The sequence below is a fragment of the Chiloscyllium punctatum genome, chromosome 27 (genome assembly GCF_047496795.1).
Source record: "Chiloscyllium punctatum isolate Juve2018m chromosome 27, sChiPun1.3, whole genome shotgun sequence".
Lineage (NCBI taxonomy): Eukaryota > Metazoa > Chordata > Chondrichthyes > Orectolobiformes > Hemiscylliidae > Chiloscyllium > Chiloscyllium punctatum.
The window spans coordinates 17,800,197-18,088,554 of record NC_092765.1 but is presented as its reverse complement, the minus strand read 5'-3'; the positions used below and the strand labels follow the sequence as shown (position 1 = coordinate 18,088,554).

Genomic DNA, 288,358 nt, shown 5'->3' with positions numbered 1-288,358 from the left:
CAGCCTCAGTCCCCTCTACATTTCATTATTTTTGGGCCAATCTCTTAATCACATTCTTTGTACTCTGTGAGTTCCATAAAGGCAAAATAAATCTTTATTAATGAGTACACTTGTGATATTGGACCGGCACAGAGGCTACGTGTTCAAATCTTAATTTACCAGAAAAAGTGATAAGGCATGTCGCTTTCGCTCCCCACCCCCTCAATAACATTGGTTGATTTCTGCTGTTTGAAGTGGCCTAACAGCCATCACAGTTGTAAAAACAAGTGTTAGAAATTGCGAGACAGTGGACTGAATAAGATAGAGGGCGTGGTCAACCCCTCTGGTTCATTTGTTTTGAATTTAAATTAAATTGAATTAACAATTATCTGGGAAACAACCTGCAAAATGGTCCAAAATTGTTCAGCTTCCATTACTTTCTCCAGACTGTTAACTTCAGAGGACATTTAGACATTTGGAATAAGAGGCAGTATTTCATACACTGATGTATGGCTGCTATATACAAATTAAAATGCTGGTGCATTGCCAGGATTATTATGGAGAGATGGTGTGGAAAATAAGCCATGGAGGTAGATTGGAAGTATCTTTCACCCAACCATCTGGACAGGTCAGTCACTGGGAGGGGGGGGGTTACCATTTTTAAAGGGGACAATGTTAAAACACCCAAATGCTTCTGAAAATGTAAAAACATTAATTAAATCAAATCAATTGGAAACTGTAGCCAGTTATTTTGTTCTTTTTAACGCTTTCAGAGTGCATGCAGCAAGTCATGACGATCCAACTGAAAGCTTTCTGCATCAAATGTTTTCCCCACCACAGACCCTGACCTAGGAACTGATTTGTCTCCAAAGACATACCACACCCAAAGGAGAAAGGACAGGCAAAATTACTCCATATGAAACTTTGAAGTAAAATCAGAGAATTGGTTTATTGGGAGCTGGATGTCAAGTCCACATTGAAATCTGATCCTGAACAAACAACTGAAATGAGACTGGAGTATCTCAGCGACCACCTGACAGCTGTCATTAAGATTGTGAAATGATTTGATAGATTCGATGGACGGGGAATGATTATCCTTCTGGGGAGTCAAAATCTAAAAGTATTTTAAAATAAGATAGTCACTACGACATCTAATTGGAATTCAGGAAGATCTTATTTACCTAGACTCTGGTGAGAATTTGGAAGTCACTACCACAAGGACTGGTCAAGTGAATAGTATCGAGGCATGTAAGAGGAAGCAAGATGCAATAAACTGATGAGATAGAAAATAGCAGAAGAGCGCATTGCTCCAGTGAGATGAGATGGGATGGGAGGACAGAATAAAGAAAGTTGGGTGAGTGACCTGTTTGTGTTTTAAATGCTACGGAATTTCATGAAAGGTTTCTTAAATTACGAGAAAGTAGGCTGGAAAATCAAAGTCTCCAGAATAATCTAATACTCCTCCTACATTTTATGGTCTTAAGTCTCTGCAAGGAATGTATTTGGCTAAAATGTTGTACAGGCCTGATAAGCTTGCTCCTGCTTAACCATCATGATTTAGAGACGCTGGTGCTGATGAAGGAACAGCGCTCCGAAAGCTCGTGCTTCCAATGAAACCTGTTGGACTATAACCTGGTGTTGTATGATTTTTAACTTCCTGCATACCCAGCTGGGATCACATTCCCTTTTCAGCCATTCTATTTACAGAGATGTCTGGAGGTGAAGGGAAGAATCTTGAATCCATTGGAGGTCTATCCCAAAGGTACCATTCTTCATCAGGTTCTAGGAATGACGGGAATGTTCCCTCCCAGATGGGGAACATTTCAGCGGTCAAGGACATTCAGCCTCCAGTCTTCAGGCAAGTGTCCTCCAAGGTGGCCTTCAAGATACACAGCAATGCAGAATCACCAAGCAGAAACTGATAGCCAAGTTCCACACCCATGAAGACAGCCTTAACTGTGATCTTGGGTTCATGTCTCACTACATGTAAACCCACCACACCATTCAGTATTTGTAAAATCTTCCTTTTTGCCCTGTTTTGACACCATCACCTTGATAAGTTGAAATGATCTTTCTACCTTAATTAGTTTATACAGTTTTGGATTACTTGTTACTTTGGTTAGACCCTCGACATGCGACTCATTTACCTATCATGTTATTCTAGTCATTTGATTTGTCTTCAGCACCACCTTATTTTTAATCTTTTGTAATTATCTCTCTGCCTTCATTAATTGGACTATAGGTCATCCCTTCACTTGCAATTCAGCTGTTGACACTTTATTCGCACTGTCTGACATTTTTGATTACCTGCAGAGACTTATTATTCAGCATGTTGGCTCTCCATTCATACCATTTGCATGATCTTTTGATCTCGCTGCCTATTGATCTCTCTGCCTACAAATTCTGTGCCTGTGCTCTTTTCTCCACTTCTCCTGATGAAGGAGCAGTGCTCCAAAAGCTTGTGATTTCAAATAGACCTGTTTGACAATAACTCGGTGTCATGTGACTTCTGATCTTGTCCACCCCAGTCCAACACCAGCACCTCCACATCATAATTGGATTCTAGTCTTAAATTCCATGAGCAGGGATTCTAAGAAGATAGTTCAGCAGATTGACCAGAAGGTATGAATGAGAAGTTGGATTGCAGTGAATTAGTGGTTTGACTGTAAGGAATTAGTAGCATGATTGTACTTTTATGGGATGTGGATATCTCTAATGAGGTCAGCACTTATTGCATATCTCTAATTGCCCAGAGGATGTTAAATACCAACCAAATTATTGCGGGTCTGGAGAGACATGTAGGCCAGATCAGATAAGGATGACAGATTTCCTTTCCCTAAAGGACATGGGTGAAGCCAGATGGGTTTATTTTGACAATCAATGACAATGTCATGGTTTGCATTGGACCCTTAATTCCAGATTCTTTACTGAATTCAAATGTCACTATCTGCCACTGGCAGGATTTGGATCCACGTCCCCAGAACGTTAGCTGAGATTGTGGGTTGATAGTCTAGTGATAGTACCATTAGGCTATCACCGCCCCAGAATTAGAATTGCACTGTAACACTTTTCTGTAACTCCCCACAGAATTGTGAGTAGGATTGCCATGAATTACAAAGTGAGCTCCCATTCCAAACAAAATGACACCAAGAACTGCATCACATTCTCTATTGTACAGACTTGTCCAATTGACATCTCCATATTTTATACAGTTCCAGGAGACCTGGTTCAAGTGCTAACTGCTCCAGAGATTTGCCTTAACATGTCTGAACAGATTGATTTCAAAATATCTATCTTTGATGGTTCCGTGGCAGTGTAGAATTATTTTCAGGATTTATTCAACCCAAAGTTTTTCAAGGTCGCAAAATTCCAATGTTTGGGATATCCATCATTAAAACAAAGATCAATTGAGTCATAGTTATAGAGACATACATAACGGAAACAGACCCTTCGGTCCAACTCGACCATGCTGACCAGGTATCCCAACCCAATCTAGTCCCACCTGCCAGCACCCGGCCCATATCCCTCCAAACCCTTCCTATTCATATACCCACCCAGATGCCTTTTAAATGTTGCAATTGTACTGGCCTCCACCACTTCCTCTGACAGCCCATTCCACACACGCACTACTCTCAGCGTGAAAAAGTTGCCGCTTAGGTCTCTTTTATATATTTCCCCTCTCACCCTAAACCTATGCCCGCTGGTTCTGGACTCCCCCCCCCCCCCCCCCCCCCCCCCCAGGAAAAAGACCTTGCCTATTTACCCTATCCATGCCCCTCATGATTTTATAAGCCTCTATAAGGTCATGCTTCAGCTGCCGACGCTCCAGGGAAAACAGTCCCAGCCTATTCAACCTCTCCCTAAAGCTCAAATCCTCCAACCCTCGCAACATCCTTTTCTGAACTCTTTCAAGTTTCACAACATCCTTCCAACAGGAAAGAGACTTGAATTGAACGCAATATTCCAACAGTGGCCGAACCAATGTCCTGGACAGCCACAACATGACTTCCCAACTCCTATAGTCAATACTCTGACCAATAAAGGAAAGCATACCAAACACCTTCTTCACCATCCTATCTATCTGTGACTCCACTTTCAAGGAGCTATGAACCTGCACTCCAAGGTCTCTTTGTTCAGCTACACTCCCGAGGACCTTACCATTAAAGGTATAAGTCCTGCTAAGATTTGCTTCCCCAAAATGCAGCAACTCACATTTATCTAATTTAAACTCCACCTGCCACTCCTCAGCCCATTAACCCATCTGATCAAGATCCCGTTGTAATCTGAGGTAACCTTCTTCGCTGTCCACTACACCTCCAATTTTGGTGTCATCTGCAAACTTACTAACTGTACCTCTTATGCTCACATCCAAATCATTTATATAAATGACAAAAAGTAGTGGACCCACCACCGATCCTTAAGGCACACCACTGATCACAGGCCTCCAGTCTGAAAAACAACCCTCCTCCACCACCACCCTCTGTCTTTTACCTTTGAGCCAGTTCTGTATCCAAATGGCTAGTTCTCCCTGTATTCTATGAGTCCTAACCTTGCTAACCAGTCTCCCATGGGGAACCTTGTCGAATGCCTTCCTGAAGTCTTGTTTGATGTCATAAAAAATGAACACTTACATTACAGAGTAGCAGCCAACACAATGTTCTACGATACTTGCTGTTCCATAAAATATAAGCACAAAACTTTGAGATTTCCACAGTCTACCAGATCTCAGCAAGGTCATTATTGGGCACCTACTACTTAACAGAATGCAGAAATGAAATGAAAACTGCTGTAATATACTTTAAAGCAGTGAACTTTAGAATGGCTTGATGAGATCTGGGAGTTGAATTATCTCTGAACATAGTTAACACCCAGGATTGATGGGGACAGCAGGCTCATGGAAACACCGCCACCTCTGAAGCTCTCCTCCAAAACATGCACCAAACTGCTCTGGACAAATAGTCATCATTTCTTTATTATCTCTGGGTCAACATCCAGGGACTCTGTGCCTGAAAGCACTGTGAGAGTACCCTTACCAAGTGGATTTGAGAAGCTTGTGAAGGTCCACCATCACTTTCTCAGGGGAAATCGCACAGGGCAAAATATGAGATGATTTTCTGCTAGGAATACAGACTAGGAACTGAGATGAAAAAAGCAGTAAAACAACTCAATAAAACTTGCAAGTGAATCTCTATGTTGAAGTATATAAGACAGGTCTCATCCACCTGCCTTACTGAGGTTTCCTTCTGGGTTGTTACCATCCCAAAGAATTTTCCTGCTTTTCATTCCAGACTGTGATAAGTCTAGAAAAGATAATTTATAGGATACATTCAACCAAACTGTACTAGATTTGACCTTGTGTCACCGAGATTAATGGACAATTCTAACATCAACCCAACTTTGGATTTTGTCTAAAGTAGTTTATAATATTCAGATTTAGTGGAGCTATTTCTACAAGTGTGCTTAAAATAGATAGCTAGTCTGAAATGGCATACATTTGAATGACATTGTGAAATATTTCATATTAAAGCTGTCCAGGTTTACAAAAAGATATTTTGACTGTTCTGTGTTTGCACAGTCTATGGGAATGGTCCATGAATGAGTCCCTAATAAATAAACAGCCTGTCCAGTAAGGACATCTAATTATACTTTGTTAGTTAGCAGAGTGTTACAGGCCTGTGGATCATCTTGAGTAACAGGATCCCTATATTGCGACATAAGACTTTTTTTATGTGCCTAAATTATAGTTTTGTTCAATCAAGGAGGAAGTATAGTATCATTGGGGTATGTCTGATCTTGTGGAACAGCCTGAGTCTCTAGTGGAGATGTCAAACTGTTCAGAATCTACATAGAATGCAAAGAACAGAAACAAGTCAATCAACACAATTAGTTTGTGCTGGTGTTTACACTTCACATGAAGTTCACTTTCTCTTATTTTATTTGCCTCATTTCAGCCTTTCAGCTCGATAAACCAAGACCAAGAGATACTTATCACATGACTTCTAGCCTCCAATAGCCCTGACCAGTTTAGGATCTAGACAGTTGAAGATATGACCACTAATGGTGGGACAATAACAATGACAATCAAAGTTAAAAATCACACAACACTGGGTTACAGTCCAACAGGTTTATTTGTAAGCACTATCTTTCGGAGTGCTGCTCCTTCATCAGTTGGACAACCACCCGATGAAACAGCTCCGAAAGCTAGTGCTTCCAAATAAACCTGTTGGACTATAACCCGGTATTGTGTGAGTTTGAACTTCGTACACCCCAGTTCAACACCAGCATCTCCAAATAATGACAATCAAGGATGTGTAAGAAATCAGTTTATCAGTGAATGTGCTTGAGGGTGTCTTAGAAGAAGAAGAAGAATACAGCGCAGTACAGGCCCTTCGGCCCTCGATGTTGCGCCGATCAAAGCCGACCTAACCTACACTAACCCACTATCCTCCATATACCTATCCATTGCCCGCTTAAATACCCATAAAGAGGGAGAGTCCACCACTGCTACTGGCAGGGCATTCCATGAACTTACGACTCGCTGAGTGAAGAACCTACCCCTAACATCAGTCCTATATCTACCCCCCCTTAATTTAAAGCTATGCCCCCTTGTAATAGCTGACCCCATACGTGGAAAAAGGTTCTCACTGTCAACCCTATCTAACCCCCTAATCATCTTATACATCTTGTCTATAAAATGAGTTACATTTTATCAAACTAACTGCAGCCTAAGAGAAAGGTGCGTACTTAAACATGCAGTCACCAAGTCAACACTGAGCCTGCACTAAGCTCTTTTTCTACATGCTCTAAGAGCATTACTGAAATTATAGAAGGTGTTTTTCTGATCAGTAATAACATTAACTGTTCCAATCTATTAGGGAGCAAAACAAGATAATACAGCTGGAAATTACTGTGGCAAGGACACTGAGTCATGACCTTAATCCAGCTGGTTGGAAGGAGTACAGAGTGACATGGACAATTTGTACTTGTGCAAAATGCCAGGTAATATTTCTCCAATTCATAGCCTCATGCATTCTCCATGTCCAGAGACCTTTCTGGAAAAGGGATAGCAGTCTTGTAGCTGAAGGTGCCAAGGTGTGAAAATTAAAGTTAGAAAAGCACAAGAGACCAGACGTGAAGGCAGGAGAGTTGTTATTTTATTTATTCATTTGTGGGATATGAGCATCACTGGCTGGCTGACATTTATTGCCCATTCCTAGTTGCCCTTGAGAAAGTGTAGTGAGCTGCCTTCTTGAACCACTCCAGTCCATTTGCTATAGGTTGACACACAATGCTACTTAGGGAGGAAATTCCAGTTGCAGTATTGGAGAAAGTAACATGGATAGAGAGGGGTGAGGCATTGAGAGATTTGAACTCAATGATGAACAAAAATTTTAAATACCTACAACAAAGTAAATCAGCAAGTACAGAACCATGGTTGGATGGAACTTGGAGATGGAAGTTAGGAGTCAGAACAACAGAATTTCCAATGAGCTCTCGGCTATAAAAGATGCAAGGTTGACAGCTGACCAGGATAGCATTGATATCCAGTAAACCGCCATTGGTGAGACACTGAATACATAATGAAACTATTTCTCGGCAGTGTCTGCATTGAATTGTATCTTTATTTCCTTGAGATGCTAGGTCAATCCTGGAGGACTGGTATCCCAAACCTTGATTCAGCATCTGGAGAGATTTCTTAATTAGTCCTGCACACAGAGGGCAAAGAAGGACAGGCTGTGGTCTGGGCATGGGGAATGTGCATGGAATAAGTGGGCATGACAGTGTCTATCATGGCACCAGAAACCAACAGTCCAGACTGCTTCCAGTCCTCCCTTCACAAGTAGCATATTCACTGAACTTACAAGTTACACTGAGCTGGGATTGCAATCTCAGCCAAAAAGTCAGTGCAGTAATCAGGGAGTGCAGAGCTGTCAGAAATGTGAGTTGACACTCAGATGTTAAATTGAGGCTCCACCTAGTGGCTGAGCTGCTCCACACCCAGGGAACGATTTGGATTAAAATGATACGTGGTCCCAAGTAAAATTCAACATCGATCAAGGAGGAATGGGTTAACTAAATATTCATCACCTAATGCCAACAAAACAGCAGCACTCTCTATCAAGGCAGTACAAGAAGTACACATGCACATCTAAATTAGCTTTCTGTATATTACCCTTGAAGATACGAAGTGGTCTGAGAATGTAGTTTAATGGGAATCTTCACCCTCCAGTACATTGCAGTCATGGTTCAGTGGGTAACACTCACGGCAGCTGTTGGAACGTGGAAGCTGAACATGAAACTGTTGTCTCCATAAAGCATTGAGGAGCTCAAACAGGGTTGCAAAGGATAGCTCAGTGGTTAACACTGCTGCCTCACACACTTGGGGCCTGAGTTCAATTCTAGCCTCAGATGACTGTCTGTGTGGAGTCTGCAAATTCTCCCCGTATCTGTGTGGATTTTCTCCGGTTTCCTCCCACAGTCCAAAGATGGGCAGGTTAGGTGAATTGGCCATGTTAAATTGCCCATAGTTTTCAGGGATGTGTAGCTTAGATGCATTAGTCAGGGGGAATGTAAACTAATAGGGTAGGGGAATGGGTCTGGATGGGATACTCTTCAGAGGGTTGGTATGGACTTGTTGGGCCAAATGGCCTGTTTCCACACTGTAGGAATTCTATTCAATTCTTTAAACTGGTGGGAAACAGTCAAGGGGAAAATCAAGAGGTTCTTCGCTCTCAAAGTGTTCAGAAGGCAAATGAGAAACATGGGGAAAACTGCCCAAACTACAAAAAAGCTGCAGAACCTGCCTCTGCTGCAGGCAATGGAGTCGATGTCATGAAGAATCTCCAGGAGTTGAAGAGCCAGCAAGACTCACTGTTTGCCTCAGAGGCCACCAAGGTAATCTTCCAGTCCAGAGTCCACACCCTGGAGCAGGGTCAGATGGGCTCATACTCCTTTTTCCAGAAGGTGTACAAGGAGAGCCCTGTGCTCAGCAGCCTGAAGGAAGAAGATGGCTCAGTGACATCTTCTCATTCTAAGTTTGTGAGAAGATTTGTAGCTCGGGTGCTCATTGTTGTGGTTCTATTTGTGTTGCAGGCGTTTCATCCACTGTCTAGGTGACATCCTAAGTGCTTGGGAGCCTCCTGTGAAGCGCTTCTGTGATCGTTCCTCCGGCATTTATAGTGGTTTATATAAATGCCGGAGGAAACATCACAGAAGCGCTTCACAGGAGGCTCCCAAGCTCTGAGGATGTCACCTAGACAGGGGACGAAATGTCTGCAACACAAATTCCCAGCTCGGTGAACAGAACTACAACATTATCTCATTCTGACACCAGCAAATTCTTTTATGCCAGTTTGTGGCCAAGAAACATTTTTAGCCACTTATCCATTATTTCAGGGGATGCTGTGAGGGGTGGAAAGTGGTTCAGTTGCAATCAACAGAGGTCCTAGACAACAGCGCACAGGAGAGGCACCAGCCATTATCTTTTGGCTGAGCTGACAAAGGCTATGTGCTGACCACTTGCTGATGGACCTGTCGTCAGATCAGCTCATACAACAGAGATCAGGGATTCTTTACAATACAACATCAAGTTCACATTGTGTGATGGTTGTTCTTGGACTGTGTAGTGTTCAATATTCAACTTCCTTATTCAATTCTGTAAGACAGGTCTATGCTTGATTGTTCAAGCCTGGATGTCCACTCAGCGAAAAGTTAACAGTCACTGCAGAAGGAAAAGAAACAGCCAGGAACACAGTGTAAGCATTTTACACAATTAATTAATATTCTAAACATTTTTTTAAAATCAGTTCAAACCCAATCAGAGCAGTTTGAGGATTTTACTTCTGTTTTTAATAATTCTGACTATAAAAGTATGGTGCCAACAAACGTGACCATGAAAATGTCGTATTGTCATTTAAACTCAAGTGATTCACTAATAAACTTTAGGAGAAAAACTCCACTATCCTTATCTGGTTTGCACTTGTATGTAATTGCAGTCTCCACATGACTGTGGATGACTCTGAACTGCCCTCTGAGTGGCCACTGTATCAGGAGATGAGCAATAAATGCTGACCTACCATTGACCCCAACATCCTGAGAGTGAATAATAAAAGTACAATGACATTGGACGGTGAATTTACCTACTCCTTCTACGCAGTTAGAATTTTGCACATGTCATTATAGGGTTAAACTTGTGCACCCCAGCTAACAATTAACAGCTTCCTGTTTTTCTTCAAATGCAGCATCTATTTTCAGTCAGAAAATAACATCTTTATTTACTGTCAGTTTGAAGAGTACATTAATGTGTGGAACATTTTGAAGGTTAGCAGATCAGGTCCAATCAACAAAAGCTTCCAGTTGTACTGGCAGGCCCATAATTACTCGTTTGGACAGTCTGAGTGACAGGACCTACATTTTCCAAGAAAACTGTCCCTCCTCTTCACCAACCTGAGCTATCACTTATTTAAAAAAAGTCAATGGAGCCTTATTTATTGATGTTTACAACACAGGTATGTGGCTGTACAGTGAACCACAGCACATAAAAAACTGCTGAGTGCCTCTATAGGAAATGCTCACCTTCAAGAAAATGTCCTTGCATTGTTTTCATCATGTTTACTTCTTAAAAACAAGATTTGCTTTACAGAGAGGTTACCACCTTCGTATGTTGTATTGAAGGGTGGTTGGTGCAATGGGGGAATTGAATCAGAACAATACCTGCTCTGCTCCACTTATGGATCAGATTCAAATCGTGGCTTTGACATTATCAATACAAACCTGACAAATTTGAATCAATGTCCTGCAGTCAGTTTCAGTATTCACAACCTTCTGTCTTGTATAACCTCCATTATTCTCTCTCAACCTTCCTCTCTTCTGCTTTCTTTCTCTTCCTATATTTCTCTCATTAATTCAATTCATCTGAATGTGGTTGAGAGAAGATGTCATTTACCACTGGAGTTATTATCACCACACTATTATAAAAATTGAACAGACCCTGAAAACATGAGTCTCGGTAAACTAAAGTTCACAAGTATCAAATAATCGACCTTAAAGTCACTTGTACAATTCCTGAAAGTTTGGAAGGAAAACACAAAGTCCAGAAATCATGTTCCTGGTGTAAATAGGGAGGGAGATTTGCAGATTACCCTGGAACCCAGCTTTCATTGCCAATGTACAGCAGCGACAGGGTGTATTGTGTGGCATTTGATTGCAACTGAACACTTTCCACCCCTCACAGCATCCCCTGAAATAATGGAGAGATGGCTAAAAATGTTTCTTGGCCCCAAACTGGCAGCCACTTGGTAGTCAGCAGATGCAAAACTGCATCTATAGATCCAGGCCTCATCTTCCTGAGGATGTCACCAGCATCAACTAGACGGGCTGAATGGTTGGCTTTTGTGCGCCAACGACTCTATACTGTATGACAAAGTAGGAAGTCAGTTCCCCGTCCATTCTCGGCAAGTCTGAGTCCAAAACTTATGAGCTGAAAGTCCAATCCAGAAAGTTGGGTGTAGGATGGTCACTGCTGGAGGCCATTTACACTAGACACTGTTGTATTGTATTGGAATGATGTTATCATGAATGGAATTACATCACTGTTTGAGACATAACTGTGAGAGGGCTAAGATGCAAAATGTAATTACAATCTGCTTGTTGTATCCCAGTTATTTTGAGACTGTTGCAAATGTGGGAAAGGCCTAAGCATACACACACCTGCTTGTGTGTGGTTGGAGTTCAAGGCTCAAAATGCCAGACTTCAACCATTTGTAACAACTGAAAATTTGGCAAACTTTTATAATTTATAGTTTATAAAATTGGACTATCTATCGTAAAATTGGACACCTAGCCAGCCTACCTGAGTAACTAATCCCAACAGACCTTTCAGCGCAGTATGGATAGACAGCTGTACTGTCAGAGATGGTGTCTTTTACAGAAAATATTCAACCTACTGCCCTCCCATATGGAGATAGAAGATCCCAATTGCAGGATGTTGCTCCTTGTATCCTGACCAATATTTATCCCTCAGTCAGCATCAGCGAAACAGTTAATGTGATTGTTTTCTCATTACTGTTTCTGAGATCTTGCCTAGTGCAAATTGGCTGCTTTGTCTCCCAACATTACTATGGTAACTATGCTTCAACACTATTGAAAACATTTGTAAAACATTTTGCAACATCTTGAAGTAATGTAAAACACTATTTAAGTACAAATTTGTCTTTGGATCAAATGACAAAGCTCTGGAATTATCTCACTAAACTCTTCTGTTTCTCCAACTCCCTCACCACCTTGCAGACCCTACATAAATCTTTCATTTTCATCATGCCTAAACATATTTTCTTCACATCTTGTTGATTTGTTTTTTATTTTGTTTCTGTGAAACCCTTTCTTGCTATCAGTGCTATATAATTGCAAGTTGCTGTTTTGTCTAATTTCTATGATGTCCTTAGATTTCTATAATGTCCTCTGACTCTGTGAGCGCTTGCCATATTCCTGTGTTGAGAAAGGTGGTGGCCTTCATTGCTAAACTTAAGGTAATAATATTCACTGGCCATTCAGCAAGACATGAAGGATGGTAAAGTAGGGCAACATGGTGGTTCCGTGGTTAACACTGTTGCCTCTCAACCCAGGTTCGATTCCAGCCTTAGGTGGATGTTTGCACACTTTGCCTATGTCGTGTGTGGGTTCCTGCTGAGTGCTCTGGTTTCCTCCCAGAGTCCAAAGGTGTGCAGGTTAGGTGGATTGGCCATGCTAAATTACCATGTAGTGGCCAGGGATATGCAGGTTAGGGTGGATTGGCCATGCTAAATTACCGCATAGTGCCCAGGGCTGTGCAGGTTAGGTGGATTGGCCATGCTAAATTACCACGTAGTGCCCAGGGCTGTGCAGGTTAGGTGGATTGGCTATGCTAAATTACCATGTAATGCCCAGGGATGTGCAGGTTAGGTGGATTGGCCATGCTGAATTATCGTGTAGTGCCACGGGATGTTCAGGTTAGGTGAATTGGCCATGCTAAGTTTCCATGTAGTGCCCAGGGATATGCAGGTTAGGTGGATTAGCTGTGGTAAATACAAGATTACGGTGGAGGTCTGGATGGGATGCTGTTCAGAGGGTTGGTGCAGACTCAATAGGCTGAACAGCCTCTTTCCACACTGTAAGGTTTCTATAATTCTATGACTCTCCTTCTCAACCTCTCCTGTTGCCTGAGGTGACCCTCAGGTTAAACCACCAGTCATCTCTCTCGAATGAGAAAGCAGGCCTATGGTACAGTAGGACTATGGCAACATTTTAAATACAAGCTCCATGGTGAGCCTTAGCCTTTCTCACACTATGGCCTCCAAACAGCTGACTCTGTCCCTGTAGATTCATTGTTGGGCCACTGTATGCTGTGATCTACATACCTCCTCAGGCTCCCTACATGGCCAATTCACCTTCTCCCACTTCACTGCCATTTACCACTCTTCATCAGTTCCCAGGCAGTGACTCCTGCACCCTTATTACACTTTTCACTGATATGCAGTATTGCCATTCCACCAGGGTTGAGCTGAAGTCTCCAGATATGATTCATTTTCTGATTTACCATGGGGCGACGGAGCATTGTGAGGATGAATGCGCCAGACAGCAAAAATGGGAGATGCTTGGAGGCAGGAGGTCATGTGATAATACCTCCAGGAATTTGACCATCCAAAGTTGGCAACCCTCCTGCTGTGTGACATTTCAAGGGCAGGTCAGAGGCTAGGAACTTTGCAGCAAGTAACTCACCTCCTGGCTCCCCAGAGCCCATCCACCATCTACAAAGCACAAGTCAGGAGTGTGATGGAATACTTACCTGGAGGAGTATAGATCCTACAACAAGCAAGAAGCTTTACACCATCCAGGACAAAGTAGCCCTCTTGAATGGAACCCCATCACAACCTTAAAAAAAAATCACTCAGTTGGCCACTGATAGACAGTAGTAGCAATATTATCTAGAGTGAGTTGCTGGAAAAGCACAACAGCTCAGGTAGCATCCGAGAAGCAGGAGAATCAATATTTCGGGCCGGAGCCCTTCATCAGGAATGAGGCTGGGAACCTCGGGGGTGGAAAGATAAATGAGAGGGGGTTCTGGCTGGGGAGAAGGCAACTAAGAGTGCAATGGGTGGATGGAGGTGGGGTAAAGGTGATAGGTCGGAGAGGAGGGTGGAGCAGATAGGTGGGAAGGAAGATTGGCAGGTGGGGCAGGTCATGAGGATGGTGCTGAGCTGGAAGGTTGGAACTGGAGTGAGGTGAGGGGAGGGGAAATGAGGAAACTGGTGAAGTCCACATTGATGCTCTGGGGTTGAATGGTCCCGAGGTGGAAGATAAGGCATTTTTCCTCCAGGTGTCAGGTGGTGAGGGAGTGGCAATGGAGGAGACCCAGGACCTGCATGTCCTTGCAGAGTGGGAGGCGAGTTGAAATGTTTGGCCACGGGGTGATGGGTTGCAGATGATTGGTGCAGGTGTCCCGGAGATGTTTTCTAAAGCGCTCTGCAAGAAGGTATCCAGTCTCCCCAATGTAGAGGAGACCGCATTGGGAGCAACGGATACAGTACATGACATGTGTGGAAGTGCACGTGAAACTGATGAATGTGGAAAGCTCCTTTGGGGTCTTCGATGGAGGTGAGGGGGGAGGTGTGGGCACAGGTTTTGCAATTCTTGTGGTGGTAGGGGAAAGTGTCAGGCGGGGAGGGAGGATTGTTAGGGGGCGTGGACCTGACCAGGTAGTCGTGGAGGGAATGGTCTTTGCGGATGATATACATTGCAGTAGCAATACATACTATCCAGAAGATGTGCTTCAGCCAGACTCCTTCAACAGAGTTTTCCAAACTCATGACATCTACCATCTAGAAGGACAAGAGCAGCAAACACATGGAAACACCTGTATCTGCAAGACCCCCCTCCAAATCACACATCATCCTGACTTGGAAACATATCACCATTCCCTTAATGTCGCTCTGTCAAAATCCTGCAAGTCCCTCACTAATATCACTGTAGGTGGATATATGCTGCAAGAAGACAGCACAGGATGGACAATAAATGCTGGCCAGTACTACCCACATCCTGTAAAAGAATGAAATAAACCTCCTTAACTAAACAGCCTGGGGTAGATTCTCATAGTTAACCGTAATGGATTGCATTGTCTATTCCACCCTGATTAGACAGATTGTCCAGCAGACAGCCCATCCACTGATGCTCATTTTCCAGCATTGGAGCTGTCTCTGACTTAGTGAATTACTTTCCACTTGATTGCCCAGAAAAGCTTGATGAATAAATTCATTATCATTGATATCAACAACAATAACTTGCATTTATACAGCACCACCAGCATTGCAAAACAGCCCAAGGTCCTTCACAACGAAACCAACTCAGAAATGTATGGATGTATTAATACACAGAGTATTAAAGGTTTAATCAAAGATGGCAAGCTTTGAGTTCTTAAATGAGGAGAAAGGTGGATATGTTTAAGAACGACCTTTCAAAATTTAGGACTCAGGTAGCTAATGGAATGATTCCATTGGTGGGTTAATTAAAATAACAAAGTGTAAGAGGCCAGTATTGGGATACACAAGATTCTGGAGAACTGTAGGGCCGGACGTTCACAGACATTAGCAGAGGAGAAAATATAGAAGGATTTGGAAACAAGGGCCAGAACGTGACAATTGAGGCATCATCAGACTGAAGGCAATGTACTTTGCAGAGGTGAAATATGAACAGAATTTGGTGTCCGTGCGGTATTATATGTTTGGGAGCCAGTTACCAAAGATATGCAGTTGACTGTTCAGAAGTAATTTTACAATAGTTTTTTAAGTTTATTTAAAAGCACCAGTTTACTGTACCAACCAACATCCTGGGGTTGCCATTGACCAGGAACTGCAAAGAATTTGTTATATAGATACCATGGCTGCAAGATTAGGTCAGATGCTCGGAATTCTGCAACAATTAACTCACTTGCTGCCTCCTCAAATCCTATCTACCACCTACAAGGCTCAAGTTAGGTGTGGGATGGAGTACTCTCACATGTCTGGATGATTGCAGATCCAACATCACTCAAGAAGCTTGACACAATCTAGGACAAATCAGCCTGCTGGATTGGCACCACACTCACTCCCTCCACCACCAATGCTCAGTAACAGCAGTGAGTACCTTCAACGAAATGCACAGCAAGAATTCACCAAGGTTTCTTCGACACTACCTTTCAAACCCATGACCACTTGCATCCAGAAAGACAAGGGCCACAGATGAAGGGGAAGAGCACACCTGCAAGTTTTCCTCCAAGTTGAACACCATCCTGACTTGAAATTTTATCGCTGTTCCTTCATTGTCATTGGGTCAAATTCTTAGAACTTGCTCCTCTAACAGCTTTGTCAGTGTTTTTACACCAAATGGATGAGAGCATTTCAAGATGGCAGGTCATCACTACCTTCCCAAAGGAAATTAGGGACAGCCGATAAATGGTGGCCTGGCTAGTGACATCCACAGCTCATTAATTAATTTAAAACATCAGGTTCATTGGTTAATTAGACAGAGAAATAATTAAATGAGTGACAGTTAATGGCGGTTCATTGATACAAAAGGATGAACAGTGATTGGTGCAGGGCATGTGGATGATACCAGGTTGTGATCACAGCATTACGCCGTCTGTCCAAAGTGTTATGGAACGCTTCCCTGGGTCTTCAACCAACTTTGATGAGCCATCTTCCATCTGAAGATGGTGACAGCCTGATGGGAACTGCCACCTCATATGAACAGCCTCCAGTCTCCAAACACAAGCTAATACACTTCATTTCCAGGGTGGATTGTCCTACGTCAATCATTTGATCCAATGAATACAGGATGGGCAGAAAGTTTCTCAGAATAGTCACCTCTGTTCCTGTGCATCTTCAAGCTCAGCATCAACTTTTTAGTTTACTCACCACCATCTTCAAGAGTAACTAGGAATGGGCAATAAATATTGGCCAGTCAGCACCGTCTATATCCCATGAGTGAACTTTAAAAAATGCTAAGGTTCATTCCAAGCACCCAAGGCATTATCCTTCCAAATTAGGAATGCCAATGTGGATGACTGAACCATGCTATCCTGAAGTTGCTCTGAACTGGTTATGTGTATTTCCATTAAGAAAACAAAAGTTGCTCCGCTGAGGTGGCCTTAGGCTATGCCTTGCATTTTATGAAATATTTCTGCACGTATTACTCTAAAAGATGTAATGTATTAAAAGCTCCAGTTCTGAGGGTGTAGGCCAGAGTGAGCTCATGTTTACAGAGGGTGCAAGATTGATAACAGTATTGGAATAGTTGAGTCAAGAGATAAACAAAGAGTTATAGATGAGAGTATCAGGAGCTGAGGCTGAGGCAGAGAATGGTCAATATTATGGAGAAAGAAATAGACAGTCTTGTTGAAAGAAAAGGTCAGGTCAGGAGTTTAGCACAGGGTCAAATATAACAGAAATGTTGCAAATAGTTTGGTTCAACAAAATGTCTCTTTCCTTGTTCATTTGAGGCCCTGTTTTTGATGACAGAAATCTGAAAAACATCATGAAATACAGCTGAATAGTCTATTCACACTGCCCCCAAAGTATACACCAATTCAAATTAACATCTGCTCTTTTTTTTCAAGTACAAGGCAATTTTGTTTTGGTGAAAGGATACTTAATCTAATTAAACTGAACAAATGAACCAATTTGATCTATTTTTATCAATGACATAATCTGATATTTGTGTGGATTAAACAAGCAATTTAACCTGACAGGAACATGCATGACTTTAACCAAACAGCAAAGCTCCTACCTCTACTCTGTAATTACTGGTTCCATCAGACTGGGGTGAGTACCAACATGTTACATGGGAGGCCCTCTCTGCTGTTGGATGATCTAAGCTCTAATTCAAAAATTAGAGATTTATTTATGGCATGCTATCCACGGTCTACAGTTAGCACATCCAGAGAATGGAATCATTATAAAACACTCACCTCAGTTCCTCCTTGTCTTTGGCTAGATTGAAATCTTCACTTTGAAAATTACAAACCCAAGAACTGGAACTTGTCTTCATTGATGTCTTTGATTATGGTGTTCAAGATGATCGTTGGATTTGAGAGGGTTGCTGTAAAGAGAGACTGTTTTATCACATGGGGCGATGGAGAACAAGGAGGCATATTCAGGAAGCACTTTTCCACAAAAACAGGTGTTGGAAATCCAGAACTGTCTCCTCCCAAAAACTGTTGAGGTTGGAGCTCAATTAAAAATCTCAAAATTGAAATTGCCAGATGTTTGTTAAAAATATGATAAGTTATGGAGCCAAGGCTGGTTCCATTTCATGTGTGCTTTACCTGAAAGTGGACCTTTGGCTCATGGTCAGCTGATGCTTCACCCTGAGCTGCTTTCTGCCAGTTTTCTTTACAATGGCAGTTTGGCATTGCCTTCCACTCCCTGGGGCAGAGTAAGGAAGTACATTCAAGGTCTATCTCACCCAGAATGACAATCAAACCCTCCTTGTTGGCATCGTTCCAAACAGTGGACTGGTTAGCTAGAACTGAGCATCCTCTGCCAAGGCATGTGCATGGGGGTGGGATTCCTCAAAAGGCATCCATCCCATCAGCTGAAGGTTCAGTGGGATCACAGATGATCCTGCCTTCTCCTAGCCATTTCCTGCTCTATGGAGCCTTAATTTGCTGAAGGTGGGACTTGTATTACTCTCTCAGGAGGGTGTCCCACCTCAGAGAGCAGCCTGATGATCTGATTGTTCTGTAGTCCAGAAGCATCAGGCTCGAGCAGTAGCCACTGCAGGGACAAGGGGCAGCCCCTGAAGAAGAGGAGCTGATGGAGGCTGGATTTCAGGTAGCATCACGATATTGATTGATGTCGGCTGGCAGGTTTCAGAGAGGGGTACAAGGGGTCAGGTTTGAATGGGCATGGAGGAGTGAGGACAGGGGAGAGTTAAAAGAAGGGCTTGCCTTTTTGGTGGGGTGGGGCGGCCTCAGATGCACACAGGAATCTCAGGAATAGCTCTCCATGCTCTCCAAGCTTATTTGGCATGGAATTATGCCTGCCCTGGGTAAAATAGCGATGAAGGCAGGATGAAACTTTGAATACTTAACGGCCTCAGTAGGCTAAGGGCGATGGACTTAAATGTGAGACAGGTCAAGGCAGATGAGTTGGAAGTAATTATCTTCACTTCCTTCATTAATAGCATTCCCTCCGTCCTAAGGTCAGAAGTAGGGATGTTTACTAGTAATTGCTTAATGTTCATACCATTCAAGGCTCCTCAGATACTGAATGTCCAAATGCAGTGAGATCCAGATAATATCCAAGTTTGGGGTGACTTGTGGCAAGTAACATTTGCATCACGGAAGTGGAGGCAAAGACAATCTCCAACAAGAGAGAATTTAACCATTGCTACTTAATATCCAATGGCTTATCATGGCTGAAATCTCCCACTATCAATATTTTGAGGATTACCATTGACTGTAAACTGATTTTGACTAGCCATACAAAGGCTAAGAATGCTGCACTCACCTCCCATCTCCCCAAAGCCTGTCTACCTTCTACAAAGCACAAATCAGGAATGCGATGGAATACTCTCCACTTACCCAGATTAGTGCAGCTCCAACAGCACTCCAAAACCTCGAAACCATCCAGTACAAAGCAGCACCTTCAACTGTACACAAACATCATTTCCTTCAACACCGACACTCAGTAACAACAGTGAGTACTGCTTACAAGATCCACTGTAGATATTCATCAGGGCTCCTTATTCAGCACTTTCTAAATCCTTAACCACTACCATCCAGAAGGGCAAGGGAGGTACAGGGAACAGCACCACCACAAATTCCTTTTAAGCCATTTACTTTCCTGACTTAGAAATATATCACCATTCCTTCAGTGTTGCTTGATCAAAGTCCTAGTACTCACTCCCTAACAACATTGTAGAGGTACCAACATTAAATGGTGTTTGGTGGTTTAAGCAAGTTGCTTACCAACACCGTCTCTGGGCAACTAGGGATGGGCAATACTTGCTGTGATGTCCACATCCCATGAATGCATAAAAAGAAGTTCTCTATCAGAAGGGTAGCTCAATTTGTGAACACGTTTTTAATGTGTCTTGCATATTGACTACTTATGTGGAGAAAAGGAAAGATTTACAGTTATAAAGCACCCAGCTTGACTGCAAGATGTTCCAACATGCAACATAATTAAGTATGTTTTGAAGTGTAGATATTGTTGTAATGCAGGAATTGTGAAGGCCAGTTTGCACACAAGAAATCCTACCAACTTCATCCTGATAAATGGCCAGATGATGTAAATCCAGTAGTGTCGGTCAAAGGATAAATATTGTTCTCAGACACCAGGAAAACTCACCTGTCCTTATTTGAAATAATATTATAGAAAATTGTCCACCAGCTGTGACCTTAGTTTAATGTTTCATGGAAAATACGACATCCCTAACATTGCAGCACTCCTTCAGTACTCAGTTTCAAACTGCATACACACTCAATGGACTTCAGCATTCAATGTTCCTGTTCAGTTCAAATGGTGCTAATACTGAGCCACGACTAATGAAAGATGGTGTAATGTCATGTTGATAACTTTTAAAAAGGGCATCACTCTTAACAGGACAGTTCTGAAGAGGATGTTTCTGAGTCAGTCCTAATTGTAATCCTAATGCTAACTTGGCATTAAGTTACCTGAAAGTCATTTTGAAAATTTGAACCAGATTGCATCATTGAGGCTGTGGATCTATATTGTATGTAGCATTCTGACAATGCCAACGTTGAGGGGGGGGTGAATGTTGCTACTGCAGAACAGCAACTTGCCAAGCCTTCTTAAACAGCACCTTGCAAATCTTTGACTTCCACCATCTACTGTAAGGGCAGAAAGTACGTGGGAGGACCATCAACCACAAGTTCTCCTAGGCACCCACCCACGCTGCTCCCTCCTAGTTACACACCATTCTGATTTGAGAACTGTCTCACCAATCTTTCAATGTCATCAAGTTAAAATTCTGGAACTTCCTGCACATACCACTGTGGGCATGCTTAGAGCACACCCAAAGTTCCAAAGAAGAATTATGTTGGGCTCAAAACATCTCCTTCTGCAAAAGCCACCAGACCTGCTGAGTATCTTCACCACTTTCTGTTTTAGTAATGGACAAGAAGTACCGGTGCTGCCCAAGTTCCGTGAATGATAAAATAGTATCTCCTTTGGAAATCCCTGGTGATAAAGCAGGGGAACCAAAAACAAGGTGCTTTTGACAATAGTTTATCTCTCTCTCTCTTCCTCTCTCTCTCTGTCTTTTTGTATACTGTAGTTCTTAGTTGGATAATCTTTCTAAGACACAAAGATGCCCATCTACAAACAGGTTTCTGGTATTGAAGTGCTGTCCCTACTACCTGTTGCAGGAGTTCACCTCTTCTATCCTGACAGGAGTTTACATCCCACCCCATGCAGAAGTGAAGAGTGCACTTAATGAAATATACACCATTACAAATGGCCTTGAAATGGAATATCCTGAGGCCTCATCCATATCAGCCAGTGACTTCAGCCAGGCCAACCTGAAGAGTATGCTACCAAACTACCACCAATACATCTCCTGTTCCACCAGAGGTCCAAACACCCTGAACCATTGCTACACAACCTACCATTCCATCCCCCACTCGCATTTTGGAAAATCAGACCATGAGGCTATACTCCTTCTCCAATCTTACAAATAGAAGCTGAAGCATGAGAATCTGGACTAGGAAATTGTACAATACTGAGGTAACAGATGAGCTCTATGTGACTGCTTGGAGTTAGTGGACTGGTCCATATTCAAGAACTCAGCAGCCAACCTAAAGGAGTATGTCACTACCATCACAGACTTCATCAATAAGTGTGTAGAGGACTGCATGCCAAAGGAGCCAATCCAACTGTTCCCCAACTGGAAACCATGGATGAATGATGAGATCCACTCCCTACTAAGGTCCAAGTCTGAAGTGTTCAAGTCAGGTGACCCTGATCTACACAGGAAATCTAGGTACAACCTTTGCAAAGCCATTAGGGGATGCCAAGAGACAATACCAGACTAAATTAGAGCCCCAGACAAACCAGACGAACACATGTCAATTGTGGCCAAGCTTATATGGTATAACAGGTTACAAGTTGAAGTCAAGCAGAATCACTGACAACAATGCATCCCTCCCCAGTAAGCTCAGTGCATTTTATGTTTACTTTGAACAGAAGGCTAGAGAAATGATGTCACCTGTCCCAAAAGTTTCAGGTGCACCTGTACCCATGGTCACTGCTGCAGACATCAGATCAGCCTTCTTGAGAGGGAATCCATGGACAGCGACTGGCCCGAATGGAGTCCCTGACTGTGCACTCAGAACCTGCACGGACCAGCTGGTGGGAGTGTTCGCAAACTTTTTTTGCCTCTCCTACTCCAATGTAAGATTCCCACCTGCTTCAAGAAGACCACTACCAACTCAGTGCCAAAGGAAAATCAGGCAATGTGCCTTAATGACTACCGCCCTGTGGCTCTGACATGCATCATCATGAAGTGTTACAGGACGTTAGTAATGGTACACATCAACTCCTGCCTTCCAGATTGCCTTGAACTACTAAAATTCACCTGACATTGCAATTGGTCCACAGCAGACACTACCTTCCTAGCCCAACACTCATCCCTGGAACATCTGGATAACAAGGACCTCTATGTCAGACTCTTGTTTACCGACTTCAGCTCCAGCTTCAACACCGCAATTCTAACCAAACTAATCTCCAAATTCCGAAACCTGGACTCTGCTCCCCCATCTGCAATTGCATCCTCGACTTCCTGGCCCGCAGACCACAATCAGCAAGAATAGGCAACAACACCACCTCCATAATAATTCTCAACACGGTGCCCTGTAAGGCTACATACTCAGTCCTTTACTATACTCCTTTTACACTCATGACTGCGTGGCTGAATTCTGCTCTAATTCCATCCACAAGTTCGTCCATGACACAATCATAGTGGGTCAGATCTTAAACAATGATGAGACAGAGTACAGGAAAGAGATTGACAGTGGCATGGTTTTAAGACAACAATCTCTCCCTCAATGTCAGCTAAAGGAAGGAGCTGGCCATTGACTTTAAGAAGTGAAGTGGAGAACATGCCCCAGTCTATATCAATGGTGCTGAGGTGGAGCCAGTCAAAACCTTCAAGTTCCTGGGAGTAGACACCACTAATCATCAGTCCTGGTCCATTCATGTCAACGCTCCGCTTAAGAAATCACACCAACCTCTATTTTCTTAGAAGGTTAAGAAAATTCAGCAAATCCACAATGATTCTTATCAATTTTTATAGATTCACCATAGAAAGCATCCTCTCTGGATGCATCACAGCTTGGTATGGCAACTGCTCTGCCCAAGACTTAAAGAAATTATAGAGAGATGTGAATACAGCCCAATCCATCATGCAAACTAGCCGTCCTTTCATTGACTCCATCTAAACTTCCCACTGCCTCAAGAAAACAGCCAACATAATCAAAGACCCCTCCATCCTGGTTATATTCTCTTCAATTGGAAAGAAGAAACAAAGGTTTGAAAACATGTACCAACAGATTCAAGAACAGCTTCTTCTCTGCTGTTATCAGATTTATGAATGCATCTCTCATATATTAAAGTTGATCTTTCCCTGTACCTTCACTGTAGCTATATCATTAAATTTTGCATTGTGTTCTATTAATCTGATATACTTATGCCAAGTTCGATTTGTCTGCTTAGCATGCAAAACAATATTTTTTACTGTATATCAGTACATGTGGCAATAATGAATCAAATCAAATCAAATTAAATGTTATTCTTCTGGAACTACATGAGGAAAATGTTAGGCTTTGCAATGCTGTTATTCCAAAACAGGCATGTGCATCTGAGTGAGACATAGAATTCATAGAAATAATGGCAAAAAATTTACGCTTCCATTCAACCAGTCTTTGCTGATATTATCCTCTGTGAACAGTCTCCTCATCTACTCTGTTCCCAGATCACTTTCTACCAACCTTCTAACATAAGAACATAAGAAGTGGGAGCAGGAGTAAGGCCATTCGGCACCTTGAGCCTGTTCCATCAGTTAATAAGATCATGGCTGATCTGATTGCTGTCTTAACTCCATTTCCCTGTTCATCCCCCATAATGTTTTGCAGTCTTGTTAATCAAAAATCTATCTAACTCAGCCTTAAATATATGAAGGACAAAGTTTTCACTGGGCAGGAGAATTCCAAATGCAAGTGGCCCTCTGAGAATAAAAGCTGACTTTGATGGGAGTCCCCTTATTCTGAAACTGTAGGCCATACAGCCTGTTCTACCATTCAATCTGAACCTGACTGACGTTCCATTTCAATTTCACCTTTCTGGCCTCTCTCATTTCCCTTGAGTCTCAAAGTGTCCATAAAGCAGGTAAATTTCAGTCTGCCTAGTCCTTGTTTTCAATTTCCTGTGTGAATTTACACCGTCCTCCTGCAGTCATTCATCTCCATGTTCTAGACATTCAATATTCATTTCCTCTTCATCCCTCAACCTGAGAAGGAAAGATTGCATTTACATAGTGTCCTGAGGTACTGAAAGATATCCAATGGACTACTTCTGATAGGTATCCACAGTGATAGAAAACATGGTATCCAATTTACGCACAGCAAGATCCCATAAATAGCGATGTGGTAATGACTCAATTCATCTGACATTTATCTGTTTCGATCACTAGTTGTTCATTATTTAGCTTCACAGCCTTTAATTTAAAATAGATTCTTCTGTTCTCTGATCTAAATCCCCTACATTTTATTTTTATATTCGTTCAAGGCCTTAAGCAAGTCATCAATTCAATTATTTCACAAGGAATGGAAGTGAGACTAATGGGTCCGTAATTGTCTATATCTGTTTTGTTGCCTTTCATTGTATATGGTCACACATTATTCTTTACCTGATATCTCTAATATTCAACACTTCCTCATTCTCATAAAATCATCAAACAATATAGTGCAGAAAGATCCCAATTAGTCCATTTTGCCAGCTTTTGCAAACATATCCAATTAGTCCCAATAACAATTTCAAATCATCTCTTTCGCCTCTGTCAGACACCCTCACCAGGTAACAATATATGAAGGCAACATGGTTTTGTATAGACATTACAATTGCTGGTGTTGCACATTATAGGTTTGTCCTAGCCTTAGGTTCTCCTTCAGGGAACAACACCACAAGAGAGAATCAAGAAGAGAGAGGGAGATTGGCAAATGAAGATGGGAGGAAGAGGGAGCCTAGGATTGAGGGTCTAGTAAAAAGGCTGAAGAGTCAGAAGTGGGAAATGCAGAAGACTGAGGAATGAGGGTGTGGGGGACTGCACACTGAGAGTTGGTGGATTGGCAAGACTGGGAGTAAGGGTTGGGATGAGGGAGACTTAGCTTCAAACAAACTTTTGGGTTTCAGAACTTCTCACCCAACAGCTGTTGGCATAAATCCAAAAACAAAATTGCTCAACTATCAGAGAACCCCAACCTTTATACAGTAAATGCAATAATATTGACAAACATAACTAAAACTTCCAGCCAGCGCTGACAACTTAATTATGCATTCAAGATCTGGAGTGGGTCTTGAACCCACACCCTTCCTGACTCAGAGGCCAGAGTATTACTATTAAGCTACATTGACACTTATTAACAGGTTGCTCTCTGTACATTTTATGACAGAACTGTAGTGATAATGAAACATTCCATTGTAATTAGCCTACTACTGTAGCAAGATACTACATGCATATCCACCCCCACAGATTATCCTGTTGTACAGACCACAGAGAATCAACTCATTAGGTAGATCATGTAGAAACAAAGCAAACAGCAAAGCACTGAGAAAACAAAAATTAACAGCAGTTAATCTTCAAGCATTACAAAATAAATTTCCATTTACCTCACAATGCCACTGAAAACAACTAAAGTAAATCATGTCACAATGTTGCTGATGTATCATTATTCTTTTCTGCTATACATTTGCAAAGACTTTGGAGCTCTAATCCCTGCTGAGCAGCTCTCAAAAACAGAGTAGCATACAGTAAAAGTTCCTATTCCCATGTTCAAATCCCTCCATAGCTCCCTCCCACCCCCCCCCCCCACCCCAATTATCTCTGTAATCTTCTCCACCATCTGAGATCTCTGCTTTCCTCCATTCTGGCCTTTTGTGCATTCTTGATTTCTGTTGTTGCACCATTACTGGTCATGAATACCCAGGCTGTAAGGCTCTGAAATCCTCAAATTCCTCTTCTCATGCAACTTATCAATCTGATTTCTTTGGCCAAGCTTTTAATCACTTATCCAAACTGGTCCTCATTCAACTTGGTGTCAAATTTTATCTATTATCCAGTAAAACACCTTATGTCATCATAGTAAGTTAAAGGTGCAAGTAATTGTCATTGATCTGTCTTCAGTTACATTCAGACTCCTATATCTGTTACGTAACTCACAAAATGACTAAAGAATAGAAGGATGCCATTCAGCCCATCGTATTGATGCTGATTCTCTGTATAAACTACTCAGCTGATCTTGATCTTTTCTCTGTATTTCGGCAAATCCTTTCTCTTCAGGTAATTATCCAAGTCCTTTTTGAAAGCCGTAGATGAAAATGGCCCCATGTCACTCTCAGGCATTGTATTCCAGATATGAAACAGTTGTTGTGTGAAACTAGGAGCTAGTCTCCAGAATTGCGTTTGGTTTTTGGCCAGTAACAAATTTAGATGTGGTAGCTGTGCGCATGTTCGCCGAGCTGGGCAGTTGATTTGCAGACATTTCGTCCCCTTTTTAGGTGACATCTGTGGAGCCTCCTGTGAAGCACTGCTGTACTGTGTCTACAGGAATTTATTTGGTTTCCTTCGTACAGCCTGCTGTTGCTGGTTCCAGTTGCTTGTTGCAGTGGTCGGTATACCGGTTCTAGATCAATGTGTTTATTGATAGTGTCCATGGATGAGTGCCATGTCTGTAGAAATTCTCTGGCTACCCTCTGTTTAGCTTGTCCTATTACAGTTGCATTGCCCCAGGTGAGTTTGTGGTCCTTGTTATCTGTGTGTATGGCTACCAGATACAGCGTTTTCAACTCAACAGAACAAAAGACCCTATACCAATCATGTACAAGACAAGCATAGTTTACAAGATTCCATGCAAAGCCTGCATGAAACATGGGACAAATATGTAGACAACTAGCAATCTGCATCCACAACCATCAACTAGCCACTAAATACCAGCTGCCCCGGTAACAACTGTAACCAGCGCCCGAGTTACAAATCTTTACACGATCATTGAAATGTAGATGTCTCTGTAAATGCTGTGCACAGCAAACAAAGTCATCTGATTTTAATTTTTCTGAACCTCAGATAGTTGAAAAAAATTTTTTTCAGTTCTGTCATTTGAATTTGGTGGAATAATTAACAAAGAACATGAGAGCTTGAATTGATCAGATAATGTGACAGTAGTAACAATGCAGGAAGAGGAACAATGCAGTCAAAAGAGCAAAATTGAACTCAGAGGATGTCATTACTAAAAATATGTCAGCCCATACCTAAGGTATACAGATACGTTATAGGACAGGAAAGGCAGTTTGGCTATGATGCCTAAGCTAATGTCATTCTCCAATCGAATCTGCCCATTCTAGACTAATCCACTTCTGATTATCAAAATAAAAAGTCAGAGTGATTCAAAGACATGCTCTGAGATTGATCGTGAATGTCAGAGGGAAAATGGGAGACTTGGACCTTCTGTTTGAGAGGTGGTGGGAATAAGGAAAGTAAAAGTGAAACATGATGCAAGGTGGGAACGATTATTCCAAAGCCCTACCTCAACTGGAACATTAACAGGCCAAGGACAGCAGGAAGGCAAACTGTATATTGGCCTTATAGCAAGAGGATTTGAGTACAGGAACATGGCTATCTTGCTGCAATTATACAGGGCATTGGTGAGGCCACAGCTAAAATATTGTGTGCAGTTTTGGTCCCTTTATCTGTGGAAGGATGTTCTCACTATAGAGGGAGTACAGTAAAGGCTTACCAAATTGATTCGTGGAACTGACTTACATGATAGATTAGGTTGGTTAGAATTATACTCACTGGAGTTTATAGAATTGGGCCAGTGGGGGTGGGGGGGAGCGTTGATCTCATAGAAACCTGTAAAATTCTAACAGGATTAGACAGTTTAGATGCAGGAAGGGTGTTCCTGGTGGTGGGGGAGCTCCACAGCCACAGTGTTGTAGTTTGAGGATAAGGGGCAAACCTTTTAGGATTGAGACGACGTGAAATCTCTTCACCCAGTGAGTGATGAGCTTGTGGAATTCATTACCACAGAAGATAGTTGAGGCCAAGACATTATGTGTTTTCAAGAAGGAGGTACATTTTGTGTCTAAAGGGGTCAAGGGTTATGCAGAGAGAGTGGGATGAGGTTATTAAGCTCGATGATCAACGATGATCATAATGAATGGAGGAAGACATTTAAAGGGTTGAATGGCCTCATCTTGCTGCTATCTTTGACGTTTCTATCTAAGAGCATGCAGCATCCAGCTTCGGTCAGCATGTCTTAAAAGAGATATGAAGGCATTAGAGAGTGTGCAGAAAAGATTCACAAAACGGTTCCAGAGATGAGGAATTCCAGTTACATAGAAAGTTTAGGATTGTTTTCCTTGGCGATGGGAAGGTTAGGAAGAAATTTCATGACCAGCCTGGACAGAGTAGTTAAGGAAAAACTGTTCCCATTGGTCCAAGGATAAAGAAGCAGAGGGCATAAACTTAATGTGATTGGCAAAGAAAACAAGAAAGGCATGCAACTAAACTTTTTGTACAGTGAGTGGTTAGGGTCTGGAATGAGCTGCCTCAGAGTGTAGTGTAGGCAGATTCAATAAAGATATTAAACAATTCATAAATCCAACAAATGATAATATGCAGAAAGCTCCCAATTGGTCCAAGAGGGAGCTGGATGATTATCTGGAAAAGAATGTGCCCAGCTACCGGGAAAAGACAAGAGAGTGACACACACAAAACATGACAGACTAATGACCTCCTGAATGTGCTGCAACCATTTAGTGATTGTGTGAAAAGGTAAATTTAGGCTGGAAGCATAACAATTGATTAACAGATGGAATAAACTCCTGGACAAAGTAGGCAGAAAATTCAAAGTAGGAGTGGGGGTTTCCACTCCTCAGTTACTACCAGAAGGGCTCACATGCTTTTCTTTTCGGACTATAAACTGAAATGGAGATTGGAAACTATTATATTGTTGAAAAGCCAGGAGAGTGTTTACAATGGAAAAATCAAGTTGCTCACATTTGTAGGTGTGCAAAGAAATGTTACCTTTGGAAGAGATGAGTGTCATACTTCTAGACAAAGTGGCTTTGAATTAAGGGAAGGACATCCCAGCAACAGGCCTCGGATTGGTTGAGCTGCAGCTAGTGACAATTGTGTAGGTGCAGGGCAGCTGGAGACTTTGAGGGTTGGTACATTGAAAATATCCCCCTCTCCCCTTCTCCAAATGTGAGTGAATAGAGAGAAAAGCCCAAGAAAGCTTGAAAAGAATTCCGACACAAAAAGATCTCTGTTCAGCAGATCAACTATCAAAGTAAAGAACAATAGACAACAGTGTGGCATCAGTGCTAAAAGTGAAAAGGAACTCTGAAAGGCAATTTAGACAACCCCAAGGTTTTCATCTTCAGAATTTTATTGTCGGTCTATATATTTTTTCCACCAAAAAAATCTGCCTTTTCTTTATCTTAAACATGAATGTGTGTGTGTGTGTGTGTTTATTTGGGGTATTTGTTTTAAATTACATAGTTGTAAATTTGGAATCCTTGCTTTGCTTTGCCACTTTTTAAAGTTGCATGTTACAATAAATAGCAATATTTTTTGATAACAATGGAACCTGGTGTGAATTGCTTTTGTTCCAAATGGCAATCAGTCAGCAATCAAATGGCAGTCAAAATTGGTGATTTTGGTGCTCTGATCACAATTGTACACATCTTGTAACAGCTTATGGAACAGTGGGCATGATTATCGGTGCATTTTTCCCAGTTATGACACAATATAGTGATAGTAATTAACAGCTTCAATTATACTGAAAGAAAGGACTTGCATTCACTAACCACAACAATGCTTTAAGAAACTGGAGTACTTTTGAAATATACTCACTGTTGTAATGTAAACACAGCGGCCAAATTGCATACTGCATGATTCCCGATAGAGAAAATACAATAATGAACACTTCCAGGGGTTTTGATGATGACTGAGGGATAAACTTTAGTACCAATACAGGGAAATCTCCTTTTGCCCTTCTTTGTATAAAACCATGAGATCTTTCACATCAACTTCAGAGGAAGATGGGGCCATGATTGAATATTTCACATAAAATATACTTACTGAGTGCTGCACTGGGGCTGTCTTCTTTTCTCCAAAAAATGTACTTTATCTGTAAGTATTTAACAATGTATGAAAAATACTATTTTCTTTAAATTTTACATAAGTTGCTTTAAAAACTTGTTGTCATCCAGCACAGTCCACTCAACAGAACTCTTGGTTTTGAACCACTGTAGTCCATTAACTCTATTAGGAAGCAAGATCAAAGATTTTATCTAAGATTCACATCATGGTTATTCAAAGTCAATGTTACCAAACTAGAAATTGGCATAAAGTGGTCCTTGAAGAATATGTTGTGAACTTTATGTTAGATTGTCTACAAAATATTCATTTAGATCTCGGATGTTTTGCTTTGCTTTGTTTCACAATTATCAAACTGTGCTTTTAACAGTGGAACCCAATGCAGAGTAAAAAATCACTCACTGTTACTCCCAATAATGTGAATTCCAACTTTCAGTTAACTTGTGCAACTGAATTCGCTACTGAAAGAGAAAAGAGACCCACAGGTTATGCGAGATAAACATTTATTTTGAATTCCTGTTTTTTCAAAGTGATGCACTAACCCATTTAAATTAAATGGAGGAATTTCAAATGAACATGTTAACTATTTCCATCCAGCACTGTAAAGCCTCAATCTAGGATCCTGGTTTTATTACATTAGACAGACTGTAAGATCAAGTTAAGACAGTCTCTTCAATCATCAAAGAGCTCCATTCAAACACAATTCAAGTAAATGTGACTGGGTGCGCTGCAGTCTATTACTGGGTATTTCAGTTGGTCTGAGTAGTTTCTGATAGGCCTTACTATTAATGTGGAACTTAAACACACATCAAGCAGATGCCTAAATGTTCGCTGTTTATGCAAACACAAATGGTTACAAATCCTGAGCAGGAGAGATAGGCAATGCTGAGGCAGCAGGAGACCTCAAGCATCAGCAAGTAACTTAAAAGATGAAAAAATTAGTGAGCAAAGGGGAAACTCTTTCTAAAGTATCATTGAGACAAACGGGACAACCTTCTCTGCTCAAGGACCTCTCTTTAATATACGACCTCTGGTTCCAATAACAGGGTACAATAGGGAGGTCACACAGATCAAGTTGGTATTCTCCCCATGCGGCAAGGGATTGTCCTACAGTTGGGAAAATGCAGTCAGTCCCATAAAGTGGTTCTTAATGTGTCTTGTTATGCGTGCAACTTGGCTGCTCACCCCTTCAGGCTGCTAGCCTCTCTCATTCTGCTGCTGAGAAATAGCCCCGGCTCTAAGAAGCAATCCCAACACATTGCACACTATTTTACCAAGTTCCGCCCTCCCCTCTTAGCCAGTAGTAACCCAGAAGATGATAAAATCATGTCCCATAGCTCTACTGTTTTACTGCCGATCACCCAGTTTAGACCAAGCAGCACAATTAACATGGAATTTCAAACGAGTCTGGGACGAGAGAAAACAATCTCCCTTTAGGGACAGGCTGTCCAGTGGGTTTTACCACAGAACATGGAATCTCAGGGCTGACCGCACCTTCATTCTTAACAAATGGTAACCTCCCTTTCTCTAATTTGACACAAGATGTCACTGGTCTCACTCCTGGCAACTTGTGACTGAAGATATAAAGGACCTAAGGGGCAACTTTTTCACACAGAGGGTGCATGTATGGAATGAGCTGCCAGAGGAAGTGGTGGAGGCTGGTACAACTACAGCATTTAAAAGGTATCTGGATGGGTATATGAATAGTTTAAATATGTGCATAATGTATATTTCTGCCAAATACTGGCAAATGGGATTTGATTAATTTAGCATATCTGGTCAGCATGGATGAGTTGGACAGGGTAGGTCTGCTTCCATCCTGTACGGCTTTATGACTCTATGACTGTAAGCTGTCAGTAGCAGTCGTCATTTGTGGTTTTCAGATCACGATCCCTATCATTAGGGATATGAACCCCCTGAGCAGAGAGAAAGCTTTGAACAGGAGTTGTGAGATGAGATGAGATGAGATGAGGAAAGTGAATGGCAAAGGACCAATTATAAGAGCTGAAAATTTTAACATATCTGGAATTTGACAATTGAATCTTCCCCGCCACTGGAAAATGTAGACTGGGGCGAGAAATTCAGGGAAAATTAGGGGTGATTTTCAAGTGTAAAGTCCTAAACATCAAGAGGAAATTCTCATCAAGACCAGACGCCTATTAACTCGGATTATCCCTCATTATCACTATCATTCCAACCTAATCTTACCTCATGAATATGCATGTTTTCAATCTCCCACACACTGGGAGTTAAATGCTGAGAATTCCCAACATGGAAGTCTGTACGGATACTGTACGGATACTCCAGCTCACAATTGCAACAAAAATAGAAGTTGCTGGAAAAGCTCAGCTGGTCTGGCAGTATCTGTGAAGAGAAATCCGGTGACTATTCCCCAGTTCACAATTGGCTTGTCTAGGCATCCATCTTGAACACCCTGCACCAAGACTTTGGGAACGCTCCATGGGCAGTGACTGTTTGCACTCCATGTTCAAGGATGCTGAGTTCTGACACATACCAGCCTCTCCATGGCATCGTTGTGCTACACCTCCAATGCACCTCAGTACATTTCTGTACTTCAACGTTGCATTTTGGGATGGACAGGAATTTCATATTGAGATACTCCTGCAAAGACACATTGCCTCAGGGACAGGCACCCAGCTCACTGATTGGGACAGGCTGCGTCTCAAGACAGCTTGCACACAATCTCTTAGCATATGCTCACTTTGCAACTACCTCCATGCTCACAGTCTTGCCTTGTCTTTTTGCATCTGGGTCCCTCAGTCTGACCTTAAAGGCTCACAGTTCTACTGTCTTATCTTGTTGTTCAGCGCTAACACAAAGGCAGGCAGATTGTCATGGTTGCCAGTGATCATCAGTCAAAGGGTGGACATGTTATGGTGTGGCACCATACCTCAGCAGTGTTGTACCTGCTCCATGTGCCAGCTGCATACATTGCATCTGCTTCAAGCAAATGGCCATGCCACAAACTCTAAGGGAAGCAATCTTACCTCAAGCCCAGGGAAACAAATTAAGGCAGGGTGTCCCGGAACAACACATCAAGAGTAATCTCAAGAATCAATTCAGAGGGTTGGGCACAGTCAGGATTCTGTCCTTGTAGCAGATGAGGAGTCAATAGACAATAGGTGCAGGAGTAGGCCATTTTGCTCTTCGAGCCAGCACCACCATTCATTATGATCATGGCTGATCATCCTCAATCAGTATCCTGTTCCTGCCTTATCCCCATAACCCTTGATTCTACTCTCCTTAAGAGCTCTATCCAACTCTTTCTTGAAAGTATCCAGTGACTTGGCCTCCACAGCCTTCTGGGGCAGAGCATTCCACACACGCACCACTCTCTGGGTAAAGAAGTTTCTACTCAACTCTGTTCTAAGTGGCCTACCCCTTATTTTTAAACTGTGTCCTCTGGTTCGGGACTCACCCATCAGCAGAAACATGCTTCCTGCCTCCAGATTGTCCAATCCTTTAATAATCCTATACGTCTCAATCAGATCCCCTCTCAGCCTTCTAAACTCAAGGGTATACAAGCCCAGTCGCTCCAATCTGTCAACGTAAGATAGTCCCGCCATTCCGGGAATTGACCTCATGAACCTACGCTGCACTCCCTCAATAGCCAGAATGTCTTTCCTCAAATTTGGAGACCAAAACTGCACACAATATTCCAGGTGCGGTCTCACCAGGGCCCTGTACAACTGCAGAAGGACCTCTTTGCTCCTATACTCAATTCCTCTTGTTATGAAGGCCAGCATGCCATTAGCTTTCTTCACTGCCTGCTGTACCTTTTGTCAAATGTCAGGCACCCACCATCCACCTCATTGCATTCAGCCTTTTCATGGCCCATTTACTCCTAGAATGAGACAAAGGAAGGTATTGAATGAGGTGGAAGTGGGTTGCATAGCTATCAGTGCTGGTGCAGGTGGAGGAAAGGTGTGAGCTGTCTAAAGTGAGTGAGCAGTCAGTGCAGAAGGCATACAGTGTTGGTAGGGCTGAGCACATGGTTTACAGGGTGAGAGTGAGTGAGCGAAGGTATTGCATGCAGTAGTGAGAGTGGTAGAGCACCAGTTTTGATGGGAGATGAATGCAATAGCAGAGATAGAATACATGTGAGGTAGCAGACAGAAAATGGAGACACTTAGTCTGAGGGAGCAGTGGAAGTTATTATCTTTCCTGCAGCACTACTGAGCATTTTTCCAGCCACTGACATGGGTGGCAACCTGAGGGCAGGCTAGGGGGCTCTGGTCTCTTGGCCACCTGGGAGCAAAGGATGTCCCTTCTCTGTACCACCTTGTTCACTAAGACCTCCAGGTCTTTGCCAACATCCCCTCAGTTCTGAAGAAGGGTCACTGGACCCAAAAGATTAACTCTCTTAGATTAACTCTATTCCAGACCTGCTAAGTCTTTCCAGGAATTTCTTTTTTTTTGTCACCAACATCTCCTCCTCGGCATTATCTGGGGTAAATGGCTCGATGGATGCCGAGTAGCTCCAGATGCTAGCAATTGAACAGGTGCACAATGGCCTTTTATATATGGCCAGTTTCCTGCAATATCCCAGCAATATCAAGTACATTCACTTACAGCAATTAGGAGAATTGCACTAGCATTGGACAGCCATGAGCCATGTGGCCATGGTATCTAGTTAGTGAGGCAAGCTGGGGTGATGGTGCAAGAAAACTCGCTGTGACTCACACAGAAGCCCTCAACAAATTTTACCCAAATTGACATTTCACCAATTTCTGGTAGAATTCAGCCCACTGTCTCCACAGGAAGTTTAAGGGAGATATTTCTACAGTTAACAGAGGATTATTTCATGACTCATGTTTGTGAAAGAACCAACAAGGTAGAAAACATCCTGAGATTTGATTATGAGTAATTTAGATGATCAAATTTCCAGCACAAAGGCAGGTGGGATATTAAACACCAGTGATCATCATGCAATTGCATCGGCTGTAACAAGGATTTGGAGAGGTTACAAAAGTGCAAACAAAATTGACAAACTTTAAGAAGGTTAACTTTAAGAATCTAAGAATTCTTGTCAGAGTGGTCCTGGCAAACTAAAATTCAGTGAATTTGATGCCAGCTGTGTGTAAATTTATGAAAATCCTTGTAAAACTTAAGATCACGGAATATCTGGATAGAAATAAATGATGAAAAGACCACTATTATAGCTTCAAGAAGCAAAGGTCTTTCCAATGAAAGGTGTACTTTTGAACGTGTGACTAGGGAGCTTTATCGGAGGTTTATGAGGTTTACAGTGCACTTAGAATTCAGTCAGGTTTTTAGTACAATTCTTTTGGAAAAGCTAGGACTGAAAATATAGAGGGCATGTCACAATTGACGATGGATGTCGATAGCAATTGACAATTGGTTGACTGACAGAAGCCAGAGGGTTTGGTATTGGTCCTGTCATCAGTCTTGAGAGAATGTTATCAGTGTAGTCCCATGGGAGTCTGTTTTGACATTAACTTGAAACCATCTAAATGATGCTTGGCAGCAATGAGTAAAGCAAGTAACATGTCGGCATGTATTAAAAGCTAAAAATTTAGCTGAAATAGTGAGATAATCAATGTCAATTTATAAATCATTAGTGGGACTGTTCTTAGAATAATATGTACTCCTGTGGTCTCCACAGTACAGAAGGATATTTAAGAAGTATTTAGCTGAACACTTGAAATGCCATAGTATAAAAGGCTAAGACTCAATTTCTAGAAAATGGGATTAGAGGGGACAGATGCTCGATGGCTGGTACAGACTCAAGGGTCTCTGTCTCTGCTGTAATACTCTGTCTTAATGATGTTGTCTTATTGAAAAGGTAATACATAGCAAATTAGAAAATACCTTGTTTTATATCTTGCAATTCCCATGTTCCTACGGCCAACATCAGACAGATCCACAAAACCAGCCAGTATCACGTGACTCCTACCTTTGATCGTAATTAAGAGTCAACAATCTTACACACTACCATAAGCTTGTTCATTATCACACAATACAGACATATCCTAAATGACCTAATTTTCCCACTACAACCACTAAATAGAGAGATTGGTTTCAGAAGTTTCAGTCAAGTTGTATACTAATATGGTAAATCATTTTCAATTCAACCCATATTAAAAAGTCTATGTGGAGCTTTTCCTGTGCAAACTTGAAGAGATTCTGACGGCATTTAAAAAGCTGTCTGTCACTTTCTCTGAAATTCTAAGTGTGTTTGAGTTCTACATCTGTGCCCTCCAGCGGAGGTTGACCTTATCATTCGGCAGGGATTGACATGGGACCATCCTCCCAGCAGCTGTCACATCAAAGAGAGACCTTTCGATCTCAGCAAGTAGGTACCAATGAAATGATGATGCACAGTATTGAGTACCCATTACTGAGTGAGAGGGGGGGATGTGAACAAACTAGACCTCCCACCATTTGTGGTCAGTTCTACAACACCTTGCCTTGTTCTGCCCAAGGCCTGGTATGTATTTGCTGTTCGTTCCTTGTTGTGTCTTTTCTGCCCCTATGAATTCCACGGGCAATGAGAGGCTGGGATGAAATGAATTAATTTGGTAGCATTTACCTGAAGCTATGTAGCCGAATGGGGCTTTGATAGTTTGCTGTGGGAAGGTGCTAAAAGGGGGCCTGAGGCTTCCCGAGAGGTGGTAAGCTCTGAATATCAGTTATGTTACTGAGCTAATAATCCCAAAGGAATTAATTCAAAGCTCACCACTGCAGTTTCACAATTTGAATTTGGTCTTAAAACCCTCAAGAAATAAAAAGTTGGTATTGATTAGATTAGGTACCCTACAGTATGGAAACAGGCCCTTCGGCCCATCAAGTCCACACCGACCCTCCGAAGAGCAACCCACCCAGACGCATTCACTCACCTTATATTTACCCCTGACTAATGCACCTAACACCATGGGAAATTAGCACGGCCAATTCACCTGACCTGCACATCTTTGGACTGTGGGAGGAAACCTACATGGACAGACTGTGGGAGGAAACCTACACGGGGAGAATGGGCAAACTCCACACTGACTGTCCCCCAAGGCAGGGATCACACCCGGGTCCCTGGCGCTGTGAGGCAGCAGTGCTAGCCACTGAGCCACCGTGCTGCCCAAATTATTAAAAGTGAACTTGAAAGAACAATGTCGATCCGGATAGCACATTACTCTAAGACTGTTTTCCAAAAGAGAAGGAATTCTTCTTCCTTGCTCAGTTTAGGCCTTTATGTGTCTTCAGTCACCTGGCAATTTTGTTGAAACTTAAGGGGTTTCATAAGCCATATAGCTCTGCAACAGTTCAAGGAGCAAATCCACCCAGTATCTTGTCAGGTCAATTAAGAATAAATGTCAGGCTTGCCAGCAATGCCAACATTCACACAAAGGATAGTTTTGTGCAGAGTGCCTGCAATTTTGCAAAATGGAGAGCTGACAACTTACTACAGGACTCACTCAGATGACTGACTTTGCTGTTAAAAGAAAGGGTGATATCTAATCAATTAATAGCATCAGTTGCAGCAAGGAGACAGGTGGGGGTTGAAATGTCAAACAGAAGCTCTGTCTTTTGTTTTATTTCTACAGGGTGGTATAGATCCTGTGGTATTATCCAGAGGGAAGCAGGGAGTTCTGCCAGTTCACAACTGAGCATTCAGCTCTCAAACAACTATTCATTCATTCATCCCAGTACTGTTATACAGCAGATTGTCAGTAAAGTCACAGGTACATTAACCAAGATATACTTATTATCATTACAATTGAAAGTAAAACATTGCATGTGAAACATCTTGAAAATATTTAATGTTATATAAATGCAAGTCTTTATTTATGTTTTCCCCTCTTTCTTTATCTCCGAGGAATTGGAATATGGGATTATCTCTTTGAATCCTGGAAATCAATAGGTAAAACATCAAGGAATATGGAATCAAGGTGAGCTTTGCCCCTTCCCTGTCACTCCCAAACAAGTTCAAGGAACTCACTGACCTCTTTTTCACTAAGATTGGTACCATCCATTCTACTGCCTCTGCCATTTCCTTCCCTTCACCAGTCCCTGAGTCAAAGTTTCATTAAAGCTCCTCTGCTGTCAGTCCTAAATGTCCAGCTCCTAATTTTTCCACCCTATTCCCTCCAAATTGGTGACCCTGCCAACATCTTTTCCTGTACCCGATCCCTTCTATTGTTACCAGTTCCCTGTCCCCACATTTATGCCCTGCTCGCTTCTGAAGCTACCATTGATTAGCCAGTTTCCTTGTTGCATCCAAAATCCTTGCGCACATTGTTATCTGCCAAATCCATACACATCAATCCCAGACCTCCAGGTGTGAATGCCTTCAATTTGTTTTCTGCCACTTTCACAGAATTGAAATGGTGCTTTTCAAAATTACAAATGACATGTGACTGTAACCATGGCAACCTATCCTTCCCTATCCTTTCTCATGCCACACGTAGCCTTTGACACAGATGACCAGGCCATTGTCCTCCAACACCTCTCTGCTGTTATCCAGGTGGGAGGCACCTGGTTCCATGGTTATTTGTCCAGTCAAAGCCAGGGAGTCACTTGCAGTGAGTTCTCTGCCTGTACCCTGCACCATTACCTCTGATGTTCACCAAGAATCTATCCTCAGAACCCTCCTATCTCTCATCATAGAATCATCACAGAGTCCCTACAGTGAGGAAGCAGGCGATTCAACCCATGGAGTCTACACTGCCCTGCAAAGAACATCTCACCTAGACCCACCCTCTACTATCCCTGTGAGCCCACATTTCCTATGGCTAATCCACTTAGCCTGCACATCCTGAGACACTGTGCAATTTAGCGTTGCCAATCCACCTAACCTGTGCATCTTTGGACTGTGGGAGGAAACCGATGCACCTGAAGGAAACACAAGCAGACATGGGGTGAATGTGCAAATTCCACAAAGACAGACACCCAAGGCTGGAATCAAACGTGGGTTCCTGGCTCTGTGAGGCAGCAGTGCTAACCTTTGAGCCACTGTGCTGCCTCATCTATGTCCTGCTCTCAACTTTTAGAAATGATAACAGCTCTACCTCACAACTGCCTCTATCAGCTCCACCGTTTCTTCTGATTCGTCACACTGCCTGATTTTGCATATGGAGAGGGATTGCTCTAAATTAATCCCAAGTCTGTGACTTCCTTGATCTCTCTGCTGTTCAGACATTGTTGACAGAGTAACAGAAATCTAATTTATACAGGCAAGCAGGAATTCCTCGGTACTGATTTATAGTTATGCAACTGTGATGCTCGTGCAGTTGACTGATCTACCACCAGTCATTTTTGTGTATACCATGTGAAGAATGGCCACTCTAAGCCAATCCAGACCTCAGGAAACGTTAGAAATTCAGCCAAGAACTAAGAAAGTGCACATTGTACCAGTTCCTGATCTTAAAGGATGAGTTTACTAATTCCATAAGATTGACTATCACAGAAATTGCAATGACAAATCAGGTTATTCAGCCAATCCAGCCTATGCTGGTATTTATCATCTGAACAAATTGTATTTCAATCACAAGTAGGCACCATGATCCCGTTTTCCTTCCACAATTGATAGAGTTTTAATGTGGTTGAGCTAGACTGGAAGTCATTCTAGAGAGGATCTGTCAGCTTTTGAGATGGACTGTACCCTATGTGAACCAAGCCGTAGAGATTGTCCCCTAATCCCTGGAGAAAATTCAGGGACCACCAACCACTTGATCTCGAAGAGACCAGAAAGTGAGGCGCTTCTTGGAATTGGGGGTCAACCTCAACAAATCGCTGTTCATTTTTCCTGTCATTTCTGAGGCAGTCCTGGAGGTCGCGTGTAGCTTACTGCCACTCTGTAAGTGATTACGTGACTAAACAATCTGTTGCTGGATCCACACCTCCTGCCACAGGTGGAGCAGGTGGGGTATGAAGAGGTGGATGTCTGGGCTGCTCAGGTTTCCATGTACTCCTCCTGCCGTTTGTAGTCATCCCCCATCTGAGCCCGTCAAAGACACTCAGAATAGTTCGCACTTTGACAGAATGCCCCTTCTCCAGTTTCGGTAGTCTGGGGGAAAGAGGTTCTCTGAGACCGCAAGGGTGTTGGGCTTTTTTGTAGGTAGGCTTTGCTGTTTAATGACAGGCTAACTCTTCTGAAGCTACTATTTGTAATCCAAATATCAATTATTTTGTCTTTGTTGCGTGACAATTCACGAAATGTTCCGGAATGTCTAATTGAGCTGCCCCTATCTCTGAGGAGATTGAATAGCAAGAAGATCTGGCTGTGAAAACAAAGCCAAGTGCAGACTCAATCAGTGATGATTTGTATAATTACAGCTCACCATCTCTTTCAACGTCTCACTGCAAATGCAGGAAATGTTTATCATCTGATCCTTTTAGCTGCAGAAAGCAGCTCGTTGCCAAATCTGCCTGGAGGGCAGGTGTGAATAGTGGGGAAGGGTGAGTATTCTGGGGTTTGCACATCAGGGAGCATTCATATGGAACCTTTCATACGAAGTGGTGACCATCCAGGGATTCTGAAAGGTGTGTATCCAATAGCTTTTCCTTCAATGTATTTTTTTCTCCATTTGTAAGTTAATAAGCTCAAATAGTCTCCCAAGTACTTTGCAGATGGACTGGCTGAGTGGATAATATACGGGCTCTGAGTTGAAAGATCATGGCTCAAGGCCTACTCGAGTGACTTGATGATATAGTCCAGGCTGTTATTTGCAGTGAAGTATAGGGGTAGCCTGCACTGTTCAAGGCACCTGTGTTTCAGATGAAATGTTAAACTAAGGACCCACCACTCCTCTCATGTGGGTGCTGTAAGAATTTTAATGGTACTATGTGAGGATCAGCAACTGAGTTCTCCCCATTGCCCTTAACTAATATTTTCCCCTGTTCAACGTTACTATATATGGACTGTACTCCTGATCAAGGGCTTTTGCCAGAAAAGTCGATTTTACTGCTTCTCAGATGCTGGCTGAACTGCAGTGCTTTTCCAGCACCACTCTAATCTAGACTCTGATTTCCAGCATCTGCAGTCATTGTTTTTACCTAGTTGATTTTAACCCTACTGCGAATCCTCTTGCCTTGAAGAAGTTTTCCTCCTCTCTCTATAAGAATCTCAGGGAGTCCCTCTCCCACTGCACCACTTCACCCTCCCCCCAACCTATCAGCTTCATCCCCTCCCCCACTCACCCATTGTACTCTATGCTACTTTCTCCCCACCCCCACCCTCCTCTCACTTATCTCTCCACCCTTCAGGCACTCTGCCTGTATTCCTGATGAAGGCCTTTTGCCTGAAATGTCGATTTTACTGCTCCTCGGTTGCTGCCTGAACTGCTGTGATTTTCCAGCAGCACTCTGATCTCGACTCTGTCTGGTCATTACCTCATTGTTGTTTATGTAGGTGTTTTTTATTTATGCTTTCTAGGATGTGGGCATTGCTGGCTGGGCCAACATTTATTGACCCTAATTGCCATTGAGAATGTAATGATGAGCTGCTTTTTATAACACTGCAGTCCATTAGGTGTGGGTATAGCCACATACCGTTAGAGAGGGAGTTTCACCTTTTTTCAGGATGTGGACATCACAGGCTAGGCCAGCCTTTATTACCAATATTAATTTTGCCCAGGGGGCAGTAAAAAATAAACTACATCATGGTGGGTCTGGAATCACATCTGGGCCAGGCGAGGTAAGAATGCCAGATTTCCTTCCCAAAAAGACATTAATGAACTGGATTGACTTTTGCAATATGGTTATGTAGTTGCCATTAGGCAAGCTCATCTCTATTCCAGATTTTTTATTGACCTCAAATTTCACCATCTGCCATGGATGTTCAAACCCATAACCCTAGGACAGGGGCCTGGATTACTAGTACAATAACATTACTATTACACCAGTGCCTGCCCATTACAACCCAGTGACATTGAAAGAGCAGCAATATATTTCCATGTCAGGATGGCAACTGGCTTGGAAGGAACCTGAAGATGGTGGTGTTCCCATGTCCTAATCCTTCTGGATGGTGGTATTGCAGGATTCCTAGCTTCTGACCTGCTCTTGTTGCGACAGTATTTATATGATCAATGGTAACACGCAGTGATAGTGAGGGATTCTGTGATGGTGATGACATTGAATCTCAACAGGTGACGGTTAGATTCTCTCTTGGTGGAGATGGTCGTTGCCTGGAATTTGTATGTCATAAATGTTACTTGATACTTTACAGCCTGAACCTAGATATTGTGCTGGTCTTTGCTTTACTTGAAGAAAGTGAGGACTGCAGATGCTGGGGATCAGAGCTTAAAAATGTGTTGCTGGAAAAGCGCAGCAGGTCAGGCAGCATCCAAGGAGAAGGAGAATCGATGTTTCGGGCATAAGCCCTTCTTCAGGGCTTTTATTTTTAAATAAAAGCAAATTCACTTGAACATGGATAATTTCAGTATGTGAAATGGGGAAATGGCACTGACCATTGTTTAATCATCAACAAATGTATCCACTTCTGACCTGCTAAGCAGGTACTGCTTATATAGCATTGTTGAATATACCTTCCGTCACTTTACTGATGATTAAGAGTAGACTGATGAGGCAGTAATTAGTTGGGTTTATCCTTTTTTTTCCACACAGGACATACCTCATCGAGTTTCCACATTGTTGGGTAGATGCCTGTGTTGTTGGAATGAATTGACCACTCTGTTTCCTACATTACAATAATGATTGCATTCAACAACTTAATTCTGATGTCATGAGCAGGCCTCCTGTAGAAGAGAAGTTCTCTCAGGATGATCAGAAACTGAGCAGGCACAGTTCTGAGGAGGGGTCATTGAACCCAAAATGTTAACTGATTGCTCTCCAAAGAGTCTGCCAGACCTGCTAAGGTTTTGCAGCAATTTCTCTTTTTGTTTTTGATTTCCAGCTTCTGCAGGTCTTTCAGTTTTTTTTTGTTTTCTCATTCACACACCACAATTTAGTTCACTTTAGTTACTTATCTATGTGAACAAAAGTGACAAAGTAAAATTCTTCAGAAAGCACAGAAACTGGGATCACTTTTCCCATTAATCTACTGCCTTTCCATGCTTTAAGCTGTCTTTTTTATTTGATTCTCAGGATGTGGGCATCAATGGCAAGGTTGGCATTTTTAGTCCATCCTCTAGTTTCCCTTGAGAAGGCGATTACAGCTCACTCCTTTAACTGCTACCATCTGTGTGGTGATTCCATGAGGCAGGTTGATACAACCAACTGTCACTCCAGAGGGCAACCAAGTGTCACTACATCGGTATGATACCTGCAGACCAGACAGGGTAAGGGCAACAAGTTTGCCCTTCCCCAAAGGACATCAATGAACCAGATTAGTTTTTAATGACAATCTGACAGTTTCATCATTTACTTATTTCCAGATTACTCTTTAAATAAAAGCAAATTCTCAATCTGTTATGGCAGGATTTGCGTTGACTGAGATCTCCATAAATTCCAGTTTGGATGTAAGAGGCTGTAGTGGCACTGCCAACTGTGGTGGCATTGCTGGTACTGACTACTTTGAGGAATTGAGTTCAGGCCTGATCGTGGGTAAATAGGCTCACAAAGAGTTCTGGTGAAGGTAAGTTGAAGAAACCAGCAAAGATTTTCCAATGTTCACTTCCCAATGAGGTGTGGGGACTGATCAACTCAACAGTGGTGAGCATCCAGCAGCAACATTCCTCGATACCTGTGCAACAGGGGAACCTACAGGTAGAGGTGGAGAGAAATGCTGCCTTCTAAAGGGGCTTCCACTGCTATCTGTCCCTCCTCTCACAGGGGTGACCTGGCTGCTTTCTTGTTTGGTTTTAAACTGTGACTGAAATGACACCTTCTTGTCAAAACACTCTCATCTTTTTTACCTCCCACCGTTGACCGTTTACTTCCTGAAGATAGGAAGCCTCCCATTGGCTCTCTAGCTTCGAGAGTGCACTGGTTGCCCGTATTTGGACAGGAACTTGTCTCTGGTCCAATTAAGGGCTCCACCTCATAAAAATTTTAACTTCAATCAGTTTCCCACCGGAAGCAGGTTTCTACCTGGAAACAAATAAGGTTCCTGTTCCCATTTTCCCAGTGAACATTCAAACCACATTCCCTTGATCAATAATCCAGTGACACTTTAACATTGCATCCACTCAGAATTTCATCTGATGAAACCATACCGTGCATACCGACAATTTATTACAAACATTTTCTCTTTCAGAAAAACCTTTGTGATACCTAATTATGTTTTTATAAACTACTCTGATGGCTCCACTGTTGAAGAGGTTCAAATAATCTGTGCATGTGAAACAAGTCTAATCTTTTTATTAATTACAAGGATCTTAATGGTAATCTGTCACAGTCTATGCACACAATATGACATCACAGCATGCTTTCCACCAAAAACAAACAAACAATCTTTAACCACTATTGTCCTTAATGCAAAACACAAGACAGACAGACAGACCTTGGGGTGGCATGGTCGCTCAGTGGTTAGCACTGCTGCCTCACAGCACCAAGGACCTGGACTTGATTCCCACCCCGAGTGCCTGTCTTTGTGGGGTTTGCACATTCTCCCTATGTCTGCTTGGGTTTCCTCCCACAATCCAAAGATGTGCAGGTAAGGTGAATTGGCCATGCTAAATCGCCCAGTTTTAAGTGCATTAGTTAGGGTAGGGTAATGGGTCTGGGTGGGATACTCTTCGGAGGGTTGGTGTGGATTTGTTGGGCTAAATGGCATGTTTCCATACTGTGCAGAATCTAATCTAATCTACAGACAAGTACACACCACACATGCTCCATGTGCACAATTCAAATATTTAACACAGCGCACGCATGTGCGAATATTTACACCTCTGAATCACCGATAGTATTTATGACCTCATTACAGCCTTGGTCCATAGATGGACAGAGGAACTGAACTCCAGAGACGAGGTGAGAGTGATTACCTTTAACATCAAGGAACATTTTACTGAATCTGGTATCCAGGTTTCTTGTGTTTCTAATGAAAAGCGATAATTTGCTGATTATTTAGCAAATACAACTTCAAGATAAGAACAATCATGTGAACAGTTTATGATTTGATTTGATTTGATTTAATGTGAATGTCAGAGTCATAGAATCATACAGAATGTAAACAAATCCCTTGGTCCAACCAGTCCATGGCAACTGTATTCTCTGGTCCCACCTGCCTGCACTTGGCCCATATCCCTCCAAACCTTTCCTCTTCATGTACTTAATCAAATGCTGTTCACATGTTGCAACTGTACTTGCATCCACCATTTTCTCTGGCAGTTCATTCCACACACAAACCACACTCTGTGTAAAAAAGTTCATGTCCTTTTTAAATCTTTCTCCTCTCACCTTAAAAATATGCTCCTAGTTTTGATCTCCCACACTCTAGGGAAAAGACGCTTGACATTCCTCTGACCTAAGTCCTCATGATTTTATAAACGTCAAAAATGTCATCCCTCAACCTCTTATGTTCCAGTGAAAAAGTCCCAGCCTTTCCAGTCTATCTTTATATCCAAACACTCCATTCCTGGCAACACTTTTCTGAACACTCTCCCATTTAATAATATCCTTCCCATAACAGGGCAACCTGAAGTGCACATAGCACCCCAAAACAGGCCTTACCCACATCCTGTACAACCTCAACATTCCAACCCCTGAACTCAAAGGTTTGGACAATGAAGGCAAGCATTCTAAATGCCTTCTTAACTACCCTGTCTACCTGTGACGCAAAATCTGAGTAGTATATGTTGTGTTGCATCGTACATATATTTGTGCATGTGCAGATGAGTATAGTGCATGTATATATGTAAAGGTATATGTATATTGTTGTGTGTGTATGTGCTCCAGTATGCTTCTTTATGTACATCTCCCTATATGTGCCAAGAATGTACTGATCCGGGGAGGAAGTAAGAAGAGAAATCCAGTTTTGATCCTGGGATTCCCCTGACAGATGTCCTATGTCCAGGCTCCATTAACTGAAAAGCCCCTATAGTCCCATGGGGAATATTCATTGCAGATATACAACAGCCTGTTAAAATTAACCCTCTGGGTGTGTTGCCATTTACAGCATCCATCCTTGACCGATAGCATGGTCACAAGTAAACTCTGAATAACATGATCATTCTGATCTTATAATTGCACTAAATAAATAAAATAATATCTATAATTACAGCCTGTCATGAACTCTGAGTCATTTTAGGCAAGAGGAGTGAGTGAGTCAGCTCTGCCTGATTGTTTTTCGTGACGGTCAACATGTGTCTGTGTGTCTGCTTTTCTCTGTCTATGTGCATCTGTCTGTATCTCTTTCTCTATACATTTTGCTTTCTCTACATGTGTCAGTGCTTTTGGAGTGCATCCCTCTGTATATCTGCCAGGCTATCAGAGTGTGTGTGGATGTGTGTATGTTTCTCTGTCCAATTCATTTGAGGGCTGTCTGAGTGTGTACTGAGCTGTGGATTGTTGTGCTGTTAGTGCCCTGTATCATCACTGTTTCCATCAACAAATTGGCTCAGAGTTGTAGACAATCTTCAGTCCATTTAAAATCAGCTGATATATGGAAACACTGCATTCCAAACCTAACCCTTTAACAAACTGGTATCGATCAGGTACCCTCATCACAGACTGCAACGTTCCAGGCAAATGTCTGTCATAACTCTCATCCTCTTGGGGAATAAATGTGACATCCCAATGAACAATTAGGAAAAGGCTGGATGTGGGGTATTGAGGGGGCAGGAGGTAGCTGTTTATTTGGTGAACTGACTTAATAGCTGATGTAGTATTTGTTGCTTTTTATTCCATGTGTCATTGCTGATTTGTTTGATTTTCTCATTCACCGTTTTAAAATGTGGAAAGCATTTCAAATTGTCTGCACGATGATAATGAAACAAAAGGCAATAAGGTGGAGTCATAGTGACCTTAACAGAGGCAACAGATTACTGGTGTAGAGTTTCTGTTATGAGGAAGTTATTCACCAGTATTACTGTCAATAAATTACATCACATGGAAAACAAACACTGGGAAATTCCAATTGGAGAGAAAGGTCAGTGATAGGAGAGACTCATAGAGGAGGGATATCAGTGAAAGGATCAGTGAAAGAAGAATCAGAGGGGAGAGTGTTAGGGTGGGGGGGGGTTGGATGGTCAGTAAAGGGTTATAATAGTGTGGAGGATCACAATGAGGTGTCAGTGTGGAAGGGGTCTGTTGGAATGTCAGTGTGGGGAACCAGTGAGAAGGGTCGGTGGGCACAGCAGTAAGGGGGTGTCAATGACTGGGGTGAAATCGCTGATTAGGGAGTCACTTGGATGTTTCTCCAATTCCTTTTTGATTGTTCCAACTGAAACTGCACCCACCACCTTTCAGGCTGAGCATTCCAAATTCCAATCAACCCCTGTGTAAGAACAACACCCCTCCCCTGGACTCTGGTTCTTTTGCCAATTCCTTTAAGTCTGTACCCTGTGATTACTGACCTCTCTGCCTCTGACAAGATCTCTGCTATTTCACGTGATCAAAACCCTTCATGACTGGAACATCGCCATCAAATGTCCCCTTCGCCTCCGTGTTCTAAGGGAAACTCTTGCTTTATTATTATGCGAAATCTAAAACGGGCATAAACATCCGCATTGACTTGTTGCCGTGAATGGGCTGTTTCTGAGCTGTGGATGTTTCTGGTCTGATCTGGCTGTTTGTGAATGGGCTGCACCATGACACCAGCTGAACTGTGGCAGCACTGCCACCAACTGGAGGAAGGATGCATCCAGTGCAACTCCCCAGTGGCACACCTAGTCTCCGGGAGAGAGGGGACAGCGATAATGTGAAATGAACGCTCCTTTTTCCCCTTACAGACAAAATAACTGCAGGTGCCGGAATCCAAAGTAGACAGGCAGGAGACTGGAACAACACAGCAAGCCAGGCAGCATCAGCAGGCGAAGAAGTCGACTCTTCGTGTGTAACCCTTCCTGAGGACTGGGGGTGGGTGTGGGGGGTGAGCCCCAGATAAAGGGTGAAGTGGGGATAGGTGAAGACAGGAAGACGGTACAACCTGATTGGTCAATGGGAGGAATGGATCCAGGTGGTGGCAGGGAGGATATTTGAAACTAGATAACTCAAAGTCGAGTGGTCCAGGTGGAGGGTGCCCAGGTGGATGATAAGGTGGTGTTCGTCCAATAGGCGCTATGGTTTTTTTGGCAATGGAGGAGGCCAAGGATGGTCATGTTGGAAAGGGAATGGGAAGGGGACTTGAAATGGGTGGTGACTGGGCGGTCCGGTCAGCCCCTGTGGACCCAGCTGAGATGCTCAGCAAACCATTCCCCAAGTTTACGTTGGGTCTCCCCGTTGTAAAGAAGAGTACATCGGGGGCACCTGATGCAGTGAACTAGGTTGCAAGAGAGGCAGGGGAACCTCTGTCTCACCCAGAAGGACTGGTTGGGGCCCTGGATGGAGGTGAGGGGTGTGGTGTACTGGCAGATTTTGCATCTTTTCTGGTTGCAGGGGAAGGTACCTGGGGGTTTGGCGTGGGGGGGGGATGAACCAAGGACTGTCAGAGAGAATGGTCCTTGCAGAAGGCTGAGGGGGTGGGGAGGGGATGGTGGGGTCTATTTAGATTTGGTGAAAGTATCTGAGGATAATGCGTTGGATGTGGAGACTACACACAGACACACACGCGTGAACCAGTGCTGTGAGAATGAACATTGATCATAACATTGTCGCCTTCAGCTTGGCCAATTTAAATCATTTTATTGGACCAGCGTGATCATTAAGCTTGTGGTTCTTTTCTCCAGAAAGAAGAAAGACTGAGGGGTGATCGTTAATATTAACATTTTAAAAGTATATGAATAGGAAGGGTTTAAAGGGATATGGGGCCAAGTGCTAGCAAATGGGTCAAGATTAATTTAGGATATCTGGTTGGCATGGACAAGTTGGTCCAAAGGGTCTGTTTCTGTGCTGTACATCTCTATGACTCTAATATGAAAGAGTTTGATGGGGTAGATATAGAATCCGCTTGTCATAGAATCCAAGCCAAAAGCCATAAAATTAAGACACTAAATTCAAAAAAGAGCAGCTTCTTTACTGGTTACTACTGGGAGTGAATGGAGGCAAGTAGCGTAGAACTTCAATTAAGTGAGGCTGAAGAGGGAGAACGGAATAGAAAGATATGTTGATAGGGTTAGATGAAGTAGTAGGCGGCTCGTGTGGAATATAAGCAGCAGTAAAGACTGATTACCTTCAATTGCTTGTTCCTCTGCTTCAAAAAATGCAGGGAATGACAAATAGCCCAACAGCGCCACATATTGGCCTAATTGTATTACTACACGATGTTGCAAAGTGTCAGACTTCCTGCACTCATACAGAGCTCTGTTCCTGGAGAGAATTAAATCTGGGAGTAAGGTGATGAAGTTACAAACAAGCTCCACCAGTCCAAACCTCAGTCTACTTTGAGCTTCCATATTGTTGCCAAGGAGCCAGTAACCAGCAGCTTTACAAGGTTCTGCCTCAAGCAGGCCTTGTTTGTGAGCTGGAGTGTCTACCTTGGAATTGGGTTGTCCTAGATATCGTTCCAAGGAACTGACACTGGGGGAAGATGATTCAAAATGTGGCCCAATCAGTACAATACTTTAGCCGGTTTAAGCACTTATGATCTTTTACAGCAACTACCTTAATTTTTCCAGCTGCTACTGGTGAGAATTCCAATGGGAATGCCCTGCTCTGAGATACTGGAGAAGACTTGTTGGCAGTTAGTAGCAGGCCAATGCTGCCAGATGTTACTTGTGACTGTCCTCCAAGATTCTCAGATCCACATATATGGACAGGTGTAAATAGTGATTATTAATGCTTTTGGAGATCTCTATTGTATCAACGACTCCATGTCACCTCATCTACAACCCTCCAACCATTTGCAATTCCCAAGTTGAAGCTTTTTTTCACTAATCTAATTTTAATTGCTTCACAATTCATGGCCACGCTTTCAGCTACCTAAACCCAAAGCTCCAGAGTATCCCCTGAGCTTTTCGACTTCTCCTCCTCCTTTGACTGTCCTTGGAAGTGACTCATTGATCGAGCTCTTGCCCTAATACTTGGCTCAATGAAATCTTATATTGCCCCTGTGGAGTATCTTACATCATTGACATAGCTCTATAAGGTCTCATACCCTAGTCTTGAACTGAAGGCAGTGAGGGTGAATGCAACAAAAGGAGGTGAGATTTTCAACAGATCACGAGACAGCTCATCCTCAATAGCTATGATGAAGGAGCCCCAACTGAATCCCAGGAAAATGATTGTAATCATTTTCAAATTTCCTGCAGCTTTTATGGATAGTCAAGACCCTTGGTCATCACAAAAGCTAAAGATTTAATAAAAGTATGCAAAATCACCAATTTGCCTGCCTGATGGACTCAGATTAATAGAAAATATTGACCAGATTCCCATACTATACAATTAATTACAAATAAATACATATTAACCACAACAAAACTCAGAATTATCAGTATATAACTCTACCTGTTGAAATTCTCTAATGCTCTTTTAAAACACCAAACGTGCATACAAATTGACACACACAAACAAAAATAAAATTGGTGTTATGGGTGGAGGATAAAATACCATGGAAACGCACTGGCGTATAGAATTGGATGAAATGTTCCTGTTGCTTTCCTAGACCTTCTGTTCTTCCATCTCCTTTCTGGATTTTTATTTTGAAAGGGAAATCATGTTTGACAAATCTACTGGAATTTTCAAGGATGTAACTAATAGAGTTAATAAGAGGAAGTCAGTGGATGTGGTTTACTTATATTAGAGTCATGGAGTCATAGACATGTACAGCACAGAAACAGACCCCTTGGTCCAACTTGTCCATGCCGAACAGATATCCCAACCTAAACTAGTCCCATTTGCCAGCACCTGGCCCAAATCCCTCCAAACCCTTCCTATTCATATACCCATCCAGATGCCTTTTAAATATTGCAATTGTACCAGCCTCCACTTCCTCTGGCAGCTCATTCCATACACATACCACCCTCTGCGTGAAAATGTTGCACTTTACGTCTCTTTTAAATCTTTCCCCTCTCAGCCTAAACCTATTTAGAGAAGGTTTTTGATAAGGTCTCCACCTAAGAGATTAATATGTAAAATTAAAATGCATGGGATTGGGGGTAGTGTACTGACATGGACAGAGAATTGATTAGCAGACAGGAGTAGGAATAAATTGGGCTTTTTCTGAGTCACAGCCAATGACTAGTTGGATACCACAGTGATCAGTGCTTGGACCCTAGCTTTTCACAATATATTGTAATGGTTTAGATTATGGAACTAAATTTAATACTTCCAAGTTTGCAGACAATACAAAGCTAGGAAGGTAAACCGTGAGGAGAATGCAGACATCCTTCAGCGTGATTTGGAAAAATTGAATGATTGGGTAAATACAAGGCAGATAAAATAGAAAGTGGATAAATGTACGGTTATCTACTTTGATTGCAAGAACAGGAAGGTAGATTATGATCTGAAAGACATTGCATTGGGAAAGGGAGAGGTGGCCTTGTACACCAGTACAGCAGATGCAGCAGGTCTGTGAGAAAGGCATATTGGCCTTCATAGCAAGGACTTCTTGCTGCAGTTGTACAAGGCCTTTGTGAGACCACACCTGGAGTATTGTGTGTAGTTTTGGTCTCCTGATCTGAGGAAGGATGGTCTTGCTTCACAAGGAAAGCAGCAAAGGTTTACCACACTGATTCCTGGAATGGCAGGAGAGAGACTGAATCATTTAGGACCATACTCACTGGAAGAATGAGGAGCAATCTCAAAGAAACCTATAAAAGTTTGATTGGACCAGTCAGGGTAAATCCAGGAAGGTTGTTCCAATGTTCCCCATGACAGGAGAGTCCAGCACCAGGGGTCAAAGTTTAAGCATATGAGGTTGGCCATTTCGGACTCTGAGATGAGAATTTCTTTCACCCAGAGAGTGGTGAGTCTGTGGAAACTTCTGCTACAGAAAATAGTTGAGGCTAAAACATTAAATGTTTTCAAAAAAGGAGTTAGATATAATTCTTAGGGCTTCAGAGATCAAAGGGTATGGGGAGAAAGCAGGAACAGGGGACTGAGTTGGATGATCAGCCACGATCATATTGAATAGTGGAGCAGGCTTGAATTGCCAAATGGCTTACTCCTGCTCCTAATTTCTACCTTTGTGTCTTTCTTTCCCCATGCCTCAAAAAGCAGTAGTGTAAACACAACTCACAGTGAGTTCCAGTAAGTTAGTTTCAAGAATGTAGCAATTCCTTCTTCCATTTTTAAAAGGTCATTTTACCATTTTAAATCACAATAAAAAATAAAGAGATAGTAAAAAATACAGAAACCAGCCATCTTCCAAGAAAATTATCCCAAAATATTACTTATTCCTTTAAATCCTTATATTACTTTTGTTATTCCTTCAAATAACAAAATTTGCTCACAGATGGCAAAAGTTTCAAAGTTTCCATGCTGTACATCTCTATGACTCTATGACTCTATGTGAAGATGCCACATTGGACTGGGGTAGATAAAGTTAGAAGTCACACGACACCAGGTTTTAGTCCAACAGGTTTATTTGAAATCACAAGCTTTCGGAGCGCTGATCCTTCATCAGGTGCTCCTTGGTCACTTCACCTGATGAAGGAGCAGCACTCCAAAAGCTTGTGATTTCAAATAAACCTGTTGGACTATAACCTGGTGTCATGTGACTTCTGATAAGTTTCAAAGTCCCATATTTCTGTGATCTTGTTCCACATGCCTGTAATTGTGAATAAAAATAGGAATTCTGAAACTAGAGAGGGTTAAGGATTTCATGTACGGCTCCACCGAATCATGAATTAAACTATTGATCCCCATAAAACATGGCATAAGATACCTGCATTGCAGCAGATTTGAATGAAGCTTAGTGTTCCTGTCCTGCTCCATGCACCCAGTGCAGTACTGACAGAATGCTATCAAATGCAATAAGTTTTGGTTGAGACATTAAACCTGAGCCCTACCTGCCTTGTTAGGTGAATACAAAAGATCCTATGGGACAATTCCAGAGAAAAACAGAGGAGTATAATAGGTGACTGGCCAATATTTATTCCTGAACCAGAACCAGAACCAGAAAGATAGAACATCTAGTCATTTTTACAGACCTGTTTGTCTATGCTCCGTCACATTCTGGTTCCTACTGCATAGACCTCCAAGGTCCATGAATGGCAGTGACTTCTGAAACCAGAGGTCAATGCTCGGAATGGAATTGTGCTCAGACTCTTCCAGAACAGCTTAGAGGAAAGGTTGCAGTTTGTGGGATCTTGCTATGCACATGTTGGCAGTTTTTATTCCTCCTTTACAAAATTGACCACACTTCAAAAGTATTTAACTGGAATATCATGGGAATCTAAAAGGCACTGTGTAAACACAAGTCATAGAGATATACAGCATGGAAACAGAGCCTTTAGTCCAACTTGTCCATGCCGACCCAATATCCTAACCTAATCTAGTCCCATTTGACAGCACTTGGCCCATATCCCTCCAAACCCTTCCTATTCATATACCTATCCTGATGCCTCTTAAATGTTGCAATTGTACCAGCCTCCACCACATCATCTGGCAGCTCATTCCATACACGTACCACCCTCTGTGTGAAAAAGTTGCCCCTTAGGTCTCTTTTATGTCTTTCCCCTTTCACCCTAAACCTATGCCCTCTAGTTCTGGACTCCCCAACCTCAGGGAAAAGACTTTGTCTATTTATCCTATCCATGTCCCTCATAATTTTATAAACCTCCATAAGGTCACCCCTCAGCCTCTGACGCTCCAGGGAAAACAACCCCACCCTGTTTAGCCTCTCCCTAAAGCTCAAATCTTCCAACCCTAGCAACATCCTTGTAAATATTTTCTGAATCCTTTCAAGTTTCCATGTTTTATAACTATAAATTGAGGGGTGATAGATTTAAGACAGATGTCAGAGGCAGGTTCTTTACTCAGAGAGTGGTAAGGGTGTGGAATGCCTTAACTCAGCCACATTAGGGAGATTTAAACAATCCTTGGATAAGCACATGGATGATCATGGGATAGTGTAGGGGGATGGGCTTAGAATAGTTCACAGGTCTGCGCAACATTGAGGGCCAAAGGGTCTGTTCTGCACTGTATTATTCAATGTTCTATTTTTTTTGTTGGATTTCATTCACAGTTGGTTATATTGTCAGAGGTTGCTATGACTGGCAACAAAGGTGAAAGTGGGCAAAGGCCCAGGGAGAAAATTAGACTGAGCATGTGCACAGCTCATTGGCATTGGCACATTTTACCAGGGGAATGAAACCTCTACAGTCTGACAATGGCCAACATATTCGGGTGAACAATTGTGATGCAGTTTCTGACCACTAGATGTCAGCAAATCACAATGTAAGTCATGGGAATTGCCGGTCAGCCAGTATTGCAAATCATTGCAATTTACTAACATCTGCCCCGTGGCCTACCCAGAGGTCACTGATCTTCATCACATGGTTCTTCAGTTAGTCTCTGATACTGTACTGCTGTGGACAGGAGTGTAAAACGGTCATATAAATGGCTCATAATCCAGACAACAATTCAATGCAGTTTGGGGAGCATGTGTGGTGCTAGTGAAGCTACCACCTTTCACATTAGGTATTAAACTAAGATCCCACCTGCTCTGCTCCTGCGATTCAGTTTATATACGTTGTCCTGTGTTGCTTTTACCCAGGCAGGCATAGCGCAGATTGGGTACACAATGAAATTCCTTTTACACTATCTTTCACACACTCCCAGAGATAGGGAGGAAAGTGTTCTCGCTCTTTCTCAGCAAGTACTTCCAGGGCAGGTACTGCATGGGGTTAAATCACAGCCCAAGTCCCTACACACTGCCTCAAGAGTGGCATTCAGCAATGCTCTTGTTGCTATCACTCACCAGGCTGTGGCCTTAGTTTTATTACCATGAACAGCTTTCCTAGTTAGAGAGCGGTTAGAAGTCTTTATCATCTCAGCAAGAACCTGCATTTATTTGGTGTCTTTTTTCACAGAAAATCAACACAAGGCTTTTCACGAAGATGCAGTTAGTAAAAATGAACACCAAGCTGAGGGAAGATCTAGCATTTGAATTAAAGTCACAAGGTTTATTTGCTCTCTTTGGTTAAAGGCAAAGGGTCTCTCGGGGCTTGATCCCTTTGGAACAACTTCCCTTGCTATGCTATACCCAGTTCATTCATTCCACCCTCCCCCACCCCGCACAAGAGTAAATGGAAGTCAGGATTAATCTGAATGCAAAAGGCGACCATCTCCATACCCTGGTTTAACTAAAGGCGCATTGTGGCTGTGGAGGCAATGAGCTGAGAGCAGTGCAGGGGCACTATAGGGGAGCAGAGGGTAATGCAGTGAATTGGGGGCTGGGAGGTAGGGCGGAGGGTGATGGAGGGGATGGAGTGGCCTGAGGGAAGTGGAGGGTCAAGGAAACAGAGGGCAGTGTCTGGGCTTTGATCTGTATGACCTGGCTGCTAGAGTTGGGGGTCTCTGATATGGATCTGGGAGTGCGTAGCTGAAAGTGTGTTGCTGGAAAAGCGCAGCAGGTCAGGCAGCATCCAAGGAACAGGAGAATCGATGTTTCGGGCATAAGCCCTTCTTCAGGAATGAGGAAAGTGTGTCCAGCAGGCTAAGATAAAAGGTAGGGAGGAGGGACTTGGGGGAGGAGCGTTGGAAATGCGATAGGTGGAAGGAGGTCAAAGTTAGGGTGATAGGCCGGAGTGGGGTGGGGGCGGAGAGGTCAGGAAGAAGATTGCAGGTTAGGAAGGCGGTGCCGAGTTCGAGGGATTTGACTGAGACAAGGTGGGGGGAGGGGAAATGAGGAAACTGGAGAAATCTGAGTTCATCCTTTGTGGTTGGAGGGTTCCTAGGCGGAAGATGAGGTGCTCTTCCTCCAACCGTCGTGTTGCTATGGTCTGGCGATGGAAGAGTCCGAGGATCTGCATGTCCTTGGTGGAGTGGGAGGGGGAGTTCAAGTGTTGAGCCACGGGGCGGTTGGGTTGGTTGGTGCGGGTGTCCCAGAGGTGTTCTCTGAAACATTCCGCAAGTAGGCAGCCTGTCTCCCCAATATAGGAGGCCACATCGGGTGCAGCGGATGCAATAAATGATCTGTGTGGAGTTGCAGGTAAATTTGTGGCGGATATGGAAGTATCCCTTAGGGCCTTGGAGGGAAGTAAGGGGGGAGGTGTGGGCGCAAGTTTTGCATTTCTTGTGGTTGCAGGGGAAGGTGCCAGGAGTGGAGGTTGGGTTGGTGGGGGGTGTGACGAGGGAGTCACGGAGGGAGTGGTCTTTTCAGAATGCTGATAGGGGAGGGGAGGGAAATATATCCCTGGTGGTGGGGTCCGTTTGGAGGTGGCGGAAATGACGGCAGATGATACGCTGTATATGGAGGTTGGTGGGGTGGTAGGTCAGGACCAGTGGGGTTCTGTCTTGGTGGTGGTTGGAGGGGCGGTGCTCAAGGGTGGAGGAGCAGGAAGTGGAGGAGATGCGGTGGAGGGCATCGTCGATCACTTCTGGGGGGAAATTGCGGTCTTTGAAGAAGGAGGCCATCTGGGTTGTACAGTTTTGGAACTGGTCCTCCTGGGAGCAGATGCTGCGGAGACGAAGGAATTGGGAATATGGGATGGCGTTTTTACAGGGGGCAGGGTGGGAGGAGGTGTAGTCTAGGTAGCTGTGGGAGTCGGTCGGTTTATAGTAAATGTCCGTGTTGATTCGGTCACCCGAGATAGAAATGGAACGGTCTAGGAAGGGGAGGGAGGAGTCTGAGACGGTCCAGGTAAATTTGAGGTCGGGGTGGAAGGTGTTGGTAAAGTGGATGAACTGTTCAACCTCCTCGTGGGAGCACGAGGCAGCACCGATACAGTCATGGATGTAGTGGAGGAAAAGGTGGGGGTGGTGCCAGTGTAGCTGCGGAAGATGGACTGTTCCACATATCCTACGAAGAGGCAGGCATAGCTGGGGCCCATGCGGGTGCCCATGTCTCCTCCTTTGGTTTGGAGGAAGTGGGAGGATTGGAAAGAGAAGTTGTTCAAGGTGAGGACCAGTTCAGTCAGTCGAAGGAGGGTGTCAGTGGAAGGGTACAGGTTGGTACAGCAGGAAAGGAAGAAGTGGAGGGCTTTGAGTCCTTCGTGATGGGGGATGGAGGTGTACAGGGACTGGATGTCCATGGTGAAGATAAGGCATTGCGGACCGGGGAAGCGAAAATCATGGAGGAGATGGAGGGCTTGGGTGGTGTCCCGAACGTAGGTGGGGAATTCTTGGACTAAGGGGGACAGGACAGTGTTGAGGTATGCAGAGATGAGTTCGGTGGGGCAGGATCAGGCTGAGGCCAGGGCAGTCGGGTCTGTGGATTTTGGGCAGGAGGTAGAAACAGGCAGTGCGGGGTTGTCGGACTATGAGGTTGGAGGCGGTGGATGGGAGATCCCCTGAGGTGATGAGGTTCTGGATGGTCTGGGAGATGATGGTTTGGTGGTGGGAGGTGGGGTCATGGTCAAGGGGGCAGTAGGAGGAGGTGTCCACAAGCTGGCATTTAGCCTCAGCGGTGTAAAGGTCAGTGCGCCAAACTACTACCGCGCCTCCCTTGTCTGCCGGTTTGATAGTGAGGTTGGGGTTGGAATGGAGGGAGTGGAGGGCTGCATGTTCCGAGGGTGAGAGGTTGGAGTGGGTGAGAGGAGTGGAGAAGTTGAGGTGGTTAATGTCGCGGCGGCAGTTGGCTATGAAGAGATAGAGGGCGGGTAAGAGGCCAGCACAGGGTGTCCAGGTGGATGGGGTTATTGGAGGAGCAGATGCGGCGGAGACGAAGGAATTGGGAATATGGGATGGCGTTTTTACAGGGGGCAGGGTGGGAGGAGGTCCTCCCAGGAGGACCAGTTCCAAAACCGTACAACCCAGATGGCCTCCTTCTTCAAAGACCGCAATTTCCCCCCAGACGTGGTCGATGATGCCCTCCACCGCATCTCCTCCACTTCCTGCTCCTCCGCCCTTGAGCCCCGTCCCTCCAACCACCACCAGGACAGAACCCCACTGGTCCTCACCTACCACCCCACCAATCTCCATATACAGCGTATCATCCTTTGTCATTTCCACCACCTCCAAACAGACCCCACCACCAGGGATATATTTCCCTCCCCTCCCCTATCAGCGTTCCAAAAAGACCACTCCCTCCGTGACTCCCTCGTCAGGTCCACAACCCCCACCAACCCAACCTCCACTCCCGGCACCTTCCCCTGCAACCGCAAGAAATGCAAAACTTGCGCCCACACCTCCCCCCTTACTTCCCTCCAAGGCCCCAAGGGATCCTTCCATATCTGCCACAAATTCACCTGCACCTCCACACACATCATTTATTGCATCCGCTGCACCTGATGTGGCCTCCTCTATATTGGGGAGACAGGCCGCCTACTTGCGGAATGTTTCAGAGAACACCTCTGGGACACCCGCACCAACCAACCCAACCACCCCGTGGCTCAACACTTGAACTCCCCCTCCCACTCCACCAAGGACATGCAGGTCCTTGGACTCCTCCATCGCCAGACCATAGCAACACGACAGCTGGAGGAAGAGCGCGTCATCTTCTGCCTAGGAACCCTCCAACCACAAGGGATGAACTCAGATTTCTCCAGTTTCCTCATCCCCCCCCAACCTAGTCTCAGTCAAATCCGGAACTCGGCACCGCCTTCCTAACCTGCAATCTTCTTCCTGACCTCTCCGCCCCCACCTTGCCCTCCTTCCACCTATTGTATTCCCAACGACCCTCCTCCCTACCTCTTATCTTAGCCTGCTGGACACACTTTCCTCATTCCTGAAGAAGGGTTTATGCCCGAAACGTCGATTCTCCTGCTCCTTGGATGCTGCCTGACCTGCTGCGCTTTTCCAGCAACACATTGTCAGCTCTGATCTCCAGCATCTGCAGTCCTCACTTTCTCCTCTGGGAGTGTGTACACCGGTGCCTGGGGGGGTGGGTGGGGGTGGTGTTGGGGTATGGGAGAGCAGGCGGAGTTCACTCCCGGAAGAGGCGGCGTAAGAAACCGAGCAGGGTCGGCATAGAGTTCGGCTGATTCCACAGAGAGGAGTGGGCGGGATGGATCTCAGATACCCCGAGCCTGAGAGGGACCAGACCAGGGTGAGGTGAACTATCCGGGGGGAAGCTGGGGATCGGGCACGGTCAGGGGCAAACTGGCCAAAATAATTAAACACGTTCAGTAATGAAACTGAAAGAGGGGGAAGTTTCACTTTCCATTCGCTGCACGCTCTCCGAGGACACGTATAATGTTTTAAAACTAAAATTTGAAACAAAAATCACAATAAAAGCTGATGAGTCAGTGTATCGTGTAAACCCCGAGGTTAACTCTGGTAAATCTCCACGATTCTCCGTTCCTGATCTCAAGACTCTTTAACATTCAACACAAGGTTTGGATTTTATTTTCAAGCACCGTGAGCTTGCCAGTTTTTGGCAATCGTTATTCAAACCAGCACCGACAGCAAGTCCTTACCCCGAGGGGATTATGGATCAACCTGAGCTTTTGGCCGAAATCCTTCCAACTGAGTCACGTGGACTGTGGAAAATGTTTCATCACCTTATAGTGGCTGGTCAGAGAATGAGACCACAGTCTCCAGGGCTAAATGACCTCTATCTCTTCATTCAAATATTCCATGCAAAGCATCAATAATATTTGCTTCAATCGTTCAAATAACACGTGACACATTTTTACATCTCTCAGAGCAAAGTAATTCTTCCCAAATTCTTTATTTCATCTCTTTGTATCTATTTTATGTTAAAACATTATTAATATCTTGGGGCTTACCATCGACCAGAAACTCACTGGCCACATAAACACAGTAACCACAAAAGCAGGTCAGAAATACTGCAGCAAGTTACTCAGCTCCTGACTCCTCAAAGCCTGCCCATCATCGACATGGCACAAGTCAGGAGTGTGATAGAATACTCCCCATTTAACAGGATGGGTTCAGCTCCAACAACACCATCCAGGACAAAGCAGCCCATTTGATTGGCACAACATCCACAAACCTCCACTCCCTCCACCAGTGACACACAGTAGCAGCAGTGTGTACTATCTACAAGACACACTGCAGAAATTCATTAAAGATCCTTTAGGGTGCCACGGTGGCTCAGTGGTTAGCACTGCTGCCTCACAGTACCAGGGTCCCAGGTTCAATCCCATCCTTGGGCGTCTGTCTGTATGGAGTTTGCACAATGTCTGCATGGGTTTCCTCTGGGTGCTCTGGTTTCCTCCCACAGTCCAAAGATGTGCACGTCAGGTGAATTGGTCATGCTAAATTGCCCATAGTGTTAGGTGCATTAGTCAGAAGGAAGTTGGGCTGAAGGGCCTGTTTCCACACTGTAGGGGATCTAATCTCTAATCCTCAGGCAGCACCTTCTAAACCTATGATCAACTCCATCTAGAAGGATAAAGGCAGATGGGGACACCATACCTGCAATTTCTCCTCCAAGCCACTCACCATCCTGACTTTGAAATATGTCACAAGGGTCAAAATCCTAGACTTTTCTTCCTAACAGCATTGTGGATATACTTACAGCACATGGACTGTAATGGTTCAAGAAGGCAGCTCACCTCAAGGGCATTTAGGGATTGGCAATTAATGCTGGTCAGACAGTGATGCCTATGATATATAAGTGAATTTGAAAATCCCAGGTCCTCATTAGCCCATACAATTTCTTTAAATCCACCCCATTAATAAACTCTCAATTTATCATTTTTAAAGACCATTATTTGATCTCATCTTCACTCTTCTCTGTTGACTTCTTTTCCCAGTTACTGTTGTAAATGTTTCATGTAAATAACCAAGGTTTATATTCCTGATTATTCCAGGTGGATGATTATCATGGGATTAAGGTACCAGATCCTTATGCCTGGCTTGAAGATCCTAACAGTGAACAGACCAAGGTGAGAGATTACCTAGTAACTTCAGGTAAACCTGTCCACGCACTCTCTTGGTTAGCGTATTTCTGTCAATTCCATTGGGTGGGTACCATTCTGCCCTGGTCAATGTTGTATGATGCTTTCAGCAGATGTAATCTTAAGCATAATTGTATAGAGTAAATATATAGATCTATATATGTCATGCATATCATATACGTAGTGCATGAAGTAGATGAGCATGTACAGTATATATGATATAAACATGTGTGATGCCTAACTGCATTATGTTCCACTGGGTCAGCTACAGAAACTGGATAAAGGCCTCTGCACCGGGATAGCAGAATACCTCAGCCTGGCCTCAAGTGCCTTGCTCACATCAGTTGGAGGTGAAGGTCAGTTATTCTTTGTAATCTAGACTTCCATGTTTTTCAGGCATTTGTTGAAGCACAGAACAAGCTAACAATGCCTTTCCTGGAAAAGTGCACAGTCAAGAACAAGCTCAAGGAGCGGATGACTGAACTATTTGACTACCCCAAATATGGCTGCCCTTGCAGGAAAGGGAAGCGGTGAGTGCTGTATTGGTGAGGCTGGGGTTGGCCAGGGTTGGGGAGCTGGTGTTGGGGATAAGCTTTGAGGGGCTTCAATTGGCAACATTTTGCTTTGTTGGCCATGCAGAGAATTGTAAGTATTGCTGGAGCTCCATCACCAAGGGATTTGTTACTTTAGTGGTTATGTTACAGGGCAGGAATTCAGAAAAAGTGGGATCAAGTTACACCATGGGCAGTTTTTGAATTTGAATTCCATCATTAAAAATCTCAGTGACCCATGAAACTGTCAGATCAATGCAGATAGACCAAGTGGTTCATTAATGCCTTTCAGGGAATGGAACCTGGCATCCTTCATCAAAAAGTGCCTATTTCCAATTCCATCCCATATCAAGTGGCTTTCCCTAATCTGCCCACTGTTTAGGCCTTGTGAAACACAGTTATATAAAACTGCTCCCAATAACAGCAGTGCTTCGAGGAGAAGGTTCAGCACCATCATTTCAGGGAAACTAAGGATGGGCAATAAATTCTGACCTTGCCAAGATAACCCAAGTACTTCAGTTGACATTTGGCAGTAGGTTAATGGTAGCAAGTTGTTCTAGTTTCTGTGAACCCTGAGGAAACATATTTGACTACCTATTGTACTCTTCCCTCAATACTGCACCATCGTGTCAGCCTAGATTCTCAGCTCGCTTACATTAAAACAGAAAGATTTACATCACAGAAACAAATCATTCAGCTGACTCTCTACATGTTGACTCAAAATCTGACTTCCAGAGCAGTTTGTGTTCTGTGGAATGGGACTTGAACCCACAGAGTGTGGACACTGAGGGAACAGTCAGTCCATTGAGCCTGGGTGGACAGGACTGAGCTCATCTGTGATGCTAAATGCAGCCAAATAGCTTGTTAACACCTACTATTTAAGTTTACACCTAATGAATAAACTTAGATGTGGAGAAAGATGGTAGCCTTAGCAAAGAAAGGAAATGAACAGGTAAGACTGTTCTGAAGATGTAATCAGGCCTTGCTGAGTGTCAAATTCCTCTTTTGCAGGTATTTTTACTTCTACAACTCTGGGCTACAGAACCAGTATGTGTTGTATGTCCAGGATTCCCTGGATGGAGAGGCTCGAGTGTTTCTGGATCCTAACAGATTGTCCGAGGATGGGACTGTGGCCTTAACGAGTAGGTGGAGTCTTATTCCTCCAGCTTAATTTTACTTTTCTTCAAAATAAGGGAGGGACTCAGATGATAAACCTGAACTTCTCTTTTTCTATTCATTACTTAATGCAGGTAGTTTAGGGGTGTTGGGGATACTGGGAGGAGGATGTGATTTTAATCATGATTTTAAAAGCATTGATAAGAATCAGTCCCTAAATATGGTTCTGTTCTCCTGCACCTCATGAAAGGTACATTTGCCTTGGATTAGGTGCAATGCAAACTCACCAGAATCATTCTGGGTGAAGAGTACATAAAGTTGTTTCGTTATATTCCTTTGTGTTTAGAAGGCCTGACTTATCAAGGTATTCAAGATTGCAAAAGAGATCTGATGGATTACATATAGACAAGCTCTGGTGGGGGGAGTACAGAAACAGAGGGCACAGTCTTAAAAGTAGAATCCCCACAGTGCAGAATCATCCCATTTGGCCCATCAAGTCTGCATCCACCCTCCAAACAGCATCCCACCCAGACCTACCTCTCCAACCCTGCATGTCCCATGGCTACTCCATGTAAGAGCACATCTTTTGATTATTGAAGGAAACCCACACTGACATGGGGAGAATGTGCAAACTCACACATGCACTGGGTGGAATCGAACCCAAGTTCCTAGCATAATGAGGCAGTAGTGCTAACCACTGAGCCACTGTGCCATCCAAGAACCAGATTGCTCGGGTTTGAAATTGGGAATCACCTTTTCATGCAAAGGGAGGTGAAAATTCAGAATTTGTTTGCTGAAAAAGTTGTGCACATTGAGCACCAGTTGGAGAATTCAAAACTGACCAATAAATGTTTGTTAGCTAAACAAGGGATATGATTTGAGGTGTAGATTATTTTTAATGATGGAGAACAGATTTAGGGAAGAGCTCAATGTTCTCCTGTTGGCATTGCTGTATGTGGTTAATGTTGGTTGGAGATTTGAAGGGATAGAGTGCCAAGGAATTTATGAAGTTAAAAATCACATAACACCAGGTTATAGTCCAACGGGTTTAATTGGAAGCCGTAGCTTTTGGAGTGCAGCTCCTTCATCAGGATGTTGTGAAGGAGCAGCACTCTGATAGTTAGTGCTTCCAATTAGACCTTTTGGACTATAACCTGGTGTTGTGTGATTTTTAATTTTGTAGACCCTAATCCGACACCGGCATCTCCAAATCAAGGAATTTACGATTCACGTTGGCTCCACATGAGGCTTTATCTGCAGCAGAGTGCCTTGCAAAATCTACCACTATGTGGTGTCCAAATTAATTTTGGGCTTTAGGACAAAACTTTCCATTGTACCAAAGGACAAGTTGAAAATTGGACTATGTATTCACTATTACATAATCAGCATGATAGGCAAACAGCAATTTGTATCCATGTGATTTGGAGGTGCCGGTGTTGGACTGCAGTGTACAAAGTTAAAAATCACACAACACCAGGTTATAGTCTAACATGTTTATTTGGAAGCACTAGCTTTTGGAGCACTGCTCCTTCATCAGGTAATTACACAACCATCTGATGAAGGAGCAGCACCCTGAAAGCTAATGCTTCCAAATAAACCTGTTGGACTATAGTCCAGTGTTGTGTGATTTTTAACTATATCCATGTGGCATTTGCAAGTTAGTAATTTTCACATTATATTTATTAAATGTATTTCATTTTAAAGAATTATGATGTAACAAAGCAGAGAAGGATAAGGGGAGATCTAATAGATGTCTTCAGATTTGAGAGCTTGAGATAAGGTAAACTGTCATAGATGGTTAAAATCTGTAACACATTTGCTGAAAGGATTGTGGAAACAAAGCTCAAAGAAATTTCAAAAGTCAATTAAACAGCATTTGAAGAAAATTTAATATGTAGGATTATATGTGAAGATCTAAGATGAAATTGAACTGTTCTTTTAAAAAGCTAGCATGGGCGTGTTGGGCCAAATGGCCTCTTTCTTTTTTCTATGATGTAAGAAAATGTTGTCATCCCAGAAAAGTACATGATTACCCCAATCTCCTGATGGTGTCAATGCCAAACAACAACAGGCCTGGCCTGAAGCCTGACTTTGTTTATTCACCTAGTGCTGGCATTCTCCGATGACGATGAGTACTTGGCGTATGGACTAAGCAAGAGTGGCTCTGATTGGATCACAATCAAATTTCTGAAGGTTGAAGGTCCTGAAGATCTACCAGACACTCTAGAAAAGGTGAAGTTTAGCTGCCTGTCCTGGACTCACGATGGGAAAGGTGTCTTCTATAACCGGTACCCTGAGCAAGACGGCAGTACAGATGGTATGTGTGGGGTTGGGGTAAGAGAGATAAATATACAAAGGTTACATTATAGAGCTGTGGTATAACAAACGATAACCCGCATTTATACGGCACCTTTAATATCCTAAGGTATTTCACAGGAGCACTTATCAGACAGTAAATTTGGCATTAAGCCACATAAAGAGATATTACGACTGGTGATCAAAAGATTGATCAAAGAAAGCCTTTATTTGATGCTCAGTGATTCCCAAGGTGCAGCCAATGAAATGAAGTACTTCTGGAATAAGTTGTAATGCAGGAAACATAGCAGCCGATTTGCACACAGCAAGCTCCCACTATCAGCAATGTGGTAAAGGCCAGCTAATACTTCTAAATGTCAGTCAGGGCAAAAATGTTAAGATGTGAGGAGAACTGCCCTGTCCTTCTTCAACATGGTGCCAGGGCATCTTTTCCATCTAGTGAAAGGTCAGATCAATTTAATGCCTTAGACAAAAGTTGGCACTTGTGACAGTAAGGCACACCCCTCAGTACTGCACTGAACTCATAGAATTTGTAGTGTGGAAGCAGGCCATTTAGTCTATCGAGACAGCACTGACTCTCTGAAGAGCGTCCCTATCCAGAACCAACCCTATAAACCTGCATTTCCTGTGGCCAATCCACCTAACCTGAACATCTTTGGACTGTGGAAGGAAACCCACCCTGATGCAGGGAGAATGTGCAAACTTGACACAGACAGTTGCCTGAGGGTGGGATTGTACCTCAGTCCCTGGCGCTGTAAGGTAGCAGTGTTAACCGCTGAACCACTATGCCACCCCTATTATCAGCTTACATTTTGTAGTTAAGTCACTGGTTTAAAGGATGGACCTAAGCTGGTAAAGAGAAAGAGTGGTTTGACCAAACAATTACTAGTCCTAACATAGTCATTCATGCCTCACTGTTAGATCTTCTTTGATAATTGATCCTTTGAAGTGCCTAAGGGTATTTTTACACATTAAAGCTACTGAATGTAAGTGAATCGTGGCTGTAAATACAGAGATGGCATCTTATAACATTGGCCTCTGTATAGACCAAGAACGTCAATTACACCATGAGATCAACAAATTGTATACTGAGTTTTGACATCTTCATGACATGATTCCTGTATCCTTTCTGCTCTTTCCTTTCAAATCTTTGTATATTTTCTGTCCCAAGTTTTGGTTTTATTCTGATTTTTTTCCTCTTTAAGCTGTTGCATTTCTCCAAAGAGATCAAACTAAATCTTTTTTGAAGTGTAACTCGTGTTCACTGTGAATGGTGATTTAGTCATGTTCAATGTGTGACTTACTGAAGACATCTTTTACAGGCACTGAAACCACATCTAACATTCATCAGAAACTTTACTACCATGTGCTTGGCACTGACCAGTCAGAGGATATCCTGTGTGCAGAATTCCCAGATAATCCCAAATGGAGAGGAGGAGCCAAGGTAAATTGTTAATATCAGCTTGGTTCAGAGATTAATGTTCTCTCACCAGTAAGCTTGGGCCATTTTCTGGCAACTGCAGTACTAAGGAAGTGCTGAACTGTTGGAAGTTGAGGCATTGGGCCAAAGCGTAGTCTGTTCTCTGAGGTGGATGAGAAAGATTCCATATCTCTATTTTGAAGGAAGAGACCAGCTCTTCTTGGTGATCAGTCAATCTTTCCTTAACCAGTGGACTAGATGGTCCTTTGCTTCATTTATCACTTGTGGACCTTTCAAAAATAAATAGTTGGCGATGAATTACTTTGTTTTGGCAAAATGCCATCTTTTAGAGGTTATCTGAAGGTAAGTTGATTTTACACCTATAGGAAGGATGTTGTGAAACTTGAAAGGGGTCAGAAAAAATTTACAAGGATGTTGCCAGGGTTGGAGGCTTTGAGCTACAGGGAGAGGTTGAAGAGGCTGGAGCTGTTTTCCCTGGAGCGTCAGAGACCAAGGGGTGACGTTATAGAGGTTTATAAAATCATGAGGGACATGGATAGGATAAATAGACAAAGTCTTTTCCCTGGGGTGGGGGCTTCCTAAACATAGGTTTAGGGTGAGAGGGGAAAGATATAAAAGAGACCTAAGGGGCAACCTTTCACGCAGAGGGTGGTACATGTATGGAATGAGCTGCCAGAGGAAGTGGTGAGGCTAGTACAATTACAACATTTAAGAGGCATCTGGACGGGTATATGAATAGGAAAGGTTTGAAGGCATATGGGCTGGATGCTGGCAGGTGGGACTAGATTAGGTTGGGATATCTGGTCGGCATGGACAGGTTGGACCGAAGGGTCTGCTTCCGTGCTGTATATCTCTATGAGTCTATGACTCTACACGATATTGTCACTGCTAGGGTCTATAAATATAAGATAGTCACAAATCAATTGAGGATAATGTCTTTATCCAGCGAGTGGTTAAAACAGGGAGGCCATTGCTATATCAAATGGTTCAGGTGAATACTTTCAACATATTTATGAGGAAACATGATGCATCTACCAGGGAGAAAGAATCAACTAAGATGAAGAGGGATGGGAGGAGGATTGAGTGGACTATAAACACCATCATGCACTAGTTTGGCTGAATGTCCTGTTTCTGTGCTGTACATTTGGTACAGTTCATCTTCCTACTTTTTGAGGGATCTTGCTTTGAGTAAATGGGTGGTCACTCTCACTTACATAACAACAAAAATAATGAAGATTATGGTCTGTTGTGAGCAGATGTTCCTCCCTATTCCAAGAGTGCCTCAAGGAAATCTTCAGGCAATTGCAAAGAAGGTGTGGACTCAGTATGAAAGAATGTTGTCCATTTTCACTCTTTTCTCCAGCTGGAACATTTAATCTGCTGCAATGTATTTTGCTGAAGATGGTAGTTCCCAGCTGGAATGATTGCCTCCTTGAACAGCTTTTAATGCTGTGTTTTCAATTAGGTTTCTGATGATGGTCGCTATGTAGGGTTATATATTCGAGATGGTTGTCAACCTAAGAACCAGGTCTGGTACTGCGATCTGCACCTGCTACCAAATGGCATAACCGGTATGTACCAGGTACTTATGAACATTGGCTAAGCTGCCCATCCCATCTCAGAGAGAAGGTCAGCTGATGCAGTAAAACCCTATCTGCGTCACACTGACATCCCCACTCACAGTATCAGTTATAAAGGGATGTCAAGGCTCTAAGTCAAGGATGAGAAAAGACGATTAGTCCCGATTCACCTAGACAATATGTAACACCTGTGGAACAGGTGCAAGCTATTCATCCCCTCAGCCATTGTTAACATTCTAATTAATCTGTAATTAAATCTTATCCTTATCTTCAAATCTCTCCAGGTCTCAGCCCTCCATATCTTTGTACCATCCTTCAATCTGACTGTTCTCCAAAGTAATGGCACTCCTCATATTCTGGCATCTTGAACATCCCTGGTTTAATTCCTTCGCCCTTAAACTTTCAGCTGCCTAGGCCCTGAAGCTCTGGATGTTCCTCCCTCAATCTTTCTGCCTCTCTGGCTTCTCATTCCTCCTTGAAGATGCTTCTTAAAACCTACCTCTTTGACCAAGGTTCTTTTCCCTGTCTTAATGTCCCCTCCTTTGGTGTCAAAATCCATTTGATAATATTCCAATGAAGGTTTTGGCCTGTTTTATTTCATGTAATGTTCTGATGTGATGCTCTAGCTGCTGTTGTTGAAAAACTCATTGCATGACTTTTACAGGCCTCTTACCCTGGGTTAAATTGATCGACAACTTTGATGCAGAGTACAGTTACATTACAAATGAAGGGCCCGTGTTCACATTCAGGACTAACCTTGATGCCCCTCGCTACCGAGTCCTCAACATTAACCTCGAGCAGCCAGCTCCTTCACAATGGAAGCAGCTTATTCCCCAGCACCCGAAGGATGTCTTGGGTGAGATATGGCCATCACCATTTCATACACTGGTTGAAAGTTTCTAACACAAATGTCTTTTCAAACCTTGCAGCTCTGTGTTTCAGATTGGGCAACGTGCGTTAATTACAAATACCTGGTCGTCAACTACTTAAAGGATGTGAAGGACATCCTCCAGCTGTATGACCTTGCTACCGGAACCTTCCTTAAAGACCTCCCATTAGATGTTGGCAGCATTGGTGGATACAGTGGGCGAAAGAAGAACACAGAAATCTTCTATAAATTCACCTCCTATCTGGCGCCAGGTACAATACACAGAGAGAGACAGCTGTAGATGGATACACAAATCAATAAAAATAATATGACAGCTTATTGAATAAAAGAAAATCAACAACTCTACCTATTTAGAGAGAAATAAACTAGAAGTAGATCTTGAATCGAGTAGTGGTTCAACTTCACTTGATGCAGTGTGCACAGTTCTGTTAAAAGTTATTATAAAAAGGATACCAAACAACTGGGAAAAAACATAGTTAAAAATCACACAACACCAGGTTATAGTCCAACAGGTTTAATTGGAAGCACACTAGCTTTCGGAGCATCGCTCCTTCATCAGGTGATTGTCAAGCTAGTGTGCTTCCAATTAAACCTGTTGGACTATAACCTGGTGTTGTGTGATTTTTAACTTTGTACACCTCAGTCCAACACCGGCATCTCCAAATCGGGGAAAAAAACATGTTAATGAAAAACAAGTTAATACCAGAAGCAAAAGTTTTCAGGAAAGGTGGAATAATCTAGGCTCTTTACTGTAAAGAAGAGAAGCCCTTCAATAGTATATGTCATTGGTTTGTCAAGCAAACCTTTCTGGAAGTTTCCATGGGAGCGGATGCAGTACCATCTTAATTCTGTTTGCGAGCTCCCCTTCGGTAAAATCTTAGAAAGAGCTCTTTTCTCTGCATCTACTCCCAAGCTGGTCAATGGTGTAAATGACATGAATTCTACATGCTGAATCTAGAAGTTTAATCTGACTCTAAATTGATCTTCAAATTTGGTCTGTTTCTTTTGGCACCTTCAGCTTTTAATCCTAACGTGTTGAGTCTTGTGATTCTTCGTACTCAGCAAATTTTAATGGTTTGCTTTTCTGTATTGGACACTCCAAAATCTAGAACCCAGAACTCTGAATGCTGTTAAAAAAATTTTAATGTGTCCCAGTTCAAGCTAGAACATTTTGTAGACATTTTGACAAAATGCTTTTTTGACCTTCCCTTGCTTGCTATCAATTGTCATGCATTCTGACACTCTCTAAAGAGAAAGCTAAACTGCCTCTCGATAAGGATTTATCTGCTTACCAGCAAGCTGTGTTTTCAATACTTCCCCTTGCTGTAAAAAAACAAAGACGCTGAAGATTTTAGTACAATTTAATGCTGTCAACCATGTGTTTCATCTGCAGATTAATTTGTTTGCTTACTCACTGGTCAAGCACAACAGACTTTATTATCACAGTGTTTTCTTCGCTGTTCACCATGTCATGTTAATGATAATGGACTAATAATTAGTTGCTTGTCAGGGATTCATTCGTATCATGAGTTAGTTTATTTAAGATTTGGTGGTGCCGGGGTTGGACTGCAGTGTACAAAGTTAAAAATCACACAACACCAGGTTGTGGAGAATACTATCACTTGATGAAGGAGCAGTGCTCTGAAAGCTGGTGCTTCCAATTAAACCTGTTGGACTATAACCTGGTGTTGTGTGATTTTCAGTTTATTTAAAACAGTAAAACGCATTATATATTATGAAGCAAATATTACAGCAAACTTGTGTGTGATTCCAGATCTTTGTGTGTGCAACTTGCAAACACCAGGCAAACTAACTGTCAAGCAGAGACATCTTTGTCTGCACAGACAAAGATAGGTGGAGTTGTGGACAGTGAGGAGGGCATTTGTCGTTTGCAAAGGGACTTAGATATGATGCAGAGCTGGGCTGAGGAGTGGCAGATGGAGTTCAACCCTGCCAAGTGTGAGGTTGTCCATTTTGGAAGAACAAATAAGAATGCGGAATACAGGGTTAATGGTAGGGTTCTTAGTCAGGTGGAGGAACAGAGGGATCTTGGGGTCTATGTTCATAGATCTTTGAAAGTTGCCACTCAGGTGGATAGAGTTTGTAAGAAGGCCTATGGAGTATTATTGTTCATTAGCAGAGGGATTGAATTCAAGAGTCGTGAAGTGATGTTGCAGCTGTACAGGACTTTGGTTAGGCCACAGTTGGAGTACTGTGTGCAGTTCTGGTCGCCTCACTTTAGGAAAGATGTGGAAGCTTTGGAGAGGGTGCAGAGAAGATTTACCAGGATGTTGCCTGGAATGGAGAATAGGTCATACGAGGATAGGTTGAGAGTTCTCGGCCTTTTCTCATTGGAATGGCGAAGGATGAGGGGTGACTTGATAGAGGTTTATAAGATGATCAGAGGAATAGATAGAGTAGACAGTCAGAAACTTTTTCCCCAGGTACAACAGAGTGTTACAAGGGGACATAAATTTAAGGTGAAGGGTGGAAGGTATAGGGGAGATGTCAGGGGTGGGTTCTTTACCCAGAGAGTGGTGGGGGCATGGAATGCGCTGCCCGTGGGAGTGGTAGAGTCAGAATCATTGGCGACCTTTAAGCGGCATTTGGATAGGTACATGGATGGGTGCTTAATCTAGGTTAGAAGTTCGGCACAACATCGTGGGCCAAAGGGCCTGTTCTGTGCTGTATTGTTCTATGTTCTATGTTCACATAGCACATGAAGTCATAGAGTCATACAGATATCCAGCACAGAAACAGACCCTATGGTCCAACTTGTCCATGCTGACCAGTTATCCTAAATAAATCTTGTCCCATTTGTCAGCACTTAGCCTATATCCCTCCAAACCCTTCCTATTCATACACACATTCAGATGCCTTTCAAATGTTGTAATTGTACCATCCTCCACCTCTTTCTCTGGCAGCTCATTCCATACATATACCACCACCTGCATGAACTAGTTGCTCCTTAGGTCCCTTTTAAATCTTTCTTATCTCACTTAAATCTATGCCCCCTAATTTTGGACTCTCCACTCTGGAGAAAAGATCTTGTCTATCTTGTCATAATTTTATAAACCTTTATAAGGTCACCCTTCAGCCTCTGACACTCCAGTCTATTCAACCCCTCCAACCCTGGCAACATCCTTGTAAATCTTTTCTGAACCCTTTCAAGTTTCACAACATCTTTCCTATAGCAGGGAGACCAGAATTGCATGCAGTTTTACAACAGTGGCCTAACCAATTTCTTGTACAGCCACAATATGACCTCCCAACTCCTATACTCGATGCATTAACCAACAAAGGAAAGCTTATCAAATGCCGCCTTCACTATCCTATCTACCTGTGACTCCACTTTCAAGGAGCTTTGAACCTGTACTCCAAGGTCTCTTTGTTCAGCAACACTCCCCAGGACCTTACCATGAAGCGTATAAGTCCTGCCCTGATTTGCCTTTCTAAAATGCGGCACCTCTAAATTAAACTCCATCTGCCACCTCTCAACCCATTAACTCATCTGACCAAGATCCCATTGTACTCTGAGGTAATCTTCGCCGTTCACTGCACCTCCAATTTTAGTGTCATCTGCAAACCTACCAACCATGCCTCCTATGTTCATATCCAAATCATTTCTATAAAGGATAAAAAGCAGTAGACCCAGCACCAATCCTTGTGGCACCGCTGGTCACAGATCTCCAGTCTGAAATATAACCTTCCACCACCACCTTTGAGCCAGTTCTGTATCCAAATAGCCAGTTCTCCCTGTATTATGAGATCTAACTAAGTCCTTTAAATATAAAATGTGCTAAAGGTGTGGTACACATCAATAGGAACCACACACAATGCTCCTTTGTGGTTAACTCTGGGAAGCCAGCACAATCACTGAGCAACAGTTCCCAGGGAATTTCTCCAGTTAAAAATCAGGGTGCTCTAATGTGCAAGATAACCAGATTGCTATTTTAAACAAATGTTTCTCATTTCTACGTTGCCTTTCAAGACCTTTGGAGCTTCCAAAGAGCTTCACAGCTCGTAAAAAGTCAATGATACAATGTGGAAAATGCAGAAGGTAATTTGCACACAGCGATCTGCCCGAAACAGCAATATAATAGTTTTTGGAGCACTGCTCCTTCATCCGGTGGTTGTGGAGTGTAAGATCGTAAGACACAGAATTTATAGCAAACGTTTACAGTGTGATATAATTGAAATTATATATTGAAAAAGACCTGGATTGTTTGTTAAGTCTCTCATCTTTAAGAATTAGTAAATGGTTGAAAGTTATGGAAAGCAGGCAGGAAAGTTGAGGCCAAAATGAGATCAGCCATGATCGTATTGATTGGCGGAGCAGGTTTGAGAGGCCGAATTTCCTGCTCCTGCTCCTGGTCCTTATGTTCTTGTGTAAGCAGTGCCACGAGACCTTTCACTTAATGCTGTGAGAGGAGATGCATGCACTGGTTTTGGCCTTACCTGAAAGCTGGTACCTCCAACAATACAGAGCTCTGTCTGTACTGCACTGAAATATCAATCTAACTTTAACACTCTTATCTCTGGAGTGGGGCCTGAATTCACAGTCTGCAGCTCACTGAGCCAGTAACTAAAGACAGTCAGACATGCACATTTGTGTTCATATTTGTGGGTTTCGGAGGAGTAGTGTCAGCAATTTCCTGTATCCCAAAAATAAACATTAATAAAAACAGAAGAGAAATGGTGACTGTGAATGTGCTGCAGCAAGGACCACAATGTCATTCTCACTTGATTTGGTGTTCTCTGCCAGGAATCATCTACCACTGTGACCTGATGAAGGAAATTCTGGAACCCAAAGTTTTCAGGGAGGTGGAGGTCAAAGGTTTCAATTTCTCTGAATATCAGACAGTTCAGGTGAGATTTTATTGCAATCCTGCCTAAACCTTTTCCCACTGTGATTCCATTTTGAGGCTAGAAAATTCTCACAACCTCTCCGAAAGCCGGGAGAGTAGAGTTGTGAAAGGGATGGAAGGACTTACAAAAGCAGAGGTGCAGGACAGGCTTGTGAGACTGAGAGGGTTAGCGCAGAGCTACATGGAAGCTCCTGCTGCCTCTGAGCTTATGAACCACTTGGGGTCTTGTCCCCTGCTCTTTGGCAGGCTGTACTCTAACGTAAGGAGGTAGGGGTGTTCATGCCTGAGAATGAGATCTGAAAATGCTCATGCAAAGCAGATCTCTCAGTCCTGGTCGACTCAGGTGTGGAGCAATGAAAGGGAACATCTGAAAACACTGTCTTCTGTTTTCCTTTCAGATGACGTGATGAGAATTTCCAACAATTTTATTTGTAAATATTGATAGGATCAATAATTTTGAATTGGATTCATTCTTCTTAAGTTTTGTGGGGAATCCTTCACATCACAAAAATCAACTTGAAAAGTAGTCTTGCATTTATATAACACCTCACAACTTGAAGGTTTTTCAAAGTGCTTTACAATTGATAAAGTGTTTTTAAATTCAAAGTTTAGGAGAAGATTTGTAGCTCGGGTGCTCGTTGTTGTGGTTCTGTTCGCCGAGCTGGGAATTTGTCTTGCAAACGTTTCGTCCCCTGTCTAGGTGACATCCTCAGTGCTTGGGAGCCTCCTGTGAAGCGCTTCTGTGCTGTTTCTTCCGGCATTTATAGTGGTCTGTCTCTGCCGCTTCCGGTTGTCAGTTCGAGCTGTCCGCTGTAGTGGCCAGTATATTGGGTCCAGGTCGATGTGTTTGTTGATAGAGTCTGTGGATGAGTGCCATGCCTCTAGGAATTCAACCACCCCAACACACACAAACGAAGTTGCATCAGGACACTATTCAAAAGGGCCACAACACACTGCAGCACACCAGAACTACAAAAAGAGGAAGAGGGACACCTATACAAGGTATTCGCCAAAAACGGATACCCGTGCAATTTCATCAACAGGTGCCTAAGGGAGAGACAACGGAATGAGGACATGCCACAACCCAAAGGACTAGCCACACTACCATACATCAGGAGCATTTCTGAACTGACAGCCAGACTACTGCGACCACTAGGACTCATAACAGCACACAAACCAACAGCCACTCTCAGACAACTCACCAGAACAAAGGACCCGATACCCAGCATGAGCAAAACTAATGTAGTGTACAAAATCCCATGCAAGGACTGCACAAAACACGACATCGGACAAACAGGAAGACAGTTAACGATCCGTATACACGAACACCAACTATCCACGAAACGACACGACCAGCTATCCTTAGTAGCCACACATGCAGATGACAAGCAACATGAATTTGACTGGGACAACACTACCATTATAGGGCAACCAAACAGAGAACAGCCAGGGAATTCCTAGAGGCATAGCACTCATCCACAGACTCTATCAACAAACACATCGACCTGGACCCAATATACCGGCCACTACAGCGGACAGCTCGAACTGACAACCGGAAGCGGCAGAGACAGGCCACTATAAATGCCGGAAGAAACAGCACAGAAGCGCTTCACAGGAGGCTCCCAAGCACTGAGGATGTCACCTAGACAGGGGACGAAACGTTTGTTTTTAAATATAACAGTTTTTGTCACTAGAGAAATTGCAGCCAATTTGCTCATAAGCAGCAATGTGATAATGAACAGATTGCTTGATGTTGATTGGGCTTGGGTCCAACTCCACCTATCATTTACACATTGTCCCCTTCCTCCACCCTATCTTCTGCATAAAAAGCAATTTTTTCCTAGTCACTATCAGTTCTGAAGAATGGTCACTGAACCTGAGGTATTAACTCTGCTTTCTCTCCTCAGATGCTGCCAGACCTGTGAACTTTTCTAGCAATTTCTGTCTTTGTTTCTGATTTTCAGTATCTGCAGTTCTTTTGGTTTTTATCTTTATTCACTTGAGGAACTAAATAGTGGCTCCAATTCAGAGAAACACCACCAGTCTGATCTTCGCACCTTATCTGTAAGATTCATTTCTACTCAGATGCTATGATTGCATTGGGATAGAATCAAACAGGATCCCTGTTTCTGTTCATTGTCCACCTATCTCCACTCCATGGGAAAAATGTGCTTTCTGAAGAAAGGATCAGAAATGGCTTCCCCTTTGTCACTGGCCATTGAGCCAGGACTTGAACAAAAATGTAAAACAGTTAATGGAGACACAGTCATAGTGTGATACAGCACGAAAACAGACCCTTCAGTCCAACCTCTCCATGCCAACCATAATTCCAAACTAAACTGCCCTCTGGAGGTTCATTCCACACACGAACCACTCTCTGTGTAAAAGAATTTGCCCCCATGTTTCTTTTAAATCTTTCTCCTCTAAACATGTGCCCCCAAGTCTTGAAATCCCCCACCTTAGGGAAAAGATACCCACCATTCACCTTATCTATATTCCTCATGATTTTATAAACTTCTATGAGATCACCCCTCAACCACCTGTGCTCCAATGAAAAATGTCCCAGCATATCCAGCCTCTCCTCATAACTCAAACCCTCCAATCCTGGCTAACTCCTGTAAATCTCTTCTGAATCCTCTTCAGCTTAACAATATCCTCCCTATCATAGGAATTATAATATTCATGATTGCTCATCACACTCTTTCCACAACTTCCCAATCACTCCGATGAGTTTACATCTGAAAGAAGGTGAAGGTTTGAGGAAGAGGGACTCCAGATGAGCTACCAAGGAGTTAGAACCTTGTGGAGCAGAATGACATGAAGGGAAGGGTCAATGTTACTGGCAATGAATTACACACAGCCATTAATCTGCTTAGGTGTTTACCAATTGGTTTGTTGCATTTGTTTGCTAGATCACCATGTTATGTTTCTTTGTCTCAAAGGTTTTTTACTCCAGTAAAGATGGGACTAAGATCCCAATGTTTATTGTCCACAAGAAAGGTATCAAACGAGATGGTTCCCATCCAGTATTCCTGCATGGCTATGGAGGATTCAATCATTCACTAACTCCCTACTACAAGTAAGTGTTTTGGTTGTGCTGAGCTGTTTTGCTGTTAACTTTAGCATTGAGAGAACTTTCTGTCCCCCTTTTCAACATGACGACACCTGTGCAGTGAGTACTTTAGTGTCATATCCCTATAAGTGTCAGAGAAACAGTTTGGATCCTCAATAGATTATTGAGTGCCTGGGATTCAAAATAAATGAAAACTATGGCACGATGGATCAGTAGTTAGCATTACTGAGATAGCTTTGGCAAATAGGGTTAAGGAGAATCCAAAGGGATTTTACAAATACATTAAGGACAAAAAGGTAACTAGGGAGAGAATAGGGCCCCTCAAGGATCAGCAAGGCAGCCTTTGTGTAGAGTCACAGGAGATTGGGGGAGATACTAAATGAATATTTTGTATCAGTGTTTATTGTGGAGAAGGACATGGAAGATGTAGAATGTAGGGAAATAGATGGTGATATCTTGAAAAATGTCCATACTACAGAGGGGGAAGTGTTGGATGTCTTGAAACACATCAAAGTGGATAAATCCCTAGGACCTGATCAGGTGTACCTGAGAACCATGTGAGAAGCTAGGGAAGTGATTGCTGGGCCCCTTGCTGAGATATTTGTATCATCGATAGTCACAGGTGAGGTACCAGAAGACCGGAGGTTGGCTAACGTAGTGCCATTATTTAAGAAAGGTGGTAAAGACAAGCCAGGGAACTATAGACCGGCGAGCCTGACGTCAGTGGTGGGCAAGTTGTTGGAGGGAATCCCAAGGGACAGGATTTCCACTTATTTGGAAAAGCAAGGACTGATTAGGGATAGTCAACATGGCTTTGTCCTTGGGAAATCATGTCTCACGAACTGAATAGAGTTTTTTGAAAAAGTAACAAAGAGGATTGATGAGGGCAGAGCAGTAGATGTGATCATTATGGACTTAGTAAGACGTTTGACAAGGTTCCCCATAGGAGACTGAATAGCAAAGTTAGATCTCATGGAATACAGAGAGAACTAGCCATTTAGCTACAGAACGGGCTGGAAGATAGAAGACAGAGGGTGGTGGTGGAGGGTTGCTTTTTCAGACTGGAGACCTGTGACCAGTGAAATGCCACAAGGATTGGCGGTTGGTCCACTTCTTTTCATAATTTATACAAATGATTTGGATATGAACATAGGAGGTATAGTAAGTAAGTTTGCAGATTACATCAAAATTGGAGGTGTAGTGGACAGTGAAGAAGGTTACCTCCGAGTACAACGAGATCTTGATCAGATGGGCCAACGGGCTGAGAAGTGGCAGATGGAGTTTAATTCAGATAAATATGAGATGCAGCATTTTGGGAAATCAGGACTTACACACTTAATGGTAAGATCCTAGGGAGTGTTGCTGAACAACGTCTGCGCGGGTTTCCTCCAAGTGCTCTGGTTTCCTCCCACAATCCAAAGCTGTGCAGGTTAGGTGAATTGGCCATGGTAAATTACCCATAGTGTTCAGGGATGTGTAGATTAGGTGCATTAGTCAGGAGAAATGTAGAGTGAGAGGGGAATGAGTCTAGGTAGGATACTGTTCGGATGGTTGATGTGGACTTGCTGGGCTGATATGCTTATTTCCACAGTGCAGGAATTCTATACATTTTTAAAAAACAGATGCAGATTGAGTAGGATTTAATGGATTAACTGATGAACTTGAATAAATTTGTTAGCATTGTCTTGAGTTTACAATTTGTGAAACGTGAGGTAATCAAAGTGTTTAAAATAATAGGGTTTCTCTTTATCTCCCCTCGTAAATCCATTTCCTATTGTGGGAGAATTCAGAATAAAGGAGTATAATCTAAAGATGATACTAGGTCATTCAGGATTACAATCAGGAACGTTTTTTATGGAAATCTGGGATATTACCGCTGAAAGGCTGGGGATACTGGGGAATCAAATGGAGCTTTTAAGACTGAATTTGACAGAATTTGTCAGATAAGAGTATCAAGACATAGGGATTAAAGGCCATAAAATGAAAATCAATTAGAGAAAAAGAAATTGCTATGGAAACGCAACAGATCTGGCACCATCTGTGAAGAGAGAAAGCAGAATTAACGTTTCAAGTCTGGGGACCCTTTTTCAGAATTCCACATCATGAACAAGGGTCATTGGACCTGAAATGTTAACTCTGCTTTCTCTCTCCGCAGATGCTGCCAGACCTGTTGAGCTTCTCCAGCAGTTGCTGTTTCTATTTCCAATTTCCAGCATCTACACTTCTTTGTTTAGTTTTAGTTAGGATCAAATACAGTTCAGTGACTATGTAACTGAACGGTGGGGCAGATGGCCACTTGCTGCTTCAAACCATACAGTCCATCACAAAAGCCACCCTGCCTTCCATTAACTCCGTCTATATTCCCCACTCCCTCAAGAAAGCAGCCAACATGATTATACTCTCTGCCACCCTCTTCCATCAGGCAGAAGATACAAAGGTTTAAAAACACATACCAACAGATTTAAGAACAGCTTCTTCCCTGCTGTTATCAGACTTATGAGGAGACCTCATACATGAGAGTTGATCTTTCTCTGCACCTTCGCTGTATATTCTGCCTTCTGTTTTATTACCCTGATGTACTTATGATTTGAAGGTATGATTCGTCTGGTGAGCTTGGAAAACAATACTTTTCACTGTATCTCAATATATGTGATAGTAAATCAAATCAAATCAATCAATGGTCCTGTATTAACCTAACTATACACAGTGTTTAGATTAGAGTGGTGCTGGAAAAGCACAGCAGTTCAGGCAGCATCCGAGAAGCAGGAAAATCAACATTTTGGGCAAAAGCCCTTCAGGCCAGAGTGAAATCAGGCAGGGAGGCTCATACGTGGATATGAAAGTCTTTTCAATTTAGTTAAATGAATAAAAAAGGCATTCTCATGCAACAACAATTCGAATTTATATATTACTTTTAATACAAAAAAATATCCTCAGCTACATGTAAAAATATAATCCTTTGCATTCTGCTAACGTAACTCTCTGTCCTAGCTCATCGTTCCTCATGGACCCGGGGGAGGATGATGGGATGCCATCTCCAATCCAAAAAAGACTCCTGACTGATTCCTCCTCTCGGCTGAATGAAGAGCACTGGGACCCATTATTGTGGAGCCTCATTAGTGCGATATTTAAAGAGAAAGAAAGGAGTTACCGCAATATGCTGACTCATATTTGTCCGTTAATCAGCATCAACAAAACAGACTACCTGTTGCTTTATCTCCTTGCTGTGCATAAATTGGCTGCTCCTCGCACTACACATTTCAGTCGTACTGTGTTTAGCTGTGAAATACTTTGCAATGTCCTGAGGTCACAAAGTGCGATGAAGAAATGCAAAGTAGGAGCAGATGCTGGAATTTGCACCGAAAACAAAAAATACTGGAGATCCATCGGGTGAGACAGCATCCATGGAGAGACAACATGCTAACGTTTCGACTCTAGATGACTCTTCATCAGAACTGGCGTGAAGTGTTGTAAAATCTTCGGCATGCTGCAGTTCACAGTGCAAACTAGACAAACAACATCTCACCTTCACATTTGGCACTTCACAGCTTTCTGGACTTAAATATTGAGTTCAACACCTTCAAATTGTGAACCCACTCCCTTTCCTTTCTTTTAGCTTTACTTGTTTCATTCTCTGTCACCATGTTCTCTCTCCCCCCACCCTGTGAGAGTGTCTGTTCTTTCCAGTCTGGCAGTTAGACACACCATTGTTCTGCCATTCTCATTTTCCGATCACTTAATCTGAATGATCAACATCCTTTCTCCCCCACCACTCCATCACCTCTCCCATCCCCACCATCGCATAAATGCTGACCCCTCCACATTTCACTTCAGCTCTGATGAAGGGTCATCTAGAGTCGAAACATTAGCTTGTTCTCTCTCCATGGATGCTGTGATCTCCAGCACTGTTTGCTTTCAATGAAGAAATGCAAGTCTTTTCTAAAATCACCCATTGAGGCACCACCTACTGATTTGAACAGAAAATTACTTCATGCATTAGTTGTGTTTATTGGCATGTACAAAGCTTCAAATCCTAAACAAGGTACTTAGGTTTGATAGTCTAGGCTTGTGTCCAGTTACCTGAGGCAATTCATACCACTGTTATAGATTGTAGGTTCATTATAGTGTGTTGAATCACTTCTCTCCCACCTTCTTACTGCCTCTGCTGTGTTTCCAGCGTTGCATACCTGATCTTTGTTCGGCACCTGGGTGGGATCCTTGCTGTGGCCAATATACGAGGAGGAGGAGAGTATGGAGAAAATTGGTACCAAGGTAAGAGATTCTTGAGAATCCATTCTTCCTTTCATTTCATCCTAAAATTGTTAACGAGGTACTGGCCTGTTGTAGTTATGTGATTACAATAATAAGTCGGAGGCTTGAAAAGATAACTCAGAGCAGTTCAAAATCAAACTCAACCATGACAATTTGAAAATTTGTATTCGGTTGGTATCAGTAAAACTGGCCATCAACCCGTCAGATTGGTTTTTAAAACCTTAATGGTTCACTATTACTCTTTGAGGGACAAAACTACTGTTTTCACTTGATCTGAACTTAGAGTCATAGAGATATACAGTATGGAAACATACCCTTCAGTCCAACTCATTCATGCCCACTAGATATCCTAAATTAATCTAGTCCCATTTGCCAGCACTTGGCCCATATCCCTCCAAACTCTTCCTAATCATATACCTATCCAGATGCCTTTTAAATGTTGTAATTGTACCAGCCTCCACCACTTCCTCTGGCAGCTCTATGTGACTTCTGTCTGACATACCCATAATCACCCTTTGAAATGGCCCAACACACACTGTTTTCTATTCAAGTACAGAGGAACCTTGATTATCTGAAGGACTCTTGTGGGGAGTATTTCGTTTGGTTAATAGATTTCCAGATAACATATCTCAGCCGAGCATCAGGACCTTGTGATTTGCCGGATAATCAAGATTCCTCTATATCAGGTATCTGGGATTCAAGATGAGGGGCCCATTCCCACTGCAATCTGACAGCAATGACATTGAGACACTAACCAGACTTTGTGGAGTTTGCTTGACCGTTCTGCCTAAGATTTACAAAATCTTCTAAACTTTCCTCTGTGGCTTTGATTTTCTGTGAATTGTTTGTCATGTTCTCCTAATCCTGGTATTGTGTTCAACTGGGTTATAAGATCACGAGAAGTAGGAGTGCACAGAGGCTGGTATCCTGTTGCCAAGTCATTCTTTCTTTATACGTGGAGAGTCCTTGACACTGATCCAGCTCCGTCAGAGCCAGCTCCCAGAGTGAACAGAAACTCTGACACTCTGTCAGCTAGGGCTCCCTGATTGGACCAGACTAACAGTCCCAATCAGGGAAGTTATATTGAATGAGGTTCACCTGGCTGACCTCACAACACCATTCAGCCCGCGAGTCTGTTCCTCCATATGGTAAGATCGTGGTTGATCTGATTGTGGACATAGCTCCACTTTCCAGTCAGTTGCCCATAGCCCTCTAGTCCCTTGTCCATCAACAAAATGTCTAACTCAGTCTTGAATGCATTCTGTGACCTGGTCTCCACTGCTGTCTGTGGAAGAGAATTCCAAAGACTAACAGCCTTCTGATAGAACAGGAGGATTTTAACCTTCATCTTAACCAGGAGGTTCCTTATTTTTAAACTGCATTGTCTAGTTCTGGATTTCACCATGAGAGAAAACCTCCCAGCACCTGCCCTGTCAAATTTTGCGTTTTCAGTAAGATCACATTTCATTTTCCTAAACTCCATTGAATGTATAGTGAGTCTGCTCAACCTCTCCTGATTAAAAAAAAGTTCATCCCAGGAATCAGATGTTTGACCTTTTCTGAACTACCTCCATGCAAGTATATACCTCTTGTAACGCAGTGGTAATGACCCTAACTCTGGGCCACCTACTGCAGAGTTATGAATCAAGACTGTTGTGCTGGAAAAGCACAGCAGGTCAGGCAGTATCCGTGGAACAGGAGAGTTGCCATTTCGGGCATAATCCCTTCATCAGAAATCCAGCCTCATTTCCAGCACCACACTCTCGACTCTGATCCCCAGTATCTGCAGTCCTCACTTTCTGTTACAGAGTTATGTTATACCATATCTGAACAGTTTTGTTGAAAATATGTATACCTCCTTAAATAAGGAGACCAAAGCTGCATGTATTACTGTGGGTGCAGTCTCGCTAATGCACTGTTCATTGGTAAAAAGACCGATCTAATTTTATACTCCACCTTCTTGCAAAAGTGTCCAGCATTCCATTTTGTCTCCTTAATTGATGTATCTCATACCAACATTTTGTGACTCATCCATAAAGATACCCAAATACTGCACCATTCTGCGATTTCTGTTTCTCTCATTGATTCATATTTGACTTATCTATTCTTCCTGTCAAAGTGAACAACCTTACATTTTCTCACATTATATACCATCTGCTATTTTTTTTGTCCACCTACTTAACCCATCTGTATCCTTCCATATCCTCCTCACAGCTGCCTGTATCAGCAGCAGATTTGATTGCATTATACTCTATCCCTTCATCCAAATCATTAACATAGATTGGAGAAAGTGGAGGCCCCAGCTGATCCCTGCGGTATTCTGCTAGTTGCAGGTTGTTACCCTGAATATGATGCTTTATACTGACTCTATATCTCTTGGTTACCCAATATTCTGTCCGTGCTAATGTAAAACTCATATTTGTTAGCAAACTTGAATGTTAACCAAGGTTTTAATTTTAATTTCAATCTATTACTTGAGTCAAAAGTAAATCGCTACAGTTTGAACTGGGGGCTCAAACCCTCACCTTATGACTCACAGCAGGGAGCAGTATCACTGGGCAGTATTTAATGGAGGTCTCACACTCTGACCAGAGACCTGATGAGAGGGCAATATCTCCACTTGTTGTGAATGTCCACTGAATCAGTGCCTGGACAAGAGTAGGCAGAAACCCCACCCACGAAGAAATGTTGGGCTGTCATCTCTACTGAATGACAACACTATTGGCATAAGCTGCCATTGGCATTGCACCCATCTGAGGCCTAGGAACAATGCTATGTTCCAAGACGTGGGTGAGACTTGGTGGGAGGGATGTAGGATGTGATGGGACTGTTAGCAGGAAGGCCCGGTGACTGGCTCCCAGTGACCTCTCGCCCCCAGCTAATGCAGGCCTGTGTATCATAGAGCAGAGGCAGAAAAATGGTGGGCTCCTCATTACCCACTCTCTCGCCCAGTGAAATGCCTCCCTGCCCAGCCATGGGGAAGCTATTAAATTCCACCCACTGAGTCTCAGTCCCAAGCTGTGTGTATCGTAATCTGTTTTATTTTTTGTATCATTCCCTTCAGCTGGGATCCTGGGCAAGAAGCAGAATTGTTTCGATGATTTCCAGTGTGCAGCGGAGTACCTGATCCAGGAGGGGTACACATGCAAAGAGAAACTCACCATCAATGGAGGCTCCAATGGGGGCCTGTTGGTCGGTACGGACTCTCAGGCAGATGCTGGTTGAGTAAAGCGAGTTGCAGTGCTATTTAACACACAGTGTCACTACATGGCTCAGGAAAGGTCCATAGGTGATAGCATACCAACCCCAGTCAATGCAATAGATGGTTCCAGGAGTTCATGGAGAAGATATAAATGTCAGCTTTAACAAACACGGGTTAGCATGAGGAGTAAGAAAATCAGCTCCCTGCTGGGAAGTGTGTGCATGTGAGGATTTTGACATGATCATGATGGGAGTCAGCTGTAACAGTTCCCATATTTGCTCACAGCTAGATCCCAAAAACAGCAATGAGATAATTGCGCCAATGGACTGTTTTATAGCAATGTTGACTGTGGAATAAATGTCACCTGGGGAGACCTCCTGTATTTCTTCAGTGTAGTCTTACAGGATGTTTTACATCCAGCTGAGAGGACACATTGGGCCTCATTTTCACACGGTACTTGATGAACGGCATTTCTGACAGTGCAGCACTCCCTCCACACTGTCCCACTGCTGTCAGCATAGATTTTATAACCCGGGAACGGGACTCAAACATAACCTAGTGACTGATTTCTGTGCTCACCACTACCTTCTCAATAGCAATTAGGGATAAGGTGCACACCCTATTGAAAGAATAGCAAAAAAAAAGCCAATAGGTTGAAGCCTGATACTATCTTGCTGATGACCTAAGGTGCTGAGATTAGAAATGCATTCAATTCCAGACACTGAATACAGACAAAAGCTAAGCCTTGGGATATCAGGCCAATAAAGAGGCACATAATAAGTCTTGAATGTCAGTGGACACCGTCATGGAGGCAAGGTCAGATAAATCCTTAATGTTCGGAGACCTGATAGAGAGTGCATGGAACATCAGATGGAGAGTAGAAAGCATTAATCTTGAATGCTGTTTCAAGTTAGGCACAAGGGAAGCATTGTAACAAACTAGCAAATGACAAATTCAACTGAGTCAGAAATCACTTCACCTAATTGATTATTAACTGGAATAGTTATGGACCAGAAATGAATAAGTCTGCAGTCATAGAGAAAAGGCATTTAGGAGATGTATGATAAACCGTCGGTTTCAATGGAAGGAAGAGCTAACTGGGTGAACCAACTTCCCTCAGTTTTACTCTGTGATATATAAACACTTTGTGATTACAGTATCTCTCCTTCAGGAGCGTGTGTGAACCAGCGACCTGATCTATTTGGTTGTGCAGTTGTTGAAGTCGGTGTGATGGACATGCTCAAATTCCACAAATATACCATTGGCCATGCCTGGACCTCTGACTATGGCAGTTCCGATAACAAGGAGCAGTTCGATTGGTTGATTAAGTGAGTAAACTCTGGGAGTGGCCCTGTTCTGGTGTTTGAGATGTCATTGGGTGTGCAGTTGGTGACAACAATACATTTTGGAAACTGTCTCAAACTCCACTAATATTTGGAGCCATCCAGCTCCATGGACATGGAGCTATCACTGAGCCACTATTGCTGAAGTCTATTCTATGAGTACAGGGTTGTCCTCTGGGCATATTGCCCAAATACTATGCATCAATAGTGACCCTGGAGAGTAAGTTTCAAAAGGCTGGAAGGAGTGGTTGCAATTAACTGAAATGTATATTTTGCCCCTCACTTCAACCCGCACCATCTTGCATGTGTGGATTTTCCGATCAGAACCGTGACTGGCTTTTACCAGCTTCCTGTAATATTGGGTGCTGAAGTCAGTTACAGAGTTCCTGTCAAATGAAGGGGTGGGGGGGCTAGGAATCTTTTAACAGAAATAATTATTTATTAATTATTTCCTCTGCCCCAGGTATTCTCCGCTCCATAATGTCAAGGTACCAGAGGGAGGGGTCCAGTACCCGGCCATGTTGCTGCTGACTGCTGATCATGATGACCGTGTGGTGCCCCTTCACTCTCTGAAGTACATTGCCACAGTGCAGCACGTGGTTGGGCGCAGTCGCCAACAGAAAAACCCTCTCCTAATCAGGATTGACACCAAATCGGGACATGGAGCTGGAAAACCCACGACCAAGGTGATCGAGGAAGAGTCAGACATCTTAGCCTTTGTGGCTGAGACCCTGCATTTGGACTGGGTGGAGTGAAGGGGTTCTATCCTGATTTGAAGTCCAATCAATTACAGCTTTTTAAAAAGTGAAACACTTGCGTGCTTTATTTCATTATTTCCTTCGACTCTGGTGCAGCATTCCTTTGCGTGGGGGATCAGAGAGGAATTTTCTGCCATTCTTGATCATGGGTTCTTTCTTGTCCCTGGAAATTTTAAGGTGTGGTAGTGGTGGTGATTGCAGACAGTGCAACCCTTCAGTGAATTTCTTTTATTCTTGGCAAAGTCAGTATTTGTTTCCATCCTTAATCAGAAAGACAATACAATTTCAGAGGACAATTAATTGTCAACCATTTTGCAATGAGATTGGAGTGACACATAGGTCAGACCAAGTAAGGACAGCTGAGTTCCTCCCCAGAAGAGGCATTAGTGAACCAAATTTTTTTTTTAAACAACAGTCCAGTCATTTGAAAATCATAATTAATAATGACAAGCTCTTTATTCAGACTTATTTAATTTTAATTTCCTAAATGCTTTGGTGAGATTTGATTTTGTCTCCAGAGCTTCTGGATAATGGGTCTAGTAGCATTAGCCCTGTTACCACCCCTCTTCACTCATTGAGTGTGGAGCAAGCTTGATGGATTAGTTGGTTTATTCCTACCCACCACATGTATCTTCACTTGTGCTGCTTGAGAATGCAGCTGCAATGTTGCTTTCCAGACAAGCAATCTTCCCAGTGCTCCATCTTTAATGATGTACCATCAGACCCCATGATCCTACACGCTGGACTCCCACCCCGATGTTACAACCTCTATCCTCCATTGAAAAAAAAATCTTCTAATAATTTGGCTCTTTGACCATGATTTCAATCTCCCCCCTCTTAATGGTCTCCTGCTCAATATTTGCTGCTTATCCAAAGCACTTAATGTGTTTCAGAATATTTGCATGTGTAAGGGATGATATGTGTGTTTTACAGTCCATTGATTTCCAGTGATGCTAGATTCAGCAACCTTCATTCAATCAAAATTTCAGGATGGCTTATGTGTAAAGCATGCAGCTGTTAAGATGCCATAGCACTTTGAGCAGAGGATTCCACTCAGGCTCTTGACCAACATTCATCCCAACCAAAATCATTAAAAGGGTTGATGTGATCATTTAATTGCATTGCTTTTCATGTGAGCCTGCTGTGCAGAAACTGGCTGCCACATTTCCTGTTTTACAACATTGGCTGTGCAGCAAACGTACATCACTGGTTGAGAGGTGTTGGGGATGTTCTGAGCTTGTGAAAGATACCATATAAATGTAAATCTTTTCAGTCATTATTGGGCATTCACTCCAAAGCTGAATTCTCTCAAGATTAGATTAGATTCCCTACAGTATGGAAACAGGCCCTTCGGCCCAACAAGTCCCCACCGACCCTCCAAAGATTAACCCACCCAGACCCATTTTCCCTCTGACTAATGCACCTAACACTATGGGCAATTTAGCATGGCCAATTCACCTGACCTGCACATTTTTTGGACTGTGGGAGGAAACTGGAGCACCCAGAGGAAACCCATGCAGACACGTTTCTTGGACCAGTTCTAACACTAGTAGTAATGATACTAATTCAGAAGGCTTGTACAAAGTATTCATCAGAGGTTATACCTGATCAAAAAGTTAAATCAATCCCCAAATGGCACCATTTTTTTTCTTTTTCAAAGAACCATTGATAATTAAAATCTAAAGTAGAGTGTGGTGGAAATAAAGAGCAGGAGATAATGTCAATGAATTGTAGCAGAAACTGGATAAATACAGTGCGGCAGGGGTTTGAGTGCACGGGAGCTGGAGCAAAGTATTTTACATTTCAACCTTTAGATCTGGTCCAGAGAATCTTACAACTGTATCTGAAGAAAACAAGAATACATTCTCCAGATGTCCTGGCCAATATTTGTCCTTTAACCAATATAACCAGCAAGAAAACAAAAGATTATCTGGCCATTTGTAACAACTTGCAGCCAACAAAAAAAAACACTTCTTTGACCATAAGGGCCTCAGAACATCTGGGGTTTGTGAATGGTGTGTAAAAATGGAAATCCTCTCTTTCTCGTGGTACCATTCATGCTATAGAGAGGTTGTGTAGGTTTACAAAATCTCAGACTCAGACAGGAGTAAAGAAACACCAACAAGAAAATATACACAAACACAATTTTTTAATCCACTTTTCATTTCAAATCATGTTATAATTCACTTATTGAAAATGTTTTACAGTCCTGGATTGTTCCCTGGCTCTCAAACAGCCTGAGCTTATCATGGTTACAACAGCAGTCATAACCCAATGGGGCTGCATTGCTTTGGTTACTAGCAGTAAACGATGCTACATTCTCCCGTCACTTCTTCCTGTACAATCTCAATTACATCCTTTGGTTTATCCATCGATCTGTAAACAATGTCTTAAAAATGTGTTCAAAAAAAGTAAACACGATATATAAATATCACATTTTTCGGAGAATAAGTAACAAATTCTAGTGTATCTAGGTAAACTACAATGATACATACAAGACAAGCACAAAAAAAAGTGTTCACATCTGTCTTATTCACAGGAGCAACTAGAAAGAGAAAGGGGGAAAACCTAAGGAAACTGTATATTCCTTTGAGAATTCCACTCTTTAGTCACAGTAACATATTAAACCTATTGAGGTAGCTCTGTATAGTTATTCAAAATTAAAAAGTGTACCTGATTTGTACACAATTTTGTCATTTCACTACATAAATGGCACGAAACATTCGCTTTCTGGAGCACAGCCTGTGATGTGTGGAGACAAACGAGCACTAAGAGTTCAAATGTTTCATGCCTTTCTAATCACACCTACTCTAAAACACATTTCTACTTATTGCATAATATAACAGAGTTTACATCCACGCCATGGACACTGTAGACAGACACGAGGGAAGTGCAACAGCAGTCAGACTGGTGAATCCCAGTGGCACAAGGGGTCATTCTAGTTGCCCCAGGCACCTGCAGTGTGATCCAAGTCCATCAGACAGGCTACTGACCAGCTCTGCATCATAGATTCCCATTTTGCTCTGTTCCCTAGCTTTGTGTGGCTAGTATTATGACAAGGATTGTTGATATTTCTGATGAGCATTTTGAAAACAAAAAATTTGGATCATAGTTTTCAGATAAAGCCCCATTGTCCCACTGATATTAGTTCAATATTGTATAGCTCTTGCCCAACTAAGGTTCCCTGTGTAATTTATACAATAGCAATAAAATGCGGCATCATTCAGAAATGGAGAGATAAAAAGAGCTGTGCATGGAAAATGGGGAACATGCAATTTTCTGAATACTCCCTACTTTGGTTGAATTGTGGCTTGCCTCAGAATGCCAAGAGGCTAGAGACTGTTCTGTTCATTGCTGGAGCAAGCCACACTGCACATCAGTAGAAGCTGACAAAGAGCTGATGAGTACCATCTATTTCTCCAGTGGTTGGGCAATAATGACAGACACACAACTGAAAAATAAGTGAACAATTAATGAAATACAATTAAAAAAAAATTCCTTCACCTGAATAGCACTATGTTCTAGTGACCGTGGTTTGGGAAGCATTGCCCTATAGATAGCTTGCTTCATAATCCTGTGGATCTCCGCTAGCTGTATGCCTTAAAAACCCTAGCCACCTAAGTTCTCTAGCTTGGATACCTCTGATAAGATTTGGAGAGAGTCGTTCCAGTTTAATGCTTTAGTCACCAGGCTAGTTTCTATTTTAGACATGGTAGAATAGATGCCTGTTCTCATTGGGAGCTCTTTGAGCATGTCCAAATCATTTTTACTTTGGATCATTACAGGCTATGAATAAGAATAACATTTCCATTCTATCACTCTGTCTGTCTTTCAAACCTTCTTAAATAGGTCATATATTTAAAAAGAGAGGGTAAACAGCCAAAATGAGGGTAAACCCAAAAACTCCCTCCTAGAGGAATTGACAAGGGTAGATGCTGAAAAATTGGTTCCCTTGGATAGAGAGTTGTGAACTGAAGGCCAAAGTTCTAGAGTATGTATTTCATAATTTGGCATGAGACAAGGATAAATTTCTCAATTCAAAATCTTTGGAATTCTGCACTTCAGCTGACTATGGACACTCAGTCATTGAGCCCATTTGAACCTGACATTAATAGATTTTGGACATTTTAGGAGTAAAAGGATGTGATGATAGGGCAGGAGAGCAAAGCTGAGGCAGGTGATCAACCATGATCTCATTGAATGAGAGAGAGGGCTCAACAGCCCTTGTTACCTACTGCAGCTGCTCTTTTCCACATTCTTGCCAAAACCATCAGACAAAGCAAAAGTTGAACCCATAGCTACAAAGATTGCAGACCTGTGCATCAGAAGGGGATAGGTAGCCTACTCAGATACAGCCAAAAGAATAAAACATTTCAAATGGAACTGGATTACAGCTGTACGTTTTCCACACTGGGTGACTAACTTGGAATCCAAACATTAAAGGAGCTTTGATGTAAGGCAATTAACTTGTTAAATGAGCTAACCTTACCTTGTTTTCTGGATATTCTAATTCTAGAATTTGTCCAATTTTTCCCTTGAAATTTAAATGCATTCAGATTACAGGAGACTTTTATTTTGATAGCAAGGAATCAGATGCATAGTTTTGGGCGGATTTTCCACTTGGATCAATATTTCCTCTCCATTAATCCACTGCAGGACGTCTCTGGCCATTGCACTCCCTCTAGATACAGGACCATTCAATACAATGAGATCAACATTTTTTTTAAAAATGGTCAGTAATCACTTTTGAGAAGTTACAGACCAGCAGATACATACAGAATATGTCTGGTTCAAAAGACTAATCAGAGAAAGCTACCATTGTATAAAAAATACTGAGAGGTAGATCCAGTTTTCACCAGAATTGTACCATTGCAGTTTGATTATACATCAAAACAATATACTACCAAAATGAAACAGCTTCATACAGTCCCTGAGTAGAGCTTTTCATCCTGAGTTACTTGATTGCAGTTATACATTACAATATATAAAAATACAAAAACAATATATTAAAACATAGTCTGTAAGCACTGTATGAGCGCACAATGATATCAGTGTACAGACTTGAACATTATTTTTTAAAAACGAGATTGCCAGTTTAAACAGTCACTCTCTCCTGTCTTTGACCCAAATGCGCTGTTCATGTGTTTCCGGAATTCCAGGTTCTTAAAATGTAGCTGTGGCTTTGGTTGCATGTTTACCTTTGTAATGGATTTCTTGTACAATTGCAGTGAAATAACAATAGTTTCACAAAGGATAGAGTTAATTCCCTATCCTCACTGTGCTCAGTTGTGAAAGAGAATCAGCTGTTTCTGGCTCACGTACTAATTTTCCAATTACTTCCTCTAAAAAGGTGAAATTTTCATAATAAAAACTCGAGCATTGACAGAAAAATTCACTCTGATTGGCACAAAGTTCCATGGGCACTGTGTTCCATTGGCACCATGTTCTAAAGATCCCCCTCAAGTCACATCATTGAGAGTATGAAGCATGTGAAAAACAAGGGCCACCATATTATATGAAAGGAACACATTTTGCTTTGACAAGATACAAAGTGACATGTGACTGGTAAGGGTTTCAGGATGATGAATGAACCCGTACCACCCACGCTCCCCCACCCACCCCCCAACTTTCCATACAGCCTCTGTGAAACAGAATTGATCTGGTCAGGTACTAGCCTACGTTAGTGTTGTATTGTAATATGAGCCCCCAGTCCCACGCAGATGTGTTTTGAACGATGTGCAAGCTGTAATTCAGTAACATTGAACTTCTGATAGTTTTTATCACCAGGTCACATGAGGGTTAAAGACTAGGCCAGCTGAACTGAACCTTCAATTGACAAATGCCTCCTCAATTCAACAATACGAAGATTAAATATGTAACTTGAATTGAAAATCAATTGTAGAGTGTAATTTTTTGAAAATGGAAATCACTCCATCAGTTAAGATATTGGGCAGTTTGCATTCTGAGGTAGAACAACAACTTTGTCCAACACAGATCCAATTTCTTTACCAATGGAGTGATTTCCCATTTCCCAATGATTCCGTCCAGTTGATTTGCAATTTCAAATGTACTTTCATCTTCGTGTGGGGAATGGAGGAGGCATCCATCAATCGAAGGTGCAGACAATGTGACCTGACTGAGGGGTCATTTGCTTGGGGAGAGAAGGCATTGTTGAGTCAAGGGGGCATTCAACAGCTGATGGAGTGGAGTCAAAGATAATAATCTGTCAGAGTGGGAGGTTACCCATAGAAAATACTTAGATACACTTTTGTGCAAACTTACATTGAATGTCAACCATTTTCAAATGGTCTCAACAAAGCCTGCTCTTTTACAATCAAACATACAAGCATTGCAGAAAATTGGAACTTTTGTTTACAAACTTGCTGGCAATTATAACTCTGTGGTCAACACCGAGCACTGTGGGAGATTTTGGGGTCAAGCTCTGAATAAGTGAATGGACTTGTGGCTCCTGACCTTGCTGTCCAGTCAGAGTTGAAATTACAACTTGTCACTGGTTGACAATAGGTTCTCCAGTACGATTGCCTTCAAACCAGAAAGTCACAATCATCACCGACCATTTGTAAACTCTACCCAGTGTATCAATGCAACAATATATTTGTCCGTTGATAACTCAATCTTTCTCCCAACCACACTGGTAAATGTCATGCTCGCATTTTTTAAAAAAAAAGTCTAATTGGACAAAATATCCAGTGAATCAGCCACAATGTCAGAACTTCAGTGCAGCCTCAACTCCTGGAGCTACTGGTTCCATAACCTCAGTTCCAGGTGGGACAAAACTAATTTGAGAGACAGAAATTCCAAAATATGTGTTAAATGAAATTCACAAGCATTTCTTGCTTATAGTTGACTTTATGATTCACTACTGGATAACAGTGAAGATGCTACAAGCACTTCAGTGCTGGCAGGGAAAAGTCATATTATCTTGCTCTTCCATCACCTCCTTCCTCCTTAGCTCAACTGTTATAGCATTACAGGCATTCACTTGTTACGCCCTTCGTAGTGCCTGACTGTAGCAATCTCACTGCTGTCCAGCTGGAATCTAAGCCAATCCACTTCAATGATATTTTCAAATCTGATTGTTGCCTGCTCTATTTTTTGGAATCCCTGAGATCACAATTTCCTTGGGAGGACGTACAACATTAGTGAAGGAGACAACCTTAAATTAATCAATTTACATCAAGAAGCATGAAATTTCTCTCCTAATCCATCTGTGCAAACACAATGTTCAAGTGTGCCGATGAAATTTGATTGAAAAATCAAATGGAATCCGTGATAATGGGAGCGCTCTCAACATTTAGAGATGTGACTGAGGGGAGTTGGGAATAGTGAACACCAGGATGGAGAAACATGATCACTACAGAGTGCTCATAAGACTGAATAAGTGGTGCAGTTGTGCTGAGTCAGAGACCAGGTGAATGTTTGGCTGGTACTCCAACTGTACTGAGCTACCTTTGGGCGCCTCTGTCAACTCTTCTATTGGATGGAATCTTCAAGACCAACTGTTTACAAGTGGTGGAGCAAGAATGGAAGGGTTTATTTCTACAGTGGACTCAAGGTTGTCACATTGAGATAGAATGTTCCAGCCGCAAAGAGTTTTTGGGGCCCAGACAGTAGGTGAAGATGGGGTTCAGAGCATCCAAGCGGGTTAGGGAGTTCCACTAAAAAGGTTCAGGGTCCAGGCTAGAAATAGGAAGTTTTGGCAATTAAATCTTAAAAACTCAATCCCACCTCCAAAGGCATTATGTTTCACCTTTTAGAGGCAGGCAGGCATGCATTGTACTTATACCTACAATGGCCCTTGCATTCAACCCAAGTAAGCATGGTTGTTCTTCAGTGCTGACCTTCTGGCATTTTATAGGGTTAGCACTGAAAGGTATCTCAAAATGACCACTAGAACCCTGGCCGGGAGATCTTTACGGCCTGTCAGTTTTGCGCAATGTTTAAGTAACGATGAGGCTAGTTCCTGGTTTTGGTACTCCCTGTGTAGTGCTCCATGTTGAAGGAAACTGGATGGGTAGAGAGTATGTTGCTGAACTCCCAGCAGGCTCTCATGGAAAGTCTGTGCCTGGAAAGCTATTGACACATTTTAACCCATTTGCTATAAATCAACTGCGTTTCTGAGCACATGCAAGTGAAGTGATCATTTTAGCTGCAGTATATAAAAGTGAGGTGGTTAAGAGTATAGAGTAAGAGGATTATTGTAAAACTGCATAAAACATGAGTTAGCCTCAGTGTATTGCATACAGTTCGATAACATCACAGGAAGGATGTAACCACACTGGCAAGGCAACAGAAAAGAGGTACAAGAATTTTGCTAGGAATGGAGAACTTTAGTTATAAGGAAAGTCTAGGCTGGGGTTATTCTGAAGCAGAGAAGGGTGATGGTAGTGGGGGTGTGAAGATGAATAAAATTATGAAGTACCTAACCTACTCTATCTCCATTCATAGAGGTCAACAGTAAGGGGCATGGATTTAAAAGCAATTCTTATATAGATTAGAGGGGAAGTTAAGGAGAATTTATTTTCATGCATAAAGTTGCAGGGATTGGGAACTCACTGCTTGGGAGGGTAGTAGAAGTGAAAAGCTCTTTGTATAAAAATACCTGGATGTACAATGAGGTATTCCAGGATCTGGAAAATGGGATTAGGCTGGAGAGCTCTTTTTCAGCCAACACAGACCACCATAAGCTGAAAGGCCTCCTCCTGTGCCTTGTATTCTCTATTCTCAGATTTAACTGGAGCAGCCATCCAGCAGAAAAAGGAGTTCAAATCCCACCATAGCAGTTGGAAAAGTTTGTATTCAAACAGAGTTAAAAGCTGGATCTGCAAATGTGACCATGAAGTTGCTGAATTAACATTAAAAACATATTGAAAGTTTATTAATGGGAAGAAACACTTTAGGGAAAGAAACCAGTCATTCTTGCCCAGTCTGAACCAATTATGTCACCTCCGTCCACACACCAAAGTGGCTACATCTTAACGTCACTCTGACATCAGGGGTCAGGGCAATTAAGGCAGGACAATAACTCCTGAATGAATGAATGAATTAATAATCAAATTGCAAACTGAGTGTTTTTCAATGGACTGCTATTGGGTGGGTGAATCATAGAATCCCTACACTGTGGAAGCAGGCCATTTCACCCATCCAGTCCACACTGACCCTCTGAAGACCATCCTAACCAGATCCAGCCCCTTACCCTATCCTTATAATCCTATACTTCTCATGCCTGCGCATCCCTGGACACTATGGGCAATTTCCCATGGTAATCTGCATAACTTTGGACTATGGAAACCCACATAGACTCAGGGAATGTACAAACTCCACACAGACAGTTGCCAGAGGCTGGAATCAAACCCAGGTCCTTGGCACTGTGAGGCAGCAATGCTAACCACTGAGCCACCATATCGTGAAAGGCTCTGGATAGGATTTATTCAGCAGTTTAATGGGCCATAGGACCAAACATAGTGACTTTAGTGTACAGTAGTGGAATGCTGAGTTTTAATCAGCTTAAATTTCATTACCAATTCCCTGCACCATCAACATGGAAGGTGCTGAAAACTGTGGAACAGAGTAAACTGTCAGATAGGACCTTTGGTTTTATATAACAAAGCTGTGTGTCTAAGGGTGCAAATGGATTGACAACAGAACATTGTGCTGTGCAACTCCGGTTAGGACTGATATCTTGGAGGTGTATCAAATTCCATTATTTAACAAAATGTTTAAAATAAACAAGCTAGAACATTTGCGGGCAACAAAATTTCATACTAACCCATTTGCACCTTCACCATTCGTTACCAATCCCAGCGTTAATCTGTGATTGAAAGGTGAAGTAGTATTCACTCCTACCAAGTATCAGATTATTTTTTGATTGTAGCAGAATGTTCATCTCATGAGTTGGTTTACCATGTGCCTCACAAGTGAACATTGGGCTTGGGTGTCCATACTCCATCTGCAATAGGCTATTTGTTATGAGCTTTCTCTCTTTTATATCAGCAATTCTTCATCTGAAGATAGGTCAGGAAACTCTGTGCTTTTGAGGAACACAATAAGAGTTGGATCAAAAGTAGGATGGGCACAGTAGGATTCTGAGGACAACAGTTGCTCATCTAGGGAGCTTAAATAAACTTGTATCATTAGTTTTAACTGCTTAGACTTTAAGTAGTCAAATAAGATGCACTATAATCTAAGTCTTGAGACTCTCTATTTCAAGGTAAAAGTAATGTAATGTGGATTATGGTAGCTCATCAGACCTGTTGCAGATATATGGACACAAGAAACACTGCAGCTTTGGTGGAAGGTTATTCAAATCGGTCACCATCCAATAGACTAGCCTGGATTCTCTATAATTTTTGAGTTCTGAAAGCTTTGGTTGCATGAAGTATATGAATTAATTCAACACGACTAGGCAACAAGAGAAAGTCAGATCTTTCAGACGTGTGGGAGGAAACCTTTGTCTACCTGCTGAGATAATTTCAATAACCTCCAGATAAAGGGAAAATGATTGTCCCAGGTGAGAGTCCTGTCAATCTTTGATGGGTGTAGTCATGTGATCAAAATGTTTAAGGACTCATTGTTTGTTCTTCATCATCTAACCTGCTGTTTGGTGAATTGAAAGGTAGCACTATGTAGGGGGAGGATGCCAAAATACATAAAGTTATGGACCAGAAGTGAAGAAACCTCTTTGTTGTATGGTTATTGTTCCAAATTCAATGCAAGTCAGCCTTCAAAATAAATCAATGCAATGGTTCTCAAGCCATGGTTGATACCACCAGGAGGAGGAGGACTTAACAAGGGGCAAGGGAATTGAGTTTTATATCAGAAAGCAGATTTCTTGCTCTTGGTTCTTTAGAAAAATGAACAGAGACAAAGAATGTCTTGACATTATAGGATTTAAGTTGGACCTCTGGAAATTGTGGCAGTATTAAGGTGGTTGAGAGGTTATGGAGGCTGTTGTCTAAGAATGTTCCAGTGTGCCTCAGTTTACTGAAGGTTTATCCAAATCCTATCCATCATCAGAATGAGTAGAAGTTGGACTCATGATGAAGTCTTTTGATTGCTTTGGAGAATTGCTGGATCTTGACCTCGGCAGTGTAGGTGAACCTGAGGTAGTTTTGTATCCTGAGTTGGTTCCTGGCACTGACGACGTCAGGTCTTTTTCCTTTTCTGCAAATTCGAGCTTTGCCTACTTGGCTCCTCGGTGAACTCTCGCAGGGGACTTTCGTAGGCTTCCGGAAGAAGCTTTTCCAAGTGCTCCCCCGTCTCTTCCAGGAGTAGGGCCGTGCTGTGCTCTCCTCCCACTTCTTGAGGAGTAGTGGGTGAGGGGGATGAAGTCAAGGCCCCTGTTGTCGATTTACTTTCCTGTCTTCCCTGAGAACTGGCAGATTGTTGTTGCTGGGCAGCTTTGATTGTGCAGTTGGCCACCATGTGGCCGATGCTTTGGCAATAATGGCACTTCTTCGGTTGGGGGGCTAGTTTACATTCCTTGGCGTGATGATCCAAGCCACCACAGTTATAACATCTAAAAGGAAAGAAAAAGAAAATGAAACACAAGAATAAAAAGGATCCAGGTACAATTTCCATTCAGTTGCTGAGTGTTTTTCCAATGCAAATTAGCCCAAAATCACCCAAATGACCACAAAGCCCAAAACATAAATCCAAGACCTTTTGTGCCAGTTTGAAAACACATTGTGCTCAAAACCAACACTGGCCACAGATTTGACTGTGGCCCAGCCCGATGTGGATGTTCAGTGAATCACATGTCTGCAGACCTTCAGAAGACTCAACATTGCATTGGCTCATCCAAATTGATTTAAGAGCTTTTCAGTATGTCTTTTCTTTTAAAAGAAAACTTAAATAAACTGTACTTAAAGTAAATGGTAAATGTTCAGTCGCATTTTTTAGTCATCAATATCAGATTACTCAAATGGTGGATTGGCAATGTGATAAATTCATCAGTTGTATTAATCAAACAAACATTACGTAATGATATCAAAGGAACGTTTTAAATAGTTTTTATTTACATTCTCAGTTACACAGTTGCACCGGTGCACAGATGCTTTTATCGCCGGGTCTACAAAAAATGGATCATGAACAAATGCATTTTGGAGATCCTGTATATTAACATCCTTAGAGGGCAATCAATAACTCAGTGTAATGAATTTTCTGAAAGGAGCACTTCTAACAGCATGACACTTTCTATACATTTGACCCTCCAATGTAGAGTTTTCTCGGTACTGTTGTTCTTTAATATAGCCTGTTTGGTTATGCAAAACTCCCTCAAATCTGACCTTCCAGTAGTATAGCAATCCCTCTGTATCACCCTGACAGTGCAGTGCTCCCTCAGAACTACTGCTCCAATAGTGTAAAGCTCCCTCAGAATTGCTCTTCCAACTCGACAGCATTCACTCAATATCATCTCTCATAAGAGCCCAGTGCTTCCCCATACTGCCCCTCCAATATATCTAAAATTTGCTCCTTCAGTACAGCATTCCCTCAGAACAGCCTCTGTAACAGTGCAGCACTCACTCCTCAGTGCAGTAATCCTCAGTAGAATCTTTCCAACAGTGTTGTCTTCCCTCAGTACTGGCCCAACAGTTCAGTGTCACTCAATAAAATAACTCAATAATGAATCAACAACATTACTGCTGGTCCTTCATTGCAAATTGTGATTTAAAAAAAAACGCAATGTGGGCACCTTCAAAATGGCTAGGAAACAAAGCTAATTAAAAAATGAATATAGGTTCATTAACACAGCATGGTGCACAAGGATCCCTACTGTTATTTAACAGACATTAACAGTATGTGACAGCATCCCACCTATTAACAATAAGGCCAAAGAGCCTGTTAACATTCTCCCACATCCCAACTCCGGATTTTATTTCCTTTTACTGCTAGCAATAATGGCTATTACTGGGACTTGACAGTAGCTGCTCTGTTTTGTGGATTTGTACAACTACTCTACAGATCCTCTACATACACATAACAGGAGTATTGGAAGCAGCTCATCACACATATTCACACAATTACACTCATTCACCCACCAAGCAGGCACATTCTGCTCCTACTGTACCTCCAGTGCAATTGTGATCTTTCTAGATCTCCTCAAACATGCCCCACTCAGACACATGCAGTGTGTGGGGCTCAGTTGGTAGCACTTCAGGTTCTCAGGAAGAAAGTGCTAGGTTCAGGTTCTACACCAGCTGGTGTGCAGAAACATAAGGCTAACACTGCAGTGTAGCAGTGATGAGTTGGGGTTGCTCTCTTTTGGATGAGATGCTAAACAAAAAAAAAAGGGGAGACATAAAAGAGTCACACAGCAGCATTTTACAGAAGGGGAGGTGAGTTAGCATGGCTGTTGTCAGAGGCAGGAAGAACATCAGGAGCAAAGAGCAGGGTCCTGGGTTGTAGAGGCCACTGGGGTGGGAGCAGGATCACGGAGTTGGTGGCCCAGATTAGAAGCAGACTGGAGCCTGAAATTCTGTTCCTGCTCTGGTCAATATTTGTTCCTCAATAAACATTGCATGCACCAGAAACGCCTTTCACTGATTTACCAGCACTATATTTGTTGCTCACAATGTGGTCTGTCTGCGTTTGCAGACAAACCCAGAGTTTCCAGTTGCCTGCCACTTCAACACACCACCGTTCTTCAACATCTGTCTCAGACTTGCTGCAGTATTTCAGTGAAGCTCAGCACAAAGCTGGAAGAACAGCATCTCATTTACTGCTTGGATTCCCTGCAGCCTTCAGGGCACAATATCGAGTTCAGTAATTTTAGGGCCGAAGCAGCTTCTCCCATATCCCCCACCAGGCCCTATCATCACATGGGCTGCTTTCACCACAGCTAACCCATTTTCACTCACTACTGGTGCCCATTTGCAGCTTTTCTTTCTCCAGGGCTGACCATTATCTATTCTTTCGACTGTCCGACTGCTGTTCTCTCTGAGGATTCCATCCATCTCCATTTATCATCATTGGAACCTAAACATAGACTCTGCTTTCTTTCCTCAGATCCTGCCAGACCTGAGTTTTTCCAGCTCCCTCTGTTCTTATTGCAAAAAAAATTGATCTGTGGCTGCACTTCAAGAACTACTGCAGTAGCTGTAAAATATTTGAAGATGGCAATGTGACATTCATTCCAGGCTGGTAACAATGAACTCTTCAAATTGACAAAAACGTGCCAAGTGGAATTCAATACAGAGAAGTGTGAGGTAATGTATTTAGGGAGGTAAGGAAGTACACAACTGGTAGGATTATGGAAGATTTAACAGGGCATCAGTTGGAGTTTATGTATATGATTATCTGAAGGTAGCAGAACAGGTAGATAAAGTGGCACATGGGACACTTTCCTTTATTTTCAAAGGACGAGAGTATAAAAGCAAGGAATTTTTATTTTCAGTTTTCATCAACCTGAATGGATTTGATGTATTTGGTGACCACTTTTGTACCTGCAGATGTAAATGTGTTTGATCCTTTCCCCCGTCAGAGAGGCAGATGTAGTTCCGGAAAAATGTGAGGACTGCAGATCCTGGAGATCAAAGTGTCAAAAAGTGTGGCGCTGGAAAAGCACAGCAGGTCAGGCCACATCTGAGGAGCAGGACAGTCGACATTTCAGATATAAACCTTTCGTCAGTAGTGAGATGTAGCTCTAGGTCTTGCTGTAGTGAATAGAATGCAAAGCCTCAATGGGAGTTGGTGGGGTGGGGGGAGGGGGTTTGGGTGTGTGCGCTAATTTATTCCTCGAATATGTCGATAAAGTCTGCAAAAGGCTATTAAAGTAGCTAATTCCAGCTGTAATAATGTGTATGGTCCTGATGACCACATTACAGGACTGATGTAATCATACTAGAGAGGATGTTGCCAGAAATGACAAATTTTAACCACGAATAATGATTAGATAAACCAGATTCGCCTTCTTTGGAAGAGAGGGGGAGCTGAGCGAAGATTATGCTGTGGTGTATTACGTCATGAAGTGCCAAGTCAGAGTGAATAGGAACAGCATATTTCCATTTGCAAAGTGGTCATTAATCGGCAACATCACTTGAAGGTAATTGGTGGAAGGATTAGCTAAATGTTATGCAGGAAATGTTTCATCCAGAGGTGTGGGCATCTGGAAGTGACTTCCTGGAAAGCTGGTAGAGGCAAAACCCCTGAAAACGCATCTTAGAAACACTTGGATGTGCCCATGAGGGGCCATTAATTTGAAGTCTCCAGAGCAAAAACTGGAAGATGGATTGATCTGGTTGACTCTCTCTCGGCTGCACAGGCATTATGGGCTGAATGGCCTCCTGTCCTGTGAATTTTTTAGATGTCTATATTTTCACAAATACAAGTCTTTACTTCAGATCCACAGATAGTCATGAATTTACTCATATATACTTATTTAGAAAAATCACCCAACTCATTCAAACACACTCCATATATATTATGAAACTACTGATGTTTGCTATGTTCTTGCACATTCAAATGAATACAGTCACACAGAGACACTCTCAAACATGCTACACATTGCTCAAGTGCCCAGATTTTACTTCACTGGAATAGGGCTTGAAACTCCTGAATAAGTTACTCTATGAGCCACAGATTAATTCTGGCCACACTATAAGGGAGTGTGTTAAGTTAAAAAAAAGAGAGTTTGAAATTAATCTTAGCATAATGCATTGTGTTTTACACAGAAAGCGATGTCAGATCTGGGGATGCACATTACTTCTTGAATCTGAATTGCAACAATGTCATTCACTGCATTTTCTGTGATGTACTGTTATTGAAGGAAAGTGCTCTTGTATTATATTTGCATTAATCATGAAGGGACAGAAGTCCTGACTAAACCATTAGCTGCAGGCTAGGAAGGAAAGGAGAAGAATCTGTGGTTCCTGCTCCAAGTCACTACCTACTTCTGCTCAGGATGGCTGTGTGGATATGGGGAGCAGACAGGTTTGCACTTGGACTACAGCACACTCAGTGGTCAGATACCATCTCTACATTGTCTTTCTGAGCTTGCACATAGAGAGTACAAGCAGAACCAGGTATAAGAATGGGAGGAGGCTAGTCAGCTTTTAAAAGTCTGTTTTACCATTCTCTTAAGATTGTGAATGGTTACACCTCGAATGGGAGGGATAAAGTAAAACATCCCATGGCATAATTTCAAAGAATAGCAACTGAAGTTTGTCTGCTGTCCTGGCCATTTATCCCCCCTGTCAAGTTATTTTGTTGGTATCATGGTTTATTTGGGGGGACTTTCCTGTGCACAAGTTGGCAACTTTGCTTCCTGCAATACAATAACGATTACAATCTAAAAGTACCTCACTGGTTGTAAAGAACTTGTGAAGTCCAGAGATGAAGTGCATTTATATAGTGCCTATTCTCCTTTTTCTGGAACCGGGGATCACTATTTAAAAGTAAGGTGCAACCCATTGAGAACAGAGATGAGGCAACTTTCTTCTTCCTCAGCAGGGTCATGAAGATTTCCTAATAATGTCTTAGAAACACAGAATCTTTCACGACAGTTAGATAGTTTCTTGTTATGTAAGAGAGTGGAAGGTTATCTGGGACAAGTGAGAGGTAAGGTTACAAAGTGTCAGACCAGCCTCAAGAGGCAGAATGGCCTGGTCCTGCCCATGGTTTCTATGTTTACTTCTAACTTCCACAATGACTCGCATGTGGAGTGACTCATTCTGGAGCGACTGAAGATACAGGCCGTAAGGTGAAAGCAGGAGCTGAACACTGGGCAGCAGCCAATGGTTTCTCTGGACTCAAAGACAGAAAATCGGAAGGGATGATGTTCCAGTTCTGTGTGCCTCAATGACAGGATCTCTCCGAATGCGGAAAAAAAAATCCTCAAACTGTGAACAGAATGTCCATGGAGCAAGGAAGCAAAGCAGTGGGGAAATGGCATTCCAGATTGGACATCTGATTTTCACCATCACCTCCTGACCCTTGTAAGCAACTAACTAAAATGATGCAGAATAAATAATTCATGAGGCTCAAGTGGTAAATAAATACAATGAAAGCAGAGGCTCAATTAATCAATGTCATTGGTCTCAATCACCATGGAAATATTAAATGAAAATCAATCACACTGATAACGGGGGAATAAGGTCACAGGAGCTCTTCCAAAACTAACTGGAGACCCTCAGGGAGTTTACCATCCTCACCACGCACTAGCTCATTTTTGCTGAACCCTCAAATTATTGTAGTCACTCTCGCTACCCTCATGCCCCTTACACTGTATTTCTCACTGAGACAGAGAGGCAGTGTCACTTCACATCTTTCATTGTCTCCATAAGTCACTGAACAACTAAAATTTATATAGCACCTTTGAGAAAGTAACTCACCACCAGGAGCAGAGGAGGCGGAGAGAGGGAGGGAGGGAGTGGGGGGGGGGGGGGGGGGGGGGAGCACAGCTTAGGCTCCTGTCAGCTGAAGGTTTTTGTTGCCAAAGGCAGAGAGATTAAATGGCGAATTTTCAAGAAGCAGAATTGGAGAAATGTAACAATCTCAGGAGGATTACTCAGACAGAAATGAACAAAGCCATGGAGAATTTGTAAACAGGAGCGACAACTTTAAAGGTGGCAGGCCAGGCAAACAGGCAAGCCAGCAGGCACAGGGGAGGGAGGGGAAGGGCTTTTTTTGATAAGATTAAGATTATGGAGGATGGGGGGAACCAGGCAAAAGTGCTTTGGAATAGTTGGGTTCAGGGATAATAAAGGCAAGAGAAAGAATTTCTATCAAGCTGAGGCATGAACCAAGGTCTTCATGATGGCACTGATATGTGATCAGAACTTCAACTTTGATTTAAATACAATAAAATTGTGAACAGTCCAGTTTCGAAGGAGAGGGATGGAGTCAGTAGTCAGAGAATGGAGTCTGTGATGGGGACTGAAGAGAATGGTTTCACACTATCAGTGAGTGTGTGTCTCTCTCTCTCTCATTCTTCCAAAAGACATCTAACAGTGGCACACAACAGACCTGAGGAAATTTATAGGTCATGGAATAAAAGCAATATTGGCAGAGGGATAGGAACCATGTATTTTTTGTATTGGAATAATATTTGCAGTGGAGCTCCCCAGAGGTCGGAATTGGGATACTTCCTGATATAAATAAATGATCTATATCTTGGTCAGAGAACAATTTAAAAATGTTTGTCAGTTACATAAAACATGGCAGAATAGCTAACAGTGAGGACAACAGCGGAGAACTTCAAAAGGACATTGTCATTCTAGGAGTAGCTGGATAGGTGACAGATGAAATTCAACAAGGAGAAGTGTGAGATAGTACATTTTCAAACATCTAACATGGGAGACAGTATAGATTAAAGGATACTATGCCAAAGGATGCACAGGAACAGAAGTATGGGGCTGAATCTCACTTGTTTGGGACTAAGTCAGGGGTGCATTGGGTTTTTTTTGGAAGGTTTGTTGCTACAAGGGCCTTAGCAAGTTTTCATGCCGTATCATATATCAAACTCATCTCATTAAATTTCCCACTCCACTCCTACAGCATCCGTCAATCCCGATTTCCACTATATCTTACTATACGCCACTCCTGGAACAACACACCATTCAACAAATAGCCCGCAATTTACTGGCACCCATTGTATCTATGCTCTCTTTAAAAGCCCATTGTAAACAGGGACAAACGTGGTCAGTCCAAACCATTCTGCACAGTTGCGAACATCACACTGTACATCTCACCATACTAGTCCTTACTCTTGCTGTTTGGCATCATTAGAACTCAATGTTTCACCCTCCAACCTGAATGATTTTATTGTCACTTGTATTTTACAGTGAAGAAATAAATACACCTTGTGTAATATATGACACACTATTCCCTCCAGCCTTTGAATCTTGTGTTTAATAAGCTTTAATCTTGACATTGTGCTCCTGAAGCCCTGCCTGCCATTTCAGATAGGATATAGAAAGACTCTGAAGCTTTCTGCCACAGTGTGGGTCTGAGTGTCCTTCAGGCATCATTGGGTGTTTGGACATTGCCCTTCCTTAGAAATTATGTGCATAGACTAATTTTTCTTCCTCTGCATCACATGCCCATTCTCTCAGTCTTTCTCCCCATTACCATTTGGTAAGTATAACTGTGTTAAATGTGTCAGCTAAATACAAGTTATTATCAGCTAATTCTCCCCAGACCCATGTTGAAACACAGTCAATTTGACAAGCATCACATCCACAAACATTCACCTTCTCTACCACCAGTTGTTCATGTACCTTCTACAAGCTGCTCTGCGAAAATTTCCCAAGACTCTTTAGACAATATCTTCTAAATTCTCAACCACTACCATCTAGAGGAACAAGGGCAAACAGATACATTCCACCACTTCCAAGTTCCTCTCCAAGCCACTTGCTGTTCTGACTTGGAAATATATCATTGTTCCTTCAGTGTTGTTGGGTGAAAACCCTGGAACTCACTTCCTAACAGCACTTCGTACACCAACTAGATTACAGCAATTTGAGAAGGCAGCTCACCCCCTACCTTCAGTGCAATTAAGGATGAGCAATAAATGCTAGCCCAGCGAGCCACGCCCACATCCCATAAACAATACTGTGACTTGTTCAAGGATTGAATGTCAATTTGGGATGTACTGTTGCCTAGAACCACCCTACCCCATCTCACCTGTCTCCCTTTGGCCTTCGCTTTTGCATATTCTTGCCTTTAGGTCTCCTTTCACTCCCAATGCAGGAGGTACCACCAGGGCCCGTTACCCGTATCGACTCCAGACCTTTGGAAGATTTCTTAAACGTAAATTCCACTGGCTCTCCCTCTTTCAAACTGCGGAAGCCTTCCATGTGCAGCTTGCTCTGAAAAAAAAACATTGCCCAGAGAAAATGTTAAAAAAAAATTACAAGCATTTAGAGTAAATCAAAACGCAACAAATCTCCCAATAGTTTTAGGAAATTCTAAAGCAATTTTCAAATTATCCTCAAATCCACAAAGGAGTGTGGTAAAGACTGAAACACATTCTATCCCAGGAGAATCGCATTTTCATTGAGCATGCTTGGATTAACCTGACTACTGAATGTGATCACCAGAATTCAGTTCACTATGGCCAGTGCAATCAGCAATGATTTGACAACAATTCAAAAAAATTCATCTATTACTGGCGTGCACATTTTAAAAACAAAAAAAGTGTGTTCATGGGATGTGGAAATCACTGGCTGGGCCAGCATTTATTGCCTATTCCTGGTTGCCCAGAGGGCAGTTAAGGGTCAACCACATCATTATGTAGACCAAGCTGCGTAAAAATAGTAGATTTCCTTCCCTGAAGGTCATTGTTGAACTAGATGCATTTTTACTGACAAATAATAGTGGTTACTATGAGCCAAGTTCCACGTAAGCTGTGTGCATGCACAGGTGTACGCTGGGAAACAAAAACCTTTCTACATCCCACGATGCCCTACCCCATACCCTACAGCCACAAAACCCAGGCTCCCTGAATCACAAGTTGGCACTCTATAATCTCACAGGCTATTGGAGCCCAGCTTCTGAACAAACGCAGCTCCAGTCCAGGGAGGCTGTACAATGTTGGCTCACGGAAGGGGAGAAGACGCCAGGCCATAACCTAAAATGTGGAGTGGGGAGTTTACAGCCACCAAAAGGATCACACAGCAGGAGGTCCAAGAAGCAAACAGCCATTCCAAAAGGACACAGGAGAATTAACAATATTTTCCAACAAAGTTTAAAATTTGTCGAAATGAAAAGCTACCTTTCAAGCTCCTTAAAAGTCTAGTGCACATTTCAAAAAGGGATGGTTTTCTGAGATCATGGAAACTGTAATACCATAGTCAACACACAAATGGGTGAGGTTTTCACTTATCCTAAAACTGACAATGGCTTGTACACTACGTGAAACACTAAGAGAGGGGATCAGCACTGGGAAGCGAGGGGTACGATTGGAAATTGGACTAAAGTGACATTTGAGGCAAAACATGCACATGGTTTCTAGTTGTAGTCTTATAAAAGACACAAAGATGGAATTTTATGCATACTTACTGAAATACCAGGCATGAGCGCATTTGCGTGCATGTGTTTTGGTTGGGGGGAGGGCGATATGTGGGAGAGCATACAAAAATAGATCAATCCGAAATCAGATGAAAGTCGTAATTGATAATGTCATACTTGCAATATACAGTACGTGTCAATTCTTTCTGTACAAGAGATTCATGATCATGTAGCAAAGTCCACTGCAATTACTAAGAGCTGGCACAGCAAGGATTACACCTTCAAATTTGTGGAGTGCACTAACTCTGTCAAAGATTGACTGGATAAATTGCATAAAATCGTGTTTTTGTATGCTGATAGTAGATGAAAGTACAAGCATTTTAGTATGAAAAATGTTGACTTTGCACATCAAGGTTCAATTAGAATCTGAACTGTTTACAAGATTGCCTTTGCAGGATTTTTGAAACTGACTGCTCACGACAAGCAATTTTATATTAATGGCGATTTTGATTTACAGAATATGGCAAAGATTCTATCCAACAGAGCCTTTGTTATACTTGGAAAAGAAAACAGAATAGCAGCAATGTTACAATGTGACGTTAGTCAGAACATTACTGCATTGCTCACATAGAAGATATTGAAATACATGATGCCTGAAAGCAGGTCTCAATTTGGCAGGATATTGAACCACTTCTAAGAACAGTAAATACGATGTTCAGCAAGTCATTTGAGAAGGAAAGATAACTTGGAGAATTTGCCAAAATGAGAGTGTGATGCAGAGGTATTTCAACCTCTGAAAGAAGTGAGGTGTCTGTTAAGACACTTTGCAGTCAATGAACTAATGCAAAACTACAAAGCCTTGACGAAGTGCTGCGCAGAGCAGCTGAATAAGTGCAGTGGTCCAACAAACAAATGTTGCCTGATAATGTTCACAATGCCACAACATTGTGCTACATTCACAGTTCTGAATGATGCTCCAGGTGAATTGGCAAAATCTTTTAGAGAATGTGTTTGACAACAATTGAAGCTATGCAATTTGCAAAGGCCAAGATCAATAAATTAAAGATTCAGTGTCTAGGTGAACATCTTTATTGGAGTGATGAAGTTAAGATGGTTCTGACTGCTCTAGACAGTCATGTTGACACTACCACAATCCTTTAATCCATTCAACTGCTATGTGACCACTTGAATAGCAGATTTGCATAATATTTACTAGACTGAAATGCATTTGATCAGGTTGCAATTGCCATGACAGCCAATTATGAATTTGGAAAAGACAATGTTGTGCAACTGATATTAAAATATTCCACTCACAAGCCACATTTCAAAGAAATTGTGACACAAAGATATGAACAGTATTGCAATTTCAAATTTATGGTTATGGACAAAGGCAAGACAGGTTCCATTCAGACATTTGGTGATCTATACCTTAAAAGACAACCAGGTTTAAGAAATGTCCATTCCTCTGGATATGTGTGCCAACATTTCAGGCAACAATGCTGATCATGAACATGAATTTAACTGAATGAACTCAACTAAATCTAAATCCAGAAATAAGATTTAAAATTGTTCAATTTGCAACAAGTTGTCCAAAAAGACATACGAAGCATCAAGTGTGCAATCATTGGGCAGCAAATAAAAGATAGGCAAGAAAAGCTGCCAAAGGAGTGAAGACATTACTACATCATCTTTTGGTCATGTACTATACTTAGTTGTATGTAGAATTATCACTAAAACAGGTCCACAGTGCTTCTGAGTGGAATAAACAATTTTATTTTAAGCAGGTAAAATACATGGAATTGTAATATAAACAAACACTTATTTGTTAACAAACAAAGTTTTAAAATTGCCAAGCATCCATTGAGTGATGGCCTACTTTAAATACATCACTCAGAGTTCTGCACAGAAACCACAAAGTTGTTGGAACTTTGGTGATTAGGCTTGTTTTTATTTAATTTCTGATTTTATTGAATTTATGTTTCATTACCTGCCATAGTGGAACTTAGATTAGATTAGATTAGATTCCCTACAGTGTGGAAACAGGCCCTTCAGCCCAACAAGTCCACACTGACCATCCGAAGAGTAATCCACCCAGACCCATTCCCCAACATTTATCCCTGATTAATGCACATATCACTACGGGCAATTTAGCATGACCAATTCACTTGACCTGCACATCTTTGGATTGTGGGAGGAAACCGGAGCACCCGGAGGAAACCTACGTAGACACAGGGAGAACGTGCAAACTCCACACAGACAGTTGTCTGAGGTGGGAATTGGGCAGCAGTGCTAACTACTGAGCCACTGTGCTGATTTGAACTCACATACCCAGGATATTAGTTCAGGGTAAAAGCTTATGGTCCAGTAACATTAGCACCACACATCACCGTCCCATAAATCCAGGTACAAAAAAAGTATACACACTGAAATACAAATGGTAACTGCACAGCACCAATAATAAAGCAGTAAGTTAGAAAACCTCTATTTGACAGAACCTGTAGACCACAAAATATGTCATGATTTTCATGTAAGTGTCTGGGCACCAAAGGACGCATGGCAATTTTAGTGGTTATATCGTCCAGGAAATAATGGTAACACTTTATTCACTACTAAGTGCAGCATTAAGGGTTTTTGAGGAGGACTGCGGGGGGTGGGGGGGTGGGGGGGAAGGGCGGGGGGGAAGGAGAAGGGGGAGGGGGTAAGGGGAGTGATAAGGGGGTGGGAAAGGGAAGGGGAGTGGGAAAGGAAAGGGGGAAGAAGGGGAAGGGGTGGGAAAGGGAAGGGGTGGGAAGGGGAAGGGGAGGGGGAAGGGGGAGGGGGGGAAGGAGAAGGGGGGAGGGGAGGGGAGGGGGGGGGAAGGAGAAGGGGGGGAATGGGAAGGGTGGGATAAGGGGAAGGGGGAAGAGGGGGGTGAAGGGGAAGAGGGGGGTGAAGGGGAAGAGGGGGAATGGGAAGGGGGAGGAAGGGGAAAGGAAGGGGGGATGGAGAGGGGAAAGGAAGGGGGGGATGGGAAGGGGGGAGTGGGGGGGGAAGGGGAGGGGAAAGGAAGGGGAGGGGGAGGGGTGAGGAGGGGGTAGGGGGGGTAGGGGGGTGGGGAGAAAAAGGAGGAGTGCGGGGAAGAAAAAAAAAAGAGTGCGGGGAAAGGGGAGTGGGAGGGAAAGGAAAGTGGGGAGAAGGGAAGTGGGGAGGGGGAAGTGAAGGGGGAGGGGGAAGAGGGGAAGGGGCAGGGGTGAGAAGGGAAAGCGAGCAGAGGGAAGGAGAAGGGGAGGGGGAAGGGAAAGTGGAGGGGGGGGAAGGGGGGAAGGGGAAGGGAGGAAGGGGAAGAGGGGAAGGGGACAGGGGTGAGGGGGGGGAGGGGGAGGGGGAGGGGAAGGGGAAGAGAAAGGGAAGTGGAGGGGGAATGAAAGGGGAGTGGAGGGAGAGAAAGGGGAGTGGGGGGAGTGAAGAGGAGTGGGGGGAGGGGGCAAGGAGTGGGGAGGGGAGTGGGGGGGGATGGGGAGGTGTGTGTGTGGGGGGGGGGGAGAAAGAGTGCGGGGCAGGGGTGAAGAAGAGTGGGGGCAATTTAAGAGTTGTTTAAATTATGCTGTGATCACTGGTGCATTCAAAATGCCTTTAATAGACCTATAGGCATTAGCATATGGGCAATGATTGAATTGTTCAGCAGCTGCTCTGCAGGCTGGGCTCCTCAGCAAGCCCCCTTTCACAAAACACATTAGATTGCCGTTGAAATCAATCACATCACAATTAACTGTGCTTATTTCCTTACTATGAAAACAGCTGGATGGGACATGGAGCCCAAGGGAGAATTGTGCTTTAGCCGTAAAATGGGACCAGGGAATCTGAAGCACATCCTGAAGCATTACACAGGACCTTCCCCATACAGCAGCTTGATATTGCACAGGACCTTCCCCATACAGCAGCCTGATATTACACAGAACAAACTACATTTGTAACGCACAAGACTATTCTCATTGACCTACTTTTTAATATAAGAGGCATATCACAATATACTGATCCACCTCATACTCTACAATATACAGGGCCAACATTTTTATTGAACAACTATACTTCAACTTTCTAAGAATCATTCCCATATACCAGACGATGGAACATATCAACAACTTATACTAATATAGCACCATTAACATTGTAAAGTGTTCCATGGCACTTCATAAGAGCATTATCGAACAAGCATTAAACCAAGCCCTAGAAGGAGATATCAGAGCAGGTCATAGCTTGGTCAAAGAGCAAGATTTTTTAAAAAGTGTGTAAAGGGGGTAAGATGCAGGGTGAGAATTGCAGAATTTCTGTCTGGACAGCTGAAGGTCCTGACCCTATGATGGAGAGTTTAAGATCAGGAATCTTCAAGAGTCCAGAATTAGAGGAGACCAGGTTTTGAGAGAGTTGTTATGGAGTCAGTGTTGTAAGCACCAGAAACAATCAGTGGTGTTACTGGATCGGGGGTAACATAGATCAGAAAACATAGGGTTGATTAGTGAACAGGACTTGGTGAGACTTAGGGGTCAGACAGCTTTGGATGAACACAAGCCAGTGCAGAATAAAAGGAGGTGGTAAGTCAAGTTCTTGAAATATCCTAAGTCTCAAAGTAACAAAGCCTTGAAGGAGAACACCAGCAAGAGGTGGGCTGAAGCAGGGTCGGAGTCAGGCAACATTACAATGATTGAAATAGGCAGTCTGTTGAAAAAAAGGTAAAAGTACTAACATGAACATAAAATTATACACATATAGTAATAATAACAACAAAAGGAAAATAAAGAACAGCTTGAAAATATATAGAACAATTACCCATCAGCTGTATATGTACATAACCAAATACAAACTTTGAAATATACAGAACTGCCATTTATACAAGATTGATAGTGCACCATACAATCCACAAAATACAAAATCACCATACACATAAGCTTCATAGTATAAAGGACCTCCTTATACAGGGAATTCTACATATGCCAAATTTGTAATACGCAGAAGTATCAATGTACACCAGCTTTATAAAAGAATACAAGAACACGAGACAGCTGTTTAGTCCCTCAAGTTTGATGTATTATTTCATTAGATTATAGCTAATTGTATTTTGATCATACTTCCATATTCTTTTCCATATCCTTTTAATACCTTTCTGGTTGGCAAGTCTTCAAACAATTTTTATAATCAGCAATTGATGTACTGTCAGTAACATTTTTGGAAGAGCGTTCAAACCATCTATTACCCTGTTAGAAGTATTTCCTAATTTTAGACCTGAATAGGCTGGAATTAACAGGATATTTTCAACGATTATCCTGCATCTCCGAAAGGAAGCCTTTTCCTTTGTTTTCCTCGTTTCTTTTCCATTAGCTTACATACTGGGCCCATTGGTCATCCAGTGAAGATCAATTCACCAGCACACTCCAATCTACTTATATGGTCACTAGCACTCTTTCCAAGTTCTGGTCAAAGTGAGCCCACTTTTATTTCATTAAAAAAACTCAAAAATTGGTCACTGTGCATCTCATGTCCCACAGTCTTAGACTCCCCAACTAGGAAAATTTCCCTTTATTCATCCTAGCCGTTTCTGTTAAAGTCTCAAAATTGCAAATCACACCATCCTTAATCTTCTAAATTCCAGGGAATCCAACTTTATCTTGGTAAATCGTTCTTCACAACTTTACGCTTGGAGTCCAGATACCATACTGGTAGATCCATACTGCCCTTCCCAATGTCTAAGCTGCAGTAATCAGAACAGCTACAACTACTTCAAGTGTGGTCTAACCAGGGTTAGAAGTAGGTCTTTGACTTTCTTGTCATCTAGCCTTTAGATACAACTATTAGCAAATTATTATCCTTCATGATTATTTTCCTATGTTTGTGACATTTCTTCATATGTCTGAATCCTGAAGAATCTTTGGAGCTCCATTACTGTCTTACAGGAAGTACTGTGATTTTGGGTCCCAAATTAATGAACTCATTTGTCTCCACCGAAATCCATTTGCCACAGTTTTGCCCAATTGCTGAACCCTTTTAATATCTCTTTATACCAATAAATTTCAATTTACATTGCTTACAATGCAAATCATCTTTGTATCATCAGCAAACTTGGATGGGCAGCTCACAGATATTTGTAGGGCACCACATTACACAATTTGCCAATTTGAGTACCCCTTCAATCTGCCGATCACTCAGTCAATTTCCACACCAGGTCAATAAACTGCCTTTATTTCCATAGCTTTGACTGATAGTCTATTATGAAACACTTTAGCAAATGCTATAGAATAGCTTTTTAATATACAAAACTTACTTTGTGGTATAACTGTATTAATACAGGACCATCCATGTGTTATACAATATATACTATATATGAACAAAAGCAGAAATTACTGGAAAAACACTGTAGGTCTGGCAGCTTGGATGGACAAAAATCACAGTTAACGTTTCGGTTAAGTCAATTTTGAAGAAAGGTCACTAGACAAGAAACATTGTATCCACAGATGCTGTCAGACCAGCTATGTTTTTCCGGTAATTTCTGTTTGTTTCTGATTTCTAGCATCCACAGTCCTTTGTTTATTTTTAGTATTTACCATATACTCATCTTTGCTATACAATCCAAAATATACATGCTGCAGAATTTATTGGATAATCCATGTACACTACCAGCCTCAGACTGGAAACATTGTACGCACCATTACTGAATTGAATTTATTTATTGTCATGTGTACCAAGGCACAGTGAAAAGCTTTGTATTGCAAACAATACAGGCAGATCACAGAGTTAAGTAGCATAGATAAGTAAATAATAGGTAAACAGTGGCAAAAACACAGGTACAGGTGAATGTTAAGAGTTTGAGACTCCATTGAGTATTCTAACAACAGTAGGGTAGACTGTTTTGAAATCGGCTGGTGCGTGTGTTCAGGCTTCTGTACCAGCTTCTATGATATCAATGTTATGATCCATAGGTGAAGTAAGGTATGAAGATGGGTATGGATCTCTTCCCATATTGGCATTGGTTTAATGACCAACTTTGAGAGAGATATGTAAAGCTTGTGATGTATCACTAAGCCAAAGGCAGTTTCCATCATAAAAGGGGAAAGTCAGGATTGTATTCCATAGTTGGAAACAGTAAGATAAATGGATTGGGAGTCCATTAAGAAAGAGCAGTTATACTTCATCCACCTCCTATCTGAAGATCTTCATCCTCAAATACCTTCCCAGGTCCCTTTTAAAATGATTCAAAGTCCAGCTTTCTTATCACAGCTATGAGTGAAAATAATTGTAGTAAAGCCCTTCTTTAGCAAAATGCTTTGAATCTACGTTTACAGTTACTGTCTCACTAGCTCAAGCAAAGAGTTTTGGCTACTTTACCAACATGTCAGAGCAGCTAATAATTTTCTCTGTCAATATAGTCATAACTTTTCCAAACTGACATCAAGTCCTTCACCCCTGGTAACATTATGGTCAACCTCCTTTTTCCCTACTCAAACCTCTTTACATCTTTTCACAAGTGTGGTACCTCCAGAAATGACCATAACATTTCAGCAGAGGCTAAACAGTGATTCACAACATTGCAGCATGATCTGTTTGCTTGCATTTGATTTAGAGGAATATGGACCAAATGCTGGCAAAAGGGATTAGGTCAGATTGGGTTGTCTGGTAGGAATGGATGAGTTGGACCAAAGGGTCTGTTTCCGTGGCTGAATGACTCTATGACTCAATATTCTATTAATTTACTTGTATAATAAGGACACGCATTTATGTAGTGCCTGTCATGATCACCAGCCATTTCAAAGCACATTACAACCAGTGAAGTATTTCTGAAATGCAGTCAATGTTGTAGTGCCAGAACCATAGCAAACTTCCATAAACAATTAAAGGATGACCAGATAATCTAGCTTTGCAATGTTTTGTAAATAGCTGCCGGTACAATACAGAGAACTTCTCTGGCCAACTTCGAAATAATGCTTTTTGTCTTTTACATTCATCTTTAAGACAGATGCATCTTTAAAAGGAACCATATGTAACACACTAAAGTCTTTTTACATGTCTACACTTTCAAAATCATGGTATTACTACATACATCTTCCAAGAGTGCACTGGTTCACACTTTTCCACACTGAACTCCATTCCACCCTGCTGCCTATAATTATAAATACAAGAAACGAGCAAGATTCTGAGAGGATTTGACAGGGTGGATGTGGAGAGGTCGTTTCCCCTTGAGGGCAAGTCTGGGATCAGAGGGTGTAATCTTAAAGCAAGGAGTTACCCAGTTAGGGATAGAGATGAGGAGTAATTTCTTCCTTCAGAGGGTATTGAATCTTTGGAATTATTTACCACAAGGGGCTGTGGAGGTTGGATCAATAAGTAGAGATAGGCAGAGATAGACAGATTATTATTCAGTGAGGGAATCAAGGGTTATGGGAAAAAGTCAGAAAAGTGGAGTTAAAGATAATCAGATCAGTCATGATCCCATTGAAAGATGAAGCAGACTTGATGCACTGATTGGCGTACTTCTGCTCCTACAACATTTGGTCTATTATCACTATTAACAACTTTTCTATTTCACTTGAATTTATAGAAGCACTTTTCATGATTACCAGAACCCTCAAAACTCTTGACAGCCAATGAAATATTTTGAAATGTAGTCACATTGTTAAGTATTTTCTTATCCATAAACTTTTAATGTTGCCCCTTATCTCTGCATATTGGTTCTTTATAAAAATTATAAAAGCTCTCTCTTAAACTGATGCAAATGCTCAGTATCTCAGTCAACCTAATCATTTGTTATGGGGCTGTCACGGTTTACAAATAAAATGAATACATTTTTACTGTGCCATTCACAATTTAAAGATGTTCCAATGTATTTTTAAAGTAATGAAATGCTTTTGAAGTATTGTTTCTGTTGTAATAGATTAAACATGGGAAGCAATTTGTAAACAACAAGTTTGCACCAACAGGCATTATTATATTGATATAGGGTTGAGGGCTAAATGCTAAAGACACTGAAGAGAGCTTCCTTGAGCTTGTCAAATAATACTCTGATACTTTGCATTCAGTGGAGAGGACAGACAGTTTAGTATTTCATCTTAAAAGACAGCACCTTGCAGTGTAGCATTCCCTCAGTGTTGTGCTGAGTGTCAGACTGGAGCAAAAAGAAAAATACTGCAGATGCTAGAGATCTGAAATAAAAAGTGCTGGAGAAACTCAGGAGGTCTAGCAGTATCAGTGCAGAGAGAAAAACATGGTTAACATTTTGAATCTGATGTGATTTATTTGGAACTGCAGACTCTGATGCTGCCAGACATACAAAGTAACACCTGGACTTTGTGTTTATGTCACTTTGCATTCTGTACTCAAATCCTCTGGAACCCATGACATCCTAATTCAAGCAAAAGCATGACTACTGGAAGCATTCCTGCCTCTAATTACAGTGCTATATAACACTAGTGCATTCACTCCAAATTTTACTGTGTGATGTTCTTTGATGTTGCTTTTGTACAATGTCAGTGGTACTATTTCATTGTCCTGGTCTTACAAATCTAATATGAGTGTTCCTCTAATCTGGCCTCTTCTGCATCTCCACTTTTATTCACAATTGTGATGCTCCCTTCTGAGATACAGGTGCAAAACGTTTGAATTCTCGACATAAAGTGGTCGCTCTTTTCCAATTCTTGCTTCTTATTTCAAATGCTCCATTAACCTCTTTGTCCAATTTTAGGGCTCAGTAGTCCTCATACCTTCTGTATGGCTTAATATAAAACTTTGGTTACATGGGCCAAATCGGTTCCTTCTACACTGTACTAATTTTCTGATTCTGAAAGCTTTTGGGAACTGCTGTGGAACATTTCATTCTATTCCATAGGTGCTATATAAATGCAAGTTAATCCATTTGGCAAATTCACATTTGCCATGTCAAAATAGATGTTTGTTTTGGTCTCCAGCTGTGCAGCAGACCATGCAGTTATACTGAATCCAGGTTCACACCTAATTAATATTCCAATCCTATGGTCTAAATGCAGTGGATACAAATTTAACAATAACATTCCCAAAGGAACTGGAAAAGTACTTGATTGAGAAATAATTGCAGGGATGTGGGCTAAAAACTGATATACATTCAATGGATCGAATGGCCTTATTCTGTGCTGTGTCACGTTCAGATTCCACTATTCTGTAACCCCCAATAATCAAAGGTTTAATATCACGGGCACCACTGTGAATAAAAACCTTGGGGGGGGGGGGGGTGGATTTTTTGATTCGTTGAACACTTGCATGCAATAAAGGAGATGAAGACAAAACAGGCTGTTTGACCAGGTGGCAGTGTTTGGAGACTGAGGTCGTCATACAGTGAAGCCTCCAGAACTATGCACCCTCTCCCCACCTAACTGCTGAAATGTCCTATTCACATTCTCGGCGTGTGAAATCTCCAAATGGGCGATTGACGGCTTTTTTTTTAAAAAAAACTAGTCACTGGAAAAGTTAAACTAGCGGCGTATTGGTCACTTTTCACATCCGTGCATCATCCCATTATTTCCGATTTCCCAACCCAAATAGCAAAAACTCCTTCGTGTCTATGTCGTTTTTCACTCCCTGTCTCTGATTTGTCACATCTCCCAATTCCCACTGGGAATCAGGAATCTGAGGGACATTCACCCCAGCCCCTCCTCCTCCTCTAGCAATTCCTTCCTGAGAGCAAGAGACAACAGAATGGTTTCACAGAGATCCCGCCAAATAGATGACGGGGGGTGGGGGCGAAGGGAGAGAGAGAGAGAAAAGATTCATTCACAAAAACAAAACAAGAATCCCATCCCAATTAACACACACAGTCTATTTTTAAAATCCCAGTTCTCTGCAATGACCAACTCGGGGACCATTGTTTAAAAATCCTTCTATTTTTGAATTCTGAGGGGAGATTTGAACCCGTTTTCCCCTTACAAGTTGTGTCAGGGAATGTCTTGCAGCCCTCAAACTGATCGGCTTAACTAGTTATCAGTGATCATTGGGAGCGCACCTCCCCCTCCTACTCTCCACCCCACCCCCGTCCTCATCCCATTCAATCTCTCCGCATGCAATTCCCAGGCTAAGGATGTCCCCTTTGGATAAATAGGGATATCCAGTGACTAAAGTAATGGGTGGTCTGGCAGAGGCCACCCTCAGCCTGTACTGCGTTTGGGCCCACAAGATAAATAACAAAGTAGTGGTCAGTCCCTGCTGGTCATTGCCGCCACATTCTTGAAGTGCCTGCACCATCGGGTCAGATTAGGAGTGGCCGATCAGTGATTTCATCAAAGGAAGCCTGGGAACGGAAGACTGAGATAATTAATCTCTGATGGAAGTTTCTCCACCGCTCATTGTGTTCGCTCCTGATTTGCTTATTGGCCTCTGGATCAAAAATAAAGAGTGTGGGGGGAGGGGAAGGGGGCAAAATTACCCAGATTTGTCAGAGGTTTTCAAAAATCAGGAGGGGTATATTAGTTAACAAAACTGTTTCAAATGGGAACAGGCCTCGATAGGAGAGGACACCGATTCGAAAAAAGAACCAGAAGCTTTGTTTTAAGATGATCTAGAATGTTCTGATTGGGTGATGGAAGCAGATACAATAATGACTTTTTGAAGGGAACTGGAAAAATAATTGAAAAAAGAAGTTGCTTGGCTAGGCATAAGGGTAAGATAAGTGGCATTAATTGGATAACTTTTAAATACCAGTACCAATTTTAAATAGGCCAAATGCTCATCCTCCAAGCCCAATGGTGTTGCAGTCTTCTAACAACGTACCACATCGTTAGTTTCTTTCACTCCTTGCGGAATCAACTCTGCTTTACCCTTCCCCAATCTCTCCCCATTCCTCAAGGGAGTATAAAATCTCCAAGCCATCTCCCTCAACACTTGCAGAGCTGTTTTATCAGTTCTGAGCTCTGCCTGTAACAAAGGATGAATTGGCTTTGATACAGCACAGATTGAGCAGTAATTTCATGGCTAAAAAGGGTTAAATTACAATGTTGGTATTTCCTTGGATTTAGATTAAGGGGCAATTTGAGGTATTTCTGATTATTAAAAAGGCAGATCGAGATATGAGCCCTTCTTGTAGGAGAGTCTAGAACAAGGCACCATCACCTTCAAAGTTAATCAATCAGCCCTTCTTCCCACAGAAGATGGTGAAAATCTGGACTGTCTTCATTGGGGGTGAAGGGGCAATCTCTAACCATTGAGAGAAAGAGAGACAGTCAACTGAAAGATTGAGAATGGAGATTTGGGGGTTTTTTTGTTGTTGAACAAGGGTATGGAAGAAACACAGAATCACAGAGGTATAGTTGACATACAAATGAGTCATAATCCAACCCAATGGGGGACCACTGAGTTTGTTCTAAGTTCCCTCTGATTCCAACACTTTCTAAAGCAGCCTCAGAGGCAAACCTCCCATTTGACCCATTGTTCTGTAAGGAAACCAAACTAGTACACTCAGAGCATTAAGTAGGATATTAGCCTTTGTTTCATTACTGCATTGGAAACACAAGAAAAAAGGAATTTGCATCATTTTGCACCCATCCAAAAATTACCAATGCACTTTAAATAATAGAATGGGCTTTGATGAATGTACGGTAGCAGAATTGCACAAAAAAATGGTCGGGGAACGTGAATTTCTTTTTCACTGGTATTGGTTGAGGAAGCAATATTGACCAGATCACCAAAAGGAATCAGGGCTAGGGGACCTTTCTGCTATTGTTCCAAAAATTTTTAGCAACCAACAGCACTAAGCAGTCAGTGTCTCAGTTTAAACATTTGGCACAAAGCCGACAATGTTGCAACGCTGTCAGCGTCATACTAAATCTTGTATTTAATTATCTGGAGTGGGGCTTGAACCACAACCTGCTGACTCAGGAGCCTGAAGGTGCTGCTCACTGAGCCACAGTTAACCTGAATTGATTGGTAGAGTGTGTGTCTTGACAACAGCACTTGCAACTCACTAGTGTAACTAAAACACTTTCATGAGCCTTACAATTTTATTTTCACAATAGCTTGTGTGGTCTGTAAATTGAACTGATCGTGTGCTTAAAACGTAATGCAGTTGCTTCCCTGAGCAATCCACTTAATTCAATCATGGATGGGGGAAATATTCATATAGCCTCCCTCACTGAGAAATAGATGCAAATTGGATGAACTGCCCAACTTTACTTTCCATCAATGCAAAAACAGTAGCTGAACCAATGAGTTGAGTTTGCATCTGACAAGTTAAAAGCTAGGTGTCCACGTGGCATAGGAGGGTAATATTCTTCACTCAGAAGATTGTAGGTTCAAGCCCAACTGTAGATGCTTGAGCATCTAATGCAGGCTGATGTGATCAGTGCAGTACAAGGGAAGGTGTTGGGATTGACAGAGATACAGCCCTTCAGAAAAGTCATTTTGACCAGTTTTCTGTATGCCCGCTCAAATAGATTTCAAAGAAGAATTCTTCCATTGTGGTATGTCCCAATGATTATCCTTCAATTCACACCATAACAACAGATTAATTAGTCATTTATCTCATTGTTGTTTGTGGGATCTTTGCTGTTTTGTAGGTAAACAACTTGCAGACAATGTTCACACATCAGCTGTAATTGGCTTGAACAACTATATTTGGGTTGTGGGATAAGAAAGGCCAAAAGACCTTGCATCTATTCTCACTTCTTGTAACTGACACAAAATACAGGGAAAATAGCTCTTGAATCAAATTATGAGAATCTTTCAATCAATGGTTGTTCACCACCTCGTGACATTTAACACCAATATGATCAGATTAGATTAGATTACTTACAGTATGGAAACAGGCCCTTCGGCCCAACAAGTCCACACCGACCCTCCGAAGAGCAACCCACCCAGACCAATCGCCAAAGCTCTAATCATCAGCATTCTACAGGGTGATAGAATGAGAGAAGATCACCACTAACCAGAAACCTAAATGAACTAGCTACATAAATAGAGTGGCTCCAACAACAGATAAGAAGCTGGATATCTTTGCTGAATGACTCACCTCCCCATCTCCAAGAATGTTCCGCTATCTAGAAGGCACACTCCTCCAGCCCAAGAGGAGTGCAATTTCATTAGCACTCAAGTAGTTTGGCATCATCCATGACAAAGCAGCCTGCTCAATTGGTGTCCCACTCACCACCTTAAAACATTCACCATCTCCACCAGAACTGCTCAGATGCAGCATATGCACCATGCACATAATGCACTGCAGCAAGGTTTCTTCAACAGCACCTCCTAAACCTTTGATCTCTACAAATTAGAAGATAATGGCAGCAGACACATAGAAACATCACCACCTTCCAGGTCAGACACCATTTTGGAAATATACTACCATTCTTTCTTTGTTGCTGGATACCCAACCCACTGTGGGGGTATTGACAGCACACAGGCTGTAACATTTCAGAAAGCTCATCATGCCTTTTCAAGGGCAAGAGGGATGGGTAATAAGGAATGGCTTTGCCAGTGAAACTCACAATCCTTGAATGAATAAGTTAAAAGAAAATTGGAAACCATCACAACAAAATTCTTTAGGTATCCGTGAATATAAATATTGCCCTAGAGCATTAACTTCCATTTGTCTGCTCACTATCAGAAATGTTACCATTCTATTGTCCTAATATTCAGTTAAGCGCATTGATTGTTCTATGCATTAAGATTTAATAGGCACTGAGCATGCTACAGAGACTGTGGGCATAGAATGTAGGAAGAAGATTACAAAGTAACATAGGTAAGGACTTAATGGGATGGGAAGACGAATGCACATCTTCATAGTGGGAAGATGCAATAAGTGCCTAAAACAAGTCAAGTGATAGCAATATTGTGTAGTTAATGTTATACAATACATTGTGAAATTACATTATATATAATTAGGTGCAGATAGCACTGTAACATGCCAAAGATCAGTTGGTCGGAGGCAAAATTGTATATGTACAGACTGCCCATTTAACTTCACACTGTCATAATTGTTGACCATGCTTTAACATCAAAAATTAACATTGTAGCTTTCTATAAATAGAGAACTTCCATCCTAAATGTTTGAACAGTTATGTGTAACTTTACTTCCAAACCTCTTAACTCAAGTGATTAGGTGGGGCTAGTTTCTCTCAACAATATCTCATTAAGAAAATGAATTCAAATATACAATTTATATGAATCTATATTGCACTTTCACTTCTGAATTGAAGTCCTATTCTAGAGAATTGAGTCAAAAACAGAGACTCATGCTTTTCATGCACCACAGAGAATGTTGCACTATTGAAGGTCATAGAGTGAGAGTCATAGAGATGTACAGCATGGAAAGAGACCCTTCGGTCCAACCCTTCCACGCCGACCAGATATCCCAACCCAATCTAGTCCCACCTGCCATCGCCAGCCCATATGTCTCACAAACTTGATTGAGTTTTTTGATGAAGTAACAAAGAAGATTGATGAGGGCAGAGCAGTAGATGTGATCTATATGGACTTCAGTAAGGCGTTCGACAAGGTTCCCCATGGGAGACTGATTAGCAAGGTTAGATCTCATGGAATACAGGGAGAACTAGCCATTTGGATACAAAACTGGCTCAAAGGTAGAAGACAAAGGGTGGTGGTGGAGGGTTGTTTTTCAGACTGGAGGCCTGTGACCACGAGAGTGCCACAAGATCGGTGCTGGGCCCTCTACTTTTTGTCATTTACATAAATGATTTGGATGCGAGCATAAGAGGTACAGTTAGTAAGTTTGCAGATGACACCAAAATTGGAGGTGTAGTGGACAGCGAAGAGGGTCACCTCAGATTACAACAGGATCTTGACCAGTTGGGCCACTGGGTTGAGAAGTGACAGATGGAGTTTAATTCAGATCAATGCGAGGTGCTGCAGTTTGGGAAAGCAAATCTTAGCAGGACTTATACATCTTAATGGTAAGGTCCTAGGGAGTGTTGCTGAACAAAGAGACCTTGGAGTGCAGGTTCATAGCTTCTTGAAAGTGAAGTCGCAGGTAGATAGGATAGTGAAGGCGGCGTTTGGTAAGCTTTCCTTTATTGGTCAGAGTATTGAGTACAGGAGTTGGGAGGTCATGTTGCGGCTGTACAGGACATTGGTTAGGCCACTGTTGGAATATTGTGTACAATTCTGGTCTCCTTCCTATCGGAAAGATGTTGTGAAACTTGAAAGCGTTCAGAAAAGATTTACAAGGATGTTGCCAGGGTTGGAGGATCTGAGCTACAGGGAGAGGCTGAACAGGCTGCTGTTTTCCCTGGAGCATCAGAGGCTGTGGGGTGACCTTATAGAGGTTTACAAAGTTATGAGGGGCATGGATAGGATAAATAGGCAAAGTCTTTTCCCTGAGGTTGGGGAGTCCAGAACTAGAGGGCATAGGTTTAGGGTGAGAGGGGAAAGATATAAAAGAGACCTAAGGGGCAACTTTTTCCACGCAGAGGGTGTATGTGTATGGAATGAGCTGCCAGAGGATGTGGTGCAGGCTGGTACAATTGCAAATTTAAGAGGCATTTGGATGGGTATATGAATAGGAAAGGTTTGGAGGGATATGGACCGGGTGCTGGCAGGTGGTACTAGATTGGATCAGCATGGATGGGTTGGAGCGAAGGTTCTATTTCCATGCTATACATCTCTATGACTCTATGACTATTCATATCCCCATCCAAGTGCCTTTTAAATGTTACAATGTATCAGCCTCAACCATTTCCTCTGGCAGCTCATTCCATACACATACCACCCTCTGCGTGAAAAGGTTGCTCCTTGGGTCCCTTTTTATATCTTGCCCCTCTTTATATCTTGCCCCTCTCACCCTAAACCTATGTCCTCTAGTTCTGGACTCCCCCAATCCAGGGAAAATACTTTGTCTATTTATCCTATCCATGCCCCTTGTAATTTTGTAAACCTCTATAAACCTCCGACACTCCAGGGAAAACAGCCCCAGCCTGTTCGGCCTCTCCCTGTAGCTCAAATCCTCCAACCCTGGCAACGTCCTTGTAAATCTTTTCTGATCCCTTTCAAGTTTCACAACATCCTTCCGATAGGAAGGAGACCAGAATTGCACACAATATTCCAACAGTGGCCTAACCAATGTCCTGTACAGCCACAACATGACCTCTCAACTCCTGTATTCAATACTCTGATCAATAAAAGAAGGCATACCAAACACCTTCTTCACTATCCTATCTACCTGCGACTCCACTTTCAAGGAGCTATGAACCTGCACTCCAAGGTCTCTTTGTTCAGCAACATTCCCTCGGACCTTACCATTAAGTGTATAAGTCTTGCTAAGATTTGCTTTCCCAAACTGCAGCACCTCGCATTGATCTGAATTAAACGCCATCTGCCACTTCTCAGCCCAGTGGCCCATCTGATCAAGATCCTGTTGTAATCAGAGGTAACCTTCTTCGCTGTCCACTACACCTCCAATTTTGGTGTCATCTGCAAGCTTACTTACTGTACCTCTTATGCTTGCATCCTGTGCTGACTTTCAGAAAAGATATAAATGGATGCTCCATTCACCGTAGCAAGTAAAGTAAAACATACCATTACACTATTTCAAAAAACAGCAAGGTCTGGCCAATATTTATCCTTCAGGCAATATCACAATTATGTGGCCATTATCTCAGTGCTGTTGAAGAAAGCTGGTTGTGCACAAATTTGCTGCTATGTTTTTCACACCACAACAGTAACTACAGTGTACAGCCAAAGTGCTATTCTAAAGTACATTGGGATGCATGATGTTGTGGAAGGCGATGAAGAACTTCAGGTCTTTCTTTCAGCAATCAACTATTGACAACACCACAGCAATTATATAACAGGCTGCTTGATTTAACTTGTTTCATTGTATGATAAGAATAGATGAAAAAGACAATAAAACAACCCTGCATTTATATAGTAACTTCAAAGTAGTAAAGTCTCTCAGCGCATTTCATAAGAACATTCTAAAAGGACCATTCCATTCAGACCATCGAAACTTCTTGTAAATATGTGATCTCTTCCAGGATTTCACTTGGTCCATTTAAACCACAGAAATGCAACCAACTGCAGAACTGCTATTCCTACCCCCTCGACTACACACCTAAGTAAAAGATAAAGTCCCCATAGTGCCAGATGACCATAGGGCTGCTCTCTCATTTGAGAGATGACTAGTGGTGGTTTAACCTGAGGTTCACTATGCCTCAGGCAAGGGGTGAGGTTGAGAAGACAGACCTTCATGGTGACCTCAGTGGCTATGGGAATCAAACCCATGCTGTTGACATCACTCTACATTGGAAACCAATTGTCCAGTCAACTGACCCCCTAATATTGGCTGTTATTACTGCCTGGTTTCAAACCAGGAACTTTATATGTGCTAGGAGAATATGATAATTACTACACTGCAGAAACATTAACTAAACAATTCAACTGGCAAATAAATCAAAGGCTTTAATTGACGCATTAAAGCTGTAGATCAGAGTCAAAAAGTGGGGTGCTGGAAAAGCACAGCAGGCTCATGCCCAAAATGTCAATCATCCTGCTCCTCAGATGCTGCCTGACCTGCTGTGCTTTTCCAGTGCCACACTTTTTGACTCATTAAAACAGTAGGTCTACAAACCAGAAATTAGATTGTAATCTCCAAGTACAAGCAACTGTATCAAAGAAACAGACACTGGATAATTTCATGCCACCAATATAAGCCATGTGCTACAGAGATTAATACTTCACAACTACCTTAGTCTGATATAGAACCTGTCCATTAAAGATCTCTCCTACTTTGCATCCCACCTTTCGTAGAAAGTCGTGTTCTCAGGCCTATTGATTATAGGATATTCATCATCTTAAGATACCCTCACAGCCATGGTAACATATGCAATAGTATTCAAACAGAAAAAAAACTCACATACCCTCCAGCACATTCAAGTACATTGAAACAGTCACACTGACAGATTCACAGAAGCAAAAACACAAGACACACAGAACAACACACACTAATTCAAAAAACACTGACAAGTGCACTTGAATAAAGACTGACAGACACAGTCCAACCAGCACAGAGACCAATGAAAAGAGAGTGAGAAAGACAGACCAACAGACAGAGATACTCACACTGGCATACACATTCATATACACAGGAACTCTTTCAAGAAAATACAAAGATATGGCTTTTTCCTGTAGTATGGCAGGGTCAGAGGTTAAAGACGGGAATTCGATGTGGGGCAGTGCAACATTCTTTCAAAGGAAAGGTCGCAGAAATCACTGAGAAAGCTTTCTGCTCCTGTTCCTCCTCATGCTAGAACTTCGATTTAGGCTCGTATGGACTGCTCGGGGGCTGCATTGATGCCAGTGGATCCACTCTGCTGATATTTACTCTAATCTCTGCTTATAGTGGTGCTACCACCTCTAGGACTCCACTGAAACAGGCAGCTTTAAAAACCATTCAAATCAGTTGAACTTAACTCCTCCCATAATCAAGGCTGACACTCCTACAGTATACAGTAGAGGAAGTTATTGAAAGAGTGCTGTGGTGCTGGAATTGTCATCTTTTGAAGGAGTCTTAAACAGTGGTCCTAACTACCTGCTCAGCTGGATAAATAATCCAGAAGATATGCATGGAAGCTTTCCCAATATTTATCCCACAAGCAACATCACTTGGGAAAACAGAACATCTGGCTGTTATCACATTGCTATTTTCTAGAACTTGCTCAATCGTCCCACAATTGACTAACATTTCCCAAATTGATTACAAATAGACTTCAAAAATAGTTAATTGGCTGTAAAGACTTTGTGGTGTCCTGTCATCATGAACTGCACTGTATAAATGCAAGTCTAATGTTTTTTCAGATTATTATTCAACCCCACTCTGTCCTCTGCCACCTTGACCAGCTCAAGGTACCCTCCCCACCAACCGTCCTCCTCCCTGTTGTCCTTTTGAGTCAATAGTACCTCATGATCAGGACACCCTCCCAATTCACAAACTGCTGTTGTTAAAGATGTCGCACTAGCACTGCATACTGGGGGAGGGTACAATCAACCTGTCCTACAGAATGATCGCTATCACGTTAAACATCTACATATGCTAATTGCACCAAGGAGGGAAGTATCTGAATGCGTTTACAACAGGAACAGTCCTGAATGAGCTGACAGCAGGGAGTGGCTGCAAGGGGAGCCTTTTATCCATCCTGCCCTCATTCAGTCAGGATAAGATTTGTTCTCAGCAGATTGCTAAATGTGGACCCCACGATTGTTAATGAGTTCTATCATAGTGGCCAGAGCCCATTTACAACAACAGCTTACACCTTAAAGGAAATGAAACCTCTCAAGAGACTGTCACAGGTGTGTTTTCAGACAATGTTTGCCATCAAGCTTCATGAGATAGGTGGCCAAATACTTGTTTAAAGAAGTCAGTTTTAAAGGAGCAACTTAAAGGAGGAAAGAGGACGAGTGGTCTAGGAGGGGTAATTCCAAAGCGTAGGGGGCTAGGGAGCTGAAGGTGGAGCCTTTGTATATTGTCTCACTACTGGATCTTTAAAAGTGCTGACCAGCTTGACCCATTACCATGCAAATTTTTTCTCCTTATAACCAAATATTCAAGTGTTGTTTGGAAATTATTATTGGATCTACCACTATTACCAGATTAAACAACCCATTCCCAATCACAACAGCCACTGCATAAAGACAATTTTCCTTGTTTCCTCAAGGCTCTTTTGCCAATCTGTAACCTCTGGTTTTCATCCCTCCCGTCACTACAAACAGCTTGCACTTACAATATCAAAATCCAATGTTTGAGCACGTATGGTAGGGATGCAGGGTTCAGTAGTGTTCAGCTCCTCGCTGATCAATCACATCGCCTGGGTGCCCTCCCCGGATGGAAATGAAATTACATTTGATACAATAAATTATAGCTGACTCAGCAACATCAGGTGACCATGTGCCATCCTGCAACAGTCATGCCCAACATCCATTTTCATCAAAAACATGTTTCCAAATGTCTGGTAAGAGCCCAAAATCAAGCATCTGTTAGTGTTAGTTCTTGGGAGCGTCAAATCAATTGCAGTTGATGCAATTCAACCAAAACATTGGCAAAAAAATTTTGAAAAACATCCCAAGCGTAATTTACTTTCAGTGTAACTCTGATTTCTGCCTTATTTTATGCTAGTTCTGTTTGAAAAAGACACAAAATTGGTCCAAGCACCAGGCTGAATTAACCACATTGGAAGTTTCCACTAATTGCCCTCATTCGCAGGCCCTCAGGGAGGTTTAAAATTAAACTGGTACGGTTTAGACACACTACGTTTTTAAAAAAATCTTAAAAATTCAATTTTGGCTTCAGTTTACTCAAATTTTTTTTTGAAAACAAGTGAGTTTGAATAATTTAAAAGCAAAATACTGTGAATGTGGGATTCGGTCACTTTAAATTACATTACTTCCAGGTGTTGTCTTGACACTTTGAATTAAAAATGCTTAGTTTTACACAGATTCAATTTCAGTAGTTCAACAAATTTCAGTTATTAGGAAATGTGTTGAAAAGCAAAATGTATTTTCTGGAAAGAAAATAACAACGTAAGGAATTGATTCAGATTGTGCTCGGCCCTGTAAAATAATTCAAATAGAAATGCAAAGATAGAAAAAAATTCAAAACAAGCATAAATTAGTTTATTTGCAACCAAAGCAGAATTTCATCCCCCATGATAATCACGAATGAATCCAAGAAAAAAATTCAGAAGAAATGTCTTCACCCAAAGACTACTCAGCATGTGGAACTTGCACAGCAGTTCAGGCCAGTATAGAGATAGACTCAAGGGGAAGCTAGATAAACATTATGACATGAGACAAAAGGAAAAGTTTAAGATGAAGGGGATTGGGAGGAGATCTACATGCAGCCTTTATACCAGCATGGAACAGTTAGGCTGACTGTACTTTTACACAGAAATGTAGAAAAATAGGTTGAGGAGGCCATTCAGCCCATCAAAACCACTGGCCATTCAGTATGGTCATGACTGATCCTCCATCGTTCCATTCCCTCTCCAAAATGCTTCTTGAAGTTGATACAGAAGCTGTTCAAGTACAAAGAAGGAATGCGGAATCAAACATTCCATAATTTCAGAATACAGAGCCTTTAACTGAATAGGCGTATTGGCCTCTGAACCTTTTTTGAGCCTTACTCTAGACAATCTCAATAACTGGAGACCAGAAAACTGGGTCCACACAGCAAGGTAACTACACCTCATTGGTTTGAGTGGCCACTCTCTCATCAGTTGTTAGAGGTCATAACAACACTCCCGCCACACAGGACCAATATCTCCTGATTGTAACAAGATGGTTGTGGACGCGAAATAATGTTCACGTTCCAGCCGGTCAGTCCATTAATCAGACCAAGGATTCTTCCCTTGTTTTACATTGCATCTTCACACTCTTCTCAAACAAAGATAACCTTGTAGATTATTGAAGGAACTGCCTGAATGGTTTGCAACATTCTTTTAATTATTAATAGTCCCAGCCCTGGTTTCTCTTTACAATGGGGAACACATCTGAATGGAATGTGTTGCGAGAATCATTTGCACAGATCAGTCCTGAAGACCTCACTGTCTGACAATGAAGCCCTCTCAAGGGTCTCTATTATCACCCCTCCCCCCACCCCAGCCCGTGCAAACTGAGGAGTTGGGGGAGGGGATCAAAGTGAATTTGCAATCCTTTTCTTCCCTTATCTTCCAACCACATCCCCTCTCCTTCTCTGCTAATCCTTTTGTTCACACTCCATTTTGTCTGCTTCCATTTCTCACTCTCCTTTCTTGTCCTTCTATTCCTTTCCTCTCTCTTCATCTCTTCCTCCCTCACAAATCATTCTTTCAGCTTTCCTTTCCATTCAATGGTGAGCTTGATGCCCTCCAGCCTATGTTCATGTTGTAATAGGGCACGGTTTGGCCCATCAGAGCACTCGAGTCCAGTTGCATAATCGTTGCTTTTGAATTACCTCAGACTTTCTGCCAAACACACTGTAGTTACACTGACCTTTCCACTGCAGTTCAGACAATGTTAATACTGAAAAAGTGCAAGGGAAACTAGAGTTCATCCAGAAGTGTTAGGTGAAGGGGTAAATGTAAGGGAATGGGTCTGGGTGGGTTGCGCTTCGGCGGGTCGGTGTGGACTTGTTGGGCCGAAGGGCCTGTTTCCACACTGTAAGGAAGCTAATTTAATCTAATCTAAAAATCTGCTTCTCACAACCAAACATGCATGAAATCCTATCATCCCTGTGCTCATTAATTTATACCAGCTTAAAGGTCAGCAATACCTCGATTTAAAAACTGTCATCCTCATATTTAAACCCTGCTGAAGCCACATCCTTTCCCTTGACTGCAATAGCGTCCAAGACCTCTGCACTTATCCAATTCGGGTGTCTCTAATTTTCATCATTTCCCTATTGACAGATGTGCCTTCATTTATCTAGTACTCAAGATCTGGAATCCTCTCCAGCTCCTTCTCCACTTCTTTAATAAAGTTTCCTTAAAAGATGACCTATTTTTCAGCAAGATTTGATCCAGTCTTATTAGCTCAATTTGGTTGATTCCTACATCACAGGTGTCTTTTGACATTTTGTTACATTAAGTGGCTATATGATTGAACACTGTTGTTCTTTCTGAGAAGTATAAAGAAGGATGTCTGACCATCTTCATGGTTTAGTGTCTTTGTCTATTTAGTCTGACTTGTTAATCCTGTGCAGAACAGAGACTGTTGGACAGCCAGTACTGTCAAAGTTATGTTAATATTTTAGGGTCACACTGAGACATTGTGAAAGGGTCACTACTGAGGGAGATAATTGCACTAGTAGAGAGGCTTTGCTGAAGAAGGCACTCTGATGTAGCATCAGTGCCAAGGGGAATGTTGTACTGTCTCTCAGATGTAGCATTAAACCGAGTCCCTCTGACCACTTGAATCGATGTAGCATATCTCACTCCAGGGAAAATCCCCCTGATGTCTAGCCAATATATATCCCTCAAATGACCATCACTAAAACAGATCATCTGCTGATTATCACAATGCCAAACTTCCCACATTACAATAATGAACTACACTTCAAAATGAATTCACTGTTGATTTAGTGTTGTGTCCTGAAGTTTGAAAAAGACAAGAGAACTGCAAGTCTTTCTTTCCAGAAAATCTGCTTTACAGAGCAAGAGTCAGTGTTCTATCAAGAGAGAAGCAAAAGGCAAGATAGCAAAAGGGGTGGAAGGGAAATGATTGACAAGAGAAAGCACTCCGTGCATATCGAACTTTAACAAACATCTTCAAAAGAAAACAAATGGGAGCTGGCACAGTGATGTTGTTTGATGTTCCAGACCAGAGCATTTGGAGCAATAAATAAGCCATTTGGAGCCTTCCTGAGAGAAACAATCACAATCACAATGAAGCTGACACCAAATGTTGTGCTTAGCAGTGAATGAGACCATGAAGTTAGCAAAAAGGCACCTTTTGCATGAAAGCTGCATGCAATTGCCTAAATGTCCTCCACCATTAAAATGACTTTTGTTGCTCCTAGTTAAAGTTACCGAATCTGACCTGATGAATTTCCACAGCTTCCATCACATGACCTTCCAACCGCTTCCCCCCACCGACCCACAAGTCAAACATCCTTTTGACCCTTCCCCCACACACCTTCCGCTGCAATCTCCAACATCTTTAGAAATAAGAAATAGAACTGTTCAAAGAAATTGAAGAAAATGCATATTCTTTTTAATGTACTCCCCCACCCTCGAATTTGCTTGCAGCAGTATTCAGGAGATTAATCATAAATTCTTAGAGACTTCAGGGACAATCCTCATGGATTGGCAACCCTATTGATAGGGCAACTTTTCCATTAAATGGAACAGCCACATTTCTCATCTCAGAGTAATGGGACACAGGGCTTATATATAACTCATGCTCAGGGGCCACAGCCACTATTACTCATCTTGCAATAAGCCCCAGTGGTTACACTATAAACCCCAGGTGGCTCAGTCCTGCTGGTGGTCATATTTCTTGTTTGCTGCCTTGTATTATGTGGCATTCCATGGACCTGGAAGTTTGATCTGCCAGGTATCCAGAGTGAGGACAGACAATGAAGTTTCATGTGGTCACCTTGCTACCTTACTGTCATACTACCTTTATAGAAAACATCAGATCCTCAGTGTGCCATCACGCACCTTGCAGTTAACAAGGAATAGGTGAATAGTGCAGCCCTTTTCACAGATGGATTCCAGTATATTATGATGGGCAGATCATGCAAAGTCATAGCTTGCATCATTGCTATTAGCGTCACTGCGCTGATGTTGGGACATATCGAGGGGCCCATTTAGTCCACTGTGCAGGGACTAGTGTTTCCTGCTTTCTGGCTTCAGGAAAATGTTACTCATTTGGATGTAACCTAGTGGTGAGGTTGGAGTGGACACTAGCTGCACAGACTTCAACTGGACCAGTCATAAATGAAGGAGTTCCTTGAGAAACTCAGAGGTTGAGCACTTTCCTACAAGGCACCAGCAGCACCATGATACTTTTTTATCCCACCCCTCATATGGAGGGAGCTACAACACTTAGGAATTTCTGGTACCATTCAAGACAAAGCAGTCTGCTTGACCAGCACTTCATCCAACAGCTCAAACATTTATTCCCTCTAATCACTGTCTATAGGTTTCTACAGTGACATACCAAACCCAACAAAACATGATCAGTAATTAACACCACCTTCTCCAGTTTCCCTCTGGCACAGATCATCCTGACTTAGATATACAATACCAATCCTGTCATGGTCACTGGGTCAAAAATCCTGGAATTCCCTCCCTAAAAGCAATTCCAAGAAAAATGCTCAACTCCATTTTCTCGACAGCAATGAGGGGGCAGGCTTTAAATGCCAGCTTTATCCGAATTTGAATTGAAAACCCCAAAAGCTGATTCCTTCTAAAAGTCGTGGTAAATGGTACTGGGGAGATTGGGAGGCACTGGGGAGATTCTTCACAACTTATCCCAGGCTCGCACCTTCAGAAGGAAAAGTGTATCCAGAGGATATGGTGGAGGCTGGTACAATTGCAACATTTAAGAGGCATTTGGATGGGTATATGAATAGGAAGGATTTGGAGGGATATGGGCCGGGTGCTGGCAGGTGGGACTAGATTGGGTTGGGTTATCTGGTCGGCATGGACGGGTTAGACCGAAGTGTCTGTTTCCATGCTGTACATCTCTATGACTCTATAATGCTAAATGTCCCTTAGGCAATGGACACAATCCATTGAGTGGCTTCTCATCTCCCTCAAAACATTGTGAGTCCAAGTCCTATTCCAAAGATTTAACACCTAATCCAGGCCAACATTTCAGTGTAGTGTTGAAACAAAATGACACTTCCAAACAGACTCAATGGTTGTGAAGCACTTTAAGATGTCAAGGTTGCAAAGTGTATGCAAGTAATTCCTTCTAGAACACAATCTCCCGCCATATCCACAACTACAGATAAATTAGCTTAACCCACACTGCATCTTTTAAAACTAAAAAGATGAAAAGCTAATCAGCCATTTACCACATACAAGCCATCCTTTGGCTGAACTCCAAGAAGCATAGACTCCTCCCTTCGACACAACTCCAGTTAAAAAGATTTGGAGGTGCCAGAGTTGGACTGGAGTGGACAAAGTTAAAAATCACACCACACCAGGCTACAGTCCAACGGGTTTATTTGGAATCACTAGCTTTCAGAGCATTGCTTCTTTATCAGGTGAAGCAGAACCAGAAGACAAAATCTTTGCCTTATGATTCTGCTCTATATACCACCTGATAAAGAAGCAACGCTCTGAAAGCTAGTGATTCCAAATAAACCCGTTGGACTGTAGCCTGGTGAGGTGTGATTTTTAACTCAGTTAAAATGCTTTGCTAATTGACTCGTTAATTCAGGGAACTTCATTCCTGATCCACTTTTCAAATGAACACACAGCACTGGGGCAAAACGTCTGCTCAGGGTAATTTCTATTTCCTTACTAAGAGATGCTTTTGAGCATTTTTTGAAGATTATGTTATAAATCTAATGGGTATGGGTGTGGGCGTGGGTGTGGGCGTGGGCGTGGGCGGGGGCGGGGGTGGGAGTGGGCCAATCTCTGACCGGGAGTACTCCATTTCAGCCCTCCAGCCTGCTCCCATCAATTTAATTCATGGATGATCTGGATCTTGCCTTGCTGTGGATTTCTTGACACAAACAACAAAAATCTACAGTAGAACCTGTAGCATAGAAACGGACCATTCAGCCCAAATACATCAATATTTTATGATCTCTTTCTGCAATGTTTCTTATGTAACTATATTTATTTACACCTTTAGTTCTGTTTCCACTAGATGTGGAAACATCTCTATTTCGACCCTATCAAACCCTTCATAATTGTAAAGGTTTCTATTAGGTCAACCCCCTTTCGAGAGAGAAAAGCGCTGGTCTGTATAGCCTTTCCTGATAAGCGCATCGTCTCTGTTCTGGCATCATTTTGTGGATCTTTTATTGCACCACCCGACCCGCACTCTGGTTCGATGTTTTTCTACAGTATGGAGATCAGAAGTCTGCACGGATCACGAGAAGGCGAGAATATCCAGATTTATATTACTCTGGTGAATGAAGCAATGCCTCCTATAATCACCCCCTGAACAGCCTTGCTCTACAGTAAGCTTTGTTCCTGCAACTGCACATCCCCATCTGGGATCTGAGTAGGAGCCAGGCTGAGGAGTTGTATTTTCAGATGTATAACGCACAGGACGGGATATTTAATCCTTACTGTATCAAAACTACATTCGACGTTGCAATTCTATTAAAAACGCGGCTTTCTCTTTTGTTAGATAAAGTATTTAACCAAGTGGGTTTTCTGAGTATCAATTCCTCCTGGCCCCGTGTTTGTCCATATTGACTGCTTCATGCTTTACAAACTCTTGCTTAATGTTGACATTAATTCACGCGAGGGACTAACACGGAACCCTCCCTAAACACCACAAACATTTTGATCCCATTTTCCAACATAAAGCTTAATGCTAATGACACAAAGCAATCGGGAAAGCTGCTAGTTGCTCAGAGCCGGTCAGAATCGGTCAGAATGAATTGTTTTGGCTTACTTGAAGTGATTCCCAACTCTGGAAACTGGTTAAGAGTTGCGAGGATTTTTATGAATGAAATGAAATGCCGGGTGACGTCACTGGGCTGCTGTGATTTACTAGTCCGGGATACCCACGATTCAATCCCCAAAGGCTACCTTTGTACTTTGTTTAATACTCTCCATTACAATCGGGCCAATCTATGGCTCTCGGGACTGAAGAGCCCGCTCTGGGTCAGTCACAATCACATTGAGAGCAGTTGGAACCCTGCACCTCTCCCACTCAACACCAGGGGATCAGGGGTCAAAAAGGGGGGGGGGGGGGGGGGGTTAAGAGGGAGAGAACGAGAGAAAGCACCGAGAGAGTATTCAGCAACTCTGCACAGAGATACAAACCGCAGTAACTACCCCCATTGTGTGCTTCAGATACAGTCCTTCAATTTCCCACAGTGGGGATATTGAGACCGATTTGGGGAACCCGATGGTTAGTTTGACTCTAAACTGGACTCTGCAAAAATCAATAAGTTAAACGGACCCCCCCCCCCCACACCCCCGGTCGGTACATGTTCGATTCCGGGGAGAATCTCGTTTCCCACTTACTCCCTCTTTGCGTCCGAGTTCCCCAATCTTGACAACAGTTCCCGTCAACGTGGTCTTCATAGTCTCTCGCCTGACCACATTAAGTCAGACCGTGCCAGTTAACGTTCGCTTTCCAAATTCTATTAAAAATTTTAAACTCTTCCCCACCCCCACCCCATCGAATATTCAGATGCACGCGAGAACAGGTAGAAACTGATACAGTGAGCGTGAAACTGGAGGGTGAGGGAGGACACAGGGTTATTGCAAACGTGGTTTCGGAACCGGGAACCGATTCCCACCGAACCAGGTCAGGCGGCCGGGCGGTGCACATACCTGGTGGACAAAGACATCGATCGGTGACTCGAGGGGGACTCCATCCCTCGCAGTCATGGAGAGGAACCCGAATCCCATGCGAACGTTGAACCATTTACACTGGCCGGTACCGAAAGAGACGCTCGCCTTGGGAGAGTCGCCGAGCTCCTGGTCAGTACCTCTCCCGGAACCTGGTGCAGGCGAGAAATAACGAGGGGGGGGAAGCAAAATTAGCGATTGAAATTCTTAATACCCGCAAACCGCATCTTTCTCCCTCTCTCACACACAATCCATTCAATCAACATTGGGAAAAACATAAAAGGACTTTAAAAAAAAAATCCTTCAAGTAGATACAGAACCTCCAAATTGCTGATTAGAAACGGATCCCATTCTGGTGTCGAGCACCACCTCCAACCCTGAGGTGCTATTTTACTGCTGCTTGTTGCCCCCCTCTCTCTCGAGTACACCTCTGGCTTTCAGTGGTAAATCCTCCAATTTATAAAACGTGGAACTTGCTGCAGGTCTCGGAAGCCGCTTAAAGTGAAAGGGAAGGGGGTGGTGAGAGGGATGGGAGCTATACAAAACATGCCCCCCTCCCCTCCCCTCCCCTCTGAATGAAGGTGGGCGGGTGCCGTGGGGTTGAAGAATAGGAGCGATAAACAATGGGCAGCTCAAGCGCCCTCCCGCACACCCCCTCTCTCTCCCTCCACACACACACACATAACCATAAAAGAAGCGATTCAAACGGAGAGAGGGAATACGATGACCATGCCCTCCTCCTTTCCCAAAAAAAGTTTAAAAAAACCTTCGGCCATTTTGGCAGGCGGTGTTAATCCCGGGATAATGCCTCTGTCTGGCTGTGTTCTCCAGATGAGAGATGGGTAAATTGCTGTTGGGACTGCCGCTGTTGTAAATTTCACCGAGATATCAGTCAGTTCCAGGTACTGAGTCTCTCGCTCTCTCTCTCTCTACCTTGTGTGTCTTTCAGTTTCTCACCATGTGCACATGATTCCCAATTAAAACCTTCCCCAGGATCAATAACTATCACAAATCGCACATTTCGATTCATCGACCATCCCAAAAGCGAGAAAACACATTGTGTGAATTAAACAGCCTTGCTTTTTTTTGGAAGGGGGGGGGGGGGGGGAAGGTAGTTGTGAACTGGACTTTTTTTTAAAAAAAGAACTGGGATCTGTTTCTGGTTTGTATTTCTCAGTTCTCGGGATAAGGTTCAGCCACAAAGTTCTTTTTTTAAAAGCAAACTGCGATAGGTTCATAGGAGTGGAAGGGAAAATCGCGCAATCCTTTGTTAATCGGTCACTTCACCCAGCTTCGATGTTTTTCCAGTCAGGACTAACTCGCAGGTTAGATGCAACTCTGGGAGAAAATTAACTCGCCGGGCTCAGGTTACACACACATCCACTCGCACTCACTCTCACACTCGTACAAAGACACAGACTCGCCGGGAGCTTCTCACATACCAACCCCATCCTAACCCTATCACTAGCCAATGACCACCAGAAACTACCTGTCAGCGGAATCATGATGGGCGAATTGAGGGAAGGGAAAAGACAAGGGGAGATCCTCACCCGGGTTCATTTGGTTGCAAGGTGGTCAGTCTTCACCGAGGTCATTTGCAATAAGCCCCCCCCCCACCTTCACGGCACATTCCTTTTACATCTCGAGACCTCCCAGGCGCCGACCAAATGTCTCAAAAACAAAAAAAAAGTTTCAATTCCGTTCCTGTCTCAGTCTCACCCGCACCGAGGTTATAACGGTATACAAGAGGGAAACTGGGTACAATAAGGTTGGTGTCAGCGAGTGTGGGGTGGACTGTGTGTGGGAGACCGATTCGACTTTGCCAAACAATGGAAGTGCTCGGAAATCTTTGAGGATTATATTGTCCGAAAAGGTCGTAGACAATTTTATTGCGTAAAGTTCAGACGAGATGATTGCGTTAAGCATATTATATCTGGGTAAAATCCCCCATTACAAAAAAACATTTACATTTCTCCTGAAAGCAACAATTTACTGCAACCCACCACTGCTGCAGGAGTAGAATCGTGAAGGATTTAACTTGTGCTCGAAGTTGAGTCATTCGGTGTCTTTACTGTACAAAATGAGTTGAGTTGGTGGGTATGACCTGGCTGGTGAAGAAGAGTTGGAGTGGGGTTTAGCCTAACCCTGAAACCCAACTCCAGGCTATTGTGGGGGGGGCGGCCTTAAATAACCCGGACACACTCGGGTCACTTAGCAAGATGAGCAAGATCGACTTGCATCTCGTGTGTATAAAACCTTCAGAAATAAATATCTCGCCGGAAGAAATCATGATGGGCAAGGGGAATGAAACGAGGCGAACTGAAATAACGACAGCTTGTACTCTGACCTCGGAGTAAAGCGGTGGGAAAGGCATTGTCATGTTAATGTCGCGAAGGACACAGGAGTCAAAGCAGTGTCCTTTGAGTTTAAAACTTACAAGTTTAGCCAGACCTATTGGCGCCGAGATATCTCTTCATTTCGGTGCCACGAATGTTTAAAAAACGGAAGGATTTTTCTTTTGAATTAAGGTACAGTCTAAAAATCCCTCCCGGGCACTGATCGGTGAAATGTCCACAGGTCGATTAAACTAAGGGGTCCTGGTGTTATCTGGGGAATTTACCCCGTTACAGATGAGGGATTTAATGGCCATTATTATTAAACACGGATTGGTGTTCACATCAATACACAAAGCGATCGAAATAATGCCAATCAGCTGGCCATATCGACAACCAATAGGTTCATTTTGCCTCTACACTGGGCTCATTAGAGCAGTGGGATATTTAAAGGTTCCGACCAGTGACCACTCTCTGTAGGTCAAGCCTTATCGGCTCCTCCATTTCCTGCGGGTGCCAGGACTGGACAATAGCAGGAATTGGAATTGTGCGGTTTCAGGACGGACCCTGAGAGTCACTCCAGCCAGGCCGAGAATCCAGGGAAACAAACGCTTCATTCTCTCTCCCCATGTAATTACAAACAGACTACTGGGAGCCAGAAAAAGAACTGACTGCCCACCCTCTCTCCACTCCCCCCTTCCCCGGTAAAACTGACAACGCCACCCGGAGAATTAACACCCTCCTCTCCGGAGTTCTGTTCTGATAGCTCCCTAGCACCGAGTCCGCCCTCCCCCTTCCCTTAATCATCACGACAAACACCGAGCATACCCACCCCCCCCCTCCACCCCCGCCTCAGCTCAGGGAACGTACCACAACAGCACATACCTCCCCCTCTCCGCGAGAAAAAACTGACCACAACACCCTTTCCAACCCTCTGTCACAAACAAAACTGACCACAACACCCTTTCCACCCCTTTCCCACAACAAAACTGACCACAACACCCTTTCCAACCCTCTGTCACAAACAAAACTGACCACAACACCCTTTCCACCCCTTTCCCACAAACAAAACTGACCACAACACCCTTTCCAACCCTCTGTCACAAACAAAACTGACCACAACACCCTTTCCACCCCTTTCCCACAAACAAAACTGACCACAACACCCTTTCCACCCCCTCCCACAAACAAAACTGACCACAACACCCTTTCCACCCCTTTCCCACAAACAAAACTGACCACAACACCCTTTCCACACCCTCCCACAAACAAAACTGACCACAACACCCTTTCCACCCCTTTCCCACAACAAAACTGACCACAACACCCTTTCCACCCCCTCCCACAAACAAAACTGACCACAACACCCTTTCCACCCCTTTCCCACAAACAAAACTGACCACAACACCCTTTCCACACCCTCCCACAAACAAAACTGACCACAACACCCTTTCCACCCCTTTCCCACAACAAAACTGACCACAACACCCTTTCCACACCCTCCCACAAACAAAACTGACCACAACACCCTTTCCACCCCTTTCCCACAACAAAACTGACCACAACACCCTTTCCACCCCTTTCCCACAAACAAAACTGACCACAACACCCTTTCCCACAAACAAAACTGATCACAACACCCTTTCGACCCCTTTCCCACAACAAAACTGACCACAACACCCTTTTCACACCCTCCCACAAACAAAACTGACCACAACACCCTTTTCACACCCTCCCACAAACAAAACTGACCACAACACCCTTTCCACACCCTCCCACAAACAAAACTGACCACAACACCCTGTCCACCCCTTTCCCACAACAAAACTGACCACAACACCCTTTCCACACCCTCCCACAAACAAAACTGACCACAACACCCTTTCCACCCCTTTCCCACAACAAAACTGACCACAACACCCTTTCCACCCCCTCCCACAAACAAAACTGACCACAACACCCTTTCCACCCCTTTCCCACAAACAAAACTGACCACAACACCCTTTCCACACCCTCCCACAAACAAAACTGACCACAACACCCTTTCCACCCCTTTCCCACAACAAAACTGACCACAACACCCTTTCCACCCCTTTCCCACAAACAAAACTGACCACAACACCCTTTCCCACAAACAAAACTGATCACAACACCCTTTCGACCCCTTTCCCACAACACAACTGACCACAACACCCTTTCCACTCCCTCCCACAAACAAAACTGACCACAACACCCTTTTCACACCCTCCCACAAACAAAACTGACCACAACACCCTTTTCACACCCTCCCACAAACAAATCTGACCACAACACCCTTTCCCCCCTCCCACAAACAAAACTGACCACAACAGCACTCCCACCTCCCGCCCCAAGGAGAATTGACTAGAACCCCCTCCCTCCCCTTTCCAGGAAACTGACCACAACCTCCACCTCCTCCCCCTCCAGAGCAAGTGACCCCTTCCCCGTCCGCATGAAACTGACCACAATTCCTTCTCCCTACCCCCATGCCCCCGGAAACTGACCACAACATCCACCCCCACCCCCCTCATGAAAGCGGACCATAACAGCTTCCCGAGCCCCGGAATCTGACCAAAAACCCCTTCCATCCCGCTCTAGGGAAACTGATCAAAACGCTGTTCAGCACAAGGAAACTGACCACAACATCCGCCACTACCGCCCCCACCCCCCCCCAACCCCTCCTCATTTCAAGGAAACTGACCAGAACCGCTTACCACCTCTTCCCCACCCCCCACCCGAAAGTGTCCCCACATTCTACCACTGCGCAGTTAAAGGTAATACAACAAATGATATAAGGGTACAATTAAATGGAAATAGCAGTCCATCGTGTGTATTTTTCGGAGGATTTAGGAGCTGAGGAGATATTCATTGGATATCCGAATATAAACATCTGGGAAATGAAGCAGGGCTCAAACGGGGCAAAGAAAACTAATACTTTCGAAGATGTAATTAAGTATCAAATTCGTGATTTCTAAGTGTGCGCGGAGGAGGGGGGAGGGGCTGGTCAGTAAAATGTTATTTTATAGCACAGTATCAGGTTGCTGATTTTAGTCCTTGGATTTTTAGCTGACTATCTCCAGTGGCTGGGATAACAGACTAGTGCCTCCTGTTGAATCGCTTCCGACCCAGCAACACATCGCCCGGTCTGGGACCACAACATGAACAGTCCATAATCTTCCCCCACCCCCCTCACCCGCCTCCTGGGTCTGGTACAGAATTTCAAACTCCGAATTTAAAATTCCGTGAGTTTTAATTGACAGCAGTTCTGTGCACTCGCACGCACTGGGTGGCTGGCATTTATTTATTTGAGTATCTATGTATCTGTGTGTTGATATATAGTTATATACATGTATTGCACCCCCATTTAGAAAATGCGAGTAATCATAGTGGTCTTATTGTAGCTTGTATATAGAAATATAAATATTCACAAACCATAATAAGGCATCTATTCTGTTTAACCGCAACTTTTGACACGATGCTCTATTTTCAATGTAAAAAGCGAGCCAATTGAATGCTCCTGACTTGGACATAATTCCTCAGTATTTAAACACACAAAAACCCAAGCTTGGAGCTGCCATCTTCCTGGCAATTTTCAATCGCTTGCTCTCTGCTGAGCAGTTCCAGTCATATAGGGATATTATTACTGGAATTTAGCGTGCACTGAGACACGGGGATGGGGGCACATACAGGTGTGTCTCTATCTTGCTTTATTTTCCTCCTCTTGTACCCTCCCTTTCCTTCACCAGTGACAGCAGCAGTTCTGTAATATACATGGGGAATGATCTTAGGGCTTGAGGAGGTCAGTTAGTTCATTTGTACTTTTTGAAAGAGCTGTTGAATTAGTCCCCACTAACTACAAAATTCCTTTTTAGATTAGATTCCCTACAGCGTGGGAACAGGCCCTTCGGGCCACACCGCCCACTGAAGAGTAACCTTACCCAGGCCCATTCCCCTTAACTAATGCACCTAAACCAACTCACCTAACCGGCACATCTTGGTGATTGTGGGGAGGATGTGCAAACTCCACAGACAGTCGCCCGAGACTAGAATCGAACCCGAGTCCTTGGCACTGTGAGGCAGCAGTGCTCACTGCTGCAGCACCCCACCATTTTCCATTCTTGCATCTTTTCAACTGTTGAACAATTACCATTTGTTTTTGCCTCCACCGTCCCTTGAGCCCGTGCATTCCAGATCATAACAGTACACAAATTAATCCTAATTTCCCCTCAGATCTTTAGCCAATTATGTTACATCAGTGCCCCCAGTTGCTGACCCTTCTGCCGGCTACAATAATTTCATCCTCTCTACATGATCAAAACCCCTCATCATTTTGAACGTCTCTATTGAACTTCACTCTAACCCTCTCTGCATCCTGAAGGGCAAAGGCAAGAGGTGCTCCATACAGGGAGAGAAGATTATGACAATACTTCCAGAACAGGTACAATATGGTACAAGAAAACCAAAGATGCGGATGCTGGAGATCAGAAACAAAAAAACCCAGAAATTGCTGGAGAAGCTCAGCAGGTTTGGCAGCATCTGTGGAGAGAAAGAAAAGTTAACATTTCTGGTCCAGTGACGTTCTGAAGAAGGGTCATCGGACCCGAAATGTTAACTGCTTTCTCTCCAACAGATGCTGCCAGACCTGCGAAGATTTTCCAGCAATGTCTGATTTTGTTTCAGATAAAATATGGTTTCAATATTGGGCTGAGTAATGCTGTCTTTGCACTGTCCCATCAAAAAAAAATTCTCACAAGAAGTACAAGAAAGGCTTTTTAAAAAAAAAAGCTCCTGCATTGTCTTTTGAGAATGCAACTTGAGTACACTGTCCAATTCTGGCTCTGGAGACGCAAGGAAGAAAACAGTGATAAATTTGAAATTCTGGGAACAGATTTGAACATTGTAAATAAAAATTAAAACGATCAACACAAAAATAGACAACGCACATCATATTCGGGTCTCACACTGATCTGCCTTAATTACAACAATGCCTTAATTACAGTTTCCGATTAACCTGTTTGCTAGATTTTCCTTTCAATTTGCAATCTTTACACTCCAGAAGTTTGCACCTTGTTACACCCAAGCCTGTGATACACCAGTCTTTAAAAAAGGGAAATGCTACAAATACTGCATGTTCCCTCGACTTTCCCTTTGCTGTGTGCAGCCTTTTCCTTGCACTGCGTGGCCCCTTTAAGATTGCTATGCTTACGTGCAACCTACAAGGCCTTCTTGTCCCCTGCATGGTGCATTCCTGATTACTGCGTGGTCTCGCACATGCGCAGCTTAGAGGGAACAGGCAGGTCAGGCAGCATCTTTGGAGAAATTTGAGGAGAGGAGTTTATCACTTCAGATTGTGTCCCTTCTTCAAAATGTAGGACAGGCACTACCTGACTGTTTCCAGGGATTTCTGTTCGTGATTCCATTCCCTAGAATCAGCAATATTGTACCTTTTATTTTACTCCTGCTACTGGAAGTATGTAAATCTTTTTGCACCTCGATGTTTGCCTGCAAACAGTACATCTTTTTAAAAAAGAGTAGATTTCAACAAAATTTGGTATAACAATAAGATATGACCCAAGGAAGAACTGATTAGTTTTTGGTATTAGTACACATCAAAGATGTGTATTCAGATCCTGGGGAGAGGGCTACCATTGAGCATAAACTGAACTGGGCCAACCATATAAGAACTATAGGTACCAAAGCAGATCAGAGGCTGGAAATTCTGCAGAGAGTTGCACCCCTTGACTTTATGAAGCCTGTCCATTATTTACAATGGACAGGGATGTGATAGAACGTACTTCACTTGGAGACTCATGCATGTCCAACAACAATCAAGAAGCTCAACACCATCCAATACAAAGCTGACCCCTTGATTGACATGCTGTCCACCACCTTCATAGAGTGGGAATAATGTGTACCAGAAACTCACAAGGCTCCTTTAACTGCTTCACCCAAACTGGTGACCTCCACCATTGAGAAGGGCAAAGGCAGCAGGTGCATGGTAACATCACCTTCTGCAAATTTCCCTGTAGACCACACAATGTCCTGCCTTTGAACTTTATAATCGTTCCTTCACTGTCCTTGGATCAAAATCCTGGAACTCCCTTCCTCACAACAGTTTGGGTATCCCTATGGCCCAAGGATTACAATGGTTCAAGAACGCAGCTCATCAACATCTTGCAAAGGGCAATTAGGGATTACTAATAAATGCCAATCCAGCCAGCGATGCCCACATCCTGTGAATGAATGTTTAAAAATTGATTGCTTAACATTGGGAGATGGGTTGAATTTACTTTGGTTAAGAAAGTCGTAGATGGTTTTAAATAAGAATGTGGTTAATTGTTTTAGGTTGTTGTAAGCCATTTCAGCAGCTGTGATGCAATTTGTCATAACAGTCGAAATGTGAGCAGGATATTCAGAGCTGGTTGTTGGTATGTGTATTGGTCTGAAGTCTCCTTGAAAACATGGGAGCTCTTAATTTTTTTTCCAATTTTGTAGTTAGCTTCAATCAGACAGGGAGGGGTCTCAAAGAAGAATTAAATAATAACATTGAATGGCATCGGTATGTGCTCGATTGAGAGCACACTTCACTTGGATGTTTGTGAATTTGTCTTCATTCTTTAAACATTTCACTCCTGGTGTGACACTAATGGAGCTACATTGTAAGTCACCCAAAGAGTAGTGTATTTCCAAAAAATTCATTTTAATGTAATTGCACGAAACGATTGACGATGTTTAATAACATACCAACCAATTCAGCAAAGAATCACATTCTAGGTGGTAGTCTCTGAAATTGTTCAGGTGTTACTTTATGCTGGAATATAACTTAGGTTAGAAAAGTGAGACAGAGCTAGAATGTAGAGTAAGGGTGCAAAGAGCAAGACCAGAACCAATCTGTCCTCAATGGGAATAAAACATTGTGTAAATGAACTCTTGTGTAAAAAAAACCCACAAAGCACTGCAGAGCAAAGCTGTACAAAAGGTGATAAGAGGTCTTGATCCATGAACTGTATTTCTTTCTCCACAACTGCTGCCAGATCCACTGAGTGTTTTTCAATAGTTTTTGTTTATATTTCTACCATAGTACAACTTTGTTTTACATTAAACATAATTTTAGATCTTCAATATGAAACAATCTATAATGCTACCTGTATTCTAACCTTTTCAGTCCTCACTTCCGGCACTATTTGATTTACATTGGCACCTGGAATGACAATGTTACACTTTTAACATTGTTTTCTTGTGTTCAAATCATTTGTATTTTCAGCCTTTCACTGACCCCAGAGTATTCTCTAACTCTAAACCCGCCAACATCTCTGACATAACTCCCAATCTCTTCATTCCACCATAGATAGCAAAACGTTCAGCTCCTTACTCTGTAAATTCTAGAGCCCAATGACCAGGACCCCACCCAGCACCTTCAACATTCACTCCCTCACCAATGAAGCACAGTGTGAGCCATCTACAAAATGTACTGCAGCATACTGCCAAGGCTCTTTCATAGAGTCATAGAGATATACAGCATGGAAACAGACCCTTCGGTCCAACCTGTCCATGCCAACCAGATATCCCAACCCAATCTAGTCTCACTTGCCAGCACCCGGCCTATATCCCTCCAAACCCTTCCTATTCATATACCCATCCAGATGCCTCTTAAATGTTGCAATTGTACCAGCCTCCACCACATCATCTGGCAGCTCATTCCATACATGTACCACCCTCTGCGTGAAAAAGTTGCCCCTTAGGTCTCTTTTATATCTTTCCCCTCTCACCCTAAACCTATGCCCTCTAGTTCTGGACTCCCCGATTCCAGGGAAGAAACTTTGCCTATTTATCCTATCCATGCCCCTCATAATTTTGTAAACCTCTATAAGGTCACCCCACAGCCTCCGACGCTCCAGGGAAAACAGCCCCAGCCTGTTCAGCCTCTCCCTGTAGCTCAGATCCTCCAACCCTGGCAACATCCTTGTAAATCTTTTCTGAACCCTTTCAAATTTCACAATATCTTTCCGATAGGAAGGAGACCATCGACAACACCTTTTAAAACAATCACCTTCAATCATCAAAAAGGAAAAGACAGCAGATATATGAGAACAGCCCGTCAACTGCACATTCCCTTCCTAGCCACACATTATCCTGACTTGGAACTGTGTCACTGTCCTTCGCAATTGCTAAGTCAAAATTCAGGAATTTTATCTTCAACAAACTATGAGTGACCCTATAATAGATGGATTGCAGGGGTTCAAGAAAGTAATTCTCCCGGCTATCTACCAACAGGGATAGATAACAAATGTTGTCCTTGTCAGTGATACATCTATGTAAACATTTTTTTAAAATCAGACTAGTCTTCCCTTTCTCTGTAACCTCCTCCACAGCTCATGCCCGAAACATCGATTCTCCTGCTCCTTGGATGCTGCCTGACCTGCTGCGCTTTTCCAGCAACACGTTTTCAGCTCTGATCTCCAGCATCTGCAGTCCTCACTTTCTCCTACAATACACCTAGCCTTCAGCTCTCCAGCCATGTGAATGTAGACTCATATACTTTGTGCACTTCTCTAGACCTGCCATTGACAGGTGAGCCACCAGCTACTTTTTTTGTGCCACATGTTAGAATTCGCTTTCTAAATCTCTCTTCCACCTCACCTCCCCCTCCTCCTCTCAGGCTCTCATTAGAACCCACCTCGTTGATCATTCTTCCTTTGCAGGCTGGTCATCTTTGTTTCCTGCACCTCTTGGAAGCGTCTCTCTGTCAAAACTCCTTCATAATTCCAAGTTGTTGTCACAGATGATTTTGAGATTGTCCATGGCAGCCTAGTTAATGCACATTCAAATTAGAGACAGAAAGTAGAAATACTGGAAACATGCAACACTTGTAAAAGAATCAACAAGCAACTGTTGCTGGTGAGACACTTCATCATAGCCCAGTCCTACAAGATAAGTGAACACTGAACAAACATTTTTAAAAATAGGCAAAACAAGAATTGAAAACCACACAGACTTCCCTCTCAGGGAGGGATGTGTTAAAGTGCCATATATGCAAGCAACATTTGTCCTGCTTTAAATGACCTCACCTCCCCCTCCTCCTCATCTACAATCAAAGAGTAGAGAATAAAATAATGCCACTTTCCCCAATATCATTAGTGCAAAGGCCAAATAAAACTGCTCCCTTTTGCACGAGTTCAACTCATAAGGAACTTAGCCATTAAAAAGAAATAATTAGATAACAATATCTTCCCCAGTTTCCAGCCCCTCTGGGGCCCTTTGGTCACAGATTTACTCAAGTGACTAAACTGTGCTCCCTCTCCAGGTTTTTCCAGATGTGGATAAGGCCACCTTAAGAAAGTTAGGCACAGCGACCACTTACACAGTCCAACCCATGTCTTTAATTGGCTTTCAAGCGCAACCTTGTGTATTTCAAGCCGTTGCTGTTTCCTTTGATAATTTAAAAGCAAATCATCAAATCTTACAGCACAAAAGGAGGCCACTGACCCATTATGACTGAGTTCAGCTCTTTCAAAGAGCTGTCTAATTAGTCCCATTCTCCACCATGGGCTGTTTCCCATCAGACCTGCAAATTTTACCTTTTCAAGTTATATATCCAATTCCCTTTTTGAAAGTGCCTATTATATCTGACAGTCGATTTACATCATTTTTTGTCACCTTTCTGGCTCCTGAAGAAGCCAGACCACGTTTGTACTTACCAACTTTAAAACTCAAATAGAATGGTGGTACCTAATGGTCAGATGTATACCAGCAAGGTTTGCAATATTCTGTCACAGATTTGAAACAGAGTTGGGACATTATCTGATGTGGAGTATCTGGTTATGTACGGTGTCTTCTCTGATAGTTGTTACCTCACAGTACAGATCATAGGACCATATGGCAGAGGATTTGAGCTATAGGGACAGGCTGAACAGGCTGGGGCTGTTTTCCCTGGAGCGTCAGAGGGTGAGGGGTTACCTTATAGAGGTTTACAAAATTATGAGGGGCATGGGTAGGATAAATAGACAAAGTCTTTTCCCTGAGGTCGGGGAGTCCAGAACTAGAGGGTGAGAGGGGAAAGATATAAAGAGACCTAAGGGGCAACTTTTTCATGCAGAGGGTGGTACGTGTATGGAATGAGCTGCCAAAGGATGTGGTAGAAGCTGGTACAATTGCAACATTTAAGAGGCATTTGGATGGGTATATGAATAAGAAGGGTTTGGAGGGATATAGGCCAGGTGCTGGCAGGTAGGACTAGATTGGGTTGGGATATCTGGTTGGCATGGACAAGTTGGACCGAAGGGTCTGTTTCCATGCTGTACATCTCTATGACTCTGCAGTATTTTGTTTCAGGGCTAGGAACTTTTATGAGTGATGCTCATTGTAAGTGATCCTGCCCATCAAGTTTGCGCCAGATTTGATGTGATCATGGATGATTTGATAATCATCAACTCCACTTTCCTGCCTTATCCCTATAACTACTGACTCTCTTACTGATTAAAAATCTGTCCATCTCAGCCATAACCATACTTAACGACCAAGAGAAGAGGGGGAGTGGCATTTTTGATAAGGGATAGCATTACAGCTGTGCTGAGAGAGGATATTCCCGGAAATACATCCAGGGAAGTTATTTGGGTGGAACTGAGAAATAAGAAAGGGATGATCACCTTATTGGGATTGTATTATAGACTCCCCCAATACTCAGAGGGAAATTGAGAAAAAAACCTGTAAGGAGATCTCAGCTATCTGTAAGAATAATAGGGTAGTTATGGTAGGGGATTTTAACTTTCCAAACATCAACTGGGACTGCCATAGTGTTAAAGGTTTAGATGGAGAGGAATTTCTTAAGTGTGTACAAGACAATTTTCTGATTCAGTGTGTGGATGTACCTACTAGAAAAGGTGCAAAACTTGACCTACTCTTGGGAAATAAGGCAGGGCAGGTGACTGAGGTGTCAGTGGGGGAGCACTTTGGGGTCAGCGACCATAATTCTATTAGTTTTAAAATAGTGATGGAAAAGGATAGACCAGATCTAAAAGTTGAAGTTCTAAATTAGAGAAAGGCCAATTTTGATGGTATTATGCAAGAACTTTTGAAAACTGATTGGAGGCAGATGTTCACAAGTAAAGGGACGGCTGGAAAATGGGAAGCCTTCAGAAATGAGATAACAAGAATCCAGAGCAAGTATATTCCTGTCAGGGTGAAAGGGAAGGCTGGTAGGTATAGGGAATGCTGGATGACTAAAGAAATTGAGAGTTTGGTTAAGAAAAAGAAGGAAGAATATGGCAGGTATAGACAGGATAGATTGAGTGAATCCTTAGAAGAGTATAAAGGAAGTAGGTGTATACTTAAGAGGGAAATCAGGAGGTCAAAACGGGGACATGAGATAGCTTTGGCAAATAGAATTAAGGAGAATCCAAAATGTTTTTACAAATACATTAAGGACAAACGGGTAACTAGGGAGAGAATAGGGCCCCTCAAAGATCAGCAAGGCGGCCTTTGTGTGGAGCCACAGAAAATGGGGGAGATACTAAATGAATATTTTTGCATCAGTATTTACTGTGGAAAAGGATATGGAAGATATAGACTGTAGGGAAATAGATGGTGTCATCTTGCAAAATGTCCAGATTACAGAGGAGGAAGTGCTGGATGTCTTGAAACAGTAAAAGGTGGATAAATCCCCAGGACCTGATCAGGTATCCCCGAGAACTCTGTGGGAAGCTAGAGAAGTGATTGCTGGGCCTCTTGCTGAGATATTTGTATAATCGATAGTCACAGGTGAGGTGCCAGAAGACTGGAGGTTGGCAAACGTGGTGCCACTGTTTAAAAAGGGTGGTAAAGACAAACCAGGGAACTATAGACCAGTGAGCCTGACCTCAGTGGTGGGCAAGTTGTTGGACAAATCTTGAGGGACAGGATGTACATGTATTTGGAAAGGCAAGGACTGATTAGGGATAGTCAACATGGCTTTGTGCGTGGGAAATCATGTCTCACAAACTTGATTGAGTTTTTTGAAGAAGTAACAAAGAAGATTGATGAGGGCAGAGCAGTAGATGTGATCTATATGGACTTCAGTATGGTGTTCGACAAGGTTCCCCATGGGAGACTGATTAACAAGGTTAGATCTCATGGAATACAGAGAGAACTAGCCATTTGGATACAGAACTGGCTCAAAGGTAGAAGACAGAGGGTAGTGGTGGAGGGTTATTTTTCAGACTGGAGGCCTGTGACCAGTGGAATGCCACAAGGATCAGTGCTGGGTCCTCTACTTTTTGTCATTTACATAAATGATTTGGATGCGAGCATAAGAGGTACAGTTAGTAAATTTGCAGATGACACCAAAATTGGAGGTGTAGTGGACAGCGAAGAAGGTTACCTCAGATTACAACAGGATCTGGACCAGATGGGCCAAGTGGCAGATGGAGTTTAATTCAGATAAATGCAAGGTGCTGCATTTTGGGAAAGCAAATCTTAGCAGGATTTATACACTTAATTGTAAGGTTCTAGGGGGTGTTGCTGAACAAAGAGACCTTGGAGTGCAGGTTCATAGCTTCTTGAAAGTGGAGTCGCAGGTAGAAAGGATAGTGAAGAAGGCATTTGGTATGCTTACCTTAATTGGTCAGAGTATTGAGTACAGGAGTTGGGAGGTCATGTTGCGGCTGTACAGGACATTGGTTAGGCCACTGTTGGAATATTGCATGCAATTCTGGTCTCCTTCCTATCGGAAAGATGTCGTGAAACTTGAAAGGGTTCAGAAAAGATTTACAAGGATGTTGCCAGGGTTGGAGGATCTGAGCTACAGGGAGAGGCTGAACAGGCTGGGGCTGTTTTCCCTGGAGCGTCAGAGGGTGAGGGGTGACCTTATAGAGGTTTACAAAATTAAGAGGGGCATGGGTAGGATAAATAGACAAAGTCTTTTCCCTGGGGTCGAGGAGTCCAGAACTAGAGGGCATAGGTTTAGGGTGAGAGGGGAAAGATATAAAAGAGACCTAAGGGGCAATTATTTCACGCAGAGGGTGGTACGTGTATGGAATGAGCTGCCAGAGGATGTGGTAGAAGCTGGTACAATTATAACATTTAAGAGGCATTTGGATGGGTATATGAATAGGAAGGGTTTGGAGGGATATGGGCCGGGTGCTGGCAGGTGGGACTAGATTGGGTTGGGATATCTGGTTGGCATGGACAGGTTGGACCGAAGGGTCTGTTTCCATGCTGTACATCTCTATGACTCTGTGACTCTATGACTCTGCAGTATTTTGTTTCAGGGCTAGGAACCTTTATGAGTGATGCTCATTGTGCAGTCAATATGTTAACATTCTCCTATGTGTTGTTCAGGCATTAGGGTAATGGATTCAAGCCTAATTCCAGAGATATTAAGCAAATAATTCAGAGTGATGTTGCAGTGTAGTATTGTGTCTTTCCAATGATATATTGGATGAGCTCTCAGCTGAATGTAAATGTTTTCTTTTGAAGAGTAAAGGAGATCTCCTTGGAGCCATGGCCAATATTTATTCTTTAATCAACATTGTACAGATTTGGGGCAAGTTTCGTGGACTACGTTAAGATATTGATCAGATGGGCCAATGGGCGAAGAGTGGCAGATGGAGTATAATTTAGATAAGTGTGGGATGCTGCGTTTTGGTAGGACAGGGCTGATACAGTGAGGTCCTGGGGAGTATTGCTGAACAAAGAGACCTTGAAATGTGGGTTCATAGTTCCTTGAAATCGGAGTCACAGTTTGACAGGATAGTGAAGATAGCATTTGGAATTCTTGCATTATTATCAGTACCTTGAGTATGGGAGCTGAGAAGTCATAATGCAGCTGTACAGGACATTAGTCAGGCCATTTTGGGAATAGAGCATTCAATTCTGGTCTACCTGCTACAGGAAAGATGTTGTGAAACTTGAAAGAGTTTCAGAAAAGATTTACGAGCATGTTGCTAGGATTGGAGCATCTGAGCTTCAGGGAGAGGCTGACAAGGTGGTGAATATGAGCATCAGACACTGAGGCGTGTCATAGAATCATAGAGTAATACAGCATGGAAACAGACCCTTTGATTCAACTAGTCCATGCTGACCATAATCCCAAACTAAACTATTGCTATCTACCTGCACTTGGCTGATATCTCTCCAAGCATTTGCTGTTCATGTACTTGTATAAATGTCTTCTAAATGTTTTAACTATAGCCGCATCCACCACTTCATCTGGACATTCTTTCCACACATGAACCAGTCTTTGTGGCAGAAAAATTGCCTCTCAAGTCTTTTTAAATCTTTCCTCTCTCATCTTAAAAATATGTCCCCTGGTCTTGAAATCCAACCATCCCCTCCCCCACCCACCACACCTCCCCCCCCCCCCCCCCCCCCCCACTCCACCCCTGCCACCCCCACCACCCTGCCATTCACTTTATTAATATCCTTCATTATTTTATAAATGTCTATGAGGTCACCTCTCAACCTCCTATACTCTAGTGGAAACATGTCCTAGCCTATCCATTGACCTTATAGAAGTATATAAAACCATGAGGGGCTTAGATAAGGCAAATACTCAAGGTCTTTTTTTCCCAGAGTAGGGGAGTCCAAAACTGGAGGACACAGGTTTAAGGTAAGAGGGGAAAGATTTAAAAGGGACCTAAGAGGCAACTTTTTCACACAAAGGGTGGTGTGTAAATGGAATGTGCTGCCTGAGGAAGTGGTGGAGGCTGGTACAATGACAACATTTAAAAGACAGTTGGATGGGTATATGTATAGGAATGGTTTAGAGAAATTTGGGACAAATGCTGGCAAATGTGATTGGATTAATTTAGGATATCTGGTCAGCATGGGCGAGTTGGACTGAAGGGTCTGTTTCCATGTTGTACATCTCTATGACTCTATGTAAAGAGGTAAGGATGTGGCCTTTTGGGGTTTTACATTGTACACTAGTTTAGCTCTCGTTTACCACAAGACAGTTTCTTGGTAAAGAACATAAAGCCGGAGGCAAGAACAACCATCCAGAGTCAGCTGGCAACTGATTGTCACTTGAAGTGCCTGCCAGCACTTATCAAAGAACTACATGATGACTACAGCATCAAATACACTTCTTTCTAACCATGGTCAGCTGTGTGGGAGTAAATATATACTCACTACTGGAGGGAAAATCACCACTTCATGGTAAGCCATAACCTTGCTGAATGGTGGAACAGGCTTAAAGGGCCAAATGGCCTTCTGCTGTGTCTGCTTTTTAAGATCGCATTTTATGTTCTTATAAAGTAGGTATTTATTGCCCATCCCTGCGTTGCTTGAGAAGGTGGTATTAATCTTTGTCCTGGAAGCGCTGATGATGGAATGGTTTAGAAGGTCATCAAAAGTCAATCTCATTTAGAGAATGGTAACACAAATGCTTTATAACTAGACAAGTAATCTCGAAGCTTTGACAAATAATCCCCCAAGACATGAGTTAAACCTCCCACCATAGAAACTGGGGAATTAGTATTTAGTTAATAAACATGTCTGGAATAAAAAAAAGTAGTATCAGCAATGCTGGCAAAAAAAATGTGGTTCACTATCGTCGTTTGAGAAAGGAAATTTGCTGTCTTGAACCAATATGGCCTGTTCATAATTCCAGACACAAACCAAGGTGCTGATTTACAAATGCCTTCTGAAATAGTCTAACAAGCTACTCAGTTAAGAGTAATTAGTAATGGACTATAAAGAGTCATCTTGCCATTGATGCCCACAACTTTTAAATAACTTAATATTGGTATGGAATTGAAGTCACGCAGAGGCCCAGACTGGGTAAGAATCTGGTAGTTTCAAGTATAACTCAGTCTTTCTGCTGCTGGCTGGAGAGGACTTGCATGAAATACATTTGAGCAGTTTCAATCTACTTCTTATTAAACATGAACTCTTAACACAAAACTATTATTTACCACTAAGTTGGCAGCTATAAGATGGCAGCTTTCCTTCCTTAATGGGAATTGCTGAACAGGGTGGGTTTTTACAACAATTCAACAGCTTTTCCGGGTCACTTTGATTTGAAAGTAGCATTTAACTTCAAAATTCCACAGTGGAATTTTAAATCATTTTCTTTTGAGCTTTAGTCCCACTCTCGAGATTACTGATTAGTAGTCCAGTAGCATCATTACTACAATACATTAGTTTTTTCCTTTATCTCTATTCCAGCTGAGAGCAGTTAAAGCAGATAGATGAGGTCTGTTTAGTACAATTCCTGCTGGACAATGAGAAAGAAAGTTCTGTTTATCCAAAATATTTGTTACTCTTGCAATCCTAATCAGCCGCTTATCACTATGCTGATCTTTCCATTCCCATTTACAAACTTTCTGCTGGTCCTCAGTGTGATGCCGTCCATTTTGTGTTTTATTGTACCAGTTGGTGACAGGTTTATGTTCAACACAAGTACTCACCAGGGACTAGGTGGGATCACCCAATTTTATTTCACATTGTGCAGAAGTTATGTGGGTCTAAAGAAGCCAATTGGAAGAGTATGTTGGTCTATTTTGAACACAATGATTTACAGATGCACAGAACCTTTAACAAAATAAATATCTGAAAGCATTTCAAAGAATCGTTATCAAACAAGTGTATGACACTGAGCCATTTAGATCAGGTGAACAAAAGCCTACTCAAAACATAGTTTTAGCGAGTAACTTAAATGGTGAATGATAAATCAGAGTACTTTCTAAATGGTCTGAAACCAGGGTCTGTAGAGGAGAAAAGAGATTTTGCTGTCCAAGTGCATAAGTCACTAATAGCTACTCGACAATATAAGGTGATCTTGTGATGCAATGAATGGCAACTTTGGCTGCCAAGCCAGAAGCTCTAGACTCAAGACCCACTTCAGGACTTGAATACCAAGGAAGATGCATTCAAAATATGCAAATAGCAAGAAGAGTCTGTTAGTCAGCCATGCTTGATGAGGAATGGTATCCTTCCAGCTATAACTTCTAGCAAAAGGTAAGTGACCTGTTCCAGGAAAAAAGAATTATTAGCTACCATGTGGAAGCAGGCCATTCAGCCATTGGGTCCACACTGACCCTCCAAAGGGCATCCATCCCAGACTCACCTGTAACCCTGCATTTCCCACGGCTAATCCACACAACCTCCACGTCCCTGGATACAATGGACAATTTAGCACAGCCAATTCACCTAACGTGCACATCTTTGGTTTGTGGGAGGAAACCGACGTAGACACAGGGAGAATGTGCACGCTTTCTCCACACACCCAGTCACCCGAGGCTCGAAACAAACCTGGATCCCTGGCGTTGTGAGGCAGAAGTACCAACCACTGAGATACTGTGTTGCCTTCCTAAGAAGTTAGCATTTGGTTCAAGGGGCTGGAATAGATCAAAGTCAAAGTTATGCTACAGTTATATAAAAGTCTGGTTAGACTTTACTAAGAGTATCTGCATTCAGTTTTTGTCACCCCCACCTCAGGAAGGATGTGTTGGCTTTGGAATGGGTGTAGGTTCAGCAGAACAATACATAGATACATTAAAATATGAGGATCATTGTATGAATTAGTCTTGTATTTCATTGATTGTAAAATATAAGGGGAAAACTAATTGAGTTTGCTAAAGTTATCAAAGATTCCTTGTTATGGAACAGACCAGAGCAATACTTTTTCTAACACATCTTCACACTCGTCTTTCTTTCCCCACCTCCTCCTCCCCTTTTGGGAGCAATGGGTGTGTGACAGGATTCCAGGTTGCTTAGTCAGCCCATAAACTACATCATGGACACTCCTTTCAAGGCCAACAAATCCTGGTGTGAGATTTGCACCAGGAGCCTCTGGCCCACAGGGATGTCAATTACCATTGTTACACAGACCTCCACCTCAGAAGAATGAAGCATAGCATTAAATTAGAACTAGGATGTTCAGTGGTAATGACAAGGAATACTTTTCACACAAAGGATAGGGGATGCCTGGAGCTCCAAAGAACTGTTGAAGGTGAACTAATTGAAGGTGTCAAAACTGGGAATCATCGATTTTTGTTACACAACACTTTGATCGGTTACAGAACTAAACCAAGTTTATATGGAGTTAGTTACAGATTAGCACTGAGTTAGCAAAATAGGAGAACAATCTTGAGGAACTGATCAACCTCTTATTTCTATATTATAGTTATATACATCTTTGGTTAGACCCAATTTATAACATCACATTCAGTTCTGGGCACTGAAAAAATATTTTGACCTTGGAGGGACTGCAGCACAAATTTACTGGAATGATTTTGGGATCAAAATTGGTTAGAATTGTGAGGAAGGTTGTTTGGATATTCCCTTGAACATGGAACATTAAGGGTGGTCTGATTGAAGCGTTTAAAATATTAAAATGATTTAATAGGATATTTACCCTGAACATTTCATTTGGAATAATACAGAACAAAGGGAGACATAATCACAATATTTGATTTTGGCTATTAAGCATTGATGTTAGGGAACGATTTTCCATACAAAAGGTAGTGAAATTGTAAACTCTGTAGCCCTAGAAAGCTCAAGCTGGATGTCAATTGGCACCTCCAAGCCTAAAGTCATTAGATCAATGGGAGATTCTGGTCCTCCAGGAGGGACATAACTCTGGCAAAAGGAGACAGCACAATGATTGGGTTTCTCAATAATTTCCCTCCCCAACAACTTTATGACTCCATTTTGCAACATGATTTTTTTTCTATTCATTTACAGAATGAGGGGTCGTCATCTAGACCAGCATTCATTGCCCACCCCTAATTGTGCAGCAGGCGGTTAAGGGTCTGCCACATTGCTATTGGTCTGGAGTTACATGAAGGCCAGATTAGGTAAGGATGGCAGTTTCCTTTCCTAAAAGGACATTATTGAACCAGATTGGTCTTTTCGATAATCGTTTCATGGTCATCATTATAATCTTAATTCCAGATTTTAATCTAATTTAAATTTCGCCATAGTGGGATTCAAATCCAGGTCCCCAGAACATTAGCTGGGTCACTGGATTAACAGAAAGGAATGACCTCAGATGCTGGAGAGTCAGAGTTGAAGAGTGTGGTGCTGGAAAAGCACAGCAGGTCAGGCAGCATCCAAGGAACAGGAGAGTCGACATTTTGGGCATAAATTCTTCATTAGGAATTAAGGGCTTATGCCCGAAACATCAATTCTCCTGCTCCTCAGATGCTGCTGACCTGCTGTGCTTTTCCAGCACCACACCTTTTGACTTTCTGGATCAGTTCAGCAACAATACCACCAGGTCATCATCTCCCCTTAACATAGACATTATCTGCCACCTCTTGCCCCAGCCCTCATTGAAGTGGTCATTCTTCACCAAAGTGCTGATAAGCTATTATTCAGAGAGGTTGTGCTGGCCCTGTCCTAGTTGATGTCTCATTGAATCCGAAGCAGGATTTCCTCAGTCAACTTCCCAAACCAAATGGGGCAAATAAGCACCTACCTTCCCTGAAGTGGACAATTGATGTACGAGGATGTTGCCAGGGTTGGAGGATTTGAGCTATAGGGAGAGGCTGAATAGGCTGGGGCTGTTTTCCCTGGAGCGTCAAGTGCTGAGGGGTGATCTTATAGAAGTTCATAAAAACATGAGAGGCATGGATAGGGTGGATAGTCTTTTCCCCAGGGTGGAGGAGTCCAAAACTAGAGGGGATAGGTTTAAGGTACGAAGGGAAAAAATTAAAAGGGGCCTAAGGGACAGTATTTCACACAGAAGATGGTGAATGTATGGAATGAGCTATCAGAGGGAATGTTGGAAGCTGGTACAATTACAGCATTTAAAGGGCATCTGGATGGGTTTATGATTAGGAAGGGTTTGGAGGGCTATGGGCCAAATGCTGGTAAATGGGACTAGATTAATTTAGGATATCTGGCCAGAATGGACGAGTTGGACCAAAGAGTCTGTTTCCATGCTGTATGACTCCAGTGACCAGAGGGCAAGCTCAGCATTCAACTGAGGCTGTTGGCACATTCACAAAGCTGGAGAACCAACATTATGCCAACCAGCATGAAAACAGCAGCAAGATGCATAGCAGTTCAGAGAGGGCAAAAACACCACAGGCTGACAATGTTGGGGGTGTAGGAGGTGGTGGGGAGTGGAATGGCTGTCCACAAGGCCTCCTGCAGCTGCTACTGAAGCCAAATTGGCATTGAGAACTTCTGAGCTTCCCTGGAGCACTGCATCCCATCTCACCATTGGCTTTGCCACTGCATGGGCTGCTTCCAAGCAGCTAAATTGTCCCCAAGCAATTTCAGTTAGCTTCCAACAATCGACCATAAGTGGCTGCTAACTGATTCAATTTACCACTCAGAGCTGAGGCATGAATAGGTCTGCCATCACGCCACCCTGCACTCTTGCCCACCTTTTCCGTACTATCCTAGGAAAATGGCCAACATGCCATCTCTGCTGGTGCTAATTTTATTGCCTGTCTGCTAATTTTAATACTGGAAACCAGAGTCGAGATTAGAGTGGTGCTGGAAAAGCACAGCAGGTCAGGCAGCATGTCCCCAGGCTGTCCAGAGGTTAAAAGTCCTGCACTTGAAATTATTGTCTGAGTACTTCCCCTCACCTCACCAAAATTCTAACCCGTGAACTTCTTTAACCCAGAGGTCCTGATATCAATTGAGGTCCTGAAGTTGATTGCAGCATGTTCAATTGTTCATGCAGTTTGATCAGCTAACTCCACACAAGCTGTGATTATCCAGCATGTCACTGTAAGCACTATTGCAACCATTACTGGATTAACCAATGTGCTGTATTTTATTTCACGCTATTGAGCACCTGGCTTCTTAATCCTGTGGTTACTTTTCCAACATTTCTGTACCAATAACACTTTTAACGCAACATCACTACTACCAGACCAGTACAAAGTTATACAAATATAACAAATGCTTGAAGGTTCTTTAATAAAATGCCTTGTCAGTATTTTTTGATAAATATTAAGGGATGCAAAGGACTGAGGAATGAATTACTAAATTTAGTTATTGTAGTTTCTGAGCTACGAAAATATATCTTTCTTACTCCTTCAGCTCTACTTCTTGATCGACATCTCAGGCTGTGAAATGTTAAATAGCCAAGCTAGACATAGAAGAGTTTCTCTATAGACAGAACACTCAGACACTTACCACTGATAACATCGGACTTTAGCCATTGAAAACTCGACATACAAAGCATCCCTTAGAAAACAAGCTCGTAATGTCTCTCAGGGTGCCCAGAAAGGATTGGGGCAACTCTATTTATAGATGGGTTAGAACAGACATAAAGCAACAAGCTCCTAAGACCAATGTAAAAATTTAATTAAAACAATTGTAACAAGAGATCTCTTTTATTCTTTGTATCAATCACCTGGAGAATAATGTCAGAGTGAGGTTCAGCAGGTGCCTATCCATATTTAATAACGGTTTCTAGTGGTATTCAATGATATCCTGACAGCATCTGCTTGGATTTGGTATCAGAGTGGATTGGTTTGATGTTCCTGAGGGGCCATTAGTGAGATGTGTGGTTTGCAACTCACCTGTTCATCTCAGAAAACAGATCTTATGTCTGGTCATCACCTCCTCTGACTCAGTGCTGAGTCATTAGCCGAAGGTCCTCCTGCTTGTTACCAATTACCACATCACAACATGCTCAGCAACATTACCAGTCACTGTGAGCTGGGCTCATCGAACCCACCTGAACATCTGTTGGATAATAATCACAGGGCATCGCTGGCTAACAGCACTTTGCGCTATGACTACTACTGCCCAGACTGGTGTTGAGTTACAGATCTATAATCTCCTTGGTGTATAACACTGGTATAATTATCTCTTGCTAATGCTTCAGGTTAACTGGCATGGGTTCAAGGAGCAGCTGATGAGTTTCTGTTTATTCTTGTGCAACAATGAAGCCTAAAACAGACAAAAATATTATCATGCCTTAAAAACAATTTTAAAAAAAATTGCCTGCTTCAGTATCCCGGCAGAAATACCGCTGTTCATCACAAGTGTAATGTGCAGACTGGCACACAGCAGCCTTCAATCTGTGCTGCAACATTCATGCAAGAAGGTTCTTTCGTGTGTTGTGCCCTTTGTCTGTGCTTTGTTGATCAGTGTACTGCGCAAGTCATCTTTATTCCTCAAGGCTGTTCAGTTAAACTCCAAATTTCATCTCTGACACAGGAGCTGGCAGTCAGCTTGTAAGCAGACAGGAGAGATAAGAAGAGGTACAAGACATGATGATAGGTCCAACAGGAAGGCTAAAATATTGCCAGGTGTCGAGTGCAGTTACCCAGTCATCACCATCTGCATTTACTGCCCTCGCAGTCTAACTCAGCCTAAACTGCAAATGGTGTCATTACTGTCATACGCACTCCATTTCATAATTACAAATTAGTCTTTTCATTCATTGTATGTTACCTACACTCTTTTCCAAAAGACTGTGCATAAGAGTTACATTGGACTCGAAATGTTAACTCTGTTTTTCTCTCTCCACAGATGCTATTACACCTGCTGAGTTTCTTTAGAATTTCTTTTTATTTCAGATTTCCAGCATCCACTATTTTGTATTCTTTCCTAAGGTTAAACTGAGACTTTAGACTGATCGGAACCCGTCCTCGTTTATTACCCCACTGAAAAAAATCAAGGACAGAGTCGCCTTGAGCCAAGGAACAGCTTTTAGACAAAAAGGGACTAGCTTTGTGACACATTGTCAATTTGCTTTTGTCACCTCATGTTCACCCCGATCAAATGGTTGATTCTTTCCAGGTGTGTCTCCCCCTTGCTAGCTTCAGTATCTCAACTCAGTGACCATTATTCATGTGCCAGTCTAGCTAATGAGTATCAGCAGATCCATACACAGATACGCATACAGACGACACACATGACACACATACAGTCACACATTCATCTACACACACAATGCAGACATAAACACATAACTATAGAGACCTGCAAACACATAGGGCAGAATCATGTGATATTTTGGCTAAGTGTCATCAAGTTTCACAGAGGGTTCCTCTCCACGAGGCTGTCTTACAAATGCACATGCAGGCTCACGCACACACACAAATGAAGACTGGGAAATGCTGGTTGATTATCCCTTCTAGAAGCAAAGACACTGAAGCCAGCAGGTTGGGTTGAATCCTTAGGCTCCCCCTCTCCACCCCCTCCCCCACCCCCCTCCACCCCCACCAAAGGCAGGAACAGAGGCGGGGGCAGTGGAAATTCTGATGATGGATGACACATTAGTTTCAAGGCTGTGATCCCAGTCCCAACAATGATTACCTGAGCAAGGTAAGGAGTGATTCTGCTCTCCTTCCAGTTTCAGCCAGCTAAACTAGTTAGAAAGCTTGTTAGGACTTTGTGAAAGTTGGTATGTGGGATATTTAAAGACATGTGTAGCTTTCAGAACCTGTCAGTTTCTGGACATAATGGGCAGTCCTTGGAAATGTGCATGTGGCAGGGAGAGTGGGTACACTGCTCTGGCATCAAATGGGATCATTACTATCCCTGGCATCAAGGAAGCAGGAAAGATGCCAATCACATTAGGGTTGTCATTATCTGAAAGGGAGGCTGCAACTGACATTGACGGCCTTAATTCCTTAGGCAGCACCTTCCAAACCCACAAGCACTTCCATGTAGAAAGACAATAGCAGCACATACATGGGAACACCAAGTTTCGCTCTTAGCCACTCACCATCCTGACTTGGAAATATATCACTTTCCTTCAGTGCTCTTGGGTCAAAATCTTGGAATTCACTCTCTAAGGGCATTGTGGGTCAATCTCCAGCTTGTGGACTGTAGCAGTTCAAGGGCAGTTCCCATTCTAAAAAAATGAAAGAGTTAACAGTAATCTAGGTTTGTTCAATATATCATTTAAGTTGCATGACACTGCAATCTTTTGCTATAAATTCTGTGTCTTATGATCCTGCTCCAGAGCTACCTGATGAAGGAGCAGCGCTCCGAAAGCTAGTACTTCCAAACAAACCTGTTGGATTATAACCTGGTGTTGTATGATTTTTAACTTTGTCCACCCCAGTCCAACACTGACACTTCCACATCATGGCAATTTAAGATAGCAGCTCACCACCACCTTCTCAAGGACAGACAGGCAATAAGTGCTGACCCAGCCAGTGACATCCACATCCCATGACAGAGTTTTAAAAACTGGCAGATTTTGGGCCCAGTGGCAATGGGGGAAATGCCCTTCACAGAAAGGAGGGCGCAGGAAAGAAAAAAAGGACTGGAAGGCAGTAGAGGTGATGTTTATAACCATCAAACACAGAGCTACCTGGAGACACCCACCCAGAGCAAAGGAACATTGCAAATCTCAATAATTACTGTGACCTGTGAGCTCACACCTCACTGCAATTGTCACCACATGCTGCCAATAATTATCAAAGACATTGTGTGTTTGACCTTCTTTGCTTGTGGCTCCTTCCAAGAATTAACTGCAGATCTTGCAAAATATTACTTGGTATCTCACTGATGACATTTAACGGCATGATAGTACATTCAGTTCACAACAGATGAGCCCTTGAAGGCACAGAAAAAATGGGTTCTACCTCCATTGCTGGATGTTCCCAGGTGCAGGGCATTCATCGATTGCACTCATTGGCCATCAATCCAACCAGTAGGCCGCCACCAACAAGGTGTGCCAACTCCTCTATCTATCTGATGGAGGTGCGACCACAACAACAGATTCCACCATGTTTGCCCTCGATTCCTGGCAGCTGCCTTGACTTCTTCATCCTATTCTATTCCAGATAGCCTCAGATTTTCATTTCAACTCTGAAAGTGGAGATGGATTCTAAGGGATGGCACATCTCCTGAAGACATGGCTGCTGACACCTTGAGTGGAGCCTCTAACAGAGGGACAGTGGGGATACAATGAATGCCACTTGCTCAGCAGGAAGCCATCGAGCAGGCCATAGGCCTTCTGAAGATGCAATTCCAATCCCTGGACCATTCAAGGTGCTGGGATCCAGTACCCTCCTTTAAGGGTCTCAGTGATTGTGGTGGTCTGAAGACTATCTATAACATAGACCCCAAAATGGAACCCTGAGGACAGTTAGGTCCTGGAAGAAGACAGTTCATTATGAGAGGAGCAGAAGTAAAAGGTGAGGAGGAGGCAGAGGGAGATGATGCTGAATAGTGACGTCCTCCTGTTGCTTCTAAATCCTTCTGGGAGGAGAGCCTCCCTCCCATCCACCATGGCCTTTCATTAGACCCAGGTTGATATCATTGAAGTACTGGATTAGTGGTGCTGGAAGAGCACAGCAGTTCAGGCAGCACCCAACGAGCAGCGAAATCAACGTTTCGGGCAAAAGCCCTTCATCAGGAATAAAGGCAGTGAGCCTGAAGCATGGAGAGATAAGCTAGAGGAGGGTGGGGGTGGGGAGAGAGTAGCATAGAGTACAATGGGTGAGTGGGGGAGGAGATGAAGGTGATAGGTCAAGGAGGAGAGGGTGGAGTGGATAGGTGGAAAAGAAGATAGGCAGGTCGGACAAGTCAAGGAGACAGTAACTGAGCTGGAAGTTTGAAACTAGGATGAGGTGGGGGAAGGGGAAATGAGGAAGCTGTTGAAGTCCACGTTGATACCCTGGGGTTGAAGTGTTCCGAGGCGGAAGATGAGGCGTTCTTCCTCCAGGCGTCTGGTGGTGAGGGAGCGGCAGTGAAGGAGGCCCAGGACCTCCATGTCCTCGGCAGAGTGGGAGGGGGAGTTGAAATGTTGGGCCACAGGGCGGTTTGGTTGATTGGTGCGGGTGTCTCGGAGATGTTCCCTAAAGCGCTCTGCTAGCAGGCGCCCAGTCTCCCCAATGTAGAGGAGACCACATCGGGAGCAACGGATACAATAAATGATATTGGTGGATGTGCAGGTGAAACTTTGATGGATGTGGAAGGCTCCTTTAGGGCCTTGGATAGAGGTGAGGGAGGAGGTGTGGGCACAGGTTTTACAGTTCCTGCGGTGGCAGGGGAAAGTGCCAGAATGGGAGGGTGGGTCGTAGGAGGGTGTGGACCTGACCAGGTAGTCACGGAGGGAACGGTCTTTGCGGAAGGCGGAAAGGGGTGGGGAGGGAAATATATCCCTGGTGGTGGGGTCTTTTTGGAGGTGGCGGAAATGTCGGTGGATGATTTGGTTGATGCGAAGGTTTGTAGGGTGGAAGGTGAGCACCAGGGACGTTCTGTCGTTCTTACGGTTGGAGGGGTGGGGTCTGAGGGCGGAGGTGCGGGATGTGGACAAGATGCGTTGGAGGGCATCTTTAACCACGTGGGAAGGGAAATTGCGGTCTCTAAAGAAGGAGGCCATCTGGTGTGTCCTATGGTGGAACTGGTCCTCCTGGGAGCAGATACGGCGGAGGCGGAGAAATTGGGAACACGGGATGGCATTTTTGCAAGAGATAGGGTGGGAAGAGGTGTAATCCAGGTAGCTATGGGAGTCAGTGGGTTTGTAAAAAATGTCAGTGTCAAGTCGGTCATCACTAATGGAGATGGAGAGGTCCAGGAAGGGGAGCGAGGTGTCAGAGATAGTCCAGGTAAATTTAAGGTCAGGGTGGAATGTGTTGGTGAAGTTGATGAATTGCTCAACCTCCTCGCGGGAGCACGAGGTGGCGCCAATGCAGTCATCAATGTAGCGGAGGAAGAGGTGGGGAGTGGTGCCGGTGTAGTTATGGAAGATCAACTGTTCTACATAGCCAACAAAGAGACAGGCATAGCTGGGGCCCATACGTGTGCCCATGGCTACGCCTTTGGTCTGGAGGAAGTGGGAGGATTCAAAGGAGAAATTGTTAAGGGTGAGGACCAGTTCGGCCAAACGAATGAGAGTGTCAGTGGAAGGGTCATGTTGGGGACGTCTGGAGAGGAAAAAACGGAGGGCTTGGAGGCCCTGGTCATGGCGAATGGAGGTGTAGAGGGATTGGATCTCCATGGTGAAGATAAGGCGTTGGGGGCCGGGGAAACGGAAGTCTTGGAGGAGGTGGAGGGCGTGGGTGGTGTCTCGAACGTATGTGGGGAGTTCCTGGACTAGGGGGGATAGGACAGTGTCAAGGTAGGTAGAGATGAGTTCAGTGGGGCAGGAGCATGCTGAGACAATGGGTCGGCCAGGGTGGTCAGGCTTGTGGATCTTGGGAAGGAGGTAGAACCGGGCAGTGCGGGGTTCCCGGACTATGAGGTTGGAAGCTGTGGGTGGGAGATCTCCTGAGGTGATGAGGTTCTGTATGGTCTGGGAGATGATGGTTTGGTGATAGGGGGTGGGGTCATGGTCGAGGGAGCAGTAGTAAGAGGTGTCCTCGAGTTGGCGTTTGGCTTCAGCGGTGTAGAGGTCAGTGTGCCAGACTACCACTGCGCCCCCTTTATCCGCTGGCTTGATGGTGAGGTTGGGATTGGAGCAGAGGGATTGGAGGGCTGCGCGTTGTGAGGGTGAGAGGTTGGAGTGGGGGATGGGGGACGACAGGTTGAGGCGGTTAATGTCCTGGCGGCAGTTGGAAATGAAGAGGTCGAGGGCAGGTAATAGGCCAGCGCGGGGTGTCCAGGTGGATGCAGTGTGTTGGAGGTGGGCGAAGGGGTCCTCGGAAGGTGGGCGGGAGTCCTGATTGTGAAAGTAAGCTCGGAGGCGGAGGCGACGGAAGAATTGTTTGATGTTACGTCGTGTATTAAATTTATTGATGCGTGGACGGAGGGGGATGAAGGTGAGTCCTTTGCTGAGGACTGATCGTTCGTCCTCAGTGAGTGGGAGGTCTGGAGGGATGGTGAAAACTCGGCAGGGCCGGGAGCTGGGATCTGGTGTGGGTGTGGAGCTGGGAGTGGGGTCGGAGCCAGTACCTGGAGTGGGTGTGATGGTGGTGGGAATGATATCATTGAAGTGTCTACCCTCAGTATTTTATCCAGATGACAAGTTTCCAGCCCTTGTGACATCTCACTTCTATCTGCTACTTTAGCACAAACTGCAGATCTTTCCCTCAGGGCTATCAGCAACCTCAGTTATGGCTGCCTCTTGGGGTGTCGAAATGAATTCCACACTTCATTTGACCCAGCACCATTTCCTACCCCCATCTGCTCTATGTGGCAGGAGTCCTGTCTCCATATCATGTAAGGACCTCCCATACAAAGAAGAATCTGTAAAGCCATTTCTGATATAAAGCAATAGTTCGATTCTTATGTAATTTTATGTTATAAGAAAATCACGCAATAGCCACACCATTTAAACTAATGGGGACAGAATCATATTATAGCTAATACAGGTAAGGAAAGTTCACGTTGTACAAATAATGGTCTAAATTCTTCAATCGTGTTAAAGCCAATCCATGCGAAAGAAACATTTGAAACGCATGAAGGTGAATTAATCCCCAGATCCTGATCAGGTGTACTCTAGAACTTTGTGGGAAGCTAGGGAAGTGATTGCTGGGCCTCTTACTGAGATATTTGTATCATCGATAGTCACAGGTGAGGTGCCAGAAGACTGGAGGTTGGCAAATGTGATGCCACTCTTTAAGAAGGGTAGTAAGGACAAGCCAGCGAACTATAGACTAGTGAGCCTGACATTGGTGGTGGACAAGTTGTTGGAGGGAATCCTGATGGACAGAATGTACAGGTATTTGGAAAGGCAAGGACTGATTAGGGACAGTCAACATGGCTTTGTGCATGGGAAATCATGTCTCACAAACTGGATTGAGTTTTTTGAAGAAGTAACAAAGGGGATTGATGAGGGCAGAGCCGTAGATGTGATCTATATGGACTTCAGTAAGGTGTTCGACAAGGTTGGGATATCTAGTCGGCATGGATGGGTTGGACTGAAGGGTCTGTTTCCATGCTGTACATCTCTACGACTCCATGTGTTATAGCAGAACTGACTGTATTTTAATCAGTTCCCACCAGAGGCAGATTTCTCTTCCAATAACACTGCTGTGAATAAAAACTGAGCTTATGGCCTCCAGTCCAGTATCCCAGTTATTAATTAAGTTCAGACTGGAATTAGAAGGTGATAGATCCTGTCAGTTGCACATTGTCACCAAGTATTTTCTCACAAAGATGCTGAGAGTAGATGGATGGAAAGGACAAGACTAAGAGTGGAAAAGTAGAAGGCAGTGAAGCTGAGTGTGAAATTTAGCAAAGAGAGGCAAATTCTTTCAGTTGTGGCATGGGGGAAGATTGCAATGTTACATCACATCACAAAAAACAGGATCAGGGATAAGTTACAGGTTCAGTATTTACTGCAATCATGACAAACTAAACTAAGTAATTAGTTCAAAGACAAAACCAAAAGCCAAGTTGATTAAATACATAAACATTAATTAATCAAATGAGAAAACAAGATGAGATGGGTAAGGGGGTATGCAGTAACTACAGAACATTGGAGTTTGTGGGGACACTATGATCCCAGACAACCACTTTTGCTGTAAGCATCTGTACCTTTGAGGAACCTCAGCATGGAAATTTTGAGCTGCAATCCGAGGGCACACTAATGGTGTATTATTGGGCGGGGGGGGGAGGGGAATTATTTGGACACATTAATCCAGGAGGCTGTTTTGCCCTTAGGTTAGGAAATAGTACAGTTCTGATTAGTGGTCAGGGACAGGAAGATGTCACTGTTAGGAAGTGAGGTAAGAGGACTCCAGAGTGCTATGTTAATGGAAGTTATTTATGTCAGGGAGAGTAGGAGATATTTTCTAATCAACTTGTTCAGAGGTGTTATTCCACACCTATGGAGAAGGTGGGGCTTGAACCCAGGCTCCTGATCCAGACATGGAGATGCTTTCACTGCACCACAAGGGCCTTAGGTCGGGGAGAGTAGAAGTCCCGAGTTTACATGGTCCTGGTTTGCTAACAAGAAAAGATAGTATTAGATTCAACCATTTGAGCATATAATGTTGCCAAAAAAGTACTAGTAAACTTAAGGATTGGGGTTTTTTAGAAATTTACAGAGAAAATTTGATCAAGAAATTGATTTAAAAACATATGTGGGGTATGAGAATAAGCAAGCAAGAGGCATAAAAATAGACTTTTAAAGCTTCTGAGCATATGTAAACAGGTGAAAGCAATAGTGGGTCCCTAGAAGCACTGAACTAATAATGAGAAATAAAGAAATGGTAGTAGCATTAAACAAATCTCATTAAACAAATATTTTGTATCTGTCTTCAGACTAGAAGGTCCAAACATCATTCTGTAATGAATGTCTAGTTAGAATTAGGAATATAAAATTATCATGAATAAAGGAATAGTGTTGAAGATAGTACTCAGACTCAACCCAATGACCTATGCCCTAGGGTTTTCAATGCAGTAGTTGCAGAGTCAGTATATAATTTTGACTTTCCAGAATTGAAACTAGATATTAGAATGGCCCCCTGTGAATTAGTAGGTAGCAAATATATTCCTGTCCTTCAAGAAAGCAAGGAAAGAAAAATGGGGAACTATAGGCCAGGCACCGTTAGGAGAGAAAATGCCAAAATCCATTATTAGCATCACAATAAAAAAAGTACTTAGAATACTATAATATGACTTAGTAGAAACAACATGGATTAGAAATAAGATATGTGACAAATCCGGGATATTTTTGAGGCTTGAGAGCAAGTTATTAAGGAGGAACCTGCGGATATACTTGAATTTTTGGGAAGTACTTGATAAAGTACCCACAAAAAGTTCTGAAACAAAATTAGAACTCATGAAATTGACAGTAATATATTAACATGTTTTGAGAATTGGGTATGGACCAAAAACAGGTAATACTCGGAATAAACTGGTAATATTTTAGGTGAAAGGTCATCATTAGTGGGGTATCACAAGGATCAGTTATCGGGGCTCGTTATTTACAATCTATATCAATGACTTTAATGAGGAGACCAAGGCTAATGTATTCAAGTTTAGTGACGATACAAAGTTAGGTGGAAAAGTAAGCCACAAGCAGAATGTAAAGAGGTTGCACAGGGATTTGGAAAGGTTAAGTGACTGGGCAAAAACCTAGTGAATGGAATATAATGTGGAGAAATGTGCAGTTATCCACTTTGGGAAGAAACAGAAAAAGCAGAATGTCTATTAAAGGGTGAGAGACTGGGAAATGTTGGCATTCAGTAAAAGATGGGTGACCTTGTAAACAATTCACAGTAAGCTAACATGCAGGTGCAGTAAGCAATTAGGAAAGCAAATGATATGTTAGCCTTTATTGCACATGGATTGGAGTTTAAGATTAAAAAAAGTCTTACTGCAATTATGCAGGGTCATGGTGAGATCACACCTGCAGTGCAGCTTTTGGTCTCCTTTACTGAAGAAGGAGTACAACAGATATTCACTATTCTGGATTCTTAGGACATGGGGAATTGCCCATGAGGTGGAGTTGAATAGACTTGGCTTATATTCTGTAAAGTTTAGAAGAATGACAAATTATCTAATTGAAATATATAAAATTCAGAAGTGGTTTTGTCTGACCAGAACTCAGAGTCACAGTCTCAGTATAATGATTAAGTCATTCACCACTGAGATGGGAGAAAGTTCTTCAGTCTGGATTGTGAATCTTTAGGATTCTCTATTCAAGAGAACATTGTATCACCAGCGTGGCATTCTGGTTTGATTAGCTCTGCCAACAATCTTCTTTTCTCTATACTGAGACTAGGACCTATCAATTTATCAGTGGTAGAAGATAAATCGCTGGTAGGTCTAAACAGAAGTGACACTGATTTGTATAACAAGGTATTTTAATGCATGGTAGCAATAGTTGTAGTTTGCATTAACTGGCTGTGCATAGTTACTAAGGGCTCTCAGTAATTGTACAGGATACATCCTTTGGGTACATGTGCAGAACTCAACCATTTCTACATGTAACATTAGCAGATTGAGTGAGTTCAATGTAACATGAATATTAACTCCTTCAGAACCATTACTTTATATAACATGGTGGATGTTATGCTATTGAATTTATTCAGTATAGAAACTGATAAGCATTTGGATGCTAAGGAAATCAAGACAATACAGGAACAAGGCAGGAATGTGGCACTGAAGTAGAAGATCCAGACTGAAACCATTTTATTGACCAGCAGAGTGGGCCTGAAGGACCAAAGGGCCTATATCTTTTCCTATATTTTATGGGTTTATGTTTCTATAACAGTGCTCTTTAAAATTAAAAAGAGATTCAAACAGAGCAGATGTGCAGAAATCATGTTAAATGTCTTCAAGGCAGAGTTTGATAAGTTCTTGATCTCACAAGGAATTAAGGGCTATGCTGAGAGTGAAGCTAAGTGGCATTGAAATGCCTATCAGCCATGATTAAATGGTGGAGTAGACTCAATGGGCTGAATGGCCTTACTTTGACTTCTATGTCTTATGGTCTTTTGTGAGTCCAGCACAAGGGAATGTAAATGATTGTCACTAACAGATCAAATAAAGAATTTAGAAGCAACTTTATTAACGCAGAGCAATAAGAATGTAGAACTCACAGCTACATGGAATAGCTGAAACAAAGAGAATTAATATATTTAAGCAGAAGATTAGGGAATAATGAGGGACATAAGAGGAGACTTTACCACACAAGATGTGCCAATGGCATTTTTTTTAAGCTATAGATTCTCTGTAACTCCTTGAGTGAGGCTTGAACCACCAACCTTCTAACTCAGGGGAGAGGACTACCTACTGAGCCAAACTGACACTACCGTGCAGTTTAACATATTGCTGATGTCTAGTGTTGTGTCTGTCTTGCATTTCTGAACAGCCTCTGCAGATGCTTGTCAAACATTATGATTATACTTCATCAAAATCTGACACCAAGTTCGAAAACCTGTTTTGTATCTAGGACTGGTTCACCTGTGCAGAATCGGTGCACAATTTAGCTGTAAGACCTGGGTCATCAACCCATACTGCATGTGACTGAAGTGCATGCTCTGTGTAAAGAACACACTCCCTGCTATCTTCCTGCTTACCCCTAATCTTGGGGAAGCATGTGCTTTGGCTAGCATCTCACCAATCCCCCAAAGGCCACCTTCCACCAACCCAGTCCCAATCCCAACCATCAATTCTCATTCCAAAGACTTGATTATATAATCCAGGCTAACACTTCCAGTGCAGTAATGAGGGATTATTGCACTGTTTGGAGTTGCTATCTTTTTTTTGGGTTAGATGTTTAACCAATGCTCTGCCCGCTCAGTTGGATGTAAAAGGTCCTATATGTCACCATTCAAAACAAAAGCAGTGACATTTTTTCTGGTGCCTTGACTAATTCTTATCTTGCAACCAATATCACTGGTCAAACTATCCGGTCATTATCACATTACTGTTTGTAGGAGGTTGCTATATGCAAATTGACAGCTGAATTTTCTACATTACAACAGTAACCACATCAAAAAATATGCTTCATAAGTATTAGAGAGCTCTGGGACATCCCAGATTCATGAGACACATGACAGAAATAAGAATTTTCCTTCTTCTGGCACCTCATAGGATCAGTCTCCATGTAACAGCCCTGATACTACACATAACCATTTGTGTCTCTAATGCTATGGTCCTTTCTAAATTATGGGCAACTGCTTTGTTTGACAGGAATTTGACAGTCATGTCATGAGTCCACCTGCCGGGACCACATGCAGGTCTGCATAGGGGATTGTATCTGGAGTGGCCAATTAAGAATGGGACCATAGAACATAGAACTAAACAGCACAAGAACAAGCCCTTCGGCCCACTATGTTGTGCCAGACATGATGCCAAATTAAGCTAATCTTTTCAGCCTGCCTTTGGTTAATATTCCTCCATCCTTGCATATTCATGATCAATTAACTGGCCCATTATTGGCCACCTTGGGTCTCCGGCAGTATTTTATCAACTTCCAAATTTCTGCTCCCTGCTAACTGGGGAGAGCTCCAGATACACCAAAGTGGCTGATCAGTGACTTTCAACAGGAATGATTGCAACATTTAAAAGACGTCTGGGTGGGTATATGAATGGAAAGAGTTGAGAGTGATATGGTACAAGTGCTGGCAAATGGGACTAAATTAATTTAGGATATCTGGTCAGCATGGATCAGTTGGACCGAAGGGTTTGTTTGCATGCTGTGCATCTCAATGACTGGTGTCCCTCTTTTAATGCTGCTCAACCAGAGGGATCTCTAGTAGTATAGCTGCCTTGGCAGCTCCAATGTCACCACAAGAGGCATCATTTGCCCGCACTATGGAGCCTCTCTAGCCCCAGCACATTGTAAACATTCTCACCCACCCTTCAAGGGTATCTTTCCCTTGAAGCCTTAGCAATGGTCTCTTCTGTCAGTAGTGTTGCTGAGGCTGCAGGGCCAGTAACTCAGAGAGGCAGGCTACAATCGCTAACCAGAAACAAATATTGATTCTTGTCAGTGATGCACACATGCAGTGTCAAAAGTGTTCAAAAATGGCATAATCTAATACTAAGAGCGCGCGTTTGAGGTGAGAGGGGAAAAGTTCAAAGGAGATGCAAGGGGCAAGTTGTTTACCTAGAGAGTGGTAGGAGTCTGGAATGCGCTGCCAGGGTTGATGGTGGGTCAGTCAGCAGGCAGCCTCTTATAATATCCTATTGTGGTGGAAAGATGCCATCCATCATAGCACAGTGGCTCAGTGGTTAGCATTGCTGCCTCACAGTATCAGGAACCTGGGTTCATTTCCAACCTCAGGCAATGATCTGTTTGGAGTTTGCACATTCCCCCCATGTCTGTGCAGGTTTCCTCCAACAATCCAAAGACATGCAGGTTATGGTGAATTGGCTTTGCTAAAATTGCCCATAGTGTTCAGGGATGTGTAGGTTAGGGGTAAAATGTGGAATAGTAGGGGCATGGGTCTAGGTGGGTTACCCTTCAGAGGGTCTGTGTGGACTTGTAGGGCTGAATGGCCTGTTTCCACACTGTTGGGATTCTATGAGTTACCATTTTACCAGCTTTCTCATCCAGGAGTCTCCAGAGCCAATCCAAGCAAGTATGTTGGGAAATTCATCTTCCTGTCCTGGTATATCTTTAAATCCTGATGGAGATTTGGGGGTCACTAAATACAGAGATGCAGTATGGACGGGAAGCAGTAATGTTGGTGAACATCTATTTGAAACGTTTCAGAACGTGTGGTGCCGAAGAAGGATGCTTAAGGGTGGAATAGTGTCAGGCTCAAATACAGCAAAGTATCTGAAAAAGCAGCTTAACCTTAGAGAGCTCTGGACCTGTATGAAGAAATAAATTTCAGCTACTCAAAATTAAACAATGACAGGAGGGGAAGGCTCAAACAAGGAAATGCCAAACGTATACAGCACCTTCTAAAACCCTATTACCATCTTGAAGGACAAGGGCAACAGACACATGTGAATGCTACCCTCTTCTCGTTCCCCTCTAAGCCACTCACCATCCTGACTTGGAAATATATCACTGTTCCTTCAGTATCACTGGGCCAGGATCCTGGAATTCCCTACCTATCAGTATTCTGGGCCTATGGCAAATAGAAGAAAGCTCACCACCGCTTTCTCAAGGGCAATTGGGGATGGGCAATAAATGCTGGCCCAGTCAGGGACGCCCACACCCTGTGAGTGAAATTTTAAAAAGTATTTCTAATAACCGGAAATTCTTCCTTACACCAACTTGAGTTTTAAAGGCCACAAACTTGTGAATTAGGTAGAGAGGCAGAGGCAAAGTAACAGAAAACATTTAGGAAACAGTCAGATTGGAATTCAATGTATTGAATCTGCAGTTTGTAAGTGAAGGGCAAGGTTCGTATGAGTTCTTGAGATGGCTGTTCAGCCATCAAATACGGAACTTGAAACAGGGAAGGAAAAAGGTTGGGCCGCATTTGGACTGATTAAAGATGACTTGAAAGCAGTTGTCTCTTTGTCTGGTGAATAGAAACAGGAGATAGCCATCAACAGTAAAAAGTCTTAAAACCAATACAAATCAAGTTACAGCTGTAATTAAATCACAAGGAAGGAATGTATAAGCAAGCTGAGGCCATTCAGCCCCTTGAACCTGTTTTGCATTCAATTAGGTCATGGCTGATCAGCATCTTAACTCCCTCTGCCCACCTTGGTTCTGCAATCTTCAATAGCCTTGCCTGACAAAAACATATTGATTTCAGTTTTGAACTCTTCAATTGATCCCCAGCTTCAACAACTCAAGAGAGAGTTCCATGTTTCCAAAATTCTTTGTATGACGAGGTGCCTCCTATCATCACTCTTGAATTGTCTAGCTCTCATTTTAACGTGATAATTCTTGAAACTCTGCTCCAACCTTATCTCTAAGCTTCACATAAGAGTTCACAGAGTCCAGTGTATACTACCCCAAAGCTCAGACAATTTCTCTATTTAGAATGGGCAATTGTCTTCAATTGCTACAAACTCTACCTCAATATTCCATTCTCCAGTTCTCACATCTACAGAGAGTCATCTAACAGTTTGAAGTGGGATTTTAACTATGTAGATAGATTGAGTGTTTGACACATTTCCAACAGATGCACTAGATTCTTTTTGTCTTCCGTTCCTTCCATAGTGACATATCGATATGTTACAGCTCTGCCTGAATTTACAATAACATTCATTTCAACAGTGCCAACAACCACTGGCACTTTCTCATGGTTGCTTCTTTTGACTGGAAATATTTGTCCATGATTTTATTTATGTCCTCACTCTTTGCATCTCCTTCAACTCAATCCTAGTGATGTGTTACTTTTATTTCTCTCTCCTTCATATAGTTTGCCAGGCTTCTGATATCTGATTAGCTATGTTTAAGGTACTTCATGGCAAAAGTGCTCTTTGCCCCCACATTTTCTTCATACCTTTCCCTTGAAAGGACAGCAGTTATCACTTCCAAAGTGCCCACATTGCCACGTCTGAAACCCTCTCTCTTTCAAACTTCTATTGGTCATATTTGCATCTACCTGGATTTACCTCTGCCACTTGATTAACCTAAGCATTTGTCATGCTCATGGAAGAGGTGGAACCAAGTTCCATGCTGTGGAATTGTCCATCCACTGCTTCCAATGTAGCTGCTATTTTCAAATTGTCACCCAACATTACAGCAGCAGCTTACATCTCTTCTTATCCGACCTGCAATGTTGGACCACCTGATCCATTATCAGGATACTCAGATCTGTCACAATGTAACAGCATCCAACTGACCCTTGCCTCAAAAGAATCACAAATTGGGCTAATGTTTCTGCCTCATTCTGTCTCATTTGTTGTAAAACATGCCAAAGGAATGTGACATTTGGCATCACCAAACACTGGTCTTTTCACTGCGTGTTCATGATCAGACTTTTCTCCCTTGTCATGCAATATTCTAAACGTCTCCCTCTCTGAAGCATTGCTTTCAGCACCCTCTCTGAAGCATTGCTACACCCAAAACCAAATCAAGACTGTCAGTCATGCTTTCTATTTCTTGTGAATGATGTTGGAATTACCCAATTAATCAAATGGCTAACTTCCCAAGATGCAGAAGATGCACATGCCACGGTGTCTTCTTAAATATCCGTGTTTTTATCCTCATCACCAATGTCAAATTCAGGCTGAAAGAATAGCACTCACAGTCACAGTTTTAACTGTAGGTGTCTATCTCACTATTTGGCCAATTTCACAGCATGTCCCAATCACACCCAAGGCAATATTCCTTACAGTGTTGTGTACCTTAAAGTATCTGATCCAAGTACCGCATACTATTCAATAGTCAAGTCCAGATATAATTGGCCATCCCTCCTGCTAGTTCTCCTTTAAATACATTTGTATTTAGTGCATCAGCACATGTTCAGCAACTACCTTGGCTTTGGCAGTAGTCAGTGCATATTGTAAAGTAGGAGAAATTGAGATATTGCTGCTCTCGGCAACAGATGTAGAGAATACAAACATTGAGTGACACTTGGAGTTGCATTCAAACTTTTATGACACCCCCTCAGATTCCCAATACCCTGAGTGTTACCTGAATTACCTGATGGAAACCCACGAAACCTGAGGATATAACTGAATGCTGCCTTGCCCTGAACAAGTGAATCATCGACTTCCTGTGAAAAGTGACTCAGTGACTAACATCCCAAGTTACATAGGAGAGTGAATTTTTGTTATTGACACGAATGGAAAATGTTTTTCTCAGCTTCCATTTCCATTGCTAAGGAAACTGTAAGGTGATTCGCTTGGATCTCCTGCTAGAACCTGTTCTGGGCACAAAGCCAGTCTTACTGACAACCTGTATGTGTCATCCTGCCAGAGGTACAACTACAGCCACACATAGCTTAAGAGGCAATTTGAAAAGGAAATGTCCATTCCAAGGTCTTATTGGCAATTCACTTGGCATCTCCTGACTGGGTTAATTCATGTTGGAGTTTAGATTAGAGTGGTGCTGAAAAAGCAAAGCATCCGAGGAGCAGGAAAATCAACGTTTCAGGCAAAACCCCTTCATCAGGAATAGAGGCAGGTAGCGACCAGGGTGGAGAGATAAATGAGCGGGGGGGGGGGATGGGAAGAAAATAGTTAAGAGTACAATAGGTGAATGGGGGTGGGGATGAAGGTGATAGGTTAGAGAGGAGGGTGGGGAAGGTAGTAAAGAGTACAATAGGTGAATGGGGGTGGGGATGGACGTGATAGGTCAGAGGGGAGGGTGGAGCGGATAGGAAGATAGGTAGGTGGGACAGGTCAGGAGGACGGTGCTGAGCTGATTCATGTTAGACCCTTGGTATTGTGCACCAATCGCAATTCTCCCGCCATGAATATTGAGGGTGAGTATCAACAAGCTATTTAATTATCGGGTGGGTGATGTTGGGGGTGGGGGACAAGACTGATCATAATCTTAGCCAAGTGACACATTGAATTTGAAATGTTAATTCTGTTTCTTCCTCCACAGATACTTCAAAAACTTATTGAGCTTCTCCAGCACCATTTGTTCCTATTTTAAACAATGATACTTGTCCAAAGAGTATGTGAAAGTACTTTGACGAGTATTCCTTCATCCACAGGATAAGCCACTGAAGCCAACTGGAGCACAACAATTGATGCTGACTGTATGGTCCTAAGTCAATCCATTGAAACTGAGACTTGCTGCTCTGTCTGATATTTTATCTCATTTAGGATAGTGGGTTAAATTACTGAGCCATCACACACTCAATTAATTGTTGTAATGTGACTGGGCATTGCCAATAGGAATAAATCACATATTGCTTTATGTGGCAATATAACAATTACATATCACCCACTGGATATTGGTTTGCAGTAGATGGACAGAGAGACATAGTCGGGCAGACAAAGGTAGAAACATAGAAACATGGAAGATAGGAACAGGAAGAGGCCATTCGGCCCTTCAAGCCTGCTCTGCCATTCATCACAATCATTGCTGACCGTCCTACTCAATAGCCCAATCCTGCTTTCTCTCCATAACCTTTGATCCCATTCACCCCAGTAGACAATGGCAGAGATTTGAACAGACTCTCAGAGAGGTGGAGACAAGTATATAATGTGGTGAGTTTGGTAAAATGCAGTTAAAGAACGCTCTGGGACGCCAAAAAATTCAACATTACTTGAACATAAAAAAATCTAAGATTCAGCCCAATGTTTTATTGGAACACTTCAAATAGCCTGGTTTTGAACATGAATTCCTGAGTTAGTTTAGTCCATTACAGTCTCTCTTTTTCTTTAAATGATTTTAGCTGCCTCTTTTACATTACAAATGTAGATGTGGCAAAATTTCCAGTAGAGGTGAGAAACAGTGACCAGAAACCCAATAACCCAATGAGCCCCAGACGTTTAATGTGTCCCAAGTCTCATATGAGCAAGCAAAACAAGCAACTAAACCACTTATGCAGAATCAAAGTGTCAGTCAGAAAGAGAAAAGGATAAACATATCATTATGGGCAATTTAAGTAAATTCTGCTATTTTCTGACTGAAAGACTGTTCCCTCAAGAAACAAGGAGTTTGGTGTATTGAAACAAGGAGAGTGACACATTAAGAGTTGCTGCTATCCAGGAACACAACACTGCCCTGTTTCATCTGTATTGGTCCATAAGTTTCATGTAGATTAGCAATGGAATTACTTTACACAGAATTCTTCTGAGAGCTCTCTTTCCAAGACAATGCCAGTTCCTAGAATCCTATCTCCACTTCACAAAGGTCTCTGGACATGTAGAATACATCAGGTTATGAAGAAATGTAACCTGGCCTTTTGTGGGAGTACAAATTGTCCATGTCACTCTGTACTCCTATCAACCAGCTGGATTAAGATCATGAAACAGCGACCTTGCTTCAGTAATTTCCAGCTGTATTATCTTGTTTTTCTCCCAAATATAATGGAAAGTTAATGGTATTACTGATCAGAAAAATACCTTCTCTAATTTCAGAAATACATTAAGAGGCATAGCATATTCCAGGAAAAGAGCTTAGTCCATACTCAGTGTGTTGACTTGAAGACCGAGCTTTTCAGTACAGAGCTTGTTCTGAGGCTGAAGCTTCTGTTGCACAGTGTAGCTCATACAATGGATATCCTCAGGCAGGTTTTCTTCTTGCACTGAGATCAATGGGCAATCACATTCCCACTTGTTATTGCTTCACTATTGGTGACTATGGCTTCAGTGGTGATGCTTTAGGATCTGAGGTTGGATTTTACACTTCCCTTATGATAGGTTATGATAGGTTGGGTGGGGGATTGGTTGTTAAGTCTAGTAGGTGGACTACATACGTCTGCTATTACTGCAGTTGTACAAGTGACAGCAACAGGTGACTTGCACACCCCAGGGATTTAACCAGTGAAGAGGAAAGGCTCCTATCATGAGGTTATTCTGGCAGTTTCCCTGCCTGGGCTGGTTGAGGGGAGGACTTCCTGTTTAGGGCTGAAATTGCACTTCCTGTTAAATGTCTGAGGGCAGCCGATGTTGTCTTCTGTTGGCTCCTCAATGACCTTTCAGCTTGTGCCGGAGGGTGGCATTGATCATGCCCCTGGAATCTCCTCACTAAATCTCTCCATCTCTGTCCATACCACCTCTTTTAGGACATTTTCAATAATGGCCTCTTTCAGTGAGATTTGGGGCATCAGTTTTCTTATGTGACTTGCTGTCAAAATAATCAGAACATGCACCTTTGTAGCTCCTTGGGATAATTTCTTATGCTAAATATAACTGCAAGTTGATGTTTTTGACCTAGGCATTTGGAGATCTGTCACATTTTAAGATGGTATTCAACAGGACATTGATGATTATTTGGATAAAAATAATGTACAAGGGCATTGGAGATAAAGCAGAAGACCAGAACTCGATAATGATGCTCATTTAACAAGCCTGTGTAGGCACAATAGATTGAACAGCTTCCTTCTGCACAGTCTACTTCTGTGATTTTGTGATTTCCTGCCCAGCCTGGATTTCCCTCCACATTGACGGTGTATTTACAATAATGCACAACCAGTTGGATGATATAGTTCTGTACGTTACATCTTGAAATGATAGCTGGACAGGAAACACGGGTGGACAGTGCTCCTTATCACAATCAACAGCAGGGACATTAATGGTCACTAGCCAGATACAAAAGTGCAAATTCAAATTGGAGGAAAGAATGAATGTTTTAGATTAGATTACTTACAGTGTGGAAACAGGCCCTGCGGCCCAACAAGTCCACACCGACCCCCAACCCACCCAGACCCCTACATTTACCTCTTCACCTAACACTACGGGCAATTTAGCATGACCAATTCACCTAACCTGCACATTTTTGGACTGTGGGAGGAAACTGGAGCACCTGGAGGAAACCGGAGCACCTGGAGAAAACCCACGCAGACACAAGGAGAATTTGCAAACTCCACACAGTCAGTTGCCTGAGGAGGGAACTGAACTCGGGCCTCTGGCGCTGTGAGGCAGCAGTGCTAACCACTGTGCCACCGTGCTGCCCATAAAAAGTGTGAGGAATAAACCAGCTTGAGCCGAATGGGTAGCATTCTTATCTCTGAGTCAGGCAAACATGAGGTAAAATCTGATTCCATGAATTTGAGCTCATTATTCCTGCTGATACGCCCACGCAGTGGTGAGGGAGTGCTACACTGTTGGATGTTGCATGAGAAATTCAACAATGGCTGTCTGCCCTCTCAGATAGACATTAAAAATCCCACACGACTATGTTGAAGAGGAGCTGGATGGTTCTTACCTGTAATTCAATCCAATATTTATCCCACAGCCAACACCTCAAAAAAAAAAGATGATCTGATCATTATCTCACGGCTTCTTGTGAAATCCTACAAGTTTCTTCTGATCCAGCACCTGGTCTACTCTTATTGATGTATATAAACATATAAAGTGAACATGGCTGGCCCATATGTGTCTCTGGTCATTGGTGACCTCTAACGTGTTGGTTATGAAGAATTTAGCAGTGATGGTGCCTGCTGTAGTTGGTTGGCCATTCAATAACTCATCATATTTCCTCAGACTACCTCAATTGATGAATTATTTTGAACCAATCTCACTGCTGTTCCACTGACAAGCCCTGCAGCTAATTATTTAAACAGCAAACTCTGACAAATGGTATAAATAACCAACTGTTTCCATTATGAGTTAATAACTTAATAGATAATTAATAAATGGGAAATTGTTTCAATAAAATCAATAGAAAATAAATAGCAACATTAATTATAGAATGATAAATTAATCAAATTGCTGAAGGGATACAATTAAATTAATATATAATTAATTTTAATTAGTAATCAATTGTTTATTGCTGGTATAAACTGGGGAAGAATAGTAGCCAGTGGAAAAGGAGAACCCTCTACACTCCTCATTGAGTGTCCCAGGAATGTTAATGCCTGAGTGAGCTAACTGGACCTCAATTAACATCTGACCTGAGAGGTGCCAGTATAACACTAACACTGTAGTACATAGTCTAAATCATGCATGCTTTAGTGGGGAATGGGGCTTGATCCCACATCTTTCTCATTTGGAAGCCAGAGTCAAATTGCAGAATTGACTGTCTAAAGGCATGGACAACAATATTACCAGTAAAGAACTCTCAAAGATCCATCCCATCCTAGCAATGTTTTTCTACAACCTCTACCATCCGGGAGAAGGTATAGAAGCCTGAACACATGCACCAGCTGATTTCGAGACAGTTTCTACCCTACTATTGTTAGAATACTGAATGGACTCACAAACTCTTAACATTCGCCTGTTTTGGTTTTTGCCGCTGTTTACCTATTATTTACTTAACTCTGTGATCTGCCTGTATTGCTCATAAGACAAAGCTTTTCACTGTGCCTCGGTACACGTGACAATAAATTCAATTCAATTCAGAAGGGAGAGGATTTGTATTGAATTGTCCAGTGGAGCAGTAGCTGGGTTAATGGAGAAGCAAATAAAATTGTCACTGATGTGATGCTCCTTTCAGGAAAATAGAATGAAACAGGGACAGAGAGACGTAGAAATGCATATTTTGTAACATACTTGAATTCTGAGGAAAGGGCAACATTCTGAAACATTTGCTCTCTACAGGTATTGCATGAGCTGCTGATTACTTCCAGCATTTTCTGGTTTTAGTACCTAAAATTGTTTGAACAGTGACTATTATATCAGGTTCTTGGCAAGATATGGTTAAAAGTGAACCTATGTTTGTCTCGCATATATACTTATAGACCCTCACAGGCTAGAATGAGGTTCAAAGTACCTATGTACCTTTGGCAATAGCAGTACAATAGTTTCTGCGTTGTTCTCTCTCCAAACTTTTGAGGCACATTCCAGATCATGGAAAAATGACTCATCTTCCCTCTGGTTGTTTTGCTAATTGCCTTTAACCCATGTTGAAGAACAACAAGGTGATTCAGCACCCATTCCCAGATTGGTGAGAATCTGAAACTCACTCCAACATGGTTTGATTAAAGTGACAGACATAGGTACACATATAGGGAAATGGATAAGTCCACAAGAGACAGTGGAACAGAAGGATGTCGCAGTTGGGGAAGAGATACTGAGTGGGAGGATGTACATGTAGAGCATAAGCACTAGTATTGACTGATTGAGCCAAGTGGTCTGATTCTGTGCTGTAAGTACAGTACTATGTAATTCCATGTCATTTCATTATGACCTAAATGCATTCCCTAGTTACCTCAGAAGCAACTCAGTGCATAGCACAGTCAGGTCTAATAGAAATGAAAATCTATTTTTCCTAACATTATTGAAAATAAATCCTTGCAGAAGATGTTAAAAACTATTTTGTGGCAGACTTGTCATCACACACCAGGGGCTGCATTTTCAGTCAGGGTCATGAATCTGATCATTATAAATTCCCAACCTTGTGCTATACCAGCATTAGTGATCTCAAGTGATTTTTCAAGGCAAAGCCCCATTGGCTCGGAAGCAAATTCGACCTGCAGTTAGTGGCACTAGGGTCAGGGTAGAGTGGTGACATCATGGCAAAAGGACACTTCAAAAAGGCTAACAGCAGCCATAACTAGGCTGGTGGAATGGGGCAGCAGGGTGCATCAAGGTATGGGCAGACAACCCTGAGCGGCTCCACGCTTTTCAAATGAGTCCCTTGTGGCATTAACAGACATTGCCTCTGAGAGGAGTATTGTGCACCTCTCTCACAGAAACCAGTGGTCCATCCAAGTCCACAATCATTGATACATGCCCGCACCTCACCTCGCTCTCATGGACAAGTTGAAAATCCAGCACCTGCTGTTCCACTGACAATCACTATCAAACTCAAAATGTCGAATATCAAAGGAATCAAGTGTACAGAAAAATTCAGCACCGTTTTTAGAGACTTTAGCCCGAAATGATGCATGTGACAGAGAGGTTCAGGGACTGAATTCCATTGTGGGGCTAAGGCAGCTGAAGGTGCAGTCAGCGGTGGTGAAACAGTGATAGTCCAGGATATGCAAAGGGAAGTCATGCCTCACTAACTTATTCGAGTTTTTTGAGGAAGTCTGAACTGAAGTGGATAGAGGGGAACCTGTAGATGTGTTGTACTTGGACCTCCATTCAATAATGTTCCTCACAAAAAGTTCAGTTTTTAATAGAATCCCTCACAGTGTGGAAGCAGGTCAACAAGTCCACACCGACCCTCCGCAGAGTAACTCACCCAGACCCATTCCTCTATTACTCTACAGTTACCCAGAACTGATACACCTAACCTACACATCCCTGAACACTACGGGCAATTTAGCATGGCCAATTCACCTAACCTGCACATCTTTGGATTGTGGGAGGAAACTGGAGCACCAGGAGGAAACCTTAACAGACACGGGGAGAATGTGCAAACTCCACACAGACAGTTGCCCGAAGCAGGAATCAAACCCGGATCCCTGGTGCTGTGAGGCAGCAGTGTTCATCACTGAGCCACTGTGCCGCCCCAAGTTGTAATATAAGAGCCTTTGGTGTTGGAGGTAGTATATTGGTGTGGACAGAGAATTGGCTAATGGACAGAATACAGTAAGTGGGGATAAGGAAGGGGTTCTTTTTCAGGTTGGCGACCTGTAACCTGTGGGGTTCCACAGGGATCAATGCTGGGACTGCAACTATTTGCAATGTTTATTAATGACATAGAGAATGGAAGCAAAGGTATGCAGCTAAGCTTGCAGATGACATAAAAGTCATTGGAAAGGCAATTTATGAGAGGGATTCAAGCAGCTCACAGACAGCTATTAATTGTAAGTGGGCAAAAGTAAGTGGGCAAAAATTGGCAAATGGACTATCATGTGGAAAAATGTGAAGTTGTTCATTATGGAAAGGGGAAACAAAAGAACTGTATTATTTAAGTGGAGAAAAGCTGCAGGAAGCTGCAACATGAAGGGACTCTGGGTGCATGAAACTCAAAACTAGCAGGTGCAGCAGGTAATCAGGAAGGCAAATGGAATGTTGGCCCTGATTTCAAGGGAGGCGAAGTAGAAGAGTAGGGAAATCTTACTGCAATTGTACAAGGTGCTGCTGAGATCACATCTGGAGTACAGTGTATAGTTCCTGTCCCCTTATTTCAGAAAATATGTAATTTCATCGGAGGCAGTTCTGAGAAGATTCACTAAGATGATCCCCATGGTGGAATGATTGGCTTATGAGTAAAGGTTAAACAGTTTGAGTCTCTATTCATTGGAGTTTAGAAGATCGCGAGGTGATCTCATTGCAACACATTGGATGCTTAAGAAACTTAATAGGGTAAATTCTGAGAGGATGTCTCCTTTCATGGGAGACTCAAGGAGTAGAGGGCATAGTCTCAGAATTAAGGGGTACCAATTTAAAATTGACATGAGAGGGGATTTCCTCTCTCTTAGGGTTGTGAGTCTTTGAAATTGCTTGCCATAACAGACTGTGGGGGCAGAGTCCAGTGTGAGCCCCTGGGGAAGTGTGAGCTCCCGGAACAGTGTGAGCCCCTGGAGCAGTGTGAGCCCCCTGGAGCAGTGTGAGTGCCTGGGGCAGTGTGAGCCCCTAGAGCAGCGTGAGACCCCAGGGCTTTGTGAGGCCCTGGAACAGTGTGAGCCCCTGGGGCAGTGTGAGACCCTGGGGCAGTTTGAGCACCTGGGGCAATGTGAGGCCCCAGAGCAGCGTGAGCCCCCTGCGGAAGTGTGAACCCCCCGGAGCAATGTGAGCCCCTGCAACAGTGTGAGCCCCCCAGAGCAGTGTGACCCACTGGGGCAGTGTGAGCTCTCTGGAGCAGTGTGAGCCCCCTGGAGCAGTGTGAGCCCCCTGGAGCAGTGTGAGCACCCTGGAACAGTGTGAGCCCCCTGGAACAGTGTGAGCCCCCTGGAGCAGTGTGAGCCCCCGGTGCAGTGTGAGCACCCTGGAACAGTGTGAGCCCCCTGGAGCAATGTGAGCCCCTGGGGCAGTGTGAGCACCCTAGAACAGTGTGAGCCCCCTGGAACAGTGTGAGCCCCCTGGAGCAGTGTGAGCCCCCGGTGCAGTGTGAGCACCCTGGAACAGTGTGAGCCCCCTGGAGCAATGTGAGCCCCTGGGGCAGTGTGAGCACCCTAGAACAGTGTGAGCCCCCTGGAACAGTGTGAGCCCCCTGGAGCAGTGTGAGCCCCCGGGGCAGTGTGAGCACCCTGGAACAGTGTGAGCCCCCTGGAGCAATGTGAGCCCCTGGGGCAGAGTGAGCCCCTGGAGCAGTGTGATCCTCTGGGGCAGAGTGAGCCCCTGGGGCAGTGTGATCCTCTGGGGCAGTGTGAGCCCCTGGAGCAGTGTGATCCTCTGGGGCAGAGTGAGCCCCTGGGGCAGTGTGATCCTCTGGAGCAGTGTGAGCCCCCAGAACAGTGTGAGCCCCAAGAGCAGTGTGAGTCCCTGGAGCAGTGTGAGTCCCTGGAGCAGCGTGAGCCCCCAGAGCAGTGTGAGCCCCCTGGAGCAGTATAGAACATAGAACATAGAACAATACAGCGCAGTACAGACCCTTTGGCCCTCGATGATGCGCCGATCCAAGCCCACCTAACCTACACTAGCCCACTATCCTCCACATGCCTATCCAATGCCCGTTTAAATGCCCATAAAGAGGGAGAGTCCACCACTGCTACTGGCAGGCATTCCATGAACTCACGACTCGCTGAGTAAAAAATCTACCCCTCACATCTGTCCTATACCTACCACCCTTTAATTTAAAGCTATGTCCCCTCGTAATAGCTGACTCCATATGCGGAAAAAGGCTCTCATGGTCAACCCTATCAAAACCCCCAATCATCTTGTACACCTCTATCAAGTCACCCCTAAACCTTCTTTTCTCCAATGAAAACAGCCCCAAGTGCCTCAGCCTTTCCTCATACGATCTTCCTACCATACCAGGCAACATCCTGGTAAACCTCCTCTGTACCCGTTCCAGTGCCTCCACATCCTTCCTATAGTATGGCGACCAAAACGGCACACAATACTCCAGATGCGGCCGCACCAGAGTCTTATACAACTGCAACATGACCTCAGGACTCCGGAACTCAATTCCGCTACCAATAAAAGCCAGTACGCCATATGCCTTCTTCACCGCACTATTTACCTGGGTGGCAACTTTCAGAGATCCGTGTACATGGACACCAAGATCCCTCTGCTCATTCACACTACCAAGTATCTGACCATTAGCCCTGTACCCCATCTTTTTGTTACTCATACCAAAGTAAATCACCTCATACTTACCCACATTGAACTCCATTTGCCACCTTTCTGCCCAGCTCTGCAGCTTATCTATATCCCGCTGTAACCTGACACATCCTTCCGCGCTGTCAACAACTCCACCGACATTCGTATCATCCGCAAACTTGCTCACCCAACCTTCTAGCCCCTCCTTCAGGTCATTTATAAAAATGACAAACAGCAATGGTCCCAAAACAGATCCTTATGGAACACCGCTAGTAACTACACTCCAAGATGAACCTTTACCATCAACTACTACCCTCTGTCTTCTTCCAGCCAGCCAGTTCCTAATCCAAACCTCCAACTCACCCTCAATGCCATACCTCCGTATTTTTTGCAGTAGCCTACCATGGGGAACCTTATCAAACGCCTTACTAAAATCCATATACACCACATCTACCGCTTTACCCTTGTCCACCTCCTTAGTCACCTTCTCAAAGAATTCAATAAGGTTTGTGAGGCATGATCTGCCCTTCACAAAACCATGCTGACTATCCTTGATCACATTATTCCTATCCAGATGTTCATAAATCCTATCCCTTACAATTCTCTCTAAGAATTTGCCCACAACAGAAGTGAGGCGCACTGGCCTATAGTTACTAGGGTTATCCCTACTCCCCTTCTTGAACAAGAGAACTACATTTGCTATCCTCCAGTCTTCTGGCACTATTCCTGTCGACAACGAGGACAGAAAGATCAAGGCCAATGGCTCTGCAATCTCCTCCCTTGCTTCCCAGAGAATCCTAGGATAAATGCCATCAGGCCCAGGGGAGTTATCTATTTTCACCTTTTCCAGAATTTACAACACCTCTTCCCTACATACCTCAAAGCCGTCCATTCTAATTAATTGTGACTCAGTATTCACATCGGCAACAATGTCCTGTTCCTGAGTGAATACTGATGAAAAGTATTCATTCAGTGTCTCCCCAATCTCTTCAGCCTCCACACGCAACTTCCCACTACTATCCTTGACTGGACCTATTCCTACCCTAGTCGTTCTTTTATTCCTGACATACCTATAGAAAGCCTTTGGGTTTTCCCTAATCTTACCAACTAAGGACTTTTCATGTCCCCTCCTTTCTGCTCTTAGCTCTCTCTTCAGATCCTTCCTGGCTACCTTATAACTCTCAATCGCCCCAATTGAACCTTCACGCCTCATCTTTACATAGGCCACCCTCTTCCCTTTAACAAGGGATTCCAATTCCTTATTAAACCACGGCTCCCTCACACGACCCTTTCCTCCCTGCCTGACAGGTACATACTTATCAAGGATACTCAATAGTTGCTCCTTGAACAAGCTCCACATATCAATTGCGCCTTGAAGCCTACTTTTCCAAGCCACGCATCCTAAGTCGTGCCTCACCGCATCATAATTTCCCTGCCGCCAGCTATAACTCTTGCCCTGCAGTGCACACTTATCCCTCTCCATCACGAGAGTAAAAGTCACCGAATTGTGGTCACTGTCCCCAAAGTGCTCACCTACCTCCAATTCTAACTCCTGTCCTGGTTCGTTACCCAGAATCAAATCCAGTATGGCCTCACCTCTTGTTTGCATGTCTACATATTGTGTCAGGAAACCCTCCCACACACATTGGACAAACACTGACCCATCTAACGAACTCAATAGACAATAGACAATAGACAATAGACAATAGATGCAGGAGTAGGCCATTCTGCCCTTCGAGCCTGCACCGCCATTCAATATGATCATGGCTGATCATTCCTAATCAGTATCCTGTTCCAGCCTTATCTCCATACCCCTTGACTCCACTATCTTTAAGAGCTCTATCCAATTCTTTCTTAAATGAATCCAGAGACTGGGCCTCCACTGCCCTCTGGGGCAGAGCATTCCACACAGCCACCACTCTCTGGGTGAAGTAGTTTCTCCTCATCTCTGTCCTAAATGGTCTACCCTGTATTTTTAAGTTGTGTCCTCTGGTTCGGCACTCCCCCATCAACGGAAATATGTTCCCTCCTGCCAGAGTGTCCAGTCCTTTCATAATCCTATACGTTTCAATCAGATCCCCTCTCAGTCTTCTAAACTCAAGGGTATACAAGCCCAGTCGCTTCAGTCTTTCCATGTAAGGCAATCCTGCCATTCCAGGAATTGACCTCGTGAACCTACGCTGCACTCCCTCAATAGCCAGAATGTCTTTCCTCAAATTTGGAGACCAGAACTGTACACAGTACTCCAGGTGTGGTCTCACCAGGGCCCTGTACAGCTGCAGAAGCACCTCTTTGCTTCTATACTCAATCCCTCTTGTTATGAAGGCCAGCATGCTATTAGCCTTCTTCATCCTGCTGTACCTGCATGCTTGCCTTCATTGACTGGTGGACAAGAACACCCAGATCTCTCTGAACAGCCCCTTTACCTAATTTGATACCATTGAGGTAGTAATCTGCCTTCCTGTTCTTGCCACCAAAGTGGATAACCAGACATTTATCCACATTAAACTGCATCTGCCATGCATCTGCCCACTCACCTAACTTGTCCAGGTCACCCTGTAATCCCCTAACATCCTCATCACATTTCACCCTACCACCTAGCTTTGTGTCATCAGCAAATTTGCTAATGTTATTGCTAATACCATCTTCTATATCATTAACATATATTGTAAAAAGCTGCGGTCCCAGCACGGATCCCTGCGGTACCCCACTGGTCACTGCCTGCCATTCCGAAATGGAGCCGTTAATCATCACCCTTTGTTTCCTATTAGCCAACCAATTCTCTATCCAATCTAGTACTTTGCCCCCAATCCCGTGCGCCCTAATTTTACTCACTAACCTCTTGTGTGGGACTTTATCAAAAGCTTTCTGAAAGTCCAGGTACACTACATCCACTGGATCTCCCTCGTCCATCTTCCGAGTTACATCCTCAAAAAATTCAAGAAGATTAGTCAAGCATGATTTCCCCTTCATAAATCCATGCTGACTCTGTCCTATCCTGTTACTATTATCCAGATGTGCCGTAATTTCATCCTTTATAATAGACTCCAGCATCTTTCCCACCACTGAGGTCAGACTAACTGGTCTATAATTTCCTGCTTTCTCCCGCCCACCCTTCTTAAAAAGTGGCACAACATTAGCCGCCCTCCAATCCTCAGGAACCGACCCCGATTCTATTGAACTCTGGAAAATAATCACCAGCGCATCCACGATTTCCCGAGCCACCTCCTTCAGTACCCTGGGATGCAGGCCATCAGGTCCCGGAGACTTATCAACCTTCAGACCTAACAGTCTCTCCAACACCAAATCCTGGCAAATAGAAATTCCCTTAAGTTCAGGTCCTTCAGCCACTGTTACCTCAGGGAGATTGCTTGTGTCTTCCCCAGTGAACACAGATCTGAAGTACCCATTTAATTCCTCTGCATTTCTTCGTTCCCAGTAATATATTCCCCTGCTTCTGTCTTCAAGGGCCCAATTTTTGTCCTAACCATTTTTTTGCCTTGGACATACCTAAAAAAGCTTTTACTATCCTCCTTTATAGCTTTCCCAGTCAATATCTGGAAAGTTAAAGGCCCCCATAACAACCACCCTATTACTTTCACTCTTCTCCTGAATCATCCTCACAATCCTTTCTTCTACGTCTCTAGGACTATTTGGAGGTCTGTAGAAACCTCCTAACATGGTGACCTCATCTTTCCTATTTCTAACCTCAGCCCAAACTACCTCAGATGGCGAGTCTTCATACATCGTCCTTTCCACCGCTGTAATACTATCTTTGACAAGCAATGCCACACCTCCCCCTCTTTTACCCCCACCTCTGACCCTACTAAAACATTTAAACCCTGGAACCTGCAACAGCCAATCCTGTCCCTGTTCTACCCATGTCTCTGTAACAGCCACAACATCGAGCCTCTTGAGCAGTGTGAGCCCCCCAGAACAGTGTGAGCCCCTGTAGCAGAGTGAGCCCCTGGGACAGTGTGAGCCCCTGTAGCAGAGTGAGCCCCTGGGACAGTGTGAGCCCCTGGGACAGTGTGAGCCCCTGGAGCAGTGTGAGCCCCTGTAGCAGAGTGAGCCCTTGGAGCAGTGTGAGCCCCCGGGACAGTGTGAGTCCCCGGGACAGTGTGAGCCCCCGGGACAGTGTGAGCCCCTGGGACAGTGTGAGCCCCTGGAGCAGTGTGAGCCCCTGGAGCAGTGTGAGCCCCTGGAACAGTGTGAGCCCCTGGAACAGTGTGAGCCCCCGGAGCAGTGTGAGCCCCTGGAGCAGTGTGAGCCCCTGGAACAGTGTGAGCCCCCGGAACAGTGAGAGCCCCTGGAGCAGTGTGAGCCCCCCAGAACAGTGTGAGCCCCTGTAGCAGAGTGAGCCCCTGGGACAGTGTGAGCCCCTGTAGCAGAGTGAGCCCCTGGGACAGTGTGAGCCCCTGGGACAGTGTGAGCCCCTGGAGCAGTGTGAGCCCCTGTAGCAGAGTGAGCCCTTGGAGCAGTGTGAGCCCCCGGGACAGTGTGAGTCCCCGGGACAGTGTGAGCCCCCGGGACAGTGTGAGCCCCTGGGACAGTGTGAGCCCCTGGAGCAGTGTGAGCCCCTGGAGCAGTGTGAGCCCCTGGAACAGTGTGAGCCCCTGGAACAGTGTGAGCCCCCGGAGCAGTGTGAGCCCCTGGAGCAGTGTGAGCCCCTGGAACAGTGTGAGCCCCCGGAACAGTGAGAGCCCCTGGAGCAGTGTGAGCCCCTGGAGCAGTGTGAGCCCCTGGAACAGTGAGAGCCCCTGGAACAGTGTGAGCCCCCGGGACAGTGTGAGCCCCCGGAGCAGTGTGAGCCCCTGGAACAGTGTGAGCCCCTGGAGCAGTGTGAGCCCCCGGGACAGTGTGAGCCCCCGGGACAGTGTGAGCCCCTGGGACAGTGTGAGCCCCTGGAGCAGTGTGAGCCCCTGGGACAGTGTGAGCCCCCGGGACAGTGTGAGCCCCCGGGACAGTGTGAGCCCCCGGGACAGTGTGAGCCCCCAGAGCAGTGTGAGCCCCTGGAGCAGTGTGAGCCCCTGTAGCAGAGTGAGCCCTTGGAGCAGTGTGAGCCCCTGGGACAGTGTGAGCCCCCGGGACAGTGTGAGCCCCCGGGACAGTGTGAGCCCCTGGGACAGTGTGAGCCCCTTGAGCAGTGTGAGCCCCTGGAACAGTGTGAGCCCCCGAAACAGTGTGAGCCCCCGGGACAGTGTGAGCCCCAGAGCAGTGTGAGCCCCTGGAGCAGTGTGAGCCCCCTGGAACAGTGTGAGCCCCTGGAGCAGTGTGAGCCCCCGGAACAGTGTGAGCCCCCGAAACAGTGTGAGCCTCCAGGACAGTGTGAGCCCCCGGAGCAGTGTGAGCCCCTGGAGCAGTGTGAGCCCCCTGGAACAGTGTGAGCCATTGGAGCAGTGTGAGCCCCTGGGGCAGTGTGAGCCCCTGGAGCAGTGTGAGCCCCCGAAACAGTGTGAGCCTCCAGGACAGTGTGAGCCCCCGGAGCAGTGTGAGCCCCTGGAGCAGTGTGAGCCCCCTGGAACAGTGTGAGCCACTGGAGCAGTGTGAGCCCCTGGGGCAGTGTGAGCCCCTGGAGCAGTGTGAGCCCCTTGAGCAGTGTGAGCCCCTGGAGCAGTGTGAGCCCCTGGAGCAGTGTGAGCCCCTGGAACAGTGTGAGCCCCTTGAGCAGTGTGAGCCCCTGGAGCAGAGTGAGCCCCCGAAACAGTGTGAGCCCCCTGGAACATTGTGAGCCCCTTGAGCAGTGTGAGCCCCTGGAGCAGTGTGAGCACCCGAACAGTGTGAGCCCCCTGGAACAGTGTGAGCCACTGGAGCAGTGTGAGCCCCTGGGACAGTGTGAGCCCCTGGAGCAGTGTGAGCCCCTTGAGCAGTGTGAGCCCCTGGAGCAGTGTGAGCCCCTGGAACAGTGCGAGCCCCTGGAGCAGTGTGAGCCCCTGGAGCAGTGTAAGCCTCTGGAGCAGTGTGAGCCCCTGGAGCAGTGTGAGCCTGTGGAACAGTATGAGACCCCCCCAGAGCAGTGTGATCTCCCAGAACAGTGTGAGGCCCCCAGAGCAGTGTGAGCCCCCGGGGCAGTGTAAGACCCTGGAGCAATGTGAGCCCGTGGAACAGTGTGAGCCCCCTGGTGCAGTGTGAGCCCCCGAAACAGTGTGAGTCCCCGAAACAGTGTGAGCCCCTGGAGCAGTGTGAGCCCCTGGAGCATTGTGAGCCCCTGGAGCAGTGTGAGCCCCTGGAGCAGTGTGAGCCCCCGAAACAGTGTGAGTCCCCGAAACAGTGTGGGCCCCCGGAACAGTGTGAGCCCCCGGAACAGTGTGAGCCCCTGGGGCAGTGTAAGCCCCTGGAGCAGTGTAAGCCCCTGGAACAGTGTGAGCCCCCGGAACAGTGTGAGCCCCTGGAGCAGTGTGAGCCCGTGGAGCAGTGTAAGCCCCTGGAGCAGTGTAAGCCCCTGGAACAGTGTGAGCCCCTGGAGCAGTGTAAGCCCCTGGAGCAGTGTGAGCCCCTGGAGCAGTGTAAGCCCCTGGAGCAGTGTAAGCCCCTGGAACAGTGTAAGCCCCTGGAACAGTGTGTGCCCCTGGAACAGTGTGAGCCCCTGGAACAGTGTGAGCCCCTGGAGCAGTGTAAGCCCCTGGAGCAGTGTGAGCCCCTGGAACAGTGTGAGCCCCTAGAGCAGTGTAAGCCCCTGGAACAGTGTGTGCCCCTGGAGCAGTGTGAGCCCCCCCCGGGGCTGAGTGAACCCGCACAAAACAGTGTGAGCTCCCCTGGGGCAGTGTGAGCCCCCCTGGGGCAGTGAGCTCCCCTGGGGCAGTGTGAGCCCCCCTGGAGCAGTGTGAGCCCCCCTGGGGCAGTGTGAGCTCCCCTGGGGCAGTGTGAGCCCCCCTGGAGCAGTGAGCCCCCCTGGGGCAGTGTGAGCTCCCCTGGGGCAGTGTGAGCCCCTGGAGCAGTGTGAGCCCCTGGAGCAGTGTGAGCCCCTGGGACAGTGTGAGCCTCCGGAGCAGTGTGAGCCCCTGGGACAGTGTGAGCCCCTGGAACAGTGTGAGCCCCCTGGAGCAGTGTGAGCCCCTGGAACAGTGTGTGCCCCTGGAGCAGTGTGAGCCCCTGGAACAGTGTGAGCCTCCGGAGCAGTGTGAGCCCCTGGGACAGTGTGAGCCCCTGGAACAGTGTGAGCCCCCTGGAGCAGTGTGAGCCCCTGGAACAGTGTGTGCCCCCGAAACAGTGTGAGTCCCCGAAACAGTGTGGGCCCCCGGAACAGTGTGAGCCCCCGGAACAGTGTGAGCCCCTGGGGCAGTGTGAGCCCCCTGGAACAGTGTGAGCCATTGGAGCAGTGTGAGCCCCTGGGGCAGTGTGAGCCCCTGGAGCAGTGTGAGCCCCCGAAACAGTGTGAGCCTCCAGGACAGTGTGAGCCCCCGGAGCAGTGTGAGCCCCTGGAGCAGTGTGAGCCCCCTGGAACAGTGTGAGCCACTGGAGCAGTGTGAGCCCCTGGGGCAGTGTGAGCCCCTGGAGCAGTGTGAGCCCCTTGAGCAGTGTGAGCCCCTGGAGCAGTGTGAGCCCCTGGAGCAGTGAGCCCCTGGAACAGTGTGAGCCCCTTGAGCAGTGTGAGCCCCTGGAGCAGAGTGAGCCCCCGAAACAGTGTGAGCCCCCTGGAACAGTGTGAGCCCCTTGAGCAGTGTGAGCCCCTGGAGCAGTGTGAGCACCCGAACAGTGTGAGCCCCCTGGAACAGTGTGAGCCACTGGAGCAGTGTGAGCCCCTGGGACAGTGTGAGCCCCTGGAGCAGTGTGAGCCCCTTGAGCAGTGTGAGCCCCTGGAGCAGTGTGAGCCCCTGGAACAGTGCGAGCCCCTGGAGCAGTGTGAGCCCCTGGAGCAGTGTAAGCCTCTGGAGCAGTGTGAGCCCCTGGAGCAGTGTGAGCCTGTGGAACAGTATGAGACCCCCCCAGAGCAGTGTGATCTCCCAGAACAGTGTGAGGCCCCCAGAGCAGTGTGAGCCCCCGGGGCAGTGTAAGACCCTGGAGCAATGTGAGCCCGTGGAACAGTGTGAGCCCCCTGGTGCAGTGTGAGCCCCCGAAACAGTGTGAGTCCCCGAAACAGTGTGAGCCCCTGGAGCAGTGTGAGCCCCTGGAGCATTGTGAGCCCCTGGAGCAGTGTGAGCCCCTGGAGCAGTGTGAGCCCCCGAAACAGTGTGAGTCCCCGAAACAGTGTGGGCCCCCGGAACAGTGTGAGCCCCCGGAACAGTGTGAGCCCCTGGGGCAGTGTAAGCCCCTGGAGCAGTGTAAGCCCCTGGAACAGTGTGAGCCCCCGGAACAGTGTGAGCCCCTGGAGCAGTGTGAGCCCGTGGAGCAGTGTAAGCCCCTGGAGCAGTGTAAGCCCCTGGAACAGTGTGAGCCCCTGGAGCAGTGTAAGCCCCTGGAGCAGTGTGAGCCCCTGGAGCAGTGTAAGCCCCTGGAGCAGTGTAAGCCCCTGGAACAGTGTAAGCCCCTGGAACAGTGTGTGCCCCTGGAACAGTGTGAGCCCCTGGAACAGTGTGAGCCCCTGGAGCAGTGTAAGCCCCTGGAGCAGTGTGAGCCCCTGGAACAGTGTGAGCCCCTAGAGCAGTGTAAGCCCCTGGAACAGTGTGTGCCCCTGGAGCAGTGTGAGCCCCCCCCGGGGCTGAGTGAACCCGCACAAAACAGTGTGAGCTCCCCTGGGGCAGTGTGAGCCCCCCTGGGGCAGTGAGCTCCCCTGGGGCAGTGTGAGCCCCCCTGGAGCAGTGTGAGCCCCCCTGGGGCAGTGTGAGCTCCCCTGGGGCAGTGTGAGCCCCCCTGGAGCAGTGAGCCCCCCTGGGGCAGTGTGAGCTCCCCTGGGGCAGTGTGAGCCCCTGGAGCAGTGTGAGCCCCTGGAGCAGTGTGAGCCCCTGGGACAGTGTGAGCCTCCGGAGCAGTGTGAGCCCCTGGGACAGTGTGAGCCCCTGGAACAGTGTGAGCCCCCTGGAGCAGTGTGAGCCCCTGGAACAGTGTGTGCCCCTGGAGCAGTGTGAGCCCCTGGAACAGTGTGAGCCTCCGGAGCAGTGTGAGCCCCTGGGACAGTGTGAGCCCCTGGAACAGTGTGAGCCCCCTGGAGCAGTGTGAGCCCCTGGAACAGTGTGTGCCCCCGAAACAGTGTGAGTCCCCGAAACAGTGTGGGCCCCCGGAACAGTGTGAGCCCCCGGAACAGTGTGAGCCCCTGGGGCAGTGTAAGCCCCTGGAGCAGTGTAAGCCCCTGGAACAGTGTGAGCCCCCGGAACAGTGTGAGCCCCTGGAGCAGTGTGAGCCCCTGGAGCAGTGTAAGCCCCTGGAGCAGTGTAAGCCCCTGGAACAGTGTGAGCCCCTGGAGCAGTGTGAGCCCCTGGAGCAGTGTGAGCCCCTGGAGCAGTGTAAGCCCCTGGAGCAGTGTAAGCCCCTGGAACAGTGTAAGCCCCTGGAACAGTGTGTGCCCCTGGAACAGTGTGAGCCCCTGGAACAGTGTGAGCCCCTGGAGCAGTGTAAGCCCCTGGAGCAGTGTGAGCCCCTGGAACAGTGTGAGCCCCTAGAGCAGTGTAAGCCCCTGGAACAGTGTGTGCCCCTGGAGCAGTGTGAGCCCCCCCCGGGGCTGAGTGAACCCGCACAAAACAGTGTGAGCTCCCCTGGGGCAGTGTGAGCCCCCCTGGGGCAGTGAGCTCCCCTGGGGCAGTGTGAGCCCCCCTGGAGCAGTGTGAGCCCCCCTGGGGCAGTGTGAGCTCCCCTGGGGCAGTGTGAGCCCCCCTGGAGCAGTGAGCCCCCCTGGGGCAGTGTGAGCTCCCCTGGGGCAGTGTGAGCCCCTGGAGCAGTGTGAGCCCCTGGAGCAGTGTGAGCCCCTGGGACAGTGTGAGCCTCCGGAGCAGTGTGAGCCCCTGGGACAGTGTGAGCCCCTGGAACAGTGTGAGCCCCCTGGAGCAGTGTGAGCCCCTGGAACAGTGTGTGCCCCTGGAGCAGTGTGAGCCCCTGGAACAGTGTGAGCCCCTGGAGCAGTGTGAGCCCCTGGAGCAGTGTGAGCCCCTGGAACAGTGTGTGCCCCTGGAGCAGTGTGAGCCCCCCCCGGGGCTGAGTGAACCCGCACAAAACAGTGTGAGCTCCCCTGGGGCAGTGTGAGCCCCCCTGGGGCAGTGAGCTCCCCTGGGGCAGTGTGAGCCCCCCTGGAGCAGTGTGAGCTCCCCTGGGGCAGTGTGAGCCCCCCTGGAGCAGTGTGAGCCCCCCTGGGGCAGTGTGAGCCCCCTGGAGCAGTGTGAGCCCCTGGAACAGTGTGTGCCCCTGGAGCAGTGTGAGCCCCCCCCCGGGGCTGAGTGAACCCACACAAAACAGTGTGAGCTCCCCTGGGGCAGTGTGAGCCCCCCTGGGGCAGTGAGCTCCCCTGGGGCAGTGTGAGCCCCCCTGGAGCAGTGTGAGCTCCCCTGGGGCAGTGTGAGCCCCCCTGGAGCAGTGTGAGCCCCCCTGGAGCAGTGTGAGCCCCCTGGAGCAGTGTGAGCCATTGGAGCAGTGTGAGCCCCTGGGGCAGTGTGAGCCCCTGGAGCAGTGTGAGCCCCCGAAACAGTGTGAGCCTCCAGGACAGTGTGAGCCCCCGGAGCAGTGTGAGCCCCTGGAGCAGTGTGAGCCCCCTGGAACAGTGTGAGCCACTGGAGCAGTGTGAGCCCCTGGGGCAGTGTGAGCCCCTGGAGCAGTGTGAGCCCCTTGAGCAGTGTGAGCCCCTGGAGCAGTGTGAGCCCCTGGAGCAGTGTGAGCCCCTGGAACAGTGTGAGCCCCTTGAGCAGTGTGAGCCCCTGGAGCAGAGTGAGCCCCCGAAACAGTGTGAGCCCCCTGGAACATTGTGAGCCCCTTGAGCAGTGTGAGCCCCTGGAGCAGTGTGAGCACCCGAACAGTGTGAGCCCCCTGGAACAGTGTGAGCCACTGGAGCAGTGTGAGCCCCTGGGACAGTGTGAGCCCCTGGAGCAGTGTGAGCCCCTTGAGCAGTGTGAGCCCCTGGAGCAGTGTGAGCCCCTGGAACAGTGCGAGCCCCTGGAGCAGTGTGAGCCCCTGGAGCAGTGTAAGCCTCTGGAGCAGTGTGAGCCCCTGGAGCAGTGTGAGCCTGTGGAACAGTATGAGACCCCCCCAGAGCAGTGTGATCTCCCAGAACAGTGTGAGGCCCCCAGAGCAGTGTGAGCCCCCGGGGCAGTGTAAGACCCTGGAGCAATGTGAGCCCGTGGAACAGTGTGAGCCCCCTGGTGCAGTGTGAGCCCCCGAAACAGTGTGAGTCCCCGAAACAGTGTGAGCCCCTGGAGCAGTGTGAGCCCCTGGAGCATTGTGAGCCCCTGGAGCAGTGTGAGCCCCTGGAGCAGTGTGAGCCCCCGAAACAGTGTGAGTCCCCGAAACAGTGTGGGCCCCCGGAACAGTGTGAGCCCCCGGAACAGTGTGAGCCCCTGGGGCAGTGTAAGCCCCTGGAGCAGTGTAAGCCCCTGGAACAGTGTGAGCCCCCGGAACAGTGTGAGCCCCTGGAGCAGTGTGAGCCCGTGGAGCAGTGTAAGCCCCTGGAGCAGTGTAAGCCCCTGGAACAGTGTGAGCCCCTGGAGCAGTGTAAGCCCCTGGAGCAGTGTGAGCCCCTGGAGCAGTGTAAGCCCCTGGAGCAGTGTAAGCCCCTGGAACAGTGTAAGCCCCTGGAACAGTGTGTGCCCCTGGAACAGTGTGAGCCCCTGGAACAGTGTGAGCCCCTGGAGCAGTGTAAGCCCCTGGAGCAGTGTGAGCCCCTGGAACAGTGTGAGCCCCTAGAGCAGTGTAAGCCCCTGGAACAGTGTGTGCCCCTGGAGCAGTGTGAGCCCCCCCCGGGGCTGAGTGAACCCGCACAAAACAGTGTGAGCTCCCCTGGGGCAGTGTGAGCCCCCCTGGGGCAGTGAGCTCCCCTGGGGCAGTGTGAGCCCCCCTGGAGCAGTGTGAGCCCCCCTGGGGCAGTGTGAGCTCCCCTGGGGCAGTGTGAGCCCCCCTGGAGCAGTGAGCCCCCCTGGGGCAGTGTGAGCTCCCCTGGGGCAGTGTGAGCCCCTGGAGCAGTGTGAGCCCCTGGAGCAGTGTGAGCCCCTGGGACAGTGTGAGCCTCCGGAGCAGTGTGAGCCCCTGGGACAGTGTGAGCCCCTGGAACAGTGTGAGCCCCCTGGAGCAGTGTGAGCCCCTGGAACAGTGTGTGCCCCTGGAGCAGTGTGAGCCCCTGGAACAGTGTGAGCCTCCGGAGCAGTGTGAGCCCCTGGGACAGTGTGAGCCCCTGGAACAGTGTGAGCCCCCTGGAGCAGTGTGAGCCCCTGGAACAGTGTGTGCCCCCGAAACAGTGTGAGTCCCCGAAACAGTGTGGGCCCCCGGAACAGTGTGAGCCCCCGGAACAGTGTGAGCCCCTGGGGCAGTGTGAGCCCCCTGGAACAGTGTGAGCCATTGGAGCAGTGTGAGCCCCTGGGGCAGTGTGAGCCCCTGGAGCAGTGTGAGCCCCCGAAACAGTGTGAGCCTCCAGGACAGTGTGAGCCCCCGGAGCAGTGTGAGCCCCTGGAGCAGTGTGAGCCCCCTGGAACAGTGTGAGCCACTGGAGCAGTGTGAGCCCCTGGGGCAGTGTGAGCCCCTGGAGCAGTGTGAGCCCCTGGGGCAGTGTGAGCCCCTGGAGCAGTGTGAGCCCCTTGAGCAGTGTGAGCCCCTGGAGCAGTGTGAGCCCCTGGAGCAGTGAGCCCCTGGAACAGTGTGAGCCCCTTGAGCAGTGTGAGCCCCTGGAGCAGAGTGAGCCCCCGAAACAGTGTGAGCCCCCTGGAACAGTGTGAGCCCCTTGAGCAGTGTGAGCCCCTGGAGCAGTGTGAGCACCCGAACAGTGTGAGCCCCCTGGAACAGTGTGAGCCACTGGAGCAGTGTGAGCCCCTGGGACAGTGTGAGCCCCTGGAGCAGTGTGAGCCCCTTGAGCAGTGTGAGCCCCTGGAGCAGTGTGAGCCCCTGGAACAGTGCGAGCCCCTGGAGCAGTGTGAGCCCCTGGAGCAGTGTAAGCCTCTGGAGCAGTGTGAGCCCCTGGAGCAGTGTGAGCCTGTGGAACAGTATGAGACCCCCCCAGAGCAGTGTGATCTCCCAGAACAGTGTGAGGCCCCCAGAGCAGTGTGAGCCCCCGGGGCAGTGTAAGACCCTGGAGCAATGTGAGCCCGTGGAACAGTGTGAGCCCCCTGGTGCAGTGTGAGCCCCCGAAACAGTGTGAGTCCCCGAAACAGTGTGAGCCCCTGGAGCAGTGTGAGCCCCTGGAGCATTGTGAGCCCCTGGAGCAGTGTGAGCCCCTGGAGCAGTGTGAGCCCCCGAAACAGTGTGAGTCCCCGAAACAGTGTGGGCCCCCGGAACAGTGTGAGCCCCCGGAACAGTGTGAGCCCCTGGGGCAGTGTAAGCCCCTGGAGCAGTGTAAGCCCCTGGAACAGTGTGAGCCCCCGGAACAGTGTGAGCCCCTGGAGCAGTGTGAGCCCGTGGAGCAGTGTAAGCCCCTGGAGCAGTGTAAGCCCCTGGAACAGTGTGAGCCCCTGGAGCAGTGTAAGCCCCTGGAGCAGTGTGAGCCCCTGGAGCAGTGTAAGCCCCTGGAGCAGTGTAAGCCCCTGGAACAGTGTAAGCCCCTGGAACAGTGTGTGCCCCTGGAACAGTGTGAGCCCCTGGAACAGTGTGAGCCCCTGGAGCAGTGTAAGCCCCTGGAGCAGTGTGAGCCCCTGGAACAGTGTGAGCCCCTAGAGCAGTGTAAGCCCCTGGAACAGTGTGTGCCCCTGGAGCAGTGTGAGCCCCCCCCGGGGCTGAGTGAACCCGCACAAAACAGTGTGAGCTCCCCTGGGGCAGTGTGAGCCCCCCTGGGGCAGTGAGCTCCCCTGGGGCAGTGTGAGCCCCCCTGGAGCAGTGTGAGCCCCCCTGGGGCAGTGTGAGCTCCCCTGGGGCAGTGTGAGCCCCCCTGGAGCAGTGAGCCCCCCTGGGGCAGTGTGAGCTCCCCTGGGGCAGTGTGAGCCCCTGGAGCAGTGTGAGCCCCTGGAGCAGTGTGAGCCCCTGGGACAGTGTGAGCCTCCGGAGCAGTGTGAGCCCCTGGGACAGTGTGAGCCCCTGGAACAGTGTGAGCCCCCTGGAGCAGTGTGAGCCCCTGGAACAGTGTGTGCCCCTGGAGCAGTGTGAGCCCCTGGAACAGTGTGAGCCTCCGGAGCAGTGTGAGCCCCTGGGACAGTGTGAGCCCCTGGAACAGTGTGAGCCCCCTGGAGCAGTGTGAGCCCCTGGAACAGTGTGTGCCCCCGAAACAGTGTGAGTCCCCGAAACAGTGTGGGCCCCCGGAACAGTGTGAGCCCCCGGAACAGTGTGAGCCCCTGGGGCAGTGTAAGCCCCTGGAGCAGTGTAAGCCCCTGGAACAGTGTGAGCCCCCGGAACAGTGTGAGCCCCTGGAGCAGTGTGAGCCCCTGGAGCAGTGTAAGCCCCTGGAGCAGTGTAAGCCCCTGGAACAGTGTGAGCCCCTGGAGCAGTGTGAGCCCCTGGAGCAGTGTGAGCCCCTGGAGCAGTGTAAGCCCCTGGAGCAGTGTAAGCCCCTGGAACAGTGTAAGCCCCTGGAACAGTGTGTGCCCCTGGAACAGTGTGAGCCCCTGGAACAGTGTGAGCCCCTGGAGCAGTGTAAGCCCCTGGAGCAGTGTGAGCCCCTGGAACAGTGTGAGCCCCTAGAGCAGTGTAAGCCCCTGGAACAGTGTGTGCCCCTGGAGCAGTGTGAGCCCCCCCCGGGGCTGAGTGAACCCGCACAAAACAGTGTGAGCTCCCCTGGGGCAGTGTGAGCCCCCCTGGGGCAGTGAGCTCCCCTGGGGCAGTGTGAGCCCCCCTGGAGCAGTGTGAGCCCCCCTGGGGCAGTGTGAGCTCCCCTGGGGCAGTGTGAGCCCCCCTGGAGCAGTGAGCCCCCCTGGGGCAGTGTGAGCTCCCCTGGGGCAGTGTGAGCCCCTGGAGCAGTGTGAGCCCCTGGAGCAGTGTGAGCCCCTGGGACAGTGTGAGCCTCCGGAGCAGTGTGAGCCCCTGGGACAGTGTGAGCCCCTGGAACAGTGTGAGCCCCCTGGAGCAGTGTGAGCCCCTGGAACAGTGTGTGCCCCTGGAGCAGTGTGAGCCCCTGGAACAGTGTGAGCCCCTGGAGCAGTGTGAGCCCCTGGAGCAGTGTGAGCCCCTGGAACAGTGTGTGCCCCTGGAGCAGTGTGAGCCCCCCCCGGGGCTGAGTGAACCCGCACAAAACAGTGTGAGCTCCCCTGGGGCAGTGTGAGCCCCCCTGGGGCAGTGAGCTCCCCTGGGGCAGTGTGAGCCCCCCTGGAGCAGTGTGAGCTCCCCTGGGGCAGTGTGAGCCCCCCTGGAGCAGTGTGAGCCCCCCTGGGGCAGTGTGAGCCCCCTGGAGCAGTGTGAGCCCCTGGAACAGTGTGTGCCCCTGGAGCAGTGTGAGCCCCCCCCCGGGGCTGAGTGAACCCACACAAAACAGTGTGAGCTCCCCTGGGGCAGTGTGAGCCCCCCTGGGGCAGTGAGCTCCCCTGGGGCAGTGTGAGCCCCCCTGGAGCAGTGTGAGCTCCCCTGGGGCAGTGTGAGCCCCCCTGGAGCAGTGTGAGCCCCCCTGGAGCAGTGTGAGCCCCCTGGAGCAGTGTGAGCCCCCGGGACAGTGTGAGCCCCTGGGACAGTGTGAGCCCCCGGGGCTGTGTGAGCCCCTGGGACAGTGTGAGCCCCTGGAACAGTGTGTGCCCCCAGGCCTATGTGAGCCCCTGCAGCAGTTTGAGCCCCCAGAACAATGTGAGCCCCCCAAAGCAGCGTGAGCCCCCCGGAGCAGCACGTAGGGAGAAACACCTGGCTGGAGACTAGCGTAATTAAGGCAATTCTTGAACTTACATTGGAGCAGCTGAGTGCTGGTACATAGTTGATTGGAGTCTTGGAGCAGAGTGTGGACAGCTGGGGTACAGCACGGGCAGTCAGACTGCATACAGCGACCCTGCACTGAACTGCTACTGTGTAATGTTTATCTGAATTGTTCTTAACTCACTGTGATGTCAATCCTTTAACAATGCTTTATTTCTAACTTATTTTCTCAATTGCTTCTTATTCCTCTGTGATATCCAAACTATTTACTTTGGTACTTGTGGCTAAGATGACTCCATAAGAGGCAGCCATTGTAAAAGCTTTTTGCTGTACTTCTACAATGGAGTACATAAAGGATATTCTATTCTATTTTATTTTAGAAAGGGCAGGAAAGTGGATAGGAGATGTGTCAGAGCACCTTTGATCCTACTGATTAATAGAGCAGGCTTGAGGGACTATATGATTCCTGATGAAGGGCTTATGCCTGAAACATTGACTCTCCTGCTCCTCGGATGCTGCCTGACCTGCTGTGCTTTTCCAGCACCACACTCTCGACTCTGATTTCCAGCATCTGCAGTCCTCACCTTCCCCTTTAGGGGCTATATGGCTTACTCCTGTTCCTCTTGCTTATGGTCTTAAGAGGCTAAAACTGGAGGAGTGCAGAGATCTCAGAGGGGGGTATAACTGAAGAAAGTCACAGAGATGGTGTGTGACGGGGAGGCCAAGGATGGAAGATACAAAGTCATTGCAGAGCTCTGTTCAGAGATCAGTCAGAAATGGCAAAGATAACTGAAGGGTTGCAGAAAAACCCAGATCCTTCCTTGTGTCAGTACCCTCACCATGTACGCTAGTTCTATTTAAAGAGAAGCCAAAAAAAAAAGAGAGGCAGTGTAAGGAAAGGGAAGAAATAGCTTGTAAACAGGTTTGTGTTTTTAGCTCAAGGTAAAAGACAGAATGTGAGACCCGCACCTGTTTAACATCGTCAGAGATGTGTCAAAGATGAACTTGAGTCTGTTGTAAATAAGAAGCCTCATTACATAAGTGACCTACTTGTTGATTTCAGTGAGCTAACTGACCAATAATCTGTGTACAAGAACAGGTTTAGTAATGTAAACATCACTATAACAAATGGAAATGATTTTGATTAGTTACTGTGAATACAATGACTTCTTTCCTTTCCAGTAACAAGAAAAACATTATTTTTAAGAAAGGAGATATTTCAACCTTTGTTCCTTCAAGATTAGGTTTAACTACTGCCTGGTACCTAAGTGAGGAATACAGACTCAGAGCTGTTATAATTTAATTTTTCAAGAGACAACAGCACTACTGGTAAGACCCGTTTGGTACCCATCCCTAACTGCCCTGGAGCAGGTGATGTTATGCTGCTTGCTTGCAGTGCTGCAGTCCTTGTGGTATGGGGCACCCACAGTAGCATTAGGGATGGAGTTTCAGGATATTGATCCAGTGACACTGAAGGAACAGTGATATATTTTCAAGACAGGTTGGTATGTGGCTCGGAAGGGAACACGCAGATGATGATTTTCCCATTTATCTGTTGCCCTCATCCTTCCATGTAGTTGGAGTCATAGGTTTGGAAGATGCTGTCAAAGGTAACTTTGAATTACTGCATTGGATGGCAAGCACTACTGTGACTGTGCATCACTGGTGGAGGGGGTGGATGTTGAAAATTGTGAATGGGCTGCTGATCAAGCAAGCTGCTTTGTCTAGAATGGTGTCACATTTCTTGAGTGTCATTGGAGCTTTAGTCACCCAGGCAAGTAGAGAATTATCCATCTCTTGTGTCTTGTAGATGGTAAACAGGCATCGGGGAGACAGAATACCCAGCCTCTGACTCCTCTTGTAACGCAGTAAATGTGATGGTACAGCTAAGTTTCTGGTCAATGGTAGCTCCCTGGATGTACCTGGTGTGGGACTGAACAATAATAATGCTTGTGATTATCTAGCCTGCCTCAGTTGAGAAGAAGTAGTGATTGTGTGTGAATATGCTAGTGCAGTTGAATCTGACCATATACAGGTATTGAGTGTGTGTGAGAATGTATTTGGTGAAATTGTAATATGGCATCCCTGCAACAGACTGCCAAATATTTCTGACACGATTACGCATTATCATTGCTCAGTTGGGTATGAAACCCAATAGAAAACTTTCCAAATTGTCCCTTTACATTGTTTAACAGGGATTAGCTGTAACAAGAATGGCAGACAGTAATGAGAATTGTTCATTCCGTACAAAGAAATATATTTTTGTCAAACATAATTATAGAATACTGCACCTTTAATGTGTGGACTGAGGTCACTGACAAAAGGATTAATTTAGCACAAATATATAGAGTCACAGAGTCATAGAGCTGTACAGCATGGAAACAGACCCTTTTGTCCAACTCATCCATGCCGACCAGATATCTCAATCTAATCTAGTCCCATTTGCCAGCACTTGGCCCATATCCCTCCAAACCCTTCCTATTCATAAACCCATCCAGATGCTTTTTAAATGTTGCAATTGTACCAGCCTCCACCACTTCTTCTGGCAGCTCATTCCATGCACGCACTATCTTCAGTGTGAAAAAGTTGCCCCTTAGGACTCTTTAATATCTTTCCCCTCTCATCCTAAACATATGCCCTCTAGTTCTGGACTCCCCGACCCCAGGGAAAAGATTTTGTATTCTGGGCACGCATTGGCTATAGGTGGACCCTGACCAAAACAGGACAGGGTTGTATAAACTTGGATTTAAGCTCTTGTGTAATTGGTGGATCTTGTGAACAATGTAATCAATTGTACCTTGACATTAAAATATGCTGTAACCTCGGTCCTGAGAGTTAGAGGAAAGACTTTGCTTTGTCCTTTGGGTCCCCTAAATCTGCTTTAATAGAAGAGACTGGTAAAAGATACCTCAAGCGTCTGAACTAGACTATTGTTGCCACCACACAATACTGGAATATGAAGATTCCTGTGACATGATGAGACAGGAGATCAGCTCTCTCCACGTCAGCACTATCTGTGCCCTCTCCACAGGTGATGCTCCCTGTTTGTTAGGACAGTCTGATTGATATTATCACATGAAAATGTGAATAAAAATATTAACTGAAAAAAGTCATAATCTGCAGATTCAGAGAAGTTGATGATATGAAATGAAAAATGGTGGATAGTAGTTCATGCAAAATGTAAATATGAATTGGATCATATGGCTCATTTTTGCAATAAGTAGTTTGTAACAAGAAATCTTATTTAGGATTTAACTACAAATTCTGTTAGTAAAAACTTCATCTATCTTCTCCTAAACTTTCGGCTCCATTCCAGTCAGGAGGCTAGACATCAATCCCAACCAAATCATCCGCTGACATTTCCGCCACCTCCAAACAGACCCCACCACCAGGGATATATTTCCCTCCCCACCCCTTTCCGCCTTCCGCAAAGACCGTTCCCTCCGCGACTACCTGGTCAGGTCCACGCCCCCCCTACAACCCACCCTCCCATCCTGGCACTTTCCCCTGCCACTGCAGGAACTGTAAAACCTGCGCCCACACCTCCTCCCTCACCTCTATCCAAGGCCCTAAAGGAGCCTTCCACATCCATCAAAGTTTTACTTGCACATCCACTAATATCATTTATTGTATCCGTTGCTCCCGATGCGGTCTCCTCTACATTGGGGAGACTGGGCGCCTCCTAGCAGAGCGCTTTAGGGAACATCTCCGGGACACCCGCACCAATCAACCACACTGCCCCGTGGCCCAACATTTCAACTCCCCCTCCCATTCTGCCGAGGACATGGAGGTCCTGGGCCTCCTTCACCACCGCTCCCTCACCACCAGACGCCTGGAGGAAGAATGCTTCATCTTCCGCCTCGGAACACTTCAACCCCAGGGCATCAATGTGGACTTCAACAGTTTCCTCATTTCCCCTTCCCCCACCTCACCCTAGTTCTAAACTTCCAGCTCAGTAACTGTCCCCATAACTTGTCTGGACTTGTCCTACCTGCCTATCTTCTTTTCCACCTATCCACTCCACCCTCTCCTCCTTGACCTATCACCTTCATCCCCTCCCCCACTCACCCATTGTACTCTATGCTACTTTCTCCCCACCCCCACCCTCCTCTAGCTTATCTCTCCACGCTTCAGGCTCACTGCCTTTATTCCTGATGAAGGGCTTTTGCCCGAAACGTCAATTTCGAAGCTCCTTGGATACTGCCTGAACTGCTGTGCTCTTCCAGCACCACTAATCCAGAATCTGGTTTCCAGCATCTGCAGTCATTGTTTTTACCTTTCAATCCCAAACTCTCATGTTAAACATTTTAGTCAAGACAGTTTGTCAATGTTAAAAGTTCTGTGGTGTCTGACCAACTGGTTATCTCTATAGCCTCCCAAAAGTTTAATTGATTCATGAATGTCATTCCTTTCCTTTGAATCTAATTCAAAGATTTCAGAGCATTGAGAATGAAACTATTGTTGGTGGCTGCTTCTAAGTGCTTGGAGCATTTCTGCAAGTCACCATAAAGTGTCTGACTGAGCTGCACACTTTGGTAGTGAGTAAAATGCAAGAGGGCCTGATAACCACATTTAATAGGACATTGGTGAGGTCATGCTCAGAATTGTAAGGCAGAATTTGGGTGTGTCACCAATAGGTTTAAATAGACCCCCAGCAAATAGTCAGCCTGTGGTACAGCTATAACTGGTTTTCCTTTCCATATTCTTTCTGGTATAAAATGAGCTGCATCCTATTTCACATAATTGCTGCCGATCATCTTAATTCCGATGCTGTCCTGCTTCTAGTCTGTATTCTTACCGACAATTAAGGAAGTGAGCCATGGTTCAGTGAATAGCACTGTCCCCTATCAATCAGAGAGTTATGTGCTCATGAGACACATTACCCACGTTGACAATCCCAGTGTAGTACTGGGGGAGTGCTTCACAATTAGAAGTGCTGACCTATGAATGAAATGTTAAAACTAAGCTCAGCCTTCATCAGGTAGATGAAACATTGTAAAGTGCTATTTTGAACAAAAAGAACTATATTTCTGCTCATAAACTATTGCTTCATTTTGGGAATTTTATATATAAAATATATGTTCAGGACAGTTAGGTCTTCTGACCCAAAAAGTGTGTGTCTCAACTTATTTTTATAAATTCTTTCCAATTTCCTGTGCAGTGTTTATCCTTGAAACATCATTCGAAAGAAAATGATCTCAGATCATGGGAACAGGAATAAGACATTCAGTGGATCAAACCTTCCCCACCATTCAATATGGCCATGGTTGATTAAACATTTCAATGATTTTTACTCACCTCGTCCCATACTCTTTCTGACCCTAGTTATCAGAAAACTAGCAATTTCTACCTTAAACATATTCAAAGGCTGAACTCCCGTAGTTTTTTGTGGTAAGGCGTTCCAAAGTTTCACAATCCTCTAAGTAAAATAATTTCTCCTCATCACAGACCTAAATGGCATTTTTAAAAAATATGCCCCCTGGTTTTCAACTCTCCAACCAGGGGACACACCTTACTTATATCTATCTTGACTATTCCTTTATTTTGTTGATTTTAATTAGATCTCTTCAAGATTCTAAAGAATAAAGGCCCAGTAGTCCCATTCTCACTGCAGGGGACAGTCCCATCATTCTGGGAACATCTGGTGAACTTCTTTACCAATGTTGTTGGCAACATCTTCAAAGAACTCCAAGTTTCTCAAACATGATTTCTAATTCACCAATACATATTGACTTTCACCAATCAGATCATTACCAACCAGCTATTTATCCCATCCTTTATGACAGATGTGAGCATTTTTTGCTCCTATTGATGTATAGATATCATGTCTGTTGTTTCATCTTTACTCTCTCACTGGCTTCGTAAACAATGGGGTGACTTTGCCAGCTTCCAATCCACAGGAATCATTTCAGAATCCAAACCTTTGAAAGATAAGCATCAATTCAATGTGTTGTGTATTTGTGTAAGTATTGTGGACTGTCACTTTAAGAGTCAGATCATGAGACATAATAATGGCATCATTAGCCATTTGGGCAGGAAACAGCTTAGTCCAACCTTGCTGCCTGCAGAGTGAATGCCTTAATAAAGTTCCTCCCATTGTTTAACACTTTGGCCTGGTCCTTCTTGGAACGTGACACATCGATGACCTCTATAGCCAATTCCTTCAACACGCTGGGATGAAGACCATCATATCATGGAAATTAATCAACCTTCAGCCCTATTAATCTTCCAATACAGTCTTCTTACTTGTGCTAATTTCCTTTCAGAGCTGAAAAATGTGTTGCTGGAAAAGCGCAGCAGGTCTGGCAGCATCCAAGGAGCAGGAGAATCGACATTTCGGGCATAAGCCCTTCTTCAGGAATGAGGAAGACGTGTCCAGCAGGCTAAGATAAAAGGTAGGGAGGAGGGACTTGGGGGAGGGGCGTTGGGAATGCGATAGGTGGAAGGAGGTTAAGGTGAGGGTGATAGGCCGGAGAGGGGGTGGGGCGGAGAGGTCAGGAAGAAGATTGCAGGTCAAGAAGGCGGTGCTGAGTCCGAGGGTTGGGACTTTCAGCCATTCTCCTGAACCACTTGAATCTCTACATCTGAGACATTTATGTATCTTCCTCAGTGAAAATAGAAATAAAGTGATGATTCAGCTTTTCTGCCTTTCTATTCTCCAATATAAATTCTTCTGATTCTGCTTCTATTGGAGACTTCACCAAACATTTTCTATTTACGTACTTGTAGAAGCTTTACTGTCTGTTTTTATGCCTTTTGCTCAATGGAATTCATATTCTATTCTTCCTTTCCTTATCAGTTTCTTGATCTTCCTTTGTTATATTGTATCAATCACCCAGTCCTTAGAACTACTGCTATGCTGGCAACTTTATAGGCCTTTTCTTTTAATCTGATACAATCCAAACTTCCTTTACTGGCCACAATTGATTCACCTTTTTTTGACCTTATGCACCTTGAGGGAATGTATAGCTGCTGCAAGCCATCTGTAGTTCTTTAAAGATTATTTGTGCCTTGTGCCTTCATAATTTCCCTTAATTGAGTTTAACACCTTCGCTTCAGAATTAACTACTTCACTTTCAAACATAATGTAAACGTGGAGTTTGCACATTCTCCCCCATGTCTGCGTGGGTTTCCTCCGGGTGCTCTGGTTTCCTCCTACAATCCAAAGATGTTCAGGTCAGGTGAATTGGCCATGCTAAGTTGCCCCTAGTGTTAGGTGTATTAGTCAGAGGGAAATGGGTCTGGGTGGGTTAATCTTCAGAGGGTCAGTGTGGACTGGTTGGGCCAAAGGGCCTATTTCCACATTGGGGAATCTAATCTTAAAAAAAATCTAATCACCTCTCATGTTGTTTTCACTCATCCCTAGTTTTTTTTACATTGATATCTGTGGGCAAATTGGCAACCACATTTCCTATATCATAACTGATTATATTTCAAAAGAAAGTAACTTTATTGACTGTAAAGTGCTTTGGGACATTAAGAGTTTGTGATAACTCCCATACAAATGCAAGTCTTTGTTCCCTCATTGAGTTTCAGACAAGGCTTCTAGGATGGGCCTTAAATTAGTAGCCCACACAGGAATACAACAAAAAGAAGAAAAACTAACATACTGGAAATAATACCACAGGGAACAGGAATCTGATCCAAGTTTCTAAACTGAAATGAATTGAACGTAGATGTGGAGTTGTTTGAGGACAGACTGGGGTGAATTGTGTTAAGGAGATTATAACAAAGCACCAATTTAGCCTAACAGGGTAGCTTCAATCAATTTTCTGTTGTATGTAGATCTATATGAGTGAGAACAACCTTAACTGGGACAGACATGGTAATGTTGCTCACAGTCTACAGGGTAACTTAATGTAAAATGGTTGAATTGTCAAACTGGGGCATAAAGGAAAATATGGATCAGAGATTTAACTGAATCATTTAAAAAATCTTACAACCTGACAGCACAGCAGGAGTCAAATCATTCCATTGCCTAGGTGCCGAGTCTCTGAAAATGCTATTTACTCAATCCCATTCCCCTGCCCAATACATGTTTATTATTTTATTTCAAATATTTACTCTCATTAATGCCTATGTTGCTTCTACAATTAACTATTCCAACACATTCTGGCTGATGACATTCAGACCTCCTTTAGGGGAGATCACCACTGCTGCATATGTCTTTAGCTGCAGCAAGTCTCATTCCCCTTTCACATCTATTCTCCATGACCTCCATTGGCACCCAGTCAGGCAAAATTTTGATTTTAATATGCTCACATTTTGTCTTCAAACCCTTCCATGACTTCAGCCCTCCCTCCCTCTCTGTGTGATCTTCTCCATTCCCACAACACACCAAGATACCTGTGCTCTTGAGCACAGTTCTTGAGCTTCCTGATTTTAATTGTTCCAGCATTGATGCTGTGCCTTCAACTCCCTGACCCCCTAAGCTCTGGGTTGTTCCCTATCTCTTTCTGCTTCTCTACCTCACTTTTCTCCTTTAAGATATTGCTTAAGATTTATCTCGTTCACCAAGCTTTTGGTCACCTCACCTTTATCTCCTTATTTGTCTAATTGTCATATTTTGTATAATTTAAGGGAAATGGTCACTGGACCACTAACTCAGAACTCAAGATTAATGTTCTGAGGACATGGATTCAAGTCCCACAGTGGCAGATGGTAAAACCTCAATTCAACAGAGATCTGGAATAAAAAGTTAGCCTGATGGTGACCCTGTCACCATTTCAATTGTTGTAAGAATCCATCTGGTTCACTGATGTCCTTTGGGGAAGGAGATTTGCTTTCATAACCCAATCTGACCTACATGTGACTCCAGACCACAGCAGTGTGTGGTTGACTCTTAAGTATTCTCCGAGCAATTAGGAATGGCAATAAATGCTGGCCTAGCCAGTGGCACTCACATTGCATGATCGAAGAAGGAATGCTCCCGTGAAGCACCTTAGTATGCTTTATCACATTAAAGGTGCTATACAAATGTGTAAGTATTTGTTATTCCACTTTCCTTTTAAAAGCTATATATGATTCTGTTTCCATGGCTGTTTCTGCTCATGTACTTTATGTTGGAACAATCCGGTGGATCTCTCTGCTTGATCTTTTTGTGGTGAATTTAATTCATTTCCTCCATTTGCTGACTCATCAACCAGAATAAATAACAAATACATTTACCATATAAATTTCTCATACTTTTGAATATCTCCAATAAATTTCTTCTTAACTTTCTTCACTCTAATGAAACAGGCAATTTGTCTAGCCTCTCCTCATAGCTCAAACCTCTTATTGCTGTTCCACTTGCTTCTGAACACAATATTTGAACTGCAGTTAATCAATCAATCAATGATTGGTAGCTAGATCCCTCTTTACTCTTGAGTTCTAAACACCATTTATAAAAAATGACTTTTACGACAGTTGCATTAAATTGTCCTCTGATTTCTAAATACCTGTGACTTCTTTCTCTAAAGCTGAACAGACGGAGAAAAGAAGTTTCATATTTACTTACATTTCTTCTCTTCCAGAATTTATCACCTCATACTTCTCTTCATTGTAATTCATTCAGCATTAATCTGCTTGTTATCCTAACCTGTCTATGTCCTTTTGAACTAACTTACAGTCACCGTTAAAATTAATCGCTTCACCAAATTTTGTGTTGACCCAAACACACATCATTTCTTCATAATTGAGACAAGCAGTGGTGCTAAAACTGACCTCTGGTGGGCTGTTGACACATTTCCAGTTCAAAAAACATTTAAAACCAGTTTAAAGTATAGTGGTATGAAGAAAATAGAGAAATTAGAAAGGTTTGAACTCTTTTTGAGATGAATTGTCAGTGCTAAATCACTAAAATCTTTTCTTTTTAAAATCCTATTTTGTTTTGCTGTTTGATTGCTCTGGACATTGATTCGAGGGAAACTAGCTTCCACAGTGAGGAAATTAATAGAAAGAGCCTGTGATCTAATAGGCGTTGGCCTCCTGGCTGTTTAAAGATGCTGAGATAGTCTGTGATACTATAAGACCATATGATATAGGAGCAGAAATAGGGCACTCAGCCCATTGAGTTTGCCCAAGTGTTCAAGGGGGATAATGGTTGATCTGATAAACCTCGACTGTATTGTCCTGCCTTTTCCCCATGACACTTGATTTCCTTAATAATTAAAAATATGTTCATCTCAGCACTGCATATACATAATGACGCAGCCTCTCAAGTCCTCTCGGTAAATAATTCCACAGATTTACTCCCTTCTGTGAGAAGAAACTGGGGAAAGAACAGTGGAATGGGACTCATTCAATGTTGTTTTTCCAAATAAAACTGGCAGAGACAAGTTGGTTGGAACTGGGTTTTTCTGTGCTCTAGATTTCAATGATTCTATAGTGAAGGATGGACTAGTAACTGAACTAATATCAAATAAAAACCAAAGGTACTGCAGATGCTATAAATCAGAGACTAAAATAAAAATTGCTAGAAAAACTCAGCAGATCTGGCAGCATCTGTGGAGACAAATCAGAGTTAATATTTTGGGTCAAGTGACCCTTCCTCAGAACTCGACCTGAAGCATGATATCTGATTTCTCACCATAGATGCTGCCAGAGCAGCTAAGATTTTCTAGCAATTTCGACCTTTGTACCTGAACTAACATCAATCATTGCTATGGAGATTTAGAGTCATAGAGTCATAGAGATGGACAGCATGGAAACAGACCCTTCGGTCCAACCTGTCCATGCCGACCAGATAGCCCAACCCAATCTAGTCCCACCTGCCAGCACCTGGCGCATATCCCTCCAAACCCTTCCTATTCATATACCCATCCAGATGCCTCTTAAATGTTGCAATTGTACCAGCCTCCACCACATCCTCTGGCACCTCATTCCATACACATACCACCATCTGTGTGAAAAAGTTGCCCCTTAGGTCTCTTTTATATCTTTCCCCTCTCACCCTAAACCTATGCCCTCTCGTTCTGGACTCCCCGACCTCAGGGAAAAGACTTTGTCTATTTATCCTATCTATGCCTTTCATAATTTTGTAAACCTCTATAAGGTCACCCCTCAGCCTCCGACGCTCCAGGGAAAACAGCCCCAGCCTATTCAGCCTCTCCCTGTAGCTCAGATCCTCCAACCCTGGCAACATCCTTGTAAATCTTTTCTGAACCCTTTCAAGTTTCACAACATCTTTCCGATAGGAAGGAGACCAGAATTGCATGCAATATTCCAACAGTGGTCTAACCAATGTCCTGTACAGCCGCAACATGACCTCCCAACTCCTGTACCTCAATACTCTGACCAATAAAGGAAAGCATACCAAATGCCTTCTTCACTATCCTATCTACCTACGACTCCACTTTCAAGGAGCTATGAACCTGCATCCAAGGTCTCTTTGTTCAGCAACACTCCCTAGGGCCTTACCATTAAGTGTATAAGTCCTGCTAAGATTTGCTTTCCCAAAATGCAGTAGTTGGGTTTGATGTGTTCTTCTTTGAGAAGATGAATGACATAATGAGATAACATTTCCAAATATCATCAAGTGAACATTCTGTGGAAAACTTAGTTCCTTTAGTTGTTAAACATGACCTAAATGTTTTTATTTACTGAAGTCACTGTTTCTGAGTGTTAAAGTGGGCAAGAAATTCACCACCAATTGTAATGCAGCTTTTGACTTATGATCATGACCTGCCCTACTCTATCTGATGGGAAGTGGTAGGAAGCATATTGCTGACCTACAACAAAGCCAAACTCTTTATCCTGCCCAAAAGGTGTGGAGTATCCTGCTGGTGAAAAGAATAGTAATGTGACAGCTGACCTCTACAGGAAACAGCTCATCTCATTGTACACATGGTCAGGCGCAATCCACTATTACAGCTTTCTAATTTCTCAACAGACAGATCCGTGCTGAAGAAATCAGAAAGAGTAATATCACATCAATTTTGGATAATCAGATACTGTATTATCTCCATTGTTTCGATTAGATTAGATTCCCTACAGTGTGGAAACAGGCCCTTTGGCCCAACCAGTCACACCGACCCTCCGAAGAGTAACCCACCCAGACCCATTTCTCTCTGACTAATGTACCTAGCACTATGAGCAATTTAGCTCACGCAGACACGGGGAAAATGTACAAACTCCACACAGATAGTCACCCGAGGCTGGTATCGAACCTGGGATCCTGGTGCTGTGAGGCAGCAGTGCTAGCCACTGAGCCACCGTGCCACGGGAGGGAATAGTCTCTTTCTTTCCTGGATAGTGGGTAATTATGCTCGGAACCAGATGTTAGGATATCAACTTTAGAAGATTGCCTGCTGTACCAAAGAATAAGTGCTGGAGAAACTCAACAAGTCTGACAGCATCTGTGAAGAGGGAAGCAGAGGTAACATGTCAAAGCTGATACAATTCTTTGTCGAAATTGAGAGGGCTGGGAAATTGATGGGTTTTATACTTTTGAGAAAGGGAGGAGAAAAAGGTGGAACAGATAGGAAAGGTGTGCTAGAATCAAAGACTATTGGTAGTAGAGAAGATATATAGATGAAAAGTAGGTGTTAATGTTTGGGATTAACAGTTAAGAATAGGTCATCTCTGTTGGGAGCAAACCTATGCAAACAAGCTGTGGCGTGCGTTGGAGTGGGGTAAGCAAATGGAGGACAGAGTTCATGGTTTGAAATTGTTGAATACAACATTGAGTCCTAAAAGTTAGAAAGTACCTTCGTCAAAAATGAGGCACTGTTTCTTCAGCTTGCATTGAGCAGTGGAAACCTCTTTCATATTTTACAGTGAGTGTTTCAGAACTGAACGGTGTGATGTATCTCTTCCAGTGACAAATAGTGAGATACCACTGCTGGTGCTGGACAGTGAGATATCTCTGCCAGTGCTGCACAGAGAGATATCTCTGCCAGTGCTGCGCAGAGAGGTATCTCTGCCAGTGCTAGACAGTAAGATATCTCTGCCAGTGTTGGACAGAAAGATATCTCTGTCAGTCTTGCACAGAGAGATGTCTCTGCCAATGCTGGACAGTGAGATATTCCTGCCAGTGTTGGACAGTGAGATATCTCTGCTGGTACTGGGCAGTGAGATATCCCTGCCAGTGTTGGACAGTGAGATACTCTGCCAGTGCTGGACAGAGAGATATCTCTGGTGCCCCCTTGACCATGACCCCACCCCCCCATCACCAAACCATCATCTCCCAGACCATACAGAACCTCATCACCTCAGGAGATCTCCCATCCACAGCTTCCAACCTCATAGTCCGGGAACCCCGCACTGCCCGGTTCTACCTCCTTCCCAAGATCCACAAGCCTGACCACCCTGGCCGACCCATTGTCTCAGCATGCTCCTGCCCCACTGAACTCATCTCTACCTACCTCAACACTGTCCTATTCCCCCTAGTCCAGGAACTCCCCATATACGTTCGAGACACCACCCACGCCCTCCACCTCCTCCAAGACTTCAGTTTCCCCGGTCCCCAACGCCTCATCTTCACCATGGATATCCAATCCCTCTACACCTCCATCCACCATGACCAGGGCCTCCAAGCCCTCCATTTTTTTTCCTCTCCAGACGTCCCCAACAGTACCCTTCCACCGACACTCTCATTCATTTGGCCAAACTGGTCCTCACCCTTAACAATTTCTCCTTTGAATCCTCCCACTTCCTCCAGACCAAAGGGGTAGCCATGGGCCCCAGCTATGCCTGTCTCTTTGTTGGCTACGTAGAGCAGTTGATCTTCCGTAATTACACCGGCACCACTCCCCACCTCTTCCTCCGCTACATTGATGACTGCATTGGCGCCACCTCGTGCTCCTGCGAGGAGGTTGAGCAATTCATCAACTTCATCAACACATTCCACCCTGACCTTAAATTTATGTGGACCATCTCTGACACCTCCCTCTCCTTCCTGGACCTCACCATCTCCATTAATGACGACCGACTTGACACTGACATTTTGTACAAACCCACCGACTCCCACAGCTACCTGGATTACACCTCTTCACACCCTATCTCTTGCAAAAATGCCATCCCGTATTCCCAATTCCTCCGCCTCCGCCGGATCTGCTCCCAGGAGGACCAGTTCCACCACAGAACACATCAGTTGGCCTCCTTCTTTAGAGACCGTAATTTCCCTTCCCACGTGGTTAAAGATGCCCTCCAACGCATCTCATCTACATCCCGCACCTCCGCCCTCAGACCCCACCCCTCCAACCGTAACAAGGACAGAACACCCCTGGTGTTCACTTTCCACCCTACAAACCTTCGCATAAACCAAATCATCCGCCGACATTTCCGCCACTTCCAAACAGACCCCACCACCAGAGATCTATTTCCCTCCCCACCCCTTTCCGCCTTCCGCAAAGACCGTTCCCTCCATGACTACCTGGTCAGGTCCACACCCCCCTACAACCCACCCACCCATCCTGGCACTTTCCCCTGCCACCGCAGGAACTGTAAAACCTGTGCCCATACCTCCTCCCTCACCTCTATCCAAGGCCCTAAAGGAGCCTTCCACATCCATCAAAGTTTTACTTGCACATCTACTAATATCATTTATTGTATCCATTGCTCCCGATGCGGTCTCCTCTACATTGGGGAGACTGGGCACCTCCTAGCAGAGCGTTTTAGGGAACATCTCCGGGACACCCGCACCAATCAACCACACCGCCCCGTGGCCCAACATTTCAACTCCCCGTCCCACTCTGCCGAGGACATGGAGGTCCTGGGACTCCTTCACCGCTGCTCCCTCACCACCAGACGCCTGGAGGAAGAACGCCTCATCTTCCGCCTCGGAACACTTCAACCCCAGGGCATCAATGTGGACTTCAACAGTTTCCTCATTTCCCCTTCCCCCACCTCACCCTAGTCCTAAACTTCCAGTTCAGTAACTGTCCCCATGACTTGTCCGGATTTGTCCTACCTGCATATCTCCTTTTCCACCTATCCACTCCACCCTCTCCTCCCTGACCTATCACCTTCATCCCCTCCCCCATTCACATTGTACTCCATGCTACTTTCTCCCCACCCCCACCCTCCTCTAGCTTATCTCTCCACGCTTCAGGCTCACTGCCTTTATTCCTGATGAAGGGCTTTTGCCCGAAATGTCGATTTTGAAGCTCCTTGGATGCTGCCTGAACTGCTGTGCTCTTCCAGCACTACTAATCCAGAGAGAGATATCTCTGCCAGTGCTACACAGAGAGATGTCTGCCCGTGCTGGATAGTGAGATATCTCTGCTGGTGCTGGACAGTGAGATATCCCTGCTAGTGTTGGAGAGTGAGTTATCTCTGCCCATGCTGGACAATGAGATACTTTTGAAATGTAATCACTCTAGGAACGTGGCAGTCAATTCACACACAGAAAGCTCCCAAACAGATATATCATCATGATTAGATAATGTGTTTTAGTGATATGCTTCAGAGTTTACCATTGGCCAGAGTACAAGGGAAATCCTCTTGTTTTTCTTCAGGTTAGTGCCATGGCATCATCTTCACCCCTGAAGTGATGGGTTCTTCTTCTACCAGCCCCTTGAATTTGAGGAGGAGATTGGCTACTGAGTACAGCCCATGGTGAAAACCTGCCTGTGAAGTCTTTTTTTAACAAGGGGAAACCGCAGCTGGTTCTGGCTGATCAGGAAACTCTCCAAAGGTGCCTGCCAAAGGTATTTAGGAAGGTTTTGTGGGTGGGAAACAATTCCCTTGGTCATGCCATGGCCAGACAGTTTGTGGAGTGGGCACCTTGATAAAGATCGGTATGAACTTCCCCAAGTTCAGCATAGGTCAATTTAGAAGTCATTAGCTACACCTAGTGGTAGAAATCTGGAGCTATGTGAAATTATTCTGGTTAAGAACACTGATGGTTTTCTCAGACATGCTGATATAGCACCACCTTAGCAACATAATATACCACACCCACATATTGTATATAACATATAAACCAGATATGTACAATACCTACACATACTGCACATATACCACAGAGAGACCTGAACCAACACGTCGACATATATGCACTCACAGGGCTAAGTAACATTCCCAGTGCACACACAATTCCCTTAGGGCTCTCACACAAATCCATGCATACTTTAATTTGTTCACCCTTCCCCCAACTAGCTTCTTTCCCCAACTCCACCTTCATGTAGCACCTACCTTTCTCACTTCGACCTCCATTTTCTCTATGATTCCCCCCAGAACATCGTCCATCGTTCTCCTAAGCTGTTTATTCCTCCCTTCTTTCCCACTGCCACTTCCCTCCTCTCCTTCCCTTCCCCCACCCTCCTCCACCCCCATCGCACAGGACTGATCCTAGAGAGGACTGAAGACAGTGTTAATGGGGTGAGTTCTGCAGAAGCTCATTGAGGGAGAGGAAGTATTAAACAGTACGTGGGTGCAGGACATTACTGCAAGGCAGGCCAAAGCAAGGGATATAAATGGAAATGAGGTTAAAGACACCAGCCAGTCCGTCCTGAGCCCTTTCAATCAACACATTCATCACGCAGCAGTCACGAGCAATGACCGGGCACAGGCAGCTGAATCTTTAAAGATTTCATTCGCCTGGGGAGAACTGAGAAACCAGCAGTCCTGACAAAATGGGCTTTCTGACCTCCCTCACCTCTAACCTTTGAACTGATGATCCCACAAATCCCACTGCACTGTTTACAGAGGCAGGGTGAGGGGTGAACTTTGACCTTCTGGGATTTATAATGCCTGCATCAGTAACACACTCACTCAGGCAGAAAGGACTGAGGTCCAGAGTGGAATCTGGTATCAGAGAGTTACTGAGGTACACCGGGTAAAATAAGGAATAATATTGGCTCATAATCAGGAAATACTGGAAATATCATAGAATCTTACAGGACAAAAGAAGACTATTCAGCCCATTGTGATCTGTTTGAACCAGCACTTTGAAAGTGTTTGCATTAGTCCTACACTCTGCTGTTTCCCTTTTTAATATACTTATCTCATTTAAAAATTTACTGTTCAATTTGCTTCCACAACCCTTTAAGACCATTTCAGCTAACAACTCCCCACTTAAAACAAGCTTTCTCCACTGCCCCAGTCTTTCAGCAACATATTAAATTTTAAATCCTCTAATTACCAGCTTCCCTGTCAATGGAAACAGATTCTTGCTATGTGTTTTATTATAGTGATTGCCTCAATTTAATTACCTTTTTACCTTCAGTGCTCAAAGAAGAACAATCTCAGCTTCCCCAGTCTCTTTACATCCCTGGTACCATTCTGGTAAATTAACTCAACACTCTCTGTAAACCTGCTTTTTGGTAAAATCTGATCATTTCTCTCATCTCTCAGAGGCTGGATGACAACTCACAGGGCTGTGTCAAGCCTAATGCACCTCATCATAACATCCAGTCACCCTGAGCTTGGTCATTCAGTCAGGGTGGGGGTGAGAAAGGGTCATTTTGGTCTCTTACCCAACATCCAAACATCGCAGTCTTTCCTGAGGCTTACACACCAGTGGAAAAGGAGAAAGCTGGGTGTTCCTCCCTGCTTGTGGGCGACTGATGTTGCCAATCTCCTCCTTGCACCTAGTTTGGATTGGTGAACTAATGGTCTTGGGATTGAATCAAGGTTGTGTCAGTGAGGCAATATGATTGTTGGAGGTGTTGCATAGAGCTACCTCTGTTGAAATATCTCACCACTAGATAATAGAAAGTTCTAGATGATCTTCAGTGAGCTGCAATGTAAAGGAAATGCTCTCACTGTATACGGAGACCCTGAGGAAAGCATCATTGTTGTTTCCACCACTCACCCAATGTTTCAATGATAGCCTCTCCTGGTAAAACTTGCATCAATACATGGCAGATCCAGTCCTCTCTCCAAGTGGTCCTGTACAAACCCAGACAGTGAGAACTGGCCAGATCTTCAACCAAATGAGCCAGGATCACCGCAACCGAATCCAATCCCACTTTCAAGTTGTTTTTCTGTCATGGTCACAATATGTACTCAAGTTTCTGTGTGGTTGGGTTTGTTTTGTATTAATTCTTGTGATATTGGCATTGACTCCATTCAAGCTTGGTATTGTCCTGTGATTCTTTTCATTCTATCCTGCTATATGGGTGTTGCTGGCAAAGCCAGCATTTGTTATCCATCCCTAATCACTCTGGAGACGTTGGTAGTGGGCTGTCTTCTGGGACTTGTGAAATCCTTGAGGTGTTGGGACAGCCACAGAGCTGTTTGGAAGGGAGATCGAGGCTTTTGGCCAAGCGACAATGAAGGAGTACTGCTAAAGGTGACTTGGAGGAGAACTTGCAAATGGAGGTGCTCCCTGTATCTGCTGCCCTTCTCCTCTTGGTGGTAGAGGCTGTGAGTTTGGAAGATGTTGTCAAAGGAACCTGCATGAGTGTATTTTGTAGATGATACACAATGCACTCATGGTGGAAGGAATGAAAGTCTAAGGGGATCCAGTGACATCGATGCCATTGAATGTGAACAGAAGATGGTCAGATTCCTCTATCAAGTAGAGATCCGTGTTCTCACAAAAGGATATCTTCGGCCATCTTCACAAGGCATCACTAGGGGCCTTTTCAAATCTACAATAATGAAGTTTTGTGAGAAAGCTGTCCCTCCCATTGTGGTGGATAATTCCATATAAATTAAGAGAAAAACTGGTCTTTTCTTTGGAAAAGAGAAGGCTGAAAGGTGACCAGTTAGAGATCGATAAGAGATAGGCTTTGATATGGTGAACGTAAAGAAGATGTTTGCACTTGGGGGCAAGATCAGAACTAAAGGCCATAAATGTAAGAATGGAATAAATCCAATAGGGCAATTTCATCCAGAAGATGACGAGAATGTGGAACTTGCTATCATTATATGTGGTTAAAGTAACTATTACTGATGTACTTTTGGGGAAGCTAAGCACATAATAAAGAAAGAAATAAGAGGCTATGAAGACGGGGAGACATGAAGACCAGAGATAACTATTTATTTTCATCTATTCAGAGGTCTCTGCACAAATTGGAAAGACAAAGACAAATGACTGGAAAATGAAAAAGCAACAATTATTGGATTTAACAAGGTGTCAGAGGAAGTGGTGGAGGCAGGTACAATTAAAACATTTAAAGGCATCTGGATGAGTACATGAAGAGAAAATGTTGAGAGGGATATGGGCCAAATGCTGGCAAATGGGACTAGATTAATTTCCGATCTGTGGTCAGCATGGACATGTTGGACTGAATGGTCTGTTTCTCTGCTGTAAGACTCTAATTATGAGGGAGTCTTTTCATATTGGGCCTTCCAAAATCCACATACACTCTACCTTATCATTGTCTCTATCCTATTCATTTTATCTCCCTGTATTGACTTCGACTCTCATTTGAACCCTGTTAACTTGTTAATTTGATTTGTATTTAGTACAAGATAATGGAAACCAATGTCTATCTGTTGGCTCACTGTGTATTGTGTTTTTGAATCAGATTCCTTGATCCAACTGAATGCAGAAATGTGGATCAACTGTATTTTTGGGAAGGAGAAATGCAATTCACAAAAAGCAACTACTTTCCAAAACTGTTAAAATCTACATTGAGGTCACAAGTGCTGAGCTAATAAAGAGAGATGTCTAATACCAAGATTGTAATCTCATTGCCCGCTATGGTAAACAATACATGAAACGTGATTTTATCTGTGAGCTGGATAAGCTTGGAGCTGAGTTGATATATTTTAATTCAGACTTACTGTTCTGGCCACAACTGAAATGAAAGCCACGGAATTTAATGTTTTGTAATACTCTAGCTCTATGACAATCTCATCAAAGATTTCCATTTCCTTTCCATTCTTTGTAAAATTTGAGATTATTCTTTCAAAGTGATTGTCTCCCATTTGCGAACACTTTCCAATTCTCCCCAATAAGTTGCAGCTTTTAGACAATAAGACATAGGAGCAGAAATGAGGCCATTCAGCCCATCAATTCTGCTCTACCATTCAATCATGGCTGATGAGTTTCTCAACCCCGTTCTCCCGCTTTCTCCCTATAAGCTTTGATCCCCAAGAACTTATCTATCTTGTTCTTAAATGTACTCAATGACCTGGCCTCCATAGCCTTCTGTGGCAATGAATTCCATAGATTCACCACTCTATGGCTGACGAAGTTTCTCGTTTTTGCATGCTATTAACAGCAATAACATATGTTTACAGAGTGCCTTTAATGTAATAAAACATTCCAAGGCATTTCACAGCAGCATCATAAAACAAACTGCGGGCTGAATTTTACATTCTTTAATGAAGTGCGAGTTGTCTCAGCTTTTTTGGAGGAACTTCCATTGGGAAGCGCAATGGGTTTTCTCCCTGTATCTTACCAAACTCATTAACTACCTGATGAAGGGCTTTTGCCCGAAACGTCGATTTTCCTGCTCCTCGGATGCGGCCTGACCTGCTGTGCTTTTCCAGCACCACTCTAATCTTTACTCTCCAGCATCTGCAGTACCCACTTCTGCCTCATTAACTACCTACCCCACTCCACTTCGATTCTATCACTATAATAGCACGTGCTGCTCTGGGAACAACTTACCAGCCAGCAGATATACACCAAAAAAAAGGCACTTGTTGTATTCATGCCATTTTTAAAAGCCCGCTGTGCACCCAGACAAACACTGTCAACCTAGAGCTGCCCTGCATGGTTCCTGACATCTGCACTGGACATGACATCCAGGGGCACACCAGCCACCCGCTTTGTGTGAGATTCTGCTGGACGGAATGGTGCCAGTGGGATCTTCCTTCTCTCCAAGGACCAGCAGTGGAGGCCACAATACCAGACCATGATGGAGTGAGGGGCATTGATGAAGCATTTGAAGATAGTTGGGCCCAGTGCACTACCCTGGGCAGCCCCCGCAGAGATGCCCTGGAGCTGAGATGACTGACCTCCAAAAACCACAACCATCTTCCTCTGTCTCAGATATGACTCCAACCATCAGAGAGTTTTCTCCCAATTCCCTTTGACACTAGTTGTGTTCTTCCATAATTGAGGGTAGCAATATCTGTAGAGGCTCCTCCTCTGGTGAGCTGTTTAGTTGTTCACCATTATTCACAGCTGGATGTGGCAGGAATGCAGAGTTCAGATCTGATCTATTAGCTGTTGGATTGCTCACTTTTACCTGTCACTTGCTGCATATGCTTTTTGGCCTGCAAGTAACCTTGTTCTTAGCTTCAGCAGAATGGCACCTCAATTTTAGGTATGCCCAATGTTGCTCCAGGCATGCTCTCCTGCACTCTCCATTGAACCAGGATTGAAAACTCCTGGCTTGATGATCATGGTTGAGTGGAGGATATGCCAGGCCATGAGGTTCCAGATTGTGCTGGAGTACAATTCTGCTGCTGTTCATGGCCCACAGTACCTCATGGATGCCCAGCCTTGAGATCAGTTTGATGTCTGTCCCATTTAGCATGATATTACTGCCACAAAATGTGATGGAGGTTATTCTCAATGTGAAGGCTAGACTTCATCTCTACAAGGACTGTGCGATGGTCACTCTTACCGACACTGTAATGGACAGATTCATCTGCAGCTGACCGATTGCTTAGGATGAGGTCGAGGATATTCTTCCCTCAATGCTGTCAATGTTGAGCCCAGCCTTAACAGCCCTCTCATCCAATTCTGCCACCAATCACACCACAGCTTACACTGCTCACATCCCTATAAAATTCCGCCCTATGAAACCGAGCCTCGTAAGCAGGCATTCCACCTGATTAAAAAAAGTAAACTTTAAGGAATGGCTTAAAGCAGGAAAGTGAGGTAGTGAAGTGGAAAGATGGAAGAAATGATTTTTAGAGCTTAAGACTCAGATGGTTGAGGGATGCCCATCAATGATGGTGTGATTAAAATTGGAGGTGCTTGAGAGGCTGGAATTAGATAGCTATCTTGGAGGGTTGAGAGGCTGGAAAATACAATAGAGATGAGGAAAGTTAAGCCACTGGGGAATTTGAAAGCTTGGATAAGAATTTTAAGTTGGAGGCTCTCCTTAACTGGGAGACAATGGAAGTCAATGTGCATAAAAGTGCAGTAGAGGAATGGGATTTTGCGTGAGCAGCAGGTTTTGGTTGACGTCATGTTTGCAGATGTGGAAGACCAGGTAGGGTATGCAATGGAATAGTTCAGAGGTAACCATAGTATGAATGAGAGTTCTAGCACTAGGTAAGCAAAGGAAGTGAGGAAACTGAGCAATATTACAGAAGTGGAAGTAGGTAGATCTAGTGATGGTGTGAATACATTGACAGCAGCCATCTTAGGGTCAAATACGATACTAAGGTTGTAAACAGACTGTTGCCAAGGAAAGGAATGGATTCGGTTAGTAGGTAGCTTTTAGCAGGGAGCAAAAACAATGGCTCCTGTCTTTCCAACATTAAATTGGAGGAAATTTGTATTTGTTGAATTCTGGATGTCTGATTAAGTAATCTCAGTATGTAGAACAGAGAAGGAGTTGAAGGAGGTGGTGACAAGGTAGAACTGCGTGCAGCCAATGCATACGTGAAACCTATCATGATTTTGGATAGCATGACTGAGGAGTGATTTGTGGATTAGAAATAGGAGGGAGCCAAGGATAAGCCCTTCAAAAACGCTAGAGATAATACCACAGGAACAACAAGCGAAACTATTGCGAGTGATTCCCATGACTATGATTAGGTGGATGGGAATTGAACCAGGTGAGTGCAGTCCTATCCAGCTGGACAACTGAGAAGGCATGATGGAGGATGATCATGTGATCAACCATGTCAAAGACCACAGAGAGATTGTGAAGAACAAAGAGAAATAGTTTACCTTTGTCACAGTCACTGAGGATGTAACTTTAACAACGGCTGCAGCCATTGTCTGTAAAATCAGTCCAGTAGCCATTGATCACTCCCCACTGATGACTGACCATGTCTCACTAACCACAGTCACTGCCCATTGTTCACTGACTGCTGAACGATCCCAACTGACCAATCCACACTAACGTAAGCCTTTGACTGCTCCCAGCTGATCACTCGCCACTGATCACTCCCCATTAACTGTTGCCTCTGATCAGACCCGACTGACCACTGCAATGGCTGAAGACGGACAATAAACATGGAGTAGGGTCAGCTTTTAGGAACTGCACCCACCTCCCTCCTTTAGCTACTCTCACCTTCCTTTGCTCATTCATCTTTAACCTCACTATTAAACCACAATATTTATAAATAGGTTATCATTTACTGTTAAAAGATCCAAGATTTCTGGTTATAAAATAACACCTTGAGGTGTTTTTGACGTTGCTAATTTCGCGTCTTCAGTTGCAATCACATAATTTGGTGACACCTGAAAAAAGGGATGATTGCCTTATTTATCCATATGCATTCCCACATTTTACTTGCTTACTTCCTGAAGACATCATCAGGGTCGACTATTTACTTGCCTCCTATAATTAATTTTCATTCACCGTCCAATACTTGCACTTCTATACAACAATCGATCACTAAACAAGCCTTCATTCACATTAATTCTTTGATCGTAATTGATAAATAAAAGATTGACTGCTGGAAAGGGATTGCTGCAAGTGAGGATCAAAGATTACAGCCTTGGGCACGGAGAGTGAGAGGCGACTTGCAAGTTTGGTCTCCCAGCACTCTCGCTGACAAAAAAAAACTCTCCCGTTTTACCTCCAATTACCAACAGGCTAAAATAAAAGAAAATCAGGAAGATATTCCTTACTGCTGATTCCTCCGATCCCAGCTGAGTGTCCCCGGCACTTGGAGGTGAGACGCTTAGGAATAATCAATATGGCCGTCCGCAGTCAGCACTGGTCAGTAATATCGTCACACTCACTCAGAATGACACTAAGACTGCGAGCTTCACACCAGCACCTTGCAATTGTGCGTGTGACATGGGAGGGGTACTGGGGGAGGTGGAGAAAGCTGTACCGAGTATATGAGAGTCTGTGATTCTCTTAATCTACGCTGTCAGAAGGCAGCGTGCTGAAGTTATTAGATCATATGCGTACAATATGAAACGGCGAAGGATATGTAAAGCCAGTTTCCCCTATTCTGCAGCGTGAGACCATTAAAAGGCTTCAAACCATACAGATGCTGCAATCAGGTCCAGCGTCTCAGATGCGTACAGATTAAATGGGACCTGGATTGGCGCTGGTCAGTTTGTGCTGAATATGACTGACCTCCTGCAGACAGCACTGCAGATGTGCTGTTGTATGATAAGCATCAGTGATTGATAGAGAGGAAGGGGGATGGGATTGAAGAAACACACATAGAAATATGTGGAGCTGGAGATTTCACTGCCAAGGTGTGAGTGTCTTAAAGGGGCAGCATAACATTCGAATGCAAAAGTCTTGTTGAAATGGATGACAAAAACCAAAATGATTACCAAACTGTGTAAGTATGATTTAGGAAATGGGGAACATAATCCACTTCAGATTCAGCCTCATCCTCTTCCACAATGTTAATAAAGCACTGACAGCAAGATTATAGGTTAGTGTGGTCAATGATGGGATATAAGAGCTTATGGCTTCATGATGATGTGGGTGGGATTCTTTTATTCCATGCTTCAAGTGTCACATGAGGCAGTCAATTTCTTCCTCGGATTTTTATTTCCCAAAGATGATGCTCATTCTCACTCCTTTAATATCAGCCTCTCTTTTAGTGGCAGGTGGTTTCGTAACTCCCAAACCCCCAACCCGGACAAGTGACTGGATGGAACTGAGTGAAGGATACTGCACCCACACTGAACGCGAAAGCCTCACTAGGTACCAACCCAGAGATTTAAACTCAAACTTCGGCTCATTGGACGTTCTGAGTTGCAACTTGAACACACAATCTTGAAGTCAATAATGGGAATACTATCCTGGAATCAGTGCTCCCTCAACTCCTGTTTAGATTGACAAGTACCTTTGACACACTTAAGCCAAAGGTTCAAGTTAATAGTGTAGGACCGTATCAAGGTGAATTTAAAAGGTGAGCATGTTCACCATGGTGTGCAGTTTTGTGTCAAATATTCTCTCTGTGATTTCATCCTTCCATACTTTTGAAAACTCCTCTGGCTCTACAACATTCAGAAATCTCTGGATTCTGTTAATCGCAGCCTTTTGGGCATTCACAACTTTAATCACTCCACTACGGTGTCATGTCTTCCGCTGCCTGAGATCCCAAGCTCTGGAATTCTCTCCCTAAAACTTTCTCCTTCTGTAACTTTCTCTTATCTTTTAAGACACCTTGCAGTTTGCAGCAGCCAAGGGAAAGGAGGTGCTCACACTAAAAAGAAACTGAGAGTACGATAAGTACCAATTTCAAAGTGAGGCGAATGTACAGAGGAGGAAAAGGAAATGGAATGGAACAATTGACCAAGGAGCAAATTTAAGAAGATGCACTAGTGAGGCCTCAGAAAGCAATGTTCAACCACACCAGGTCTTCAAGAAAGGTACATGGCAATATCAGATAACTTTAAAGTCAAAGCAACCCAGGAGGCAGTGAGCACAGAATAAGCAAGATGTCCTGGGTCTCATCCATTCTGTCTGTTTTTCTTTTTTCTTCTTCTATTCTTTTTTTTTCTCTTTCTAAATCTTTTTTGTGACTTTTTAAAAAACTTACCTCCTGGAGAGAGCTCAGTCATGGAGGCAGCAGCAGCAGTGGCAGTGGCTGGGGTCTGGACAGCGGACAGCAGCAAAGCAACAGTTGGCAGGACTTAGTGGGAATTGAAAGTGGTCTCAGACCCAATTTCTCTCCCTGAAATTGAATATAAACTTCAATCATGTTATGGTCACTACGAGCAGGGGGCTTCACTATGATTCCATTAATGAATCTTGCCTGATTGCACAATGCTTGCTAGTATCGCCTGCTCTCCGGGAGGCTCCTGCTGTTTTCGGAAACTATCCAAAAAACATTCTCTGCACTCCTCACTGAGGCTACCTTGGCCCATCTGATGGTGCCTACTGCTGGGTGTGCATGTCAAGTACCAGTCTATGACCAGGAGTCTCAGACTAAGTATACGCAACTTGACATGGAGTGAAACAGATTAAGCTAACTCATTTCAAACTGCTTTTCTCATAGTTTTTTTTCCACAAATACTCTCTCTTTTCACCTTGTTCTTTCCTTTCTCTCTACATCTCACGCCTTCTCTTTTTCTTGGATTTCTAATTTCTCCAATTTTAATCTCTGTGCCACATCCCAATCCCTTTCATCATCTTGTTGGCCATTAAAATTTCTAAAATTTCAAATATTTCAAGTTGCCTGACTTTCGGAAAACAGTTCTGATCCTAAATACTCTCGCAGAATTTTTTTGTTTGATGGACAGAATATTTAAAGCTTCAAAAATGCCTCCCTTAATTCTGCTGGCGTGTTCCTAGCATCAAGGGTAAATGGAAGCCATAGAGTCACAGAGATGTACAGCACTGCAACAGACCATTCAGTCCAACTCGTCCATGCTGACCGGATATCCCAACCTAATCTAATCCCATTTTCCAGCACTTGGCCTATATCACTCTAAACCCTTACATTTCATATACCCATCCAAATGCCTCTTAAATGTTGCAATTGTACCAGTCTCCACACTTTCTCTGGCAGCTCATTTCATACACACACCACCCTCTGCGTGAAAAGGTTGCCCCTTAGGTCCCTTTTATATCTTTCCCCTCTCAACCAAACCCATGACCTCTAGTTCTGGACTCCCCCATCCCAGGGAAAAGACCTTGTCTATTTATTTATCCATGGCCCTCATGATTTTATAAACCTCTATGACATCACCCCTCAGCCTCCAGGGAAAACAGCCCCAGCCTGTTCAGCCTCTCCCTATAGCTCAAATCCTCCAATCCTGGCAACATCCTTGAAAATCTTTTCTGAGCCCTTTCAAGTTTCACAACATCCTTCTGATAGGAAGGAGACCAGAATTGCATGCAATATTCCAAAAGTGGCCTAAGCAATGTCCGGTACAGCTGCAACATGACTTCCCAACTCCTGTACTCAATACTCTGACCAATAAAGGAAAGCATATCAAACGCCTTCTTCAATAGCCTATCCACCTGCAACTCTACTTTCAAGGAGCTATGAACCTGTACTCCAAGGTATTTTTGTTCAGCAACGCTCCCTAGGACCTTACCATTAAGCGTATAAGTCCTGCTCTGATTTGCTTTCCCAAAATGCAGCACCTTACATTTATCTAAATTAAACTCCACCTGCCATTCCTCAGCTCATTGGCCCATTTGATAAAGATCCCAATGTAATCCGAGGTAACCTTCTTCACTGTTTACTACACCTCCAATTTTGGTGTCATCTGCAAACTTGCTAACTGTACCTCCTACGTTCATATCCATATTATTTATGTAAATGACAAAAAATAGTGGAACCAGCACTGATCCTTGTGGCACTCCACTGGCCACAGGCCTCCAGTCTGAAAAACAACCCTCCACCACCACCCTCTGTCATCTACCTTTGAGCCAGTTCTATATCCAAACGGCTAGTTCTCCCTGTATTCCATGAGATCTAACCATGCCCGCCAGTTTCCCATGGGGAACCTAGTCATACACCTCACTGAGGTCCATATAGATCACTTCAACCACTCTGCCTTCATCAATCCTCTGTGTTACTTTTTCAAAAAATTCACTCAATTTGTGACACATGATTTCCCACGCACAAAGTCATGTTGACTATCCCCAATCAGTCCTTGCCTTTCCAAATACATGTACATCCTGTCCCTCAGGATTCCCTTCAACAACCTGCCCACCACTGACATCACACTCACCGGTCTATAGTTCCTTGGCTTGTCCTTACCACCTTTCTTAAATAGTGATGCCACGTTAGCCAACTTCCTGTCTTCTGGCACCTCACCTGTGAATATTTCAATACTGTAACAGTTAAATACAAAAAGCCGTTTTTTTTCCTTAAAAATTGTTTTCAAACTGACAAAATACCCCTTCTAGTTCTTTCATTTCATCTGTGGGTTCAAATTATGGCAAGGGCTCCAATTTGTTACAACCAGACCCTTGGCGAGCTTCCCAGTTTGTTACTGTTCTGGATGGGATACCCCAAACTGTTAAGCTCTTGGGTGAGAAGGGATCAGCATGTGTAATATTCTATTGGCTTCACATAACACCAGCTGATACATCACTGAATATAAACCCGCCTGTGTTATGGAGCAGTCCTCCTTTTAGAAACAACATACTTTGGAATTAAAAGTAAAAACTGCCTCTAAATCCTTTGGGATTATGATCCATCATCATAATAGAATGTCTACAACTTCAATTGATTTGAATGCATCATTTGTGTTCTGTCCACCACACTTGATGGGGTTTGAAGCTCATGAATTGTGACTTGACCAAGATCTGTACATACTGGTCCCACCCAGCATTGGTTTTAACCATGTACAGGATTTCAGGAAGCCAAGATGATCTTATGTATTGGCCCTGTTGTGTGGCTGTGCCAGTGCTTGGAATTTATGATCCATTTTATGATGTGAATTTTTTCTTTGCAGGCTGTCCCGTGGAGGCTACTTGTTGAAATATGTCTTTCAGGGATGCACAGTTGTAAAATGTTGGCATTAATCCACTTGCTGACTTTTTACTTTTAAGGTGTATTGACCCTCTTTTAAGGATATATGGCCGTGTATGTTGTAAAATATTCTGATTGATTTATAGCATCGACATGCTGTGTGAGATTTATAATATGGAAAGCATGGTCGTCACCTGAAAGCTTGCTGTCACATGTTATGGTTCTGAAAGTGATGGATGTGTTCGCACTTGTGTGAGTTTTCAACTCTTGCCATGCTGCCAGTGTTGTGGGTGTTGTAATATCTAATTAATTACCTATGTTTTGTCCTGAGGTCTGGCTTGGCCTTTGCAACCAATGCCCAATGTCAATTGGAGCCACACGCTTTGCAGATATCAGAAATGCAGCACAGCTTTTGGGTAGATGTGACAAACCATGCCTGTTATAGATTTTGTTGATTTGATGTGTTTTTCTGAGCATGGAAAAAATATTATGCTGTTGGCCTGCTGGTACAGCTCCATAGTCATATACGTCCACTCACAGTGTGTCAATAGGATGACACTTCCCCGTTATGATGCCACAATTCCTTAAGCATCTAACCATGGTCCACAATCCAGGTGGAGCTGGGTCCAGTTCAGCTGGTGACTGATTCAGTGCTGAGACTAGGTTTCCATTTTCCATTCCAAGCCAAATTTGTGAAACATAACAATATCTTCCACATGATCTAGAAAAGAACCACACAAAATGGAGTTGGTCTCTGAGCAAATCTGGTCATAAGCAAAGGTCTGTTGATATATAAATTCTGACAGTCTTCCTGTCTGTCTTTCCCTGGGACTTTTCTTCCTACTTCTGAGGAAGAGGATGACCCAGAACAATTTGGCTGTGACTGTACCCCTTGTGGTGGTCTGACTTGCCAGTGTCCTCACCTTCTTATTTAATTATCTGCTTTGTTGTCTATTAGGGTTCAGCTACATTTGCATTTGCCTCATCATCATTCCCATCATCATCCTCATCTCTTGTTCTGGTAGTTGTAGAGGTTCTTCACAATCCTATACAATCAGCATAATGTGATCCACCATGTTCATAACAGTCACTCATTGCAGAGATGCCTTGTTTTGAAACATTGTTAGCTTGAACTGGTTAACATGGATCAGCCTAACCCTTTTGAGCAATTGGATCATATATACCATGGGATTAGCCTTGTCTATGATGCTCTAGGGATGCCTGTACAGGGGTTCAAACACATTTACTCCTGTGTATTTTTACACCTCACTATCATTTGCTGACCCACGTCCATTCCTGCAGTTTGTTTGGCACCAATTGCAATCTTTTTCTTTGAGATTTGACAGTATTGTTGGCTGCCTACAGGTCCCATTCTCTCAGTGTCTCCCAGAGATCTTTCATGAACTTCTCTTTGGTAATCTCTTGGATTTCTCTTCTGCCAAAGGTGGGGATCTGCAAAAGTATTAGTGTACAAATGCACTGTCCGGTTACCAACACATGGGCAAAAACCCCAACTCTTTTGATTTGGTGCTCCTTACTCTCATCAGAATCAAAAAGAGCATCCCATCCCATTTTCCTGTTCATTTAGCTTCTTCCAAAGGCTATCTTTAATGCCTATCCATCTTCTTCACCATCTCCTGAGGATTGTGAGTTGAGTGCCACCTGTCATTTCCCTTCTCTGCCCAACAACTTCAGAGTGGCCTACATCACTTCTCGTTGAGGTGACTGCCTTGATCCAATTTTATAATCTTAGGGCATCACCAGCTACAGATCATTTTTTTCACGAAAGTCTTGGCTGGCCATGTGCAATTGCTGAGTTGCATGGGAATGCCTCCACCCATTTGGTAAAATTGTCTACCAGCACCAGGCAGGATTGATTGTGTTTCTTGGAGGTTGGGAAGTGCCATTTGAATGCACTGTCAAGGGTCAATCAACCCATAGAATATGTCCAATAGTACCTTCCATTTTCATGGGTCTGGATTGTTTCCAGCGCTGACTAAAGATCTTTTACATCCACGCCTCCTCACATATAGCTCCACCACCTTACCAGAGTAATCCATTGCGCTGTGGTCTCAGGACTGCATGATTTGAAGTGATTAATACAAGAGTAAATTATGCATTGATTTTGTGTGTGTGTGTATGTATACTGGCACACTACAAACCCAAATAATTATACCCACATTCTGTGTGAAGTAACGAAATTGATAATCAGAACAATACCCAAGAGTTATGCGTGCAACAACCCCACTGCGGTTTGGAGGGAATCTTGCAGTTTAGAGGTTCTCTTTGCATTGTTATTGTCCTTCTAGTGAGTAGAGGTCACATGTTTGGTAGATGCTATTGAAAAACCTATTGTGCATAGTTTCAGTGCATTTCTACAATAGTACATCTTGTAGCGACTGTGTACTGAAGGTGATGGGAGTGTGCTTCAGTGGTGCTACTGAAGGACATTATCACTTATTATCTTGTCAATAATAAACACTTCAGGCTTTCCCACCACTGACTGGCAGCACAGGAAAGCAGGTGTATGCTGGAGGAAGTGAGCAGATCTGGTAAGTTGTGTGGAGAGAGAAACTGTTAATGTCCAGAGTCTGATCTAACTCTGGTTCAGAACTGAAAAGGCTGGAAAATGCTGGTTTTATGTTTTAGACAAAAGGAGAGTAAGAGCGAGGGGAACAGCTGGTGAGGGTGCCTGGGATGTAAACTAGAGGGTAATGGGGGTAAGGTGATGGGGAAGGTTTAAAAGGGAGCTGAGGGGTAACCTTTTCACCCAGAGGGAGGAAGGTGTTGGAATGTGCTGTCACAGGAAGTGGTGGAGGCTGGTACTATTCAACATTTAAAAGGTATCTGGATGGGTATATGAATAGGAAGGGTTGAGAGGGATATGAGCCAAATGCTGGCAAATGGGACTAGATTGCATTGGAATATCCGGCCGGTGCTGTATAACTCTACTGGGACTCTGAAAGGATAGGTAGGATTTTCTAAATTCTTTAATTATGGTCACTCTGGTTATTCCTCCAAATCCCAGAGGTGCTCAAACCCCTTGTAATAAAGACTCAGATCCTATGTAGAATGGATTCTATCCCTTCCCCCAAACTCTCTTGAGGGAAACACATCTCATTAGTTTAAAGATTTGAAGGGTATCACTGCCTGTATTACTCTGGAGAGCTGAAGTGTTGAAAATGTAATGAGTGAGGTGGTTATTGATAAGTTTATTGATTATTTTGTGAATAGCCCATTGCTCATCCCATGGTGCAGATATAGATGAATAATTAGTGATTGATTCTTACAATTGCTGTCTAATGATTATTTTTCTTTCCAGGCTTTGTATAATTCCTCTCATTTGGGTGAATGTTTGTTCAAGTTTCAAGTCATCAATAAATAACAGTGAGCCCTTTCATTCCAAGCCACTTATCCTCTGATATGTTTGGTAATGGAAGTTCAAAACCATCTGTGGCAAACTCAATATTCAAATGCCTGGTTAAGGAATCACACACAAATTCAGGATGGGGTCTGTAATCAAAACCAGAAATTGCTGGAGAAACTCAGCAGTTCTGGCAACATCAATGGGGAGAAACTGGAGTTAATGTTTCAAGTCCACTGACTCTTCATCAGAACTTTGAAGAGTGATAATTCTCGAAACGTTAACTCTGCCTTAACTTCATAGAGTCTGACAGATGTGCTGAGCTTCAGCAGCAATTTTTGTCTTTCTTTCAGATCTCCATCATCCACAGTTCTTTGTTTTAATAAAGTCTGAAATCAACTGACCTGTTAGACCTGCCAGTGGAAGGACTTGACCCAACAGTAGTTGCTAGCTAAGTCTCAATGGGTAACAAGCTTCACCCTAGGTCAGAAGATTGTGGTCTCAAGAGTCCATGAAAATTCTGCATTGATGGGGGTGTGGCTTCTGGAATGAGGCACTAAACTGAGGACCCATCTCCTCTCTCGGGTGGATGGAGAGGACCAGCACCATGGTCAATATTTGTCCCTTAACTCACACGTTTTAACAGGCTACCTAGTCATTATCACATTGCTGTTTGGGGGAGCTTGCTGTGAAAAAATTGATTACTTCATTCCCTGCATCACAACATTTCAAAAGTACATTGTTAGTGGTAAAGTTCAAAAAGGAAATGACACCATGAAGTTTTGGACACTGCTTTTGAAATGAAGCCTTTATGTGGCTTTCTTAAAGCATAAGAATCATCCATTTCGCTGAATTAGTCCCTGTCGGCTGAATTAGTCCATCATTGCACTCTAATCCATCAGCATAACTTTCTATTCCTTTCTCCATCACTGCTTAACCAGCTTCTCCTTCAATACAGCCATGTTACTTGCCTAGTTTCTCCATCTGGCAATGGATTTCATGTTCTCACCACTCCCTGCAATAATGAGGATTTTCCGGAACTATTCCACTACCTTCTTCACCAGACACTAGCATATCTGAAGTTTTATCCTTCAGATGAAATTGTTCTAATGATTCAACTAGACATTAAAAGATCCCACCTGTTCACATTATACCTCAGCCAACATCTCAAACATTGACTCATTCCACGAAAAAACAAACATCGAATCATTTATCAATTTCCATCTGTGAGACCTTCCTGTGAGCAAATCACTTACTTTCCCAATATAAAACAATAACTTCACTGACCACAAGGCATTTTTCAAGATTTTGAAGGGATATAGTGAGCTGTAGTTTCAAATAATGCTCTTATTTCTTCCCCTGAAGCTACTGGCAATTCTGCAATGTAATGCAGGCTCTAGTTACTCACTAGGTGGAGCTCATGCACTTCAATTCTGGTCTACACCATGGTCTAATTTGCTCCCAATATTATCTCTAGTGTTACTTCAATGCTTTCTACAGTGCACAACAAAACAATCAATCATTTTATTGAAGCTGAGATTTTAGATTCTTAATAAAATGAGATACATCCCTCACCAAATTAAATGGTTTAAATCCTTAGTTCAAAAGTGGCGAAAGGATTTCTATCATATGTACAACATAATCTCGTTTTCCAGCTTTAATTATTTGATTCAACAAATTATGACTGATTGGATTGTTATTAATTAATTAGAATAGTTTTTGTTGTATGTGCTGCAGAACCAACCACTTCCAAGTGATAGCTGTGGGAGAGTGCCACCAATTCTCCTTTATAAAGTAAACATTGAACAAGTTAGAGCGTTTCAGGTGGGCCTCTGTCACATAAACAAAAATCAAAGGGTTAACAGAATTGGTGCAGACCGACCGTCCCTTGTCAATATTTGTACTCAGCCTGTTCAGGTGTGGTATGGCATATTTTTGGAGTAGGTGGGATTGCAATCAAGGATTCCTGTCCCTGAGAGAGAGCTCTGCATCACCACAGTCCTGTGTCCCCCTTTCTATACAAGGTCTAACAGCCTGTTTGGTTACTGGTGTGGGGAGAATGAGCCAAGAAAAAGCACTTGTTTCAGCTATAAGATTTGTCATGTAGTTTTGTACGTGACAGCAATAGGTACAACTTACACTGGCTGATTACTTGGATTATCCGGAGCCAGGGATGACCCATCTGACTCCATCAGAATCTCGAGCTAGACCCCTGTTCCTTCACCCAAAATCATGTAACATTGTCAGACATGGGAGAGCTTAGCACAGTCTATATCATTAATCCTTTCAGAGCCATCACGTTATACAACTGTTTTCAATGTCTAGGGTAGCCACAATGTACCAGTGTTGGACTGGTGTGGACAAAGTTAAAAATCACATAACACCAGGTCATAGTCCAACAGAAACTCTAACCTGGTGTTGTGTGATTTTTTTCAACTTAAATGTGTAGTGTGGCAGCCTCAGTGGTGAACTGTCACATGTGACATCAAACACTTCCATATCAGATAAGCACTGCTTGGATACGGAGTAAAGCTCCCTCTTCACTATCCCATCAAATATTCCCCAAGCAGGTACATTGCAAAGTTCCTTTTATTTTATGGAACCAGACATGCTCCAAACAAATGCAAAGAGTCTGGTTTAGCCACAGTCTTTTGTCAGGGAGAAGGATGGAGTACGCCACAGAGTTTGTGATTTTGACCATTCTAATAATATGTGTCCGAGTTTGATGACACTGCAAATCAAAGGACCAACTGCCCACTATCACAAACCTCTCAAAGACAAAAGGAAGGATGGAGCACTTTTCAATCCAACATCTTTCCTTCCAGATAGCGCTGCTCATTTGTAATAATCCTGCTGACACCCAACCTGAGACTAACTCAACAGTGACAATTATATCAGATTTGGCAGCATCTGTTAGAGAGAAAAAGGGTCAATGGATTTGAAAGGTTAACTCTGATTTCTCACCACAGAAACTGCCAGGACTGCTGAATTTCTCCAGCAATTGCAGTCCCTTTGTTTTATTACAGGTTTAGATTTGATTAGATTCCCTGCAGTGTGGAAACTGGCCCTTCAGGCCCAACCAGTCCACACCAACCCTCTGAAGAGTAACCCACCCAGACCCTTCTCCCTCTGACTAATGCACCTAACATTATTGGCAATTTAACATGGCCAATTTCCTGACCTGTACATCTTTGGACTGTGGGAGGAAACCAGAGCATCTGGAGGAAACTCCACACAGACACGGGGAGAATGTGCAAACTCCACACAGACAGTCACCCGAGGCTGGAATCAAACTTGGGACCCTGGTGCTGTGAGGCAGCAGTGCTAACCACTGAGCCACCGAGCCACCCCGTGATTAGATTCTCTGCAACAATGCAGCTAATAAAACTGCTGATACATTTTCCTTGAAAAGCAAGATATAACCATGTACAAAGCATGCCGAAATACTGGCCTACAATACTCAAATAAATACATATGAATGAACATTTCTATCTTGCAGTTATCACTTAAGCATTCCTAAATGTAGGAAAGCTAGTTATATTAAGCAACACACAAAATATTCTTTAAAACAAGGGGCTAACGATTCAATTCTGCAATGCTAAAAGTCAAAGGCATAGGAATTCATTCAAGCTGCATCTATATTTCAGAGACAAAATTGAGGTACAATCTTGGCCACTGAACGTAACAAACTACATAAACACTCACAAAACTGTACTGATGTATTAATTCCCAATCACACACACTGACTGGCACTCACAAATGTTTAGACACCACTCACACATACTAACTTACACACTCGTACACATTCTCACACTTACAAACACATTAACATTGACCAAAAAAGTCACACAAACAATTTGAGTTGGACAGGTATGAAGAGGAAAGCAGTTAAGGCAGCAGGAGGATGAAGTAGGTGAATTCACCATTTCTTGAGCTTCTGTGTGCTTGGGAAAATATTTAAATACTGTTATTGACGTTTACTTTGAGATTTGAATGTAGTGAGGTGAAGGCAAACATACCGAATGGGTTGCAAGGGGGCATGGTCACACTCTGGGTACTCGATGTAGAAAGTACTTTTTGTTTGCCCCACAGAAGGTGGTAAACTGTCATCTGGTTGCAGTCTTTGGGCTGTTTCTTTGGGGTCTTTGGGCAAAATCTTAAATTGACATCCACTCTATCTGCTGAACAGTGAAATATCCACATGGCACTCTTTTGAAGAATAGCAGGAGAGTTATTCTCAGCATCCTGATCAATATTTATCCTTCAATCAATATTGTAAATATTAGATTGGCTGGTTATTGTCATGTCGTTGTTTGTGGGAGTTTGTTGAGCACAGAATTGACTGCTGCACTTACTACCATACAACAGTGACTAAAAGCTCATTAACTGTAAAATGCCTTGAGCTATCAGTTGGCTGTGAAAAGAATTAAATAAATGTAAGTCATTCTTTCTAAAAAGATTCTGTCTTCCGGAGGATGTCATAGAACCATACAGCACGGAAACAGACTCTTTGGTACAACTAGTCCACGCCAATCATGTTCCCAAACTAAGCTGGTCCCACCTGCCTGTGCTTGGCCCATATCCCTCCAAACCTTTACTATTCATGTACTTATCCAAATGTCTTTTAAACATTGCACCTGTACCTGCATCCACCATTTCCTCTGGTGCTTCATTCCACAAACAAACCACTCTGAGTAAAAAGGTTGCCCCTCATGTCCTTTTTAAATCTTTCTCCTCTCACCTTAAAAACATGTGCCCCACATCTGAACTCACTCACCTGAGGGAAAAGACTCTTGTAATTCACCTTACCTTTGGCCCTCATGATTTTATAAACCTCAATAAGATCACCCCTCACCCTCTGACGTTCCAGCGAGAAACGTCCCATCCTTTCCAATCTATTTTTATATCTCAAACACTCCAATCTCAGCAACATCCTGGTAAATATTTCCTCAACTCTCTCCAGTTTAATATTATCCTTCCTAAAGTCACAGGTAGATAGGTTAGTGAAGAAGGCATTTGATATGCTTTCCTTTATTGGTCAGAGCATTGAGTACAGGAGTTGGGAGGTCATGTTGTGGCTGTACAGGACATTGGTTAGGCTACTTTTGGAATATTGCATGCAATTCTGGTCTCCTTCCCATCAGAAGGATATTGTGAAACTTGAAAAGGTTCAGAAAAGATTTATAAGGATATTACCAGGTTTGGAGGATTTGAGCTATAGGGAGAGGCTGAATCGGCTGGGGCTGTTTTCTCTGGAGTGTTGGAGGCTGAGGGGTGACCTTATAGAGGTTTACAAAATCATGAGGGGCATGGATAGGATAAATAGACTAAGTCTTTTTTCTGCCGTTGGGGAGTCCAGAACTAGAGGGCATAGGTTTATGGTGAGAGGGGAAAAATATAAAAGGGACCTAAGGGGCAACTTTTTCATACAGAGTGTAGTGTGTGTATGGAATGGGCTGCCAGAGGAAGTGGTGGAGGCTGGTACAATTACAACATTTAAAAGGCATTTGGATGGGTATATGAATAGGAAGGGTTTGGAAGGATATGGGCCGGGTGCTGGAAGGTGGGACTAATTTGGGTTGAGATATCTAGTTGGCATGGATGAGTTGGACTGAAGGGTCTGTTTCCATGCTGTACATCTCTATGACTCTATGACTCTCAGAGGCCTCACTAACGTCCTTTACAACCTCAATATGATGTCCCAGCTCCTGTACTCAAAGGTCTGAACAATAAAGGCAAGCGTGCTAAACACCTACTTAACCACCCTGTCTACCTGTGATGCAAATTCCAAAGAATTATGTACTGGAACCCCTAGGTCTCCCATTTCTACAACACTATCCAGGACCCTACCATTGATTTTTAAAGTCCTGTCCTCTTTTACATTACTGCATTGCAATACTTTGCATTTTTCCGAATTAAACTCCATTTGCTACTCCTCAGCCCATTCACCCAGTTGATCAAGATCTCTGTAATCTTAGAAAACCTTCTTCATTCTCCAAATGTGTTGAGTAAAATCCCTTTTCAGCAACAGTCCATTCAGTACACTGTCACACGGATCACTGATCTATCTTCTCTGTCAGTGAAAATGAGAAACTTTATTAAAGGGGCTAAAAATCCATTGACCTTTATAGCAGTTTAATAGCTCATTAGATGCTGAGAGAGCATGGCTGGCAGGGCTGGAAGTCATTGTAACTTCATTGTGAATTGTTGCTGGGATTTCACTACTACCAACAATCTGTTAATGAGAATCAAAAAGCAGCGGTTTCCAGGAAAAAGAGAGGGAAATGGATTTTAGTGGTGATTCAGGAATCAATCACAATCAGCAAATGATGAAGGACATTTAAATGAATATTCCCTCATAATATGAACTAATATTTTTGTTGGAGGATTGATGAAGTTTTGTGGCTGATATTTTAAGTGGTGTCAATCATTACAAAAGTCCAAACTAAGATGCTGAATCTCCTACAACAATGACTATTCTCCAAAAGGACTGTCAGATGTGCCATCTTTTTGGCTGAGAATTAAATAGAGTCTACCAGCTGCTCTCTCAGGGAAAGATACATGGCACACTTTCAAAGAACAGAGTGAGTTCTCTCCAGTGTCCTGGACAATATTTATCTTCAGCGAACCTAAAGGAAAGCAGATAATCCGGTCATTATCAATTTGCTGTTTCCATAGCTTATTGTGTGAAACTCGTTTGCTGAATTATGTACTTTAGAAAAGTGACTACATTTAAAAAAAGTCTTTCACCAGTTGCAAAGTGCTTTGTGAAGTCCTGAGGTGGTGAGTAGTACTATATAAACGCAAGTGTTTGATTCCCATACATCTCCAGCACTGTGAAATTTCCCTCACCCATTATCTGCTTCCATTCTTGACTAATTAATGAAGGTTGATTGATTGATATGATTGCTGAATCATGCAACAGCCATGAGAACTGAAAGTGAACCGGACTGGTCTTGGTGCTGGCTTGTCCAGCAATTGGCATGTTTCTACACTTCATCACTAAATGTGATTTGTACGTAAGGAAAAACAAATTAAATAAAATTAAAAGACAGTACCAAGTGCTCCTATTTGAATTGAATTTAATTGAATTTGTTGTCACATGTATCGAGGCACAGTGAAAAGCTTTGTCTTGTGAGCAATACAGGCAGATCACAGAGTTAAGTAAATAATAGGTAAACAATGGCAAAAACAATAACACAGGTATGCTATTAAGTTTAAAGGGTGTAGAACGATTGTAGGAAATAGGAAACTTAGGTCTGCGTGCAGGACTCACAAGGAGTTGACTATATCCAGCGCCATCTTGCAAAGAGACAGAGAATTTCTATGACTATTTTTACAAGGAATTTTTATCTGTTCTGTCCCCAGTATAAGCCCAAACCAAATCTGAAACACAAACGCCAACACTATTGTTGAAGCCAAATTGTTGGGAAAGTGTTGGAGTGTGTGAGGGGGGGAGGAGGTGAGAGGGTCACTGTTAGAAATGACACATCAAAACTCGTGTCCAGAATAAACAATGAAAGATAGAAAGAGAGATGCAGAGGCAGAGTGTCAGATAGAGTTACAGATAGCAACAAAGAGCTAGTGAGAATAAGAGACAAAGATAGAGAGATTGAAGAATATATCAATTACTGAGAGACTGAGATGAGCAGCAGAATAAACAGAAATAGAAAAACAAAGTAAACTGTGTAAATTAATTTCATTTGGAAGTTGCTCAGAAATTGATATATATAGTGGACAATAAACGCGCACTGTCCTTTCTTTATCAGTCAGCTCAATATGCAATAACATTCAAAATTGATGTGATCACAGTGTGACCAACAACAGTATTCATGATGACTCCTCAGAGAAGGATTCTGGGTTGGATTGTAGTTAAATTCTGGTTAGGTCTGTCCCTCTCTATTCTCAGTCTTAAACCTCTTTTAGCTAATTCAGTTCTCACATGAATCTGGTCTCATGGAGCTAATGTCACTGGGGCACGCTGTGGAAAATCTCTGAACTTGAATATTTCAGCTGGAATCCTATAGGCAGTGGCATGACATATCAGAGAGGAATTATGTCTGTAGGATAATCATTTAAAAATTCCATTATTCATTTCTTCACAATGCTTCCACTGCACTACAATTGTTAACAGGGATAAATAAAGCTTCATTGTACCAGGTAGCTCAGGATATAGCACAATATCATCAGTATTCTGCCTGCGTGCTGGTTTCTATGATAGCCTAATTGGGTCCCACTACTGAGTGTAACTGGGGTAAAGTTGACACTATCAAGATGCCCAGCAACCAACAATACAACAAGGGTACAGGGCAGGGAACATCAACCATTACGTTCATTTGGCATTTATTAAACCTCACAAGGCAATTAGAATGAATCCACAGCATAAATGTGAATTTAAACCACGAATGCAGCACAATTTTGAATGTGTGTGTGAATGTTTCTGTCCATGCACCACCAAGTACTAAGTTGGTGCTATGCAAAGTTAGCAAAGTGATGTCTTGCAATAAATGTGGCTAACCAACTGCTTCAACTGAAAACCTCATCTTGTTTCATTAAAACATGCCCCAATAAGTATCAAAAACATTTTGAAATTTCCTGAGAAACTCAGCAAGTCTAGGAGCATCAGTGGAGAGAAAGCAGAGTTAATGTTGAATCCTTTTTCAGAACTGCTATGTTTCACTGTTGATGTGAATGTGTGTGACCTTGTGTCAGTGTTGGTTTCTATGTGTGCATTCTTTCTTTCTGTGTTTCTTCATTTCTCTATTGTTTGTGAATGTGTTCTACAGCCCTGGGTGTGTGAGAGTTCACTTATTTCTGTACGTGAGTTCATGTATGTCCCTGACTATGACAAGAGTGTTTGTGTATCCCTGCCTGTGATAATGTTTATTTGTATACCTGCCCCTCATCAGGATGGGATCTGGCTAAGTGTTAAAGAGGCTTGGTCTGAAATCTGGATGATGGTGAAGTGTGGAAAGAAGGTGTAAACCAATCAGTAGGTGACACAAACTTTCTTGCACCTCTTAATGCCCAGTTGCTGGATGGTGGATGATGTACTGAGAACTCATGTCTGCATTGTCAGCAAATCACAAAACCTTGATCCATAGTCTTAGATTGGAACTGCACAATCAATCTTGTCCACCTACCTCAGTCTCAACCCTGAGCAGCTTACTGCTAAAGAATAGTACTTGATAGCACTGTTGATAGAACCTTCTATCATTTTCTAATGATTGAGAGTAGACTGACAGGTTGGTTATTGGCTGGATTGAATTTTAACTACTTCTTGTGGACAGGACTTGTCTGAGCAATTTTTCACATTGCTAGGTAGATGCCAATCTTGTAGTTGTACTGGAACAGCTTAGTTAGGAGCATGGCAAGTTCTAAAGCTCAACTCTTCAGTACTATTGCCCAATGTGGTAAATTGCCCAGGAATGTCCTGTATATAAAAAGCAGGACAAATCCAACCCAGCCAAATACCATCCCATCAGTCTACTTTTGATCACCTGTAAAGTGATGGAAGGTGTCATCGACAGTGCTATCAATAACTTGCTCAGTGACACCCGGTTTGGGTTCCACCAGGGCCACATGGACAAAACAACTGAAGTCCAGAGGTGAGGTGAGAGTGATAGCCCTTGACATCAAGGCTATATTTAAACAGGTGTGGCATCAAGGACCCTTAACAAAACTGAAATCAGTGGGTAATGGGGAAAACTCTCCAGTGTTTGGAGTCATACCTGACACATAGAAGCAGGTTGTGGTTGTTGAAGGTCAGTCATCTCACTTCCAGGATATCTCTGCAGAAGCTCCTCAGGGTAGTGTCCTAGGCTGAACCATCTTCAGCTGCTTCATCAATTACCTTCCCTCCATTGTAAGGTCAAAAGTGAGAATGTTTGTCGATGATTGCACAATCTTCAGCACCATTTGCAACTCCTCAGATACTGAAGCAGTCCATGTTCAAATGGACTGGACAATATCCAGGCTTGGGCTGACAAGTGCCAAGTAATATTCATGCCATACAAATGCCATCACCAATAAGAGACAATCCAACCACCATCACTTGACATTCAATGATGTTACCTGATATTTAATGTTACCATCAATGAATCCACCATTGTCGATATACTGGGGATTACCATTGACCAGAAACTCAACTGGTCTTGCCATATAAACACAGTGGTTACAACAGCAGTTCAGAGGTCAGGAATACTGTGGCGAGTAACTCGCCACCTGATTCCTCAAAATGTGTTGATCATCTACAAGACACAAGTCAGGAGTATGATGGAATACCTCCCACTTGCCTGGATGGGTGCAGCTCCAACAACACTCAAGAAGCTTGACAGAGTCCAGGACAAATCAGCCCATTTGTTTGGCACAACATCCACAAGTATCCACTCCCTTGACCACGGATGCTCAGTAGCAGGTGTGTGCCATCTACAACATGCACAACAGAACTTCACCAAAGATCCTCAGACAGCACATTCTAAACCCATGACCACTTCCATCTAGAAGGACAAGGGCACTTGATACATAGGAATACCACTGCCTTCAAGTCACTCACCACCCTGACTTGGAAATATATTGCCGTTCCTTGACTGTTGCTGGGTCAATATCCTAGAATCCCACCCCTAATGGCATTGTGGGTCGATCCACAGCAGATAGACTGCAGCCGTTCAAGAAAGCAGCTCACCGCTACCTTCTTAAGGGCAACTAGGGACAGGCAATAAATGCTGACCAGCCAGTGATGCCCACATCCCACAGAAATGAAGAGTAAATAGAGCATTGTTAGAATATGATGGGTGCTCTTCATCTTTGTGAAATCTCATGACATTAGCCATTCTTTGATATCACGTAGAATGAATCCAATTGACAGAAGACTGGCGTTTGTGATACTGGGCACCTCCAGTGGCTGCTGAGATGGCACTTCTGACTAAAGATTGGGGCAAATGCTGGTGTCGCTCCTGACATACTCTCTTGCATTCTTTGTTGAATCAGAGTTGATCCCCTGGCTTGGTGGAAACAGTTGAGTGGGGGATTTGTTGGGTCATGATGTTACAGACCATGTTTCATTACAATTCTGTTGCTGCTGAATGGTCCACTGTATCTCAAAGACACCCAGTTCTGAGTTGTTAAATCTTCAAAGTCTGTTATATTTAGCCTGGTGTTAGATTAGATTAGATTAGATTAGATTACTTACAATGTGGAAACAGGCCCTTCGGCCCAACAAGTCCACACCGCCCCGCCGAAGCGTAACCCACCCATACCCCTACATCTACATCTACATCTACCCCTTACCTAACACTACGGGCAATTTAGCATGGCCAATTCACCTGACCTGCACATCTTTGGACTGTGGGAGGAAACCGGAGCACCCGGAGGAAACCCACGCAGACACGGGGAGAACGTGCAAACTCCACACAGTCAGTCGCCTGAGGCGGGAATTGAACACAACATGATAGAACGTATCAATATGAAGTAAAGATTTTGTCTCCACAAGGACTGTGCTGTAGTCATTCTTGCCAACACTGTTGTAGACCGGTGCATCTGTAATTGGTAGATTTGTGAGCATGAGATGATGTGGGTTTATCCCTCTTGCTGTTGCCCCACTACCTGCTGCAAGCTCATTCTCACAGTTGTGTCCCTTAGGACTCAGGCGGCTCGGTCCTAGTGATGGATTCACTCTCAGTGCTTCTTCTAAATGGTGATCTTCATAAAGGGGTACAGATTCATCAGCTGGGTTGGTGGTGTGGCTGGTGGCAATCAGCAGGAGGTTTCCATGCCCATGTTTGATCTGATGCCATGAGATTTCATAAGGTCCAATATCAATGTTGAGGACTCTCAGGGCAACACCATTCCAACTGAATACCTCTGTGCCACTACTTCCAGTGGGTCTGTCCTGCCAATGGGACAGGTTGTACCCAGAAATGGTGATGGTGGCATCTAGAACATTGTCTGTGAGGTACTATTCTGAGTGTATGACTATGTCAAGCTAATCTGTGGGACAGCTTTCCTAATTTTAAGACAAGTCCCCAAATGTAAATAAGGAGGGTTTTGCAGGATTAACATGGTGCAAACAGTATGCTGTTGTCAATGCTGGTGCCTAAGTCAGTGCTGGATGGTCTGTTGCTTTATTCCTGATTGACTTTTATGTAGAAATTTGATGCAATTGAATAGCTTGCTCACCTATTTCAGAAAGCATTTAAGAGTCAACCATATTACTGTGGGTCTGGAGTCACATGTAGGCCAGAGTTTACAGTAAGTGCTTTCTTATGCAGGAAATGTTTAGGATCTAGAATGTACAACCCGAGAGTGTGGGGGAAGCAGATTAAATTGAAGTCTTCAGAGGAAAGTTGGATAATTATCTGGAGAACAAAATGTAAGGGCCACAGGAAAAGGCAAGGGAATAGAGCAGCCTAAGTTATTCTTGCAGAGAACCAGCACAGACATGACAAGCTGAACAGCCTCCTTCTGAGCAATAAGAGTCCACAATTCAATAGAAACAACTTGATTCAGCGCTTAGCCTCTGAGTTAGAAGATTGGGCTTTCAAACCTCACTCAAGAAACGTGAGAACATCATCACATCTGATATCTCAAAGTCATGCCAAGTACTGTGATATCCTTTCAACTAGCTATTAGCTAAACACTTATATCCTTCTCATTACGGCTTAAGTAAATGTTTAAGGGTCAATTTGAGCATCCGGCATTAGAAACAGGAGAAAGCAATTTAGCCCCTGAGCTTTTATAACTGTTAAATTAGATTAAGTCTGATCCATTTTACAACTACATGTTATTAACTTTGTTCCAAATTAATTCATGTACTTAACCAACAAAAAATTATCCTTCACAGACTAAAAAACTTCAATTAACCCTTTTCATCCCCTTCCCCCATTGTCCACTGTCTTTGGGGCAACAGAGTTGCAGAGTTCTGCCTGTCTTTCAGTGAAGATGTGTTCCTGATTTTACCTCTGAAAGGCCTGGCTCTATTTTAGACTTTAGCCTAACGCTCTGGATTCCCGTATAATACGACAATTCTCTCCATTCAATTTTACCTTTTTCTTGGCTAAGTGTCAGTTTCGTTGAGTCCATGCAGAGTTTCCTCGAGGCCTAACAAGTTGGCTTGATGCGTCTTGAAAAAACCTACCTCATTAAATATCTACCAGTCCCCTATGACATCCTCTAGCCCCATTCTACCCCTTGCTATCTCCACAATAACTTGCCACTGCTGGAATGGACCAGCAACCCTGGCCTGCTGCCATTGCTAAAAGCTTGTTGTCCACCCGGATCCTAAGAGGTAAATCTGGAATGGCTCTACATCATTCCTCACATTTAGTCTGGCCGTGGCAGCGAAGGAAAAATTGGGTGCAGGGATTTGGAGGTCCTGATGGACTGGGTGATGCAAAGCTGTAACACCCTCTTGTCCAAGCACCAGCACAGGAAGCCACACTATCAGACTGTGCCAGCCTCCTCTGAGATTACATATCATGTCATTGCAGTCTCAACCATCTGGAAGAATGCCCAGCACTATAGGAAGAAGGTCACCGGCCTTTTCCACTCCACCAATGTAACTGCCAACATCTTCGCTCCCATATTAGGAGAAAGTGAGGACTGCAGATGCTGGAGAGTCAGAGTTGAAAAGCATAGCACTGGAAAAGCACAGTAAATCAGGCACAATCCGAGGAGCAGAACAGTCAATGTTTTGGGCATGAACCCTTCGTCAGGATGCTGCCTGACCTGCTGTGTTTTCCAGTGTCACGTTTTTCAACTCTGACTCTCCACCATCTGCAGTCCTCATTTTCTCCTAATATGGGAGAGAAGACCCTGATCATCTCAAGTTGCTGACTGACTGTGTCCAAGCCGTGGATTGGTACCAGAGGCTGTCCTGTGTTACAGAGCCAGGACCCCCTGAGCAAACGCTATCCCATTTGAATTAACTGAAGCCTGCTGACAACCGTGACAAGCTTCCTGGCTTTGTGTCTGCACTAAATATCACAGAAATACAACAGTACTGTGTGTTTGGTATCTCTGGCTGAGGGGCAAGGCAGCAAAAAGGCAAGGCAGGGATACTGTGAGTGTCCAGGTAAGCTCATAATGATTGTGTGGTCAGAGAGGAAGCAAACAGCCCAAATATTGGCCCAATTCAGTCCATGAGCAGGGTGTGTGTCCCTGAGCATACAGTGTTCTTGCCGCAGCATTACAATGACAGTTGCCCATGTAGAAATGTTCTGTAAGTGCTATGAGGGTTCCTAGAGACTGACACATAAGACCATAAGACCATAAGACATAGGAGTGGAAGTAAGGCCATTCAGCCCATCGAGTCCACTCCGCCATTCAATCATGGCTGATGCGCATTTCAGCTCCACTTGCCAGCGTTCTCCCCGTAGCCCTTAATTCCTCTAGACAACAAGAACCTATCAATCTCGGCCTTGAAGACTTTTAGCGTCCCGGCTTCCACTGCACTCCGTGGCAATGAATTCCACAGGCCCACCACTCTCTGGCTGAAGAAATGTCTCCGCATTTCCGTTCTGAAATGACCCCCTCTAATTCGAAGGCTGTGTCCACGGGTCCTAGTCTCCTCGCCTAACAGAAACAATTTTCTAGCATCCACCTTTTCAAAGCCATGTATTATTTTCTACGTCTCTATTAGATCTCCCCTTAATCTTCTAAACTCCAACGAATACAATCCCAGTATCCTCAGCCGTTCCTCATATGCTAGACCTGTCATTCCAGGGATCATCCGTGTGAATCTCCGCTGGACACGTTCCAGTGCCAGTATGTCCTTCCTGAGGTGTGGGGACCAAAACTGGACACAGTACTCCAAATGGGGCCTAACCAGAGCTTTATAAAGTCTTAGTAGTACAGATGTCAGATGCCAGTGGAGTGGCATGTGATCACTGCTAATGGAGCGTGCCCTGAGATATTAATGTCACTGTCCAACATGGAGGTCCTTTGGAGCAAGCAACAAGCTAAAGTTACCAGGTACCCGCTCTGACCTCCACGTTGAGAACTCTCAGCTAGTGGCAAAAGTTACGACAGAAAGCTGAATAAGGTGAGATCTGCAGGAAATAAGGTTGTTAACTAAATAGGCAGCTCTCCACTGCCTCGTGAGAATCTCATTTCAACACCAGCAGCTTATTTAAAAGACATGATGAGTTGTTCCTAACATTGAGATAGGTCTGGCTGCACTTCTCACACAACTCTACTGCATTTCTCATCATAGCCCACACTGTTCAAACCCCTATATGGTTCCACTCTCTGTATGTACACTATCCAATTCCTTTACCATTGTAAGTACATCACTCTGAAGAAGAGCATGTAATTCTCTGAACCAAAAAGAAGAACAATTGGTCATTCATCTGTGTTGCGACTGTTTTTAGCAAAGCTCTCAGCTGTAAAGTGTCAGTTGGTCACTCATATACCTCTGAGTTTGAAGATAATGGATTCAATTGTCATCTGAAGACTTGAGTACTGAGAGAATATTGAACTATCAGAGGTACCGGGGTTAGAATGTATCTATTCACACAGTCCAATGAGTCTGAATTGATTACTGGCCTCCACATTTTGTTGTAGTTTACTTAGAACTAATATAGCCAACATTAACTAGCAACTGGTATCTCTGATTTTATTCAAAATGTAATCCATCTTCTCAGTGACTGAAAACAAAAAGACAAATGGGTTCTAAACATGACAAACATATGAAAATAATAGTGTTTACTGAGTCTCTGGCTCTGAGTTTCCTGCTCAGTGCTGGAGCCAAATTGTTGGTTAGGTGTTGGGAGTATGCAAGAGGCAGGAAGTGGTGGATCATTGTTTAAAATAGCACATCAGAGTATGTGCCCAGAATAAACAATGAGACAGACAGAGGCAGAGGAAGACAGCACAAGAGATATTTAAAGAGATAGAAAGAAAACCACACAGATTTAAAAATAGAGAGGAAAAGAAAGAGGTGCAGAAGAAAAGAGAAGCAATGAGATTTTAAAAAGTCTCAGAGGCACAAGAGAAAGGCAGAGAGATTATTAGAGAATAAAAGACTGAAAGACAATATGCAACTTGTATACATGCAATTTAACTTGAAAAATCAGTCAACATTCACAGAATCACAGACGTGTTAGAGTGCAGAAAGAGGCCATTTGACACATCATTACTGCACCAGTGTGATGACAATGCTAATCTCTTACCTTTTCCCTATATCCCTGCACTCCATTTCAATCCAAATCATCAACCAATGCTCTCTTGGTTGCCTCAGGATTGACACAGGAAGCAAACATGGGATTTTCAAACCCCTCTACCAGTCAGCGTAATGTAGCATAACATTCAGAGCTGACATGATCATAATGTAAATAACATTATTTTGGCACATGGTTCCTTAATCACCAACTCTGAGATGGATCATGGATAAATCCGAGATGGATCTGTTCTTCGAAATCACAATTTTCAGTCACAAATCCATTCCATTTAACCCAATCCTCTCATGAATACAATATCATGAAGACAACAGTGTGTGAATGTGTGTATGTGGTTGTTTGTCAGTCCATGTGTGTGTGTGCGTGGGTGTGTGTGTGCGTGTGTGTTGTAGGTCCCTCTGAGACCTCAGTAAAGCTGCCAACAGCAGGCTGTGGGCTGGCTGGGTGTGAAAAGGGCTCGGTCTAAGCTCTAGGTAATGGTGAAGTGTGGGGAGAAGGTGTAAACCCATCAGTAGGTGACATCAGGCCTTTTGCCCCTCCCAGTCCCTGGTTACTGTAGGAGCAGAGGTTACTGTGGGAGCAACAACCAGTCCTTTCCTTGTACTGAGAACGCAAGTTAGCACTATTTATGATCAGAGGGGTCCTGCAGAGGCTGTGATCAAAACCATTCAATAAAATCAAAATTAATCTGCCTCAATACTTAAAGGTATCACAGGATATATTCAGGGAAATAAGGCAGCAAGGTTATCAAAGAACATTTGACATTGAACCATGTGTTAAAAAAAGTTAGGACAGGTGGCCACATTCATGGTCAGAGAGACATATTTTACAGAGCTCCTTAGATAAAGAAGTAGAGAAACTAAGGTTTAGAGAAAGGTTGGAGAAACTCAGCAAGTCCAACAGCATTTGTGGAAAGAGAAATAGAGTTAATGTTTCGAGTCAAATATTACTTGTAGAATTAACTCTGATTGTTAGTTTACTGGAGCCAACAGCACATCGAGAGACCATTGATCACTGGCTTCAGATAAACTTATACTGAATTAGACCTGATTAATCCTGATTCATATAAAGATTTCTCAGCACACAGCCAATTCCTAGACAATTCCGTTGTGTGTACATTCTGATTTAAAGATAAGATTTGACTCCAAGAGGGAAATCTGATCTAATTAACAATGCAAGCTGGATCCAATATTTTGCTGTTCATCTCCAAACACTTCCTGTCCCTTACCCCTGTAGAAATATCAGAGTGCTTTATAGACAATGAGTTGTTGAAAAGAGCAAAGAAAGATACACAACGAAAGATTTTATATTTCCATACAGTGTTATCCTACCTTTGGACATTTCACATGCAGGTAAAAACAATGACTGCAGATGCTGGAAACCAGATTCTGGATTAGTGGTGCTGGAAGAGCACAGCAGTTCAGGCAGCATCCAAGGAGCAGCAAAATCGACGTTTCGGGCAAAAGCCTTTCATCAAGTTCCACAACGTAGCCAAATTACCTCTGTCAGGCTTTTCCTTTTCAAAGTCCTTGAGCGCATTGTTACCTCAAAACTCAATGTCCAACCTTTCTGCAATTTCATTTTGAAACTCCTGTGATCAGTTTTTCACCCTCTTATTGAACCAATCCATATCAAAGTCACAGCCTTTCCTCATGTAACTGTGCAAGATGTATTCTTCATTTTAAGGAATGTTGCCATCATTTGTTGCCCACTTGTAAATGCCCTTGAGGAGGTGATGGTGGTAAACTGCTCTTCGAACCCTGCAGCCCATATGATGAAGGTGCCCCTACAGTACTGTACTGTTAAAGGGAGAGTTCCAGAGTCAAGACTGTGCATAGCTTAAAGATGTACTTCCATAAGTTACCCTTCTTTGTGGTAGAGTTCATGGATTTGGGAGATCCTGTCAAATGAGCCTTGGTCAGTTACTATAGATGGTGCACACTGCATTTGAGAAGAGGAGTACATTTTTAAGGAGGGTGTCAGTCCATTGGGTTGCTTTATACTGGATGATGCCAGCATTCTAGTTGCTGGAACTGCACTTAGGCAACTGAAGAAGATTCCATCACATTCCCAATTTATCCTTCATCATTCTTTTCAACCTGTTTGCAGCCCTTAACATGGTTGACCACAAAACTCTCTCCAAAGCTTCTCCTCCAAAGTTCAGTTAAGATGGGTTTGACCTTGACTAGTTCCATTTTCATCTGTCCACTTGTAGCCAGAGAATCACCAGCCTTAGCTTCTTCTCTGGTATTTGTTCCATGATCTTTGGATCTATCCGCCAGCCCCATCTGGTGTTCCCCTACCAGCTGTCCATGGGTAATTTCACCTGAAATACTGCTAACACTGAGTTTTCTCTCATCATTACCTTTCCAGATCTATTGACATGTTGCACTGCCTATCCTGCCAACCAGTGTTGGGTGAACAGAGATTTCTCCCAAAACCAAATCCGTTGCTTTCAGTCCCATCATAAACCCTGTCCCCCAACTCCATATCTCTCCCTGGCAATTTTGAAAACCAGAACCTGAGGGTTGGCAATAATATGGTGTCATATCCGTCTCCATGGAAACCACTTAACCCCAGCGTGATTACCTGCTGCACATTTCCACTCAAATCTATTGTTCTCCCAATGTTCTCCCTCCCAGTTGCAACCCCCCACCCCCAACAGCTCTCACCCTCAATGGGCGGCACGGTGGCTCAGTGGCTAGCACTGCTGCCTCACAGCACCAGGGGCCTGGGTTAGAGTCCCACCTCGGGTGACTGCGTGGAGTTTGCACATTCTCCCCGTGTCTGCCTGGGTTTCCTCCCACATTCCAAAAATGTGTGGGTTAGGGTGGATTGGCCGTGCTAAATTACCCAAAGTGTTAGTCAGGGGTAAATATAGGGGAGGGGAATGGGTCTGGGTGGGTTACTCTTTGGAGGGTCGGTGTGGACTTGTTGGGCCGAAGGGCCTGTTTCCACACCTAATCTAATCTAACTCATCCAAAACACTGCTTCTCTAACTGCACCGAGTGCAAGTCCGACAGCACATTGTTGCTTGGACTATTGGATGAGACAGGATAGAGAGCTTTGCTGTGTATTGGACCTATGTTGTACCTGGCTCGGGGAATGTTTGATGGGGATGTGGCTGCACAAGCTGACAGCTTCACTCCGAGGAAGGGTCACAGATTTTCAAAAGAACCCAATGATCAATCCCGGTGGAGTGGGGGGCAACCGGTTTCCAAACGTTTCCTCTCCCTCCTCCTGAGACTCCGGTTATTCCACAGGCTTCAATCCGCGTTTGTAAAAAATGAGTGCAGACAAAACCAGTGAAAGCATTGGCTATTCGCCGGAAAAAAAATATTTACATAAGTGGAACAACTATCCAACAGAATATTTGCGGAGGGTGGCTAAGCAGTTTAACGGACAGGGTGTATGTGTGTGTATCTATCTCTCTCTGAGGGTGAGGCTGTCAAGGGACTGGATGATTTTCTCTCGATTCTAACACTTGCTATACGGGAATCACTCTATTCCTTGAAACAGTCCCGAGCAGTGACACGAGATATGGAGATAGCACACACACCTCCGACTGAAACAGTATGGGTGATATCTCCAGTTCCCTTCTCTAGCCCAGGAGTCTGACCAGATCCAAGCATCGGGAATATCAGGGAAACCGTTCACTCTGTTCATAACTTTCTGTGTGTGTCTGTGTAGGTGTAGAGAGGAGATTTGAAAACAAACACATTCCTAACTGGCTGAGATATATTAGCACATAAACACGTGTCTGTTGGCAGCCAAATTGTTGAGCAAGGTGTCGGAGAGTATGTGGGACTGACTGTCAAATATGACACTTCCCCAGCTTGTGTCCCTCCCCAAACGGGCTTGTCCCTACCCAGTGTATCAGTGAGAGAGAGAGTTCTTCACTCACATTCCCCAATCTATCTCCCTCTAAAGGATTTATACCTATTTGAGTTTAGAAGACTGTGATTGAACTCCATGAGATGGTGGAGGGGGGAGGGGGTAGACTGGACAGAGTGGGTACAGGAAGGATGTGGCCTTTTTTTGGGGGGGGGGGAGACTAGAACTGGTAAACACAGTTTATAATTAAGGGGTTTCTTTTTTAAACTGGCGAACAGGAGATTATTTTTCTCTGAGCGGGTGAGTGTGAATTCTGGGAGAGTGGTTGAAGCTGGGTCATCACATTTATTCAAGGCGGAGTTAGATAGATTTTTACAGTCAAGGGAATCCAGAGTAGGGGAGAGGGGTACATGTAGACAGGACAGTGGAGCTAAGACCCCAACCATAATCTTACTAAATGGTGCAGTATGCTTGAAGGGCTCCTCTTTAATCCTGTGATTTGATGTGTTGCTGTGAGCTGCCCATCTGAGAATCTGACAGATTGCACCCCACACCTTTCTGCTCAGCATCATACAATAACACATGTTTATGTAACATCCCTGATGTCCTCAGGGCAATCAAACAAAATCTGACACTTAACCCCTTGCAGAAGTTTCAAGACTAATACCCAAAAGTATTATCCAAGACTTTGTTTTTAAAGGACAATTGATAAGAAGAGGGAGAGGTTGAGGAAGAGGATATTCCAGAGGATGGAAATTAAGCAGGGAAGGGCACAGGTCATAATGTTTGGCTGATTAAACCCAAGATGTGCAGAAGACCAGAACTGGAGAGGGAAAGGGTTGTAAGGCTGGAAGAGCTGGCAGAAGTCCTCAGGAATGGGTTGATGGAAGGGTTTGAAGACAAAGATAAGAGGTTTAAAATGGAGACGTCACTGGACCAGAAGATCGCCTTTCTAACACCTCTTTCTTTGGTTAGGCCTAACACTTTGATTAAATACCTTATGATATTTCCCATGTTAATGACACTGTGTAAATGTAAAGTTAAAAATCACACAACACCAGGTTATAGTCGATCAGGTTTAATTGGAAGCACTAGCTTTCGGAGCGCTGCTCCTTCATCAGGTGGTTGTGATGAAGGAGCAGTGCTCCAAAAGCTAGTGCTTCCAAGTAGGGTGGATGTTGGGACGTTGTTTCCCCTTGTAGATCAGTCTAGGAGGAGAAGGTATAATCTTAGAAAAAGGAGTCACCCATTTAAGACCAAGATGAGAAGGAATCTTTTCTGTGATAGGATAATGAATCTGCAGAATTCTTTACCACGGGGGGCTATCAAGGCTGGGGGATTAAGAATATTCAGAAAAATAGATTTTTAATTTGTGCGGGATCAAGGGTTGTGGGGAAAAGCAGGAAAATGGAGTTGAGAATGATCAAATCAGCCACAATCTCATTCAATGGTGGAACAGACTAACGATGGCTTGAATAACCTACCTGTGTTCCTATGGCTCATGATCTTATGAATCTCAAGGTCATCGGACAAAACCGGAAGGAAAGTTCTGAGGAAGCGCAGTATGTCCATCTCCACCTGGATTCTCCTTCCTACACTTCTGCATCTTTCTATCTCCCTCCCATCCCACTTAAGACATTCAATAAAACTGAATTTATTGACCAAGCTTTTTGTCATCAAACTTAACAATTCTATTTATTTCCACACATGCCTTGGTGTCACACTTTGATTTGTAATTCCCCTGTGAAACAACTTGGAATGTTTCATTACATTGAAGGTTCCAAATGTCCATATTACAGAGGAAGAAGTGCTAGATGACTTGAAATGCATAAAGGTGGATAAATCCCCAGGACCTGATCAGGTGCATCCTATAACTCTGTGGGAAGCTAGAGAAGTGATTACTGGGCCTCTTGCTGAGATATTTGTATTATCAATAGTCACAGGTGAGGTGCCAGAAGACTGGAGGTTGGCTAACATGGTGCCACTGTTTAAGAAGGGCAGTAAGGACAAGCCAGGGAACTATAGACCAGTGAGCCTGACATCGGTGGTGGGCGTTGTTGGAGGGAATCCTGAGGGACACGATGTACATGTATTTGGAAAGGCAAGGACTGATTAGGGATAGTCAACATGGCTTTGTGCATGGGAAATCATGTCTCACAGACTTGGTTGAGAATTTTGAAGAAGTAACAGAGGATTGATGAGGGCAGAGTGGTAAATGTAATCTATATGGACTTCATTAAGGTGTTCAACAAGGTTCCCCATGGGAGACTGGTTAGCAAGGTTAGATCTCACGGAATACAGGGAGAACTAGCCATTTGGATACAGAACTGGCTCAAAGGTAGAAGACAGAGGGTGGTGGTGGAGGTTTGTCTTTCAGTCTGGAGGCCTGTGACCAGTGGAGTGCCACAAGGATCGGTGCTGGGTCCTCTACTTTTTGTCATTTGTATAAATGATTTGTACGCGAGCATCAGAGGTACAGTTAGCAAGTTTGCAGATGACACCAAAATTGGAGGTGTAGTGGACAGTGAAGAGGGTTACCTCAGATTACAACAGGATCTTGACCAGATGGGCCAGTGGGCTGAGAAGTGGCAGATGGAGTTTAATTCTGATAAATGCGAGGTGCTGCATTTTGGGAAAGCAAATCTTAGCAGGACTTATACACTTAATGGTAAGGTCCTAGGGTGTGTTGCTGAACAATGAGACCTTGGAGTGCAGGTTCATAACACCTTGAAGGTGGAGTCGCAGGTAGATAGGATAGTGAAGAAGGCGTTTGGGATGCTTTCTTTCAGTGGTCAGAGTATTGAGTACAGGAGTTGGGAGGTCATGTTGCAGCTGTACAGGACATTGGTTCAGCCATTGTTGGAATATTGTGTGCAATTCTGGTCTCCTTCCTATTAGAAGGATGTTGTGAAACTTGAAAGGATTCAGAAAAGATTTACAAGGATGTTGCCAGGGTTGGAGGATTTGAGCTATAGGGAGAGGCTGAACAGGCTGGAGCTGTTTTCCCTGGAGCGTCGGAGGCTGAGGGATGAACTTATCGAGGTTTACAAAATTATGAGGGGCATGGATAGGATAAACAGACAAAGTCTTTTCCCTGGGGAGTCCAGAACTAGAGGGCATAGGTTTAAGGTGAGAGGGGAAAGATATAAAAGAGACCTAAGGGGCAACTTTTTCACACAGAGGGTTGCCAAAGAATAAAGAACAAGAATACAATCAATAACTCATTTAATGTTGCATCAGTGGTCTATTATAGTAACGGTGAACATATCCTGAACTGCAGTAGATGAAGTTAAGCCATGGGAGTGACTTAATAGGCCTACGTTTTATTTTATGTTTAAAGTGTTTTCAATACAATCAGAAATATTGAAAATATATGAAGAGACTTAATCATTTTGAATTGTCTTTTTTTATGGGATGTATGGTTAAATAATAAGATACAGGAAAAGGACAATTCAAAGTGATTTGAATGAGCTGCCAGAGGAAGTGGTGGAGGCTGGTACAATTGCGACATTCAAAAGGCATTTGGATGGGTATATGCATAGGAAGGGTTTGGAGGGATATGGGTCGGATGCTGGCAGGTGGGTCTAGACTGGGTTGGGATATCTGGTCGGCATGGACGGGTTGGACTAAAGGGTCTGTTTCCATGCTGTACATCTCTATGACCCTATGACTCTAAACGTAAATTGTTGTTTGGTGAAAGCAGTTGATGTTTTGGGTATCAAACCCTTGCCCTTTTCTATTTCATGTGAATTACTTTCACATTTATTTGGGTTTTTGGCAAGCCACAAAGTTGGCAGTCAGTATTTTTGGTGTAACAGATTAAGAAGATTTATTCATATTTAAAGAAATACTTAACAACCAGGCGATTGTTTTGTCCACATGCCATTATGCTCTGGAGCAGCTTGGACATAGGTCAATGTTCGTTAAGGAGTGGTCTGACTTCTTTCCTCCATCTTTGTTATTCTCTGAAACTGTACGACTATGTATTGGACACTTCCAGAGAACCCTTATTCTCCCTCTCTATCTCTGATTCCCAGGCTTTCTTCTCCCATATTTGATAAAAGCCATTGATCTGCACCATTCGTAAAACAGTCAATGTGGTCAAGACACCATTCACACTTAGATCAATACATTCTCTATACATCATTCACAGTTACATCAACAGACCATCAATATACAATCAATAGTTACATCCTGAATTATAATTAACAAAGTCTAAGGTATGCAGACCAATTGAAAGCCTAAATTGTTCTTTGGTTACACTTTTGGTAATTCAATTACCATCAACATTTATCAGTACAATAAAAAATGTGAAATATCAAATCACTTTGAATTGTCCTTTTCCTGTATCTTATTATTTAACCATACATCCCACAGAAAAAAGACCATTCAAACTGATTAGATCTCTTCATATATTTTAAATATTTTTGATTGTATTAAAAATACCTTTAAACATAAAATAAAATGTAGGCTTATTAAGTCACTCCCATGGCTTAACTTCATCTATTGCAGTTCAGGATATATTCACCGTTACTATAATAGACCTCTGATGCAACAGTAAATGAGTTATTGATTGTACTCTTGTTCTTTCTTCTATGGCAACCCTGCAGAGTCGAAGATGACTTGCTTCAACTTCAGTTCAGTGATTTCCAAGTCCGGCATGTAATCTGCAGACTAGATTCTTCCACATGTGCCAAGTGGAGCTTGAAGGGGTTGGGAAGATTAGGATGTTCAATTCCCCTGCATCTCAATTGCACCTCTGTATGATCCTGATCAAGTCTCTCAGTGTGTTTCACTTCTTCTGAAATGAACATCCTCCATTTTGAGGAAGGTTCTTTGGACCCAAAACATTAAGTATGATTTCTCTTCACAGATTCTGCTAAGCTTTTCCAGCAAATTCTGGTTTTGTTTCTGATTTAGAGCATCCACGGTTTTTTTTGGTTTTTATCCTCCATTTTGATCAGTTACAGACCAGGCTCACTCATGAATCGATGGTTATGTCTGACCTCTTTAGAGATACTATATGGACATTGTGGGCGGCACGGTGGCACAATGGTTAGCACTGCTGCCTCACAGCGCCTGAGACCCGGGTTCAATTCCCGCCTCAGGTGACTGACTGTGTGGAGTTTGCACGTTCTCCCCGTGTCTGCGTGGGTTTGCTCCGGTTTCCTCCCACAGTCCAAAGATGTGCAGGCCAGGTGAATTGGCCATGCTAAATTGCCCATAGTGTTAGGTAAGGGGTAGATGTAGGGGTATGGGTGGGTTACGCTTCGGCGGGGCGGTGTGGACTTGTTGGGCCGAAGGGCCTGTTTCCACACTGTAAGTAATCTAATCTAATCTAATTTTTCTCTGCTTAACTCCTCAGAGTTTCCTGTTGTGACTGAGCTCTGAAAAACAAAAGAAAAATACTGCAAATGCTGGAAATCTGAAACAAGCACATAGAATGCTGAAGAAACTCAGCAGGTCTGGTCACATCTGGAGAAAGAAATTGAGTTAAAGTTTCAAGTCCAGTATGACTCTTCTTCAGGAATGAAGCTGAATTTCTCCAGTATTCTCTGTGTATATTTCAGTTACTTCAGCAGGCTAGTGTCAGATATACCAACGACCCACCCACCCAGGGCTGGTTTTGAGTGATTAGTTTCTTGGCATTGGGCAAATTGGCTTGGTAGAGCACCCTGTGTGAGGCCTCTTTCTTGCCACTAGAACTGGAAAGTCTTGTAAAGGCACTGCAGGTGGTAATTCTCAAATGATTTTAGATGCTGCTGTAGGTTTCCCAAGTCTCCAAAGAAGGTAGAACCTCATTGCTTCCCAGTTAACCATGACCTTAGTCTTTGGTTTGGGGTGTTGCTCAAAGGCTGAGCTGGCACATTGAAGCCGATGATGAATTTTATCATCATGTCTACCTTTGTCGAGAGGCAAAAAATACAGAAATTGATCTGAGAGCAGAGGGATTTGGTTATGGATTGGAGGCAGGATTGGTTGAACAGTTTCCCATCTATTCTGTGGACTGGGATTTTGGATTACTCTCTGTACCTATGCCTGAGTTTATAGTGATACGTGACACCTATGTCTCTCTGCTACTCTGGGTAATTTGCTGGAAGAGAGGTGCAGTTTTGCAGCAAGGAGAATGAAGAACTGTGAGTACAATGACAAAGCCTTGTTTGACCTCGGATGTTACTGAGCTCGGGTCTGTGTCAGTTCCATTAGGGACGATCACAATTTGCATTCCAACATAGAGTAGTCATAGAGTCATAGAGATGTACAGCATGGAAACAGACCCTTCGGTCCAACCTGTCCATCCCAATCCAATCTAGTCCCACCTGCCAGCACCCAGCCCATATCCCTCCAAACCCTTCCTATTCATAAACCCATCCAAATGCCTCTTAAATGTTGCAATTCTGACCCTGTCCAGGCCAGTCCAACGGCAGCACCTCCACACCACCGTAAAGGAGAGCTGCCGATGTGGGATTCTTGGTGAGGCAACAGCCTGGCAACAGAGCATGGGACTCTTGGTAGTGGTAGGCCCAAAGCCAGGGTTTCCTGGTTATTGGTGTTGTGGTGGCAGCTCCGGGTTGGGGTCGGCCCAGAGCAAGGACTCCTGGTTATCAGTGTGGTGGTGACAGCACCTCCTGGTTGTGGTAGGCCCAGAGCTGGGGTCTCCTGGTTATCAGCAAAGCAGCAGAGCCTAAGCCTCCTGTTTGTAGGGCACATGTGGGTCTAGCACAGGACCCTGCACTGGTAGCCTGTTGGTGAGGTGAGCCCAGTGATGAAAAGATAGCGCCTAAAGAATGGTGGCTCCGACGTTGCTGGGTCTGGGTGTAGGCGACAGAGGGGAGACAGCACAGGTGTTGGCCAGCCCAGGGCTCAGTACTCAGGGTGGGGACAGCAGAACAATGATGGACTCTTTCAGCTTAATATTTTCATTCCTTTTATTCTTAAAATATTCAAATGGCACCAGATTGTGATAACAGTTGAAGGTTTTAACTTTAATTTACCAAGTTGTTCATTGTAGAGTACAAGTGACAATAAGGCATTCATTCATTTATTCATTAAGTTTTACAGAATACAAAAGAATCAGGACAGACCAGAATAGTGGCTCCAGGCAATAAAAGCTACATGTCCTTCATAACCTATCAGATGGTTATAAGCATAATTCTGTTACTGAAACCTTCCCTTAATTTTTTTTTAAAATCATAGATTCCCTCCAGTGTGGAAACAGGCCACTCGGCCCAACAAGTCCACACCAACTCTCCAGAGAGTAACCCACCCAGATCCATTCCCCTACTACTCCACATTTACCCCTAACTAATGCACCTAACCCACACATCCTTGAACACTATGGGACAAGTTAGTGTGACCAATTCACCTAACCTGCACATCTTTGGATTGCAGAATGAAAGTGGAGCACCCAGAGGAAACCCACACAGACATGCCGAGAATGTGCAAACTCCACACAGACAGTTGCTCGAGACTGGAATCAAACCCATGACCCTGGCACTGTGAGGCAGCAGTGCTAACCACTGAGCCACCATGCCACACTGTGTTGCATAAATCTGTCAAGTCTGAGTTTTATCAAGAACCCGAATAAAGTAATTCAAGTAAATTGTCAGAATCTTATTGTTTCGCTACTAACTATGACAAAAGAAGATGATTTGATCATTATTGCTTTCCTCTTTCTGTGCAGAAATCAATTGTTAGGTTTCCTACATTATAACAGGGACTCCACTTCAAAAAGTCCTTCAGTAACAATGGGCCGTATTGGACATCCCAGTAACTCATGTATAAATGCAAGGTTGTCCTTTTTTCACATCAGGAGCCTCAGTGACTTGTGATGCCAAATATGTACAAGACACTTGCTAGACCTCAGCTGAAGTGTTGTGTACAGTTGTAGGCACCGCATTATAGGAGAGATGTGAATGGAGAGGTTGAATTACAGGAATGGTTCCAGGAATGAGAAGCTTCAATATGAGAATAGTGGGATTGTTCTCCGTGATCCGAAGGGAGGAGATCAGCCTGGACAGTGTAGATAGAGTAAAGCTGTTTCTGCTTGTATGAGGAATGAGAATGAGAGAACATAGTGTTGTTGCCCAGGTTAGAGGGTTTGAGCTATAGGGAGAGGCTGAATAGGCTAGACATACTTTCCCTGGAGCATCAGATGCTGAAGGGTGACATTATTCAGGTTTATAAAATCATGAGGGGCATGGATAGGGTGAATAGACAAGGTCATTTCCCCAGGATGGGGTAGTCCAAAACTAGAACGCGTAGGTTTAAGATGAACGGGGTAAGATTCAAAGGGATCTAAGAGACAACTTCTTCACACAGAGGGTGGTGTGTGTATGGAATGAGCTGCCAGAGGAAGTGGTGGAGGCTGGTACAATTGCAGCATTTAAAAGGCATTTGGATGGGTATATGAATAGGAAGAGTTTAGAGGGATATGGGCCAAATGCTGGCAAATGGGACTAGATTTACTTAGGATATCTGGTCAGCATGGACAAGTTGGACCAAAGGGTCTGTTTCTGTGCTGTACATCTCTGTGAGTCTGGAACACAATAAAACAGCAATGTATCAGACAGTCACACTGTTCATTGAAAATTTCATCTTCAACACACTGAGCTTTTCCAGCAATTTCTGTTTTTGTTTCTGATTTACAGCATCCATAGTACTTTTCATGAAGATTTCATGTTTGTGACTTTAGGAACTTTGGATAGAGCCCAGCTTTGATTCCCCATACCCCCCACCCTTCCCCAAGCCCCAAAAAAGCCTGACAGAGGCCAGCTCCTGCTAACCCTCAGACTGCTCAGTGCCCAGCCTGGTCTCCCTGAGCCTGGGAGGGGGCAGGCAGCAGCCCCGCTGGGTGTGAGGTGTTGGGAGATTAACAGCTTCTCATTGCTGCCCGTTAATGATGGACGGGGTGGGAAAGTATGCCAGGAGGGTGACAGACTGGAGCCAGCCTCCTCTCTCTCTGCTGACTGCACACTGTTTTGCCTGACACTGTCCCTGCTGCTTCCTGCAGGCGTGGGTCGGAGAGGGGGGGGGGGGGGGGGGGTGGGGGAAGCCTGGAGCTGCGACCCAAGGCCAGCATTTGGCCCCCTCCCCACAATGTTGACACAACCACTGACTTCATCGCAGGGGCAAAGGCCCCCAGCTGGCAGCCTATCCCTTTCCACAGTGAGTCTGCGGGGAGGCCAGGCTCTGGATAAAAAGGACAGGGAAGCAGACAGGGTCATTCCGATTCCCACCTGATCCCAGGGAAGGAGCAGCAGCAGCAGGGGGAAATCAGCACCACAGCCAGCATTGATCCCAGGCATCAATCCCAGATGGAGGGGAATGCAGTGTCAGGAGCCCGGAGCCGGCTGTGCTGCTGCCTGCACGATCCCAGTGCTCAGCAGCCAGGAGGGCTGAGGTAGGATTCCCAGCGCCAACGACAGGGAAACCGGGAGCGTTTTAGTTTCGGGATGATAGCATCGGGCGAACTGCAGATGAAATGGGGGCTCAGCGCTGAGTTTAACACTCTAACCCAAAGTTACCCACTGCAAGCTTCCTGTCCTCTCTATGAGCTGTGAGTGGTGTCTGGGAGCAGTGCGATATATACATTGTATATACGCACACACATAGACACAGTCTGTTCAGTGAGATGTAATAATTACTCGGGCTCCCCGCGTCTTCCCGGAGTCCTCACTCAAGAGAGTTTCGTGTCCAAGTTTCTGATGACCCCAAGTTGACAGGGCGCCCTGAGAGAGACAGTGAGCAGATTTTAAAAAAAAATGGCAGGCGGCGTTCAGTGTATGGAAGCATAAAATAACAACAAATCAGATATTTTCTTTAATGGCTAGAGACCATTGGAGGAGCAGAGAGGGTTGGGCGTGTTACACATCACTGTAAACTCGAGCACAGGTACAGAAAGTAATCAAAAATAATAAAGATGATCCTTATCTCAAGAGGATGAAGTACAAAAGGGGGCAAGTGATGCTGCAGGGACCCATTCCGAGTCGTGGGGGTAGCAGCTCAGTTGCCCTTGAAAGAGTTTATCCAAATTCACCAGAATTACCCCAGGCTTTCCTGGGGTACGTTGAGAGGTCAGGTTTCATAGCCTTGAGTCGTATTTTCCTCAGCTTAATGCGGTTGAAGGGTGACCCGATCAAAGGATTTTACAAAATGTGAACCATTATGGGAGTCCAGAACAATCTTAAAACCAGAGTTGTTATTCAGGAGGGAAATCAAAAAGGACTGTCTGGAATCCTCACTCTCAAAAAGTTGGAGGAAGGGATCCGCTGGAGTTTCTGAGGGGATGGTATCAAAGGATATGGAGCAAGACCAGGTAAATGGAGCTGAGGTGCAGAATAGTGACAAACTGTCTGAGTGAGAGAATAGTCTCGATGGGCTGAATGGCCTACTAATGTTTATCTCTCCTGTAAGTGGCACTACCCAAGGTACATGCAGAGACATATCCAGCGGGAATCAATTAATAATAACAAACAGGAAAGCTGGCTGATTTCCCTCTTGAGTACGAAGTCCAGTGTTAGCACTTCCAAATGGAAAACATTCCAACTCCAGCCAGGAATTTCAGCCATGAAACCCCTATTAACCACTCTGGTTACCTCAGCTCTTACCAACTGAACCATCAGTGAACTGAAGTTACAAAGCAGTTTGACTCTGGTGATTTGATAGAGAATAGTCTGTCATGGGACAAATGCTGTTTGCTATACCAGTGACGTGTTACAGCCCCAATAGACAGAGTTATGCTCATTGGGGAGCAGCAACAAACCATTGTTTACATGAGGAGCCAATCTCCAGCTGGTGTCTGTGTACAGCAACAATGCGCCTGCCCTGTTGATGTGTGCAATTTATGGATATGAAGGGAAAATCCCATGCAAGGACTGCACAAAACACTACATAGGACAAACAGGAAGACAGCTAACGATCCGCATCCATGAACACCAACTAGCCACGAAACGACACGACCAGCTACCCTGAGTAGCCACACACACAGATGACAAGCAACATGAATTCGACTGGGACAACACTATTATTATAGGACAAGCCAAACAGAGAACAGCCAGGGAATTCCTAGAAGCATGGCACTCATCCACAGATTCAATCAATAAGCACATCGACCTGGACCCAATATACCGACCACTGCAGCGGACAGCTGGAACTGACAACCAGAAGTGGCAGAGACAAACCACTACAAATGCCGGAGGAAAGATCACAGAAGTGCTTCACAGGAGGCTCCCAAGCACTGAGGATGTCACCTAGACAGGGGACGAAACGCCTGCAACACAAATTCCCAGCTCGGCGAACAGAACCACAACAACGAGCATCTGAGCTACAAATCTTCTCACAAACTTTGTAGGAGATTAAATTGAGCACGGCGTGCTCCAGACAGAAATGTGAGAATGAAGAGATATTCAGCCTCTATATTGTTGGTTAATATTCAGGACACCAGGAAGAACTCTCCAGCTTCTTTGCAAGATGATAACATCTCACCTAAAGGACAGTACCTCTGCATAGACTTCCCTTAATCTTCCCACTTGGTGAGCTAGACTGGGTTATGAGACTTGAACCTATGAGTTCAAGTCAAAGGCTTGAGTGCAACCCACTGAGCGACAGACAAAGGTTAGGGGTAGCTCAGACTCAGAACGTGTTGATAATTCTGCAAGCTTTCTCTAACAGATAGTTGAAGGGGAAGATGGTGGTGCTAGGTTCAAATCCCATCATGGCAGATGGTGGAATTTCATTTCAGTTAATAAATTTGCAATTATAAAGTTTGTCTCATGATATTGATAAGGACAGATTTAATTGATTGTTGTTTAAAACCCACCCATTTCACTAATGTCCATTAGGCAGTCTGCCATCCTCCCCCTTATATATGACTCTGGACCTACCAAAATGTGGTTGACTCTTAACTGCCCTTTGAAATAGCTGAGCAAGCCCTTTAGTTCAAGAACAAATTGGGACAGGAAACAAATGCCAGTATTGCCAATGAAGCCCCACATCCCATGAGAGCATAAAGAGGAAATAAGGAAGACAACACTGAAGTAGAGTTTACAAGCTTCTGATTGTATTGATTTCTCCAAACTTGCTGTCCTTGCTTCCTTAACCCAGTTGGTTGTGTTTCTATTAACAGTGCCGGCAGTGTTTGGAGACCATGGTTAGTCACACCCAAAGATATTGCAAGGGAACAACAAAGACAGATGATAACAGTAAGTTTGGTTCAACAATTCTCTCCCTTTCTCCATTAACCAGTGTGTTGCTGTCACAACTCTGGGTTTAACACTGGCCTCTTCCAATGTTTTGTCTTTCTGCTTGTTGTTCAATTACATCTTCCACCCTCAAATGCCTCACCCTCCAGTGATAATTCTTCATAATGAATGGTGAACATTGGTGGATTCTTGGCCAGAAAGGGTCTCACGGCTGAGTCAGACTCTGCCGTCAGCTGATGGGCCTGGTGATGAAAAGTGGGAATCCTCATGTTGTAGTTCACAGTGACCAGCACTAACTAGAAGCCCTGGCTATGATGCTATGCAGTAGGCAGTGGCTGTGAGAAAGGTACTCTTTCCTCCTTCAATACCCATTGCTAGCTCTCCCCAAACCCCAAACACACATGAGTTCACACAGGAACTCTCATGTGGGCATTTCCTTATAACACAGCCCATAAACTCAGGGAGAATGGCTGAGTGCTGCTCAGTATGGGTATGTGATGCCCTGTGTGAGTGTGCAATAACTTGTATCTTGCCCCAGATTGATATCTTCACTGTGTTAGAACCTTAGGTGTCTCTAAGACTATGAAGTGAAGACATAGAACATAGAACATAGAAAAATACAGCGCAGTACAGGCCCTTCGGCCCTCGATGTTGCACCGACCGAAGCCTACCTAACCTACACTAGCCCAATAACCTCCATATGCTTATCCAATGCCCGTTTAAATGCCCATAAAGAGGGAGAGTCCACCACTGCTACTGGCAGGGCATTCCATGAACTCACAACCCGCTGAGTAAAGAATCTACCCCTAACATCTGTCCTATACCAACCTCCCCTTAATTTAAAGCTGGGTCCCCTAGTAACAGCTGACTCCATACGCGGAAAAAGGTTCTCACTGTCAACCCTATCTAAACCCCTAATCATCTTGTACACCTCTATCAAATCTCCACTAAACCTTCTTTTCTCCAATGAGAACAGCCCCAAGTGCCTGAGCCTCTCCTCATACGATCTTCCTAACATGCCAGGCAACATTCTGGTAAACCTCCTCTGCACCCGTTCCAGTGCCTCCACATCCTTCCTATAGTATGGTGACCAGAACTGTACACAATACTCCAGATGAGGCCGCACCAGAGTCTTATACAACTGCAACATGACCTCAGGACTCTGGAACTCAATTCCTCTACCAATAAAGCCCAGTATGCCATATGCCTTCTTCACAGCACTATTTACCTGGGTGGCAACTTTCAGAGATCTGTGTACATGGACACCAAGATCCCTCTGCTCATCCACACTACCAAGTAGCCTACCATTAGCCCAGTAATCCATCTTCTTGTTACTCCTACCAAAGTGAATGACTTCACACTGAGCTACATTGCACTCCATAAAGAATGTGGTTCTGAAAAAGAATCATATTCGCCTTAAACAGTCACTGTTTTTGTCCTCACAGATACCGCCAGATTTGCTGACTGTTTCCAGCACTTATTGTTTTTAGTGTAAAGAATGTGGTATTTATTCCAGCCCCAAAATCCTCACCTTTCTGTTGCAGCTGAATGTCTCTGAGAGCGAGCGAACTCAGCATACACTCAGCGGAGATAAAGTCCCAGCATTCCGACATCCTGTCAAGTAAGTACACCATGGGAATTTAATTGTGTTGCTGATTTTCAGGAGGAGGGAACTGTGAGCAATAAATATCTGATGAGCATGTATTTGGTGTCCAGTTTAAACATGATGGGCTTCAGTGACCAGGAGACCTTGTTATTCCAAATCTTGTTATTACATTCTCTCTTTCCGCACCAGAATAACACTCTCACTGGGACATGAGGCCTACACACGCTGATCCTCTGTACCTTGTCCAATCAGTCGCCCTTCCTGCCTGACCTAAGACACTGAGGCTTTGAGTATCAACTTGGTGAGGCCCATCCTAGTAGAACTGCAATGTTAGATCTAGCTGTGACCTCAATGATTGACTACAGCAAGGTTTCAGTATTGGTCAGGGACAAACCCACCGGTCCTATGGCTTTGGTGGGAGAGGGAGGGGGGCATGTTTAAACTGCCCCATCCCAAGTGAACTGACTTGCAATGTCAATTGAAACATGTGGTGAAGGATCAAGATTTTGTCAAGACGCATATTTTGGAAATATCATTCCAACAATCCTCAAGTCAGTTTGTAATGGGTAATTTCTGCAGTAGGACTGTTATTTCTGAGTTTGGGAGTGTGGAGAGAGGGAAGCTTTTTTCTGTATTTATAATTACATTGTTGTTTGTGAAATCTTGCAATGCATAAACAGGTTGCCATGTTTCTGCCAATGCAACAATGGCTACGCACTCTAAAAATATAAATAAACACTTTGAGACATCTCAAAGATGTGAAAAGTGCTATTTAAATGCAAATATTTTTAAAGTTTGTTGTACTCAAAGTGCGCAGTTTGACAATAAGAGCCTGAAGTGGAAAATGAAAATTTCCTTGCCACTTCATCTTCTTCAGGACAAAGGGATTAAGCGTCCAAGGGTGACAGTCATCTGCATCTGCAGCCCTTCACTGTTCAAAAGTAACCTGCATTTCAGAAGCACTTTTAACATGAATAATGACTTTAATGAGGCCAAGGGGTAAAAGAGACAGCAGCAAACCTGATCTTTGGTCAGGTGATCAAATGTTTGATCTGAGAGCTGGTTTTAAGGAGAATTACAATGTAAGAGGAACAGACAGAAGGATCTGGTGAGGAAATTCCTGAGCACGTGATCATAGCCACTAAAGGTGGTTGAAGGGATGGAGGAGAGATGGGGAAGGGAGTGAGAAAGAGAGAAGGTTAGACAAGATGGAGTGAAGATAGGAAGGTGGGAAGTAAGGAAGGATTCTGGGAAGGCAGGAGGGACGGATAGAGAATATTATATGTTCTGTCACATTCTGGGCTCGAAATGCCAAAGCATCATTGAGTATATTTCTTACAACTCTCCAAGCAGCTGAGAGGCTAATCAGTTGTTAATCAGCATGTGATTGCAGTTCAACAGTAAATGTGCCACCCTCTATGCCCATTTTCATAGCAATTTGTTCCTATTTCTTTTTGAATAGTGTAACAATATAACAGAGGGAGAAACAATCAGGGAAAAAGGGAGAGGGAAGGAAGGACACAGGGAGAAGGGAAAGCTGAGATGGAGGGAAGGACAAAGGAGTAACATGAGAGTGAAGGTTGGGGTGGGACAAAGAAGGAGATAGCAGGTGGGGAGGGGAAAGAGAAGGAGAAATGTGCAAGGGACCAGTATCAGAGAAGCTCATGATTTCAGTGCAGCTGGGAAGCAGTAACGAGAGAGTGTGTATGAGGATGAGAGTTTTAACTTGAAAGTGTCTGAGGGCATGGAACAGAGAACAACTAATGGGGAACCTCTCCTGGTTTACCAGCTCCTATCATCAGAAATGAAAATGTGGCCAGATCAGAGAGTGTGGAACACTGAAACACTATTCTCCCTTCTTTTTCACAGACTTCTGTGGCCAAAATCTAAACAGTTTGATTATTTATACGAAGATGCAGCTCATCTCTTGGCGAATTTCCCGGTGCAGGCAACAATCTCATTTTATCAGGAGAGTGATAGCGAATCAGAGAATGAAGATGACAGTTAATCTGAGACAGGATCCATTGTGCAAGCACAGTAATGTTTACTGCAATTGTGGATATGTAGTTGATGCAGTACATACAGGATCTTATCAGCTGAGAGTTATTGATCTCTATTCTGTATATTTACATATTAATTTATAATTAAACTTTAAATGTATTAGTTTTTTTATTTATTAAGATTGAACTAATTTTGTAAATTAAAGTTTTTATCACATATGTGTCTTTAGGATTTGTTAAACTGTTTAAATGTAAACGGGAAGTAAGGGTAATACTTAGCCTGAACTGGAACAATAGAAAATTAGCCACAGTTCCCAATCTTTAGATGTTGCCCATGATTCCTGTTGCAGAATGAATGAAGTAGAGGTCAGTAGAACTGCAAATGAAGAGTGATCTGAAACTGGTTACCGATTCACTAGAATCCAATTTACACAATCACAGAGTTAAATGGCAAGCTGTGTGCATTGGAAGTGCAAACGGCGGTCAGCTATGATGCTGTTTACAGCCATAAAGCAAGGACCTAGGACTGACGGGTGAAGATAATCCATTGGGTTGGGAGAGGTGCTGGAGAGTCACCAGAGAATTACATCCCAACCAGTCAGAGAATCAGATATAAATGAAAACCGAAATCAGCTCCGTAAAACCTAAAATTGAAATGTGGCTGTCCAGCACCACCTTGTGGCAGGATAGTATATCACATCCAAACGCTGTAGAGTGAAACACATTTTGCCACTTCTCCACCGTTAGGTTTAGTATTAAGTCTGGTAGAAGGTGCCTCCAGAACCATAACTAGTTGCTATAGTGGCAGCCTTAAGGCTTTCTGTAACATGTACCCGTTCAAAAGCTGCAGGGTATTCTGTTTGTGCAGGGCTGTTTCTCAGTCAGCACTGACTGAAGACACTTTGATTAAAGACTAAAGCATTCAGATTAAACTACAAACCAAAAGGTGGAAGTGCAGAAGTTCAACCAAAGCCTGAATGTTAATGAAATGAGAAACTCAATCTGACAATTAATGATCAGACTATACAACACAAATAAAACGTTTGTTAAATTTCTAAAAAAATCAAAATGACATGAAGGACTATAAAGTATGTGTTAACATTCAACAGCTAGTGTTTGACTAAAGCCCCAAAGAGGGCTCTTGACCTTTTTAAGCCCATCAATATATATGTTCTGCTAAACTGGTTCCAGAGTCTCCCAGTCTGCTACTGAATCATTTTCTAATGATGCCATCAGTTCTGTTCCCAAATAGCTTATTCAGTCGGCACTGACAGTTTCAGATCGGCGAAGTAATTGGGGCAGACAGAGACCGAAGGGCCTAAGGAGACACTGTAATCGCTTCCTGTAACATCCCCAGTAGTAACTGAAAGTGCTTAGTGGAGAAAAGGGGAAATTATTCACATGCTTTGTGCTCACTGGAAGTAGAGAAGGAGAACATTACAGGGAAAGACAGTGACTGAGGGAATAAAAGAATTTAAAGGAATAATGAGAAAAAGAGAAAGTGAGAGCTGAGAGAGAGAAAATAATGGCCAGGAAGAGAGACTGAAGAAACTGAATCTAGTCAGAGCCAAGGTATTTAGAATTGTATCTTTAGGAGCAGTGGAAAAAGTACTGGAGAGTTAAGAAAATAATCGTCTGAATATTAATTCAAATTAAAAGCCACTATCCCACACACCAACCTCAATCAGATTACCACTCACCACCTATAACCATGATACTATTTGGTTACTAGTGTTATGGACAGGCCAAACACCCTCAAACTATTTTAAGAAGGTAGCCTCGACCCTATCTTTTTCTTGTTTTAAAGGCAAATATGAAGTGCTATGTTCCAGACGCAATTTGACTTGTCAAACTACTCCAGGTTAAGCAAAACACAATTTATTCAAACACTATGGTTAAAATACAATCAAAGAAAGAAGAGTTTAGATTACCATCTTTATTGGAAAACTTAACAGAATGATAGATACAATAACCATTTCCATAATAGTGACATCCCATAAATACACCCTGTGGCAAAAAGGCAAATTCTCATGCAATCCAGCAGCCTAGGAAGGGAACCCTCAGCTTTTGGCCCTTTATCAAGAGGGAGAAAAAAAGCATACAACAACAACTGCTAAAGCTTACTAAAAATTCTTGATCTGTGAGAGCTTGACCACACCCGCTCAGGCTGCTTCAATTGTTCAAACTTAAAAAAACCACCCAAGACACACCCGTTTTCCAATCTCTTTCAAAAAGAACAGAACACACCTCTTAAAGCCACAGCATTGTCACGCTAAGCCGCTCTGTTTTTGGTGTAATCCTGGATACAACTTTGGAAGAATACCGTTGTGTTGCACTGAGATTTGAACAGAATAATGTAACACTTAGGGAGGAAATAAGCAACCAGGATTCCAAACAAGCTGAGCAGAGCAGCCAGAGCCTGGGCCAAGGGGAGATACTGCCTGAAGCCAGAGGCGATGACGAGAATGCAGCAAGACCAGGAGGCAATGTACAGTACCATGCTGAAGGAAATACACTTCGCTTCATTGTAATTCTTTGGCAAATCTTTTCCCAAGAAAGCAAAGACAAAACAGAGGCAACCCAGCAGCCCATTGTACAGAAAGCCCGACAGGAAAATTGAGAGATCGTTGTCGGTAGTGCAGAGTAGGAATATTTCCTTTTGAGAAAGGTTATAATTAGACACTGTCACTACTGGTTCTTGGGCCATCCATACAGAACAGTTGATCGCTGAAATGGATGTACTTGCAAACACAAACACATACAGTCCATTATATTTAACCCAGTAATCATAGGCTTTAGGCAACTTGGTGGCCATTTTAAATATACAGACTATTTGGAAGGATCTGACAAAAATACATGCCAGACAGACTGTGAAGCTCACAGTAAAGAGGGGCCACCTCACTCTGCAAATGAAATTGTTTGGCTTTCCAAAGAAGAGGAACACACTGCAGCAACCAGAAGCCAAGGTGAAAAGCATTAGGAAACATAGCCTCCCTCCTGCTGCCTTGACAACCGGAGTGTTGAGGTGAATGACAAAGACAAGAGTAATGCCGACCATTGTTAAAAATCCAGCACTGGCCATCACTGACAATGCAATGGAAATATTGCTACCCCACTGCAGATAAACCACAGCCCGATTGTAGCAAGTCAAACTCTTCTCTGGTGACCACTGCTGCAAGGAACAGTTAACACATTCTGTAAAACAACAACAACTGGTTAGAGTGTCCACTAGTAGCTGCCCCCTCCCTGTGAAATAAATCACATTTAATAAAAGCTTGCTTTACGAAAGAAGAATTATTGCCATCATTGCACCAGCAGCTAGTTACTTTCCAGATCTATCTCTTTAATTTCTTCATATAGCTATTAGTCATTATTTCAAATGATATAATTTCATTTTAAACACTCTTTGCAGAACATCACATGTGCCTGAGTAGTTTCTGAACTGTAAGCTGTTCACTGACTGCTCCAGGTGCTATGTTTTCAGATACCACCTCTGTCAGCATGGGGTATGTTGTGCTCATGTCCGCTGGAATCTTCTGGGAATGCCTTGAATGGATTCACTGCCACCAAACCTTCTTATTGGTATTTGGCTGAATTACTAATGCCAAGCAGTTCAAGAGGACAGCCCACCACCACCTTTTCAAGGGCACCTAGAATAAGGTAATAAATGCTGGTCTGGCCAACAATACCCATGTCCTGTGGATGAATTTTTAAAAAAAACTGAGGAAGGATACCCAAACACAATCTTCAGCAGGAGGCAGGCTCTATCTTGATAAACAGAACAGGTTTATTATATAGTATTTAGTAGCGAGGACATTACATCCGAGAAAATGACAGTCCTTTCTAAGACCCCAGGCTGTACCTAAGAGTATGTACCCTACTACTACTAAAATATTCTACCACACAACTGAACAATGTGAACACTGGTTAGTTACTGCCAGAAACACTCCTTTATTTGCTAATGGGTGGAGCTTAATATCATATCAGTTAACTGTTTTGGATCTTAACTTCCTTATGCAACACCAGGGAGTATTAGTCTGGGTAAATGTCTGAATTCCCAAGCACCTTTGACTTCATTCACATGGGAGAAGTTGTAATTGGTTGATCCCATTTCTTCAGCTGTTGCAAGGGCACTCAGATTTCCTAGGCTATCCATGGCATACACACCAACACCTTTGACGTAAATCATACCAGATGACATACAACTGTGCTTGCCAAATCTTTTCTGACTGAGACTCCATTTTAAGGCATGAAAATTGTAGCCACCCCTCAATGACCGTGAGGAGGCAGCTGTGAAAATGGAGGTCTATTAGAGCAGGGGCACAACTGTATCAAAACTCCATGGCAGCAATTGCTACCTCAGACTCATGACCCCAGCATTTTACCTTGTGACCTGAACCCCACTTGGGGAAGCCTTGGGTTTCAATGATAGCACAAATACAAGTATCAACCAGGAGGGGGAGTTATGCAGAGCAGGCAGGTGTCTCATAAAACAAACTGCAGCATAGAAAGAAGGAGAAGTAGGCCATTCAGCACATCAAGCCTGCATTACCATTCAACAAGATCATGGCTGATCCTCCATCGCAACGCCATACTCCCACATTCTCCCATACCCCTTGACACATATAGTTACTGGAAGTCTATCCATTTCTTTCTGAAACATATTCAGTGACTTTGCCTTCACAGCCTTCTGTGGTAGAGAATTCCATAGGTACCCCACCTTTGATAAGACCACACGCTTTAGGAGGCATAGAAGCAGAAGTAGGTCATTCAGCTAACAAAGACTGCTCCACCATTCAATCATGACTGATCTTATCATTCTCAATTCTACCTTACTGCCTTTACTCCATAACCTTCAAGTCCTTTAGCAACTAAAAATCTGTCTGAGCCAATGTAACACAATTATTTAAAAAGGGAAAGGGACAAAAAAACAGGGCAGTTAGCTTAACATCTGTTACCGGGAAAATGTTAGAGTCTATTATAAACGATGTAAGAGCAAAGCATTTAAAAATACATAACATAATCAGGCAGGGCCAGCATGGCTTCATAAAGAGGAAATTGTCCCTGACAATTTTACCAAAATCCTTTGAGGAGGTAATAAACAGGATAGACAATAGGGCACCAGCAGAACATAATAGACTCAAATGTTTTCCCAATGACAGACGTTAAGCTAACCAGTTGCCCCTTTTTGTGTCACTCTCACATTTTGAGCAAGGGTATTAGATTGGTAGTTTTTTTAATCTTCTGGGACTTTTCCAAAATCTAAAGATTCTTCAAAAATTATTACACAGACTGCAAATATGGGATTGATTGATGGTGTGTTTTCATTATTTCTGCTGTTTTTCTGTTTTTCCACAGCCTGTCCACATTGTCCATCCTGGACACATGTTGGGATACAGCCCTAAAGTATGAGGACTTTGTGGATACGTTTTTGGTGCAGCCTTACCGTATTGACCCCTGTTGGAGTGTAGCCCTACAACAAAGGCAAGTTCAGGTAGAACCCTAGAGTACAACTTGTGTTGGGATGCAGTCTCCAGTAACAAATTTGGATGGCGATTCTTTGACATGAACATAATGTTGAGACTGGGTAAAGGAAGTCAACTCTTACCAGCCTCCATAAGGTTATATTCCCATTGAGGGTTAGTGGGCGGCAACCAAGAGACAGGACACATACTCCCCCAAACAGCATTACACCATCAACAGTGCTGCCAAATATCTGAAATCAGCCACTCAGCAAAGCTTGGGAATAAATCTTGGGATCTTCCTGATATGTTGCCATAATATGGGGAATTCTGTTTTTCTTTAAAAAGTGCCTTTGGAGCTTTAACAGTCACCCAAATGTTAGGATTAATTGGATGGTTTAACATCTCACTAGGAAGAGGAAGACAGTACAGCTATTCATCCTTTCTGTGTTACAATTTTCTGACTAAAGTAAGAGTATCTCAGCGGAGCCAACCTGATTCAGCCAATTTTGTAGAGTTACCACAAGTGACTGCTGTGGTTCTTCCTTTTAGCTCTGCACCTCTAATACATTTTACCATCGCACTGTTACTTCATGAAGGCATGCCCTTTTCTAAAGCTTCCTGCAGGTCTCAGTAGAATTGTGGAGTTGGACTCACCATCATTGATTTCAAAGGTTCCTGCAGGACAATCTGTACAGACAAAGCAGCATCTGTGAAAGGTGTCCCGTTTTTTCCACTGGCCTGGATCACATTCGCTGGAGCAATTTGACATCGGGACCTGTGTAAACAAATTAACAGATATACATAGCTTGGCAATCTGTCTTATTTCAGCATCACCTCACAAGAGGTTAGGATTCAGTTCAATGCTTATCCCTTCATTCACTGCCAATTTGTTGTTAACACCAATTGAGAAGGAAGGATACAGTATGCACTCTGCCAGCTGATTTGCTGTCTGGCCTACTCTGGCTGGTCATTTTCCTGGAGGCTTTATCAGATGATCTCCTTGCTGTCAAAAGCCTTGGCCCAGGACTCACAGTACTGGCCATCCCACATGTTCATCCTCGCAACAAGAAGTAAAATCGTACATCCTATAGAGCACAATGGTTCAAGAAGGTGGGTTACCACCACCTCTTCATGGACATTTAGAGATGGGCAATTAATTCTGACCTTAGAGTAATGCCCACAACCAATGAACAAAGTAAAAAAAAACACACATCATTACTAATGATGGCAAAATGTAGGGTATGTAGGTTAGTTTGATCTTAGAGTAGGATAAAAGGTCAGCACAACATCAATGGCCAAAGGGCCTGTACTGGTTTGTTCTGTTCATTACCCATTTGAAAGATTCTTGATTGTCAGACATTTTACCCAGCCACATACTTTTGGAATGAATAAGCAAAAATGGCCAAATAAAAAGAAAACAAATTACACATAAAGTTTTTTGTTACCATGGATTTCCTTCAGGGATGATTGCAGAAAAGCCTTGAAGATTAATCTTCAAACCATAATGCTCACTAATCCCCTCAACAATCCCCTTCAGTCCTCTCATTCCCTGCAACCCCCAGTTTCTCTTCTGGCTTGTGTTTATGATGTCCTCTCCATCCTCTTCAGCATTTACTGTGACAGCTTTCTGCCTGCTACAGTTTGTTCAACATTATCTGGCCTTGAGGAGCAGTTCTCCCATTTCCTGATTGATGTTTATTACTCGCTCTGAATGTTGCTAGGAAGTTTTTGTTACATTAATGAGCCTGGATAGATAGATACTGCGATATCTGAGTCAGAGGAGAGCATCATTACCCATTACTGTATGGGAAGAGAAGCAAATAGAGACTGGACTGATAATTGGCAATATGAAAAAAATGTAAACTGAAGTTAATTTTTGTGAACTGCAGAATCCATGCTTGTGTTTTGGGGTTAGAGATGAAAGACTATGCTCTCTAAATTTTAAGAACTCCATAACTAAAGGAATACTTTACCAAACCTGTTGGAGAATTCCATTTGATTAGAGATTCATTGATGATCAGTCGGCCTGGGTTGGGTCTGTAGGATCCAATCACTTTCATGGGGCTGCTTTCATTTTGTGTGTCCCACGCAATGATTTCATAGCCCATTGGAGGGTTTCCGTTTTCATCAAAATATATCAGGTTATTGTGCAGAGTAAAATTTACTTTTTTCAATCCCTCCAGCAACTGAAAGAAAAGTGGAATTGTTAGTGAGACAAACCCCATCCTCTCCACCAGCCAGGCACCAACTAATGAGTAGAGGATTATCTCCAGGACTCTGCTGAATCCATGTGTTTGTGTGTGTGTGAATGGATGGCAGCTTATGTATATCCACCTGTACTGATGTGTCTGTGTACACGTTATGTGTTTACATGAGTACTTACATGCAAAAGTACAAAATTAATAGGCAGGAAACAAGCAGTTATTCCATCAAGCCCTATCCCACACTTATTATATCATCAGAGCTAAATACTTTTTCATTCCACTTTCACCCTTACCATGCATTCCTCCACAGTCATTTTAAACTCTTTGGAGAAGCAAAGAAAAAGAAGGGAAAGAAAGAGATAATAAGAATATTATCACAGCATATGCGATTGGTTGCCGGCCTGTGCATGTTTGTGCACATGTATCTGTCTATGTACGTGAAAATGTCTTTATGTCCATGTGCAAACATCCATGTGTCTCACTGTGTGCTCAAACACACATATATATGTCTGTATGTGTCATGTCTAGACAGAAATGTGCTGATGTATATCTGTGTCTTCAGTCATACACATGTTTGTGTGTCTAGAGCCCAAATCCCTTTCACAATTGGTGATTTAATTTTGAAAATAGTGACTTGCATGACAAAATTTTAATGTTAGTAACTGATTTGTGTTCACCAATCCAAACAGAGTTGAGCAAGGGATACTGACCAGTGATTCCAGTTGGAGTGAGTATGATTTCATAACTGGCTCCATTAGAAGACATCCTGTTGGCACACACTTTTCGGACTCACAGTCTGACACTTGAGAGTGTAGTGGCTATGCCCCTGAACTAATAATCTAGAGCATATGAGTTCAAATCCCATATCTCAGGTATTCTGAAGAAGAGTCAAATTGGACATGAAATGTTAATTATTTTTCGTTGTCTGTAGGTGCTGCCAGACCTGTTAAGTTTCTTCAGCATTTTTATTTTAGATTTCCTGCATCTGCATTATTTTGCTTTTATTTGATAGTTTAAATCCCACCTTCAATATATGAATTGCAATTCAACTTTAAAACCTGAAAGTAAAGCTTTGGTATCAGTGAAAGTGACTGTGGTACTATCAGACTGATCAAAATAATAAACAGCTCAACGAGTACACTTTTAAGAAGGAAGTCTTCCTTTTTTTATCTGATCTCAGTTTATATGTGATCTAGTCCCACAAACATACCATCGATTCTTAATCACATTATCAAATAGTGGAGAAAGGTTCACACTTGATTCATTTTCCTTCCTAACAGTACTATGGGATTACCTTCACCATAAACATTGTAGTGATTCAAGATTTGGCGCATCGTGAACTTCTCAAGGACAATCAGAGATGGACAATAAAATGCCAGTCGTGCAAGTGATGCCCACATACAGATAATGATTTTTTTTAAAAGAAGCCACAGAGGTTGACAATTCCTCAGAATGAAAATCCGAGCCTGGATGTGAGCTTTCTATGAGTGGACAGAGAAAGACAGAGAGAGCTGGGATTTTTTTTTCAACAGTAATTTAACTTAGTTAACATAAAATACTAACCTGAGATTGTAAGAATGCTCTAGGCTTGTCACAGGATCCTGAGTGGCAATTCAGGACTTGATGCAGAGCATGAGCCACAGCATACATGGCAGCATAGACATTAAACGAGATGCTCCACACTGAAGATCCTAGCAAGGCCTGAACAGTGGCAGAAGTGAAATATTGACACTCACTGCATAGCTGGGCACAGTTCTCTTGCCTGTTCACTTTACTGTTTTCTGTTTCCTTCACTGAGATTAAATGTTTCTGATTGATTACTGGACTTTGAGTAGCCATTGATTTAATTAGAAATTCTCCAAAACCTGGCATTTGACCCTGCTTGACACCAATGCTCAGGAATGTGCCAGTTGTTTTAGCTTTCAGTATTTCTGATGCTGTTATATTTCCAAAAGATGACTCGCTTAAAATCCAGATTTTCCCCGTGACATTTACCTCAACTGCTGCTTGAAAGAATGCTGTGGCATAAAGTTGACTAGCAAACAGGATGATCACGTTGGCTTCACTGAGACTCATGTACGTGATCATGTTGATGATTTCTTGCTTTAATCCTGGATCGTGGATTAAGCCCTGGAAAGCCACACAGATCTGTCTCTCAGAAGCTAACTCTACCACCCTCCGCTTTCCATTCTGTCCATATTGATTGTCACTTGCAATAACTGAGATCCAGTTCCAGCCAAACCTCTGGATCAATAGAACCATTGCTTCTGCTTGTTTCAAATCACTTGGAATAGTCCGGAAAAATGATGGATATTGCACTTTGTCACTCAGCTCATCACTTGAGGCACCAAAGCTGACCTGCAATGGAAAATCAGAGCAACTTAAACTTTTGAAGTCTGGGAATAAGGCTAGAGTCAATGATGTACTCAGTCTCTATAGCCAATATTTTCAATGGTCAATGACAGTAACACATTTCTTCGATCTCAGCTGGAGTATTGTGTATAGCTGAGGGTTCCACATTACAGAAACATTGTGAATATATTGGAGAGAGTATGGGAGCAATTTACAAGAATGGTTCCAGGAATGAGAAACCTCAGCTTTGAGGATAGATTGAAGAAGTTAGTGTTGTTCTCCTTGAAGAGAAGAAGGCTGAGAGGAGATTTAATGGACATTTTCAAAATCATAATCCGGCTGGATAGAATAGATAGGAAGAGTCTGTTCCTGCTTGCAAAACAAACAAGAAGAAGAGGGCAATGATTTTAAGTGATGTACAAAAGGAGCAAGGGTGATATGGGAACAAACATTTTCATACAGCAAGTAGTTAGGATATGGAATGCATTGCTTGAAAGTGTGGTGGGGGCAGGTTCAGTTGAGAACTTTGGATGATTGTTTGGATAGATTTGGTGTACAAGGGTATTGGAAGAAAGCAGGAAACTGGCAATAGGCATTGAAGCTCACTTGAAGAGCTAGTGCAAGCAGATTGGCCAAATGGCCTCCTTCTGCACCTTAACAACTCTGTGATTCTGTGATCATTAGCTTATTGTAGATCTTATCATAAGTCAGCAGTAAGTTGGCTCCATAGGCCCATGGTAGATTTATGAGTATAGACTTATAAGTGGACACAAATCAAAAACTTGCATAATTTAGGATGAGATATTACCTAACCAAGAACACTAGTGCAGTATGGAAGGAGGTGCTGCATTGCTGTAAGTGATGCTCCAGGAGTGCCTGGCATTCAATAGGTCAGACGTTCGTGTCCAAATATTTCATGCCACTCTGGGAAAAACAAGGAAATCTCCCAATGTCCTGGTCAACATTTCTCCTCAACCAACAACACCAAACCACCAGGTTAACTGTTCGTTCCTCTCATAGCTCCTCTGGTCACCTGTTAGCCAGGTTTAAAGGCACTGAAACTGACTCATATAAATAACCACACTACAAAAAAAATCATCAAACACGAGATGCTATGGTAATGTGCCTCTGACTTAAAGGCATAAGGTTAGTGATTTTCACTGGCATGAAAGATTTTGCAAGGAGGCACGAGCAGAAGTACCAACGTAATGTAAACCTCCATGTTGGTAAAGGAGTGAGAATATTGCAAAGGATACCTGGAGGCTCAGTAAAAAACGGATTGACAATTAAAATACCTCTTAGTGCTATTTGAGGACGCTGCACAATACCTTATTGAGCAGCTGCTGCAGAGTCACAGTGAATGAAAATGTTGTTGAGATGCCAGGTAGGTTAAATATTGATCACGGTGAGATATGTGAAGGCTGATTATAGTTGCAGCCTCCAAGTCAGAAAGTAAGGGGTCGGGAGAGAGGTGGTGGTGGAAATTTGTGGCACAGTGGTAGTGTCCTTACCTGTGAACCAGAAGATCTAGGTTCAAGTTCTACCTGCTCCAGGGATATGTTATAACATTTTTTGAAGAGGTTAATTAAAATATCTATAAGTTCAAAGGAGCAGATTGAATGAGGGAACTAAGGTGGCAATTGTGGAGTAAGGGCCATAATCTTCCATTTCTTTTTAGATACAGTAGGTGGTGTCAGAGGACTGGAGTACTGCAAATCTTGCATACTTTTTATATAAAAAAGGTGTCAGGATAACTCCACAATCTGAAGGTCAGGGCCCAGGGCTGGAAGTCCAGGCCAGGAGCAGGACTGGGTCCTGTGATTCCTGTTCCTCCCCCAGCTACAGGCTACTCATTTGAACATTGGTGGTGCAAAAACTTTTAGAAATGATAACCTCGGGCCAAATCAACATTGTGGGGTTATTCAGCCAGAACAGATATTTGGTTAGTTTCTTAATTTATTTTAATTGAACTTAATTTTCTAATCAGCAATGTCATCACACTCCTCTGGAGCAGGTGCGATTTGGACTCCAGCCTCCTGGTCCAGGGATAGGGGCACTACCAGTGCACCACAAGACCTTCGTGAATCATTTTTTTTGGGAGCAGGTGGAACTTGAATCCAGGTCTCCTAGTCTAGGAGTGGGGACACTACCCCAAGAGCCCTGCTTTAGTTTATTTCTCCCTCTTTAAGTCCCAATAGTGCCCTTTGTTTTCTCTCTTTTCCCACAAATCATCCATGGTTTCATGTACATATGTATATAATATATATCATATTTGTTTTAATATATAGCAAGAAGAAAAAATATACTTGTGTGTGGAGACTTTATATATATATTTATATTTGCCACCACCCGGAAAACACCGATATGACCAAGCATATTAACAAGCAAATCCTGTTTAGGCAGTGTGGACATTTTTAAAAAAATGAGTGGAGTTCAAGGGGGAAACAGAACAGATTTGTTAAATGCACATCACGTTTGATTAATTTGAGTGAGTTTTTGATGAGCTATCTGAGATACTAATGATGGTGATGTGGCTGATATCATGTACATTGACTTCCAAAAGACATTTTAATAAAGTTCCACGTAAAGGACTTGTCAGCAATGTCAAAATGAATTGAGTAAAAGGAACAGTGACAGCATGGGTATAAAGTTATCTGAAAGATGGGAACCAGAGGATAACGCTGAACAAATATTTTTTCAGGCTGGAGGAAGCTGTACGATGAGACCCCTGACGGCTTTGTGTTGAACTCACCGATTTCGTTGACAAATATAAATGGCAAAGGCTTGTGTGTATTGTATTGCCACAATTTACAGATAACTCAAAACGTGCAGGTATTGTGATCTGTGAGGAGGAGACTGATGGACTTCAAGGAGATGTTGATGTGAGCGGACAAGTGGCTAATGAGAATGCAGTGAAGTGCAAAGTCATATGTTTTGATATGCAGCATGAGGAGAGGTAATATAAATTAAAGGATGCAATTCCAGAAAGGGTGCAGGAACGGAGAGATCAAGAGGGGCGTATGTGCACAAATTGTTGAAAGGCACAGCAGGTGGAGAAGGCAGTTAAAAAGTTAACACATCGAGTACAACAGAAGGAAGTTGCAATGAGGTTTTCTAATCCAGTGGTTAAGCCTCAACTGGAGCATTTTGTCCAATTCTGAGTATTGCATTTTAGGAAGGATGAGAAGGTAATAGAGGGTACCCAAAAGGTTTATGAGAGTGGTTTCAGTGATGAGGGTACTTTTTATGTGGATGGTTTAGAGAACTTGAAATGCTGTCTTTAGTGAAGAGATAATTGAATTGAGATTTGATGTTTTGTTCAAGATCATGAAAGAATGAAGCAGATCAGATTAATCATCTGTGGTTAACAAGAAAACACAAAGATAAGATCAAACTTAAAAGACATGTATTTGTGCTAAGACAAGTGGCAGATCAAAAAATTGATCAGAGAACAAAAAACAGCAAGCAGTGATAAAAAAAATTCATAAGAAGGGAAATATTAGAATATGAGATAAAGCTTGTCAGTAATATAAAATCAGACAGTAAGAGCTTCTTAAATATTATAGAAATGTAAGACATTTTAAAAAGTGAGCTCTGATCCTATAGGAAATGAGACTGGAGAACTAATAATGGAAAGAAAGTAAATGGCAAATGAATTGAGCAGGTATTTTGCATTTGTCTTCACTACAGATAATCAATTAATATCCCAGAAGCAACAACAAACCAGGAAATTGAAGGGAGCCAGGAACTCAAGAAAATCTCAACTACTAGAGAAGTGGAGTTGAGTAAATTGTTGGAGCTATGGGCTGACAAGTACCCAGGTTCAGATGGACATCATCTCAGAGTATTTAAAGAAGTGACTAGTGTAATAGTTGGTGCATTGTTTTAATTTTCCTAAACACTGATTCAAGGATGGTCCCATTAGAGTGAGAGAAAGTAAATTCAGAGGAAACTTGCTTATCCGAATACCAATTATCTGAAAATTGGTTATCCAAAGGAGATCTTGAGGTCCCGATGGAAACATTACACCAAAGACGTGTTTCCAACAGTGATCACATCTTTTGTTTACAATAATTAAATAGGCACCATCTCCAAATGACTGACCTCCTGCCCTCTCTCTACCCCCACACTTTCCCTGAAGTTCTACAGAGGGGTGTACCCTAACCCCACCCCCTTCCCCAGATAATTTCTCCAACATTGTCCTGTACAGGGCAGAGGTGGAACCTGTCAAAACTTTGCAGTAAAAAGTTGTGTGTGTGTGTGCGCTATTTGGAGACTTACCCCAGAATGGTTACTGCAGCAGTCCTGCTGTTGGTGTCCAGTCCAGTTGCCCCGGAGATGGGACAAGTGCTTATGGGATTGGGGGGGGGGGACAGTGTTGGATGGGATTGGGGTCAGGGGGTGGCGTTGCACGGAGTTGGGAGCAGGTTGGGCAGTGTTGGAGGCGGGAGCAGTGTTGGATGGGGTTGGGGCAGGGACAGTGTTGCACAGGGTTGAGGGATGGTGTTGGGGGTCGGGCAGTGTTGGATGGGGTTGGGGCGGGGGTGGTGTTGCACAGGGTTGAGGGATGGTGTTGGGGGCGGGGGCAGTTTTGGATGGGCTTGGGGTGGGGGCGGTGTTGCACAAGGTTGAGGGATGATGTTGGGGGCAGGGACAGTGTTGGATGGGGTTGGGGCGGGGGCAGTGTTGCACAGGGTTGGGGGACAGTTGGGGGCAGGGGCAGTGTTGGACAGGGTTGGGGCAGGGGCAGTGTTGCACAGCGTTGAGGGATGGTGTTGGGGTGGGGCAGTGTTGGATGGGGTTGGGGTGGGGGCAGTGTTGCACAGGGTTGGGGTATGGTGTTGGGAGGGGGGCCAGTGTTGGACAGGGTTGAGGCATGGTGTTGGGGGTGGGGGCAGTGTTGGACGGGGTTGAGGGACAGTGTTGGGGGCGGGGGCAGTGTTGGACAGGGTTGGGGTGGGGGTGGTGTTGCACAGGGTTGAGGGACGGTGTTGGGGCGGGGCCAGTGTTGGACGGTGTTGGGGTGGGGGCGGTGTTGCATAGGGTTGAGGGACAGTGTTGGGGGCGGAGACAGTGTTAGACAGGGTTGAGGGATGGTGTTGGGGCGGGGACAGTGTTGGATAGTGTTGGGGTGGGGGCGGTGTTGCACAGGGTTGAGGGACGGTGTTGGGGGCGGGGGCAGTGTTGGACGGTGTTGGGGTGGGGGCGGTGTTGCACAGGGTTGAGGGACGGTGTCAGGGATGGGGGCAGTGTTGGACAGGGTTGGGGCAGGGGCAGTGTTGCACAGGGTTGAGGGATGGTGTTGGGGCGGGGACAGTGTTGGATAGTGTTGGGGTGGGGGCGGTGTTGCACAGGGTTGAGGGATGGTGTTGGGGCGGGGACAGTGTTGGATAGTGTTGGGGTGGGGGCGGTGTTGCACAGGGTTGAGGGACGGTGTTGGGGGCGGGGGCAGTGTTGGACGGTGTTGGGGCAGGGGCAGTGTTGCACAGGGTTGAGGGATGGTGTTGGGGCGGGGACAGTGTTGGACAGGGTTGAGGGATGGTGTTGGGGGCGGGGGCAGTGTTGGATGGGATTGTGGCAGGGTTGGTGTTGCACAGGGTTGAGGGATGGTGTTGGGGGCGGGGATAATGTTGGACGGGGTTGGGGTGGGGCGGTGTTGCACAGGGTTGAGGGACGGGGTTGGGGACGGGGGCAGTGTTGGTACGGGGTTGGGGTGGGTGCGGTGTTGCACAGGGTTGAGGGACAGTGTTGGACGGGGTTGGGGTGGGTGCAGTGTTGCACAGGGTTGAGGGACAGTGTTGGACGGAATTGGGGCGGGGACAGTGTTGCACGGGTTTGGGGGATGGTGTTGGGGGCGGGTCAGTGTTGGATGGGTTTGTGGTTGCGGGGTGTGTTGGGGGCGTGGGAGCGTGTTGCATGGGAGGGGGAGTCTGTGTTGGGGGCGGGGGGCAGTGTTGTGGGTGGGGCAGTGTTGAACGGGTTGAGGTGGGTGGTGTTGGGGCGAGTGGCTATTGCATGGGTGGGGGGTTGGGGTTGGGGCAGAGATAGGGCTCGTGCGCTGTGTGCTGCTGCAGTCTCCTGAACGGGGAGCTGACTTTAAAAACTCCAAGCCCCAGAGGAAAGGCATTTGATCAATTAACTGAATAATTGATTATCCGAACGAAATAGTGCCCACCCATCAAGTTCAGATAATCGAGGTTCCCCTGTATAATGTCTTTTTTTCAAAAATGAAGGGAGAAAGAAAAAAAGCAAAAAATTACAGGCCACTTAGCTTAACATCTTTCATTGGGAAATGATTAGAAGCTATGATTAAAGAAATTTTAGCAGGTCACTCAGGCAAAAGGAGTCAACACAGATCTGTGAAAGAGGTATCATGTTTGACTAGTCTACTGGAGGTCCTTGAGGATGTGCTGTGGATAAAGGAGAACTGGTAAATATACAGACTCAGATTTCCAGAAGGCATTTGATAATTAGATTAGATTACTTACAGTGTGGAAACAGGCCCTTCGGCCCAACAAGTCCACACCGCCCCGCCGAAGCGTAACCCACCCATACCCCTACATCTATATCTACACCTTACCTAACACTATGGGCAATTTAGCATAGCCAATTCACCTGACCTGCACATCTTTGGACTGTGGGAGGAAACCGGAGTACCCGGAGGAAACCCACGCAGACACGGGGAGAATGTGCAAACTCCACACAGTCAGTCGCCTGAGGCGGGAATTGAACCCGGGTCTCAGGCGCTGTTAGGCAGCAGTGCTAACCACTGTGCCACCGTGCTGCCCACGGTGCCAAACCAAAGGTTATTGTGGGAAATAAATGCTCACAGTGTGGGGGTAAAATACCAGCATGGATTAAAGATTGACTAGCTAGCAGAAAGCAAAGAATCGGCCATAAATGGGTCATTTCAAGGTTGGCAAGATATAACAAATGGTGTGCCACAGGGTCTGGTGCTGGGACCTCAACTAGTTGCATATAGGACTATGACTTCTTGGACAACTCTAGCCTTCTGCTCTTGCACTTAAGTCATCATTTTTCATAGAATCAAAAAATGGTCACATTACAGAAGGAGGTCACTCAGCCTGACATGTCTGCTCCAGCTGTTTTCAAGAGCATTCATCTCATCCCACTCCCCATAACCTAGACAGTAAGAGCTGCAGAGTTATTTATTACTCAAGGACATATCAATAATTCACAAACAGGTTTCTATGGGATCAGTGAATAGTGACCAGGAACAAGGGTCCTGGCTGATTCATTCTTCCATTTTGCAATATCTATCTATGCCACTATAACTGGGGTCAACAAATACCAGGGGGAGGGGGGGAGAGCAGGGAGCAGAGAAGGCACATTAGCAGGTGGGCAGGCAGAGAGTGAAGGGGTTGTGGTTTGTACAGCTCAGCATGATTCTGAATTACACATACCTGACATACAGCCTTCAATGGATAACTTTATTAATGTCCTTGGGCCAATGATGTTTTAATCATCACAGGACCACAACCTTCCATTGCTGCCAAAGCACTTCAATAAAGCTCATGGTCAAACACTTTGGTTTCACCTTCAAGAAATACTGAATGGAATATGCATCTGAAACACCAGCGAATTCGGGAATCCAGTGTGATAAAAGGGAATTGCCGCAGACAGCCACACCCTGATATAGACTCTTGAATAATGAACAAACACATTGGTTGAAGACCTACCTGAGGAATATGAAACAATTGAAGAATGCTTGCAACGACAATAGCATCATCAGATGACCATGGACCAAGCACAGCTAAGAGCTCTGGGCGACAGCCTTTGAAATCATGGCATGACTCGGCTCCCTGAGTTGAATTCCCCAAAATAAATTCGAGTGCTGCCTTAACGTTGATTGAAGTGGCACAGCTGTCAAAGATCTGATACCCTAGAGTGACACTTGGCAGGAGTTCAGTCGAGTTGTTGATCTCCTCCACAGCAAACTTCATCGCTTGTAAATGACGGTAACCACTCACTGAAAA

General features: G+C 43.9%; 4 protein-coding genes across 9 annotated transcripts; 2 read left to right on the top strand and 2 right to left on the bottom strand.

Moving 5' to 3' along the window:
- The first annotated feature begins 59,381 nt into the window (after positions 1–59,381).
- On the top strand, positions 59,382–86,792 carry LOC140453498 (prolyl endopeptidase-like). Its single transcript, XM_072548233.1, has 15 exons — positions 59,382–59,515; positions 61,245–61,319; positions 61,728–61,861; positions 62,894–63,024; positions 65,106–65,315; positions 66,637–66,758; positions 68,221–68,326; positions 69,000–69,191; positions 69,278–69,475; positions 73,990–74,093; positions 77,035–77,171; positions 81,343–81,437; positions 84,502–84,633; positions 85,811–85,967; positions 86,446–86,792. The coding sequence occupies exons 1-15, from the start codon at positions 59,474–59,476 to the stop codon at positions 86,735–86,737; spliced, it is 2,127 nt and encodes a 708-aa protein (XP_072404334.1). The 5' UTR covers positions 59,382–59,473; the 3' UTR covers positions 86,738–86,792.
- Positions 86,793–88,872: 2,080 nt separating this feature from the next.
- LOC140453496 (protein lin-28 homolog A-like) lies at positions 88,873–226,638 on the bottom strand. 6 transcript variants are annotated; one of them, XM_072548227.1, is made up of 5 exons: positions 226,381–226,638; positions 162,646–162,774; positions 136,651–136,820; positions 106,385–106,569; positions 88,873–98,279 (listed from the first exon to the last, which is right to left on the bottom strand). In XM_072548227.1, the coding sequence occupies exons 2-5, from the start codon at positions 162,719–162,721 to the stop codon at positions 97,907–97,909; spliced, it is 804 nt and encodes a 267-aa protein (XP_072404328.1). In that variant the 5' UTR covers positions 162,722–162,774; positions 226,381–226,638; the 3' UTR covers positions 88,873–97,906. The 6 variants fall into 6 exon arrangements, with proteins under 6 accessions (XP_072404328.1, XP_072404329.1, XP_072404332.1 ...); XM_072548228.1 differs by lacking the exons at positions 162,646–162,774; positions 226,381–226,638 and adding an exon at positions 147,697–147,813; XM_072548231.1 differs by lacking the exons at positions 162,646–162,774; positions 226,381–226,638 and adding an exon at positions 138,219–138,269.
- A 37,210-nt stretch (positions 226,639–263,848) lies between these two features.
- LOC140453732 (protein ripply1-like) lies at positions 263,849–270,410 on the top strand. Its single transcript, XM_072548691.1, has 4 exons — positions 263,849–263,934; positions 266,659–266,734; positions 268,279–268,355; positions 270,210–270,410. The coding sequence occupies exons 1-4, from the start codon at positions 263,849–263,851 to the stop codon at positions 270,346–270,348; spliced, it is 378 nt and encodes a 125-aa protein (XP_072404792.1). The 3' UTR covers positions 270,349–270,410.
- A 2,202-nt stretch (positions 270,411–272,612) lies between these two features.
- On the bottom strand, positions 272,613–273,398 carry LOC140453731 (taste receptor type 1 member 1-like). Its single transcript, XM_072548690.1, has one exon. It carries the CDS (start codon positions 273,396–273,398, stop codon positions 272,613–272,615), a length of 786 nt encoding a protein of 261 aa, XP_072404791.1.
- Between the last annotated feature and the right edge of the window lie 14,960 nt (positions 273,399–288,358).

What these genes read in the sequence shown, in the direction of transcription:
- LOC140453732 (XM_072548691.1), top strand. Translation starts at nt 263,849, where the DNA reads ATGGAGGGGAATGCAGTGTCAGGAGCCCGGAGCCGGCTGTGCTGCTGC. An exon ending in CAGCAGCCAGGAGGGCTGAG is followed by an intron (nt 263,935 to 266,658) that starts GTAGGATTCCCA and finishes TTCTATTAACAG; the next exon opens with TGCCGGCAGTGTTTGGAGAC. An exon ending in GCATTCCGACATCCTGTCAA is followed by an intron (nt 268,356 to 270,209) that starts GTAAGTACACCA and finishes TCTTTTTCACAG; the next exon opens with ACTTCTGTGGCCAAAATCTA.
- LOC140453496 (XM_072548227.1), bottom strand. Translation starts at nt 162,721, where the DNA reads ATGCCCTTAGAGAGTGAATTCCAAGATTTTGACCCAAGAGCACTGAAG. An exon ending in TATATTTCCAAGTCAGGATG is followed by an intron (nt 136,821 to 162,645) that starts GTGAGTGGCTAA and finishes CGCCTGCACCAG; the next exon opens with GTTCCGGGAGAGGTACTGAC. An exon ending in CGAAGGCCAAAGGGAGACAG is followed by an intron (nt 98,280 to 106,384) that starts GTGAGATGGGGT and finishes CTTTCCTTTTAG; the next exon opens with ATGTTATAACTGTGGTGGCT.
- LOC140453731 (XM_072548690.1), bottom strand. Translation starts at nt 273,398, where the DNA reads ATGGTCGGCATTACTCTTGTCTTTGTCATTCACCTCAACACTCCGGTT.
- LOC140453498 (XM_072548233.1), top strand. Translation starts at nt 59,474, where the DNA reads ATGGATCTCAGATACCCCGAGCCTGAGAGGGACCAGACCAGG. An exon ending in TGGGACTGTGGCCTTAACGA is followed by an intron (nt 63,025 to 65,105) that starts GTAGGTGGAGTC and finishes TTATTCACCTAG; the next exon opens with TGCTGGCATTCTCCGATGAC. An exon ending in TCACTAACTCCCTACTACAA is followed by an intron (nt 77,172 to 81,342) that starts GTAAGTGTTTTG and finishes CTGTGTTTCCAG; the next exon opens with CGTTGCATACCTGATCTTTG.